Below are 230622 nucleotides of genomic sequence, written 5' to 3' on the forward strand. Positions count from 1 at the left end.
GGGCCCCATGGTTCTTGGTCAGGGGTGGGGAACTTTTTTTCTATCACAGGCCATTGACCCACAGAAAAAATCAATTGTGAGCCACACACAGCCCTGCGGCGGGGGGGGAGGGGACCAAGGTGCTCGGGACTTGCCGCGGGCCAGATGAAATTAAGCAAAGGTCTGGATCCAGCCTGCGGGCTGTAGGTTGCCCACCCCTGTTCTAGGTGCTGACTAGACACAGAAATAGGAGGCATAGTCCTTACTCCAGAGAGTTTACAATCTAGCTGTTGAAGTATGTCACTGAATAATCTGTTTTAGTGTTCTTCTTAACTCAGACCTATGTAATTCTCTTCCCTGTGCTTCTGGGAGAAGCCATGTCCCATAAGAATTCGTTGCAGGGCACTAAATTTTCAAAAATGACTAATAATTTTGAGTGTCCAACTTGTGATGCCTTAAAGAGGGCTAATTTTCAGAAAGTGCTGAACATCGCCTCTCTGAAAAGTCAGGCCCCTTAAGATGCCTTGAAATGGGCACTCCAAAACTGAGACAGCCAAAATCACTATTTACTTTTGAAAATGTAGGCGATGGTCTTCATATCAGCATTAGTTCAGCTACAGCTCATTAACTATATTTCTGCTTGCAGCTGGCACTTTGGCTTTCAGAACTTGTAAACTCACTCTGCTCTGTCAGGCTATATCATTGTCCCCCCCCCCACTGCTTTCCCCTCTTTTTCCTCTTGAAGTAGTAATATCTGGCTGTCTTTGGGAGACAATTGACTCTCTGCATCCCCCTATCTCAGTGGTTCCCAAACTTGTTCCATCACTTGTGCAGGGAAAGCCCCTGGTGGGCCGGGCTGGTTTGTTTACCTTCCGTGTCCGCAGGTTCAGCTGATCGCAGCTCCCACTGGCCACAGTTTGCTGCTCCAGGCCAATGGGAGCTGCTGGAAGCGGCGCGGGCTGAGGGACATACTGGCCGCTGCTTCCAGCAGCTCGAAATTGGCCTGGAGCAGCGAACCATGGCCACTAGGACCGCAATCAGCCGAACCTGTGGAAGCGGCAGGTAAACAAACCGGCCCAGCCCACTAGGGGCTTTCCCTGCACAAGCGGCGGAACAAGTTTGGGAACCACTGCAGCCTATCTACTTCATTTGCTAGTTTTATGCAACTGTATTTGTTCTGATTGAAGCTGCACTCACCATATTCCCTACATCAACATACAGTTAATTATATATTAGTATAATTTACACTATATGATGTGATCATTTCAGATTTCATAAAACCAATATTTTATAGTCAATACATTTCTGCGCAGTTTGGGAACTTTTGTTCTTAGAAGAGGAGTTAATCACAGCATATTATAAAGGGGATGGGAAATATGTAAAAAAACAGCTAGCTAATATGGGCCAGGCATATGTATTCTGATTAAAACAAGAGCACATATTAAGGGAGAGGCTACTCTCATTATTCACTTCCATCATATATGCATAAAATATATATTTTTTAAACTAACATGACACATGCTATATCAGCTCAGCAAACCTATTCAATGTATTCCTTCCTCCCTCTATGCCCCTTGCTTTCTATTTCCTTCCTGCCCCCACTTCCTTGTCTGCTGATGGTTTATTTAGGCCAGTGGTTCTCAACCAGGGGTATGTGTACCCTAGGGGTACACAGAGGTCTTCCAGGGGGTTCATCAAGTTATTTGTCTAGTTTTACAACAGACTGCATAAAAAACAATAGCAGAGTCAGTACAAACTAAAATTTCATACAGAAAATGACTTGTTTATATTGCTCTGTATATGATACACTCAAATGTAAGTAGGATATTTATATTCCAATTGAATTATTTTATAATTATATGGTTAAAAATGAGAAAGTAAGCAATTTGTCAGTACTAGTGTGCTGTGACACTTTTGTATTTTTATGTCTGATTTTGTAAGCAAGTAGTTTTTAAGTGAGGTGAAACTTGGGGGTACGCAAGACGAATCAGACTCCTGAAAGGGGTACAGTAGTCTGGAAAGGTTGAGAGCCACTGAGTTAGACCATAATGCGTTCAGGGCAGGGAACTCTCTCATTATGTCTGTAAAGGCCGTTTGGGTGACTAAATAGTACATTCATAGTCCCAGGTTCAAAACATGTAAAGACTGATGAGCCTAGTAACTACTAGAGAAGGCAAGAGCATTTTAATAGGAAATTGGATCCTGTTGTGTCAAGAAGGGAGTATCTCAGGCCCAAGAACAAAAATGTTAACAAAACCCGTGTTCACTATTACAATATTAATCTTCAATATTAAACGATATAATATTAAGTATGGTTCAGGGTTTCATATCAAGTTTTTGCTGGCTTACACCCATTGTAATAACTCCCATTAAAAATATTTTTAACCTTTTATTAAAGACACACAAGAAAAGAAGAAAAAAACAGTTAAAGCATTTGGAACGTAAAGTATACATTAGGACTTTCATCTTAACAATATCCCTTATTTTCTCTCTTTGGTTGCATAGAGTGTTACATAGGGAACCCACTATTTGACAACCTTTTAGATCACATTAAAGATGGTATTAACAGTCCTTTTGGGGGGGAGGGAGAGGAAAAGTTAGTTTATATATTGTCTTGAACTATTGCAGCCTGATCCTGCTTCCTTTCAGACAAAACAAATAAAATTCAAACAAAACAGGAGATAAAAAAATAGCAAAGAGAAACTCAATTTTCTGTCTCTGCTGCTGACTTTCACTTGCCACCTCACTGCAGGAGAAACGCAGGCCCAGCACACAGTCTGCTAATCCACTGGCAAGCTTTTACCAGTAGTGGGCTGTTTTTAAGGTGTTGCTTATAGCTGGCCTTTGTGGTCACACACTCTCAGCAGTGTGTGACCGCAAGTCAGATGCTTGTTAGACAGAAGACAAAAAGAGAAATAAGATGCGGAAGAAAAACAACAACTATTAAAACAAGACCCTCTACTGTACACACTTCTTTCCCTGGGGACAGCATGAAAGAACAAACAGATGATGACTCAAAGCACTACTGGAAGGTTCTCAGATACCTGTATATTCTAGTACAGCAAGAACCCACAGTTCACATTCCAAGAGTTGTTCAGAAATTTATTCAAAAGCCAGTGGAGATGTGTTGTGATTTGTTTCCTTTCTCTGGCCTGGTCCAGATGCCTTTCAGGATCATGAAAATGATGAAGGCCCAGTGGTGTCATAGGGATACCCAGGGACCAAGAGAAGGAAGAGATGGAAGCCATGATGGTAGACCTTTCTCCGTCCAGTCCACACATCCCACTGCTTCCATTTAGTGAATATCAGATATACAATGTCCAAGAAGGCATGGCAATCTCATCCCATTAAAGTTAACCAAGCTATAAATATTTCCTCACAGATCTAGTCTTTCAGCTCATTGTTATGCCTGTCTGTGACTTTATCAAGAGCCTGGATAATCCTTTTTAAACAATCCATTTTTTACCAGTCTATTTATCTCCAACTTCTACTTGCTTTTACAAACAATTTTATGTAACAAGCTAAGTTGGACAGCTAAGAGTACAGGCCTCTGCACAATAATCCCTTTTTTTAGTACCTGTCACTATTTAAAGACAATCAATAAATGCATACAAAGTAAAGGTGTTTGTCATCTAATGGTATTTGATATCTTATGTCTGATGTGTTTCCAGGAACTGAGATCCTGTCCGGCTTTAACACAGTTATGTTATTATAAGACAGAATTCAAGAAGGATTGGATTTTGGAATGGAGAATGAGACCATTCAGAGTTACAATAGTCATGTTTTAATAGAAAACCATGTAAGGGGTATGAACTTTCCTGCTTCAGGGTATAAGCTCTAACTGAGGAAAAGTTTTGGAAGAAACTTTCCCAGTGAGTCGTTTATACCATAAATCTCCACTTCAGGGTTTCTTGTGCCTTCTTCTGAATCATCTGGTACTGGCCACTGTAGAGAAAGGATATTGGATTAGATGGACCCCTGGTCAGATACAGTATGGCAATCTTTCTGTTCAGTTGGAGTAGTGTTTGGGATTTAGATATCTAGCTATTTACTTCAATTACACCCCATACAGTATATTTTTAAAAGAAATGTATCACAAAGTATACCTTATCCAGGTTTCTGACAAAGTAGATTGATTTTAATCACCAAGCAGGAAACCTTGATTTAAATATTTTATTTTAACCTCATTTGCATTTGTACTTTTTAGTTATTTTCCTTAAGAAAGATTAATTCTCATTTGCTGGTATAACCAATAAAACATGTTGTTTTGCAACTAAATATAGCCTTTACACTAAATTAGATACTTCTTTTTGCAAATGAGGAGGATACACTATATCTATACACATTTAATTAAGTAATTTTGTAGCTTACCATACATGTATTCAGATTCTTAATGTTTACATTTTCTTCATTATGTTAGAAAATGGTTAATGATACATTTCTTATAGATAATATCTTTTGATTCAGGATTCATGTCAAGCTACATTTGGATGGAACCTGGAATTCAGTTGAAATGTACAAAACCAGCATTTTAAAATTGCTTTTTATTAGTTAAATAAAACTACCTTAAATGTGCTGGATATGTAAGAAAAAAGTAAGTTTATCAAAATATATTTTGTATTTAAAACTAACTGATCTATTAAAGAAAGGAAGTATTAACTGTAGTGAATTGATTAATTGTTTCTTGTCACCCCGGGCCAGATTTAAGGGTATTTAGGCACCTAAAGATGCAAATCAGTGCCTGGTGAGGCGCTTTTGAATGTCCAACTAGGCACCTATTTGCATCTGTATGTGCCTAAATACCTTTGAAAATCTAGCTCTGTGTTCAAGTTTTTAGAACTAGTAGATCTCGTCCTCTCCCATGGTTTTTATTCAAAGATTGGAAGAGGAAAACAAGCTTTCCTGCTTTCTCAGCTCCCAATCTGTTTCTCAGCTTTGAACGAACTACTCTAAATTAAGAAAATATTTTCTCTGCCTCTGGTAGCTAAAATCAAATTCTACCTTCATTACTTTTGGTTTTTCTTCACATTAGAAACTGAAAGTAGTTAAATTTGGAAAAATATAAATCCCAGCATTTGCTCCACTGTAAAGACTGAAAATAATATACTTATTGAGTGCAATACATAACACTGTGATGTTTATAGAACTCGAGTTGACCTCAAAAGTTGAAGATGTTTTCGTTATGATTCTGTATGTGATTTAAAAAGCAGCACCCTTTCTCTCATTAATATTTGAGGAGAACTCGTTGATGCAGTATTTTTTTTTCATTTGTTTAAAATGATTTTAATAGATTCTATTAAAGGTAGTGCTTAATATAGGATGTTTTAAGGTCAAATTTAATTTTAAACAGGTTTACTTTTAAAAAGAAATGTATTTAATTTAATCAAAAGAATCTGATTTAAATAAAAACAATTGCATGTTTTTAAATAAAAAACATTTTTATCCATTCTGGTTTCAGATAAAGCAACAGGTTTATATTTCTATATCAACTTGTAAAAATGCTATCATACAAATATATAGGATAGTGTCACCACCTAGTGGCTTTTGGGTTAATCTTTCTCTAATCTGTCTAATGGATAACCCCTGGTTTCAGAGTAGCAGCGGTGTTAGTCTGCATTGGCAAAAAGAAAAGGAGTACTAGTGGCACCTTAGAGACTAACCAATTTATTTGAGCATAAGCTTTCCTGAGCTAAAGCATATGCTCAAATAAATTGGTTAGTCTCTAAGGTGCCACTAGTACTCCTTTTTATGGATAACCCCTGGAACTGATCACACACCTCGTATATATTTTCAGATAATTTCTGTTTATTGTGACACCTTGCATAATCAAATACAATGCATACGCCAATGTTATAGGAAACAAAACAGTTGAATTTCATTGTTACCTGTACTAATTGAGAATCCACAGACCACACGGAAGTTAGTTGCTGTTCCCACCTCCCCAGTCCCCTTTACTCAGACTTTCTGTATTTGGGCTTTTATGGTAACGATAATTGTAGATTTGTCTCCTGTAGATATATGCCACTTAATTTTAGCAGTGGTTTTCCACACTATCCTAGTACTAGATGACAAAAGATTATTCTATGTGCTCCATGAAAAGCATTTTAAGAGTTAACACTGTAGCTCTCATCACACTGAAGGCAGCATTAACTTTGTCTCACTTCTGGGTCATTACAAATACAGCACATATGAGTTCCTCCGCTGTAACCACACATGCATGTCTATGTTGCTGTTCCACAAAATGTTGTGAGAACAGGCTGGATTTCACCATCAGAGAGAAGAGAAAATTAGGGGAAAGAAAGCATGAGTAATTGAAACTCTTTTCTGGAGAGAGGAGGGTTTGTTGTTCTGTCTCCAGTGCTTAATCTGTGCCAGGGCTTGCCAGGGCTGAGCCGTGGCACCTCTGGGTTTGGCAGTTCATAGGCCTAGCACCTCTGGGCTTGCCGCGTCAGTTATGAAAGTAAAAAAAAAAAAAATTGCGAGAACTCCGGCACTTCTTTCATTACAAATTAAACACTGCCTGCCCCCAAGCACTGCAGTGGTTCCCAAAACAAGGTATGGTGCCAGGGCTGAACTGAGAGCAGCTATGTGCTCTGAGAAGGGCTGCTAGGGCAGGAAAAGCTGCAGCCCAAAAAGGCACACAGAAAAGCAGGCAGAGTAGTGAAAACCAAACTCCTTTAAGAGGGTTCTCTGCAGAGAAATAGCCTGTAAGTCAAAAACAGCTGAAGTAAGGAGGCTCAGCTCGTATAGAAACTGACAGAGAGGGACAAATGCCAGTTTCAGCACTAAAAAAATCAGACCCTTCAGAGTGGGCCTTGGAAAATCAGTATGCCAAATGATAGCCTATGGGGATACTACAAGTAGATTTATGCACCCTGCTGAAGAACAGATAATTCAAACACTACTTGTCAAGGAGGAAGTTCCCAGAATGATGGGACTAGATGTACTGTCCTACAAATGGCTCAGAACATTTCTATGTGCTGTTCCTGTACCACTCACAGGTTACATGATACAAAAGGCTAAGAGAACAAGTAGAAGTAATAATGGTCATTCTAAGGTGTCCCAGAAGACCACAATACTCAGACCTGATCAAGTCTGCAGTTAAACTACCACTATACTTACCTCCCAGACAGGATCCTCTCAGCTAGGAACCTATTCTGCATCCCTTATCTGAGTCACACAATCATTAGCCTAAAAACCAAAAAAGAAATAATGAAAGGATTCTCAGAGAGTCATCAAAACCCTACTGGAATCAAAACAACCTTCCACTCAACCTCTGAAACAAACCCTCTTACTATTGTACAGACAAGCCCCTCAATCCCAGGAATCTCAGTAATTCTGAAATATCTACAAGACAGAATTGATCTTGACCTCAAACAAGCCATCATAAACACACCTACCTTAGTGGCGAGGAAGAACCAGTATGCAGGATGCACATCAGGCTTAACTGACCAGCCTCAGATGTCCAGATTTCTGAAAACACCCAAGCTAACTCAACTTATTGTTAGATCGTTGTTCCTAAAATGGGGCCTCGTGATTTCAAAGGCCCTTACATAGGATGCATTCAAAGCCTACACAGCTGTCGTCCACTCCTGCTTATCAATGGTAGATTCTTGGTGGCTATCACCTCAGTGGGATGTACATCAGTTGCTCATGTTATCGAGTCTGGAACCATAGGGCATTGTACAAGAATACTGTAACCAACCATGCTATGGGGTGTTGCTGTCCAAGCTGTGCTACACCAGTCAATGTGGGATAGCATGCTCTGTGTGCTGTGAGCTCAGAGGCCGGTTCTGTCCACACTCCAAGCTCTGGACTCTTCAAGTTTCAGCCCTTAGTCTCCATAAACATACACATATTTCCAGGAAGCAGAGAATTCCGTTACTAGGACTGCCAAAAAATAAAAGGGGCAAACCCTCAAGGCACACAGTTGCTTTAACAGTTACAACAAAAGAGCAAAACTGCAATTCATAACCCATCCCCCCGGGAAGTTCACTAGAGAAGTGTAAGAGTCCAGTTGGGTCCCACAACACCATTCTCCTGGCTGCAGGCTACTGCTGCCCCCTTCCGAGCAACAGGTGTCTCTCTTGTTCTCTGGCTGCCTGGCCTTTCCTCCACAGCAGTCCCCAGGCTGCTGCCTGCAGCCTTTTGCTCCTGCACACTACAGCCTCTGGCTCTCATGAGCCTGATCCCTTCTGACCTCAAGTTGTATTTCTGTTTCCTATACACTGGGGATTATAGAGCCCTCTTCTGGTTGGATGTTGAGCTGGGGTGGGAGAGGCGGAGTGGGAGAGGAATGGGGGTGGAGTGGGGTGGGGCCATGGGCAGGGCCACAAGCCGAAGGGGTGGAATGGGGGAGAGGTTCTGGGCTTGGAGCTCCAGCCAGGGCTGAGAGCTCTGCAGCAGTCCCAGCTGAGGCTGAGAGATCAACCCCAGCCAGGGCCCAGCTCTCACCTCCCCCCCAGGGCCCCGACTGAGCTCTCATCCCCCACCTCCCCTGTCCCGGGCCATAGGGGGGACGGGCTGAGAGCCATGAGTGGGGGTGTGGCCTTGGCTGGAAGAGACAGGACCTCAGCTGGAAGAGGTGGGGCAGGCGGCTAGCCTCCCCAAGGGGAAGCTTCATCCACTGCCCATGGCTGGAGGGCTAAACTACCCTACTTAATAGAGAAGAAGCTGAGGCACAGCAAGAGAGAAAATGAAAGCAATGGCTATACCTGACACTAGATCAGGTAAGCCACTACTAAATGGCAATTCCCTTCCAAAGTCTTATGTACCGCACTTTCAACATCACCACTAGCAAAGGTGGCTGAAGTGCGTTATAAAAGAAGCTTGCAATTACCTCAAAATAGCAAAGGCCTAAAAGGATTGCAGCTCATTCAATATCAGCATCCTGCTCAGAGCATTCCCACAGCCACCACAAGAGATGTTTAGAGTTATTGCTATTGTTTATTTGTGGTAGCACATACAAGCCCCAGTCATAGATTAATGTCCCATTGTGCTAGGCCAGTGATTCTCAAACTTTTTTTTTCGCGGACCACTTGAAAATTCCTGCAGGTCTTGGCGAACCACTTCATGATATTTCCAAATGTTGTTTGTACCATTAGCCAATTATTGTAAAGTGCATTGGATAAAAGCGCTATATAAAAAAACTATTTAATAATAATTAAGGTTTTTTTGTTCTACAAATAAAAGCACACAACTCATATTTTAATATCAGTAGTCTTACCTTTCTAATGCAATGGATGTGCCCTCTCTCCCCCGCCAAGGCAGCCCCCGAGCTGGGGCTCGGAAGCAGGGGGTCTCTCCCTCTGTCCCACACCACAGCAGCCCCTGAGCTGGGGCTGGGAAGGAGGGCCCGTTCCTCCCAGGCAGCCACAGCCCTGGAGCTGGGGAAAGTCACCTCTTCCTCTGGCCGCCACAGCCCTGCACATCCCAAATTCCCCCCACCCCCTCTTCTCACCACACTGCTCCTGCCCCCTATTCCCCCAAGGCCATCTCCTCACCTTACACATACATCTGCTCCAGGGTCCAGGCACCTAATTAGTGGAGCCACGCCTGCGCACCTCTGTGCTAGGCACTATGCAAACAGAATAAAGCAGTGGTCCTCAAACTGTGGGGCATGCCCTCTTAAAGGGGTGGCCAGGAATGTTCAGGGGAGTGAAGCAGGGACAGCCTCCATGGGGGGTGGGGAGGGAGTGCTACCCAGCCCTGCTTTTCCTCCAACTTTGCTCTGGCCCCACCCCCAGCTGCAGCAGTGGCTCAGGGCCAAGGCTCTCCTCCCAGCCCTGCCCCCAGCTGCGGCCCCAGCCCCACCTCCAGCCTTGGCCCCTGACCATGGCCTGGCTGTGGCTCCAGTCCTGAACCCGCTCCCAGCCCCAGACCCACCCCCAGCTGTGGCCCCATCTTCGGCCCCTGGCTCCCAGCCCAGCCCCCTTACCCCAGTTCGCTCCCCACAAGGGAGGCACAGCCCTGCTCCCGGCCCCGGCTCCCAACCGCAGCTTCAGAGTGTGGAGAGTGTGGACAGGGATGTGGGGGGCACAACGTGAAAAGTTTGGGGGCCACTGAAATAAAGGATGGTCCCTGCACCAAAGAGTTCACAATCTAAGTAAAGTGGCTGTCTGGTCACCCTTGTCTGCATTCATCAAATGCTACAAAGGAGACATACAATCCTCTATCCTCTACAGAAGTCTCCTTTAGAAGGGTCTCCAAGCAATGATTATAGATAGCTTTTAAAAAATATTTAATGTTCAGGGTTTAGCATACACAGTAACCAATTAGATCTGAGTTGTCATAGCCCTCCCTCTTCTTTCTATTCTGCGGAAAAGGACCTAGGGGTGACAGTGGACGAGAAGCTGGATATGAGTCAGCAGTGTGCCCTTGTTGCCAAGAAGGCCAATGGCATTTTGGAATGTATAAGTAGGGGCATAGCGAGCAGATCGAGGGATGTGATCATTCCCCTCTATTCGACATTGGTGAGGCCTCATCTGGAGTACTGTGTCCAGTTTTGGGCCCCACACTACAAGAAGGATGTGGATAAATTGGAAAGAGTCCAGCGAAGGGCAACAAAAATGATTAGGGGTCTAGAACACATGACTTATGAGGAGAGGCTGAGGGAGCTGGGATTGTTTAGCCTGCAGAAGAGAAGAATGAGGGGGGATTTGATAGCTGCTTTCAACTACCTGAAAGGGGGTTCCAAAGAGGATGGCTCTAGACTGTTCTCAATGGTAGCAGATGACAGAACGAGGAGTAATGGTCTCAAGTTGCAGTGGGGGAGGTTTAGATTGGATATTAGGAAAAACTTTTTCACTAAGAGGGTGGTGAAACACTGGAATGCGTTACCTAGGGAGGTGGTAGAATCTCCTTCCTTAGAGGTTTTTAAGGTCAGGCTTGACAAAGCCCTGGCTGGGATGATTTAACTGGGAATTGGTCCTGCTTCGAGCAGGGGGTTGGACTAGATGACCTTCTGGGGTCCCTTCCAACCCTGATATTCTATGATTCTATTTTTCAATACTCCTCAGTAGATGGGATTAATGAAGTTGCTATAAAGTACAGTGGAAAGTTTCTCAGCTGATGATTTACTTTCTAGGAAATAATGACAGGTTTCAGAGTAGCAGCCGTGTTAGTATGTATTCACAAAAAGAAAAGGAGTACTTGTGGCACCTTAGAGACTAACAAATTTATTTGAGCATAAGCTTTCGTGAGCTATAGGTCACTTGCCACAAGTACTCCTTTTCTTTCTAGGAAATAGCATCTGTGTTCACCCATCCCACCCATTTAGGGAAGAGCTGAACGCTAAAGTATAACTTATAATTGACATTGGGGGTGGAAGAGAAACAATCTGATATAGAGTTATGCATTTCTTTTAATGCTCCATATGGAGTTCATCAAGTTAAAGTTCATTTCAAAATTAGCATGTCATGAATTCAAAATGCAATATGAATCAGCAATTAAGTTCTGTTATCAGTATAGCTTTGGCAGCCCTCATCTGCATAGTCACACAGATGTGGTGGCTAAGTAACAAGCTTAAATTGCTTCCAGTTGCTGCAGAGGAGATACACCCAACGATCAGACAGTGGAGATGAAAATAATCAGGGAAAAAAATTTCCATTCCAGGTTTCTAAATGGGTTTTTTCTCTTCAAAAGCTTGCTAGCAGCAGCATATTCTGCAGTTACATGATAGATATGATCAAAAACAGTATTCTCCCTCTATTGGGAAATGGACGCCAGTTTTTAATTTGTATCCAAGTTTAGTTAAGGAGATACCAACTGCAAAAATGGGCATAGAATGAAAATAAGGCCTGGCACTCTAAGTGTTAGAAACTGAGCAGGGAAAACTTCTTGTGTGCTTGGGCTTGGTTTGTGAAAATAATACAAATGAGTTCACTGTCTTATTTCAAGAACACAGGCAGCTTTTGCTTTTTTAATTCCTGTGGTTTTGAACATTTCCCCCCAAATAGTGTTCCTAGTTGGTAGCAGAAATCACTGTTTCTGGTGCAAAGTAGCCACTTCAATATATATAGCATTATACACAAAATAAGTCTCAGCACATGCCTGCGAAGTATGCAAGAGCTATACAAGGATCACTTCACCCCCAAAATACAGCCATCTCTGGTCATGAAGGAGGTATGTGGCCAGCACCTCTCTAACTACTATTGCTCCCTATTTTCCCCCAGGTTCCCCAGGGTTCACAACTTAAAATAATGCAGATTTAGCACTGTATGTACGTGGGAGATTCCTCATGGGATTAACATGTCGGTGGTGGTGATTATGCTAGAGATAATATCTTACCTGTGGGTACCACGCTTGCACCCCCATCACCACCACCAACAGAGCCTGATCCCAGTAGTGTACCTGGCTTCTATGGAGTAAGTGGATGATGCCACAGGCCTGGCATTAACCGCTCCTCTGTGTTCTCCCAGCTAAATCCACCTGATGTCTCACCCCCCGCCCCCAATACACTTGCAGAAGCAGAGGGAAAAATTGTTGGCCTATATTGGAAACATTTTGATAACACACCTTTCTCACCATATAAGAGGTGTAGGGTATTATTATCTAGACATATATTTTTTGCTCATCAGTGTGATACAGAACATGAGATCATAGAAGGCATTGGTTCTTTCTCCTGACCCAGAATGGATAGTTTTTGTTTTAATCTATTGCTGAGTCAGAAGGATGAGGTGAAGAGTGAGTCTTGCATTGTAATCCGGAGGCAATGGGCTTCTTGTGCATACCAAACTCTTCTGTGAGTAGGTTCCATAGGTGTAGGCCAGCTGCTGAGAAAGTTTGGTCTCCGGCACATGGGTTTCACTCTTGGGACCAGATGCTCAGCTGGTGTAAATGAATGTAGTATCTCTATTAACTAAAACTGCACCTATTTACACAAGTGCAGATCTGACCTTTGAGATTTCAGAAGAATGAGATCACATCCTTCTCTCAACTGCACCAGATAGTATCTTCAGCCCTCCCATACCTTTGAAGAAATGACCAATAACTTAAATGTGATCATATCAATATGCCCCAGCCAGTGCTGAACCAAGCCCATAGAATGTATAAATAAATAAGATGTGTGTTGGAGGTGCGAGGAAAACAAGGGCACAATGCAATAAGAAGGATGAAAACCTCCAAAGAGCTTACCTGCAGACCTTCAGGCAGTGAGGGCTTTATCTCGCACACATTTCTACTTTAGGGTCTAATCCTGCTTGCACTGAGGTTGATTGATAGCTTCCAGTAATAGATTTCCTAGTCCATTGTAAAACTTCTGTTTACTTCCATTGGCCCTTTGCTGTCCCTGGTCCCACAGCTCCTCTCAGATATTTAGGAGGGAGTGAGTACAACTCCCAAAGAGTCAGTGGGAAAGGAAGGTTGCCTCATTTAGACTTTGCTGTTCAGGATGTTAGTGTAACACACAATCATGATTTGATGAGTACCAATCCCGATACTACTATGGACTGATAGTGTCCTACAAGCCCTCCTTGCAGTACATAGCACAACCTGTTCAGAAATGGGCCTGTCCTACCAAAAAAAAGAATAAGTAGCAACATAACAAGCTTTCTTTAACCAAAGAGCACAATGAAATGCTGACACCCTGCCTGGATTTAGACTGTGTTCCCATTTGGGGCCAACATGAGCTGTCTTAAAATTTAGAAGCAATTCCCTACATTGAGCCCTGTTTGTATTCTGACCTGAATATGCCAATATTAAACGTGCCAATTTTGCTTTCGATAAATAAAGTGTTGTTGTAACTGTATTGATCTCAGGATATCAGAGAGACAAGGTGGGTGAGATAATACCTTTTATTGGACCAGCTTCTACTGGTGAGCGTTGCTCCAATAGAAAATATTACCTCATCCACCTTGTCTCTCAAACAAAGTTCTTGGCATTTACAATAGTATCTACAATTCCTTACACTAACTTTAGAGAACACCTGGAACACTGCAAATACTGAGGCAGAACACTAGTACTGGAGTGTGATGGCCAAACTGGAAAAGGACATTTCTAAAGAAAGACACTATATATATTCTGGCTTTGATTAAGGCTTTCCAGACAAGTAAATGTTACTGTTGCTATTACATGTTACATAAGACTACTTAACAGCCTCCTCTTTTGTTGTGATGAATACATTGCTTCTGAAGATGAGGCACAAAAGTATTATCCAAAGTCATTGAGCCAACTATAAACTTCTTAACTTAAAATCCCTGGGGCCAACAAGATTGCCCCATGGGTTAACAAGGATGGAATTTGGCTCCTTTGCTCTATTTTGGGCTCGTACCAAAAAAAAAAACCAAAAAAACCCCACATCTTTTTATTTTTACTAAGCCACTATAAAATTAGAATAGCAAACAATTATTTTATCACACAGAGTTAGGGAAATAGCCATTGGTCACAACATATTACATACAATGCAGATCACTTTACCATTCTCTGGGAAGATCATTTACTTTTCTAACAGGTGTGGTTTTTTAAACCCATCTGTACATATGACATTCCGGGGTACAATCCAGACCAGTGAGGGGCTGTGTCCCCCCTGCTCTGAAGCCTGGGGTGCCTCACAATTCCTTGCTGCTGTAGCTCCCACCTGGACTGCTCACAAATAGCCTGCCAGCATGCAGATCACACCCTCAGTGTCTGTGTATGAGCGCAGCTCTGATCCCAGTAGTCTGTTGGCAAACACCAGCCACACTCAGCGCCCACCAGCCTTGGTTATTACTTGCAGGGTGACTCCAATTCGCTGCCAGTCCTGAAATTCCTCCCTCCCCCGCCCAAATGTATGTTCTGTACTGTCCAGCCCCCTCCTCAATATTTAATTCAGGTAGGGCCTTGTTGTTTGGTTGTTAATAATAGGTGGCTTAATCTCATAAAACAATGACATTTTTCCCTCCTTCTTGTGCATATACTAAAAAGAGAGAGAGAGAGATGGAACTCATCCATTGCTGTAGGCAACAGCTTCTCATCTAAAGTATGAAATAGGCCACATTACATATAATCACAGTATGGACTTTGCCACATCTTGTGGCCAAAAAATATGCATACACTGCTTCTGAGCAATTTTAAAATGGGAATTGGGAAGCCCAGCTATTTTTAAAAAATGAATCATTAATGTTAAACCCTCTAGACTCGGGGGGGGGGGGGTTCCCCCACACTAATTGCTGCGCTGTGCCCCTTTAATTATTCCTCTTCAGGACCCAAAGAGCAGCTGACTGTAAGAGATGGTAATGCATATCCCTCCCCACCCATATATACTTGGTGGGAAGGCATTAGCCCTTTAATGCTAGTGACAAATGCGGAATATGGTGGCTCTTAGGTTTCAAGTATATTATGAAAAAAAGCAGCCTACGCTTTTAAAATATTGGAGATTTGGGAATGTGAATGATGGGGCTTGGAAATTGTGACGGGGGGGGGGGCGGAGTTAAAGCAGTGACACTGGAGAGAGGCACAGCAAAGCCAGTGAGAGACAACTTATGCCTCTATAGCATTAATAACATTTTACGTACCACTCATCTCTGCGCAATTGCTAAAGTAGTGCCTTATGGCAGGAAGGCATCCCAGTTATGCATGAGAAGCAGTTATTGTTTGCTCACACAATACGTTAAAAGAGTCTATATTCACTACGTCACACACTCTGTATTTAAAAAGCCACATCTTGTAGCCTCCAGAAGGCCTCAGAAGGAATGGCTCTGTTCTTCAACACACATGGTATCGTGGGCTGCTTCTTCTGTGTGGGTCTCTCCTCCAAACTACAAAGGGATTTGGGGGCAAGAGTTTAGCCAATAGATTTGTAGCTCTGTCTCTCAACTGTCCATCCTTGGCATTTGAAGAGGAAGGAGTACATGTGCTGTGGTCACTACTGAATAGCAGCCACAAAGCAGCTCCATAGCCTTGTGGCAGAGAATTTCAAGCCCCCCGAATCACCACTTGGACTTAACAGGGTTTGGCTCAAATAAAAGTGGTCAAACATCTTCAAATGTCCCTAGCCAATGCAAACTGCCATGTAGTAGGGATCATAGTCTGTTCAGAAAACTGGGTTGGATAATAGGGTATTAGGTGCAGTGTTGTCATTCATTCTGAAATGCACAGTGCAAATGTTCATACGTATATCCAGTGACTCAACAGTCCCACTTCATTTGTGACAATACGAAGTGAGAGCTGGGCTTAAGTATGCCCTATCATGAAGATCTAGTTTTCCTTTTACCTAGCCTCCTCATTTCTTCATATGCCTGACTGTTGCCACAGTTGTCCACAGGCAAAAGCCTGATCTGTATTCCCTTGGGAATTGTATTAATGCTACTGTTTAATAGCTGGAAGTCCTCAGAGTAATGTTATGTTAACCCTATGCCCAGAATCTGAGTGCTCTGCACTGCCTCCTGCAGCTCTGCCAAAGCTTGGTGTCTCAAAACATGAGAGAGAGATACTGGGGCTTTGATGGATGCTTCGACCACTAAAGTGTAGAAACATGAACTTTGTACTATGCAAAAGGAGGGATTGACAGCAGAGGGACACACAACACTTGCTTCTTACCTTGTAAGGGCATAAGACATCAGACCTTAGCCTTTCAACAATTTTACATCGGGGGAGAAGTACTTTGGGGTGTTCAGGGAAGGGTTTTTTATAGTTCTTTCAGAGGCCTTTATAGTTGGATTCACATAGGCACCTGGCCTTACAGGCAGAGAGAGATGAAAATAAAATCAGTACCTTAAAAAAGAAAAAGAAAAAGAAAAAAAAAAAGCTAAGAACACTTAAAATTTAGTTTTTTATGTAGCATATACATTGTGTGGCATAAAAGTTGTTAGCATTTGTTTGAGCTGGGCTTCATAATGCATGGATTTGCCTCTCATAATTAACATGGCCATTCCAAACTCATGCTAATAAAACCTTTATGCCACAGCACACAGTTAGTATATCCGTGGGTAAGAGAATTCTAGTCTAATAGAATCTGTGGGTAATTGTCTGCCACCCTTTCTAATCTAGGTCATACCTTACTCAGCAAGTAGTCTCACTGAAACGTACAGGAATATTCATGTGTAAGATCCTAGTCAACCTCAGGGTGGCAAAATCTGGCCTTAAATGAATCTGAGAGAGGAAAGATTAGTTACTAGTTTGTTTTTTTAAATTAACAGCGCTGTGAAGATGCACACAGAACAAAACAGAGAATCCATGTGTTCTTACTACTGTAATGTTTCCCCTTTCTCAGCCCATCCTCATTCATTGCATTACATCTGAAGTGAGACTAATCTTTTCAGGGCAGGACCATGTCTGTTCATGCATCAATCATCATCTTATCTGAGCACTCTGAAGCGTGCAGGGTACCTACAAAAATTATAATCATATATATATAATTTTACACTTTGTTCAACAGCCGGTGTGTAATATGATAGAAAAAAGAATTATTATTTGAGGAAAAAAATTACTATTTAGCTTTCCAACATTAAATTAAACTAATGTACACCTCCACCATCCCAATACACCATTTCTTATAACTATGGATTGATACTGCCATTAACCAAATACAACACTCATAAGTGATTGGTTGAAAGTTTGAGTCAGTTTCATTTCAAATTGAGATAAAATGCCCAGTGCCTACATATCTTTAATAGACTTGGATTAAAATGTTGCAGGACAGCTAAGTGTTGAGGTTGAAATGGCACAGCCAATGGGGTTAAACTGAAGAGAAGCAAAAAAGAAATAGCATTACCCTAAAAATCTTTGTAGAATTTGTACTTCATTGCAATCACACTTTTGATTTGGGAGTGTATTTTTTTAATCCTGTCTAATTTGTTTCTTTTACTGATCTCAGTAGTTCCATAGAGCAAGCACAGGATGGATAAATATCAATGATTAAAAAAACACCACCACAAAACTCAAAGTTTTAACATTTAAAATAAATACATTTATTTTTAAAAATAAAACTAAATTTGAAATTATGGCAATGTATGTTAAGGCTTAAATTAATAATTTATTAATATTTTAAAATAAATTAAAAATATTCAATAGTACATGTTTGCTGCTAAAGTTTTAAAGAGAGTCAAAACCACCAAACTGGTGGAGGTCACCAGCTAAGCACCTGGAACCAGAGTTTGCTGAAGTACAGCCTTTTGTAGATGCTGAGAGAATATTTTCTTCAAGTTAGTTTGTTCACCTAGTTCAGCTCATTGATTAGTTCATTCAAAGTTTAGAAACCAACTGGATGCTGAAAAAAATCAGAAAAGTTTGTTTTCCTCTTCCAATCTACGAATAAAAACTAGGAGCAAAAGGATATCTACTAGTTCTAAAATCTCGAAGGACACGGTGACAAGAAGCAATCAATTCTCATTTCAATTCCCTAATTACACATAATATTTCCTTTGTTTAAAAAGTCAGTTAGTTTTAAATCCAAAACATGTTGCGTTAAACTTACTTTTCCCACCCCTGTGTATCCAGGTCATTTAAGGTAGTTTTATTTATAGAGCCCTGCGCGTATACAAAATGTAGATCCATTGATATAAATCGATATCTGCAGGGCTCTATCAGGAGCTGCCTGGCAAAAGCAGCAGCCTGTCGGGCCACTGCTTCCAGGAGCCAGTACCCGAGGCCGGCAGCTCCTCTGGCATGGCTGTACCACCCCCAGCCCCTCCCTCTGCACTAGCGCAAGCAGGGACAGCTGCCCGTGAGGCGGGTGCCCCACCCCGCTTAGCTTTATACATTTTAGTAGTCCCACTGAACTCAATGTGATTATAATGCTTTGAAGAGGGGACTTATTTATTTTGTATTTGTTGAGTGCCTAGCACAATGGAGATTGCTCTGATCTGGTTGAAGCCTCTAGGCACTACTGCAATATAAATATTAAAAAATAATTAATGCATTTACTGGAGAGGGGCTTACATCTCTGCACAGTCTTATGAAGTCACAAGTGATCAGTAAACAAAGGTTCCAGAGCTCCCTGATTGGGATGTAGTAGTTTGATAAATGCAATTGACCTTCTTGTCTGCGTCCTTGTGATGGGATGGTCACCCCACATCAGCTCTGAAGGGGTTGAGGTGGCTCAGAGGGAGCCAATTAACCTTATAGGCTACACATGGGAGAGAGTATGACTTGACTGAAAAATGCCTAATGGCTGATAAAGTCCAGCTGGGGGAGAAGCTGGCTAAAGTATAACAACTCCAAGAAGCCTTCAGCAGAAAAGGGCTGCAGTGTGGAGAGTGGCAGTTACGCTCTGGGCGGGGGGAAAGAGAAGCGGGAGGAGGAAACCTAGTGGGAGAGAGAAGCCCTAGGATCCTGTCCCTGAGGGGGAAGGGTTTAGCCAGAAAGGTGGAGAAGAAAGCCTGAGGGAGACAGAACCGAGGGAAAAAGCAGTGAGGGTAGAGATTGCTGCTGATTACATGGTCCCTGTGCTGGAATTCAGAGTGGTAGGTGGGCTCGGGTTCCCCTACCAATCACTGGGGAATTGTTACAGACTGGTGAAGGTGGCATCCATATGTAAGCAGTGTCAGGATGAGCTCCACCCTGACATCTGGTGGTGAGGTGTGGCAAGTTGTGGAAAAGAACTTCAGGGGCTGATCTCATTTGCATAGGCACACCCACCATGCCTAGAATGAGACCATAGCTGCCCAAATGGTCACTTTGGCTGCTGTGGGATCCCCAGTGTCTCTGTTATTGGGGCAGGAAGAATAAATTGTTATTACCCTGATTATGGGAACTGTGCTTGGAACTGTATGTGGCCTTTTGTTATGATGGAGGGATTCACCATCATCTAAGTAGCACTCGCTAGGCAAGGGTCATGGGTTCCAAAACTGTGTGAATGGAGAGAGGCTGGGGACAAGTATTAATACTTGGTGGCATGGGCCCCTTGGTGAGGGCCTTACATGCTGATTGCACTTCCTCCTCTCTCCACTGTGGAATATCAGAGCTAATTTTGATTTCATCAGAAGTCTAGTTATAGGCTGCTGAGCTCACTTTGGGCTGACAGTGCACCAGCACTGGGGCTCCCCTACTATAAGCTGAATTCACCTAAGAGCTGAAATCACTGAGTGTTGTGTTAAGTAGTGGGGGAGCCTGAAGATATATTGTGGAGCAGTTTGCGGGACGGCTGGTGAAGCAGTTCGACGCGGAGCAGTGTGTGGATGGCAGGAGCTGCTTGTGGGCCGTGGAGCTGAGTGAAGGAGTTCGTGGGGCGGCGAGCGGAGCGGAGCGCAGCTGAGCGAAGGAGTTCGTGGGGCGGCTGGTGGAGTGGAGTGCAGCTGCGCGAAGGAGTTTTATGGGGCGGCTGGCGGAGCGGAGCGCCGCTATGGGGCGGTCAGCTTCAGATCACGTAAGGTGCCTCTTACCCCCGTCCCATTTCCACCCAGGTTGGGAGGTAAAGCTCCGCCGATAAACTTTCGAACTCTGGGGCTGCCCTGACCAGGGACAGAGACTTTTGGGGCATTGGACTTTTGGGACTTTGGGTGATTTGGGGTTGCTGGACTCAAGAACCAAAGGGAAAAGGGCATGCCCCAATTTGCCTGGGGTGGGGTTGTTTTTGCTCATGGGTTGTGTTATGAATCCTGTTGGTGGCGTTTCCCCAACATAATGCCACATTGTTTCTCTCTGTTATTAAAAGACTTTTGCTACGCTCAGACTATGTGCTTGCGAGAGGGGAAGTATTGCCTCTTGGAGGCACCCAGCGGGGGTGGTATATATTTGTCCCAGGTCACTGGGTGGGGGCTCGAGCCGGTTTGCATTGTGTTATTGGAATGGAACCCCTAGATATTGAACCCGGCCCTTGTTGCTGCCAACTCTGACGGGCAGAAGGGTTACACATACAGTTGGTGTGCTGAGACATCAATATACCAGAAAGGGGGCTGAATCATGAACTGAGAAAGTCCACAGGATCAGCGAATGATGGAGGGGGTGCCAGACCAGATGAGAGCGGTTTCCCTAGACAGTCATAAGGAGGCACCCCAGCGGTGATCGAACCTGGCCATGACAGTCCACATCAGAGTACATTGTCCTGGGATCAAAATAATCCTTTAACCGTGTTACATCACCACTGTAGGTTTCAGAGTAGCAGCCGTGTTAGTCTGTATTCGCAAAAAGAAAAGGAGTACTTGGGGCACCTTAGAGACTAACCAATTTATTTGAGCATAAGCTTTCATGAGCTACAGCTCACTTCATAGGACACACAGTCAGAGGTGTCTATCACCACTGTAGGAGCCAACATAATAAAAAGCAGCATTTCCAGCACATTAAGATAGTTCCATATAATTTGTTTTTGAAGGGGAGAATTGGTGAATGGGTTTAGGTGTCACATTTTTAAGTGAAGGTAGAGCTTGTGCAAGATGCCAGCTAGACACCTCTGACGGTGTGTCTGGTTCTAGGATCCTACATAAAGTTGCAGGGCTATTCTCCTGCCTCACGCTGGCAGGCAGACTGGATGGGTCCCCTTAGTTCCAACTCAGGAGTATAAAAGGTTTAGTCTTTCCAAGCCAAGAGGTTTCTAGGGGCAGAGACAGAGAAACACATGGAGAAACCCTAAAAACAGCTAAGTTCAGATAGAGATTCATGTTTGTTCTTATTTAACAATGAAGGAAAAACCTCAGGAAGGAGGAAGCTTGGATGACATTCAGCATATGTGTACTTTGCTGGGATCAGTAGCACGCACACACACTCTCCCTGGCCCACCAGTATAAACAGCCATACTCTGCAGGAAGCACTTCAAGTGGCTAGACAAATACTTGACACAGCTGCTGATGGCAATATTCCCCACCACCAACAGGCAGACACTTGTCCAGTAGGAACTAGACCAAGACCACCAACTAATTTCACCAGCCGTCAGATGGGAATGACTGTTGGTCTCTACTGATTTGCACTGGACGTGGCAATGAAAAGAAAAGTGATTGGCTACATTTGATAAATAAAAGTAAATAGAATATACTCTGCCACAACATGATCTGAGTGAAAATGTGTATCAGATAGTTAAAGTGTGTGTGTGTGTGTGTATAAATATACATGTATATAATTGAGCTAGATCTTCAGATGGCATAAATTGAAATAGCTCTATAGTCAATGGAGACACACCAGTTTACAGCAGCTGAAGATCTGGACTACTGAATTTAAGTTTAAAATTAAAAATGTAACGTTAAGGTAGCAGAATGATTTGGTAAGGAACTTATTTTTGGTATTGTGCAGCCTTGAATATAATGTTGCTGAAAGGATTTAAATAACAAAACAAAAAGCAAGAATAGTTGCGGAACTAACGTGGCATTTGCTGCTATCACATTGTTTACTCTGCTTGTACATTATATCCCTTTCCCCTGAACTTTGTCTGTTGTTATCTAGACTGTAACTTCTCCAGGGCAGAGGCTGTCTCTTATTCTGTGTTTGTACCGTGACTAGCACAATGGGTCCCTGGTCTCGGTTAGCCTTTAGTATGGGTGGGGCAAAAGTTTGAAATAAAGCATCACTAGTGATTGTCGACATTTTAATTGCATTAATAACAGCCAGCTCAGAAAGTACAGTTTGTGTAATTTCATAAAAAGCTCAGGATTAATTTTTTCTTCACAACGAGAACAAGCATTTACATTTAATTGTACCTTTTTTCTTAAAATCCATATTCTTCCTTTCTTTCTTGGACTGGATTTCCAAGAGGGTTTTCCTTTCCAGATACTGTTAATCCAGAGCATGTGAAGTACAGAGCACAGTTTTAGATAGTTAGCAAGTTGTAAGGCTGTAAGTGGATTTGCAGGGTTTGTTGCCAGTGTTCCAATTCTGTCCATCACAATCATTTTATTTAACATTGTGGTAGAGTCGAAGAGCTAGGCTCCATTGTTCTGCTTTTACAGTAGATTGCTCTCTGTAATTGGTTGCCACACTGTTATTTTAATCATTATAGTCCATTGACTGTAATGACATACACACACACACTGTACAAGCAAATACTTAAACATGTAGGACCTGATTTTCAGAAGGCCTGAATGCTCATAACTGTAACTGAAGTCAGATACTCCACATCTCTAAAAACCAGACCCATATAATCAAGGTTTCCAAGTAGACAAAATAAAACTTTGGACTCAGTTTATCTCCCCAAAAGGAAATAACCCACTCCTGTACTTGACATGAAGGAGACAGGATCTCAGTTAAGTTTATTTACAGTAGATACTGATATTTTATAAAATAAATATATCAGATTAGGCACAGCACAGTTTGCAAGATGCCAGACAAAAACTCTGTCCTAATTTCCATCCAGACTATTAGACTGTTTGTTTGCTGTGCACCCCGCTCATACTAATTAAATACTTATGACCAGGTGTTTGAGCTGCTGGTCAAAACCACATGAAGTCCCCAGTCACTTGCTTTAATCACTCAAAGCTACCTCTGGGTGGCTTTATATTAGTATTCACTATAACAAAGTACTTTCTGCTTCTCAGGGTGTGCTGTGTTACAGTGTGTGGAGCTGAAAATGATTTATGTTTATATACTGCTGGCCTGAGATTCCATGCCAGTAACAAAACAAACAAACAAACAAAAATAGCTCAGAAGACAATGTTCATGACTTTTCCAGGAGACTTTGCCATGTACAACTACAGAATAGAATTTAAAATCACTTGGAGCTAAATCAAGCAGCAAGGAGGCTAGCACAATGGGGTCCTGGTCCAGGACTAGGGCTCCTTGGTGCTATAGTAACACAAAATAAAATTAATAATAAATAAAATAAATAGTAAAAAGGCCTGATGTAAATAAAACTAGCCTGTGTAGCTCCACATCACCAGTATCCAGCTGCACCAAAACCATGAGTGGCAGAAGCTACAAGCACTTCATACCACACCTGCTATACATAATAAAGTAATATGACTAATCATCTGGTCTGCAAAGACGTGTATGTTGCAGGTGTTTCAAGTGAAATTGTCAGGTTTAGTCTGATTGCCCCTGCAATAATTGCTGAGCATTGGGCTGAGAGTTAAGACCCCCAACGCACTAACCTTGCACCTGACACAAATCCCATTCCCTCCAATTTACAGCTTTGGGAAAGTCCCCTAGTCTCAAGGCTTCTGCTTCCCCATCTGTAAATAAGGCTCTGATTACCAACCTCACAGCACTGTGAGGATTAATTTGTTAGCATCAGTAAATCTCTTTACAGCTCTTAAACACTTAGCCCTGGTCTACACTAGGACTTTAGGTCGAATTTAGCAGCGTTAAATCGATGTAAACCTGCACCAGTCCACACGATGAAGCCCTTTATTCCGACTTAAAGGGCTCTTAACATCGATTTCCTTACTCCACCCCTGACAAGTGGATTAGCGCTTAAATCGGCCTTGCCGGGTCGAATTTGGGGTACTGTGGACACAATTCGATGGTATTGGCCTCCGGGAGCTATCATAGAATCATAGAATCTCAGGGTTGGAAGGGACCCCTGAAGGTCATCTAGTCCAACCCCCTGCTCGAAGCAGGACCAATTCCCAGTTAAATCATCCCAGCCAGGGCTTTGTCAAGCCTGACCTTAAAAACCTCTAAGGAAGGAGATTCTACCACCTCCCTAGGGGTGTCTTTACATCAAGGAGTATTTCAGGCAGGACTTCACGGAGGGTTCCAATAAGAAATGGTGCACCTAAGTTATTGTTCTTATTGGAACAAGGAGGTTAGTCTGGCCTCTGATTGATACATGGCTAGATTTACCTCGCTGCACCTTCCCTGTGAGTGACTGCAGTGTGACCTAGAGGAATGAGTCCCCTAGACGGGGGAGGGAGGGAAGCAAATGAGTACAAAACAAATCTGATCTATTTCTTGTTTTGATACACTCCATCTATCTTTTACATCTTTGGCTGGCAGCAGACGGTGCAGAAGGACTGCATGCCATCCACATCTCATGGCTGCCCGGCAGAAGATGATGCAATAGGACTGCTAGCAATCCGTATCACCTGCCTGCTCACCATAAGATGGTTCAATAGGACTGACTGCAGAACTAAAGAGAATGACCTGGTCAAGTCACTCCAAATTTAGTCCCTTCGCCCATGTCTGCCCAGGCGCTCCCGGCCGACGTGGCCAGGAGCACCTCGGACATGATGATGATGGCTACCAGTCGTATTGTACCATCTGCTGCCACAAGGCAAGGGGTTGCTGCTACTGTGTAGCAATGCAGTACCGCGTCTGCCAGCACCCAGGAGACATACAGTGACGGTTACCTGAGCGGGCTCCATGCTTGCTGTGGTATGGCGTCTGCACAGGTAACTCATGAAAAAAGGCGTGAAATGATTGTCTGTCCTTGCTTTCACGGAGGGAGGGAAGGAACAGGGGCCTGATGATATGTACCCAGAACCACCCGCGACAATATTTTAGCCCCATCAGGCATTGGGATCTCAACCCAGAACTCCACTGGGCAGTGGAGACTGCGGGAACTGTGGGATAGCTACCCACAGTGCAACACTCCGGAAGTCGACTCTAGCCTCGGTACTGTGGAAGCTCTCCGCTGAGTTAATGCACTTAGAGCATTTCTGTGGGGACACACACACTCGAATATATAAAACTGATTTCTAAAAAAACGACTTCTATAAATTCGACCTCATTTCGTAGTGTAGACATACCCTTAGTATAATACCTGAAAAACAGAAGCGAAATAACATGCAATTATCTTTGCACATGAACTACTAGTCATAGTGTCTTAACCTTTATTTTCTGAAGCATTATCATGAGCAGAGAGAGAGAGAGAGAGAGAGAGAAAGAGGGTGCATGTGCAAGTGACTTACATTCATTGCTTCACTCATAGATTAAGGCTGGAGGGGGTCTCCTGGACCATCTTTTCTGTATTAAGATAGACACCAGACCCCTATAGTGCAGTTTTCATCAGTGCTCTGTATTGAAAGGAATTTCCTGTGAATGTTCACAGGAGAGAGAATAGAGCAAGTATGCATTCCACATACTGGCTTAGGGTGGGTAGGAGAAGATGCTAAAAGCCTTGTCTACACTACACAGTTTTATCAACAGAAGTTAGGTTTCATGGACAAAACCGTGGAGGGGTACACCCAACAATGTTCCTCCCGCCGATTTAACTCTCCTGCTATACCAACATAATAAAACCACTTCGGGGGGACTGGAGGCAGAGGCCAGTGGAGTCAACCCTGAAGATGAAGTGGTGGACGAGGAGGTTGAGTTGGAGGAGGATGTGGGATAGGTGACAGTCTGGTGGTATGGTGAGCCAGGACCTCTTTTTGACTCTGGAGGGGTCTAGCCAGTCCCAGCAGTCTGGCGCTGGCGTGCCTGAAGCAGGAGAGGAGAGCTCTGGTAAGTTCTCATTTTTCATAGTGCACGGTTACATGTGGTAAAGGTGTCCTTTATTTTGTTACCATGTGCACATGAGAGAAGGGACTGAAATTAACAACACTAGGTATTGTTTGCATCTGCTTCTGATTCCCCCATTCAGCTACTCAGTGGGGAAAGGTTTTTCAATGCACACTGAGATCTCCTAGGAATCCTCCCTAGAGATCTCTAGGAAACTTTCCTACAGATACTGTGCAATTCTCTGCCGAAGGTTCCTTGGCCAAGCTGCACTTTTTCATCCCCCATTGTAGGAAGCTTTGCTGCACTAATCAGCAATTACTTCTGCAGGAACCAGAGCAGCACACAGGTGAGCAGCAGATGGACCCAGTCTGAAGCCAACATGCATGCAGGAGATGCATCCTTGCCTCTTTGGTTACCCTTAGTCATGTGAATTCAGTTTCAGTGCCCCGTCCCGCCTGTGGAAAACAGTGCCAGTATTCAGAATCATGTCCCCAGGCACTTGTACTGATCCCCTTCTGAAACCACCCAGACCTTTTGTTCCATCTTGCCCCCATGCCCTTGCCCCCTCTTCCTCAGGCCAAACTCACCATGTTTAGTGCTCTGGCTGTGCTGTGTGCTTGCCAAGAGAAAGTAAGAAGGAGGTGTATGTAACTTTTGTGACTCAAGACTGTGAGTGCACTCACAATAATACTGACTCTGTGTATTGTTTCTTTGCTTCTGCAGAGAAGGGCCAGCTCCTACACACTGGTGCAGCAACTTCATCAGATAAGGCGATGAACGAGGAGGCGTAAGGCGGACATGTTTTGCGAATTGCTGCAATCGTCAGATCAGGTTGATAGCGAGCACAGAGTGTGAAGAAAGACAATAAATGGGAAACCAGAAATGGATAGCCAGGAGAGATGGGCTCAGAAGCAGATGATAAGGCTCATGGAGGATGAAACGGAGATGCTGAGGTCCCTGATTGTGCTGCAGGCGGAACACCTGCATGCTCGACTCCCCCTGAAGCCCATACAGAACTGAATTCCTTGCCCTTCCCAAACTCCCCCCACACACTCCTCTCATGTTCCCCTTGCACTCCAGCACAGGGACATTTTCAATAACAGCTGGACTTACACACAGCTGTGAGATCCTCACTTCAGAGGGTGCTGCTCACTGTCATGGTCTTGTATGAAATGTTAATCTGTCTATTGCTGTTTAATAAAAATGTAGTCTTACAAAGACAGTGATTCTTATTTGTGACCAACACAAGGTGGTTGCAACAAAAATTCGTACACAGTGGTAACTGCCACATTTGCAGGGTTCAAAAAGAGAACTAGATAAATTCATGGAGGATAGGTCCACCAATGGCTATTAGCTGGGATGGGCAGGGATGGTGTCCCTAGCTTCTGTTTGCCAGAAGCTGGGAATGGGAGGCAGGGGATGGATCACTGGATGATTACCTGTTCTCTTCATTCCCTCTGGGGCACCCACCTGGCATTGGCCACTGTCGGAAGACAGGATACTGGGCGAAATGGACCTTTGGTCTGACCTAGTATGGCCATTTTTATGTTCATATATTCTTAATTACTGCTCAGGCAGGAATAGGGTGACCAGACAGCAAATGTGAAAAATCGGGATGGGGGTCAAGGATAATAGGAGCCTATATAAGAAAAAGACCCAAAAATCGGGACTGTCCCTATAAATTCAGGACATCCGGTCACCCTAGGCAGGAATCATTGCAGGGGTCATTCAAAGTAGCAAGTAAACAATGCTTGGCTCAATTCATTACAGAAAGAACCTTACTGGGGCCCATTGTCAAAATGCTGCTTCAAAGCCTCCCTGATTCAACTAACCCCCTGTTGAGCCCTTCTAATAGCTTTGGTGTCTAGCTGCTCAAAATAAGCCACCAGGCAATCTGCCTCAATGCTCCATCCCTGGGGAAACTTTTCCCCCTTGGCTTCACAAATGTTATGCAGAGCACAGCAGGCTGCTACGACCATGGGAATATTTTCCTCATTGAGGTCTAACCTGCCAAAAAGGCAGAGCCAGCAAGCCTTTAATCTGCCAAATGCACATTCAACGGTCATTCTGCACCTGCTGAGCCTGTTGCTGAAGCTCTCCTTGCTGCCGTCAAGGTTTCTGGTGTATGGCTTCATGAGCCATGGGAGTAAGGGGTAGGTGAGGTCTCCAAGGATCACAATGGGCATTTCACATCCCCTACTGGAATCTTCTGGTCTGGAAAGAAAGTCCCTGAAGGCAGCTTTCTATACGGGCCAGTGTTCTTGAAGATGAGTGCATCATGCACCTTCCCTGACCACCCCATGGTGATGTCAGTGAAATGACCTGTTGATCCACCAGCACTTTCAAGACCATGGAGAAGTAGTCATTTCTGTTGATATACTCTGTGGCAAGATGTTCTTGGGCCAAAATTGGGATATGTGTGCAATCTATTGTCCTGCTGTGGTTAGGGAATCCTATTGCCACAAAGCCACCCACTATTTCTCACACATTGTCCAGAGTCACAGTCCTTCGTTGCAGGAGGTGATTAATAGCCCTGCAGGCTTGCATCACCACAACCCTCACAGCGGACTTCCCAACTCCAAACTGATTCACAACTGACCGGTAGCAATTTAATTACAGCGGTTTATGAACATCGACATAACTTAAGTCGACTTACAACACTATGTAGTGTAGACATGGCCTTAATAATGAAAGTTCAGTATCTTGGTCAAAAGAGCATCATGGGCAGTCTTTGAGCAGAGTGAGACATTTGTTTTTACACATGTCCTGGTGCCAGATGATTTTAGAAGCGCATTGCAGCAGCTTGTTTGCCCTCCTGGTCAACGTGTGTGAAGTTTATGGAGTGGGTGTAGGAGAAGCAGGGTGACACGGGAAATAAATTGTAACCTCAGATAAGACTTGTTAACCCCCCTAAAACTGTTCTTAGACCAGTGCAAATTCCTTGACTTAGCTATGGGTTTATTTGGAGCCTTCTTTCTATACTACCTGGTGAGGATTATGCGGAACATGGAGAATAGACTATGCTCAGATTTGAGGAGGAAGAGGAAGAGGAGGAGGAGGAGTTGGAGGGATTATATGGGAACAATAATGCTTATCCACCTTTGTAAAGTGCTCTGAGCTCTGTGGCTGAAAAGTGCTATACAAATGCTCTGCATTCTAGGTTTATATTCCCAGTTGTCAAGTACAAAGCCTATAAAATCCCGCTATAGTATTAATCCTTTCACCTGGGCCATCTGCTTAAACAGGGCATGAGAAAAAAATAGAGCAGATCAGAGCTCAAATCTAGTGTAAACATTTATGAAATTAGGAGCCAAAGTGTTGCTGACACTCAACTCTGATTAGTTTGTTGAACGTACTCTGTACGTTCATGAGCAGTGCATCCGTGAAAGCTCCAGCACAACTGGCACTGCTGTAACATCATGTGTGAGTACCTTCAAACACACTAAGTATTTTGGGAATGACATTAAGTGAAGTACAGTAAAATCATGGGATCAGACCATTCCATATTTCAACAATGAAAATAATCGGAAACAAGAAGTGCTCCAGAATATCCCATACCTCAGTGGTTAGGGCACTCTCCTGCCACGTGGGAGAGCTGAGTGCAAATCCTTTCTCCACATGAGGGGTGGGAATTAACCCAGGTCTCCCACATCCCAAGTGAATGCCCTGACTACTGGGCTATAAAGAAGACGCTGCCTGTGGCCCTACCCACAGGCCCATCTGAGATTGAACAAAACTTTTTTTTGATCCAAAGTTTTGTGGTTTTTTTTAAACACAATTTTTGGATTTGGTTCCACCCAAACAGTTTTTTAAATTTAAACTGCCAGGGAACTGAAAAAATCAGTTATTCGCCAAGTCTAATTATGAGCTTTTGTGCTCAAAACAAGATGGAAAATACTATTTATGGAAGCAAACAAGTGTGCTGTCACTTTAAATGTGAGGTGGGACTCACATTATTTCATTCACGTCATGTGACCAAGTCCCAAACACATTCCATGGGGACAACATTCCTGGAAGGGATCATTATGGCTCTTTATAAAGCTTTATTTTGTTTTGAAAAGGATTTGGGTGGTTTGGGGGGATTTTTTTTTATTTTGGAAAAAACACATGGTAGTTTGGCAATATAGAAGGCACCCATCAAGGCTAGGACGAGGCCAAGAAACTAATTTTCACCTTTTCCAAGGCTCCTGAAGAGAGGAGCCTTTGAATTTTTCAAAGAGATTTGACTTAGCTGTAGGGAGAGGATTTGAGAAGCTGTCTGCTGAAGATGATCATTTTTTTTAAATAAAACACCATATTTTAATAAACTTTCAACTAGAACTTTTGGTTGTTGGTTGCCAACAAAAATATATTTTTGAAGAAAATTAAATTAATTTTAATGGAAAAATTTGACAAAAATGAAAAATTTTCCATAGGAAAAATATTTTCCCAACCAGCTCTCTACATTTTGCATTTTCCAGGGCTTCTTGTTACATGCAGCTTTGATACCAGATAGAGAGACAGGGCTGGATTTTCAAAAGTAACTAATGAGTCTGGGTGGCCAACTTGAGACACTTTGAAAGTGCCTGGTTTTCAGAATGTGCTGAGCATCCACCTTCTTGAAGGTGTCTCACATTGGACATCCAAAATCACTAGTCACTTTTGAAAGTCTTAGCCATAGTTATTAGTGTGGGGAACTCAAGGTAAACTTCTGGTTGAACATAGAAGGATCCATCTCACTTTCACAAGTGCAATACACACAATATTACTCAATAAGGCAGGAACAGCTTTTGAGATTTTTTATTTCCATTCTCACAGCAGCTGCAAAATAGACAGAAGCCGCCAGGCAAAATGCCTTTGGAATCCTTTTCTCTCCAGTGCTCCAGCTTGCACTAACCTTCTTCTGCTCCCTCCCTAACCCCAAGTGTGCTTTGACTCTGCTACTATTTTACTGTGTGTCTCAAAGAAAGTCCTTTGTTTCTACACAGGAATAAAAAAGATGTTACCAAATGACAGAACATCAGAAACAACATGCTTAGAAAAAGACACCTCTCATCCCCCGTTAATGGATATTTTACTACAACCAAGGTTTGAGGAAATACAGAGCAATGTGTTCCATCACCTGGCCTGTGTCACATTCTTTGAGAGACACCAGACACTGGAATACCCTAACGGGTCTCATGTGACTTGTAGAGAAGATGGCTGCCTGACTCTATGTCTCCACAACCCCCAGGAACTAATCCACATCAGTTAAAGGCTCCCCAGTATCTGAAACATAATTTTGCCAGAAATTTACTAGCTGGGTGACGGGGATCCTTTTTTGTTGTATTATTATGGATGCTGCTGAGAAAAACAGAACTGCCAAATGACCAAAGCCTGAGTCTCCAAAGAAAGGCCAGGGCGAGGAAACCGAGCAGTCTCTCACACAGGACTTTGCCGCTATGAAGGACTTTCTAACTACCAAATTTGATCTTTTATCTCAAGATATACAGGAGCTCTCTAAAGCTGTGGGGAAAGTCAAAGCTTGTTTGACCTACTTAGAGAACGAACTATGAAAAGCTGCCACAGAACTGACGGAGGTTAAAAGGGAGAATGTTTCCTAAAGGCAAAGACTAACTCGTCTTGAGGAGAAACAAGAAGAGCTTGAAAATAGATCAAGCAGGAATAATTTGCGGTTACTGGGGGTCCCTGAAGGGCTTGAAGGAAAAATATGATCAGTTTTCTCCAGAACACACTCTCTGAGAGGCACTGGGATTGGATCCCAGTTTGCCTCTCGTAGCAGAGGCAATGTATGTGTGAGGGTGGGCCACGTGGGGTCACCAGCCCCCCTAGATTTCTGTGCATGCCGAGCTGCCCTTCCAGGGCTTGCTCTGCTCAGCCTGCCAGGGAAGGGGGGCTCTGTCTTCCCCTGCTGCGCTCCCCCTGGCATGTTTCTGGCTCACTCGGCCACAGTCCCTGTCAGATGGGCCTGGTGAGGAGTGAAAGGGGCAGGCCGCTGCCACCTCCCCAGCTGGGCTCTCTCACAGGCCGCTGCCGTGCTGCACAGAGGCCGCAACCTGGAGCAGCCACCCTCACCCGGCATGAGAAATGGCTCTGACCTACCCCCTCCGTTCCCTCCCAGGCCCGGCTGCCAGGTACAGGGGCCGAGTGAGCTGGAAATGTGCTGGGAGGGTGGGGAGAGAAGGCACAGGAGAAGGCACAGCAGGAGAAGGACAGAGCCCCCCATTCCCCCCCTCACCCGAAACTCTGGCAGTGAGAATGGAGCGGCCCAGAGCACAATGCAGGGCAGGGGTGTTACTGAGGAAGGTGCCGGGATGAAGTTCCTTCTGCTCAGCCCAAGTGAGGGGCATTGCCTGCACCACTCCCCTGCTGAGGTGTCCATGAGGGCCTGGGAGCTCCAGAGTCCAGAGAGAAAGTGTAGTTGTGAGCCCCTTCTCCCCCGCCCACACTGCACTCGGGTGGCAGGATTGGCTGCCCTGGCCCAGGGAGGTGGGGCTGGAAAATTCATCCCAGAGGCGACATGTTGGAGTGGTCACATGTCCCCCCCCTTTACTTTGTGCCCCCCCAGTATCAGCAAGTACAAGTCATCTCTGTCCCCTGGAGATTGAAAGGACTCATCAAGTGGCAAAGATCAGAAGGAAAGAGAGAACAATAATAACCCTACACCCATCATCTGTAAATTGCTAACATTTAATGACAAAGTTAAGCTGTTGTCTGCTGCTAGGTAAACAGGCAGTCTTAAGTACAAGGGTTTTAAATTTTCTTTATCTCCAGACTTCTATGTAAATTTAAGCAAGAAGAGAGCAGCATTTAATGACATCAAATGAGCTTTCAGGGGGATCAAATATTAAATACAGCCTCAAATATCCTGCAATCTTCATAATGAAGTTGACAGACTGAGAAATACTACAGTATCCATTGGATGCGTGGCAAGCACTTTACAGGAATTGATCTCACACAGGATAACAGCATGATCCTCTAATAAAGGAAAAGACAACGTAGAGTATATGCCCTGAAGAAAAGGAACTGTGACTGGAAACACCAGGCCACTCAGGTACAGATATTTGACATTTTATATGTTTAATAGTATTATAGGGTACAATTAGTATGGAGACAAGCTATTTAGTATAGCCTAATAATCAATACTTTCAGTATATTTATAAGCCAACATAAGTATATTTATATGTTCATAAATATATTACTCATCTCCTTATTTCTACTTATATTTATAATCTATATTTGTCTGTTTATTTTAATATATACATGATGCTAATATATTCATAACTATTTATTTGCATGTTATTTGTGACTACCCATATCACTAGATATAGGCACTTGTATATTTTTACATTTCTACCCATGTTTAAAGTTTATATACTTATAATATGTATATGGTTAATATATTTATGTTTATTTGCATACATTGTCATTTGTCACTTCATGTTTACCTTTTTTCATTAGTCTATTGGTATAAATATTTATACACCATGTACATATTAGCATTCATACTATAAGCTATTACTTGTGTGTTCCTTTCTATGAAGCAATAGGTTTCATTCATTTATATGCCTTGGCACATGTAGGCATTTTGGTAAATATAGGTATAGTTCTGTCAGATTCCTAATTAATTTATATTGGGGTGGGGGGAGAAAGGGTGGGTGCAGGCATACACCATCTGTGATCTGATTTTGCCCGTATTAGAAGTCTGGGATGTTAAGGGTAAGATGGATTGTGTATGTTTGTTTGTTTTTTAATGGAGAGGCACTCGGAGGCTGTCAATCTATTGGGGGTCAATTAGTAGCTGAACAATCACTATTAATTTTTGTTCCTGGAATGTATGGGGTCTTAACTCTCCAAAAGAATCACAACTTTGAGGTACTTAAAATCAGATACATGTCATATAGCTTTCCTTCAGGAGACCCATTTAAGGAATGAAGATGCAGACAGAATTAAAAAAAACTATAGGTGGGACATGAATATCACTCCACTTTCAATTCCAGAAGCAGGGGGAGTAGCGATACTAATCCACAAGAGCCTTAACTTTTCGATTTATTCAGTCATAGTCAGATCCATAGGGCAAATACATAATAATTGAAGGCATTTTCAATACTAAGATTAATTTTGGGGAGTGCATATAATCCTAGTGGTGGGAACGCACACTTTATCACTGAAATAACTGACATTACTTCTGTAGCAGGGTGCTGGTGCAAAAGCACCTAATTAGCCCCTGCCCTGTCAGCTACAATCAAGGGAAGCAGATTGGAGCTGATGGAAAAGGCCTGATGCCGGCTTGAGGATTGGCAACACCTGCTGGCCTGACAAAGCCATGAGTTATAAAGGCTGGGAGGGAGCCAGAAGGCTGGGGGCAGCAAGGGAGAAGTCAGTCAGTCAGTCAGGGAGCTGGAGGCCTCCTAGCTGAAGGCTGACTCTGCCTGTAAAGCTTGTATATAGATGGACACGAGGGGTGGGACAACCTTAAATAAATAAAGACATGGGTGCTGCACAACCCTGAAGCCTCTTTGAACCTTCTTGAGGAGAACAAGCGGGCTCCAGCAAGAGGGGTGGGTCATAAACTCTGTACAACTTCCAACAGAGCTGATGGGCCAATGGTACAAGGAGGAGATTGGAACGTGACAAATCTCCGTGTTCTAGGTGAAAATCTCAGGTCTTTGCAAACCAGCCATTATCTCCACTGAAGGCTACTGAACAAGTGGATATGTGGAGATGGAAGCATACCACAGAACATGACTACACGTTTCTCCACAGTTCATGCCTCCTAGTCCAGATTAGATTTTTTTTTAATATCTAAGGTGCCAGCTCCTGCATGTCTGAAGGTGAAAGTCAATAATAATATTACAGCACACAAGCATAGCAATAATTACCTTAATTCTAAAAAAATGGCAAGGACAGTCTTCGTTGTGACAATTACCACCCCAATCTGTCGAACACAAATTATAAAAATCTGACATAGATTCTTGCTTCACACTTAAACAACCGTACTCCATCGAACATTCATGTGAAGCAGGTGGACTTTATTCATGGCAGATTAGCGGCAGACAATGCTCGAAAGATTAAACCACTAAAACCGCCAGGCACAAACAACGGACACTCCAGCTGCTATCCTGTTGTTAGGGCTGAAAAGTCCTTTGATCAAGTGGAATTGCCAGACCTACAAGCAATCCTGAGAAAATTAGGATTTGGCCCTACATTTTTGACCCAGATTGTATTATTTATAAATCACCACTTGCTTCTGTTCTGACAAATGGTGTTATTTCCTCCACTTCTTACTTAAATAGAGGAACAGATCAGGAATGCTCGCTATCACGTCTATGTTTTGATATAAACAGGGAACCGCTAGCAGCATGTCAGAAAAACACCTTCCATTTGAAGGAATTACCATCCAGAATAAAGAGTAGAGAATTAGTATTCTGCTCACTCTCAAAATCCAGACATTTCGATTCTTGCTGCTACCATCTGCAGTAAACTATTTCAATGAGTTATCAGGAATTTGGATAAACTGGAACAAATCTCAAGGGATGGATATTTCTCGTAGACCAAATCCATCTCAAATACAATCAATCATTCTCCTTTCATTCATGCAAAGAGAGAACCTATTTAGGCATCAGGATATGTTTTAATTTATCAAAGATAGTATCTGCAAATGTGGATGTCATACTCAAAAAAGTGATAGAAGACAGGAAAAAATGGTGTTTACTACCACTGTCTATTGGGAAGGATAAAAGCTCTTAAAATGAATATAGGACCAAGATTAATGTATATGTTGAGCTTAATTCGACTTGAATTTTCTGCTTCAACTTTCATACAAATAAACAGAGGTGTACAAAAATTTTTATGGAATACAAAGACACCAAGGATATCCCACAAGATACTTAAGAAATCATGGCCAAATAAGGGTTGGGGTAAGATTACCTGATTTGTATTTCTATCATCTTTCTTTTCATTTAAGACATTTAATAAGATGGCTCTATCCCACCAACTCTTCCCAAGGCCCAGTGAGCCTTGAGATTGAAGGCAAATTAGTTAACGCCTTTGGCTCTCTCTCTCTGCACTTCCATTTTGAAGATGGTTACCTACACATGTAAGGAAAAACACTATTTACCATTACCATTTCTAATCGCAACAACTCTCCTTCCATGCCAATCTGGAATAATCCACCATTTAAATTTGCTACAAGCTGGAAATTCATATCCATGTGGCTAACAAAGGGCATGTTAACCATAAAAGATATTATTGGACAACTTTAGCTTCCTTCACATATCTTCGTGATAAATACCAGTTACCAACAGAGCAAGGTCCAATAAGCTGCCACTCAAATTTATGAAAGAGCTGGAGAATTGTTGGCAGGCCCCACTTGAAAAGGTATGCTAGCCAAAAACATTTTGTGGATAACACACATGAATGGCTGAACTCCTTGATTTCTCCTACTGATTATACCACAAAAGAAAAATGAGAAGAGCTAAACGTCTCCATTTTCCTCTGACTGCTGGGTTAATATCTAGCACAATATATGCAGAAAAGCCAGTTATCTGTTTTCACATTTCTTTCAGAACAAAATTCTAAATAGATATTATTGGACTCCTGAGTGACTGCATGAAGCTGGACTTGCACGCATAATAAACATTAGAGATGTGACAGCTCCAATACAAACCTGTCTCATAATAGTCTTTGTATATCAAAGCATATCCACATTTTGGAAGGAAACATGTGGCACTCTCTCTTAGGTGACCGGGGTAAGAGGTTTTCCCTATGTCAAGCCTCTCTGTTTTCGGTATTCTAGAGGATCATCCCTGTTCAAGCAATGCCAGGAAATGGATTGCCAATAGTCATTTGACAGCCCTGGAAATCTGCTGTTCCCTCCACATTCTTTGATTTGGCTAACTGAGTTAACCAACACCCCCTCATGGAAAAGCTGACAATCTATAGAGGCACAGGATCCAGCTAAGACACTTGGTCTTTCCCGAGAGCGTTACTGACTAACTCCAGATAGATTGGGCTTTTCATGCTTCTCTTTTTTGGCACAGGGAGCAGAGGGTTGGTTAGGGAATAATTTCTTAATGTTCAGGAGTATTTATCCATGAATATTTCATACTTGTTATGGTTAAATCCATGCTCCTGCTGTATTTTTTTTTGTCACTGTATTTAAAATACGTCTGTATGGGTACGTTAACTTCTGAAAAATAAAATTTAAAAAATCCTTTTTATTTTTGCTTAGCTCGTTGTGGTACTTCATTGAGGTACAAGTATGTGAAGCAAGCCTGCAGTGATCAGCACTATGTGATTTGGAAATATTCCTCAACATGCCTGAATCAGGCAGAGATCTGATCTCAATTTACAGACAGAAAACTGACTCATCTCTGGAGATAAGGCCATGAGAGAATCAGACACAATGGATGGTGACTAAAAGTAATACATTGCTGGGTTCCCATACCCAGTATAAAATAGCTAATGGGCTAAACATTTACATATTTATACACACTCTTCCCGCCACCCATGTGTGGGGCTGATATCCATGTGCTAAATGGCATTTATTTATTTCAACTCGAGCTATCAGGACATTTTTTGATTAAAATCTTTTGGGGGGGGGGCGGGGAAGGGTTCAGACAATGCCAATGCATCAAAACTGCTCACAAGAAAGGGTTGGTTTCGACCAATTTCTCATTTACAAATATTTTTAACAGACGTTTCCAAATTCTGAAAATGAAAAATTCCAGTTTTGATTTGAAATGTTATATTTAGAAATATAAGCTAATAATAGTCAAGCCCAAAATAGAAAACATTCAAGACTGACTTTTTATCCTAATTAAGCACAGGAAACATACTGTAAATTTCATTTTTTTCCCTCCTCGATGAGAAAACTGTTTCCTGCCCGGCTCTACTTTTGACCCTCTCACCCGCTCTCTGCTCAGTGATCCATCTGCATGGGGACTTACCCTACATTCTACATTTCTTCAGTACTTTGATACACTGTACATTAAAACAAAAACACAATCTACCAGAGAAATGGTCCCTATGTCCCTAATCTTCCCAAATTAGTTTGAGGTGTTATACAGGAATATTCAGTTCTGGACCAGTGGCAGGTTTAAGTGCAGTGTTTGTGAACCATATGGCTTGAAACAGGGGCCTTTTTAGCTTCTGAAAGTAGAGAATCCTGGCTTTCAAATCGATACAGCACTTGATTTTTCTAATCCCTAGAAGGTCCCAACATGCTGGAATTTAATAGTCACATTATTATTATTTATGGAAAAAGCTATTTTGGGTATTTTTAGAAGTTTCTAATCTATTGTTCCCCCCTCCTCCCCCAAGCCTTGTACAGCAGGACTCAAACGAATTAAGGCCTCAATTCAGAAAAGTATCCCCATTCGGGACAGCACTTAAGCATGTATTTACGCATGACTTCAACTAGACTTAAACATGTGATTATTTTTAAGCATGCATCAATGCTTTACCAAATTGAAGCCTAAGGCATATGGACTCCACAAGCAGAAGATATTAAAAATACTACCTCTCAAAAACAAATTCTTCAACCAGTACCAAAACAATTTTTGTAACTCCTGCGGCATATAGAGAATACATAGTGTTGTGGTGGGGTCAGGAAGGTTTTGCTTTGCTTGTCCTCAAGATGAGCTGCAAAGCTTGCACACTGCTTCATCACTCATGGGTAAAGCAGCCATCCCAAATTAACACCAAGAAACAAAATTAACCATTAATATGTTTTTTTCTGAGTTGTTCATTAACTTCAGTTGCACCTCTTCCCCCATGCTTGTTTGAAATATAAAGAATGAATTGCCACTGGGTTTGTTGCTGGTGGAAACGTCAACTCTTCATGTCCTTTTCCGAGTAGAACATTTCAGAATTATTCATATATGTAAAGTATAAGTCTCCATGCTGCTCTGAAGTTACTGGGTTAATTTAGTGTAGCTTCTAACTGAAGTCCTTTGTAAAACAGTGTAGTGCCTAGGTCTTATCTGTGACAAGTAAGTATTATGGAGTCGCCGGGTAATGACTTCACAGTCATAGAGTTTAAGGCCATAAGGGACCTCCAAATCATTTGTGTCTGATCTGCATGTCACAAGCCACCAACACCCACAGAGTAAACCCAACAACCAATTGTTGCATTCTAAGAAGGGGCATGAACTCCTGCGATTTCTCTAAAAATAGGTGGCCAAGTTATCTAAAATTTCAGTTAGTTTTTATGTTCTTTGAATTTTGTATGTAGTTTTTGTTTTTCTCTTCAGAAGTTTTTAGTAAGAAGTCTTTGAATTTGGGCTTTAACTGAAACATACCCTTGGAAGTCCTAAATTTCATTGATAGCTCTTAAAAAAAAATAGTTTCTACACAAAACTTGGCAGAAGGGTGAACCTGAGTTACCTGGTGCACCACAGAGATTTTTAAAAAACTGGATATAGGATTACTTTCAGCTGTTATTTACATTATACTTTTATGTCATGTACCAAAACTTCATTGGATGGGGCCTCATTGGATAGGGGCCAGGAGCACATAAGATCTTTTGATGAAGCTTCTCTATCAGGAACTGCATTCTTCTGATGGATTTTATCTTACAATGGAGAAGATACTTAAGGGCTCATGCACTGCTGATAGCACATAACAGCATTATCGTCTGTCAGTAGTTGCACATCTACCTCCAATGCCCAGAGAAATCCACTCTCCTCCCAACTTCCCATCCCCACATAATTCAAAAATAAATCTAGGAAATTACTGCACAAAAAATGTAGTGTTTTTGGAGACAACATTCCTGACACAAATCCACAAGAACCAAGAAATGCAAAGTTAAGCCATCTACCTATACAAGTCTTCTACTCGTACCCTGCTGGAACACACCTTACCATCACCACAACTACTGTACAGCACACACCATGCACTGCAACTTTAACTCTGTCCCCTCAACCCACCCTTCTGCATACACCCTTTCACCAGATTGCTCCCCCCACCGCCACTTGTAGGTGTGGCTGTTTGGTACAATAGCTGGTTGTGTTGGGAGAGGGTAATCTGGCAAAGGGATTTTTGCAGAAGGGCAGTTAAAGGGGATGAGGCATCCCTAGAAAGGGCAGAATTAAAGGTGTGGTGCACAATCTGTGTGCACATGGTGCATGGTAGCTATGGGAATAGCAAGATGTATGCTTGCAGGTGGCAGAGTAGAGGATGTTTACCGTTGGATGGCCTAACTTTTTCATTTCCTGACTGTTGTGCATTTGTGTCAGGTATGCTGTGTGAGTAGCAACACTATTTATGTCACAACTTTTTTAATATTAATATTTTATTGTGATGGACTGCTGAAAACAACCACTTTTTTCATCTTAAGGATAAAAAAAATTCTCTTCTGAGATAAAACATTTTATTCTAAGTGTCAGATCAAAATCAGCCTTTAAAGCTGAATTGTGAAACAGAGGGGTTTTAATGGAAATGTTAAGATAAGAAAAGTTATAGCAATGCAACCTACAAGGAACAAACAAGCAGGTTTTGCTGGTATGCTAACAGTAGAATCCATCTTTTCTGCGTAAAAGCATTGCCTGGACAATCAAAAACAATTTTACTTTTGCATTATTTTAAGATTTCAGTGAAAAATGGAAATCTGAAAGATGTCAGATTTTAAAAATTGATTTAATCTAAAATGTCTATCCATACAGTCAGTTCATAAGCTTCCATCTCCAGAATCACAGTCTTCTACATCTATAGCTCTGCATTTACTTTTGAAGATTCTTAATGAAATGTTTTTCTCAGATGTTTTTGTTCATAGAATATCAGGGTTGGAAGGGACCTCAGGAGGTCAGCTAGTCCAACCCCTTGCTCAAAGCAGGACCAATCCCCAACTAAATCATCCCAGCCAGGCCTTTGTCAAGCCTGACCTTAAAAACCTCAAAGGAAAGAGATTCCACCACCTCCCTAGGTAACCCATTCCAGTGCTTCACCACCCTCCTGGTGAAAAAGTTTTTTCCTAATATCCAACCTAACCCCCCCCCCACTGCAACTTGAGACCATTGCTCCTCGTTCTGTCATCTGCTACCACTAAGAACAGTCTAGATCCATCCTCTTTGGAACCCCCTTTCAGGTAGTTGAAAGCAGCTATCAAATCCCCCCTCATTCTTCTCTTCTGCAGACTAGAATCATAGAAGAATCATAGAAGGTTAGGGTTGGAAGGGACCTCAGGAGGTCATCTAGTCCAACCCCCTGCTTGATGCAGGACCATTTTTGCTCCAGATCCCTAAATGGCCCCCTCAAGGATTGAACTCACAACCCTGGGTTTAGCAGGCCAATGCTCAAACCACTGAGCTATCCCTTCCCCCAAACAATCCCAGTTCCCTCAGCCTCTCCTCATAAGTCATGTGTTCTAATCCCCTAATAATTTTTGTTGCCCTCCGCTGGACGCTTTCAAATTTTTCCACATCTTTCTTGTAGTGTGGGACACAAAACTGGACACAGTACTCCAGATGAGGCCTCACCAATGTCGTATAGAGGGGAACGATCACATCCCTCGATCTGCTGGCAATGCCCCTACTTATACAGCCCAAAATGCCGTTACCCTTCTTGGCAACAAGGACACACTGTTGACTCATATCCAGCTTCTCATCCACTACAACCCCTACGACCTTTTCTGCAGGACTGCTGCCTAGCCATTCGGTCCCTAGTCTGTAGCAGTGCATGGGATTATTCCGTCCTAAGTGCAGGACTCTGCACTTGTCCTTGTTGAACCTCATCAGATTTCTTTTGGCCCAATCCAGTCTTGGTCCCTCTGTATCCTATCCCTACCCTCCAGCATATCTACCACTCCTCCCAGTTTAGTGTCATCTGCAAACTTGCTGAGGGTGCAATCCACACCATCCTCCAGATCATTAATGAAGTTATCAAACAAAATCGGCCCCAGGACTGACCCTTGGGGCACTCCGCTTGATACCGGCTGCCAACTAGACATGGAGCCATTAATCACTACCCGTTGAACCCAACGATCTAGCCAGCTTTCTATCTACCTTGTAGTCCATTCATCCAGCCCATACTTCTTTAACTTGCTGTTTGCTTGTTTGTTTGCCTGTTTGTTTCTTATTTTTGAGGGAATGGGGAAGGATAATAAATATTATACACTATGTTCCTATAAATGCTACAATATATGCAATCCCCTCAGTTCTTAGTCACACTCTTAATATAGTGAATGGAAATGGATTTAGGTTTATTGATTACACCTAAAGTCCCAATCCTGCACAGTGATCTGCAGGTGGGTGAATCCCCACTGCAGACAATGGGGCTCTGCAAAAGAGCAAGAGTCCATCTGCATGGATCAATTTGCAGGACGAGTCTAAGAGTGTAAACAGAAAACTGACATACAAAGAATAAAAACTAACAGCCCTTTGTGGATGCTTAGTTGGGCAAATCAGAATGGCAAATATGAAAACAATGTAGGTCTTTCATTTACATATTGACTACCTAGGCAGTAACATAGCTGAAAATAAATGTTAGGTAGCTGTCCCTTTTCAATAAGTGCAATTCAAAAAATTCTATTCAAACTAATGTTATACACACACATTCACTTACAACAATCAAAGTAAGTGACTACAAGTATAAATGAGATTGTAATACTGTATATACTAATACTTACACAGAGCCAAAGCTATTTTATTTTAAAACAAGATGTTTCTTTTGCATTAATCATTTTTTGAAAGCTCAGTAAAAACAGCCATCAACTATTTATGCAAATGTAAGAGAAAACGGACAAGTAATATTTGCATAGCACTGTACATCTGTGTACTAATTTGGGACACAGTTTTTCAGAAACTACGATAGGTGAGATTATTTTGCTACTTGCTTTTTACAGATCTTTTCTGAACTGCATATAATTTTGTGTAGGAAATAACTGTAGAAATGTACAAAAATATATATACACATGCACAGTAAATTTGTACCCTGTATACAGTTTTATTATTTGGTTGATTTGGCTAATAATATCTGGTAGTTAACAAAAACAACAAAATCACAAGTTTGCAACAATCATTTAGGTTAATGATGTTTAGTTTTCTCAAAGAGAAAATTATTCATTAAAGCTACCATACTTGCTGGTGATCTTTATGGTTCAGTAACATGCCAGTTTATGGTAGCTTCCTGGCTTTCAGGCAAGTAGCATTTGATTGTCACAACTCACAGTTTTGAGACAGCAGAAGCAATGAATGTATTGGGTACATTTTGCCTGTGTAATAAATGATAGCTCTGTAACACAATCTAGTGGTTTTAAAAACATTTCATTCACAATAAATATTAGACACCCAAATTAACCATTAGTTTCAAAAGAAAGTTGAAAGTTAAAAATACCCTTCCTTAACAAAAGTATTATGCCTTGAAAAAAAACAATAGATGAAACAAGAGTTTTATAAGATTCAAAAGTACGTAGAGACCTCCTCCGAAAGGGACACTGTTAACCTGGATTTTCTGAAATTATTTTTTTAAAATTCCAGTTTCTGACAGAGCCCCCTTTAAATGGTATGTCCTGATTTTTTAAAATATTTCCTTTAAAAATGTTAAAAAGCTTTTTCCACTACCTTACTGATGTTTATTAAAGATCTCTTCAAGCAAGAGGAAACTGACTATATACAAGGTGCTCTCCAACAGTTCGTGTACACAAACTAAACATTTTTTTTTCTCCACCGTCTTTCAGATTGTTCATAAAACTGAAGTGTTACTTGTAACTATTGTAGGTACAAAATTTTCAAATATGTGTAATTTTTAAGTTGTGTTCCTTAAATTTGAAAGCACAGAGGTTAATGAGAAGAGAATTGTGAAATATTTAGTTTATGGATGCTAATCCAGTATCTTGCCAGAGTTCTTTAAAATAGAGAATATTTTCATTACATCTTTCGAGCAGCTGGCAAAAATTTCACATGATCTATCACATTCAGACATTCTGAAAATGTTCCCAAAATATGGTAGCAATCCTGTGAAGATACTGGTGCAAAAGATTGTTGAGGAACTCAGGTAGATACTGTCCTGCCACTTCTTCCCTCTCCAGGTGGAACCTAGTCTTACGGGGAAGCTCCTGACTACCCTAGGAGGGTAGATTTTTCTCTGGGACAAATGCCAATCCCAGTCCTAGTGTATCCAGAGTAATTCCACTGATTGCAAGAATTATTTCACTTTTGTACTGGCATAATGGTTGCCCTTTGTGTGCATGCTTAACTGTGTGGTTTCCAAACTTTCTGGCAATTATTTAGTTTCCCAGATCAAGATGTCAGCTGTACCAGCCAGTGCCCTTCATCCTTTCAGCTATGTTTACTCTAACCTGCAATGTGGTCTTTATCAGCTTCAGAACCCAGTATTATACAAGCTTTATATAATATTTGGGTTTGGAGCAGCCCAAGCGCCATCATGGGTTAGAGAACACACAGATGAATTAGAAGTGAGCAATTGTAGCACTCTGTGCTTGAGTACAGATTCAGCAATAAAGATCAAGAGGATGAGCCTATATTAATAGCCACAAATCAGAACAGGTAAACATAACAGCTGTTTTGGGACCAGTGGCTTAACTCTTAGCAGCACTAGTGCGTGCACATCTCGGGGAGTCCATATCCCCTAAATGATAAGCACTGTTTTCAAGGAAAGTCCATGAACATACTTCCATATTCAAGTTGACCTACTACATATGAATGATACTTAGCTGGGCTATACCTGTTCATTTTGGCTGTGGAGATGTTTGATGAATGCCTCTGGCTAATTGGCACCAAAGGACGTGGAAATTTTATTATGCCTTTTGCAACACTCTGAAGCATTCTGCCTAGTTTGAGCTAGGTATGAAAATCAACATTCCCTTAATCAAAGGTGCATACAGCCAGGACAGACGTCTTTTTTGAGTATTCCCAGGCAGAAAGTGCACCTCCATCAACTAAAAACATAATCACATTAACCAACTATTGGTTAACTACACATACACCCAATGTTAATGATGTCATTGTACTAACTCCCTCATGTTGGTCTGGTCCATTTCAGAGGGCTCAGGTCCCAGGTAATGATGTACTTATGCCAACAGTATGAGACATGCCTTCTGTAGAAAGTCTCTACTTTGTACCAGTGAAGGCATGTTATCAACAGACTTAGACTTGATAATATGCCAGTTCATACTTATTGAACATACCAAAACAATACTGACTGACAGGAAGACAAAATCCATGGACACTTGTAGTAACTTCTATTAGAAGATATGCTGTATTGGAAAAGATGTTTTAGAAAGCCCCTGAGCTCCACCTGCGGCGTCAGAAGAGAACAGTCTGCAGACGCTACATTGCAAGTAGACGGTGGTAAATGAAGTCAAGATGAATACCACAGAGGTGAATATAACAAAGCTCCAGAGAAAAGATGTGCGCTTTTTCCATGAATGCTAGGCAACCAGGACAAGGGACATAATCCTCAGTATTGGTCAGCAATTAAGTGTACAGAGCCCTTCAAAGTAGTTTAAAGCAGAACAAAGGACATTGCCTATGTTCTTTGTGCCCGAGAGAAACACATCACCCGGTGGGACACAAAGTCAATAGCAAAAACACATTCTGACAGTCAGCTCATGGTTGGCAAGAGACCTATATGAGCCAAAGCCTGTAAATGCTAATTAGTATACCACAGGAAGTCCTTCTTCAGCAACAAATGTTTATGTTTTTATGACTGATGGGATGCAATGGTGCCAGCAACCGGCAAGAGCTCTCCCACCATATTCTTCACAAGGCTCCTGAATTGGGTCGCACGATGCTATTATGGTATTGCACATGGGAATTTGACGGGGTATGACTTCTTCCTCCATGCCAGTGCTAGGGAGCTGCTAAGGTCCAGAATCTAAACTGGGTGCATATTCAGTCTGGGAAGCCATTTGTCTCCTGAATCAGGGTTGAGCTCCCCAGCAGTTGGCCTGTGAAAGATCCACTGAGACCTCAGGTCCACAACTGGAGAACTTGAATTTTAATCCAAAAGATCAAACAATTAAAGCCTTGAAAGATGGGTGGAGTGAAAGGGGAAATGCTTCCAGATTCTTAAAAGACTTACTGAAATTGTGGAGATCATGGGTGAAAATCAAAGACCAAAAAAAATTGATATATTTTTGTTTATTATTGCTCTCAGAGGGCTTGGTAGTCAATTATACAAGCTATTTTCTATTAAACCAGAAGAAAATAGTGTAAAATATAAAATCTATGCTCACTGTTCCAATCCAAGCCACTTGCTCATCTTCATTAGAGACATTTACTGCAGCTATTTCCAATCATGTTAATTTATACATACTCTGTGTATGTATATATATATATATATATATATATATATATATATATATATATATATATATATATATATATATATATTTAAAAAAAACCTATCTGAAGAGACAAAAGTTCCAAATGAAAATATTCTTGCACTATTTGTGCAGTGTACTGTGCACTGTTGTACAATTCAGTTTTCCAAATTGTTACCAATATGTCTGCTTAGAATAGTAAAAATTAAGCAAATGATAATATATTTACTACACTTTCAAAACAGAGCACGACCAATATGTTATGATAAGAAAAGAAAATACATTGAACATGTGCTTATTCTCCCCTTGATGTACATGCACTAATCCCATTAACTCTAATTAGGAGTTGCATGCACTAAGAGGAGACAAGACCTCTATAAAAAGAAGGGATTTTTAATCTTTTCCTCTGCCTAGTGCCCAACCCCTCCCTCCCACCACTAAGAAAAGGGAAATATTTGTTAAAATCTGGCAGTGTCTACCAGTACCAAGGCCCCTGCTCACAGGTAACTGTAAAGTATAACCAGTGGTCTTCCTGCTTTGCTCTTGTTACCAAAGCAAGTGCAATTTAAATATGTTGAACATCATCTTCAGAAAGCAAGTATACAGCATCTGTTAAGTCTTCCTAACAAGCAAGAGTTATAGCCATTACCCAAATAAAAATAAAAAAATAGCAAGCCCACCTGTTTTGCTCCTCTGGTTAGAAAACATCAAAGAAAACCAGGGATTTTGCTTTATCAGCATTCAGAATTCTAACTGTTTAAAAAGAGTGCAAAAAATGTCTGGTAAGAAAACATACAATCATGGCCGTATTCTGCCCCTCCGAAGCCAGTGTTCAACTTTCACTGAAGTTAAGAATTGTGCACCCTTTTTTCCCTTAGGAAGCATGCCATACTAACACAGGGGCTGAGAGCGCAATGCTTAACTGGGGATGGATCTAACAAAAGACATGGATGCCGTGAGACAATCTGAAAATTCTCTCATTAAAAAATACCCCAAATGAACAGTCAGGTACATGAGAAAGTAATGATGAACAACCCAAAATGCAGCATTTCAGTAAGCTATTAAACGATTCTAAAACTTGAAGTTAAAAAGAAAATCCTTATGGGCAAATATCTGTGGGGGAAGAGGTTAGCGGGAGTATGAAAAGAAGGTAAAATATTACACTTTTACCTTTGGCTACCACAGCAAAGAAAAAATAAATCAGTGTTTTAACGAGATCCGGCCTTCACAGAACTGAAATAAATATTCAAACAGAGTTTGGGTTAAGATGAGAGGATGACCGTTAACACAACATCATTTTAACCTTTAGGGTCAAATTCTGCCCTCAGTTATACTTGGGCAACACATTCCACTGCCTACTCTGGAGTGTAGCCGAGTGCAGAATTTGGCCTTTAAACTTGAAGATATAAGTAGTTTCCGCATATTTATGAATACCCATCTACACACACATACAAGAGCACTCTGCACAGCCTTACAATGTGCATTTGGAAAGAGACTGGCACAGCCAAGGTTCCGATGTCCAGTTTTCAACAATAAGCCCAAAGGCTAAGTGATCAGCATTGTAGATATTAAAACCCCCTGAAGATACCTCAACACCCATCTAGTGTTTCCACCTCTAACAACATGGCTCATCTAGCGATATATCTCATATCAGTGTCCTAACATAGCCAGCTAAGAAAAGCAGCACAGACCACTGTACAGCCGGAACATGCAGGGTGGAATCCTGGCTCCACTGAAGTCAATGGGAAAACTTCTATTGACTTCAGTGAGGCCAGGATTTGACCCCTAAACATTAGAGCAGTGATATCAGGCGGTCTCCTGCGGCTCTTTGCAGCACATGATATTAAAACACTGTGTGATTTAGTTAGTAACCAATCAGGATGCTTTTACTATGCCATTAACCAACTGTAGTTGATAAAATAATACTTGGTCAATCATTTTGCTGTGAGAATAATACATACACATACAAACACACACACTAAATATTTCGCCTGTCATATTGTTTCAATATGAATATATAGTACTATAGTAAATGAAACCATGAATTCGCACTACTGTGACTCTTTTGGGTAATGTTGATTGCTAATCTGACTCCTGAACCACCGAGTATCACTGCACTAGAGACACTAATTGCACCCTTTCTTTTTAGTGTTGCTGCAGATAAAGAAAAATCCTTTCCAGGACTGCTGTGCTGGTTTATGCTGATTTTCTCAGTAGACTGCTGCAGGGGACAACCAGTGGAGTGGGACTTCAGTGATGAGAAACATTAACAGATATAAGGAAGAAACGTCAGTACAACTGAGTAAATAGCCTTCTTTACATTGGACCAAATCTCAGGGCTTACTATTCACTTAAAAAAAGCAAAGCAAAACGGATCCAAGGCATGTTAAGTACAAAACAGGGCAATCAGTGCTCAAACCACCAAAGTGGTGTGTTGAGCTTTAACTGAGCATTGACCAACAGGTAGGGGTGGAAGCCTTTAAACTGTGAATCTGATGTACAGTATGTGCTTATCAATAAGGTACCACTTCCATCAAAATTCCATTATCCATTTTCTTGTGGTACAGAAATTCTACGATGTTGCCTGAAAATAAAAAGTGCCTGCAATAAAATGTACACAAATGGGATTTTGTCTGTAGTCATGATAAAATGGCCTTTCCAAATGGCTTTCACCCAAGGAACTACTGTCAGTGAATTTAAAATGGGTTGTGTTTCCTGGAGCACACTCAGCACGGATGCTGGGAAAAACCAATATTAAATTGACTTTAGCAAGAGGAAACATTCAATGGCTCCTGTTGCAAAGTGAGTTTCAGATTCTTGAAGGATAAACCAGTGTGACTGGTCATCTGCAGAAACAGCTCACTGTGTCCAATATTTCTCGGCCCCTCCACAAACAAAGCAAAAAGTTACCATTTTTTAGCCCAGATTTTCACCCCAAGTTTGAATACCATGGTCCTTAAACAGACAGAAAGCTGATGTTTTCTCTCCTCTTGATTCGTCCAATTTCTTCATTCTTGGCTCAAGTATTATTCATTAATATTAGTCATCAGTTAATAAGAAAAAGATAGTTTCTAAGTGTTTTTTAATGAAGTTAATTTGATACCATAGTCTGGTTATATGTGCTCTGCTTGCAGCTGTGAGTTATTCCTTTTTCTTGAATTCTTGGTTGCCATAGCTGGAGCCTTTTTCTATTTCGGTTACTCCTATCAGTCTACGAACTCCAAAGGAAGCTTTAAAATAGAATACAGAAATTGGAGGTGCATTACAACTGATATAATGATAAAATCCTGTCTCTGTCTCTCTCTCTCTCTCTCTCAGACAGACACTCTTTGATGCTAGATGGGCCATGGGGATTGGATACAGAGGTCACAGACTGAGCAATCAGTAGTGACTCCGGGCCAGACACTGCCTCCAATCTGTGTATGCAGCTTCCATTGACTGACACTTTGGATCCAGTACATGTGCTAAATCATTAAACCATAGGGCAGTCCAGATTTTAAGAATCAATAAAAGTGTAACTAGTGCACATTTTTTAAAAGAAACTGTACTGATAGCTCTGGAAGCTGAAGTCTTCAGTTAACCACAGAACATACTCAGTCAGTATGGGGAACATCACTGCAAACTTCTTCACATTACCCAGCGAATATGCTTCACCCCTCATGATGGGGCTACTGTGTGAATATTAATTAGCACATTAAGTATAACTTAAGAAATAAGAGACTAACCTGTTTGAAATTAAGGCTTTTGAAATAATTGTTTTTCTATGCAAAAATGGAAACCTACGTAACTTGTCCTGAATTTTCATCCAAAATAACAACTTTCTGGAAGTATCATTAATAGTAATCATACGCAGAATTTATAACAGGTAATGGCCACTATTGTATCATATTGTGCTTTGGCATCATCTCCCTCTTCTCAATAATTTTCATTACCTGCTCCAACAAACCCCAGGAATGCAAGGATAAGAAGGGGTGATCCACTTGCAAAAATTCCAAAACCAAATGTGAAGAGAGGAGAGAGCAGGACAGTAGCCCAGAAGAGGAAGTTTAGCAGAGTCCATGGTCTTCTAGGAGGTTTAAACTGTTGGCCGGGAAATATGCCTTCCTGATTATACATCTCTTGTAAAGCATCCTGGGAGAGAGAGCGGTAGGGGGAAAAAAAGAATGTTCCTAATTCAGGAATGTTAGTTTTTGCATGAATAGTTCCCAGACTGTAGAATTCCATGATGCCATAAAGGCCCACATCTGTGGCAAGCATTATTAGAGTCTGTGAGAGGAATTTGTATTTTCTGTGGTCTGTCTGGCATTCTGTTATGCTGCAATAACCATCAGTTAATACTATAAACACACATTTTGAACATTATTTAAAAATAAACAAATGTAAACAAACAGAAATCAAATACTGTCAGTCTCTTTCCACCTCCCTACACGCCACCCCCAGCTGTCACTGTGTTCAGACTTCAGAGAAGCTTTAGCCCTGAGAACTACTCAGACACTTTCCAGTCCTGTGCTGGTTGCTTCTCTATTGCTCCTTCTTCCTGTTTTTATTACCAGAGAATCAGGAACCATCTATAGGAGGTGCAGCAGAAAAGTACTCCTTCTGGAGCTAACAGAGTGAGGCAAAGCACAAGCTGACCAGCAGGGTCCTTGCAACCTGAAGATACTGGGGCTTGATTCTTCACAGGAAGGCTCAATCCTGTAGCCAGAACCATAGAACTTCAGAAAGCAATACACCCTGAACTAAGGCTTTAGAAAAGTGTGGTACTGAGAAAAATCAGACAAATGATTACTGTGTCCACATTATTTTTCTCAGTTTAAGACAATGATTTATAAGCTGCATATAGAATGAAAAGTCATTTATTTAACCTATCGCTATTTTAGCCTCCATTGACTTTACCAAAAAACGATGAGCTCAAGACATTCCCTCTTAATAATAAATCCTTTAGTACAAAGACAGCACTTTAGGAATTCCACAGTTACAGTGGCTTTTCTAAACCCACTGAGATCAATTTATGAAAAAAAAAACCCTCTAATAAAATTTGACTCCAGTGTTGAATGGCGGTACAGCCAACATCAGATCCTCGACTGGGGCAGCATTCTGTCCAAGTGAAGTGAAATGGTGTGCTATCTGCTTTCCCCGCTTAACTCTATACTTACTCGACAGCAAAGAGGGTGACACAAATGGAAAAGCAAAAACTAAAAATGTGCATCAACGCTCAGCTACCAAAGTGGGAAATTTCATGGGGTATTTTCATAATTTTCAAATGACTCTTAAGTCTGTTTGACACATCGACATCCAGGATACAAGAGGGGCGGACAACAACTAATATTCTTTGTGAACAATTCTCAGTCCCCTTGCCCCAACTGTTTTGAGTATTTTTAGGATCTACAATAAATACGGTTATAATGAACAAAAGTGAAACTTGGGAGAAGAACGCCAAGAACCTTATGAACAATTTGTTGCCTGCCTACAGGTTAAGTGAAGGTTTGGAAATATTGCAGTACAGGTCACCAAGGCAGAAAAAAATCTCAGAAGTGTCAGGGTTTCTGTGCTCTTCTACCTTCTGTGCCAGAAACAGCACACACAAAAAATAAAAATCAAGATATGCATTTCAAAACAGATGTACTGATGTACACAAGTCCAATCTATACAAGCACATGGCAAACTTTATGTACAGTTCTCTCCCCATCCCTGCAGCTCTATTAAATCTGTGGTCAAGAAATTTACCATCTAGGAAAAAGAGTTGAAAGAAAACTTTTGAGCACCCGGAGAATGCACTACCTATGTGCTCTGACAGCAAACTAATGGACCTGCCTGCATCACGTCAGAAATTGCAGCAGAGATCCGGCAGGCAAGTGGACAGAGACAGAGGAATAGGCAGAAGAGAACAAAGACTAGCTCTGCAAAAGTTGCAATCTAGAGCCTCACTCTGCTAAATGTGTCCAAAATGAATCACCACCTCTGGTTTAGAATTATCATGCATCTATAGCTCCTAGAAACGTCCATAGGTGGAACAAAAACATTTAAAAATATATGAAAAATACCCCAAACCCGAAGGACATAGCAAAAGAGACCAGGTTACGTATGGTTTCCCCCAAGGGTAGCTGCGTGTGTGTGTGGGCGGGGAGAGGGTGTCTTCTATGTCTGTGCAGTATCCCACAACGTTTCCCTTCAAACCACAGCCACCATTCTGTGGTCAAGGAGGAATGGATGAGGCTCCCTTCAAAGCCTGCCAACACTGCTCCTTAAATGAATCTAAGGAATAGCTGCCAAGTTACAAATCGTGCTCCCATTTCCTCTCTCCCTCCACGAGTTGAGTGTGCATTGCTCAGCTCTTGACATGCTGCTCCTTAGAACGTTACTTTATGGCAGATCTGAAAGAGAAAAAAGTCATTTACCTTCTCCTGGTACAGTTTATGAAGCCAGTTTGCAGCTTCCTTTTCATCTACAGGGATATCTTCAAGAGGAAATCTCCTGGTTTATTAAAGAGATTTAAAAAAAAAAAAAAAGAGTCTTAAAAGAAAATCCAGATATTTATTTTACTTTAGATCTTTTCAAATGAAGAGCTGCAATTCAATATATAGCAAAAACTGTCAGAAGTTTTGGAATGACCAAAGTCATGAAGTGCAAATAAGAATCAGACAGCTTTTAATAGAAACCACACTTCCAGTTCCCACTTAGAAATTTGCATTCATGAAACAGCAGAATACACAGCTGTTTGCTACCAATTTCTGTCTCCCTCAGAAAGACACATATTTTCTAGTCAAGTATTACTGCAGCTGCAATGGCGTTATCAATGGTTGAATTCAAGTAAGATCTAGTTCACATTTTGACGACTAGAGCTGGTCAACAAACTGGAAAATTATTCACAAACATTTTCATAGTGAAAAAAATAATCTTTTTTTACTTGAAAAATCAAAATTTGGAAAATTGTGACCAGCTCTATTGAAACCATCTTCTCTTCATATCCCACTTCTAGTGACAATCTACTCATTTCCCTGCTATTCTACTGTCCTCTCAATCAATCACTCTGCCCTTCCAGCAATCAGTCTCCAGCTTTCAAATTACTTCCCACTGCAGAGCCAGCCTTCTTGCTTTGCAATGTATAGAGACTCTTTGCAAGGTTCAATTTGCAAAGTCGAAACCTGCAAGGTTCACTCATCCCTAGTTATGTAGCATCTTTTGGAGGGATGATAATAATCCGATTCTGTGATCCTCTGGGCAAACAGAAAAGACACTGGTGGGGGAAAAAAAAAGATCAGTGAGATGGCCAATGACCAGGTCAGCAGTTCAAACACGTAGTACAATAATCTGTAAAATACACAAGCGGGGAAAAAAAAAAGCATTTCCCAGTGCTCTGAAAGACACGTTCAACACATTCTAGACCGTTAAATCACTAACACAATATTTAGTTTTGATAATAGCTTTATAAAGAAGGATTGCACCATTAATAAAAAGCATCATTTGCTGAAAGCTCTCTTCCAAAGTCATCACTGCACTGAAATCGCCACTAGAGGGTACTCACAGCAAGACCATTTTGATGATTTAGGAGGATTATTTCAATTCTCTGGAGTCCATTATGAATGAAGACCAGCAAAGTGTGCAAACAGGCTTGGCCACTCCTCTCTGTGCAGAGGACGGCGTACACCTTATGCTCAAAACCTGAGCTCACATGGCTTCCTTTCTTTGACCTAAGCCAAGTCTGCAGACTCATTAAGGGTGCCACATGTGTTCAGTTTGCAGTAAAAGGACAGAAACATACAGCCTGTGACAGGGAAATGTATGCTAGCTACATCCTACCAGTGAGCTCACCATAATGTCTGGAAAAATTAGATTCAGTTTTGTACCTGCTCATTGCAGCATTGTAGGAAGTTCCCATCAACAGAAAAATTGTATTTCCAGTTGGGATTAACCTCCCATGCCCACAAGCAACTTTAAACAAGGCAGGTTCTAGCACAGTCAAGTGTCTTGAGAAGGCACATTCACCCCACAAATAAATATATATGTCTAAAATCAGAGCAGACTGAACAATTCAGAAGTTAGGTTAGTAACTGGGCACAATTAGTCAGGAAAGCTCACCTAGCACTAATACCCCAGACTCTTCTGTAAGGTTGACTGACAGCCACTGGTTTTCATCTTTCCTTTAGCACCACCAAGCCACACCAACTCACATCTCATTTAGCAAAGCAGAAGGTATTAAGTGGATGAAGCCATTGTTTCAGTGCACAAATATCCAGATATTTGCTTGTGCATACTTACTCATATCTACTTTGCCATGCTTTGGGCACTTACAATTGTCTAGGGAAATCATACTCAGCACATGTGCAGTGCACTGTTACTTGGTTTGTAACTTGTTTCTCCACTTAGCAAAGCACACGCTCCTCATTGGGAATATGTATGTGGCAAGCGTGAAGAATTAAAGTGAAAACAGTTTGAGTTATCCAACTGAAAAAGATTTCTGAAAAATTTCCTGAAGGCATTTCTGAATGCATGCCTTTCCCTTCTCCATCCCTGGATAATTCCCAAAATGGTCAAATGGAATTGTTCCAGGTTTCCAGTCCCTCTCCACTCTGGGCTCTCAGCAAGCATGGGGAATGTCAGCTGAGAGAGTAATTTTCGGGGAAGTTACGTAAGCACCTGAGAACAGGATTGGAATGGAAGTTCCTCCCCAACTACAGCTAGTGTTTCACCTTCTTCTAGGCTGGCAGCTCTTGCTCTACATTTTGCTAAATTGTTGGTGCTACCTCTCAATGCTGAAGGTCTAGGTGAGACTCCCCAGAAGTTCTCCTCAATAGGATTCAATACAACACACAACCCCTTGTATCAAAAAGAAGAATAAACTTGGTCAGTAGCTTGGCAACACACTCCACGGCAGTGCCCAACAACCCGGGGAGAAAAAGAAATACCTCTGGTTATTCAACAGCAATCTCTCTATCAGAGTAAGGTAGCGTCTCACAAAGCGTAGGGAACACAAGGATAAGAGGTGGGGAAGGGAGTGGACAGACCTCTCAGTTGTTGTTCAGAGTCTTAACTTTGAGTTTTTTAAAGAAAAGGAATAAAAGGAATTGTGTCAGTTGCGAAGAAAACCTTCAAAGCTGAAGGTAACAGACACAGAGACACCTGTCAAGTTAGCAGAGGGCCTGAAACAACAGCCCTTAAGGCTGACTGTCAGCCCTGAGGACTGACTGTCTTCATTTATTTCAATCAGTGTTAACTCAGATGCTAATGATGACAATTAACAATGTTGATATTTAAAATATTTGCAGTGTTATTGTAGCCATTGGTCCCAGGATATGAGAAAGACAAGGTGGGTGAGGTAATATACTGGACCAACTTCTGTTGTTGGACGGGACAAGCTTTTGAGCATCACAGAGCTCTTCTTTGGGTCTGGAGAAAGAAACTAGAGAGTCTAAGCTAAATACAAGGAGGGACAGATTGTTAAGTGTTAAGGGTTCACACATCTTGTAGGAGACTACTTAAAATGAAGTGGGCAATCAATAAGTCTGCAATCATAGGACAATGGAGGATTAGTAGGCAGTAGGATGTGTTACAAATTGTTGTAATGGGCCACAAAACAACGAGCATGTCTGTTGCATCCATGGATTTTAGTGTCTATTAGAGTAACGAATTTAAGTTCCCAGGCTCATCCTTTGAAGGTGATGTGCAGATTTCCTTTGAGGATGAGGACTGAGAGGTCTGATATGTCCAAAAGGCGTGATCCTTTTGTGCAAAGTGTTTGCCCACAGGCGATAGGGTGTTTTTGTCTTACCATTTTTTGGTGTGAATTCATTCAGGATTAATATTGTGAATTCAGTACTAATCAAAGTCACATAAGAAAAGAGAGGAATGATCATACTATGCAGATCTACACAATCCATTATGAGAGACTGTTCGTTTTGGGCAGGACTTTAACACCACATGGCAGGGAGGGCATGATTAGTTTCATTTTCCTGATTCTGGAGGGCGCAGGTGAATGCCAGATTATAGGAGTAGTCATGCCCACTCTTGAAATTTCGACCTAGTCTCCTTCTGGCCTGACAGGTGACGGCTGTGACATGGGCTCTTTTAAGTGAGGCTAGTTTGAATGACAGGGAAATGGGAAGATCCTCAGGGCATGCAAAGGAACATCCTCAAGGGATGCAGTGATGAATGACATTTTCCTACCAGTTTTGGGGACACAGTATCCAAACACAAACCTTGTACGTCTCACTTCCATCATTATATGCTCACCTTACACACATATCTGCTTCGTATTTCTTTCCATAAAGGATTCCTAACAAAGATGGGTTCTTGTTTCCTCTGAAGTTTAGTGTTACATCGTACACTGCTGAAACTGTCGAAAGAAAGAAAATATAGCTGTTAACCTCAGCATCCAAAGCATCGAGGTTGCTGCTGTTCAAGCTTTAAACAGAAACAAACCCTGATGCAAACACTGCTTTAATAATACCAGTTGGCAAAACATTTCAAAACCCATAGGTTTTATTTACCCAGATGGCCTCCTTAACAATCTAAGCTATGGCAGAGTATATGCATACACCTCACAGGAGTGGAGTGAGAGCTGAATAATTATGCAATGTTTGTATATTGCCACTTTAAAGATGGAAAGTATTAATTTTTGCAAATTAAACTAGAAAAAATTAATACATTTTAAAGATTGTTTAGAAAATGGAGTCTAGTGCTTCAGCTTAATCTTGATGTCATCCAAGAGCCATACTGACTCTGTATTATCACCTACTCACCGAATGCAATGAATATACTGAACTATGATACATAATAACACACATTACTAGTAAGGTTTAGAACAAACAGCTCACCCATACCTGTTCCCCTGAGACACTGGACAGCAGTGGTGAAACCTTTGGTTCTGGGCAACAGATGATATTTCAATTTAGGCAACCCTTTGGATTCAGCCACCTCCATGCTGATACGATGCTTGGTTTCTGTAAAACGAGTTCCTTCACAATACAGGAGAAACTAGCATACAAAACAAGAGGAAAAACAAGGGTTTTTCTTAACAAGAAATTACTGTGTAGTGCAGATTTGGAGCTCTTACAGGATGGACAGACACACACAATTTCCTCCTTTGTTCTATAGTTATCACACATCAGAGCCATCCTACAACTTTTCAGTGGCATAACTGAATATAACAGATCATATTATTTGAGAATTACAACCAGCAGTTTGCTGTACAGTATCTGCTTTGAGAACACAGCTAATTAGAGCCTGGTCTCAAAGAATGTGGAACACACATGCAAATATTCAGAGACGCATTTAAATTTAAAGCATCTTTTTGGATATCAGTTTATTTTCTAATCAAGCAAATAGGTTATATATACACACACACACGTTCTCTCTCCCCCCCTGCTCCCCTGGCTTAATTCCAGCTGAAATATTTCTTCCTTTAAAAGTCACAGGAACACTCAAAAATGCATGAACATGACTTCAGCTTCAAGTTCCAGCTCAGCTACAAGAAACAAGCAATTTCCAATACTAAATAAGGAAATTCTCTTTTCTACCACAAAGATGTAGATCATAGAATGGTAGGACTGGAAGGGACTTTGAGAAGTCATCTAGTCCAGTCCCAAACACTCATGGCAGGACTAAGTACAATCTAGACCAGTGGTTCTCAAACTTTTGCACTGGTGACCCCTTCCACATACCAAGCTTCTGAGTGTAACCCCCCTTATAAATTAAAATCACCTTTTTATATATTTAACACCATTATAAATGCTGGCGGCAAAACGGGGTTTGGGTTGGAGACTGACAGCTCACGACACCCATGTAATAAACTCGCAACCCCCCGAGGGGTCCCGACGCCCAGTTTGAGAACCTCTGATCTAGACCATCCCTGACAGGTGTTTGTCTAATCTGCTCTTAAAAATCTCCATCGATGGATATTCCACAACCTCCCCAAGCAACTTATTCCAGTGCCTAACCTGACAGTTAGGAAGTTTTCCCTAATGTCCAACCTAAACTGCCCCTGCTGCAATTTAAGCCCATTGCTTCTTGTCATATCCTCACAGGTTAAGGAGAACAATTTTTCACCCTCCTCCTTGTAACAACCTTTCATATGTCCCTTCTCAGTCTTCTCTTCTCCAGAATAAACAAACCCAATTTTTTGCAATCTTGCCTCATAGGTCATGTTTTCTAGACATTTAATTTTTTTTGTTGCTCTTCTCTGGACTTTCTCAAATTTGTCCACATCTTTCCTGAAATGTGGTGCCCAGAACTGGACACAATGCTCCAGTTGAGGCCTAATCAGCGCAGAGTAGAGTGGAAGAATTACTTCTTGTGTCTTGCTTATAACACTTCTGCTACTACATCACAGAATGATGTTTGCTTTCTTTCTTTCTTTTTTTTTTTTTGCAACAGTGTTACACTGTTGACTCATATTTAGCTTGTGGTCCACTATGACCCCTAGATCCCATACTCCTTCCTAGGCAGTCATTTCCCATTTTGTATGTATGAAACTGATTGTTCCTTCCTAAGTGGAGTACTTTGTATTTGTCCTTATTGAATTTTATCCTATTTACTTCAGACCATTTCTCTAATTTGTCCAGATCATTTTGAATTTTAAACATATCCTCCAAAGCACTTGCAACCCCTCTCAGCTTGGTATTGTCCGCAAACTTCATAAGTGTACTCTCTATGCCATTATCTAAATCATTGATGAAGATATTGAACCGAGCCAGAACCAATCCCTGCGGGACCCCACTTGATATGCCTCTCCAGCTTGACTGTGAGCCACTGCTAACTATTCTCTAGGAATGGTTTTTCAAATATTTATGCACCCATCTTATAATAGCTCCACCTAGGTTGTATTTCCCTCATTTGTTTATGAGAAGGTCATGCGAGATTGTAGCCAAAGCCTTACTAAAGTCAAGATATACCACATCTACTGCTTCCCCCACTTTCCACAAGGCTTGTTAACCTGTCAAAGAAAGCTATTAGGTTGGTTTGACATAATTTGTTCTTGACATATCCATCCTGACAGTTACTTATCACCTTATCATCTTCTAGGTGTTTGCAAATTGATTGCTTACTTATTTGCTCCATTATCTGTCCGGGAACTGAAGTTAAACTGACTGGTCTGTAATCCGCGTTGACCTTATTCCCCTTTTTATAGACTGGCACTATATTTGCCCTTTTCCAGTCCTCTGGAATCTCTCCCATCTTCCATGGCTTCCAAAGACAATTGCTAATGGCTCGGATATCTCCTCAGTCAGCTCCTTGAGTATTCTAGTATGCATTTCATCAGCCCCTGGTGACTTGAAGGCATAAAACTCGTCTAACTAATTTTTAACTTTTTCTTTCCCTATTTCAGCCTCTAATCCTACCTCATTTTCACTGGCATTCACTATGTTAGACGTCCAACCGCTTCTAACTTTTTTTGGTGAAAATTGAAACAAAAAAGTCATTTAGCACTTCTGCCATTTCCACATTTTCTGTTATTATTCCGCCCCCCCCCCCCATTGAGTAACGGATGTACCCTGCCCTTGGTCTTCCAATGTATTTGTAGAATGTTTCCTTTGTGTCTCTAGCTAGTTTAATCTCGTTTTGTGCCTTGGCCTTTCTAATTTTGTCCCTACATGTTTGTGTCATTGGTCTATATTCATCCTTTGTAATTTGACCTAGTTTCCACTTTTTTGAGTTTCAGATCATTGAAGACCTCCTGGTTAAGCCAGAGTGGGAGAGCCAGTGGCAGGTGCACTTGTGTAGAGAAGAGCAGATTTTGATACAGGTAATGTAAAAGTAAAGCTTTGAAAGTACTGATACCAAATTTAAGGTCATATGGGTCTAGAAAGTTAATACTACTACTGACTACAGTTGAAAGAGCATTACAGGAAAAAAATCCTGAAAAGTCAGAGCATGCAAGGGGCTGGTACGCAAGTGAGAAAAGCTATTCAAAGACATACGTGCCCATTTGAAAGCAAATATATTATCTGGAAGTATCTAAGTATTTTCATTTGGGCGGGGGAGGAGAGGGGTGTGGAGGGATACTGGATGGACTCACCCTTACATCACCTGTTTGACCCCACTCTGGGCACCTATTGACAAAGGCTGAAACCCTCCACTACACGACTTAAAAAAAGCACAATACAGAGAAGACAGATCTGATTCTCCCAGGCTGCCACCCCACATCTTCCCCTCTTGGAAATGAAGCCAGGAGCAAAACTAATAGGAATAGACAACACTAGGTACCTATTCTGGGTGCCACAGGGGTGAACTCTGGATTCTTGGCCATTCTGAGTGGCTGGAACCTATTTCCCCACTTCTCTTGGCCTCATTTCAGCTGCGTGGCACTGCTGCATTCCTAACTTCTGTGTACACAAATCTCTGCATCATATAAAAGCCAAAAAGGGGACGTTGATTCTACATATAACAGCAGTAAATTATGTTTGGTTGCTGTAGTTCACCATGTGCTTGAAAAGTAAGTCCTGCTAAAAATGTGGAAACCAAGATAGTCTCTCAATTTTGCTATAGTCACTGTACATCTGTTATGTAACAGTGCTGTTGTGTCTCTATCTTTCTCTTTAGTATATATACATATTTCATACAAAAAAAGCTGTGTTACATAAATGTTAAAGTTGCAAAGTCAAGTACTCCAAAGTTAGGAAATGCCATAATGAATATTATTAATGCAACATTAATTTAACACCATCGTGGTTATGCATTATGAAAGTCTTTGTCAAACATCATGTGGGATATCTGTGGCAGTGCCAGGAATAGAAGAACCCAGCTGTCTTGGGTTTCAGTCCAGCACCTTAAACATAATAACTTCTCTTCTCGCAACTCTCTGCCTCCTTCACTGTCCATCCTGTGCACTGAATGAGGCAGAAGTACTGTAGAACAAATACTATGTGATTTTGTAATTAAAGACTATCATAATGCAAACACACAAGGAGACCCAGTGAAGATTGCACAGACAACCTTAATTCTGGCATTTCCTAACTTTTGAGTGCTTGACTGTGCAACCTAAAAGTTATTTTAATGTAATTTTTATATATAATTTCCTATGTTTTTTTAAAAGAAACTGAACGCCCTCAGAAATTCCATCACTTGGAATCATACTGACCCTCTGAACCATCAGCATGGTTAAACCTGGACCTTTAGCTGGGCAGCACAGACATCTATCACTTGAGCTAAAAGAATAAGTGGTAGCAGTAGGAGGCTATCTATCCTCTATGTGGGCCAGCCATTAGAAGGCGACATGAGACATACTTTGCCTGTGGCTTACTCAGTTATTTATAGACAGTGGAGAAATGTTGGGAAACAAGGATGCTGGTTTCCATTTCTGGCTGAGGGGAGGGGGACAGCAATTCTGATTTCTATTTCTTGCTCTGGAGGGAGTGTGGTCGAGTGGTTACAGAGAGCATAGCCAAGCACATAGATCTGGCACATTCATTCTGAATGACAGAGTGGCTAAAAAGATGAGATGTGCCATATTAGAAACCTAATATCAATTCCAAAGTCTGCCAGAAGTGACTTTGTGCAACTTCTCAGCAGTTGCTTTTATTTGTGAAGTTTCTCAATGATATTTGCCTCCCTCTTAAAGGGGATGAGGCCTTGCTTAATCATAAGGGCTCTGAAAGGCACATAATCAACACTGGTTAGTAGAAGAGCTGAGACTAGAGCTCTATTTCCTCATAGCTCCCAAACAAGAGCACCTTTTCCAAAGCCAAGGGGAGAGGTGTAGCTGCTATTGCTGTACCCCTGGTCTGCAGCTCTGGCCCTCTGTCTGCCATTTAGGAGACTTAGTAGAGGTGGAAGTATGCTCTTTGAAGATGGAATGTTCAAAGACTGTACTAGCAAGCCTCTAGCAGGCTTTACTGAGCATGTACAAATGTTGATTTTAAGAGGGTTGATAATAACTCTATCAAATCTGGGTGGATTTCATGGGGAATATATCACACATCTCATGGACCCTAAGACTATCTCCCTTTCAGATTTCAAGTTACTGCTGCAAAATGGAGGCTCTAGAGCTCTTGAAAGAGGAAGTTTTATTTAATTTTGCTATTTTGTTAACAATGGCAAAAACTACCTCTGTTTCACTAGCCTCATTCACAGAAGCAACACCCATTTTCATTAAAACATTCCAAAAATATTCAGTCTGAGGCAGAGACCAAGCATAGCCCAGATGGCTAAAGCATAGGAAATTGACAACAGGGGCTTATAATGCAAACTGTGAAGCCATCTTAACTGTAGACATCACTATTAGCTCCACCTATAAAAAATAATCTTCAGTAACAAGTATGCTGGAGCTGGAGAGAATGCTGTTGTCCTGAACAACTTTTCCCTTCTCAGAAAATCTTTTCTGTTCAGCACTGTTTGTGAACTTTATCTGATCACACAGCCACTGGATTGCTAGTTTAATCACTCTGTAAAACATTTTGGAATATACTGGGTATGAGAGGTGCTATGTGGAGCCAAAATCTTTTCAGCACCTCTTATAGTGGTGCCTGGTACTATTGGAGTTAAGCTTTCGGCCCACAAAGGTATTTACAATACGGACCTTTTAGCGTTGCATTTGGAGACTGAAATGCATTGCACAGGTTCTCAAGCCTGATGGAACTTATCTTAAATAGGTTTCAGAGTAGCAGCTGTGTTAGTATCCGCAAAAAGATCTGTATCCGCAAAAAGAAAAGGAGTACTTGTGGCACCTTAGAGACTAACAAATTTATTTGAGCATAAGCATTCGTGAGCTACAGCTCACTTCGTCGGATGCATTCCACTGAATGCATCCGACGAAGTGAGCTGTAGCTCACGAATGCTTATGCTCAAATAAATTTATTAGTCTCTAAGGTGCCATAAGTACTCTTTTTCTTTTTAAATAGACTCAAATCAAGTTAAATTCTTGGTGGTGAGGAGTCATGGATACATTAGCTCAAAAATGTGAAACCATGAAAGTATCTTTCAGAATATTAAATTTTTTTTTTGGTTTAATTATGATGTTGTATTATTGTAATATACCCCACAAAACTGAGCTTAATTAACTGATGGATGCATATATAAAGGAGATGTGGACTTCAAAGGCAATTGGAGACATCTGTATATTCTTGACAGGTTTCAGAGTAGCAGCCGTGTTCGTCTGTATTCGCAAAAAGAATACTCTCACAAATCTTGGGAGACAGACCAGTCCTTGCCTACAGACAGCCCCGCAACCTGAAGCAAATACTCACCAACAACCACATACCACACAACAGAACCACTAACCCAGGAACTTATCCTTGCAACAAAGCCCGTTGCCAACTGTGCCCACATATCTATTCAGGGGACACCATCACAGGGCCTAATAACATCAGCCACACTATCAGAGGCTCGTTCACCTGCACATCCACCAATGTGATATATGCCATCATGTGCCAGCAATGCCCCTCTGCCATGTACATTGGTCAAACTGGACAGTCTCTACGTAAAAGAATAAATGGACACAAATCAGATGTCAAGAATTATAACATTCATAAACCAGTCGGAGAACACTTCAATCTCTCTGGTCACGCGATCACAGACATGAAGGTCGCTATCTTAAAACAAAAAAACTTCAAATCCAGACTCCAGCGAGAAACTGCTGAATTGGAATTCATTTGCAAATTGGATACTATTAATTTAGGCTTAAATAGAGACTTGGAGTGGCTAAGTCATTATGCAAGGTAGCCTGTTTCCTCTTGTTTTTTCCTACCCCCCCCCCCCCAGATGTTCTGGTTTAACTTGGATTTTAACTTGAAGAGTGGTCAGTTTGGATGAGCTATTACCAGCAGGAGAGTGAGTTTGTGTGTGTATGGGGGTGGGGGGGATGTGAGAACCTGGATTTATGCAGGAAATAGCCCAGCTTGATTGTCATGCACATTGTGTAAAGAGTTGTCACTTTGGATGGGCTATCACCAGCAGGAGAGTGAATTTGTGTGGGGGGGTGGAGGGTGAGAAAACCTGGATTTGTGCTGGAAATCACTTTAGATAAGCTATTACCAGCAGGACAGTGGGGTGGGAATAGGTATTGTTTCATATTCTCTGTGTATATATAAAGCCTGCTGCAGTTTCCACGATATGCATCTGAGGAAGTGAGCTGTAGCTCACGAAAGCTTATGCTCTAATAAATTGGTTAGTCTCTAAGGTGCCACAAGTCCTCCTTTTCTTTTTGTATATTCTTGCAGGTTTCTCAAACACCTGTACAATTTCACAGAGCAAAGAGAATGCACTGATGCAAAAACTTTCCATTGTAATCTGCAACCTTTGTAAATCTCTCCTCCCACTGCCCCCCTGCAGATTATGGCAGGAAAAAAACATCCTATTTTTTAAAATAATATGTTTAGTTTAGCCTGGACAATTTAGCCTAGATTCACAAGTTCAGTAGTAAAACTTGAGTAACGTATTTTTTTGGGTAAAAAGAGTTATGGAAAGTCCCTTTATCCTTTTAGCAGGGGGAAAAAAGTTGTAAGTTTTGAGACGTGTAAGTTTAGGTTTCTACTGCTAAATACTTTGAGAAATACTTATGCATGTTTACCAACAATTTTCAAAATGGCATGCCTAGCCAATAACAGATCAGAAGCCTGGCTAGTGTGCAATGAAGTCACTTGCAACAAGGCATATAGCTATACGCTTCACATGTAAATCACAGGAAGAAGGCGGCACTCTTAAGTATGAAGCTGACACACCACACAAATATAGTCTTCATAATTGCACTCTAAGCAGAGGAGACACTATATATAAAGGATCAGACACTTACCCACATATATTCAGGATAATCAGACAAACATTTTAATCCCTTAATAACTGTATCTCTGTCTTCTTCCCATTTCCTTTTGCAGAAAACGATCTCAAGGAAGTACCACGTCCAACCAATCAAGGGCACATACAACAGTTCTCTCTTAGCAAGAACTTTGGAACTCTGGAAGAAATGCCACCCAATGACATTTGATTATTTATATATGTCAGATCTAAGCAAAAGCACTAAGGCTGGGATTTTCAAAAGTGCTCAGCACTGGCCTAGCTCAGACCACACTGAAGTCAATGGGAGTTCTTTTGAAAATCCCACCACAAATGAAAAAACAAACCCAGGAGTTTAAAATTAAATCAAGAGTAAGGAAAAGTTAACAGAATCACTCACGCCCAACACTCCGAAGCGTTCAGTCATGGTCCAACCACACAAGAAGTCAATTTCAAAGTTGTGATTCAAGATGATGATCACATGTTCTTTTCCAAATTTATCCACTGTGGCCTGGTCTGAGAATAAAGTGCACTCTGTGCCCGACCACCATTCCAGCAACATTACTAACTCTGAATAATATTGGGGGGAGGGGGGGGAAAAAAGACACAGGTTAGGTGTAATGCTTAACCATAACACGTTTAATATCCTCTCTCCGTCCCAATCCCATTCCAAACTTTTCTAGACCACAATGTTTATCACCTTTTTAATCCATCCTGCTGAGGTTGCTGGTTTATATTATATTATAGATTAAATGAGTTATCAGACTGACATACACCAGATAACCTGCATTCATATTTATGCTACCACCCTGAAATGGGATTTAGGCCGCGGGATAAATACCTGATTGTTATTGTTGCTCAACGTAAATTCAAGATGTCACAAACACCAACCTCCCCACTCCACCACCCTGGAACCTGAAAGCAGGGCCTTTCAGCAGTAGACCTTTCTACTAAAAGTGGATACATCTCCTCCCAGGTGGAACACAAATTATGCATAGACTCAACCTAATGTTTCCACTGAGTTCATATGAAATATGCTTGATTGAGGTAAACAAACCAATATCATGGGCTTTTAATGGATCAATGCCACAAGAATTTCTGCAGTATATTTTAATATTAAACACATGACTGTAATAATTCTCTATTGGGTTACCAACACAAAGCCAGAGACACATGGGGAAGAACGGGGAGAGTTCAGAGAAATTACTGGGTAAGAACAGAAGGAGAAATTGCTTCTCCTTTATTTAGTCTACAAAAGAAGGAAAGAGAAAGATCCTTTTCCTTCTCCCTTCTCTAACTCTTCTTCTACATTTGTGTTTCCTCTATCCTTCCCTCCATTTCATCTTTCTCTCTGATGTCACATTCATTACCCACCCCTTTTCAGCTTTCCTTCTCTTCTCCTGCATATTTAGAATTCCCACCATCAATAGAACATTCACTAATGTAGCTTTGCACTTCAGCTTTGTTTCATAAGGCACTGGCTGGATGAGTTGGGGCAGTGTCTCTCTATGTGAGGGCTTCTCCACGTGGTGGTAGCAAGGTCTCCAGCCTGCCCTTGCCATATAGCTAAATGGGCTGGGGTCCAATTTTGATCCAGACTAGACATGAGGCAGACTCAGAGGGGTCTGAGTATGGAAAAAAATTGAGAACCACTGCTCTACGTTAATCAAAGAGGGGTTAGCTTCTCCAGGACTGATTATCTAAATTGCTTTTCTTGTCATATCCACAAGCCTATTCACTTAGATCTCATTTATTCAGGGCCCCTTTATGGGTATGAAGAGACTAATGTAACTTGTACATCAAGTCTGACTCTTTCCCACTGTGATTTAAAGAAGGGAGGAAATGAGAATATCAACAGGGATGCATAATTTACAACTACAGGTTTCTCTCAAACCTGGCCAGCCCTATTTCCTAAGTGATGAAATGCATCAATTAAGTGCATGTTTGGTGGTTTCAGTGAGAGGTTTGTGAATAAACCTCTGGTATACTTTAAACTATTCCCATACTAACTTCAAAAGAAAAGGAGTACTTGTGGCACCTTAGAGACTAACAAATTTATTTGAGCATAAGCTTTTGTGAGCTACAGCATCCGATGAAGTGAGCTGTAGCTCACAAAAGCTTATGTTCAAATAAATTTGTTAGTCTCTAAGGTGCCACAAGTACTCCTTTTCTTTTTGTGAATACAAACTAACACGGCTGCTACTCTGAAACCTGTCATACAAACTTAGTGCTTCAACATATATTAATGCACAAATATGTAAACCTTAAATAGAATTATCTTGCTATCCTGTGGAAGAAATCTTAGCCACTGTTGAGATCAGTAAAACTCTTATTACATCATCTATATAAAGAATTAAACAGTCAAATATATATAAGAGATGGAGTAAAACCCTGTTGTGTTGTTATAAAATGTCTGAAGCAACTGTACAGGGGACTCAATATAAATTAACAACTAGACTACATTTCATCATAGCTGTCGTCCTCCTCAACCCCTTTTTAAAAAAAATCGTATCCACCCATTTAGGTCTTGTCCTATTCCACATTGCAAACATTTTGGGACACAGACTGTCTTTCCCGCATGTCTGCACAGCATGTAGCCTTGATCCTCATTTTGTGTCCTTAGGCACGATACAAATACCACCACCACCCTCACTGTAGCAGGTTTGCAGCCGGATCTAGTCCAGTATGTTTAAAATGCAAGAAGTGGGGGATGTCACTAAGTGGGCCCACCATTGATGGAGCTGTCCTTGGATTTAAGATATTTGGGGCTCAGGTTACTGGAGGATTATTCAATGACTTCAGTGTGTTATTCCACAGCACCTACTCTTAATCCTGTTGACTAGTCAATAACTTGCTCCTTTATGCAGCCAGAAATGAACCTTATTATGCTAGACACAGGACAAATTGCCTCTCTCTTTCTGGAGATTAATGTTATTACATCTCTTGTATCAAACTCTACTCTCTGCTCTTAAAAAATCTTCCTTAAAAAAAGGATGGAAGCTGTACCTGAGCTCTCCTCTCCAAAGAGAACAAAAATTCAACAGAGCCAGACATGGATCCACTGGTATGAGAACATTCCCACCAATTACTCTGAAATATTCTTGTGAGATTTTTCCTGGCGCTCATACTGAGATATGACGGTAGGGGAACAGGGGAGTTACTACGAGGAAGCACTGATATATGATGCATATACATCAAGGAGTGGGGCTTTTATTTCTTTTGGTGATTTTTTTAAAAAAAGGATTGGGCTCCAGATATTTAGTCTCAAACTGATCCTGTCAATGCTATGGCCTATTCTCTTAAATCTTGTTTTTTTGTTTACAGGATGGTTTGGACACTCGCTCTAACTGCCTGCGAGCCAACAAGATTTAACTTTAACAAAAAAAAAATGCTTATAATTTAGCCCAACCCCTCTCGGATTCTAGAGCTTCAGCTTGCCAGAAGAGGGGCTCCTGTTGCCTCCCGAGAGGAAAACCATCCAGAAACAAAGTAAGCCAAAGAGTGGCAGGATACATCTGTCTACTGCTCTAGAGTGAAGAGGACAGTAGTTTCAAGATACCAAGATTTTAAGATATTATTTTTACAACTGGACTAAACTAAGCATACTGCCCTATTAATAAGCATGAGTCATTTGAAGAGAACTAACACTGAAATACAGATTCTCTTCATAAATTAAATATGTTCTGAAGTGTTTTCTATTTCTAGGGAGCCTGAGAGATACTCCAGCACTGGTTTACCACAGGAAGGTGGTATTCACCAAAGCACCATACTGACGATTTTAGTTGAGATGTGTTAGAGCAAGAGATTCAAGCTTCATGAAATTGAGTACATGTGTGAATGACCTTCCACTCCAAATAATCTTCCTGATAATGTATATCACAGCTACCACAGCTAGCAAGTTCTTGTCAAAAAGTGATAACTAATGTTACACTGATGGCAAAAAACCAACCAACCAACCAACCAACCAAATAACCCACAAACAACAAACCAAACAAAAAAATAAAAATTTAGACTGACACTCTTCTAAATTCACTGCATGGGGCAACAAACAAAGAGCTCAACACCTTGAGTTGAGGATGCAGTAGTCTTCGTTCTAAAGCACGGCTGTACTTTGAAAAGTGATTCTGTAAACATGGCATTGCGGTGTTACATTTACTGTCACTCAATAACTCCACATCAAAGGTAAAAAAAAAAACGTTTCCCACCTAAATGGTGACTGTCACAGTTTCAGGGGACCTACATCTGTATCCTCCCACCACAGTCTACTTCAGAGTGCCCACTCAGGTTTCAGAACGCCTGCCATGACCTGTCTCTGGGTAGGGACCCCTGTCCCACTCCTTTCTGATCAGCAGTTTTAAGGCTGCACAGACCCCTGCCTTACACTGTATTATCCCCAGGATGCCAGTCTGCTAACAGCCTGTGGCTGGGCTCTGCTTTCACTCCGAGGGCTATGACAGGTGTGGTTTACCAGTAAACCATGTTTTTTCTAAGCACGGACATTTATTCTTACTGAAAAAGTTTTACAGAGAAAAATGTATAAAAAATAAACAGATTTAAACCCACACTAAACATATCAAGAAAAACACATCAGTCTTATGGGGCCAAAGTACTTCCAATCCTTCAGCAGGATCGGGCCCCTTGGACAAAAGTTAACATTGGTTTGCTGGTTCAGAAAGACGGCACTGTGTCACTTCAAACTCAGCCTTTGTATAGCAAGAGCTCTTTCTTTGAGTCTCTGGAAAACCCACTTTGAACCAGTGTATGCAAAATAGTCCTGGGGTGGTACCTCCCTAGAGTTGTTCAGTCTCAGTGACTCGCTTTGATCACTCCCCAACTGTTTTTAGTTCCTGGTGGAGCTGTGGTAACCCTCCTCCATGGAGAAGAACACATTCATACATAAACCGTTCATAAATTTAATACACAGGTACTGCACTGGGTTGCAATATCTGTCACAGTGACTCTGCAAATGCCAAGATCACAGTTTAAGCCCAGCTTGGGTCTTCTTGTTCTATCACCACCGCCAGTTATCCTGAATCACCTGAAGTGTATTATATCTGGGATACCATTGGTTCTACAATGACCCAGGTCAGCCACATAAAATAACAGTTGCCATGGATAAGTATTACTATACTAAGCACACCTCATAAAACCAAGAAAAAAGTTACAGCGCACAAAGCTGGACTGAGTGGCTTTTATTGAACTTGCTTTTTTAAAAAGTTATCTTTGAGCTGAGAACTGGCACCAGCTTAAAAGAAATATTTATAAATAAGTGACCAAAACCAACCATGTAGAATGGAATGCAAACTATAGCTCCACTCCCGAAATATGTTAGTCAGTATTCCTTATTCATGTTATAAATGGCAACACTTGCCCTGCTAGGTTTATAAGGCTGTATCACTTTCTTCATTATAAACCACAATTAAAGTTCTGTCAGCTTTTCCATTACAGGCCATTTGCACTGTTAAGGCTGAGATTGTGTTTACATTATAAACCTTGACTTTCATAGTTTAATTTCTCACAGATTTTAAATGTATAGTAGGCTACAAACTAACACATAAAATGCTATAATTGGATTGCACCTAGGATCTTGCTCAACTGCTATGTTCCTTTTGGAGCATAAGTATATGGTATTTTCAATATAGGCAATAGATTGATATAGGCATTTTAAAAACTAATCTGTTTTTAGCTGGTATACAGTGGATAACTCTCCATGCTTAATATTCACTTCTTGTATAAATTAAAAACCTACATTTGCAAACCAAGCCTTGATGACACAGGAAGGCCATTCTCCCAGTGAAGTCAATATGATTACTCGAGTGAGTAAATGTTTGCAGGGCTGTGCTTTGATATATTAAAGGGACACAGTGAAATATAAAAAAATAAGTATTTTTTGAAATATCCTCCTATAAACTTGAAAACAACATTTTTCTCTGGCAGTTTTCTTCCCGCCCCCTACCATTTGATCTATATTTTAGATACTACAGCATGGATTATGAAACACGGGAGCCAGGGGGCCATGACCCCACCAATTTTTACCGTAAAGGCAAGTGATGGGGGAGGGGGTGGAGAGGCATGTGTGGAAGGCAGAGCCTGGGGGGCAGGGGGAAGAGGCGGTGTAGAGGCAGGGCCTCAGGGGAAGAGGCTGTGCGGGGGGGGGCGCACCAGTGGCCCCCCTACTTTTAGGAAGCTTCCATCGCTCTTGCTACAGAGTACATCTGTTTATAACGTTTTGAGCCCATGATTTTTTAAACGTTAACATCTAACATTAGAAGCCTAAATCCCTGTTGAGGCACCTACCTTAGTGATCTGATTTTCAAGAGTGCTGAGCACCCAGTAGCTCCCACTAAAGTAAACAGCCCTTTTTGAAAATCAGGCCACTGAGGTAGGTGCCTAAATACAGATTTAGGAGTCTAATGTTAGACACCCATACTGGAAATTGTGCCCCATATTAAATAGTGAGCAAAGTCCCGGAAGAGAGCAGGAGTGCTGGAGTGAAGCCCAATGAAGTACAGGAGTTTTGGGGAAGGTTGTGAAGAAGGAGAGCAACCAGGGCCATCCTTAGGCATATGCAGCATACATGGTTGTGTACGGCACCCAAAAATTTGGGGAACCATTCCCCACGCTGGCGGAGGCTGGAATCCTCTCTTCTCCGGCCCCTCCCGCACGCTGGGCCGGCAGGCTTCTCCCCACCCCCAACCCTGCCCCCTCCCTCACTTGCTCCTCAGCTGGCTGGCCGAGGGCTCCAGCCCCCGGCTCTGCCGCCCCAGCCCTGGGGAACCCAGGGCAGCATGGCCGGTCACTGACGGTGCGGCCCACCGCTGCCCGGAGCAGAGTCCCTCCCTGGACCCTGCTTGCGCCACTCGGTCTGGGGCCGGGACAGGAGGAGTGAAACTTCCACGTGAGTCAGCGGGGGAAAGGGGGAAAGCCAAGCTGAGGAGGGAGGGAGGGGGAGACTTAAAGTGACAGTACACTCACTGTCTCTCACACTTCCCTAACACACCCACACACACACACACACACACAGAGTCTCTTTCACACACAGACTCTCACACCCACATACACTCTGTCTCTCACGAGTCACAGTCCCCCAGTACAGATTGTCACATACACACACAGTCTCAAACACACAGACACACAGTTACACACACACACTGGCTCTGTCTCTGTCTCTCTCACACACACACACGTATTATTGTTGTTATTACTGTCAGAATGCTCGTGGGGAGCCAGGAGTGGCTAGGGGCTGCAGGTGGCCCGTGGGCTCTGGCAAGATGCAGCCCCCATGTGACAGCATGAAGCCTGCCTTGAGCTGCTGCCACAGCGTCTGCTGCGTACGAAGCTTGGTGTGTGTCAGCAATGGGGGGGATTCTGGGAGTCGACGGGCAGGGGTAGTGGCTATGCCCCCTTGACACACTGGGGTCAGTGGCACCGGCTGGGGACCGCCTACAATGGAGCATAGGGGCACCAGTTTAATAATACTATGTAGGGCCCCATAAATCCTAAGGATGGCCCTGAGAGCAACGTAGTACCATTCACAGGGCCAAGCACAAGGGGCAGTGGAAGAAAAGGCAAAGAGTTGCTTGTGATAGGAGACAAGGCAGACAAAACATAGGGCACAAGAAGAGGAAGACTATGTCCTTTTAAAGTTGCATTAACAGAGATTTCTGCGTGGAATCTAGAAGATATTTAGAAGAGAAAGTGTACTCATTTCCCATCAGACAGGGCAGCAGGGGATCATTGACGGGCTTGACCTGCCAGTCCTTTAGGAGTGTCAATGAAGTTACACGTAGGTGTGGTGGTCATCTAACTTGATGCTCTTTTCCAATATGTTTCAGGATTTACTAGGGCTCTCAAGCCATTAAAAAAATTAATTGTGATTAATCGCACTGTTAAACAATAATAGAATACCAATTATCTACATAGTGTTGGATGTTTTCTACATTTTTAAATATATTGATTTTAATTACAACACAGAATACAAAACGTACAGTGCTCACTTTATATTTATTTTGATTACAAATATTTGCACTGTAAAAAACAAAAGAAATAGTATTTTTCAATTCCCCCATTACAAGTACTGTAGTGCAATCTCTTTATCGTGAAAGTTGAACTTACAAATGTAGCATTATGTACCAAAAAACCTGCATTCAAAAATAGAAAATGTGATAAACTTTAGAGCCTACAACTCCCCTCAGTCCTACTTCTTGTGCAGCCAACCGCTAAGACAAACAAGTTTGTTTACATTTGTAGGAGATAATGCTGCCCATTTCTTATTTACAATGTCACCTGAAAGTGAGAACAGGCATTCGCATGGCACTGTCATAGCCAGCGTCACATGATATTTACGTGCCAGATGCGCTAAAGATTCATATGTCCCTTCATGCTTCAACCACCATTCCAGAGGACGTGTCTATGTTGATGACAGGTTCTGCTAGATAATGATTCGAAACAGTGCGGGCCAATGAATGTTCATTTTCATCATCTGAGTCAGATGCCACCAGCAGAAGGTTGATTTTCTTTTTTGGTGATTTGGGTTCTGTAGTTTCCGCATCGCAGTGCTGCTCTTTAAAGAAATCTGAAAGCATGCTCCACGCCTCGTCCTTCTCAGATTTTGGAAGGCACTTCAGATTCTTAAACCTTGGGTTGAGTGCTGTATTTATCCTTAGAAATCTCATATTGGTACCTTCCTTGCATTTTATCAGATCTGCAGTGAAAGTGTTCTTAAAATGAACAACATGTGCTGGGTCATCATCCAAGACTGCTATAACAAGAAATATATGGCAGAATGCGGATAAAACAGCAGGAGGCATACAACTCTCCCCAAGGAGTTCAGTAACAAATTTAATTAACACATTTTTTTTTAATGAACGTCATCAGCATGGAAGCACGTCCTCTGGAATGGTGGCCGAAGCATGAAGAGGCATGCGAATGTTTAGCACATCTGGCACGTAAATACCTTGCAATGCCAGCTGCAAAAGTGCCATGCAAACGCCTGTTCTCACTTTCAGGTGACATTGTAAATAACAAGCAGGCAGCATTATCTCCAATGTAAATGTAAACAAACTTGTTTGTCTGAACAAGAAGTAGGACTGAGTGGACTTACAGGCTATAAAGTTTTACATTGTTCGGTTTTTGAGTGCAGTTATGTAATAAACAAAAAAAACCTACATTTGTAAATTAAACTTTCATGACAAAGAGATTGCACTACAGTACTTGTATGAGGTGAATTGAAAAATACAATTTCTTTTGTCATTTTTACAGTGCAAATATTTGTAATAAAAATAACAGAAAACGAGCACTGTACATTTTGTATTCTGTGTTGTAACTGAAGCCAATATATTTGAAAATGTAGAAAAACATCAAAAACATTTAATAAATTTCAATTGGGATTCTATTGTTTAACAGTGTGATTAATCATGATTAATTTTTTGAGTTAATGGAGTGAGTTAGCTGCGATTAATCAACAGCCTCAGGATTTACCAAAACTCTACTCAATAATTTTTTACGACCTCATCCCCATCATAGTATACTCACGGCTCCAGAGCGAATAGGCAAGGCGACAGTTTATTCGGCGATAAAACTGCTTGTTTATAGGCCAGAGGATTAGTGTGCATAGTTGGACGAAGTTAATGATCAACCCACTCACAACGAAGACAAACCCAATGAGGAGATGAACTATAAACTGGGTCTTCAAAAATGCAATTAAGCCCATGATAACCACTTAGTAGGCTTTGCAGGGTCCTTCACTCAGAATAACTGTCCTGAAAGAGAGAGAAAAGAAAATCTCATTGAGACTAAAGTTACCAACCTCTGGAAAAGAAATCTCGGAGAGTGTTATTTCTCTGTCTGACAGCAGGAAGAGGAAAACCACCAGCCTCTTTTATTCAGGTATTTTTGGCAGCGGGGCAATCGTTATTTAGCCAATGATGCAAACCACTTTAAGTAAGAATCTAGTTAACTAGAACTTTTAACCATCTGAGAAAAATTATTCTGGCTGCTGCTGCCGAATTTCACCTTTCTTCACACAAACTCCAAGTAACAAGGCTTTGTGATGGGACCAAAAAATAAAATAAAAAAATAAAAAATTCCCAATCTGAGGGCAGGCTGCACCGCAGCACCTCCACAGCTGCTTGTTCCTGACTGTGAACTGGAATAGTGGCTGTTGCCCCTCTGGGCCAAATGAGTGGAGTGCCTAACACCTGTGTAAGTGTGGATCCATTGATCCCTTCATGGCCTGTCCCCAAAGCTTCTTCTCCGCATTGACCTATTCAGAACAAGCACAAAAGGCCATCACTGCAGAAGCACAGAGAGGATGGCAGCCGTGCTATGCATCTGCTTTGTTTAGAGAGTAGCGCAGTGGCCCACTCACTGAGTGGGACCTTCCCGCTATGACAAATTTCACTTTAGAAAAAACAGTGTTGCACGAAGAAAGGCCGTATGGTCTAGCGGACTAAGAATGGACATGGCAATCAAGTATAGCAGAACCTCAGAGTTACGAACACCTCAGGAAAGGAGGTTGTTCGTAACTCTGAAATGTTCATAACTCTGAACAAAATGTTATTGTGGTTCTTTCAAAAGTTTACAACTGAACATTGACTTAATACAGCTTTGAAACTTTACTATGCAGAAGAAAAATGCTGCTTTCCCTTTATTTTTTAGTAGTTTACGTTTAACACTGTATTGTACTGTATTTCCTTTTTTTTTTTTTTTTTTGGTCTTTGCTGCTGCCTGGTTGCATACTTCCAGTTCCAAATGAGGTGTGTGGTTGTCTGGTCAGTTTGTAACTCTGGTGTTCATAATTCTGAGGTTCTACTGTATTCCCAAATTCTAATTCCAGCTCTTAGGCAAGTCAGTTATCTTCTCCGTTTCACAGCTTTGTGACCCAAGAAGCCCTTAATGCCAACTAGCAAGGGGTTACAGGAACTGGTACAGTATGTACATTTTGGTTCACCAAAAAACATTATGTGAAGTCTAAAAGGAAAGCCGGTGTCACCCTGGTCCTTAATATTGTTGTGAGCTGGACATATAGATACTATGTAAGGAGTTATGTATGTGTACTGAAAATATGTTTTAAAGTGTGTATTAAGGTATTAATCACCTGCAAATGTGAAAAACAAGTTTTCCTCCAGACAGGAGGTAAGAAATAGGTATTTCTCTGTCAGGATATTAATTAAGCTCTGTAACCTAACAAAACAGATGCACACTTACATACAACGTGACCAGGAAAGGAGCACACAGGAAAAAGAAGCCACGGGGGCTACCCTGGTTGTGTGCAAAGAAAATGAACATGGGAGTTATTCCTAGAAGGCAAAGATGACACCCCAGTCTTTGCCTGATTCTGCCAACATTTACGTATAGGAATAATTTTACATCCCATTGAATTCAATGGGTAAAGTCACATGAGTATGAATGTTTGGCTGATTTGGACCTATGTCAGTGCCTGGAAATGGGGGGCAGACAGATCGGAGGGGGACTAAGGGGAGGTACAGAAACTTGGTGAGGGGCAGGCAGCTGGCTCCAGTTGGGAAGTTGGGTCCCAGGGGTTCCTACCTGATCCTGGGAGCATTTCAGCCCAATCCTGGGCCCTGCAGCAGCCACTCCAGCCCCTCCGGGTCCTGTTCCCTGCTCCCTAGCCCTTGCGGTGGCTTGCTCCAGCCTCTCTGGGTCCTACTTGTCTCCTGCTTCCCCCCCAGGCATATGCAAGTTTATGCAGGGGCAGAGCCCCCACAATATTTCCATTGTGAGGGCGCTAGCTCCCCTGACCTAAGTGGTTAATGGTGATGAAATGATTTGAAGATACAAAGTGCTAAGCATATATATATTTTAAAATTGTAGTTCCCTATGATTAAAAAAAATAAAGTACACGCCAACAGCCAAGAACTGATGAAACACTTCCATTTTTCACTCATTTAATTCATGCTGCTATTTATAACTCCCCAGCATTTGTACTAAAGATGCTGGTTTCTTGACTAACACAAACTATTGCAACTCCTACTTGTCAGGTGCTTCCTTCAGATCCCTAGAATATGTCTCATTGCCTTCTGTACTATAAATGACTTGAGGGGGTTTTAATTTTCCAGACATAAGTACATTTGGAAACGTAACAGAGGAAAGGGAGAAACATGTCAAACTGATCAATGCTATCTATCTTAGATTTTTACATATAAATCAAAGTAAGTTGAATAAAGATTGTTTTAGGAAGACCCACTCTACTTGCCCCTCAATTTTTCCTATAAGAAAAAAGGTGAATTCTAAAACAAAATGTATTTGTAAAGGTTTCCATTTCTGGCAGGCATACAGTTCTGTTTCTTAGCAATAATTCTAACAATCTGATGAAGGGACAACATAATTATAAAAACAAACAAACCCTGTTTCCAGGATACAATTGTCTGACAGCCTGAGTGCTACAATATACTTCACGTCTACAGTATCATCACCTTATTTCCTGAGTTGTGACACTGAGCAGCTGATTCCCTACACAGCAATGGATTCAGGTCTTTTCATTAGAACATTCTTCAAGTTAGTATACAAATTACTGTCAATGATAAGCAAGCCCTTTCCCACTTCCAAGATTAAAGATAAAATCATTCCTTTATCTGTTGTCTTTCCAAGTGCAGTACAGACAGAACAACAACAACAACAAAAAAATCTGTTTTTTTCCCTCCACATAATCACTCATAGAATTTCAATTTGCATTTCATATAAGCATATCAGAGTTAGCTGATGATCATGTACGTCATCACAGTTATTAGTATGGTAATTATTACCTTGCACTATGCAACACGGCTCCCTCCCTTTGGGTGCGCCGTTTAAGATCAGAAACAAACCACTACTAGAAAATGGAAATGCCAAGTAATAACCCTGAAGGTTTTCAACTGATAAAATGGCTGAGTCATGTTTTTACGCTTCCTCTGCTTTGCACCAAATCTAGGATGTTCTAGCATTTGTCAATCAGATCAGTACATTGCAATACTATAGACACAAAAAGGCAAATCTTGCTCCATCAGGGGCGGCTGCTGGAAGCCCTCCCTCAGGGGGAATTTGTGTGCTTCCTCTATATGTGGAAAGCCTGATTTAGGGAGTCTGTACTACGGGCATGCACAGAGCCCAGCTCTGCTGGGGTTCACTGTGCCCCAGTGCACTTCAGGACTGCAAATACAGTGAATGCTATTGCAGCCCTGAGAACAGAGAGAGGTTACTCACCCTGTGCAGTAACTGTAGTTCTTCGAGATTTGTCCCCCTATGGATGCTCCCCTTCAGGTGCATGTGTGCTCCACGTACCTTCTATTGGAGAATTTCATTAGCAGTATCCGTTTGGCCCATGCATGTGCTGTTGATATGCTCGTGCCCTGCACCAAGGCTATATCAGGCTGTGCAAGCGAACTGCCCTCAGTACCTTGTCCACCACTGAGTCTCAGAAGGAAACTCCAAAGCAGAGGGAAGGAGGGCAGGTAATGAATCACCCATAGGGACACACATCTGAAAGAACTACAGTTACTGCACAGGGGGAGTAACCTCTCGTTCTTCTTTGGGTAGTGTCCCTATGGGCGTTCCACTTCCGGTGACTCCCAAACAGTATCCCCATAAGCAGGGTGGGGAGCTTTGGAGTAGAGGTCATTACAAAGGAAAGAGCTGCACTGCCAACTGCTGTATCACATCTGGAGGCATTCACTAAGGCATAGTGTCGGGAGAAGGGATGTACAGAAGACCATGTAGCAGTTCTGCAGAACTCAGAAATTGGGTCTTTTTAAGTAGAGCCACAGACGTAGATTGTGACCTCATTGAATGAGCTGACACGGCAGCTGGGGGAAGGGTGTGGGGGGTTGTTGGCAGCACTGTAACAAAGTATAATACACCCAGAAATCTATTCTGAGACCCATTGGCTAGGAATGGCAGAACCTTTGATCTGTCTGCAAACGAAACCAACAGTCTAGGGGATTTATGAAATAGTTTAGTTATATCTAGAATGCCCTCCTGACATCTGGAGTATTGAGAACAGTCTCCCTGTTGGAATTGTGCAGTTTCAGAAAGAAAATTGGTAGGTAAATGACCCGATTTAGATAAAACTCAGAAGACACTTTAGGAAGAAACCTGCGATTCTAGGGAAACCTTAATCCTGGTAAAATATTGTGAAAGTAGAGCCTGCCGTTAATGCCCCAATCTCTCCAACTCTGGAGGTAATAGCCACTTGGAAGGCTGTTTTCATAGACAAATTCAATAAGGAGGAGGTCTCCATTGGTTCAAAAGGAGACTTCATATGACTTTTAAGAACCACATTCACAGACGGCTGGGGAGGGACTTTCATTTGTGGGAAGAAATTCTCAGACCTTTCAAGAATCTTGTGGTTGCAAGGTGAGCAGACAGGGAGAGCCCCTCAATAATGGTATGAAAAGCTGTTAGGACAGCTAGATGAACCTTCAGGGAATTCAGTGACAATCCTGGTTTTTTTTAGTTGCAACAGGTATTCCAGAATGAGCAGAAGCGAGGCAGATTCAGGGACAGCATTCTGGAATTCACCCCAGTGATTAAATCTTCTCCACTTTTGAAAGTAAGTATTTCTGGTAGAATCTTTCCTACTATTTAAACAACAAGGAGTCCGGTATATAAGATATATAAAGCTTATACAGGGTAAACTCATAAATTGTTCGCCCTCTATAACACTGATAGAGAGATATGCACAGCTGTTTGGCCCCCCTCCCCCCAAGTATTAATAATTACTCTGGGTTAATTAATAAGTAAAAAGTGATTTTATTAAATCCAAAAAGTAGGATTTAAGTGGTTCCAAGTAATAACAGACAGAACAAAGTAAATTACCAAACAAAATAAAATAAAACACGCATGTCTAAGCCTAATACAGTAGGAAACTAAATGCAGGTAAATCGCACCCTCAGAGATGTTCCAGTAAGCTTCTTTGACAGACTGGCCTCCTTCTAGTTTGGGTCTAGCAATCACTTACACCCCTGTACTTACTGGCCTTTGTTCCAGTTTCTTTCAGGCATCCTTTGGGGTGGAGAGGCTATCTCTTGAGCCAGCTGAAGACAAAATGGAGGGATTTCCAGGGGCTTATATAGTTTCTCTCTTGTGGGTGGAAACCCCTCTCACCCCTTGTGTAGAATCACAGCTACAAGCTGAAGTCACATGGGCAAGTCAGTCCTCTACAGTCTGATGGCTCCTACTATTTAGCAATATGTGTTGTACCTTTGCAGAAGAGGATGACTGTAGCCCAGCCAGAGGTGAAAGTAAGCCGGTGCGCCGTACTGGGCCGGATTGGCTTCCCCAGGTGCAATTTAAAGGGCCTGCGGCTCCCAGCAGCAGCTGGAGCCCCCGGTCCTTTAAATTGCTGCCAGAGCCCTGCCGCTGGAGCACTGGGGAAGCGGCGGTGGGGCTGGGACGGCGATTTAAAGGGCCTGGGGTGGTAGCAGCGGCCAAGCTCTGGACCCTTTAAATCATCCCCGGAGACCTGCCGCCGCTTCCCCAGGGCTCCGACAGGCTCCAGGGACGATTTAAAGGGCCCAGAGCTCCAGCCGCCGCTACCACCCAGGGCTCTTTAAACCGCTGCCAGAGCCCCCAGCTGCTGCTGTTACCCTGGCAGGGGGGAAGGGAGGGGAAGGAGGCACTTGCCAGTACAGGTTGGGCCAGGGCTGGCTCTGACCCCCAGCTCTGCCCCTTCCGCTCAAGGCCCCGCCCCTTCCGGGGGCCAGAGCCAGAGCCAGCCCCAGCCCAGCCCTGTACCGGTAAGTCCCTAGACTTACTTTCACTCCTGAGCCCAGCAAACCATTGAGGAGCCACGCCTTGAGGCAGCAAATGCTCAGATTGGGAAGCAGCCTTCCACTGGCGGCCTGGGAGAGAAGTTGGGGAATGACTGGAAGATTTGCCAGTGGATAAAGAGCTGGGTGGAGCAGGTAAGGAAACCATGCATGTCTTTACCACGTTGAGGCAATTAGAATGACTGATCTTGACCTATCTGATTTTGTTCACCACTGAGAATCAGAGATGTTGGGTGAAAAAGCATAAAACAGCTTCCCCATCCAGGGAAGAAGGAAGACGTCCTCCAAGGAATTGCAATCTAAACCCACCCTTGAACAAAATAGATGACTTTTTTTTTTTCACCGCAGTGGCAAAGAAGTCCACATTTGGAAACCTCCAAATCTGAAAAATGCCGACCAGGACCTGGGGATCCAACTCCCATTCATAGTCTTGGGAAAAACACCTTTTGAGAATGTTGGCTGTGACATTTTGTCTGCCCGGAAGATACATTGCTGAAATTCCAATGTGATATTTTATGCACCAGTTCCATAACCATAACGCTTTGGTGCAGTGGGAAAGGGATCTCACTCCTCTCTGCCAGTTGATATAGAACACGCAGGCCATGTTGTATATCATGACCTTGATATACCTGTGCCTGATAAGAGGCAAAAAATTACAGCATGCATTTCTGACGGTGCTGGGCTCCAACAGGTTGGTGTGAAGGGTGGTTTCCTGGGGTGACAATCTGTCCTGCACCGTTAAGTGTCAAGGTGCACCCCTCATCCTAACAGAGATGTGTCTGCGGTCACGGTTACCGTTGGCGTCAGTTGGAGGAAGGGAACCCTCACCCCCTACATTGTGATAGACCTTCCACCAGTGTAGGGAATGCTTCACCAGCTGGGGAATTGACACTTGCTTGTCTAGACTATATCTGTTTGGCAAGTAAACTGATCTGAGCCACCCTGGAAGCAGCAAAGGCATAACCTTGCATGCTCTGTCATGGAGGTGCAAGCCGCCACGTGACCGAGAAGTTGAGTACAGTTTCTCACTGAAGTCTGGGGGCTCCCTTGACTGGTTCTGCTAAGGTTTGGTAATATCATAGAATATCAGGGTTGGAAGGGACCTCGGGAGATCATCTAGTCCAACCCCCTGCTCAAAGCAGGACCGATTCCCAATTAAATCATCCCAGCCAGGGCTTTGTCAAGCTACTGTGCTCTCTGAAGGCAGGTTTAACTCAAAGTGCTCTACATCTGCAAGTGTAGACATGCTCATCATGAGTCTGTCCATGGAAAGGAAGGCCCTGGATGCTAAGGAATACAGGGATTCCCCTGTAAATCACAAGTTCTGAACAGGAGTCAGTGTGGATTTTTCCACATTCAACTGAAGACCAAAGTCCAAGAACAGAGAAAGTGCTGTCCTTGTGGCAGAAAATACCTCTTGGTATGACCAACCCTTGAGTAGCAATTGGCAAGGCGGATGAGAAGGAACTGAGGGCAGTTTGCTCGTGCAGCCTGATATAGCCTTGGTGCAGGCAGGAGGATATCAATGGCACATGCGCGGGCCAAACGGGCACTGCTAAGGAAAATCTCTGATCAAAGCAGAGTGGGGCACAGGCATACCTTAAGTGGAGCACCCATAGGGGCACTACTTGAATAAGAACAGTAGCTAAAAAGTGGCTTTGCTTCCACCCTGCACCTTTTGGGGATAGAGAAGATTCAGGGATAGGGTTATAGGGTTACAATGTTTTGTAAAGTATAATTATTTTACTTTTATTTAATCTTAAAAAGAAGGGAATCCAAAAGAATCCAATTTTCTCTCCCACCTGATTAATACTGATTTCAATACTGGGCTCAGAATCTTCCATAGTATCTCTACTTTATTTGGCTTTAAAGTCATACAATATTTTTCCCAGTTACACAGAGTTTACTTTTCTGCATTCCTGTCTCTGTAGGCCAGCCAGATAAGACAGTGAAAGACTAATTGAGAAATGTTACTTTGTCAGCCAGGGGTGCTTTGTGAATTCCCTACCGATCAATTTACATTGGGAAGTGAACAGGGATTACTATTTACCATAATTAGGAACAGTGTATTAATAGTCATTGAGTACAGTAGACACTGAGAAAACAGTTTCCTTAGAGCAATTTGCAGCAATTCTCAACAGTCTCCACCTTATAATATGAATAAAAGAAAATACATACAGCAGCCCACTAACAACAATCTCTTCTTTCCCTTTATCTCCAACCATATCTGCAATCCCACAACACAGACCCACCATGAATATCCCATTTCCCCCCAGGCTGCAGGACTGAGAACAGCTCCAGTAGCTATGACATTTGTCCTCTCCCCACTCCCATGACCTTGCAAACTGCCTACCTTTTACAGAGATACTGCAGTAGAGCACTAATGCACAGGGCACCTAAAGGGTAACGTAGAACAAACAGCTTCCCTCCAACACCAAGTTGCAAGCGTAATTCAAATACACAAATAACTTATGGGGCGTATGCGGCCAATTATCTCCCAAAGTCAGATATCACGTCTCTGATCCCCTCCCATTAAAGAGAGATGCTGACTTTTGGTACTATCTGAGCTTTTAAACTCAGAAGGCAGATTCAGCAGGATGCTGGACACCTTTGTGTCTACTGCTGTTACCTATAATTTTAATACAGCATCCATCTAGGACAACTGGATGGGTCAAAATGTGTAAACTACACCTGTAATTTCTAAATCTGAATGAAGTGCGGTTTCATTTAAACACCATTTCCTGTGGAGATAGAATATATATATATATATATATATATATATATGTATTACCATAAAAACAATTGGAGATTTGTTTAATAAGAAAGATGCAAGACAGGCAAGGTACATTACAGTGCTCTCTGTAAAAATACAAGTGAACTATGGAAAAAGGAGGAAAGGAGTACACACTGCCCAACTGATCTGGTGCAGAGAGGGGTTGGGTTTTTTTTGCTTTCCTTCGGGAAAAGATTTGAGTATTGACCACTTGGCATGGTTACAGGGAGAGCTAAGGCCTTTGATCCCTTTCCATTACCTCACAAGTGCACCCTCAGGTGACAGGCTTTGCTTTCTTCATCTCTTACAAGGTGGAACCCAGCAGTTCAACCACTTGAGAACTGGGTCTCTGTGTTACAGCCTCCATTTCCCAATGCACTAACATGACAGACCCAACTGCATTTAGCCCATGCAAGAAACTTTCTTCCAGGAGCTTGTGACCAACAGATGATTAATGCGACTTAAAACAGCTTTGCCAAAACAAACGTATCCACCCAACAGTACACAGCAATGAGAGAAAAGGGTTAAAAACAACAAAAAGCCTGGCTCTTACCTAAAGCTTTTCATTCTTCTCAAAGCTTGGGCAAGCCTACCTGCCCCAGACCCATCCCGCAGGGACTGTGGGTCAGTCTGTTGCCTCTCCATGAACAGACTGAGGTCTGAGCCTCCCTCCCTTGCTAGAGGACAAGTTTTTAATTGTTTAGTGTTCTCTTGATCTTAGACCCTCAGCCGTGGCAAACCAGCTATGTAACTTTGCCTGGCGCCTGAAAATAGCATCTTCCCATTTAATAATCCAGCCACTATTTTCTTACTCCCCTCAAGTTTATCCGAAAAGCATCTTACCTCTGACCATTGTTTTGTCACCTGCTTGTTCTTCCTAACAGCACCTTTTGATTCAACTCCATGTAGCCATAAAATCATGCAGGTAAACTGAAGTACCCATAATAGTCATAAAAGATATAGATATTTCCTTCATCCTATGCTGCAGTGCAATTGGCAGGATAAGAATATATGAACAGTCATATTAGCTCAAACCAATGGTCCATCTAGCCTAGTATCCTGTTTCTTACAGTGGGCAGTGCCAGATGCTTCAGAAGGAATGAACAGATCAGGGCAATTTTGAGTGATCCATCCCTTGTTGTCCAGTCCCAGATTCTGGAATTAGTTTTAGGGGCATTCAGAGCATGGGATTGTGTCCCTGACCATCTTGGCTAATAGTCATTGATGGACCTATTCTCCATGAACTTATCTAATTATTTTTTTAATCCAGTTACACTTTTGGTCTTCACAATATCCCATGACAATGAGTTCTGAGGATTGACTGCTTGGATCAGTGGTCCAATACAGTGAGGCAAATCTTAAACTCACAATCCACAATGTTGCAATTTCCCCACTCTTCCTACCATGCATACAATTTAACGAAGCAGTGACATCACTAGCTGTGGCTATCTTGACAGGAATACTTTTGCAACACACAATTATTATTCAAGAGTAGTGATTATTTTCAATTGTATTCTATTTTTTTTCTTTAAGATCACATTTACATTATTGGACCTGGCAGCCACTCAGAACAAGAATGCTGAGACTAGTCTAACAGTTCATACTCCTAACTTGCCAGTGGCAGTAGAGAATCCCATTGGGAGTGATCCTGCAGTAAAATGTCAGTATTAAACAAGGAGGCGCACACACCATTTTGCAGCATAACTGTAAAGCCACTTCCCCAGGGCTTTTCTGCACGAACAAAGAGCTTCAGAGGCCTGAGCGCATCTGCCCAGCTCTTCTAGTTCCACTTGGTATCAACCGCTTCTTTTGTTTTTGCTCATGAGTTCTCTTGGATCCCATTTAGAGTGACTATATGAGAAACAGGTTTTTCAAATAACTGAGTTTCTTCCAGTTTACACAGAAACCAATCCCTAAGTTGAGGGCAGGTACAGATTCATCATTAGTGCATAAAGAAATAAGTCTCTTCACGTACAGTATTACTAAGTCAAATCATTTCTTGGTTGAGTGAAACAGACAGGGTAAATCCTTAAAACTATGTACTAGCAGTATTAAGCTGCTAGAACCAGGTATTGTTCTTTCCATTATCCTGTCCATTATTCGCAGTAACTCCTTCTGTAACAGTTGTACATGCAAGTATAACCAGAGAATATACCTTATCTTTCAATTGTCTGCTTCAGAAGTCCTACAACTGTTGCCTTTAGAAAGGCTCCAATTAGACAAGTTAGGCTGAATCCAGTGTATTCAGTGAGGGATTTTGTGTGTGTGAAGGATTTTGAGTGTAATTATTTAATTTTTATTTCCAGTATTCCAATTTTTAAAAGGTGCCTTTCACACAGTAAAACAAAAACTTGCAGGTAACCCCAAAATGTCCAACAAAATGGCACTCTCAACAACCCTCCCTTTAAATTCCCCATCCAAACACAGACATCAACCACCACCAAACACCTCCTGTAGTTTGGATTCCTTGGCTGAGCTATGAGGTGTTTGCAGAAGTTGAGTTCATTTTGTAATTAATATTTATATTTAAAGACCTCTTCCATTGGTTCTTACGTTATCTCAATAACAAGTGAATATATCCACTACCAGACTTTATTTCAAGAGGTTCAAAAAAAAAAAATCACAATATATAGCCCAGGTGAGGACTGTTTAGAGCAGTGTTTTTCAAAGTTCGGGTCACCTTGCTCAGCACCCAGGGACCCTAGCGGCTCTAGTCAGCACCGCCAACCAGGACATTAAAAGGCCCGTCGGCGGTGCTGCCTAGCTAAGGTAGGCCAGCGCCTACCTGCTTCAACACCGTGCTGCGTCCTGGAAGCAGCCAGCTTCTAGGCAAGGGGGCCACGGGGCTTCACACACTGCCCCTGTCCTGAGCACCGGGTCCGCACCCCCATTGGCTAGTTCCTGGCCAATGGGACCTGGGGGGGGGGAGGGGCGGTGCCTGCAGGCCAGAGCTGCGCAGAGCTGCTTGTGTACCTCTGCCTAGGAGCTGGACCTGCTGCTGGCCGCTTCAGGCGCAGCGCAGCCCACGGTGCCAGGACATGTGGAAAGCCTACCTTTGCACCCTGGCTGTACCACTGACCGGGAGCTTCCGGAGGTAAGTCCTCACCGCGATCCTGTGCCCCAGCCCTGAGCCGTCCCCAAACCCGGAACCCCTTCCTGCACCCCAAACCCCTCAGCCTGGCCCCATCCCAGAGCCTTCACCCCCACCCCAGAGCCTGACCCCCGCCTGCACCCCAACCCTCTGCCCCAGCCCTGAGCCCCCTCCCACACCCCAAACCCCTCATCCCCAGCTCCACTGGGTCGTGGGCATCAACAATTTTCTTCAACTAGGTCCCCAGAAAAAACGTTTGAAAACCACTGGTTTAGAGAATGGTGATGGCTGAGAAGATAGTAAGTGCAAATACAATAACATATGGTGTTTGAAAATATTGCCATGGAAGATGTTCAAGTATATTGAGTCTTTCTTGAACTTATGTACACAACAAAATGGAAACAGAATACAAAGACTTCAAGTCTCCTTTACACAGTATGACTGCTTTCTGCCATAATCCAGAGAGTTTTGTGTTTAATAATGTATATAATTCATGTATAGAGTTAAAGAAAGTTGAAGACCAAGTCTAACTCCCTCGGAAATCCCTAATTATTAATAATAGGCTGCACTTCTAGAATTTCTACTATCTAAGATATAGAGATCTACATACATTAATGAATTTTTCTTTACTTTAGTACTTCACATGGTTGGATATTATCATCTGCTCAATGAGGAAACTCAGACATAGAGAGGTTAAGTGTCTTGGACAGGTGTTCTGTTACAGCGCTGGGAATTGGACACAAACCTCTTTACTTGCAGCTTTGTACCTTAATCATAAGATCATCCTTCTCCCAGAATTTCCATAGTTCCTTACAAATGATGACAGGTCTCAGACAGCATTTTTAGTCCCTGAACTGTTGAAATTCAGATGATACAAACTGCTTCCAAATCCCATTTTCATCAACCCCCTAGACAAGTTTCACTTGCACTGTAAGAAATGCAATCTGTTGTGCATTGAAGAACTTCTGGGATTCGATGCAACTGAGGAGAATTCTGTAGGGCATCAATTAATATTTAAATGGAATCATAGGGTTGCTATATGTACTTGTTTATCATAAACAGTTTCATGTGCAGATAGCTAATACTTAAGGCCGTCTGTGAGCCCTCTGCAGGTCTTTTCATGTTCTTGTTCAGATCAGAGGATAAAATCATATTTATCTTGATCCAGCACAAAAGGATGGGATTCTATTAAAGCAAAATTGTTCCCTTATTCCCTCCCCTCCACTAATTTGATGATCTCCATTGTCAACAGTATTCTTTCCACTTATGGGATCCTTTACCACTCTGTTCATACTGTCATTCCTCAACCCCAATTCATCCCAACTTACTCAACTATCTTTGCTCCTGATTCCATGCTGGTGATAGTCTCTGGGGGAAGACCTGGGACTACATAGACTGCCATCGATGCAGGTTGGATAAAAAGTGATAATTTTTAAAAAATATTATTTTTAAATTTAAATTAAATACAAGTTTATTTTTAAACCTACTTAAAATTAAATTTTAAAATGACAACTTGTGTTAAGGTCTAAACTTATTATGATCTATTTAAATAACAAATTAAATACAAATATATCAAGTAGTACATATTTGCTGTCAAGTTTGAAAGAAAGTCAAACCATTGAATTGGTGGAAGTCACAGGCTAAGCATCTAGAACCTGAGGTTGTTGACAAGCTAAACCAGCTTTGACAGCAGCACACTCTTCTGCAGTTGCAGAGAGAATATTTTCTTCATTTCAGTTTAACACCTAGCAATTCAACAACTAGTTCATTCAAAGTTAAGAAACCATTTGTGAGTTGAAACAACAGGAAAGCTTGTTTTCCTCTTCCAGCTGTGAGAGGATGAGATCTACTAGTTCTAAAATCTTGAAGGACATAGTGACCAAAAATAATCAGTTCAATTCACTAACTCCAGATAATACTTCCTTTATTTAATTAATCAGTTTTAAATGCAGAACATGTTTTAATAAACTTTGATAAACTTTTCTTATGTTTCCAGAATATTTAAGATTAACTTTTTTTTATTAAATAAGACTAAGAGCTGTTTTTGTGCATTTTTAACTTAATTTGAATTTCCATCCAGGTAGAGCTTGACATAAATCACAAATCAAAAAAATTAAACATCATAAAATAAGTAAGAAGTGCATCATGCACAAATTTGTAAAATAAAAATGTAAAAATTAAGAATCTAAAGTGTGATTAAGCTGCTTTCATAAATGTGTATGAATACACTGTATCTTTCAGGTTAGCAAAAAATAGTTCCAAATTGTGTAAAGACTATATTTAATAGCAAATAAATATGTTTTAATGATTACTAGTTGATGAGAATCAACCTTTCTTTAAGAAAATAACTAAAAAGTACAAATGCAAAACATGATTACAATTGATTATTTAAATCAAGGTTTCCTGCTTGCTGATTTAAATCATGATTAAACTTAGTGATTTAAATTGCTTTGATTTAAATCAATCCACCCTACTCAGATGCAGTTTGCTTTCTATTCAGTAATACTGTCTTTGTTTCTATCTAACCAGTTCTACTTCACCTACCTCACTGAATGCTGGGCCTAAAACTCCAGTGCCTCCTCCCTACCTTTGACTCCTTCCTGAAACCCTCCCCATCTCGTTTCTCTTCCCAAAATCATCCCAATTTCTTCAAAGAAAAAATTCAGTGATAGTCTGCTCAGCCCGCCTCTCTTCCCCTTTCCATCAGTACTTAACTATACTCTAGTATATACTCTGACTATAACTTTTTTAAAAAGTACCTTTGACCTCTTACTATTAAATGCATTTCTAGGATATCCATAATGGTGGTATCTGGATACACTTTACACTCATCCTGTCAGGGACGAGGAACAATACCAGGGAACTAAGATGACCAAACCCACAGAAGTAACAATTAACAGAACATACTTAGAGTATATACAGTAAGCATGTGAAATCCATCTGTATGAAATATTCATTAAGCTTTAAATAATTAATCAGCAAAAATTTCATCGTTTGTTGATGAAGAGAAAAAAGGGCAAAATTGATCAGTTATTCAATGTGAATGGATTTTCCCAGCTCTAATTCTTGTAGCTGATTTATCCACTGTTCTCTTTTTTACATATAACCCTCTGAAATTAAATGGGGCAAACACATAGATTCATAGATATTAAGGTCAGAAGGGACCATTATGATCATCTAGTCTAACCTCCTGCACAATGGAGGCCACCAAATCTCACCCACCCACTCCTGCAATAAACCTCTCACCTATGTCTGAGTTACTGAAGTCCTCAAATCATGGTTTAAAGACGTCAAGGTGCAGAGAATCCTCCAGCAAATGACCCGTGCCCCATGCTACAGAGGAAGGCAAAAAACCCCCAGGGCCTCTTCCAATCTGCCCTGGAGGAAAATTCCTTCCCGACCCCAAATATGGCGATCACCTGAACCCTGAGCATGTGGGCAAGATTCACCAGCCAGATACCCAGGAAAGAATTCTCTGTAGTAACTCACAATGAGTCTTTAAACAGGGCTCCATGCATATAAAACTGAAAACAGAATCTGGCCAACTGATTCTAATCGATTAGTTGGAAACAGCATGTTTAACAAAAAAATATGCTGTAGACATTACTTGCACCTTCAGCCCAACTGTCTTCACAAAGTCTGTTTATTGATGTGCCTTTTCTTTCTGCAACTAATTCTGTTCTACTTCATTACATTTATCTTCATTTATTAAATTGAATTTCCAACATTTCTTGCTCTTCCAGTGTTCCCTGTCACCAAATCAGGTATTTGTGAATTCTACTTCCATTTTGCTAGCTTGATAAGAATTACCATTCGGTTATTCAGGGACCAAAAGATGAAGCTGACACAATATCAAAGTTGCAAACAACCATTTAGCCTGAATTTTTTTTTTTGGTAATGTCTTTTTCAGATGATTGAGCTTTGAAAACCTCATTCAACCCTGTAAGCTCTGACAATCCAGTTTACAAAAGGGGATATTTAAAATGTAGAAAGACTAAAATAATGCAAGAATATGTGCAGTTGGCGTATGCATGATAAAGGGTTTCTAATTCATCTCACCATGTACATTCACATCTTTTCAAATTCAAAACCCTCTGTGTGTGTCTTGAAAATACATAAGACTAATTAAAAAGAGTTGATTTTGGTTCCAAATGAAAACTATTTGTCTGTTAAATGAGTGATAGGGTATTATATGAAATAGCCTAGAATTACCTTCCAACTAGGCATCAGGTGAATTTGCTATCACTATTTTATATACTCTCAAAAGTTTATCTGCAAAAACAAAGACGACTTATTTTAGCCAAAAATTGTTTTCTGTGGCTCTCTCCTTCAAGTATCTAGGCAACATTGGCATACACAGAAGCCGGCAAAAGCTGAAGAGAACATTTGGACTTTCCATTCACACACACGCACACACTCACACAAATGCATGTGTGTGAACAAGACAGTCTCGCCTCTTCCTAGCAGATCAGAGGGGCCAACAATTGAATGGATGCAGACACTAAACTATGCTCACACCCTTAGGGAGGATTGCTCCGGAACAGAACTGAGGCACAATGGTGAGGGAAGCTTTCTCTGCTGCTGCTGCCTCGGCTGTACTTGTTCTGTGGGTAAATGAAAGCCACCGACTCCAGTCATAGAATCAAAGAATATCAGGGTTGGAAGGGACCTCAGGAGGTCATCTAGTCCAACCCCCTGCTCAAAGCAGGACCAATCCCCAATTAAATCATCCCAGCCAGGGCTTTGTCAAGCCTGACCTTAAAAACTTCTAAGGAAGGAGATTCCACCACCTCCCTAGGTAACGCATTCCAGTGTTTCACCACCCTCTTAGTGAAAAAGGTTTTCCTAATATCCAACTTAAACCTCCCCCACTGCAACTTGAGACCATTACTCCTTGTTCTGTCATCTGCTACCACTGAGAACAGTCTAGAGCCATCCTCTTTGGAACCCCCTTTCAGGTAGTTGAAAGCAGCTATCAAATCCCCCCTCATTCTTCTCTTCTGAAGACTAAACATCCCCAGTTCCCTCAGCCTCTCCTCATAAGTCATGTGTTCCAGTCCCCTAATCATTTTTGTTGCCCTCCGCTGGACTCTTTCCAATTTTTCCACATCCTTCTTGTAGTGTGGGACACAAAACTGGACACAGTACTCCAGATGAGGCCTCACCAATGTCGAATAGAGGGGAACGATCACGTCCCTCGATCTGCTGGCAATGCCCCTACTTATACAGCCCAAAATGCCATTGGCCTTCTTGGCAACAAGGGCACACTGTTGACTCATATCCAGCTTCTCGTCCACTGTAACCCCTACGACCTTTTCTGCAGGACTGCTGCCTAGCCATTCGGTCCCTAGTCTGTAGCAGTGCATGGGATTCTTCCGTCCTAAGTGCAGGACTCCGCACTTGTCCTTGTTGAACCTCATCAGATTTCTTTTGGCCCAATCCTCTAATTCGTCTAGGTCCCTCTGTATCCTATCCCTACCCGCCAGCATATTTACCTCTCCTCCCAGTTTAGTGTCATCTGCAAACTTGCTGAGAGTGCAATCCACACCAATATCCAGATCATTAATGAAGATATTGAACAAAACAGGCCAGAGGACCGACCCTTGGGCACTCCACTTGATATCGGCTGCCAACTAGACATGGAGCCATTGATCACTACCCGTTGAGCCCAACAATCTAGCCAGCTTTCTATCCACCTTATAGTCCATTCATCCAGCCCATACTTCTTTAACTTACTGGCAAGAATACTGTGGGAGATTGCGTCAAAAGCTTTGCTAAAGTCAAGGAACAACACGTCCACTGCTTTCCCCTCATCCACAGAGCCAGTTATCTCATCATTGAAGGCAATTAGATTAGTCAGGCATGACTTGCCCTTGGTGAATCCATGCTGACTGTTCCTGATCACTTTCCTCTCCTCTAAGTGCTTCAGAATTGATTCCTTGAGGACCTGCTCCATGATTTTTCCAGGGACTGAGGTGAGGCTGACTGGCCTGTAGTTTCCAGGATCCTCCTTCTTCCCTTTTTTAAAGATGGGTACCACATTAGCCTTTTTCCAGTTGTCTGGGACCTCCCCCGATAGCCGTGAGTTTTCAAAGATAATGGCCAATGGCTCTGCAATCACATTCGCCAACTCCTTTACCATTCTCGAATGCAGAGCATCTGGCCCCATGGACATGTGCTCATCCAGCTTTTCTAAATGGTCCCGAACCACTTCTTTCGTCACAGAGGGCTGGTCACCTCCTCCCCATGCTGTGCTGCCCAGTGTAGTAGTCTGGGAGCTGATCTTGCTCGTGAAGACAGAGGCAAAAAAAGCACTGAGTACATTAGCTTTTTCCACATCCTCTGTCACTAGGTTGCCTCCCTCATTCAGTAAGGGGCCCACACTTTCCTTGACTCTCTTCTTGTTGCTAACATACTTGAAGAAACCCTTCTTGTTACTCTTAACATCTCTTGGTAGCTGCAACTCCAGGTGTGATTTGGCCTTCCTGATTTCACTCCTGCATGCCCGAGCAATATTTTTATACTCTTCCCTGGTCATTTGTCCAATCTTCCACTTCTTGTAAGCTTCTTTTTTGTGTTTAAGATCAGCAAGGATTTCACTGTTGAGCCAAGCTGGTCGCCTGCCATATTTACTGTTCTTTTCTACACATCGGGATGGTTTGTCCCTGTAACCTCAATAAGGATTCTTTAAAATACAGCCAGCTCTCCTGGACTCCTTTCCCCCTCATGTTATTCTCCCAGGGGATCCTGCCCATCAGTTCCCTGAGGTTGTCAAAGTCTGCTTTTCTGAAGTCCAGGGTCCATATTCTGCTGCTCTCCTTTCTTCCCTGTGCCAGGATCCTGAACTCGACCATCTCATGGTCACTGCCTCCCAGGTTCCCATCCACTTTTGCTTCCGCTACTAATTCTTCCCGGTTTGTGAACAGCAGGTCAAGAAGAGCTCTGCCCCTAGTTGGTTCCTCCAGCACTTGCACCAGGAAGTTGTCCCCTACACTTTCCAAAAACTTCCTGGATTGTCTGTGCACCGCTGTATTGCTCTCCCAGCAGATATCAGGGTGATTGAAGTCTCCCATGAGAACCAGGGCCTGCGATCTAGTAACTGCCGTTAGTTGCCAGAAGAGAGCCTCGTCCACCTCATCCCCCCTGGTCTGGTGGTCTATAGCAGACTCCCACCACGACATCACCCTTGTTGCTCACGCTCCTAAACTTAATCCAGAGACACTCAGGTTTTTCTGCAGTCCTGTCAATGTAATGCTCATGAAAGTTACTGCAAATCATACAGAAAAAATCTTCCTGTACAGGTATCTGTCACTTTCTCATGAATTGTATTAGCTGCTTGTAAGATGCTATCTCATCTGATTTGCAGGATCAGTACCACCTTTCCATCTACATGAAACCAGGCTCTTAAAACACGGGAGGATAATAAACAGCCACCTTTTAAAAGTGTTAGTGATATCTGCTGACACTGAATACTCGCAATCAAATATTTGTGAAAAAGGAGGGAACGGATAATCGCCTTTTTTTTCTCTACTAAGCATTTCATCCCAAATTTCAAAATCATGGGGGCATCACCAAATGATGACTAAGGGCTGACTAGCACAATTAAGCAAAGTGCATACTACTGTGAATAATCCCATTGGCTTTGCCCAATAGGAAAAACTTGAAGGATTGTGCCTTAAGGTAATAAGGTTCCCACCCAATCTGCTACAACTCCAATAAGAGTAGTCACCATTCAGGTCTAGTCTGCATTAGAAAAAGTTTGCTGGTAATAGATACTGGCAAACGCTCCCAGTGCAGACACAGCTAATTCTGGGGAAACGTGCCAGCACAGTGTATACTGGTTCCCTGAATGAAATAAACAATACCAGGAACTTTTTATCAGTATGATTGCATATACACTAGGACTTTTGCTGATGAAGAAATGTCTTTAAAAAACAAAAGCAAACAAACAAACAAACAAACCCCACATACTACAACCTTAAACAACATTCCTATATCAGCAAAAAGCTTCTAGCCTTACTCCAGATTTAAACTTGTTGGAAAGATCCAGTAAGTTTCCTGCACAATAAACTGAATAGTTTTAGGTCTTGCATCCCAATATGTCCTTCTGTGCTATCTAAGACTCTGCTCCAGTGTTTATTTATATTACTTATCACAGTTTTCTGAAAACAAAATATCTTGGAAGAGAAGCTCAATTCAAATTTACAATAAGGATTTCTACCTTGACAGGAATGATTAATGAAATGAACTCCTAACCCAAACCTAAAGACTTTGAAGCAGCATCAGCAGTAGCAACTCCTCCTTACGCAAAATAAAAATGTTACCACCAAGTGGTCTAGCTAAATTAGAATATGTTAAGCATTTTGGGGTCTGATCCAAAGCTCACTGAAGGCGATGGAAAACTTTATTGGAAAACAAGTTTTCCATTGACTTCAGTGGGTTTTGAATTCTGGTCTTTATTGGATATATGGTAGGATACTAGTATGACTTTCTCATTAGATATGAGGTCTCTTGCTTAAAGCCTTAGACCAATATCCTAATGGAATTTTAGGGAAACAAAAATCAGCTCTATAAATTCCCTTTGCATCAATTCTTATATATTCTATTATAATTTAATGGACATGCAGAATGAGAGGAGAAACAATCTAGAAGAGGAAAATTCTTGGTGTTGCTAACAGTTGCCATTACACAGATGTTGCCTATCTACATAGAATGGTGACAACTGAGTCATAGCAAAAAGGATTTTTAAACAACATCTGCAACTACTAGAAGAGTGAAAAATAAATAATTTGAACAGGAATGTAAATGCACATATAATCTATAACAGCACTAATTCTTATCGAATGGTTTCTGTACTCTTCAGTGGTCTTGACTGTAGTAGTATTACAAGACAATCAGGTGACCCTTTAACAAAATAAGTTATAAAGTAACTTTGGATCTGAATAGTTTAAAACTGAGCAACAGTGAGCAGCAGCAGAGACTAACTTGTATATAATGATGGAAAATCATCCTTTCATTTTACAAACCAAAACCTACAGATCACCAAGATTCTGTCCAGCCTTGACTTGGTATTATATACATTTACCACCTAATTTTCAGAGCTCCTGAACAACCCATAACTCACTGACACAAGAAGAACTCCCACAGTCGTCCCTCCTGAATGTTCCAATCATGGTCAGAACCCAGATTTTCAAAATTTAGGATGACTTCAATCCAAAGATATAAATATTCAGAACCTCAGAAAATCAAGTAAATAGTTTGTGTAAACTTTACATATATAGACAGAGTTTCACAGGATACAGAAAAAACAGACAGGAGGACTTTGAAACAATTTAACAGTCTACTTTATGAGGGAAATAAACCAGCACTTCATACTTTAAATCACTGCAACTGAAGGCCAGCTTCCCCCTTTTCCCATCCCTAACCAAAGTGGTACAGACATGATTAAACCTCATTTCTGGCAGCAAAGCGAATGCAGTATTTATAGCCCTGAACAAGTACAAAGCTATTAATGAAAACTTTATTTTCCTAACCTTTGCCCCAGTGTTACAGATAAAAACATGTGAGTGGCAATATGGTGATGGTTGTTAAACATGTTATTAACTATTTCCTTTCTAAAAAGCTCAGCAAAAAAGAAATGCAAATGGAAAATGTGAACAATTTCCATGTCACCAAAAATGCACACTCAGTGACCCCAATCTCTATTTAACCACCTATACCATGTAACAGAAATGAAACCTGGCTCATTTAAAAGTGTGCCAAGTGTAAGAGGCCCAACACTAGAAGATTGCAGTGCCTTTTAAAATCTTTCATTTCAACAATTTCAGGTACCTCTTTATCCAATATAAACCAATCATATTTTCATAATAGTTTTCTATTCACAGTGTGAAAACTTCAGCAATATTGTTTTTAAATTGGCTGGGAAAAATCGGTGCTGTAACTGTACACATCTAGGCTGAGTAGCACAGTGCACAACAGTGATGTCTTTTTCCCCCTGTAGAACAGCATCATGGTAACTACCATTCCAATGCAGGGAAACAATTTGGCACTCTTAATTTTTCTTCCCTATAGCTAAAATATAGTTTGCATGGATATGTGTGCCATATGTACTACAAGTGGAGAGCAATGCTACAGCGGCAGTTTAGCAAAGTGTTTCTACTGCCACAGTATGTGTTTTCAATTGCTTAATTATTTCAGCTTTCTACCATTCTGTTTGAAATCCGGCAGCATTGTTCCAGGCTGAGTGCCTTTTATTAAAAGTTTGAGCCAAAACAATTCACCATTTGTAGAGTCATAGAGTCACAGCATTTAAGGCCAGAAGGAACCACCAGATCATCTAGTCTGACCTCCCGTATATCACAGCCACCAATTCCACAAGAGACTAGACTATGATGTGTCATAGGCAGAGAATAGGAGGGACTGAAGAGTTAAAAAATCCACCCTAATTGCAAGCAGCCATGCTCAGTTTTAGATGGCTAATTTGCAAAATTGGTGAGATTGCCTCACTTCACAAGGTTAAATATGCATGGACCCTCCAAAATCATACCTACATGCATTGTAGAAATTTCTAGAACAGGAGTTTCCAGGCTTTTTCTTTCTGAGCCCCCCTTCACATGCTATAAAAACTCCAGGGCCAAACAGGGATGGGGGCTAGAGGCTCGTGGGGAGGGGAGGGGAAGGGAACCCTTGGGCATAGGCAGTTTGACTTCTTTTGGGGGGGAGGAAGGGGGCTGGCAGGGCTCAGGCCAGCTCCACACAGTGGGGTGCAGGGAGAGAGTGTCACCTCCACAGGTCACCCAGTCTGTTGGGGGGGGGGACCAAAAATTGTAACTCAAAAGGGGAGCACCTCAGCTCAAAAAGTTTGAAAACTACTCAGGGTGCAGGCAGGGGGTAGCTAGGGGCTGTGCACAGGCAGGGGGTAGCTCAGGGTGTAGGGAAGAGGTACCTAGGGGCTCTGTTCAGTGAGGGGGTAGCTCATGGTGCAGGGAGAGGGTATCTAGGAGCTGTGCATGGGCAGTGGGTAGCTCAGGGAGGGGGTATCTAAGAGCTGTGTGTGGGCAAGGGGGTAGTTCAGGGTGCAAGGAGGGGGCATCTAAGGGCTGTGTGTGGCAAGGGGGTAGCTCAGGGTGTAGGGAGAGCGGTAGCTAGGGGCTATGTGCCAGGAGGGCCTCTCGCCCCTCCCCCTGATCACTGCTCCCAGAGGGCTCTACCAGCCCCAGAGCTGGGTCCTCCTGCCCTTGTAGCTCCTACCAGCTGTGTGAGCAGTCAAAGGGAGCTGGGAGCTGAGCAGCAGCTGCAAGCCCAGGCACCAGTAGTAGCAGGAAGAGACAGGGTGGGAGATGCCATGGCTGCCCATTCCATGGCAGCAACCAGAGCAGCAGTCCCCCTGAACTGCCCAGCTCCAGCTTCCAGCCTCCATCCTGGCCCCGGGGTTGGGCCTCTGGGAGAACTGTGGAAGAAAAGGAGATGGGGGGAATTGCCATGCTCTGGGTAAAGCACTGCAGTTGGGGGTGGGGGCAACCCCCCCCGGGTGTCCTCCCAACTCCACCCAGGGGCTCCAGGCTTCAGCCCTGAAGCTCCGGCTTTAGCCCCACGGTGGCACCGGGCCTTGAGGCTCTGGAATTCAGCCCAGCGCTCTGGGCTTTAGCCCCATGGGGGTGCTAGGACTCGGGGCTCCAGGCTTCAGCCACTGGGCCCCTCGGCCCCCTGAAACAACTCTTGGGCCTCTGGCAACCCATGGTTGAGAACCACTGCTCTAGAATGTAAAGCCTAACAACCCTGACTTAGACTATTAAGTCTTTGCAATTAATTACAAGAAACAGAGAACAGCAGTAAGTATCTTCAACCTAAGTCTCTCTTTGATGTGTTTATCATGAAGAAAAAATATTATGTACTTAATTTTTTTATTATGCTAGAAATACATCAGGTATAATTAGCCTAACAGGTGTTCTGTTTTGTTTAAAAACAAACAAAGAAACAAACTACCTACGAATTTTATATTTGTGTACTGATCGCTAACTCAGGATGATCCTCTGTGAAAACAGAAACATCCTGGATAATACACTGGCTCCCCCCCAGGAAAACTGGTTTGTCAGGGGAGAGGTAAAGGGAAAGAAGCCATCCTAAGGCATCAAAGCACCCAGATTCCAAGGTCAAAGATACTGATGTATCAGAATAGATGCACTAAGATATTGTCAGGTTTCAGAGTAGCAGCCGTGTTAGTCTGTATTCGCAAAAAGAAAAGGAGTACTTGTGGCACTTTAGAGACTAACAAATTTACTTGAGCATAAGCTTTCGTGAGCTACAGTTTACTTCATTGGATGCATTTGTGGCACCAAAGGCAAGAACAAAAAAACTGCAAGGCACCAAAAGGAAGATGTTCTGAACTACCGTGAGGAAACACAGCCTCAGTGCCATGCCTTGATACCTCAAGTCCAAAGAAGTGAAACAAGATGCTAAAGTACAGAGCCCAAATAAGGTACTGAGGCCTAAGCAACAATGGGGAAAAAAAATAAGACTAACCAGACAGAAAAATGTACAAGCCACCTGAGCACACAAGGCCATTGGGAAAGTATTGCCAAGGCCAGAGAGGCATGGGTGCAGCAGGGCCCTGAGGCTCACAAGGTGGTGACACATAGAAGTATCTAGGCAAAATCTCTGAGGCCCTTTATGAAAGGTGCTCAGGTCCTAAAGACACTGATGGTACGGGGTACAGAGACTCTGAAGTTGTGCACCAAAGTGCCAAAGGCTCTGCCCTAAGGTGCTGAATGACAGAAACCATGTTCCAAGGGTGCTCACTTTGGCAGCAGTGGGATCCTGCCCTCAGCTTGCTATCCGTCCCAAGGTCTACAGCAGCACACAATTCTATGTGCAATGATGTGCACACAGCTGGATTCTGTGACACAGGGTCTTCCTTAGCACTCTGTCAAGGGCATCCCACAAAGCTCCACTCCTCAAGCTAAGTGCTACTGGGAGACCCTGCACTTCTTCAGGGTGCTGAAGCTGCATCCATAAAGAAGGAGCCTGCAATGCCATGCACCGATCTGTACATGGAGGCTGTGCACCATAAGAATGTAAGGCTAAGGCTGGATTGCACCATACCAGGTTTCTCTTCAGGACTGAGAATCTTGCAGGATGATTGTGACATTCTGCTCATGACACAGATAGCTGTAAGCCACTGTCACACCTCTGCCTCAGCAAGAATGAGCTTTGCTGGAAATTAGACTCTGTTAGCCCCCTGCCACCCCAGTTTTCCTGCTTCCCCAACAAACTCCTTGAGAATCTGCCAGTCTTCACCTTGCCTTGCAGGTAACCATCATAGAATCATAGACTTTAAGGTCAGAGAACTCCAGTTCCTGAGTTCCCCAAAGACATCTTCTGGCAGCGTCCTGTCCCTCTAACTGGATATTGATAAAAAGAAAAGGAGTACTTGTGGCATCTTAGAGACTAACAAATTTATTAGAGCATAAGCTTTCGTGGGCTGCAGCCCACTTCATCGGATGCATAGAATGGAACATATAGTAATATATATATCTATATGTATACACATACAGATAAGTTGGAAGTTACCATACAAACTGTGAGAGGCTAATTAGTTAAGATGAGCTATTATCAGCAGGAGAAAAAAAAAAACTTTTGTAGTGATAATCAAGATGGCCCATTTAGACAGTTGACAAGAAGGTGTGAGGATAATTAATTTAAGGAAATAGACTCAATATGTGTATTGACCCAGCCACTCCCAGTCCCTGTTTAAACCCAAGGTAATGCTATCTGGTTTGCATATTAATTCAAGCCCAGCAGTTTCTTGTTGGAGTCTGGTTTTGAAGCTTTTCTGTTGCAAAATTGCCACCCTTAAATCTTTTACTGAGTGGCCAGAGAGGTTGAAGTGTTCTCCTACCGGTTTTTGAATGTTATGATTCCTGATGTCAGATTTGTGTCCATTTATTCTTTTGCGTAGAGACTGTCCGGTTTGGCCAATGTACATGGCAGAGGGGCACTGCTGGCTCATCTTAACTAATTAGCCTCTCACAGTTTGTATGGTAACTTCCAACTTATCTATCTATCTATCTATCCATCCCTATCTTACTATATGTTCCATTCTATGCATCCGATGAAGTGGGCTGCAGCCCATAAAAGCCTGTGCTCTAATAAATTTGTTAGTCTCTAAGGTGCCACAAGTACTCCTGTTCTTTTTGTGGATACAGACTTACACAGCTGCTACTCTGAAACCTGGACATTGACAGAAATTATTAAGTTGGCTGCCTCCAAAGACACAATGTACAGCCCAGTCTGTTAGTGTGGCTGAAGACTCACACTTTACTTCATTATAACAGCACTGAGATGGTTTTAGTACAACTAAAGAATAAATATATTAACAAAGAACAGAGATTTAAGTGATACTAAGCAAGAGAAAAGAGACAGGTATGGTTACAGACAAAACACGCTTTTTAGTGACTAAAACTTAATTTTAGCAAGTTACAATCTTTGCCTACACAGTTTTCTCGTACCAAGTTACCAGCATCTCCAGGTCTCCAGTCCAGGGGATCCAACTTTCACAGAATCAGAGTGTGCTGTTCCCTTTGTTCCCTAAGTGATGGATAACTAGGAAGTCTTTTTGCATCCCTTATACTTCCTCAAAGTCTACTGTCTCTGCTTCAAGACACATTCCTTTGTCCAGAGCAGGTGGGTTTTATACACTGCATCCCAAACGCATTTTAAGAACATATTTCCAGCACACATATACAACTCTGTATATACAACCTCTACATAAATCGTGCAATATTTTCAGGACTAGCATTTCAGCAGTTTACATCTTATACTTTACATGACACCTTTTAGATACACATTATGACAACAGTGTATTGTGGGTAATGGGTGTGTCAGGCCTGATATAAGTTACAGCATGGTGGGCCCTCTTGCCAGTTGGCATTGTGGGGCTCTTCGAGTCACAATAATATCTGTAGAGAAGCAGAATTCCATGTAGTTTTCCCTTTTAAACTCTCTAAAATATTCTCAAATAGTTTTGCTACAAAATATATGGCATACGCAGAATACATGATAGTATCCCCTTTGCCACTCAAGAGTATGTAGCCATCCCAAAATCATGAAATTAACAGTTGCATACCAAACCAGCCTATCATTTACTCAATTTCATAGACACATATAGATTGCATACACACATGCTGTATATAAGAGAGCAGTCGTAATGCCACAGTTAAAGTTGCAGTAGAATTTTCCTTTTTGATAGGAAAGCTCATCCTTTATTTTTCAGAAATGTTGTAAAAGTAACTAAAAACCTAAACAAGTTAAAGTTGACCCAGGGTTTCCGTTTTTCACGTTGGTCTGATGCAGATCAGGTTCATACATACAGAATAATAAGAGGTCAAAAAAGGCCATCTTTTAAAAATTTTGAGGTGGTATCACCTTTTCTTTTATCCTTTTTGCAAAACTATATAACCTGAAATCTGATTTTTGCCTCACACTTTACATCTGCTGAGGGGCAATATCAGTTACAAGTAGGCACATATTGTATATTTTGTTCCTCCTGCAATTTTAAGAGTTACTGTTTTTAAGTACTCTAGCATACTAAATACTGAGATGACTCTATTCACACTGAATGGCAGTTCTGCTGTCACAAGATTTCCAGCTGCTACAACACAGAAGGCACTATGGGTATGGTCTACACTGCAATAAAACACCTGCAGCTGGCCCAGTTTAGCTGACTTGGGCTCGTGGGGGTCAGGCTGTGGAGCTATAGTATAGATGTTTGGGCTTGCCCGAGCCCTGGGACCCTGCAACAGGGGAGGGCTCCAGGACTCAGGCTGGGGCCCAAGCCTAAATGTCTACACTGAAATTTTATAGCTCCTCAACCTGAGCCCAAGTCAGTTGACCTGGGCCAGCCACAGGTGTTTTATTGCAGTGTAAACATACCCTCAGAGACAGAATCATCAGTAGCTTAGGTTACACCTCCCTGTGCTTTATATCATGAGTTCCAACCTCGCCTCTACTGACTGCTGTTTATGGTTGTATCAGGGTGGATAAAAATTGATTTAAATCAAATATATTTTTCTTTTTAAAAGTAAACCTGTTGAAAATTACATTTGAAATTATAGGAGTACTTGTGGCACCTTAGAGACTAACCAATTTATTAGAGCATAAGCTTTTGTGAGCTACAGCTCACTTCAGTGAGCTATAGCTCACGAAAGCTTATGCTCTAATAAATTGGTTAGTCTCTAAGGTGCCACAAGTACTCCTTTTCTTTTTGCGAATACAGACTAACACGGCTGTTACTCTGAAATTTGAAATTATGACAACCCATGTTAAGGTTGAAACTTACTATAATCTATTAAAATCATTGAAATAAACATATACTGCATCAATGAGCCCTAAAATTCTCAAATTTTAATCATATACAGAATCAGGGGGAAACATCTTTAACTTCTGAGGTAAGCTCAAGCATTATAAATGCCACAATGTCATGTACTGCATGAAATAAGTATCTGTTATTTTCAGCCTTTACAATGGAGTGAATGCTGATATTTACATTTTCCCAGTTTCTGTTGTGCAGAAAAGCTTTCGCCTCAATTTCTTTTTAATTTCACTTCAGCTAGCAGGTGCAGAGAGATTGTTCTCTTTATTTGGACTAGTTCATTCAAAGTTGAGAATCTGATTGGGAGTTGAGAAAGCAAGAGGTGCTTGTTTTCCTCTTCCAATCGATGAGTAAACGCTAGGTGGATGAAATCTACTATTCTTAAAAACTTGACGGACATGGGGCCAAATTTTCAAAGGCACTTAGGCACCTAAAAATGCAGATAGGTACCTAATGGTATTTGCAAAAGCACCTACCTAATACAGGGAAAGCACCTGACTCTAATGGGAACTCTGCTCACATCCAGTTTTTAGAACAAACAATATTGTTTGCGATCGACCTGGGCAGAAGCCTGGCATGGGACTGTGATGCTCCCTGGCGGTACCCAGGGTGGTGAGGCACCTCATTACCACCTGCCCTTAGCATGAGGAAGCCTTTTCTGTGCCTACCAGGGGTCAGCTCCCTGACTCCATCAGCCACAGGCAGCACAAGCCCTCCCCTCTAGGCCTCACAGGCCCCGCTGTCCCTCTGTGGGTAAGCAATAGGCACAGTCCAAGCCCTGAGTTCTCAGAGCATCCCCCTGGAGTGCCCTGCCCCTATGCCACTGGACAGTCACAGTATTTACAGAAACACTATTCCCAAAGGAACAGTACACCTCAGCTTACAGTCATACATTAGGATCACTGCTTAACTCACCGCACTTAGATTTATGCAGTGTTGTTGTAGCTGTGTTGGTCCCAGGATATCAGAGACACAAGGCGGTGAGATAATATCTTTTACTGAACCAACTTCTGTTGTGAGAGACACAAGCTTTCAAGCTTAAACAGAGCTCTTCTTCAGGTCCTTGCAAACTTGCTCCCCTCACCCACCTAAGGTAGTCCAATAAAATATATTACCTCACCCATCTTGTCTCTCTGAGCACTTATACTTGTTTTCACTATAAGCAAATCTAAGTTTATTTAACAAAAACAGAGATTCAAATATAGTAATTTCTGCTCAAAAGCAACCTCTGGTTCCCAGCAAAAAGTTACTATTATAAAGAAGTTGCCAATAAGTGGAAGGCACTGTTTTCAGGAGGATACATAGAAAATCATAAAAAGAAAAGGAGTACTTGTGGCACCTTAGAGACTAACAAATTTATTTGAGCATGCTCAAGGGGTCACATAACTAGGAAATCTCACACGGCCCGGACACGGAAAGGATTGACAGGTTGATAGCTCTTTCTCAATTCTGTGGGCGGTGGTGCATGGCCGTTCTTAGTTGGTGGAGCGGTTTGTCTGGTTAATTCTGATAATGAACGAGACTCTGGCATGCTAACTAGTTATGCTCAAATAAATTTGTTAGTCTCTCAGATGCCACAAGTACTCCTTTTCTTTTGGCAGATACAGACTAACATGGCTGCTACTCTGAAACCTATAAAAAACCATGCACAGAATGATACATTTGTACAGAACAGAAACTGTGAAACTGTTTATTAACTGTTCACTGATTGTCAGTACTGAAGAAGAAAACCAAACATAATACACAGTGATAGATACACTGTATAGTGTACCACTGGCCAACTTAGGAAACTTAGGAAATCTCAGCTTGCTATGAGTCACAAGGACTACAGTAGCACACAATTCTATAAAGGAAAAGCATTTTAAAAACACCAAGGAAAACATATAAAACACTTACAATATAATGTCTCTGTCTGCTAAACAGCTCTGTAGTTAAAGTCAGTGCTCCTTACATGTCACATCAATTAAAGCAGCACAAGATTTTACCAATAAATAATGTTTTTGAGAGAAAAATATGTATCCAATGTGGTCTGCTTTCTACAGTTGGCCATCTCCACCTGTAAATCCTTTTCAATTTTGTGTATAGGCTTGGCAACTGTTCTCGAAGCCATGACTCTGGCATATCCTGTGAAAAACATCCACCACCCGTAGCTAAGTGAGGGAAAGCTTTCAAGTTTGTCACCCAACACACTATCCTCTTGCACCTCATCAGCCTGTTGGTACAGGCAATAAACACCCAACATACAACCAACACAACTTTACTTAAAAAGTACTCTAGCAAAATACAAAGGAAAATGCAACAGATTAATATAAGTTAAGTTACATAAGAACAGCCATAGTACGTCAGACCAATGGTTCATCTAGCTCAGTATCCTGTCTTCCAATAGTGGCTAGTGCCAGATGCTTCAGAGGGCATGAACTGAACAGGTCAATTTCAAGTGATCCATCCTGTCATCCAGCCCCAGGTTCTGGCAGTTGGAGGTCCAGGGACACTTGGAGCATGGGGTTGCGTCCCTGACCATCTTGGCTAATAGCCACTGATGGAGCTACCCTCCATGAACTTACCTAATTCTTTTTTGAACCTCGTAAACAGTTTTTATAACTGTCCCAGGTCCGTAGATGGCACTGCAATAGTTCAGCTAATGGCTACAAATTTCAACAGCAACATAAACCTAACCAACCCTCTTAGCATAATACACAGATTCCTCCCCCTCCCCGAGTGCACACTCTCCGTTAATTTTATAGTCCTGGGTCCTCTCTTGCATTGGTGTACTGGATGAGCAGGCTTTGTATTATGACCCACTTAGATTGCACAGTACTAGCTGGTAATAAGAGTTATTCCATCAAAGCGCAATAGACCCTGATTCTGACCATACAATGAATCTCTTCCGCTCTCCGGTTTTCTTCTTAGACTTAATGTAGCCACAACAAGTCTCAGCACTATCTTCAACCCAGAGGGGATACCCCCAGGGGTAACTCCCTCTTTCCTCAAATCGACTGAGCCAAATTGTAATCTGCTGCACAACCAACAGTCTCCGGCTTTTGTTCTCAATGCCTAGCTGTGGGGAAAGAATCAGTGAGCTAGGGCTCAGCACTAACAAGGATTCAACTGAAGTGTAGTCTTAAACCTGGTTACACATCTTCAGCCCCAGCAACTCAACAACTGGGATCTGTCACAGCTTTTCCTTGGCCCAGACTCCAAAGGGAGTAGCAGCTCTCAGTTCTAGGTTACAGACCAAACTGGAACCCACCAGCACGCATCTGCAGCCTCTGTCCTGGTCCAGAGGGCTCCCACCACTGCATCCTGGGATTTGTAATCTGTCATAGCTGTAAAACAGTACCCAGAGGTCGGTCTAAACAGAGTATCCCTGATAGGGTTCAGAGGCTCCTCAAATGGGGGCCTATACACTGAAAGAAGAATTATTCCACTGGACATCTTTAGTCAGACTACTTTTTCAGTGGGAAAAATTAGCACCCACGATAGATTTTTCAGAATGATCAAGTGATTTTCTAATTCCTTTAATTCTTTTTTCCAGTTATTAGGTCAAGTGGCTTCTATAAACCAGCATTTGGCCAGATTTATCATTATTGTTTAACAAGTCCTCCAACCCGCATCAGATCGGACTTGCTAAGCATCCATATAACCAACATCAAACGGGAAGCAATGGGGAAAGCTGTAACTTAAACATTTAAAGACCAGCTTTTATAAAAACTTTATCTTTACATTAACACTTATAATGCTTTCTAACTTGAGATGGTTTTTCATTTTGTTTCCCCAAATAAAGCTGCCAAGCGTTCCATTGGGTGCCCTATTCAAAATACCGAGGGCCAAATCCAAGGCCGCCTTCTAAACATGAAAGATTCTACCCAGGCAATGATTGTGCATGTTTAGGTTGCTTACAACTTTGCACGTGCACTCTGACAGCTTTCAAGTGCCGAACGTAATCTCTCGCTAGGCTAATTTGCCATTATCGTGAGCTCACTTTTGGCCATGTTGAGTTTGTAAGCTTTCCTCCTCAACTCGCTCCATTCCCACCAATGCTGTTGATAACACTACCAGCCTCCCTATCACCCAGCGCTATAACCTGGGGCTTGTCCTCAACTCCTCCATCAGCTACTCTGCCAACATCCAAACCATGGTCAAATCCAGTCATTTCCCTCCCTGCAACACTGACACTTCCTCTCTGTCCCAATAGCCATATTGCTCACCCTTGCCTTCATCATCTCTTGGCTTGACTACTGCCATCTCCTCCTCTTTGGTCTTTTCATGCTAACTTCGCCTCACTCCAGTCTGCCCACAATGCTACCACTAAAATCATCTCTCTCACCCAGTGCTTTTACTGTGAACCCTCAAGCACACATCTCTGAACTGGTCTTTCTTCACATTCCCCCATACCTCTCTCTGCTCAGACTATGATGCCCGTCTCAATAACCCCATTGTGTCCTCCTCTCAAGTATTTCTGTGCCTTCGTCCATACTACCTCCTAATACTTGGAACGCCTCCCCACGCACATCTGACAAACTCTCTCCTTCAAATCCTTCCCAAAAAAATCCCAAGATCAGAAGCAAGGGGGAGAAAAATTTAAACAAGCACCAAAACCAACCAAACAAAAAAAATCTAACGAGGTTTGCATGGCTTGCTGCTTAAAAGTGTGATTTTACTGTCACTTTTGTCTTTCCTCTCATCTTCCCACCTTTCTTTGGTTTATGATCCCTACCTGCAGCACCCTGTCCAATTTAGTCTCTTCCTGGTACCTGTTTTTTACAAGATGCCCAGCATATCTGAGGCCTCCAAAGAGTTATAATAATTCATGAATAGTAAAATCCAAAGCTTGCTCTTGTAACACAGCACTAAGTACTGTTTATGGGAAGACTTTTTAAATAAAAAAAATTGTGCCCCCATCAAAATAGTTAGTATGTTCTCTACTTACCTCCTCCCACTGTAGCCAGTTATAGGGGTTATTCATCTGTCAGAAGAAAGTTCTGATAACTTTCAGTTTTCCTCCTACTTGTTGAATTCACAGAGTGAAATCACAAGCTTATTTTTGACATCTGTTTGATGGCTATTACTGCGCCATGGTAATATACTTAATATAATCAATATGGGGCTTTGATTTAGTCAGGCAGGAGAAGATCGCTTACTGTCAGAAAAAGTCTGAATTCAGCTATTCATTTCATAAATCTTTTGGCACCAGAATGAGGCTTTAGTACTACGATACACAAATATATTTCACATTCTTCCAACCTTCTTCACCCCGTCCCACACCTGCTTCCTTAAAAAAAGATTTACTCCGAGTAAACCAGTCACTAGCCAATTCAATAACCTCTCAGAGACAGGAGTAGGATATTAAGCCTAATAACCCTGACCTGTCTGTTCTCTCCTCATACAGTATTTACACACTTTCATTTTCTGCAATGAAGTTTCCATTACCAACCTCTTGAGAATGGCCAGCTATTTTTTTTTTAATTGGGAATTCCCCCCTCTAAAACAATATATGAGCTACAGGAGTCTATGGCTATATTTAATGATATTAATAAAATAAATAATAATAATACAGCATATACTATTAAGAAACAAAAGTGTTCCCAGCATTCAAGATTTATTGATGTACTTTTGGGATCACTTTATTTTCTGATACACCAAATTCTCATTAATCCTCCAGTACTACAAGTCTCTTCCTCAAACCATTCTCCTTTGCTGGTGGGACTAGCCAATATTCAAACAATTTATACAGTATTTTAAAACATTTTTCCTAGTATCATATCTAAGTTCTCCCTTTACACCATTTCATACTATTGCTTCTAGTTAACCATCTCTGCAAAGCTTCTTCCTCTCCTTGATGTTAATGCCATTTTAATATCTACAATCTGATGACACTTCTGCCTCCTTTCCTGTTCCCAAACCTACATATAATTAATCTCCTCAATCTCCTCTCACATGACAATTCCTCTAAGGACTTTATGATCCTGATTGCATTTCTCAGAATTCTGCTTTCAGCTTGCAATTTATTAATAAATCTTTTTAATAGTGGGGAACCCACAAGTGAATAAAAGAGTGCATACATAGAAATGCCCAGAACTATTTATTTACACCAGGAATGGGTCCATTCCCATTTTAAAACAATGGTAGTATGGTAAGAAGTATGGTAAGAGGCAGATACCAGACACATTTTTCAGATAATTGGAGAAATAGGAGAAGATAAGAGACCAGAGCTGTAGGCAGACAAGCCACATGAGAAAGATGCTAATGTAGGGCAGTGCTTCCCAAACTAAGAGCCATGGCTACCCAAAGGGCTCATGGGGGAGCCACTAGTATTTGGGGGGAAGTTTAATCAATTTGCCTGTTTTTGTTTTTTCCTAATTAAGATAATACTAAACTAGGCTTACCAATAACCATATTTTCTAATTATAGTTTTAAAAATCCGGATTAGATCAGTTTGTATAATTAAACAAACTGTATGTAGTTGAATAAGGTCACAAAAACATCCGAACTTTAGTGTACCTCTTGAATCTAGTATCCTGAACTCTTGCATCTAGTGTCCTGAGTTGGTTAAAACCAACCAACCAACCAACCCTGATACTTGCTGTAGGGAGCCACCAAGTTCTAAAACATCTGTAAGGGAGCTGCAGTACTAAAAAGTTTGGGAACTACAGAGATATAGTCTCTGTGATCAAGGAGCGGTGAATTTTCTTAGTGCAGACAAGACCAAAAGCATGGATGCTCACATATTAATTGAATCCTTCTTGGTTTTCTGAAGGAATGAATTGTCAGCAAAAGACAATACAAGAGCTGCTTCTGGACTTACAGCAGAGTTTGTTGATATAGTCTAGGTCTAGGAAGCTTCCCCAAGTCAAACTTTGGAAGTTCATTCTGCATCTTTAAATTAGTCATTCTTGGAAAGCAACTTCCACTAAACCTTTCAGCACTATCTAAAAAGCTGTAGGCATATTAGTTCTTGAAATTTTTTGACATATTCATTGGGACAGGTACCAAATGCATCTTAGGAGCCTCAAACTATGAAGAACAGCACTTGACGCTGCCTCTCTCCCGCATCCACACTTCATTTTGCTGCATCATCTGAACATGCCTGACTCAAAGTGATGCACTAATTCAGTACTCTATAACTAACTTTATCAGAGGAACATGGAAAGGCCAGAACAGACTTGCTAATTTGCTAGGATTTTAAAATCCTACTATTACATGTTTGTTCAGTAAAATTTCCAAAAATACAGACTTTAGGGATCTCCCTACTGAATATTACATAAGCCCTTAATGTTCCCAACACTTCTTCCTATAGAATCAGCAATACTGTCTATTTCCTGCCAAGGCCCCCTTTTTGCTTTCTTTTTTAAAATAAAATAAAAGATAAAACATTGATCTGTGGCCACTACTTACCCTACTGGCAGCATAGGCAGAAAAGACAGTTTTCCAAACAATTCCAGAAGTATAAACCTGAAGTAATACCTTTGTAAGTGAAAATACACTGGGACCTCTTATTTGATTGGAAGAGCAAAGAAATCATTTCAAGACCTACTCCCTTCCAGAAAGGACATCAAGTGTGGTGTAGAAAAGGGTAAGTAATGCATTTTGAGGTCACAATGTGGTAATAAGTAACTCAGCATCATGACCTCATTTCTTCAGCTGTCATCTCTGAAAACCTAACCTCTGATTTAGAGCAAAGTTACACATTTTACTTGTAAAGACAGATGCAAAGTAAGGCCTTATCTACACAGTGTCGCAGTCCAGACACCAGGGCCATGATCTGTAAAGCCCTCTGAAGTGTTGGGCTCTAACTGCCCTGTGTAGCTCCTGCTGGCATGAACTAAAAGGTACATACTTCGTGCTAACTGAGTCCTGTTTCAAACAGGACTACATCAACATGAACTAGGTATCTTTTAGTTCACAGCAGAATAGTCTACCACAACACTTCAGAGCATTCCACCAAACAGACCCCCTAGGCCAGATTATTTTGCAGTGTAGATAATCCCCAAGTGTTAGTTTGGAGTATTTGTTTCCTTCTAAACCCTACACTACCATTAAAGAGACAAGTCTCGTTCACTATTTATTATGCTTTTCCTTGGTTAACCTTGACAAAGCTAAAATGCACTGTGCAACTTTCCTTTAGTTATACTGAGCTTTTGGTAAAGTATTGCATAAAGTACATGTTCAGCAACTAGGATTTCCAGTGATCCAGGCTGATCCCTTCGCTTTACACAGAAGGATTACATTTTCAGCAGGGAATTATAGTTCAACAGTGGTGTATTTTTTTCCACAGATGTAGAATTTGTTCACTGCTTTTTAGATGGAAATCTCAGCAATTATATGATACCATCTACAAGAAGACATTATTAAAAGCTCATGGTCTAAAAATTATTGCAGAGAAAATGAAGACCACTTAAAGTAATTTCCAACAAGCATAAGGTACAGGAAGTCAGACCTGTCAGATAAACGGTGCACTCAAGAGGAACTAAAAGGAGTCTACGGTCGAGTGCACCCCTTATGTGATAGGTCGGCTTCCTGCACCTCATGTTGGGTTGGAACCATGTGGTCCAACCACTCAAACCGGATCTCTGGGCTGCAGTCCCCTAATTCTCAACCGTGTTAGTGTCACAAGCCCAACTCCTTGTGAGTTTCCCTTCAGAAGGCTGTGAAAGCACGCATAGGCAGTGACGTGGAAACAGCAGCTTCAAAACAAAGCATAATTTATTCACTCTTCAAAGGTATGAGCAGGTAGAGCAAAGGGTAAAAACAATAAAGGCCTACATGCATGTGTATGACTTACACCTTGGTAAGTTCCCCTCAGCCAAGCTAACTCCCTCTGCAATATTTTGTGGGGGTTTTTTAGGCCCCAGTTCCTGGAGTCAGGTGAATACATAAGAATCTCCACATTCACATTTTTTTTAAAAAGTTTCTAGCCCTTACACAGTTGCAGAGAAAAAGCCTCAAAATATGACCCCTAAATACTCAAACATCAGAAGGCAAATAGAAGGAACCTACAATTTAAGAATCTCATGATTTTTTAAACCCAGCTCATTATTTTGGGGAGGCCCAATTCATGACTTTTGAGCATATGGATTGACAAGAATGGATTTAGCCCAGTTCATGCAAAAACCATACAGCTATGCTCGTACCTTGTTTACGTAACAAGGGGGAGGTCAGAAAACTGTGCAGGGGAAATTTTTACATAGAGCACTGTTTTCTAATGTAGGCAACTCCTTAAAAGTTGTCCAAGGAAAGGAAACTATACATGGCAATACAAACTGAGAAAGTTGTTGAGAGACTCAGCTTTCTTGTAGATTCCACATTTATTTCCACTGTGATGCGAAAACCTATGATGCAGAACCAACTCTAGACTCTTAAAAATAAATATAATCTTATGCCTTGGTGAGAATAGTGACCTAGCAGAAATCTGGAAGCCATGATTCCTGGGTTCTGATGCCAGTGTTACCACCAACTCAATGTATGATCTTGAGTAAGACACTTATCCTTGCTGAGCCTCAGTTTACCCTACCTGACTAAGGTCTATAGGAATATTTGTCTCTCAGGGGGTTTACGAGGTTTAATTAGAGTTTGTATAGCACAAAGGTCTTCAGATAACAGGCATTTTACAAGCGTAAAAGTATTATTAACATAGTTTGTGTCAGTCAGAGTTTGTCCTGATGCAGATGCAGACATGGACTTCTCCATTACCACTCCTCAAATCCTTGACTCTTCCTCCTATACCTCACCCTTAATACTCATATTTAGATTACTACAGTGTATAGGGCATTAGGAAGGATTAGTTTTGACATACAATTTGCAATCTTTATTAAAGAAGAATTCCTGTCTCTCCATGGATTATTTTTAAAGATACATTGTTAAATAGTTAAGCCCAGAAATAGGATCAGCTTTATCATCATGGTAATTTGGAGGCAGTAAGTCTTGATTCTTAGGGCCAAATTCTCCTCTCTGCCCCCATGAGCAGAAGAAAGCCAACAGCAGCAGATATACATAGCTATGAGGGTCACAGAGGAAGAGTTTTTGTTCCTTTGTCTTTTCCTTCCTCCAAAACCCACCTAGGTCCTCTGCGGATACTACACAGGATTATGCTTCAAAGGTAGGACAGCTTCTCTCTGTGGCATCAGCCTTCCTCAGAATTGTGGGGAATCCTCATGTAAGTAAATGAAGAACAAAATCAGCATTGAACTTGCCTGGGCTCCCTCATCACGGTGGGAAAACCATACCAACATAAACAGCAAAAGCAGGCTTGAGTACCAGTGGGGACACCATGGGAGCAGTGCTTCTCCATTAGCCAGGCTGCTCCCAAAGGGACTTAGGAAAGAGTTCAGAAGCAGTAACAAATTGTCTGGCTATTAATTTTTGCTTATTTGTTTTTATTTAACTGAGAATCTCTGTTTCCTGGGGAAAAGTTTGTTATTAAAAAAAAAAATGTAATAGGCAACCAATATAAAATCTCCTTGTGTGCTATTTATTGTATTAATAAAAGCACAAGTCAAAAGTTAACTTGACAGGAGCAGGTCTAGATAAACTGACCAAAGATGAGCTCTTCTTTATCATTTACATTGCTGCAGTGCCTAGAGGTCCCAGACAGGCTGGGGCCCCGCTATACTAGGCTCTGTACAAACAAAATGACAGCCCCCTCCCCCTAAAACATTACAATCTAAAAGAGCACTTACAGTCTGAAATAAAACTAGTTTATAATCCAGTGCAAGCCTTCCATTTAAACTGATGGCAAATATAAAAATAAAAATCCAAGGACAACTTGCCAAATGGCTGCTTCAGACACTTAGGGCAGCCACAAAGCCTGCTAGTAGGCACAAGCCCCATGAAAACACAGAACCCGACTCATGATAAATGCCAAAAAGCAAACACAAGGGATGGCCAATGAGACTGTACAGCTCCTTAAAACTCTGCAAACACATGCATGTACGGCACAGAAACACACCGCAATAATCAAGACTATGATAGGAGACAAAACTTTATCCTATGAATTACCAAGGTCTTACCACAGAAGGAACCCATTAAGAAACAAGCCTCCAGCAGCTTCATTCATGACCCATGCAAAATTCAGATAGATACGTAAACGGCTTGAGTTCACAAAACTGGACTCGAAATCTAGTGAAAAGGATTAATATTTTCAAATACTTCAGGTCCTGACCAGAAATACCTTAAAGTAGCTTGTCTGATTATATTTTGGTGTTTCGGTTTCTTCTGGGGCCACAAACTGAATGGTGGGAGGGCGAGGTGCAGGGGGGCATTTATTTTAACATTTCAGAGCCTCACAATGGCTCAAATTTAAAAAAAAAATTGGGCAAGAGTTTTGGGCTCGAGTGTCTTATGTAGCCTAAATCTGTTTGCCCATACATACTATGAAGTCACTATAACAAATATAGAATGATAAAAATATCTTTTATATATAGCTAAATAAGTAATTCACTAATCAGGGGGAAGTGTCTTAGAGCCCTGATTCAGTCAGGTGCTGTGCTCAATTCCCAATAAGGAAATTCCCTTTGTTATCTGAGCAGGGTACTCCACCTTTATGCTTGTTGTCTGGATCCCACAAGTTGTCTCTGTGGATGGGTGTACTCTTGAATTACACCATCTACTAGGCAGCAGTTCAGCTCCAGTCCTGAAAGGGGCTGAGTGCCTTCCCAACTGGGGCGGAGCTAGGGTGACCAGACAGCAAGTGCAAAAAATCAGGACCAGGGGTGAGGGGTTATAGGAGCCTATGTAAGAAAAAGATCCAAAAATCAGGACTGTCCCTATAAAATCGGGACATCTGGTCACCCTAGGCGGAGCACCCTTGATTCTTAGCATAATAAGGTCCTTACAGAGTGTATCTACATTTGCTCAAAAAGCGACTGATTACCTGCCTATTCAGCTCAGCTGGCTAATAGGGTTTTTCCAATCCAAAGAAAGCAAAAGATCATTGATGGAATTAGGCAAAAACCAGGTTAATCTCTCAAGATGTAAAATTGACTCCTCGCAGTCTCTGCGCGATCTGCAGTCTCACCCATTTGTCCTTGTGTGAGTGGGGCATTCTATGGGAGATGTAGCATCCAGATAAGGAAAATAAGATGAAAAGGTTTCAGAAACTACATCCTGGATACCAAATATATGAGGAAAAAGAAGTAATTAGTTGACCTACTTTACCACTGGCAGTACTAGTCTATAGAACTGCTCTCTTAAAGAGCCAATACATTAAAAAAAAACTTCAAGTACCAATAATCAGGCCTCATCTATATCTAATCAGAAAAGTTTAAACAAACTTGCTTGAACAAACAGCTGCGCAACATCTCTGATTTTCTACCTCAATAATCTCAAGGTTCAAGCAAGGGTTAGGCCTGTTATTTGCTAGATAACTTCTGCTGCACACAGAGTTGTAATCTGTCCTGCAGCCCAGATCTGACCGGGCTATAAATCAAGAATTTTAAACCGCGAGTGAACTAGACTGCTCCTACAGCAAGACTTGCTAAAAACATTTTTAAAATATATAATATTTGTACATTCTCCTCCCACAATATAGCATATATATCTCTTGCAATACAAAGACATACATTGACATAAGCTTAAGACTACATTTTGATATTCTAATGTTGGGAAATGAAAAAGTTAGAGATTCCATAATAACCTTAATTTATTCGCACTGCACAGGTTTTTTGTATTAAAATATAATTAGTGGCATAACTAGTAATCCAAAACTTTAAATGTTGCATTTCCTGTCTTTTGAATGTTTAAAACTGTAACTTTAATACTATAGTCACATAAATGTTTGTGTTCTATTTCCCTGGATATTTTTAAGACACAGCAGCAGCTTTGACACTAATATTTCCACAGATTTCACTGTGGACCTTCCACACCGTGTTGCATAGTTGAAAGTATACGTAACTGTAGAAATTCATGGTGAAATGTCAACAAATACTTAATATTGATGAGTGTATTGACATTAAATTGTAGCCCTGTAAATAACAGAACTGACTAGTGGAAACATTTAATTTAAAGCACTCCACAGATTTTGGTTTACTTCTATCTCCATGACTTCAAAAAATGCACATTATTCTGGAGACTTATCCTCAGTGAAAACCCTAAACCTGGGAAGTTTCAGTTTGTGAAGTGGAGCCATTTAAGTTGCAATACAGAGAAGTCAGTCTTTTTACAGCTAAACACCTATATAATTTTTCCGGTAAAACTGATTAATGAATTTTACTCAAGTTCTTTAAAAAGTCACCTTTTGGCCCACCCCAACCCTTTGAAAGTTCTGAACACCTGAAAGAAGAAGGTTAGAATGGAAGTCTAATGCTTTGTTGCATGTATGGCTCCATTGCTAGCAGCCTCCACACTCATCTGCCCCAAACCCCAGGAACATATTTGCTGAGTGTGCCTCCTTCACTGTGGAAGAGATACATACCTCCTTCCTCCTCTTCCCACTGTCTTACCCTGCCACCTCTGCAGGCTCCAACTCTATTCTCTCCCCACAATCACATACCCTGCTACCACCACTATTCATATACGTAAGGGGAAGATTAGGGAACAATGCCATAGGCGCAGGGGAGAAAACATAAGGGTCCTTAAATTTGTGTCTGAAGCTTTCCACATTGCAGTGCAGATGCTACAATTTCATATACGCATATGTTGCATAGACACACACACCCCCATTTGTGAGGAAGCCAGTCACAGCCTAAGCTTATGAGGAAAGATGACAGCTGTATGGGTGATAAACAGGGGTGCGGAAAACGGTAATGAATAAAGGGGTTACAAAAAGGCACCCCCAATGAAGAAGAAATTCAGCCCTCTTACCCCATGATTTCCAATACCAACCATGGCATCCTTTCATCATCTATCTTTCTTCCAAGTGGTAAAGAGTAAATAGAGACTTGCGACAGAACTAATAAGGAAAAAAGTAGAGCCATATAGAGAGAGTCACACACTAGTCAACACATCCAGTATAGGAAGCAGCCTGTGAAGGTATGTAACAATACCAAAACACCTTATGAGCAAAAAAGTAAACAGGTGGTACTAAATCCCACTTACCAGTATAAGTAATAGGCTAAAGCCAGCACAACCAGTGTAGCACAAATTCCAGATAGCAGACATACTCCCGATTGGTTTGCCAACATATTCCTTATTTATTTGTTTCTATTTATTTTAAAAAAAGAGAAAGGAGGAGGAAAACCGTACTGGAAAAACAAGATGACGCGAGTCTTTGCTAGAACAACAGATCAGTCCTGACAAGGAGGAGGGATTATGATGACAAAAGCAAATCGAGGTAAATCTGGAAGCATTGCAGTTGCTAAAAACTGCCTCCTCAGCAACAGCAAAAGAAGAAGTCAGACATTGTTTCCAGGAGGCAAATAGTGGCGTTCAGTAACCTATCTGAACTTAAAACAAAACCAAAAACCTCTTATCTTAAGAAATAAAGACGTGATTTGGGTATAAGTGGACTAATAATAAAAGAGGAAATACCTTTCAATAAAAATTACTGTCAGGTGCTGTTGCTGACATACCAAGCCTTTGCTCTAATCCAGTAATCGTCTTATGGCAAATTACCATGCTGCAATCAGCCAGCTTCATTTGCACTGTATGGCATGCATGTTCTACCCTGCTCTTTGGCACATTGTTTCAAACTGATGAAGGACAATTCTAGAATTTAATAAAAATACTTCCTGCCCACCTACCAAAGCTTGTACCTTTTATATCCATGAACACTGAATACAAGTTTGAGAGGGCAAAACAACAGAAAAAGGGGAGAAGAGCTTTGATTTGTCAGTCAGCAGAAAAAGTGCCCAAGGGCCATGAAGGCTACAGCAACTGTGATGAGGGTAACACAAGGAAGAGTGCACGGCAGCTAGGCAAACTCTAGCTGTTCCGTTGATTAACAGAGGATTCATTTAGTGTCTAGAGATAAGAGAAAAGAAACCTAAGATCATTAAAGTAACAAGGGAAACCATGGCAAAGGAGTAGTTAAGGCTCAAAGGCCTGTGTAGCTGTTTTACATTATAATCTTGGTAGTTTAGGTATTAAGGCCTAGTCTATGCAGCTTTTAGTATCAGTATAACTATGTCAGTTAGGGGTCTGATTTTTTTACCCATGTAATTATACCAGTACAACCTTTGATATGAATACAGTTATGCCAGTTTAAATGTGCTTATATTGGTACAGCTTCTTCCCATATGGGAACAGTTAGTGGTAAAACTCGTGTGTGTAGACAAGGCCTTAATGGTTTAAGTGTAATCTGAAGTATTAGGAAGAAACAGTGTTTAAACTAGGAGTACTTTCAATAGCAATGAATTAGTAAATACAGTAGACATAGACCCAAAACTACATTCTCAGATCAAAGTGTAGCAGTACTAAAGGCAGTTACTGGGATCCTGGTTGAGGCTTCGTAGGGCACTCGTTACACTATAATTGGAGTCTAGCATTTCTTAGAAGAGGTAGTTAAATTGGAAAGATACAGGGTGAAGCAAGTAAGACTATAAATAGAATGGAGAGATTTACATACAAGGAAATTGACAAAAACTGGGATTATTCCAGACTCTGATCAAAAGGAAAACTGACGTTTAAAACTTGTTAAAGATTTAATTGTATATTAACTTGATCCAATAGAGCTAGCTGGAATAACCAGGAATTGGGAACACAGGTTTCAATTAAGAAGGAATGTGGGCAAGAAGAATTTAAGGAGGTATTATTTTAGAAAGACAGTAGTGACTAGGTGAAATGGACTTCCAGCTGAGGTTGAAATTTCAAGCAGCACTCCTGTATTTCAGGAAAAAGCAAGGGCTTGATTTTCAAATACTCAAGTAGGTACACATTTAGCATTGACTCAGAATGTGCACCTCCTTTGCTCACAATTGGATACACACCAAATTCTGATTTGTGCACTGTCCTTGCCTATATTAATACCTATCTAACCCCATAGGCACAGATCTGTGTGATCACTTCAGTTACTTGATTAGCGGATTATATGGTAATAAGTTAAAGGGCACAGTGTTCGTGAATTTCATACTTGGGAATAGCCAACCACCCTTTTTGTGGGTCACAAAGGAATTTTTATCTATCATATTCTCCAACTTCACTCTGAGACTGGCTAAATGATGTTTGCCTGCCATTAGCATAAAGTTAATTTAAAAAAAACGAGGCATTTAGAAGTACATAATTTGGTGATGATAGAAGAGTCTGGTTGTTCCAGACACAGAGGGTGTCTGGCCTGCTGCTCACACTACAATGCTTCAGTAAGCAACTAAGGGCATGGCTACACTTGCAGTTGTAGAGCGCTGCGAGTTAAACCAGCCTTCGGAGATCGCAGCAGGGAAAACACTGCCGAGTGTTTACGCTCTCAGCTGGAAGTGCACTGGCGTGGCCACATTAGCAGGTCTCACAATGCCACAAAGAGCAGTGCATTGTGGTAGCTATCCCAGCATGCAAGTGGCTGCAACTTGCTTTTCAAATGCAGGGGGTGGGGTGGAATGTGACAGGGAGTGTGTTGTGTGTATGTGGGGAGAGAGAGCGTGTCAGCATGCTGTCTTGTAAGTTCAGACAGCAGCAGACTCCGCTCCCCCTCGCCTCTCTCTCTCTCACTCAAAGCAAGCAGCATTCCTCAGTAATGGTTCCTTTGTCCTGGAGCAGATAAGCAGCCAGCTGTCAGAAACCGAGCTTTGAAAGGGGATATCAGCATTCCTATAGCGAGTTCAAAACAATGACAAGAGTGACCACTTGACTTAAGAGGATTATGGGACGTTTCTGGAGGTCAATCACAGCACAGTAATGCAACACCTCATCCACACTGACACCGCGGCGCTCCAGCGGGGGCACAGCAAACGTTGTTCTACTCACCGAGGTGGAGTACCAGCAGCCCTGCAGCCGCGGAGTCAGAGCACTCTATGTGCCTTGCCAGTGTGGACGGGTAGTGAGCTAGTGTGCCCGGGGCTCCTTTATTGCGCTGTAACTCGCAAGTGTGGCCAAGGCCTAAGGAATTTTACTCTCCAAGGCCGTCAAGCAACACCTTTCATGAGCACAAGATATTCATTTAAGAAAATACACACTACTAAAACATGACAAGTTTCCAGACAGTCTCGGGATGCTGTAAACTAAAGCAAAAACAAAAGACAGGCAGCAGTTTTAAAGAAGCCTCATTAGAAGAATTTTCAAATTAGAAATTTGCAGTAATTGCCTACATTTGAAACAGGCTTATTTGGCGTTACTATAATAAAAGCAAATCTAAAATTATAGTTCTGGTATTCAAATAGTGATTCTATAATACCAGTCCTTACATAACAGAAGCAGTAAAGAGTTAGGTAACAGAACATCTATTAGTGCAGAATGCTTTCCTTAGAAGTAAGTACTCAATAGGCCTTCTTGTATTGTATAAATTAATCAATGTTATGTAATGTATAGAGTTGCCAATTTTAGTCTCTGGCAATAAAAATACATTCAGTAGTGTCTGTCCAGCTCCAAGGCTTTGCTGAACTCTCCTCCCTGCCCAAAGCTCACTGATGGTTGACTTCTTTAGAGGTAGGAAATATACACCTTTGTACTCAATGAAAATAAACACACAAGGAACCTTGGAAGGTATAGGTTTCAGAGTAACAGCCGTGTTAGTCTGTATTCGCAAAAAGAAAAGGAGGACTTGTGGCACCTTAGAGACTAACCAATTTATTTGAGCATGAGCTTTCGTGAGCTACAGCCCACTTCATCGGATGCATACTGTGGAAAATACAGAAGATGTTTGTTTTTATACACACAAATCATGAAAAAATGGGTGTTTGTCACTGCGGGAGGTTTTCTCTCCCCCTGCCCCACTCTCCTGCTAGTAATACCTTATGTAAAGTGATGGAGAGTGATCACTTTACATAAGCTATTACCAGCAGAAGAGTGGGGTGGGGAGAGAGAAAACCTTTTGTAGTGGTAAACACCCATTTTTTCATGATTTGTGTGTATAAAAACAAACATCTTCTACACTTTCCACAGTATGCATCCGATGAAGTGGGCTGTAGCTCACGAAAGCTCATGCTCAAATAAATTGGTTAGTCTCTAAGGTGCCACAAGTCCTCCTTTTCTTTTTGGAAGGGATAGGTACATGTCTAACAGATATAAATATATTTGTAACAGCCAGGGAATGGTGGGAAGAGGGATCAGTAAATCTGAGTTCTCCTCCCAATTTTTCCCTGGACATGCTGAGTGAACTTGGGAAAGCCACTGTGTCTCAGTTACCCTGTATGTAAATTAGGGATGCAAAAATCTAAGCCGTGATGTCTGAAATCAATTGGCAATATTATAGAAGGATGGTAAAGTTCACTTTGTGGATGGAGGAAATATGCAAACCCAACCATTCAACCTGAGAAAACAAAAAAAGCAGCCAGAGATGAGAGCTATCAGCATGCAAATATGCTGTAGTTGAACAAGGACAGATTCTGACTGGCGTTAAATGAAGTTTCAGGGAATAAGGTTGTGTGTATCTACAAACACCTACCTAGGTTCAAAGGATTCCTTTGAAGTACTGCATGCTAATTGGAAGGAAACTGAAAGGCTGTCTATCAAGAAATACTGAGCTTCATTACATTTTAGGTACAATGGCATCTTGTGCAAAAAAGGACTAATAAGTTTATTCCATGTCTACAATAATATTTTTCTTTAAAATTTCCCCCTGTTGTACGGTGACTGGTGCTGCTCCGCTGGCACCAACAATGGGGAGAATGCGCTTAGAGATTAGCAGCTGGCACTTTACGCACCTGTCCTCTTACCCCACTGTTCAGAGTAGATCTAAACAACGTGGCGGTTGAAAATTCCAGCACCTGTCTAAATCTGTGTTCCTACTGCTCCTACCCCTATTTGAACTGCCTGGTTGGGGAGTTTGAAGAAAAATGCTAGTGATGACAAAGCCTTAGGTGCTGTAATGAAGCAATATATCATTATCCATGCACAGATACCAATCATGAACTTATGTCTAAAATGGCAACGTGCACTTCTGACACCTTACATGCTACCCAGAAAAACAAACAGGCAAAAGGAGGAGGGACAATGGAAAAGGCTTTCCCTGGCAGCTTGTGGTCACATTAAAACCAGAGATGCTATGAAAATGAAGAAGGTGTACACCTTACTTAACTCATAGGACTTAAAGATTTTACCTTATTTAGCAACACTGCTACTCAGACCTTACAAAGTTTAATGTATAACCAGCATACTTTCGTTTTATTTAAAAATAGAAATGAATATTTCTAACAACAACAAAGTTGAGTAGGGACAGAAGAACCCATTTGTGACAGTGACTGCAGTCATTGGGGGGACAGATGGAAAGTTTAAAGACCAAGTGGAGAGAGGCACAAGCGATCAAAGGTTATGGGGGAGAGCAATACTTATGTCGCAGTGGAATATCGCAAGGGTAAACTCATAAAGCATTTTGAGATGGAAGTGCAAAGTATTATAGCAATGGCCCTTGTTTAGCAACTTCTTCAATATTGACAATCAGATTGTATCAATAAGGGTCCATTTGCCATATTTATTTTAGAACTCTGACCTCAGTAATTCATCATTCAAGTGCTGAGATACCACAGTGACTGGTATGGTTTAAAGTGTGCATGAGAGAGACAAGGATTCCTCTGTCACACACACTGGTGTAAGTCAGGAAGTCAGTGGAATTATACCAGTGGCAGGGAGGGGAAGGAAGGAAGAGAGGAGGAGAGAAATATTTTATAAGTCACAGACAAAAGTACATATTTTTTAATTCACTGTGGAACTCATTTCCTCTGCCACCCCTTTCTCTTTTCAAAGCTGTGCTCAATAAAGTTTCTGCTACCATGAAGGTTGTACCCCAGTGCAGCAAATACTATCCTTTTATCCAGTTCACAAGTGTTTCCTTCAAAAATTATCAGTATGTCTAGAAATGAGTTCAGTAGGCTTCCTTTCAAACCCAGACAACCAGCAAGGAGTCATTATTTCAGCTTAGAAGTCAAACTGTTTCAAAACCTCACTGTCCCATTCTTTTACTTCCTTTTTAACTCATGACACATACCCCCCTTTTTTTTCTTCTTCTTCTTTTTTTTTTTTTTTGCTTCCCTGGAGTAGTGAAAAGGTTCCAAAGCATCTCTTTTACAGTAACTATGAACCGTTTCCAATTCACTATTGGCTCACTAATAAGATGATCTTTTAGAGTAGAGTGCCTTCACTTCTACATAAGTTTAATAGAACTGAAACACAAAAGAGAAATCCCTATTGAAAAATCACAAAAACCTTGTTTCTACAGTATCTTTCTATAAAAGTTGCATGTGGTGAAGATGCTCTATGCTGACAGGAGAACGCTCTCCCATCAGCATAAAAAAACCCACCCCCACAAGCGGCAGAAGCTATGTCGACATGAGAAGCTCTCCCGCCGACATACATGTGCACACGAGTGCTTATGTCGGTGTAACTTATGTCACTCAGGGGGGTGATTTATTCACCCCCCTGAGTGACATAAATTATGCCAGCATGAGCTGTAGCGTAGACATAGCCCCAGTCTGAATCAGTATATGCAATTCCCTCCCTCCCCCCACCGCAGTCCCCATCAGGGGTTGTACTTCTCCAGCACTGTTTACCTGGCCTAGGATTTGCGGTAATTACCCCCCTTCCCCACTGATTTTAGTTCCTGAAGAAAGTTTTCTAACCCTCCTCCATGGAGCCAGAGTACTATCCCTAGCTCATCAAGATATATATAACATTTATAGATACCAAAGTTTATGCATATTCCCTTTACCCATAGTGTCTGGTGTATCTTTTGATGTTTTCATGCGACCAAGGTCTCACATCTGTCACAGTTGCAACTAAACATAGAAATATTAAACATCTGTTTTCTGTGAACTGATTTCCATTCCACTCATACAAATCTTAAGGAACTGGGGTGCCAGCTAATAGATTTTAGTTAGCTGTCTTGTGCATCACCTCCCCATCCCATTTGTTATTAAATAACATCCCTGTGGCAACTACAGTAATTGCTTACATGGAAAAGCAATACCAAAGAAGGATTTAATATAGTTCTACCTGTCTTTAATTCAATGAAGAGCCTGGACCACCAAAAAGAAACTGCAATCAAGGAGGAATCAGTACCATACAACCTGCCAGTTCTCCACAGAACCACCAGCAAGTGCCCTACAGACCAGTTTGAGAAAGGCTGCTCTAAGGGATACATTAGGGACAGGACACACTAACCAGCTTTCAGCTTGGGAACCTCAGCTGGGGAGGCATGAGGAGGAAGAAAAAAAAATGGAGGAGGGGGAGGGGAGAAATTCTGTTGGGAAACTGACTACCACTTGGCCAACTGAAGACAAACCCCCATGATCTGTACCAACAACAACCTAATTGTCAAATAAGAGAAAAAGACAGAAGAGAACAATGGTCCAAAATCAGCCTGGATTCAGTGGGTGCAAAACCCAGAGAAGCCTCTGGATCAATTTAGTGGAGACAAAATTGGCAATAAAAGATACGCATCGGGAGCCTGATCTCAAGAGGAGGTGCTGACAGTGACACCTCCCTTTGGAGCTGAGGATGCTCAGTGGCACTCAGGATAAAGAGTGCCTTCATCCCTAGAAGTCAGGTGGCCAGAAAACTGTTCTAAAGGACAAAGTAGCATAAGTTAAACCAGTTTGCCAATCACTCCATGTGAAAAGTGAGCGTAACTTACATAGGGCACAAAAGGAGGTGTAGGATAAAGAAGCCCAAATAAGCATTCTGACTATTATTATATACTATACCAGCTCCAACATTACCAGCAACATGCTCAGTCCTGAAAGGAGCAGGCACCCTTCATTTGGATTTGTGCCTCTTACACCAGTGGCTCAACTGGTCCCCTACAGAGTATCAGTTTGGTATAAGTTACACTCATTTTCCAGCTTCACTGAACGTCATGTTACTGCAAGTTATACCACTTGGCCACTTCTGCCTGGTTTCTGACCCATCTATACGTGATACATGGCACAGAAAACTACTGAATTTGGTCAAATGCATCTTGTTGATGCTGAACTATTTGGAAATGTAACTGAAATGCTGCTTGTTAAGTGTTATATGGACATGCTCTCTTCAGTTCATTAAAAAGAGAAGGAGTACTTGTGGCACCTTAGAGACTAACAAATTTATTTGAGCATAAGCTTTCGTGAGCTACAGCTCACTTCATCGGATGCATGCAGTGGAAAATACAGTGGGGAGATTTATATACACAGAGAACATGAAACAATGGGTGTTACCATACACACTGTAACAAGAGTGATCAGGTAAGGTGAGCTATTACCAGCAGCAGAGCGGGGTGCGGGGGGGGGCGGGGTGAGAAAAAACCTTTTGTAGTGATAATCAAGGTGGGCCATTTCAAGCAGTTGACAAGAACCGCTCTCCTGCTGGTAACAGCTCACCTTACCTGATCACTCTTGTTACAGTGTGCATGGTAACACCCATTGTTTCATGTTCTCTGTGTATATAAATCTCCCCACTGTATTTTCCACTGCACGCATCCGATGAAGTGAGCTGTAGCTCATGAAAGCTTATGCTCAAATAAATTTGTTAGTCTCTAAGGTGCCACAAGTACCCCTTTTCTTTTTGCGGATACAGACTAACACGGCTGCTACTCTGAAACCTGTCAGTTCATTAAGGCTCTTCATACAGTACTTTAGTATATGACCAGATGCAGCATGATTTCATTAACAAACATTTGGGCAAAGTCCATTATTCTGGCATGGACTGATTCTCATGTTTCTGTCAGGGTGGGTGGGTAGGTGTGTGTGTGTGTGTGTGTCTGTCTACACGCACACGCCAAATCCTTCTAAGCACAGCAGTCTCAGACCCCGGGTCAACTGACTTGGGCTTGCGAGGTTCAGGCTACAGGCTAAAAATACCAGAGTAGATGTTTAGGCTCAGGCTGGAGTCTGGGCTCTGAGAACTGGCAAGAAGGGAAGTCTCGGAGCCAGGGCTGCTCCCCGAGCCCAAACATCTACACTGCTATTTTTAGCCCCACACTGCGAGACTGAGTCAGTTGACTACTCAGGCTCTGAGACTTGCTGCCACTGGGGTTTTTTGCAAACATACCCTAAAAGACATACTATAACTCAAACAGAAGTTATGGGCTGGAGATAAAAATTCTGAGGCGAATTTTTTGGCCCTGGTTATCTAGGAGGTCACAGTGGTCCCTTCTGGTCTGAAAAAAACAAACTACAAATTTATGCTTGATTGCGTCACTACAATTAGTGACCCTACAGCATTTCCATTGTAAATCCCCTTTTTTCAGTTTAAAATTTGAAAACAAAACACTTTTTCCCTGTGATATTTGGCATTCCCGGTTCTATTTCAAGGGCAAATTACAGGTGTATGTGGAGTGAAATATATTTTATAAATACAACTAGGAAGCACACTAGTAATTCAGGAACCGCAGCTACATATATCCTTTCCCCTTTTTATAGTTACTGTAAAGCTCAGCTTAGTTTCTGAAATTCAACTGGAGAGCTGAACAGAAGTTCCTCTACAAAAGGTTACATGAAAGGAAAAACACAACTAAAGCAATTAGAGATCTCGCCAATTCTTTGATACTTCACTGGCTGCCAGTTAGATAATCTATTGATAAAAAGCTTCTTGTAATAAATAGTTAACTGAAACCATTACAAATTATTTAGGGCAGGCTGCCCATCTATGGTTACACAGGCCCTTTGAAAGTCATTTCCAGCAGAGATCAGAAATGCAGTATCAGTGAGTACTTTCAGGATTCGGCTTCCACTGGTTTTTTTTCTCCTGAACAGTAGCCCTTTTATGAAATGGTTGAGAGGGAAATGCCCTAGAATGTCTTCACACTGAAAGGCTGGGCAGGCTTACACTTACGCTTTGTCTACACTGGCAAGTGAAAGACAAAACTTTTGTTGTTCAGAGGTGTTAAAAAAACACAAGCCACACCCCCGAAAGTTTTGCCAACGACAAGCACCAGTGTGAACAGCGCTTTGTCCGCAGGAGCACTCTCCTGCCGACAACGCTAACACCGCTTGTTGGGGGTGGAAGTTTCTTGTCGGCAGGAGAGCTCTCTCCTGCTGACAAACAGTGGCTACACTGCGTGCCTTTTCGTGGCACGACTGTAGTGGCACAGCCCTGTCGCTAAAAGCTGCGTAGTGTAGACGTAGCCTTAGGAACACTTGAACCAACCCACCCCCATGGGAACTAAGGCCTCATCTACACTAACAAAATTCAGACTCACCATTCTGCACCAGTGCAGCTTCCTCAGCGGTAGCAAGGGTGAAAATGATGCATGGGCAGGGCTCTGGCGTTTTCACTACTATCTCCTCAAAACTTGCTCAGAGTCGGTTTAGATGACAGGATGATAAAAAGTCCAGTGCCCTGTCAGTATCCACACTACCGCAGGTGGAGCTGCACCACTAGGAATGCAATGGTGGGAGATTTCTCAGAGGAATCTAATGTGAATATGGCCAGTAAATGTCTCTGTGAACTTGTTTGTATCATAATGGCTTAGATGGTACCATTTCTACTTATACCTTGAATAGGCAGGGATTAGATTTTGTGGCATACTGCACAGTTATAAAGTACCGTACTATGCGCTCTGAAAAATTTGACGGCTTTATAAAATGATTATTATAAAGACAGCTATTTCTCCTTGGAGCCATGGCAATTTCAAAACAGTGATGCAGAGTTAAAAATTGCTCAAAAGCATTTGAAACTTTTGAAACTGAAATTAGTAAATGATGTTTTCTGTTGTACCAACCAATCCCTTTACAATTCAGACATTTCTCTGCCCACCCCCAATTTCTGAATTTATCAATGCTAGCTCAGCACTGTTCCTAATGAACTTCACAATAAGTGAATGGCTAGAAGCAGCATGATGAAAAATTAGTACATACTGAACTTTTCTACTTCATTTTCATCTATCTGCCAAAAATAGTCTCTAGTTTATCAGCAATTAAATGCCAAAAAACTGGAAGTTCTCAGGAAAATATATTGACAACATCTTGATTTCAAAGTGAAATTCTAACATGAAATACATTTTTAAACTGCATTAATTCTAACAAGCAGGATAACTTCATTCAAAATTTGAGAGACAAAGTGGGTGAGGTAATATCTTTTATTAGACCAACTTCTGTTGATGAGAGAGACAAGCTTTCAAGTCACACATAGCTCGTCAGATCTGGGAAAGGTATTCTGAGCATTACAGCTAAATGCCAGTTGGAACAGATTGTTTAACATAAGTAGTTTTGTTAGCACATATTCTAAGGACCATTCAAGGTAGAGTGGCCTGTTAACGCCCTGCAGTGATAGGATACAAAAACGGGGTTAGTGAGTTTCAGATGGTTGTAATAAACCATAAATCTGCTGTCTGTTCAGTCCATGATTTTTAGTGTCTAGCAGAGTTATGAGTTTAAGTTCCCAGGCTCATCTTTTGAAAGTGCTGTGCAGGTTTCCTTTAAGGATGAGGACTGATAGGTCAGATATAGTGATCGCTTTGTGAAAAGTGTTCTTCCACAGGTTACAAGGTGTTTTTGTCTTTTCTTCATTTTCCTGTGAAAATTCATTCAAGAGCTGGAGACTGTCTGGTTTCATCCACATAGTTGCTACTGGGGCATTTACTGCACTGGATGATTTACACCACATGCTGTGACAGTCATGGATCTTGAAAGGTGTGTTGTGAGGGGTGTTGATAATTGTAGCAATGGAGATATGTCTGCAGGTTTTGCATCTGTTGTTCAGGCAGGATCTGGTGCATCTCTGAGTTAGTGTGTCCTGGTCTGTGAGGAGCTTGCTTCTGATGATGAGCTTGGAGAAGTTAGGGGGTTGTTTGAAGGCAAGAAGAGGGGGTTCAGGAAAGGATTTCTTTCCAGACGGGGTCCCCATCGAGTATGGTTTGTAGTTGTTTGATGATACCCTTTATGGGTTCCAGTGTGGGGTGTTAGGCGACAACTAGGGGTCTGTGGTTGGAGGGGGTTTTAATTCTGTATTGAAGCAGGTTCTCTCTCACAGAGTATCTGGATGGCCCATTTAATGAGCATTCTACTTCTCTGGTGGAATGTCCTTGTTTGGTCAAGGCAGTTTGAGTGTGTTAAGGTGTATATATCCCAGACTGTCTCCTTGGAGCAGATTCTGGAAGTACAAATAAGGAGTGTGGAAGTACAAATAAGGAAAGAGGAGTTGACACTCCTGCATATGCATAAGCACAGTGGGCATGAAAAACTCAGCATAAAAAGGTGGTGCCTAGTAGATAGGTAAGGAGGCACATCAGGAAACACCCAACAGGATGGCCATCTGATAATCATCCTACTCATCTCAAGGTTTCCCAAGGGGATGAGACTATGAAACCACTGCTACTGGACATCAGACGGTTTGTTTCTGTCTCTGTGTATGTTTCAATAGTTGTGGCATTGTTCAACAGCTTAATGAAATGGTTACTAAAAGGGATGTTTGATCAGGTGTGAGTGTATTACTTTTGGTCGCTCGTGTGCTCCTAGAGTCTCCAAACCTAATGATATTTCTAATGGAGGTTCTCACCCTGCTAATTCTGATAATGTAGTCATTACAGAGCTCAAACCTTCGACACAGGTCACTGTGGTTTGAGACAGCAGTTCTCAACCAGGGATCCAGTGCACCCTGGAGGGCCTCAAGCAGGTTTCAGGGGGTCCGCCAAGCAGGGCCAATGTTACACTCACTGGGGCCCCGGGGCAGAAAGCTGAAGCCCCACTGTGCAGGGTTGAAGCCAGGGGCCTTGAGCCCTGCCACCTGGGGCTGAAGCCAGAGAAACTTAGCTTTGCTAGGCCCCCTGTGGCGTGGGGCCCCAGGCAACTGCCCTGCTTATTACCCCCTAACGCCAGCCCTGGCTTTTATATGCAGAAAAATAGTTATTGGGGCACTAGTGGGACATGGAGTTTTTACAGAATGTGCGGGGGGAAAGGGGGACTCAGAAAGAAAAATGTTGAGAATCCCTGGTTTAAGATACCATTGGTACTACCAACTCATCACTATTATAAAGGCCACAGTAGGTATGGGTGTGTGATGGGGGGATCCCTCTGCCGGACCCCTATACGTGTGACCAAAGGGAAGAGATACATGTATATTTTTAGAGCTCCAATATGCTTGATTTCAGCACAGAGGTCTTCTTACCATGGGGATTGTCAGCAGTGAGACGGGAGATGAGAGCGGTCTGCGAGTTTAATGACAGGTAAGTGAAAGTAGAGTGTTAGATGACATCATGCTTATAATGTTGGCATATGTTGTGTTCTTTCTGTGCCCGAGGCTAAGGGTATATCTAAACTAGAAATATTATAACAGCATAGCTATGCCGGCATAGCCCACAGTGTACTCAAAGACTACACCATCAGAGGGAAAACCCTATTCCACTGATAAACCCCCAGTGAAGACACAGAAGTATATCAGCATAGCTACATTGCTGAGGGGTGTGGTTTTTTCACATCCCTGAGCAATGAATCTATGCTGATATAAAACTTTTCACTGTAGACCAGGCCTAAGTGTTTGAGTATAGGGCAGATGTAGATAGAACCATAGAATATCAGGGTTGGAAGGGACCTCAGGAGGTCATCTAGTCCAACCCCCTGCTCAAAGCAGGACCAATCCCCAATTAAATCATCCCAGCCAGGGCTTTGTCAAGCCTGACCTTAAAAACTTCTAAGGAAGGAGATTCCACCACCTCCCTAGGTAACACATTCCAGTGTTTCACCAAACTCCTAGTGAAAAAGTTTTTCCTAATATCCAACCTAAATCTCCCCCACTGCAACTTGAGACCATTACTCCTTGTTCTGTCATCTGCTACCACTGAGAACAGTCTAGAGCCATCCTCTTTGGATCCACCTTTCAGGTAGTTGAAAGCAGCTATCAAATCCCCCCTCATTCTTCTCTTCCGTAGACTAAACATCCCCAGTTCCCTCAGCCTCTCCTCATAACTCATGTGTTCCAGTCCCCTAATCATTTTTGTTGCCCTCCGCTGGACTCTTTCCAATTTTTCCACATTCTTCTTCTAGTGTGGGGCCCAAAACTGGACACAGTACTCCAGATGAGGCCTCACCAATGTCGAATAGAGGGGAACGATCACGTCCCTCAATCTGCTGGCAATGCCCCTACTTATACAGCCCAAAATGCCATTGGCCTTCTTGGCAACAAGGGCACACTGTTGACTCATATCCAACTTCTCGTCCACTTTAACCCCTACGACCTTTTCTGCAGGACTGCTGCCTAGCCATTCGGTCCCTAGTCTGTAGCAGTGCATGGGATTCTTCCATCCTAAGTGCAGGACTCTGCACTTGTCCTTGTTGAACCTCATCAGATTTCTTTTGGCCCAATCCTCTAATTTGTCTAGGTCCCTCTTTATCCTATCCCTACCCTCCAGCGTATCTACCTCTCCTCCCAGTTTAGTGTCATCTGCAAACTTGCTGAGAGTGTAATCCACACCATCCTTCAGATCATTTATGAAGATATTGAACAAAACTGGCCCCAGGACCAACCCTTGGGGCACTCCACTTGGTACCGGCTGCCAACTAGACATGGAGCCATTGATCGTTGAGCCCGACAATCTAGCCAGCTTTCTATCCACCTTATAGTCCATTCATCCAGCCCATACTTCTTTAACTTGCTGGCAAGAATACTGTGGGAGACAGTGTCAAAAGCTTTGCTAAAGTCAAGGAACAACACGTCCACTGCTTTCCGCTCATCCACAGAACCAGTTATCTCGTCATAGAAGGCAATTAGATTAGTCAGGCATGACTTGCCCTTGGTGAATCCATGCTGACTGTTCCTGATCACTTTCCTCTTCTCTAAGTGCTTCAGAATTGATTCCTTGAGGACCTGCTCCATGATTTTTCCAGGGACTGAGGTGAAGCTGACTGACCTGTAGTTCCCAGGATCCTCCTTCTTCCCCTTTTTAAAGATGGGCACTACATTAGCCTTTTTCCAGTCATCCGGGACTTCTCCTGATCGCCATGAGTTTTCAAAGATAATGGCCAATGGCTCTGCAATCACAGCCGCCAACTCCTTTAGCACTCTCGGATGCAACGCATCCGGCCCCATGGACTTGTGTACGTCCAGCTTTTCTAAATAGTCCCGAACCACTTCTTTCTACACAGAGGGCTGGTCACCTCCTCCCCATGCTGTGCTGCCCAGTGCAGTAGTCTGGGAGCTGACCTTGTTTGTGAAGACAGAGGCAAAAAAAGCATTGAGTACGTTAGCTTTTTCCACATCCTCTGTCACTAGGTTGCCTCCCTCATTCAGTAAGGGGCCTAGCTCTGGTTCAGTACATTACAAAGGCAGAGTGTATGTTTTACGGGAGTATTGGGGCATCACTCAAAGATGGGAGAGTTAACATTGTATGGACATGTACCGTAACTCTGTATTTCCTGGTTTTCACGTGTTTGAGATTTGCTGAACTTGACGTTCTCAAAGGCCATGAGATAGGCATCAGGCAGCCTTACCTCTGTGTTAAAGTTTTTTGCCATTTAGTTTCCTAGTTTGTTTTGTTTGTTTATTTTTTGTTTTTAAACAGAAATGTTGTAAGAGTTGATGGTCATAGGCCGTTATAATTATCATGTAGGTACGTAGTACAGATACTACTGTGGCCAGATAATGATAATAATATCTAGCTCTTATAATACACTCTCTTGGGTGCTCTTATATGAAGTGAACTCAAACTAGGCCTTTCCTAGTTTTTAAACAATGTACTGAAATGGGATAATTTCTGTTTAGAGATTCAGTACCACACACTGAAAAAAAAATGAATTCGGCATCTCTTTAGAATAGGTTCTTAGCTGAAAGCCAGGCAGGCAGCATCAGATTAATGGCAGATGTTGACTTAGATTGTGTGCCTCCTTTGGCAACACTTTAGAAAGCTGTAAGAGAAAATATTCTGAAGAGCCCATTATCACAGTATGCAAGTTCTGCAAAGCTAAGATAAATATGTAAATAGATACTTATGTTGGTCTTCCAGAGGTACGTTGGGTTTCTCCCTTCCAGGGTTCTAAGAAGCTCATGTTCCTCGCCCATCCTTCCCAGTTACAATGGAAAAGACTAATAAAAAAAGGTGAGTTTTGCAGTGAGCCTTAGAAATGCTCAGAATCTGATTTAGTCTAATTCCTCTGGTAGCTCTTCCTGCTGCAAAAGCTCCTTCATCTGAGAAAGCTTAATCTCCAGCCCTTAGGTATTTCATTCTGGATGTTGATACCTGTATTGTCTCAGAGGAACACAGCTGTCTTGGTGGGTGATAGGCAGAGATGCAGTTGCTAACATAGTTGGCTCCTGACCTACTCATGGCTTTGAAGATCATGGCCAGGGTTTGACTTGGCAGTGGCAGCTAGGAAGGACCCAGTGGGGAATTCAGAGCTCAGGGATGATGTGTTCATGGCAGCCTGGACCGCTGAGGTGGTGGACTGTTGCATTCTGCATAAACTGGAGCCTTTGCATGTCTTTCATCTGCCGTAAAACTAATTACAATTATGCAGTCTGGAGGTGACACACATGTGGATCAATCTGGCCAGTTCCTCATCAAGAAGGGAGTGGTGAAGCTTCCTAGGAAGATGAAGATGGAAGAAAGCACTTTTGCCATGAATGGTACCCGATCTTAGGCTTAGTGATAGGGTTAAGCAGAACCTGAAGGCTTTACACCGCTTTGAAAAACTGGAGTTTACAGGGGATAGAACAGGAGGTCAGTGGGCAGCTAGCTCTTCAAAGCATTTCCCTCTTCCAACCAAAATCATCTTATTCTTGCCCAAGATCAGTCTGAGCCAGGTACTGGTCATCCAGGTGCTGATCTCTAATATCTCAGGTATCATTTTAGTGAGGATGTTCAATGCATCTATGAAGAATAAAATACACAGCTGAATTTCAGCTGCGTAGAGTTGGAAGCAGAGTCTGCAGCATATCCCTCTCTCCCCAAGTGGTCTCACATAGATTTTCCAGTGTGATGAAGGTTTGTCAACAGCATCCTGTAATCAACGATGTATGTTGAAAGTAGCAGAAAAGAGAAATAGCTTTGAGAGCTTTGGCTGTTGGATGTTCCCACATAATAATTCTGGAGCTTTATTTTGGTAAGAATTTAGTGATCCTGAAAGGTGCTCAGCTGACATCCCTAGAGTCTCTCCATGAAAAGTACAGCCTGGGCAGCAGCAGTACACGCTTCCCCAAAGTTCTCCACCAACATACCTCAGCTGTGACACAGGGAGACTTACCTCTAGAAGTGTAAGAATCATTCAGTCTCCATGCTCATTCAGTCCTTGGCTCATCTTCTGAAAGTGCTAATTAGTGCTGGTGGCTCTTGAAGTGGACATTTTCTCAGTAATGTAAGCCCAATTCCCAATGGACATTTCATATACAAACCACAGAACAGCCAGACAATAACAGCCCTCAGTGACTACTGACTTATGTAGGATTCAAACAACCTAGTGGTGAAACACTATCATCTCCTTCATCAATAATTCCCTAACCCATTCTGCTCCCAACCCACCCTCACCACCTCGTCTGTAATAGCTTATTTTAATAGCACACTTCCCCATAGGACCCAGCAGCCAGGAATGAAAAGGAGGCGATGCTCACTATGCCAGGAGAATCTGTACCAGGCTCAGCATCAGCTAGGGTAGGAAAGGATCATTTCTTCTCTTCCCTTCAAAATAGAAACAAAGCTAGAAGTCTAAATCGCCTGATATTTCATAAAATCCATTCTCCAACAGCCATCATTTTCTCAATATCATTAAGATCAGTAGCGTTTCCCCCAGCTTTAAAAAGGAAGCAGGGTACAAAGAGAAGAAGCCTTTTTTAAGGTGGGAAATAAGCTTCCATACTACAGGTTGAACCTCTCTAGTCCGGCACTCTCTGGTCCGGCAACATCTGTGGTCCAGCATGATTTTATTTTATGTTTTTTATGCTTTATCTACTTATTTCCTTGTGTCAATACAGTAAAACGATGTAACACCACTAACACTTTGGTTTGAAGAGAGATGGTAAGCCTTGGCTAGGCAGCGTTGCAAGCATTGTTCTGTCCCTCGGCGAAAGAAAAATAAAGAGAGACCCGCTCACTACAATATTGACCTCTCGTGGTTAGGCAAATTCTCTGGTTCGGCACTGGTCAAGTTCTGAGGGTGCCAGACTAGAGAGGTTCAACCTGTAATAAAGCCACAGTGAAGCTAGCAGGTAAAAGCTGAAGAGAACATATGCCTTTTTGTTGCACTGTTTTTACATTAATGGGAATAAACACAAGCAAATCCACTCTGCAAAAACAGTTCTGAATGTATCTAATTACTAAAATTTTTTTAGCAGTTTTCTTTTTCACTAATCAACCTACTAGTCCAGAGCCCAAAGTTTTGGATGATCTTAGTGACCAAAATTAATTTAAGTGTAATTACTAATTATTATTTAGGGTACAATTGACAAGCCAGAAAGTATTTTGGATTTGCAGACAATCAGTCTACTAGCCCAATGTAGGTTGGGTCCAGTGCTTTAATTTTCATTATAGTCAAAAAACTTACTCCTTCAAAAAGGGCACAATTTTATCCTCAAAATACATAATCTGAACCCATTTAGATTGTGGCTGCTATACTACAACTATGAAACAAGAGTTTTACTAATTGTCTTACAGAAGATAAGGTTTCTTGGATGCCTATTTTCACTATAATAGGCCCCGAGTGGCTATGAAGTACCATAGCACTGCAACCTCTGCTACTGGCTAAATGTAAAACCATCACCAGTCTAACACCAGAAATGTTACATGATTTTATTTTATTTTTTGCAAAAGTACTCCTTAGAGTCCAAGGAAAGGGCAGGGACACACAGAGTTCACAGTTAAGACATCAACATGTGGCAACAGCTGCCATAAGCTTTACATCTCCTCCTGAACTTTAAATCTCCTGAAAAGCCTTATGCTGCTACTGTGCCACTGAGGTTTCACCAGTTTTCCCTTTCCACAAGCCACCATTTTGGGGAGAAGAGTGGGGGAGGGGGGAAAGGGATAAGAGAGACGAAAGAGAGATGCTATAATTGATCAATGTGTCTATCAAGTTTCTGGACAGAATTAAAAATATACTTGGATTAAATGAGGCCATATCTATAATAGAGACATAAAATAAACTACTTGTCAAGCTCCTGAAGATACTAAAAACATTAATGACAGGTTTCAGAGTAGCCGCCGTGTTAGTCTGTATTCACAAAAAGAAAAGGAGGACTTGTGGCACCTTAGAGACTAACCAATTTATTTGAGCATAAGCTTTCGTGAGTTACAGCGAAGAAGTGAGCCATAGCTCACAAAAGCTCATGCTCAAATAAATTGGTTAGTCTCTAAGGTGCCACAAGTCCTCCTTTTCTTTTTGTAAAAACATTAAAGGTCCCAACATACCTTTTAAAACTAGACTATTTGTTTGCTTTTTATATAGTCCCCTGGAGATCTATTTGTAATTGGGCTTTGTTGTCTTTATTACCAAAGATACAGTATTCATTAGGGGGGAAAGAGAGATGACAGAGCTGAGCCACAGAGCAGTTCTGCCCTTAAAAGAACCTATGGAGATAGAAGTCAAAATTCTCCCAATCTCCCAGTCATTTACATAGGATCACAAATTGTGAACTGCACAAAATTGCAGACCAAGCACTTGCAAAGAAGTCTTCTTTTTGACAACATAATGCAAAAGAAGGGGGGGATGGAGGGAGGAGGTTGCTTTGTTATCACCATCACTGTGGAACATTGCTCACACATAGCAACAATAGGAGTAACAGGAGAATTCCATTCTCCTCCCTGCGGGAGGTGCCACAGATTATGTTTCAACTGATTGGTTTTCTCCCTTTCCCACAGGGCCGGTGCAAGGATATTTTGTGCCCTAGGTGAAACTTCCACCTTGCACCTCCCCCTTCTCCTCCCCTCCCCCCAGAGCATCGTTTATTATAAACTTTCAAAAATGAATACTGCATAATGTGGTATTGTTCATTAGAATTAATACACGTTCGGCTTGAAAATTTATTAATTTCATTATTTAGTCTACATATTTAATGAAAATAAATGGCCTTGGGTCTTCTGCACGTGGCTAGAGCCCCCCCCCCCCCCCCCGGATCTGGAAAGGGCTGTTTTGGGGATCAGAGCACAGAGCTGGAAGTTGGGATCTGGCTTCTATTCTCCACCCTGGCACCAACTCACTGGATGACTTCAGTTAAGTTACTTCCCCTTTCTGGGCTTCAGCTCCCCCCTGCGCTAAGGTGTGAAATGATTTCTTGCTCCTGGGCTGGAAAGTGCAATGCAGGCGGGAGGGGGTGTCTGAAGGCCTGTCTTCCTCACAGGTGTGAGGTGAGGACAGAGTTCCAGCCTCCGTCATGACCATCCTGGTTGCTTTACTCTGCCCCACGCCAATCGCTTTTTGGCACCCCCAAATCTTGGTGCCCTAGGCAGCCGCCTAGTTCGCCTAGTGGTTACACTGGCCCTGCCCACAAGGAAAAAAGTGTTCTCTTATGAATTACAATCATTTTTTTTAAATAAAAGGATACTACAACCTTACAGAACCATGTATAAAATTGTAACCTCGTCAGAAAATCTCTTTAAATCAAACTACAATGATTAAAAAAAAATCACCTATTTTGAAAAGTTAAGCCAAATGTAATTTTTTTTAATCCCCCTCATAGTCTCGCAAGAGTTTTCTTTGTAATTCAGCCATTAAGGGTGTGTCTACACAGCAGGTCTCAGAGCCCAGGTCAACTGACCTGGGCTCGCAGGGCACAGGCTATGGGGTTAAAAATTGCAACGTAGCTCAGCCTCTGAAACCCAGTGACGGGAAAGTGTCTTAGAGCCCATGTTCTAGCCCAAGTAGAAATGTCTACATTGCTATTTTTAGCTCAGAAGTGAGATCCCATGTCAGTTGACCCAGATCCTGAGACTTGCTGTCACAGGATTTATTTATTTAATTATTTTGCAGTGTAGATCTACCCAAAGTTATTTATTTATTTTTTTGGTTAGTGAATTCAAGAATTACTATATATAAAACTTTGCATTCCATGTCAATCAGTCTCAATCATACTGCATACTACAGACCTACTTCCATTGGAGGTGGCTTGTTTAAAGTATATTGCCTATTTCAAGTTTCCCTTGCCTACGTTATGATATTCTAATATAAGGTGTTAGCAGAAATCTTACACTTCTAGAGAAAGCGTCTACATTTTGGAATTTATATACCTTTGGAAAGTGGTATTACCAAGTACGAGTCAAACTGGGACCAAATATATTAAGAAAAAAGTTAGGTCAAGTATGGAAAAAGAGACAGTCAGCAATCCTGGTGCACTGGAAACCGAAAAATCCTGTTTTATGTAGGATGAAAAATAAAACTTAAATGGTCTGCCCATTAACTCCGATGTGTCACAAGTATTTATACACAATGATTATTTAATTTACCATTGCCTCCAGCAAAGCTGAAAAGCCAGTTTGACGTTTTATTTTAACAAAAACAGACACTATTACAGATGCTGCACTCAAACAAGTCACCAAATTTTCAACTCACTGCAAACAGGGCATACCACTCTAGAGGAAATGTTTCAGAGATAATTCCATGTACAGTTGCCACAACCCTGAAAGAGCTTCTTAAAGTCACCAGTATTCTATGAGTTAGATATTTTTAACTTACCAATTATTTCAATAATGTATCAGTGGAACAGAAACAGAAGAGGCCTAGTAGGGGTTATCTAGTCCTTCCCCAACCAGTGTCGGATTGTTCCCTACACTGGCCCCAGTTCAGCAAAACACTCAAAATATGTGCTTAATTCCCACATAGTAAGGTGTGCACTGTAATAGGTCAGCATGCCATATAAAGAAAATAACCTCTGTCCCAAATATCCCAAACTAAAGAAAACTGTGAGAATTGCAGATCAAATCAGATTACAATAATTGTAACTGGAATGCTTCCTGGAATAGGTGTGTTTTCAGACTTGACAATTACTTTTGAACTCTGCCTTCCTGACATTTCAAAAGGAACTTTGACTTTCCATTGTGTATGTATGTATAGTTTTTCATTTACAGACACTTAAATAAGACTAATAATGCCAAAGTTGAAGTCCCTAAAATGTAACACGGGTGCCCATCAGGGCAGCATATCTACTCTCTGGGGCAATAATATAGCTGTGCACTGGCATGCAATACATCAGAATTTGAAAGCAAATGGTTTTCCATTTCAAATAAGTTTTCAATGAAACATAAATGCATGTGCATTAAAAAGCTTATGTGGTTTCTTTCTGGCATAAAACCTTACATTGTACTCAATATTGCAACCTAAACTATGCTATTATTGGCTATTTTGATACCACAACTTTGAGTGTGTTCTCTGCACTCCTAGTTTTAGGGTGTAGAGTATTCAGAGTTGCATTCATCTGCTTTTGGTCTTATATATCATACATCTTGGAGGATATTGTGGCCTTCCTTTTTTAAGTTCATGAATCAGTTTGCCAGCCTTCTCCCTTAGACAGGAAACAAATCATCTCTGCTTCTTCTATTACTTCCTAGTCTACAGTTCAGACCCCAAGGCAGAAATGTTTCATCTGAAACCTTTGCAGAAGTATCCCACAGACATAAAAGTCTCTGAAGGTGCTTCTTCCAAATGGTTATCTCCCAGTTTCAAGAGGTGAGGGGAAGAAAGGAGTAAGGTGAACAAAAAAGCATCTGGAAACTTATCTTGCCATTATTATAACAATGTAGATGAGAAGCCAGGCTCTGCCACTAGCCTGCTGAGTGAAACTGGGCAAGTCATGTCACCTCCTTTTGTCTTAGTTTCCCCATCTGTAAAATGGGAATAATGACACTGTCTTCCTTGATAAAGTACTTTGAGATCTATGGATGCAAGAGCTAAGCCTTAATTATTATTATAGAAGCAAACACTGTCATGACAAAAAGTGCTGTCTTCACTGCCATGATTTCTTTATTTTTATATACAGCCCCTAAGTTGTATGGTGATGGATATACTATAAAATGTAGAGGAAATACACAGGTTTCTTGTTACACTGTTGGCCACAGGCTTGTTTGCCTCCCTTCAATCCCTTCTCCAATTCCCCTGAATCAATTTTTTAAACATATTTTACTCCAGATGTCCTGATAAGTTTTATTTGTTTGATCTTTAAGATGGTAATTTCTTCTATTACCTGAAAATTTTTCTTTATTTTTTGCACAGTCCCAAGCATGCTACCTGAGGGACCCTTTAAAAATACTGATTATATTCAGGGCTGAAATCTATCCCATGTTAGTTGAGACTATATAAAAATTCCTCCCGTTATCCCTAGGTTTTCAGTATGCATTATGAAATGAAGCCACTGAAAAGGAAACTTCTGTAGATTTATTGATGGCTTTCAGAGTTGTAGGTCTTTAAATGGCCTTCAGTCAGCAAAAAAAGACTCCCAAAATACAGTTCTTCATAATTACTTATTAATGAGAAGCAACTAATCATTAAGCTTCATGCACCGATCATCCATAAGTAGACTTTACAGGTGCTATGTATTAATCATTTTCCTGTGAATTCATCAGGCCACTAGTACTTTCATATTAACTCTCTCATAGGATTTTAAAATTCCAATATGTTTTGAAAACATTCTTTTTATAAATGCCTCATATTTTAATCCTTTTAAAAAGAAATTGTATTTATTAAAAAGTACAGTACCCAGAAGGATTAGGCTATTCCCGCACTATGTGCGAACATTGCTTCGGGACAGCCAGTCATTCTGGGAACTCCAGACTCAGTTATCGTGAGGTCTCTGTAGAGAAGCAGCTGAGCAGAAGTAGCCTCATCACTTACAGCACTAAGTGGAGTCTCTGGCTCCATGTGCCTTTGACTCCAGAGCAGGTGAGGGCTGCCTCGAGGACTCATACTAAGGTAGTGGTTTCACTGGAGCAATATGAAGGGGAGAAGGCTTTTGTTACCACCCAAGGAGAAGACTCTGGTGGGATGGTGGCAGCAGGGGCTCTCTCCAGACCCCTCTCTTACCTGAAGAGAAGCAGCAGCCAGCACCACTTGTCCTGCCTAAACAGCAGCAGCAATGTCTCTTATCCCAGGGATTGCCTGAACATCTGGCAAGGAAAACTAGGGTATTTCTGCACAGCAACCAACCACCCACGGCTGGCCCAGGTCAGCTGACTTGGGCTCGTGGGGCTGTAAAATTATCGTGTAGACATTTGGGCTCAGGTTGGAATCCAGGCTCCAGGACCCTCTCCTCCTCCCTGAGCCTGAAAACCTACACAGTAATTTTTAGTCCCATAGCCTGAGCCCCACAAGTAGGGGTAGGTCCCAAAGGTAGCTGACCCAGGCCAGCAGCAGCCATGCCGTGGGGTGACAAAAATCAGTCTTAGGAAGGGAAAAATCTGCCTTTACAATTAAGGTTGAAGCTAACGTCTTTCAAGTGACTAATATAGGAGTATATGGTAGCCCTTGAACAAATAGGTTAACAAACCACACCCTCTAAACCAAGCAAGAGTTTTGCATAGATAAATTCTTGAGGATTGGGCCCACTGAAATGGACATCTGTTCTACATCCTGCCCTCCCAGCGACAGGTGACTAATACTGAATTTGGATAACCTACTCTCAGTGACCTACAGAACAATACTGGACAATACAAAGGAGCACTATGGCTCATATTCTCCAGTGCAATCCATTTGCATCTCTGTACAGACAGTCATTTTTAAAATATATAAACAGAGAAAACCTTGCTGTGGTTTATTCACTGATTACTTCAAGCATCTGCTTTACAGTATGCTTTTTAAATTATCCAGAAACATACATGATACAGTGATTTTCCAGAACTTTGTGACCTAATAAAAGCATTTAAAAAAAGATTAAACAGTATTATAAAGCTCTGATCTATTGTTAAGCATCCCCAAGAACAACACATTTTATAAGGAAAACTGTTTCTAAGGAAGATTTTAACTGTACAGGCATCCTACAACATTATGACAATAGTGTATAAACAGCAATTTTCATCTTCAAAATGCTGTGCAACTGTTAAGACCATGTGAGGCACAAAGACATTCTTCCCATTTTACAAAGGGGGAAATTAAGGACGAGAGGTTAAAGGATTTGCCAAAAGTCACAACTGGAGGTTTAAGAGAGAAGACGCTTTGGGGGCTGAAAACAAGCAAGAGAGACTTCAGCCCTAATGAAAGTATGGAACTTGCAAGACAGAACAGAGATTAGAATTCAGGGCTTCCTGGCTACCAAGACCTCTTCTTCCTATAAACACAGTGTTATGACAAATCACCCCACTACTTTTTTTTTAAGGTAAACTTTGTGAGCGGGGAGAGAGGGGGAGTGGTGTGAAATGCTTCAAGAAATTAGACTAGATACCCGGCATTGCGCAGTTACAAAGCTCTGAAGAAAGCCCTGTCAAGAGAGGCTTCTGGATCCCATTGCCACATTAGAGTACAAACTATGCTCTGGGGGTGGAGGGAAGAATAGTTACTCACCTTGTACAATAATAATGGTTCTTCAAGATGTGTCCTCCTATGGGTGCTCCACTGCAGGTGAGTCTGAGTCCCTGTGCTGCCGATCAAAGAAATTTAGCAGCAGTGTGTGTTCGGCCCGCACATGGTCTGCCAAGAGGCTAGTCAGCGTTGCGCGGGCAAACCCTCCTCGGTTCTTTCTCTACCGCAGAGTGTAGGATGAGAACTCCAAAGTATAGGGGAGGAGGGTGGAGCACCCAGAGGGACACACATCTCGATGAACCATCATTACTGCTCAAGGTGAGTAACAACTTCTTCGAGAAGTGTCCCTATGGGTGCTCCACTGTAGGTGACGACCGGGTGCTCCACTGTAGGTGACGACCGAGCAGTATCCCCCACCGGAGGCTGAGGCTTTGGAGTCAAGTCTGTGATGGAGGATAGTACTGTGGTGCCGAATTTGGCGTCTGCAGCAGAGTCCCTCAGGATGGCAGAGTGTGTTCTGCAAATTACTCCTAGGGAAATTCTACACAACTGTGGCACAGCACAAAAATGCCCCCCTCCCCCCGCAGATTTTCTTTGCTTCCTTGAAGAAAATGGTTTCTGTGGGGAAGCAAAGAGAAGCTGCACCAGTACTCACTCATCCCTCCCCAGCTGTTCAGATGTGTCTGTTCAGGCAGCCAGGGGAGATATAAATCACTGGTGGGAGGGGGGTCTGGGGATGCCCTGGCCACCCAGGGACATTAGTCCCAGCTTGGCGGGGGGAGGGAGGGCAGTGAGGAGGACAGAGATGGAGTTCCCCCTCCCTGCACAGAGCAGCTGGGAGTGGGTCAGATGATCAAGCCCGGAAACTTCCCCTGGCTGCAGGAAGCTCTGCACCATGGGGCGGGTGGGGAGGGGGGATGGTCCAGGTGTGGGGTGGGGGGGAGAGGCTCAGCATTGGGGGTTAGGTGCGGGGGGGTCTGGATGCATGGGGGTTGGGCGGACAGGGGGAGCAGCTCCCTTACAGTGACCCCCCCTCCTCATACCCATGCACCAGGAACCACCCCCCCCAAGCTCCCTCCATAACTGGAGCCCCCCGCGCCCAGAACCCCCCCCACCAAACCCCCTAAACACCCACCCAGCCAAGTCTCACCTCCTACATCAGGAGCCCCCCATACCCAGACTCCCACCCCACTGAGCCCCAACCTACTGCACCCTGCCCCCCACCCCACCAAGCCCCCTTGCCCCCCCTTACCACTGAGCCTTAACCACTTTCACCTGGGATGTTAGATGAGGTGGGATCTGAGTTACTACAGAGAATTCTTTCCTCGGTGACTGGCTAGTGAGTCTTGCCCACATGCTCAGGGTTTAGCTGATCGGGAAGGAATTTTCCTCCAGGGCAGACTGGCAGAGGCATTGGGAGTTTTTTGCCTTCCTCTGCAGCGTGGGGCATGGGTCTCTTGCTGGAGAATTCTCTGCACCTTGAAGACTTTAAACCACGATTTGAGGACTTCAATAGCTCAGACATAGGTCAGGGGTTTGTTACAGGAGTGAGTGGGTGGGTGAGATTCTGTGGCTTGCGTTGTGCAGGAGGTCAGACTAGACGATCATCATGGTCCCTTCTGACCTTAAAGTCTATGATTCTATGACTCCCCTGTAGAGTCCCATTCCCCCTGCACTCAGAAACCCGCACGAAGCCCCTGTGCATCCAGGTTCCCCCCTGGACCCAGACCCCCCACCAAGCTGCCCACACCCAGACTGCACCACACAGAACCCTGCTACTCTTGAGGGAATTCTGCACCAAAAAATTAAAATTCTGCAAAGTTCTGAATATTTTAAATATCAAAATAACAGAAACAACAATATAATCGCACCGTTTTCAATTATTTTGGTAATTTATTTCAAAATACTTGTCAGCAAATAATTGAAAATGGTGCGATTATATTGTGTTATTTTGACAAATAAAATATGCAGAATTTTGCAGAATTTTAAAATATTGTGTGCAGAATATTAATTTTTTTGGTGCAGAATATTTAAATTTTTGGCACAGAATTCCCTCAGGAGTAGCAAATGTATATGCCAGGGGTTGGCAACCTGCGGCAAGCATGCCAAAGGCAGCACGCGAGCCCATTTTTAGTCTCGGCCGCCGGCCCCACTCAACGTGCTGCTGGCCTGAGTGAATGGAACCCCTGGCCGGCAGCAGGCTGAGCAGGGCCGGTGGCCGGGACCCTGGCTGGCAGGAGCCAGTGGACAGAACCTCAGACCGGTGGCGGGCTGAGCTGCTCAGCCCACCGCCAGTCTAGGGTTCTGTCCGCTGGCCCCACTCAGCCCGCTGACTGTCTGGAGTTCCAGCCGCCAGCCCCTTGCCAGCCAGGGTCTCGGCCGCCGGCCCCGCTCAACCCGCTGCTGGCCTGAGTGAACAGAACCCCTGGCCGGCAGCAGGCTGAGCGGAGCCAGCGGCCAGGAACCGGTGGAACCCCAGACCAGCAGCGGGTGAGCCACTACAAGTCTGGGGTTCTGTCTGCCACCCAGCTCAGCCCGCTGACAATCTGGGGTTCCGGCTGCCAGCCCCTTGCCAGCCAGGATCCCAGCCATCTTCCCTGCTCAGCCTGCTACCAGCCTGGGATACCAGCCGCCGGCCCCGCTCACCTTGCTGCTGGTCTAGGGTTCCAGCCGCCTGGCCCCCTGCCAGCCGGGGTTTGAGCCTCTGGCCCTGCTCAGCCCTCCTGCTGGCTTGGGGTACCAAGAGCCAGCCCAGGGCTCTGCTCCTGGCCTGGGCCCAGCGCTCTGCAGCCCTTATAAAAATTACACTACAATTAGCTTAAAAACTTGAAAACTTAAAAACTTTGTATATTACAGTAATCATTTTAAAATGCATAATGTTAATAAATACATGGGTTTGATGAAGCAAAGTAGTTGTACTTATGTGCCTGTGCTTAATTTGTGTTTTTGATGATTTACCTTCTAAAAAAATCTCGCATGTCTCGCACCCCCAGAAAGGGCATCTCGCGCGTGCACCCCAGGTTAAGAACCACTGCACTGAACTGATAAGATCTGCATTTTAATTTAATTTTAAATGAAGCTTCTTAAACATTTTAAAAACCTGTGTTTACTTTACATACAACAATAGTTTAGTTATATAATATAGACTTGTAGAGAGAGACCTTCTAAAAATGTTAAAATGTATTCCCGGCACATGAAACCTTAAATTAGAGTGAATAAATTAAGACTTGGCAGACCACTTCTGAAAGGCTGCCGACCCCTGGTATATGCAGATGCCCATGTAGCTGCTCTGCAGATTTCTGATCTAGGGATAAGAAGGCGACAGACGAGGGAACCGATCATGCGTGTGGACTGTAGATGGGAGTGCTAAACTGTGAATTTGCTAACAGAGTTGGATACAGTTCGAGACCCATTTAGAGAGTCTTTGAGCTGAAATCGTTGTACCTTTTGATCTATCTGCAATGGAGAGGAAGAGTGCCAAAGATTTTCTGGAAGCTCTTGTCCTGTCCAAATAAAAGGCCAAGCATTGAGTGTATGGAGATGGCTTCCCTATTACCCTGGTGAGGCTTGGGATAAAAGATTGGAAGGTGAATGAGCTGGTTCATGGGAACTTCAGCTGTGGCTAAGTGTGTCTTTGTCAGGGAAGAACATGGTGATGGGGGGATCCACCATCAGGGCTGCTATCTCCCCTCTCCTTCTTGCTGAGGTAATGGTGATCAGGAATGCCGTCTTCATGGAGAGGTGAGTTAAAGAACAAGTGGCCATGGGTTCAAAGGGTGGGCTAGTCAGTCCTTTTAACACTAGACTGAGAATCTCGTTGTGGGGTAGAAAGCTTAGGTTTGGGAAAAGAGCTATGCTCTTAAGAAACCCCCCCCAACCCTGCTCTCCTGCTGGTAATAGCTCATCTTAAGTGATCACTCTCCTTACAGTGTGTATGATAACACCCATTGTTTCATGTTCTGTGTGTATATAAATCTCCTCACTGTATTTTTCACTGAATGCATCCGATGAAGTGAGCTGTAGCTCACGAAAGCTTATGCTCAAATAAATTGGTTAGTCTCTAAGGTGCCACAAGTCCTCCTGTTCTCTTTGCAAATACAGACTAACACGGCTGCTCCTCTGAAACCTGTTTCATGTAAACAACTGGTTTGGGAGGTGCCCTTCTCTGACTGCTCATCATCCTGCTATGAGATAGAGCTGATGGTACACCACAGATTAGGAGCACAGTTTTCTAAATACACAAACACATAAATTCATAAGTATAGCTGGCATATATATCTCATAGTGATTACTTAGTTTAGAACATTACAAGCTTTCACAGGAGACCTTATTCAATATACATTTAGAGCAAACTAGCACAGTATGCAATCAATTGGTCTAACTGTTTATTTTGGGCATTTAACTATTCTGTTCTCTCCTTGGGGTGTCTGGACACCAAACAACTCTCTCCTCCCTTCTTCTCTGCAACAATCTCTACTCTACAAATATACACAGCACTTTCCACTCCATAGTTCAAGCATTTTCCTGTCCCTTTTATCCTTACATAGGATACCACAGGGTTAGGGAAAAACAGTTGACTTGACCAACGCAAGCAGGAATCTTGAAGTCAATAGAGCTTAAGCATTTAGCTGATCCTAAATTGCCAGGAGCACAGAACCAGAGGTATTTTTCACCAGGGAATGAGATAGCAAACTTAGTCCTTAGCTATGTAGGTATGTTATTGAGTAATATTTTCAAAGATTGGAACCCCTTATTTATAGTTTGAGATTTTTATCTATCTAGTCATATAACATTGATTATGAAATTATTGCATAGCATGCCACCTCCTTCCAGAGAATGCTTTTTAAAAAGTTACTAGGAAATGGTGAGCAGCAAAAACAAAACAAAAAACCCCACCACATATAGCCATTCATCAATTCCTTCCTCCTTACCAGCATCCTGGATGTATGCTTTTTGTGGCTGCAGAATCATACTAGAACATAAGAATGGCCGTACTGGGTCAAACCAAAGGTCCATCTAGCCCAGTAGCCTGTCTTCTGACAGCGGCCAATGCCAGGTGCCCCAGAGGGAATGAACAGAACAGGTAATCATCCAGTGATCCACCCCCTGTCGCCCATTCCCAGCTTCTGGTAAATAGAGGCTAGGGACACCCTCCCTGCTTATTCTAATGCAACACTTAGCCCTTTCTTTCCCCATCTTTCAATAAATGCACACACGATTACATGAGGGTGGTCACCCTGCACTACAACACTCATTTTAAGAGTTGTGTTGAAAATGCACACTTCATAAAATCTGCTTTGGGAACTATAGTTATTGTACATTAAGGGCCCAATGTTGTAAACACTTACGCATATGCTTAAGCACAGGCAGTCCCACTGACTTCAACAAGCATACATTTATTGTCACACTGACAACTGACCTATCAATTTAAGTATGATCTTAAAAAAATGATAGCATATTTTTGTGGGATCCAAGTCATTTAAAACACAGTTCATACATCATGCTATTAATGGGCATTGGTTTGGAGAAAGTTTTTGTAAAGCACTTTTCAATGATATATAATCATATAAATACATGGACTTTCAGGAGACAATTGAAGTTTTGGAAGTTTCTGCTCAATCCTGAGAAGTTCTAAGACAAAACATAGTTTTTTAAAAGTTGTACCTTAGAGCCTTACACATTTGAACCAATACTTAATCTCTACATCCTTAATTACAAAACAAACAAACATCACACTACTGACCTTAAAATGCACATTTACACTGCAATAAAAGACCAACGGTCTGACCACAGCTATTCTGGGTCACCTGACTTGGGCTCCCAGGGATCTGGCTGCGGGGCTAAAAATTGCAGTTTAGTCATTCGGGCTCAAGCTGGAGCCCGGACTTTGAAACCCTGTGAGGGGGGTGGGTTTCAGAGCTCAGGCTCCAGCCCAAATGCCTCCATGGCCATTTTTAGCCCCACAGACTGAGCCCCGCAAACAGAGCCCATGTCAATGGACTCGGGAGACTCACTGCTGCAGAATTTTATTGCAATGTAGACATACTCTTGGTATGATGAAGGCTAGACTTGCTGCACTCCCAACATTTTCAGAATGGGTAGGGAAGGAGGCTGTTTGCCCATTCATAAAGAATACATTTGTGACTTTTGAGATATTTTGCATGTAAGCCAGTGAATCAAACTGACAAACAAGTTGAGTGGGAGAGTTAAACCTCACAGAAGGCTAACAGAACTCAGCAACAGGAAAGACTAGACTAGGAGGGGTGGAGGGGAAGGTTGTGTCTGCCTATGACTTTTACTCTTTTCTCTAAGGCCACCAAGTCTTTTCCCAAAAGCTACGTCCATAGCTCAATCATGATAATTTTATGCACTCTTACTAGGTAGCACTTACTTTTGATAATATAGGACTTGATAAAGCGCTCTATTTTAGATCTCAAAAGGAGAGTAATCTAAGGACCTGTTTCAATCAAAGTATGAAGTCTCCTTTAAATTACTGTTTTCACAGACTGTGTGGCTGTCTTTTACATTAGCTTTTTATTAAATTTATCTGTAGATGTGCTGGTATGGATTGATGAGAACTTCTCTATCAATCAAATGGATCAAACAACTGCATTCCAGCTAATCTACAGAAAACAAAACTTCACTCAAAAAGAAGTACTACCGTTTCAGTTTCCTTATTTTCACAAAAGCTATTTCATTAAGATGGTGGCACAATTCATTCTGTAACCAATATTTCATTAAATAAGTATAGCCACCTTTTTTAAGAACAAAAACTAGTGTTCACTGACTCCAAATTGATTCAGGGCAGGGAAGCTTTCGAAATACCAGCTGGGAGGACTAGTTAGTACCAACCTACATTACACTGAACATTTAAAGTGGAGGCAAGCTGGGAGAGCCATCACAGACTACATCCAGGAATCAGAAACTTAATTACAGAACGCTGGGATACATCCAAAAATAACCCATCTCAGCAGAAATCAGGCTTGATCAGACCATGAATCATTCAGGGTGATCCATTCAGTGACATATCATCAGGCCACCACTGTTCTGAAAATGTGCTCCCAGTGATCCCCAGTGCTGGTTCTATCAGGCATACATGCCTGGGACCCACTGTACTCCTGCTGCTACCAACCTATTTTAATCTGGGTGTTCTCCGTCTTACAAAAAAGTTTTCAATTACTCCAAATATCCCGAATTCTACTGGGGGTCAAAGCTCACCTAACTAAATGGCATGAAGGCAGCCATTGGCCTGTATAATCAAAGTCTTACTCAGGTAAACTGCTAGAGCTGCCTAAACATTTGGGAACCACTACTTACCACTTAACATTACGTTGTGCAGTGCCAACATCTGAACAAGATGATTCTCAATCCTGTGCCTCTACATATGTCACACACATAATTTAAAACGTAGCTTACGATTTCTTGGAAAACCAACATGTCCTCATTACAATAAAGGGAAAGCTACAATATTCCAGTTCCTTGGGAACTTCAGCCAACAGCTTTCCTTCAGGGAACCCCTTATAAGGATTTCAACAGTTTCAGCAGGGGGGCAGAATTACAATTATGAAAGGACCTGCTGGACAAAGTACAGAAGGAGAACAGTGGTTTGGCAGAAAGCTAAATCTCCTATTCTAAACCAGCAGCAAGGGCTGGATAGCAATAAGTGAAAGGATTGGCGATTCCTTGGAAGGGACATGAGAAGGGGAAGAGGGAAAGCAGGAGAAAAGACAGACAACAAGGTCCAAGCTAGGAGAGGTCAGGTGCAAGAACTCAAACTAACGCCTTGTCCACAGTATAAATGCTTGCTGGTATGGCTATACCAGCAGAGTCCCCTGGTATAGGTGCAATTTATGCCAACGGGAGGAGTTTTTCTGTTGGCACAGTAACACGAGCTCCCTGAACAACATTTGCTATGCTGACATAAGCACTCTTCTGCCAGCACAGCTGTGTCTATAGTGGGGGTTTTACCAACATAACTATGTCACGAGGGAGAGTGGGTTTTTTCACACCCCTGACCAGTAACAGCTATGCCAACAAACCTTGTAGTGTACACCTGGCCTGAGGCAGGTAACAAATAATCCCTGAATGAGAGGGGTCACACAGAGCAACTCAACAGGAAAAAAATTGCTCTTCACTAGAATCTAGAAGAGCCCCTTCAGAAGGGACAACTTCCAAGGAACATTGGATAACTTAATAGGGTCATAGATTCCCAGGCCAGAAGAGACCATTGTGATCATCTAGTCAGACCACCTAAACAACAGAAGCCACAGAACCTCCCCAGAATCATTCCTAGGCAGCACAGTTTTAGAAAAACATCCAATCTTGATTTAAAAATGGCCAGTGATGGAGAATTCACCACAAATCTTTGTAAGTTGTTCCAATGGTTAAATTATCTTCGCATTCAAAAACGTATACCTTATTTCCAGTTTGAATTTGTCAAGCTTCAACTTCCAGCCACTGGATCATATTATACCTTTCTCTGCTAGATTGAGGAGCCCATTATTAAATATTAGTTCTCCATTTAGGCACTTACAGACTGTAATCAAGTCATCCCTTAATTTTCTCTTTGTTCAGCTAAATAGATTGAGCTCCTTGAACCTCCTGCTATAAGACATGTTTCATTGATTCTCATGGCTCTTCTCTGAACTCTCTCCAATTTATCACCATCCTTCTTGAATTGTGGGCACTAGAACTGGACACAGTATTCCAGCAGTGGTTGTACCAGTGTCAATTATAGAGGTAAAATAACCTCTCTACTCCTACTCGAGATTCCCCTGTAGATGCATCCTAGGATTGTATTAGCTCTTTTGGCCACAGTGTTACACTGGGAGAATAATCATGTTCAGCTGATTATACTCCATGGCCCCCGATATTTTTCAGAGTCACTGCTTCCCAGGATAGTCTCACTGATCCTGAAAGTATGGCCTATACTCCTTGTTCCTAGATGTATACATTTTGCGATATTAAAATGCACAGTGTTTGCTTGCACCTAGTTTACTAAAAGTGGCAAAGAGTCCTGTGGAACCTTATAGACTAACAGATATACTGGAGCATAAGCTGTCATGCATCTGACGAAGTGAGTAATCACCCACGAAAGCTTATGCTCCAATACGTCTGTTAGTCTATAAGGTGCCACAGGACTCTTTACCGCTTTTACAGATCCAGACTAACACGGCCACCTCTCTGATACTAGTTTACTAAGTGATCCAAATCACTCTGAATCAGTGACTTGTCCTCTTCATTATTTACCACACTCCCAATTTGTGTCATCTGCAAACTTTATCAGTGATAAGTTTATGTTTTCTTCCAGGTCATTGATAAAAATTTTAAATTGTGCAGGGCCAAGAACTGATCCCTGCAGAACCCTACTGGAAATACGCCTGCTCAATAACTATTCCCTATTTATTATTATATTTTCAGACCTATCATTCAGCCAGCGTTTAATCCATTTAATGTGTCATGTTAATATTATATTGTACTTGTTTTTTTAATCAAAATGCCATGTGGTAACAAGTCAAACGCCTTACAGAAGTCTGTGTGTATATTACATCAACCTTATTGTCTTTATCAACCAAATTTGTAATTGCATCAAAAACATAAATGAAGTTAGTTTGACAGGATCTATTTTCCATAAACCCATCTTGATTTTCATTAATTACATTACCCCTCCTTTAATTCTTCATTAATAGCTGATACAGAGTTACCAATCTGAGAAAAGGCGAAGGTAATTTTGTTTAATTATATGAAATTCTCTTCCCACTCTCAAACCCTCCCTGCTTTTAATCCCCATCAAAACATTTCTGGAAGAGAAAAATGGTTACATAAGTGCAATAACAAAAGTCAGCTGCAAACAAAGAAAAAAATGTTCTTAAAACTATGAAGAATGTATGTATACAGACAAAACCTGTCATTAGTATGATCATTGTGTCTATTATATACCACATTATTAAGCCTATGTGCTCGTTACTGTGATTTGGCAATTTATTTAAATCCATACTTGAAGCTGAAGTAAATCTGTAGCTAGACAAGAAGGAGAATAAAAAAAGATATATTTCCATCTTGTGTTGATCTAACAGATAAGCAGAAGTATGGTTGTCTGAGGAGACCATCCCTTGGTAGGTGAGATTTATGGACTAAAATACCTTATAGAAACTCTCAGTAGAAACCCCATGAAGGGTTAGAACTTGTAGCTACACAGCTGCAGAGGGAAAGATACAATTTGGTAACAGGTGAGGCAACATCACACTGAATATTTGATTAGTGTGGCAACATAATTATGCTAAAGTTTAAATGTGCAACAGTTGCTACTACCTTGTGGATTTGTAGGGTCCCCCTATACTATGGAACATAAGAATTGTCATTTGGATCAGACCCAACATCCATCTAATCTAGAAACCTGTTTCTGGCAGTGGCCAGCATCATATGTCTCAATGCAAAAATCCAACAGTACGCAGGTATGATATAATCTGCCCCCATGAAAGTCTCATCCTAATCCTTGTTAGAGATTTGTTTAAGGTTTTTATCCCTTCCAAAATTCTTTGTTTGTATTAACTGTTATAATTCTAGATATTCTTGTTAACCATACCAATACAAGAATATGCCATATTGTGGGATCCAGTCGTTATGTGATAGTGTTCAAAGCGGTTTTGTCTTGCCAATCTATGTTTTAACTATGTTCTGGAATCAAAACAAAACCCCGTAAAAGTGGGTCCCATAGCATGCCAGAATTTTAGAGTACATAAGGCTTTAGTATACATTTCTCTACTGACTTAAGAATTTACAGTTCATTAAGTAAAAATGCTACACTAAGAATAGTCCTAATTACACTTAGGCTTTTTCTACACAGTGCATTATTTTGCATCAGTGGGGTGTTAAATTCTAGTGTGTTGCACACTAAGTGGCCTGTGTGAACACTGCTAGTGTACACTAAAAGTTCCATAGTGTGCGCTAATGTAGTCACCTTTCACACTTTTAGCGCTCACCAGGAGGGTCTACCCAGGCCAGTTAGTGTGCAACACACTAAAATTTACAACCCCTAGTGTGAACTAATGCACCATGTAGATAAGCACAAAGTCACATTGTCAAGGTTCCTCCCCCACTCTGAACTCTAGGGTACAGATGTGGGGACCTGCATGAAAAACCTCCTAAGCTTATCTTTACCAGCTTAGGTCAAAACTTCCCCAAGGTACAAAATATTCCACCCGTCGTCCTTGGATTGGCCGCTACCACCACCAAACTAATACTGGTTACTGGGGAAGAGCTGTTTGGATGCGTCTTTCCCCCCAAAATACTTCCCAAAACCTTGCACCCCACTTCCTGGACAAGGTTTGGTAAAAAGCCTCACCAATTTGCCTAGGTGACTACAGACCCAGACCCTTGGATCTTAAGAACAATGAACAATCCTCCCAACACTTGCACCCCACCCTTTCCTGGGAAATGTTGGATAAAAAGCCTCACCAATTTGCATGGTGACCACAGACCCAAACCCTTGGATCTGAGAACAATGAAAAAGCATTCAGTTTTCTTACAAGAAGACTTTTAATAAAAATAGAAGTAAATAGAAATAAAGAAATCCCCCCTGTAAAATCAGGATGGTAGATATCTTACAGGGTAATTAGATTCAAAAACATAGAGAACCCCTCTAGGCAAAACCTTAAGTTACAAAACACAGACAGAAATAGTTGTTCTATTCAGTACAATTCTTTTCTCAGCCATTTAAAGAAATCATAATCTAACACATACCTAGCTAGATTACTTACTAAAAGTTCTAAGACTCCATTCCTGGTCTATCCCCGACAAAGACAGACTATAGACAGACACACAGACCCTTTGTTTCTCTCCCTCCTCCCAGCTTTTGAAAGTATCTTGTCTCCTCATTGGTCATTTTGGTCAGGTGCCAGCGAGGTTACCTTTAGCTTCTTAACCCTTTACAGGTGAGAGGAGCTTTCCCCTGGCCAGGAGGGATTTCAAAGGGGTTTACCCTTCCCTTTATATTTATGACACACATAATGCAATAATAGAAGCTCTCTGGCAGGAACACGAGTAGGTCAAAGATATGGAAGGATCTTGGAGTGCGGAGAAGAACTGAAAGGTATGGTCTTAAGGTGCCAGTTTGTAAGGGCTCAAATCACACCTCCTTTACTTTATTTTGGTGAACACTTATACGAGTAGTCCCACTGAATTCTGTGAAACAACTTGAAATAAGGGTAGTACAATCTAACACTAAATATTTTGAGGTAAACAAGTATATCACAATCACAAGTGAACAACAAGCAAAAACAAATGGGGTGGAGATGAGCTAAGGTGTATATTCTCCTTATTGAATCTGGATGTTTTAATATGCCCTGAGTGAAACTGAAAATGGTTTAGAAACATTCAGATTTTCCCAGTTTGCCAAGGATTTCCAGTGGACCAAGTTGTACACTTTAGTACCAAAGCAAGGAGCCTGCTAACCTATTAAAAGGGAAGAACATCTGAGCTATTAGGCCTAAATTATGCCTACTATGACGATGTGATTCATGCGTGTGTACATGAACACCATGCCGTCACTCTAAACTTTGAAGCAGGCACAAATAGAAAGACTCAAAAATCTTGCATGTGCGTGCTTAAGAAAGCAAGATCCCAGGTGTCTTGTTCCGCTTTAAACCTGGCTTATTCACAAAAATAGAACAGGTACATAATGTGCATACTTGCAAAGAAATGTAGAGCCATGGACTAGTCATTGTAGGTTGCCCAATAAAAAGAAAGCACATATTCATAATACTGTAGCACTCAATTCTTCAGGGTCAGACGAAAGCTTACAAAAATATATGTAATATTCTTAAGCCCCTTCGTTTTCAGTTTAAACTGATTTTTACCTGAAAAATTCCCAGGTTTTATAAAAAGTATTACTCACTTTTTTCCAGTTTTCACCCTACTTTTGTATCATCAATAATGATAAAACAGATCAGGATCAATAAATAAAAAATAACTTATTTTATTAGGAAGATACAATACACTGCATGAGATAGATGTATTACGATAATACATTCATCTGTGTGTATATGCAAAACTGCCTGTTGAAGTAAGGCTATGTATTAGTCTATAAGATATAACACAATAAACAAACAGGCACACACACAAGCTGTGAAGTGCGTACAGATCTGAACGTACCGATGAATCTCACGCCCACCACATACACATTTCGAGCTGTTAGCAGACAATGGTTAAGGCTACAATTTAGTCATAGGTATTTTTAGGAAAAGTCATGGATGGGTCAGGGGCAACAAACAAAAATTCGCAGCCCCGTGACCTGTTCATGACTTGTACTATATACCCCTAACTAAATCTTCAGGTGCATACTGCTGGGGAGGGCATCTGTTGGGGCCACTGCTGCTGGGGGCCACTCAGGGAAGCAGCTACTCTGTCTGCCCGGGGACTAGTGCCAGAGCCTGCTGGCAGCGACTACACTGCCCGCCCAGGGACTGCTGCTCAGGCGATCCCAGAGGCCAGCCACACGCTGCTGCTTGGGCAGTCCCTGGTGACCCCAGCCCCCACAAAGTTCATTGAGGTTGTGGAAAGTCACAGAATCTGTGATTTCCGTAACCTCTGTGACAAACACGGAGCCCTAATAATGGTTTATAAATTTAACACACTAAAATGGGAAGAAAACAAAAATCTATATCAGAATACATTTCAGAACACAAGGAAGTGTTCGAAAGTTTTAAAAATACAAAAACAAGATAAAAGCATGAAGTTGAGTGTATGTGCTGCAAATGGTGTGGCCCAAGTATTAAAAATAAATATTTATAGTCTAATAGTTCTAAGTCTATAACAGTGAACTGTTTATTCAAATGAAAAGATTTATTTGGGAATTAGAGATATATTGTTGTCTTAAACTCAGAGGTAACGTTGGGTTTTGAGTTCTGTTTTAGTTCCACAGTGTGACAGGGTCAGGCCAGATGGCTACAGGAGAGTAATAGAAGGCAGATATATTAGCCCCAGGCTAAGTAGGTCCCTTTTCCCTGGGTAAGGTAACAGGGAAGGTTCCAGAACAATCAGGAACCTTCTGGAGACAATTAAGACAGACAGACTGATTAGAACACCTGCAGCCAATCAAGAAGCTGCTAGAATCAATTAAGGCAGGCTAATCATGGCACCTGGGGTTAAAAAGGAGCTCACTTCAGTTTGTGGTATGTGTGTAAGAAGCTGGGAGCAAGCAGCGCTAGGAGCTGAGAGTGAGAACGTGGACTGTTGGAGGACTGAGGAGTACAAGCATTATCAGACACCAGGGGAGGAAGGTTCTATGGCGAGGATAAAGAAGATGTTGGGAGGAGGCCATGGGGAAGTAGCCCAGGGAGTTGTAGTTGTTGCACAGCTGTTCCAGGGGGCACTCTAAACAGCTGCATTCCACAGGGCCCTGGGCTGGAACCCGGAGTAGAGGGCGGGCCAGGGTTCCCCCCAAACCTTCTAACTCCTGGTCAGACACAGGAGGAGTTGACCTGGACTTGGGTTCACAAAAACAGCCAAACTGAGGGCTGCCGTGAAGCTCCAAGGCGAGCAAATCCACCAATAAGCACAAGACCCACAAAGGTAGACGAGGAACTTTGTCACAACTGGTGTCAGCAGTGGGATCTGGTGTGCACAGTGCGGCGGAAAACAGAGGATGTTGCGGGGGGGGGGGGAGGGAGAGGTTTGTTGTTTTTTTTCTCACCACAATGGAGGACGTAGTGCGGGCCCTGATACAAGCCACGGCTGCCCAGCAGGAGGCTATCCGTGTCCAGGCAGCCGCCCAACAGGAGGGAGTGTGGCTGCAGCAAGAGACTAATCGCCTGCTGATGGACCATGCTGCTCAAGACCGGGCTATGTTGCGGGAACTGGTAAACCAGGCCCTTAGAGAGCTGAACTGCGGCCATGATGGGACGCAGATCATGCGTGCCAGCAATTGGCTGCAGAAAATGACGCAGGAGGATGATGTAGAGGCATACCTCCTGGTGTTTGAGAGGACAGCCCTGCCAGGAGGCTTGGCTCAGAGAACAGTGGTCTGGCATCCTCGCTCCATTCCTGTGTGGGGAGGCCCAAAAGACCTACTTTGATTTGCCTGAAGAGGCTGCGGCAGACTACCCCCAGCTGAACACAGAGATCCTGGCAAGATCTGGGGTAATGACCGCAGTGCGGGGCCAGCAATATCATGAGTGGAGGTACCAGGAAAACAAAACCCCACGGTCCAAATTATATGACCTCATCCATCTCGCACAAAAGTGGTTACAAACTGAGTCCCGGAGTCTGGAGGAGATACTAGAGGTTCTTGTCATCGACCGGTACATGAGAGAACTACCGCCAGACCTTCACACCTGGGTAAGCCAGAATGAACCCTCCACCTACGACGAGGTTGTCGTGCTGGTAGAAAGGCGAAGGACGGCGAGGGAGCTGACCCGACCAGTTAAGGAAGAAGCACCCCGGGTTAAACTAGCACCATCAAGCCCTAGAGCTCGGGTGACTGGGCCACCAGGAGAGCCCAGGTGGAAAAAGAGAGGGGCTGAAGGCCCACCAGAAGCCACCAAGAGTCGGAGCACTGAGGGGGAAGAGGATCATGATGTTAGAATGCCCAAACCAAGAGATCGGGGAATGCCTAGGGCTCCATACAGATGTTACGCCTGTCGGGCGTTGGGACACATAGCTGCACAGTGCCCAATGCCGAGGAGCCTATGCAGTGTAACCTGGGGAACTCGGCAGACCCATGCTCCCTAATCCACCTTGTGGGGTCTCACTAACTCCATATATGTACACCAGACCAGAGAAGCTAAATGGGGTAGAGATCACAGCACTGGTTGATTCGTGGAGTGCTATCACGCTTGTCTCGGGGAAGCTCGTGAAGCGTAGTCAGCTGCTGTGGGCTAAGCAGACAGGGATAACATGCGTCCATGGGACAGTTGGTTATTACCCCACCATCCCTGTAAAAATCGAGATTCAGGGGAACACTACTGAGGTAGCAGCAGGTGTAGTCTCTAAACTCCCATACCCGGTGCTCAGAGGGAGGGACTTCCCAGAGTTTGAAGACTTACTCCCGGTAGGGGAATTGGGGAAAGGGGGAAGCCCTGAAAGTAGTGAGGCATCCACAATAGACTGTCAACCCCCAACCTCCTCTGAAATATCCCCAGATTTATTCTCCACTCCCAGACAGCGTAGAAAGACGAAAAGGGAAAGAAGGGCAGCTAAGGCCTTGGGAACCTGAATACTGGCCCAAAGCCAGAGGGTCGCTCTCATAGGTAGGCGGACCTGTTGAAAAGGAGGCCACCCAGGAGGCAGAAGCACCCGAGTCTGACCCACACCCTAACGCCTCTGAACGAGGAGAGGCAACAGAGACTGGCCCCCTAGATCTTGGGCAGATTAGCCCCGGGAGAGGAAATTTTGGATGGGACCAGGCTGAAGACCCAAGGTACGACAACATTAGGAAGGAGGTGACCAAAATAGATGGGGACCCCATGGAAGGCAAAACCCAGGGACCAGGACTCTACTTCATAATGAAGAAGAATCTCTTATACTGGGTTGCACCAGTATAGGGGCAGAAGGTACAGCAGATCCTAGTACCTCAAAAACACCAGAATGCTGTATTAAGTCTGGCCCAGTCATCTTTTTGTGGGGGCATCTGGGGGTAGAGAAGACCCCGGCATGGGTCCTGCGACAATTCTTCTGGCCAGGAGTACACGAATAAGCGCGGAGGTACTGTGCGTCCTGCCCGGAGTGTCAGTTGCACAGTCCGCGTCCCCACTTGAGGGCACCTTTAGTACCCCTTCCGATCATAGAGGTCCCCTTCGAGCGAATAGCCATGGACCAAGTGGGACCCCTGGAGAAAAGACAGTCCAGGGCCACCAATATATACTTGTCATTCTGGATTATGCTACTCACTACCCAGAAACCGTCCCCCTGTGGAACACGGCAACTAAAACGATAGCTAGAGAGTTGGTGGGGATCTTTGCCTGAGTGGGGCTACCAAAGGAGATATTAACAGACCAAGGTACCCCATTTTGTCAAAGCTAATGAGGGACCTCTGTACGCTGCTCCATATACATACCCTGAGAACTTCAGTCTATCATCCACAGACCGATGGGCTGGTAGAAAGGTTTAACCGAACCCTCAAGGCAATGATAAGGAAAGTGGTAAGTCGGGACGGGAAGGATTGGGACACCCTACTACCCTACCTTATGTTTGCAAACCGGGAGGTACCTCAGGTCTCAACTGGGTTTTCCCCCTTTGAATTATTATACAAACGCCATCCCCGTGGCATACTATATAGCACAAAAGAAATCTGGGAAGAGGAACCCAATGAGGGGAGAAATATAATTGACCATGTGTTGCAGATGCGAGAACAGATAGCCTGGGTCACCCCTCTTGTACAGCAACGTTTGGAAAAGGCGCAGAAGGCCCAGCGAACCCATTACAAGTGCCAGGCAAATGTCCGACAGTTCCAACCAGGTTATCGGGGGATGGTGTTGCTACCCATGGCAGAAAGCAAGCTTTTGGCCCAATGGCAGGGGCCCTATGAGGTGGTTGAACCTGTGGGGGAAGTAACCTACAAGGTGCGGCAGCCAGGACGTTGGAAACAAGAACAAATTTATCACATTAACCTCTTAAAGCCTTGGTACCAACGAGAGGCGTGTGTAGTGGCCCAAGAGACCCCGAGCCAGGGAAATAACATGCAGGAGCAGATCAGGATATCCACTGATCTGACACCAAACCAGAAGAAGGAGGTAACTGAGATGATCAACCGATACCAGGACGTGTTTTCAACCAAACCAGGTCGGACCACCAAAGCATATCACCACATTATCACAGACCCTGGGGCAAAGGTAACTTTAAGGCCCTTTCAGGTCCCAGCGGCAAAAATGGAGCAGATCAAGGCAGAGGTAAAAAGGATGTTGGAGCTGGGAGTCATTGAAGAGTCCCATAGTCAGTGGTCAAGCCTGATTGTGTTGGTGCCCAAACCTGATGGCACCACTAGGTTTTGTAATGACTTTCGCCGGCTGAATGAGATATCCAAATTCAATGCATACCCCATACCCCGTATCGATGAGTTAGTTGACCACCTGGGCAATGCCCGATTTTTGACCACCCTTGATTTAACAAAGGGATACTGGCAGATTCCCCTTGCCAAAGATACGAAAGAAAAGACGGCATTCTCTACCAGAGAGGGTCTGTTTCAATATTCTGTTCTTCCTTTTGGACTGCATGGGGCACCTGCCACCTTCCAGCGTCTCATGGACAAGCTCCTACGGCCCCCTACCAGTTATGCAGCGGCATACCTGGATGATGTGATTATTCACACCCCCGGCTGGGAAACCCACTTAGAAAAGGTGGAAGCGGTTCTGGACACGCTAAAAAAGGCTGGCCTCACAGCCAACCCAGCCAAGTGTGCTATAGGGCTAGCTGAGGCTAAATACCTTGGCTACATTGTAGAAAGGGGCATGGTCAAGCCCCAACTAAACAAACTAGAGGGTATCCAAAGTTGGCCCTGGCCGAATCAGAAAAAGCAAGTCCGGGCATTCCTGGGTGTGGTGGGGTACTACCGACGATTTATTCCCCATTTTTGCTACCAGAGCGAGTCCCCTGACAGACCTGATAAAAGCCCAGGGTCCAGACACGTTGAAGTGGACAGATGCCGCAGAGAAAACAAACATTCATGGATCTACGGAGAGCCCTGTGCAGTAACCCTGTGCCTATAGCCCCAGACTTCAACAAAGAATTCATTTTACAAACAGATGTATCTGAAGTAGGATTGGGAGCTGTCCTATCACAGCTGGTCGGAGATGAAGAACACCCAGTCCTCTACCTCAGCAGGAAACTCCTCCCGAGAGAACAGAAGTATGCCATGGTTGAAAGAGAGTGCCTAGCTGTGAAATGGGCCGTGGAAACACTACGTTATTACCTTCTGGGACGACGGTTTACCCTTGTGACCAACCATGCACCCCTCCAGTGGATGCAGCGAAATAAAGAGAACAACACAAGGGTGACCAGATGGTTCCTGTCCCTACAACCTTTCCAATTCATCATACAAAACCGGGCTGGAAACCACCATGGCAATGCAGATGGCTTGTCACGAGTACACTGCCTGACGTCCCAAGTTGCCCAACCCCATAGTGTTGAGCAGAGGAGGGGGAATATGTGACAGGGTCAGGCCAGATGGCTACAGGAGAGTAATAGAAGGCAGATATATTAGCCCCAGGCTAAGTAGGTCCCTTTTCCCTGGGTAAGGTAACAGGGAAGGTTCCAGAACAATCAGGAACCTTCTGGAGACAATTAAGACAGACAGACTGATTAGAACACCTGCAGCCAATCAAGAAGCTGCTAGAATCAATTAAGGCAGGCTAATCATGGCACCTGGGGTTAAAAAGGAGCTCACTTCAGTTTGTGGTATGTGTGTAAGAAGCTGGGAGCAAGCAGCGCTAGGAGCTGAGAGTGAGAACGTGGACTGTTTGAGGACTGAGGAGAACAAGCATTATCAGACACCAAGAGGAAGGTCCTATGGTGAGGATAAAGAAGGTGTTGGGAGGAGGCCATGGGGAAGTAGCCCAGGGAGTTGTAGTTGTCGCACAGCTGTTCCAGGAGGTACTCTAGACAGCTGCATTCCACAGGGTCCTGGGCTGGAACCCGGAGTAGAGGGTGGGCCAGGGTTCCCCCCAAACTTCCCAACTCCTGGTCAGACACAGGAGGAGTTGACCTGGACTGTGGGTTCATGAAAACGGCCAAACTGAGGGCTGTTGTGAAGCTCCAAGGCGAGCAAATCCACCAATAAGCGCAAGACCCACCAAGGTAGAGGAGGAACTTTGTCACAGCAGCAAAAGACATTGATGAAAGGAATTCAAAGCATTAATCTAGGAATACTTTTTCCTTGTCTTTCTGGCCACCAAAATAAACCCCGATATTTATCCAGAAAAATTATTAATAGTTTTTTGCACTGATTTTCACCTAGTTTTTTTTATTTTTGTTGTAGTAATAAACACTGATAAATTCCAGTGGGGGGAAATAAATAAAATAAAAACTGAAAACGAAGAGTCCTCAATATTCTTAAGACAACTTTTTAAGGACTTTCAGCTTGACCCTGCCATTTTGAAAGCCAGCAGCACCACCTCTGTCCCACACCGCCAATTTCATACAGTAGAAATTCTCTCTAAACAAATTAAGCTGCATTTGAGATAAATGACATACACTTCAAGGCAGCCACATTTTAAAGAGGGCCTTCATATTTACACTAAATGAAATGTTAGCCAGAATTCCAGACAGTAATCACCTGCTTGCATCTTGCTTAAAGGTCAGTTTAATGTTAAAACATCATTTAGCTATTTAGGCAAAACTGTATCAGACTGAAAGATATTTTAAATAATTTAGTTTTCTGCTTTTTAAACCAACTGTAAAGCCGTATGAAAAAACTCACCTCACTCTGTCATTAGGCTCCCAAACTAACGGTATGGCAAAGGGACGTTCCTCAATTCACAGATATGGCTGTGGTTGTGATGAGCAGGAGGATATGAAATACCAGTTTTAATCAAAATTTAGTTTCAAAGGCAGTGCTAACTGCAGTAAACTGGGGAAACTTTTGACAACCACCTTCCTCTCCCCATGTTTTTTCTTCCCTTCCTCCTCCAAGCTAGTGACATATTTCAAAGACTAACCTTCCAAGTGGTTTGTGGTTCCCTTTGAAACCCATCAAGGCTGCTTCTAAATTGGTGTCAGAATGATTACTACAGTCTATTACAAAGTATTCCTTTCCATCCAACCATTGCAAAAGGTTAAGCACACTGCCTTGACTGGGAACAAAGGCTTCAAGCACTAATCCACCATATGTTGCACACCAAACAAAGGAAAGAGTGAAAACAATTGACATCATTATGCCCTTGAACAACATCTGAGATTGGCATTTGTGTGTGTGTGTGTGTGTGTATATATATATTTATTTGGGATGGGGGCGGGAGGAATTGGAAGAGCACTTTCATCATCACTTTCAACAACTGAGTAAACAACAGGATGGGCTGCATACAGCAGCTACTGTATCTCACTGATGAATGCTTGCTGTCTGTCAGACTTTCTCTGTGAAATACTTGCAGTAAGAAAGACACTATCATGGATGCCAGATAACCGTGACAATTGTATCCCTGGCAACAAACAAGTAAACTCAATTTTCCCAGTAAGACTGAAGATTCCTTTACATCCCACAAAGCCATGGAAGTTACTTTCCAATGTACTGTGCAGATTTACTTTATAAAAAGTTACATTCAGTTAGGATCCACATTTTCTGTAATAAGGACCTTTCTTCTTCTTCTTATGTGGCATTTCCATTACTGGGGATGGGGAGCATTTTGCAACCATGGTAGCTCATTCTGTACAATCTTCTGCTAATCTCTTTGTGGATGAATAATAATCCTTTTGATCCACCTAGGATACTGCACTGTCCATCCAAAATCTTCTTTTTCTGCCTTAGGTCTTCTGCCATTAAATTTCCCTTTTAGTGCCCATAAGCATGCATTGCCTGCAGAACCTCTTAATATTTCTTTTCATAAGATCTCTGACTAGTGTTTGCTGAGTTCCAATAATCTCCAATAGTTTTTCAGTAGTTACTTGTTCTATCCATGATATTTTCAGAATTATTCTACAATACCATGATTTAAACGATTGTCAGGACTTTTAGAAAACCTAGTCTGAATACAGTTTTTTCATGGGTTTTTTGTTTGTTTGTTTTATACATTTGATGGACAGCTCAGGAGGAGAGAATGAAAAGATTAAAACGTTCTTTGGGAGCAGTGGAAGGCGAACCATTTTAGCAGTGTGCTGTTAATCAGAGAATGAAACAGGCCAGTCTAGTTTTCACTGTTAAAACTGAGTGAAGTTGCAATAAAATAAAATTAAAAAGCATAAATGGTTTAAAAATAAATTTCAGTTTTACTAATCTAAGCTTTTAAACAGGCGTAAGGTCAACATTGGTTGTAATGCTAGTTATCACAGACATGTATATATTTCTAAGTGAACTATTTCGCTCATCCCAGGTACATTTTTCATGCTATAAGAATGATTATAGATACACAATTCTAGCACAAATACAGATGCAGACCTCAGAAAATGAATTACAAATAAATATTACTAAAAACAAGGCAAGCCATGCAAGTAGCTTCTGTTTAGGAAAGTGTGGTCTGAACTATTCTAGCCAAAATGGCTAGCAAGGACAACATCATGTTCCATTTCCTTTGCCTGCCTCTGAAATCAGATTTAAACTGTTATGCTTGACTAATCAGCTAAAACATTTCTGTGAAAATTTAGTGTTCAGGAAAGTGAGAGATTAGGTTTGACTGAAGCCATCACATAGTGTGCAGGTGCTCTGCAAATACACTACTGAGATGTCACACCCTGTACTACAACTGTGCTTGGCCACAAACTGAGGCCGCCAATAATGTTGAATTGTGATGATTTTGCATTGTGAGCAAAGTGAGAGTTAGAAGGAGACCAAACTCAGAAGTTTCCTGAGGTGAAAAAGTCGGTACATCACCCAACAGCATACCATCAACCTCTAGCCTTAGGGTGCCTAGGTGACTTAGAAGCACAAGTCCCACTGTTAGTCAATAGAATTTATCCTCTAAAGTCATTCGACCCTCATATCAGTTGTATTGCTATAACTCTACTGGTATAGTTAAAGTGGTACAACACCAACCCCTCCTTTGAGTGCAGATGCAGTAACATTGGTATAAGGGGGCTTATATCAGTATAGCTTATTCTTGTATGGCATGGGGAATGAGCTATACTGGTATAAATGCCTCCATACTAGGGCTTTTACCAATATAACTATTTTGATAAAAATCCCCACCCCCTAAACAACATAATTATATTGGTGAAAGTTTTAAGTGTAGACCAGGCTTCAGGCGCTTTTGAAAATCCCACTCTAACAGCATAGACCATAACAATGTCAATAACTGTTTCTTCATCCATAAAAACGAAGACAATATTTACTACACAGAGTTGTCATAAGCATTATTTAACATTTGGGAAGTGTTTTGAAGAAAAAGAAGAAATGTAAGGTATTTCCATATTCCTGGTTTATGTGCCATAAAATTTGGAGAGAATTTCACATGAATTATGTACAACATGTAACATGTGCAATATGGACTGTTTCCTGCTTGATATTCAAAACCAAACAACAGCTTACGTATACTGCACAACATTTATTTTATGCAGTGTTGTTGTAGACATGTTGATTCCAGGATATTAGAGAGCTCTGTGTAAGCTTGAAAGTTTGTTTCTCTCACCAACTGAAGTTGGTCCAATAAAACATATTACCTCATCCATCTTGTCTCTCTAACGATTATTTCAGTCAAAAATGAGAGAGAAAATAAAATTGATGTATTCCTTAAATGTGTGGCAATTTTGATTAAGTAACTAATGGGTGCAGGTGCTGATTCTATTCTTTCTTTCTTAAGGGAAACATTCACTTGCATTATTTCTAGACAAACAAAGAACGCAGTTTAAGATGTCAAGGATCCTGATGAACAACACACCACAATTACCAAAAAATATTTCTAGTGCACAAGAGTCATAAAACTTGTATCAAAGTACACTTGCCTTCACTGTAGCAGATAAAATTTGTCATTGTAGAGGAAAAACGCTAGGCATATGATAAAGAAGCCAATACTGAACTGATTTAGGCTAACTGTAAAGTGGCACCTTTTGCAAAACTGTTCAAAAGAGTTTAAGAGCTCTTCATGATGTAGAAATCTTGGGCTTTAAATATTTGTATAAAATAGTCCCGCTCAGTGTTCACCTGCTGTCAGGGAACTCTAGAATTCAACTCTTTCCATGAATTACTTAACACACTCTCCAGCCCACCTCTTCAACTCATAAAATTCTTATGAGTAGAAGGTAATTCTTGCTCCTTTAGCCCCTCTAGAAAGTATGGGCTGTTGTTCCTCAGGACCAGTTTCAAATATGGGCAGGTATTTTGTTGAGGAGTCTCATGAAACCACAGTGACAATGAAATGTAGGCATTTAGTCTGTACCCGGGTTGGAAACTGGAGAAGGTATCGGAGCTAACATCTCTATTGTAGTGAAAGAATCATAGGGACTTTAGGCTCCTTTGAGCAGAGACCATGTCTTCTTATGTTTGGAAAGCATCTAACATTGTGGATGTACTGCAATACAAATATATGCAATAACTGCCACAAGTGGCGAGAACACCGGTTTTCAGTCCCATCCAAGAGACAGCATGAAGACCCTTTTAGCACCAGGCCAAGGCATTAATAAGTATGGACTCTGAGGAGGAAGTATGCTGTTCCAGCAACTCAATCATCATCTCCACTTCCTGCAACACCTGGATTTTCCCTACCGGTCTCCCTGCAAGAACTAACCAGGCACAAATTTGGATCAATCATCCTTATGAGATCAGACAAGATCACAGAAACAGGTGGTAAGGCTGCAGGCAAAAATATACACTTCTCCAATAACAACAATGGAGTAGTCAGACTCAGAGGGTTTGTCTCCACTTACTGGGGGATCGATGCGTGGTGATCGATCCACCAGGGGTCGATTCAGCAGGCCTAAATCGACTGCCGATCGCTCTTCCGTTGACTCCGATACTCCACCCGAACGAGAAGCAGAAGGTAAGTTGATGGGAGAGTTTCTCTCGTTGACCCAGCGTGGTGTGGACACCGCAATAGGTCGCCCTAAGGTACGTCGACTCCAGCTACATTATTCACATAGCTGGAGTTGCGTAACTTAGGTCAACTTAGTCCCGTAGTGTAGACCTGCCCAGAAAAATGTATATTTTACCTACAGTCTTACCATCTTGATCTGTGATCTTGTTAGATGACCAATTGATCCAAAATTGGGCCTGGTTAGCAGGGATGGCATGTATTTTAACTTTGTATTTCCTGGTTTTCAGAGAGGTTAAATCATATTACCTTCAGGGCCCACCCAAGATCCCAGCTCAGAAGGGCAGGGAAAGTGGCCTAGACGCCCCGCAGAGGGGCAAGACCCCCCACCAGATGTCAGCACACAAATGGGAGGGTAGAATGTGCGACTGATGGGGTCCCCCACTCCACCTGCTATCCATCCCCATGTCCCCCACAGTGTCCCACATGCTTCTCCCACTCCCCCATTCCCATCCCCTCCCCTGACCTGAGGGCACCCCCACTCCTAACACCCATCCCCATAATCCCCCCCATTCCTCACCACAGCCCCAATCCCCTCTCCCCTCTCCCCCCCCACCCCTCCCAGCAAGCATTCACATCTGTAATTTTTTATTTTGGAAAACAGTTTGAGCACCTTCTGAATTATCTGCCATACTCAAACTACACAAGCACAGAATAACCCCCCACCCCCACCCCGACAGAGGCAGATATTAGCAAAATCTGCATCTTTCATGTTCAGAATTCTGCTAAGGGTAGGTTTCAAACTTACAATGCCTGGGAGTAGGTCAGGTTTGCTGCCCAAAGAATATCCCCACGAGCCACTAAGCTCACATGGAAGCTGGCTGGCTGAAAACTCATCTTGGCTAGTGTCTGGTCTACATCCCAGCTTGTAACCAGTCCCTTGGGAATGACTCCTTTAGCATGCCAGACCTCAAGGATCCACACGGTTCCCCAGACGCAGGCCTGTGGCCTTCATGACTTGCAAACTGGGTCTTTGGGCACCAGCAATCCTTCTCTATGGCTTCCTGAAGCGAGTCCAGCCAAGCCAGATGGCGAGGGAAGGCTTAGCTTTTACTCATTCAGGACACAATGCTCTCAGTAGGTATTTGCACTGACACCAGGCAACCTTTTCAAAAGAAGGTAACAATTTATTAGTCACCTGATATAGAGAATCTGAAAATCCTTCAGTTAGCATAGAGAAGCCAAGGATAAGATGGAGTTCAGACTGGCAAAGATCATGGCTCCCTTCAGCCATGATGCTGTAGCTATCATCTTTCCTTCCTCTCCCTGTTTCTTTGTGCCAATCCCAGGTCAGAGCCCTGTGTCTCTCAGGGTATATCTACACTGCCATTAAACACTCGCTGGCCCATGTCAGCTGACTCTGGATCACAGGGTTCGGGCTGTGGGGCTGTAAAACTGCAATATAGACATTCAAGCCTGGGCTCTAGGGGTATGTCTACACAGCAACTAGACAAGCGCGGTTGGCCATGCCAGACTTGGGCTTGCGTGGCTCGGGCTGCAGGGATGTTTCATTGCTGTGTAGACTTCCAAACTCTGGCTGGAGCCTGGGCTCTAGGACCCTACCTGCTGCACCAATGCAGCGTTTTAAGTGTAGATTTGCCCTGAAGCATGCATAAGGACGGAGGAGGGGGTGCAGGGACACATGAGGATGGGGGGCTGGTTGAGTCGGAGTGGAAGGGTGGCTGAATGGGGATGCAGGGACACATGGGGACAGGGACAGATGTGCATGACTGAATGAGAGAAGCTAGAGGTCAGCCATGGTCTGCAGGGGGGAAGCTCCCTAACAATCCCTCCCCTTCCAAAAAAAAACCTCCTGTTCCATACTTCTCCTACCCACACCCAACAACCCTCCAGGTTTGCTCCCAGACTCCTTCCCAGCAATTACTTCCCTCTCCCTCAGCTCCTCTGTTACCCCTGACTTCCCCAAGCCTTTGCACTGCTTCTGAGGGGTGCAGGAAATACATGTCTGTAATTTAAATGAATTATTACTCAAAGTTCTGAACTAATATGCCTAGTAAGGAATCCATTTGTCAAAAAACATTTCCTGAATAATTTTTGTCGTCTGTGTTGTTACAGACATGCTGACTGGTATTTTGAAATAAATTACCAAAATAATTGAAACTGGCATGATTACATTGTGTTATTTTGGCAAATAAAATATGCAGAATTTTGCAGAATTTTAAAATATTGTGCACAGATTGTTTAATGTTTTGGCACAGAATTCCCCCAGGAGTAACTGTAGCAATAACAAGAGGAAATCTCCTAATACATCAAAACACAAAAAAGATATTTCATCCATTAGTCTTTGATGATACAATTATTTCTTATATTGAAATAATGTACACTCCATGTGCCTATACATGAGTTTATTGTACACATTTTACATCAATACTACAATATTCAGTGCTGACAAAGATTTCTTGTTTTCTTGTCTAGTTTTACACACAGAAAAGATATACAATGGGACCTGTACTCAGCATATGGCAACATACGAGTGCTATGTTCACTTTAACTTTTGCCCTGCTCAGAAAAGTTATTGGCAACTTGCTTTCATATAGTTTTTCTCCCATCCCTTCTCACTGTCACAGGATACTTACCTAGCATTACTGCTTATCTGTAATCCTACTCCAAAAATTAAACAAAAACAAAAAAAACAAACATGACCCACAACAAATAAGAGCTTTACAATTTTACATGTTTTCAATAAAATTTTAGAGTATTTCCTATACTTATTCTCCAGATCAGGAAATGTGCTTACATTTGGTGAATGAATGAGTCTTCAGCTGCATTGAAATAAAACTGAATAGGGCAATCACAGACACAGAAGAAATTGTAATTTTGGCCTCTTGAAGCAACTGCATTTATAAAATTGAGTTTTCCTTTAAAATGCCACGTGAATTCTTGCTTCCAATAACAAATAAAAGATTCTACCTCCCACCCACCCTAACCTCCTTAGTTTTTCTACAAGATCTGTGTACCCTGTTCTGTGGAGATAAGACAAGAAGAACTAGTTCTCTCCATACTCGTCCTTTAGGTACTCAAACATTTAAGTACTTTTTTTGTTTTTAATACACACACACAAATGCAGTGCAGAGTCTTAACATTACATTTCTTGAGGGGTGAGAGTAGGCAGGAACAATTACTATTGGAAGCATGTCACTACAGATTGTGGGGAAAAAAATCTTAGATATGCTGAAATTGAAGGTTCCTCTGCTTCTAGTGATTTTTGGGGGTCTGCACCAAGCTGTTTAAAGCAGGAAGAATAGCCACAGGCCCACCCCTTCTCACCAATGAACCAATGGCTTCAAGTGTTAACAGTCAGCAAGTCTTTAAAGAAAAAACCCTCTACATTCAATATATGCAGGAAAGTAAGACTGGCAACATAGATACTTTTAAAACATGAAAAGAAATATCTAGTGCTCATGTTCGACAGTGTTTGACTGAAATAACTAAGATGATGAGAAATAAGCAATGAGAAGCACCACTGTGTTGATGTTTTAATAAGCAAGGGGAGAAGGGAAAGATACAACTTTTTAAGAAAAACTGTAGCAGGATGCTTTCACCAATATTAGTAATTCAGTGATAAATACACTGTGGTTAACAGGAATACCTTATTTATACTTTTCCCCTGAAGAGTAAAGTTCCTAATCCAACAACTCAGTAATAGTTACATAAATAAGCAAAACATCAATTAGGACTTCAAAACAAAGAGTCTTTCTGCAGATGGAAACCAAAAGAAATAATAAAACTAATAGTGGAATGTGCAGCAAACGGTTTCATTTTGTAAAACAACTATGACAGAGGGCAATAGCTTTATCATTCTATGATTGGAAAAAGAGAACATAAGCACTTTTAACTGGAAAGGGTTCTATATAGATAGAATTTTGTTTTGTTTGCTGAAACATCTGTTTGAGAAGATTAAAAATTAGGCTCTATGGAAACTAAAATTTCTTATATTTCAGTTCAAGATAATAACTTCAGTGACCACAACCAGGGAAACTCAATTGATAAAACCAACTCTAATCTCAAATTTGGCCAGAAAGCAACTCACCGCTCTAGGTGCAATGCTAACTCAACTTACTCCCTGGAAAGGCTCATGAGCAAGCTATCTGCAGTGCACTGCCAAACCACACAAAGTTACTATAAATGGTGCTGTAAGACTGAGTGTGTTCAGATAAGACAATCCAACTGGTTTCCCTCTGCTATACATGTTAGATTCAAGCTACAGTTAGAGGCCAGTAGTTTGTATCTCTCCAGCATGCCAAGGCCATTTATATGGGAGAGAAGAACTAAGATGAGAAATTAGTAACATAGAAAGCATAACATGAGATGGTGCCATTTTAGACCACGTGGATGAAGTCTTTTAATTCAATTTTATTAGTCAGCTTTTTAATTTTTTTAATGCAAGTAATGTTTATCGTAAAAGTTTGGTGACACCAAATATATAGGGTAGGGAGGCAGATATGGGTCTAAAAATCAAGGAGCCAAGAAACATGATGCTTTGATTGTTTTCCTGTAACTAAAAGATAAACTTATCACTGTTTTCCAAAGCCAGAACAGTTAAGTTGGACAACTTTTGAATGCAAGACTGTCTATACTACAGAAAGTGCAGTGACTCACATCTGCAGTTAGAAGCACTTGTCCAACTAGTGTGGATTCTGCTGAGTTCAACAGGTGCAGCAAAGCATGCCAGACACCTGACAGATTGAGAAGGGGCAACTGCATTTAACACCCAGTGTCAATCAGCAGTTTTTGTAGTGTAGACACTGCCCAAGAATCTAAATGAACGTTTTATCTGTTCCACTGTAAGTGAAATCAATGCTTACAAACCTACCCGTAAGTTTAATCAGTTAGTCACATCAGAATCTAGCAAAAAAAAAAAAAAATTGTTATAATACAGACAAAAATAAAACTAAAATTCCAAATGTAACACTTCACACCAAAATAAATGCTGTCAAGACGGGCCAGATGTTCACCACTTTACTACTAAGAACTCAGATTCAGAACAGCAATTCACCTGTTGTCAAACATTTGTGATTCTGGACCCTGAACTGTTAGCTCTAGAGTGGAAGAAAGGGTGAAAGATTAGTTAAGTTTACATTGGACTTGAAAAAAAATAGAACAGTTTGCTGAAATCATGAGCAGTTTATTAGCAGTCGGAAGGGAAACCAATTATCAACAGTATTGTAACACTTCCTCACCTTCCCCTACTACTACACCCCTTCCCCTGAAAAGAGAGAGGAAACATAAAGATCCAAGGAGAGATGGTGGCCTCAAGAACAAAAGTAGTGCTCAAGGAAAATGAGGTGCCAACTGGCCAGTTTGCTAAGGGCTTGTCTTCACATACAGTGCTACAGCAGCGCAGCTGTACATTGTGCACAGCACAGTGGTGCAGTTGCTATATGAAGATGTTATTACGCCGACGGGAGCTTCTCCCGTTGGCATATTTAATCCCACCTCCCCGAGAGGCGATAGGTATGTTAGCAGATCTCCTGTCGACATAGCGCTGCCTGCACAGGGGTTAGGTCGGTATAACTATATTATTCAGGGGTGTAGACTTTTCATACCCCTGAGCAATGTAGATATATTGATATAGGTCTGTAGTATAGACCTGGCCTAACACATGCACTACTAACAAAAGTTTCAACATAAACAGAGTTCCAAGAAAAAGTTACACTGAAAGTTATGAAAGAATCATTACTATTGATCTGGGTGCCTATACATTAGATTAACATTTTATTAAACCCATCACCATCCTCCTAAGAGAATCCATGGCACAGCAATATTATATCTGGTTGAGGCTGTTAAATCCTCAGGGTTTTCTCTTCTCCATTTTGTAGTTACATGCTATCTGCTCATGTACAGATGAGCCATTCAGAAGTAGGCTTCTTATTTATTTTTAAACCATTCTTTCATCGTTTTCTGCACATGCTTCTTCTTCATCTTAACAGAGGCAGGGCAGATTTCAGCGAGAAAAGGACAAGTGACATATTTTCTGCTTTTCAATAAATATTAAGAAACAAAAAATCCGTATCCAATTCATTGAACTAGTGACCGGGGGGGGGGGGTGTCTTAATGTTTTTGTGCACAATATTTACTGCCAAGGGCTAATGAGGGCAGCTTAAGCAAAGCACTCTGAAATTCTTTGATGTAAGATGCTATTAATGTTGCATTTTGTATTTCTATATTTTCTTCTCTATAGCATCTTCCAAATGTCCACCTACAGTTCGACCAGCTGAGACAGCTGGACTCTTCAGATATACTTCGCTTGGCTACACTTGCGAGCTAGAGCACATTAAAGGAGCCCCGGGCGCACTAGCTCACACTACCCGTCCACACTGGGTAAGGCACGTAGAGAGCTCTGACTCCGTGGCTAGAGCACTCCTGGTTCTCCACCTCGGCAAGTGGAATAAGGTTTGGTGCACCCCCACTGGAGCGCCGTGGGGCCAGTGCGGACACCCTGGTCTTACAGTGCGCTCTGATCGGCCTCCAGAAGTGTCCCACAATGCCTGTTCTAGCCACTCTGGTCATCACTTTGAACTCTACTGCCTTGCCCTCAGGTGACCAACCATCAGACCCGCCCTTTAAATTCTCTGTTTGCTCAGCCAGGCGTGGAGTGCTCTCAGCGAATCTTTCCAGGTGACCATGCCTCCATGCACCAGGAGATCCCCAGTATGGAGCAATGGCGAGGTGCTGGACCTCATCAGTGTTTGTGGGGGAGGAAGCTGTCCAGACCCAGCTGCGCTCCAGCTGTAGGAATTACAATACCTTAGGGCAGATATCAAGGGACATGATGGAAAGGGGCCATGACCAGGATGCACTGCAGTGCAGGGTTAAAGCGAAGGAGCTGCAGAATGCCTACCGCAAAGCCCGCGAGGCAAACAGCCGCTCCTGTGCTGCCCCTGCGACCTGCCATTTCTACAAAGAGCTGGACGTGATACTTGGGGATGACCCCACCTCCATTCTGAGGACCACCTTGGACACTTCAGAGCCCAGTGCAACAAGGCAGGAGGAGGAGGAGCAAAGCAGGAGTGAGGGTGCTGAGGAGGAAGACACCCTAGCATCCCTAGATGCATGCAGCCAGGAGCTGTTCTCAAGCCAGGAGGAAGGTAGCCAGACACGGCGGCCGAGGCTTGGGGAAGGACAAACACCAGAGGAGGCTCCCAGTAAGCGGCTTTTATTTTAGGAAGGAAGTTAGTTGGTGCGGGCTCTCGGGGCGAGGAGGGTTAGGGCAGCATGCATGCCTAGATGCGGAATAGGGCGTTGAGGTGCTCTCTCACATCGTGGTAATCGGCCTCAGTGATCTCTTCAAAGGTCTCATCCAGAACTTGAGCAATGTGCTTGTGCAGGTTTCTCAGGAGAGCCACTGTGGCCTTGTCCCAGTCAGGCTAACTTGTCCGCGCCACTGTGCCGTGAGGGGTGGGAGGACCATTGCTGCACACAGGCAAGCTGCATATGGGCCAGGGTGGAAGCCGCATTGCAGTAGAAGACCCTCCCTTGCTTCCCAGGTCACTCTCAGCAGCGAGATATCTTCCAGGACGAACTCCTGTGGAAAATGTGGGGACAATGTTCAGTATAGGGGCCCCCTGCTACTGTTGGCTCTCCCCAAGGCACAGAAACCCATAGGACAGTACAGCCGTGGAACAATCACGCTTGACAATGTGCTTACTCACGATTTTGGGGCTCCCATGGGTTATGTGCGCTCACTTTGGGACGGGCAAATTATGCTATTGTGTAGACTGTGCTTGCCCTTAAGTATGGGAAAATCATTGCTCTGCCTAGTGTGAACAATGCTGCCTCTGTTAAGTGCTGCATTTTGCCTTTACAGATGCAACCTTGAGATCTCAGCCATCCGTGTTATCACCGGCCGAAAGATTCCAAAGAATCAGAAAGAGGCCACGTAGAAGCAAGGAAGACATGTTGCATGAAGTAAGGCAGCATTCAAGTAATGAAAATCAAAAAGTGCAGGAGTGGTGGGACAGTGAAAGGAGGATCCACCAGCAGAATGAGGAGTGCTGGCACAAAAGCGCGGTGCTCTGGCAGCAAAGCACGGATTGGCTGTTAAGCATAATGGAGCGCCAAGTGGACTCAATCCAGGCGCTCATAGCCATGCAGGCGGAGCACTACCATGCCCCCCTGCCCCCTGCAGCCCTTGTCCCAAAACTTTCCCTTGTGCCCCCATGTCACCTCCAACCCACTTTCCCCAACATCCAGGTTCTTACCACCACCACCTGCCTCCAACACCTGTAGCTTCACCACCCAGCCCTGAAAACTACGACCCTCACCCACTGCACTCAACCCCCATCACCATGCAGTATAGCCAGCCTGAAGTGCAGCACTCACTGCACAGCACTCCAGACAGGAAGGCTGAGTATGATAACAGGACATACGCAAATCTGTGATTGTACTGTTCCCCACCCCACCCCCTTTCTCTTTCTGTTTCCCAAGTAGTTGTGTTTCTTTTCAATAAATGGATTTTTTGGCTTTGAAAATATTCTTTATTATTGCATAAAGTAAAAGATAACCAGGAAAGAAACAGGTACTGCAAGTCAGCATAGCAAACACAGATTCCTACTAACATTGGAACCACTGCACTTCACTCCCGTGCAGGGCACCAGACACTACTGGTGGCTTTCAGCCTCAAATTGCTCCCTCAAGGCATCCCTAATCCTTGCAGCCCCACACTGGGCCCCTTTAATAGCCCTGCTCTCTGGCTGTTCAAATTCAGCTTCCAGGTGTTGAACTTCTGAGTTCCATGCCTGAGTGATTAGTCCACCCTTCCCTTTACAAATGTCATGGAGGGTACAGCACATAGATATAACCACGGGGATGCTGTCATCAGCCAGGTCCAGCTTCCCATACAGAGAGTGCCAGCAGCCCTTTAAACAGCCAAAAGCACACTCCACAGTCATTATGCACCGACTCAGCCTGTTGTTGAACCGCTCCTTGCTGCTGTCAAGGCTCCCTGTGTAGGGTTTCATGAGCCACAGCATTAAAGGGTAGGTGGGGTCTCCAAGGATCACAATGGACATTTCGACTTCCTCTGCGGTGATCTTCTGGTCCGGGAAAAAAGTCCCAGCTTGCCGCTTCCTGAACAGGCCAGCGTTCCGAAGATGCGTGCATTATGCACCTTTCCGGGCCAGCCTGCGTTAATGTCAATGAAACGTCCACAGTGATCCACAAGTACCAGGAGAACCATAGAGAAATACCCCTTCCAATTAATGTACTCGGAGACTAGGTGGGCTGGTCCCAGAATGGAATATGCATGCCATCTATTGCCCCTCCGCAGTAGGGAAACCCATTTGTGCAAAGCCATCCACAGTGTCATGCACGTTACCCCGAGTCACAGTTCTTCTGAGCAGGATGCGATTAGTGGCCCTACAAACTTGCATCAACACGATTCCAATGGTCAACTTTCCCACTCCAAACTGGTTAGCAACTGATCGGTAGCTGTCTGGAGTTGCCAGCTTCCAGACTGCAATAGTCACCCGCTTCTCCACCGTCAGGGAGGCTCTCAATCTCATGTCCTTGCGTCACAGGGTGGGGGTGAGCTCATCACACAGTCCCATGAAAGTGGCTTTTCTCATCCAAAAGTTCTGCAGCCAATGCGCATCATCCCAGATTTACATGACGATGTGATCCCACCACTTGGTGCTTGTTTCCTGAGCCCAGAAGCGGCATTCCATGGTAGTGAGCATGTCCGTGAATGCCACAAGCAAACTCGTGTCATATGCGTTACTCAAGTCGATATCATCAGAGCCCTCACGGTCACTTTGGATCATAAGGAATAACTCGACTGCCAAATGTGACGTGCTGGCGAGACTCGTCAGCGTACTACTCAGCAGTGCGGGCTCCATTCCCGCAGACCAAAAGGGAAGACAGAGCGCGCAGTACAAAAACGTTGAAAGATGGTGCCAAATGTGGACAGAAGCAAAGGGATTGCTGGGATACGAACCGATGCATGACGGGGCATTGGGATAGGACCCAGAATGCCCCACACCCCCTGTCCCCTTCCCACAAACCACAGTGCCAGAATAGGAAGAGGTGCTCTGTGGGATAGCTGCCCATAATGCATTGCTCCCAATGCCACTGCAAGTGCTGCAAATGTGGCCACGCCAGTGCGCTTGCAGCTGTCAGTGTGGACAGACTGCAGCCCTTTCATAGAATCATAGAATATCAGGGTTGGAAGGGATCTCAGGCAGTCATCTAGTCCAACCCCCTGCTCAAAGCAGGACCAATCCCCAGTTAAATCATCCCAGCCAGGGCTTTGTCAAGCTACTGCGCTCTCTGAAGGCAGGTTTAACTCAAAGTGCTCTACATCTGCAAGTGTAGACATGCCCTTAGTATAGCTTGACATACTCAGTGAGTATATCCCCTCCCTGCTTCTCCTCTCCTATTTGCTTCCATGGGTCAGACATACAGGGCTTTTCAGACCTTTATAAAAACACAAACAAAAGCAACATCCCAGAGCACAGCCCTTCTAATGCAGCAATTCTGCCTGTGCCCGCACACACACCCCTTAGCCAAACCCCAATGGAAATCAAGGGGCCAAGCCTGAGGGTGACCAGATGTCCCGATTCTATAGGGACAGTCCTGACATTCGGGGCTTTGTCTTATATAGGCCTGCATTACCCCTCCCCCATCCTGATTTCTCACACTTGCTATCTGGTCACCCTGGGCCTTCCCCAGCCCCAGGGACAAGGAGCAGAAAACGGAAGAGCTGAACGGAGATGAGGCTGTGGCGGCTGCTTGTGGTCCCCGCTCTCCTGCTACAGCGCCGGCCTTGCGCACGCGCATCACAGCCCCCGGCTGCGGGGCAGGGGCTGAGCCTCAACCCACCGCCAGCGAGGTCCGTGGGGAGAGAGCGGCCACCGGGGGTCCAGGGCTGGGCGGAGCCGCCCGCCCCGTGGCAGCTCCTCCTCTCCCTGCAGCGCCGGGAAGGGGGGGGGGCGCAAGGGGGCAGTGCCCGGCAGCGGCGGAGGGGTGGGCGGAGAAAGGAGAGCGGCTGCTCTGGGAGAGCGGCTGGAGACAGGAGCTGCCGCCGCCGCCGCCGCTTAGCGCCAGCCCCGCGCCATGTGCATCCCGGGCGCACACGCCGGGAAGACTGGCAAGATGTCACCTTCCAGGGGGAAGTGAACGCCCCCCCCCGGGGGGGGTGTGAAAATTCCCACCCATCCCCAGCAGCAATGGGGGCGGCACCGGAGCCCAGCGGGGCTGGGAGGGGAGCTGGGGCCCGGGAGCAGCGGTCTCAGTGCGGTGTGCTGGGGAGAGCGAGAGGAGCTCGGACGCTGGGCGCCCACCGAGCGGGGCCGCAGGGCTGGGGCAGGGGGAGCGAAGGGCGCGCCAAGGAGAGGGCGGCTCGGGGAAGGGGTGGCTGGCAAGAGGGCGCTAGGGCAGGGCTGCAGCGAGGAGCTGGGGAAGGGAGAGGGGCTGAAGGAGGAGCTCCCCGGGGAAGGGCTGCGCTCGGCAGAGGCGCACACGACGCCGGCCAACAAGGGGCAGCCCCAGCCAAGGCCAGAGCCGTGCACGGCACAGGCAGCAGCGATGCCCCGACCCCCCTCCCTCCTTCCCCTGCACCGACCCCCTTCAGCCAGAGCAGCACCAACCTGCCGCCGCCTCCTCCGGATTAGCTGGAGCGGCTCCTGCCCGGCTCGGCTCTGGCCGCCGCCGCCTCCAGCAGCAGCAGCGACTGCCCTGCTCAGAGCCTGCCCTGGGTGCTGGCACCGCCGCTGCTCCCCGGGAGGCGGAGCGGGGGTAGGATCGTGGCGGCGGGCTGGGTCCCTGCGAGTCTCTTTCATTGAGTGCGGCAGATGCTGCCGTCTCCGCTGCTCCTCTCCCAGCAGCCGCTACTTCCTGTGCAGCGATGGTTCAGTTCCTCCCGGGCCGCTGGGGGCAGGAGAGCTGGGCTCTGGGGGGGGGGCTCGGCCAGGCGGTCGGGGCCGGTGGGGGGGTTCCAGCTCTCGCCCCCCGCCCTAGCCCAGCGCGGCTGGGCTCTGTCTCCGGGCCCAAAGCAACCCTGCTGCGGCTACCGCCCAGCCCCGGCCTCCCGCTCCCACCTGGGGCAGGGTGAACCCGCCGCTCCCCCACCCCAGTCCCGCGCGCCCTCCTGCAGCCTGCCTGCCCGCCCCGCCTTCAGCCTCACGCGTCTGTCCTGGAGCGGGAGGGCTGCGGCTGCCCGGCGGCTTCACCCCGGCGTCACCCGTCCCTCCCCCGGGAGGGTGACGGGGACACGGTCGCAGACCTGCTGGCTGGGAAATTCGCCGCGGGATGGGTTTGCAGCAGTAGGCATTAAAGTCCCTGCCTCGGGGGCTGAATGAGCAGGATTTATTTACCCTCTTAATTTTTCGATGTCTCGTTCATTCATCTCCCTCGCAGCGTGTGCCAGCCCCAGGCATGGGCCCAGGAGTAGCTGCACCTCTCTGCAGTGCTTAATTTGTAAAGAAAGAAGTGCTGGGGCTCAAGGGATTGTTTTACTTTCATAACTGACAGGGAGAACCCAGAGGTGCTGGGAGTCAAGGACTATAAACTGCTGAGCCTAGAGGTGCCAGGGCTCAGCCCTGGCAAGCCCTGACACAAATTAAGCATGGGCTCTCCGCTATTCCTCATTAAGAAAGAAATTGGTTTAGACTTACCTCAGTCACCCACACAAATCTGGTGTCCACTCATATTTTATTGTGAGGTGGGGGGATTTTTTTTTACCTCTCTAATAACCAAGTTGAAAATAAAATGATGTATTTAATATATATCTATAGCCCACATCATTCAAAGTGATCAGCTGTTTTCCTTTGATTGTGTCCCACTGTTTGCGGTGTTGTTCTAAGCCTGTTGGCTCCAAGGTATTAAAGGGACAAGGGGTTTGAAGTAATATCTTTTATTGGACCAACTTAGTGACAGAGAGACACTTTCCTGCTTACACAGCATTCTTCAGATCTGGGACCCACTCACCCAGACCTGAAGAAGAGCTCTGGGCACAGCTTGTCTCTTCCACCAACAGAAATTGGTCCAACAAAAGATATTACCTCACCCACCTTGTCTCCCCTGCATTCTGGGTATTGTCTCCTTGTAATGACCAACATTTGAACTCTGGCATGTTGCATTTAGGACCTGACCCAAAACCCATTAAGTCAAGGGCTCTCTCTACACTGTCTTCAATGGCCTTTGGATGAAGACCTTAAAAAGCACAGGTTTCAGAGTAGCAGCGATATTAGTCTGTATTCGCAAAAAGAAAAGGAGTACTTAGTCTCTAAGGTGCCACAAGTACTCCTTTTCTTTTTAAAAAGCACAAACACACAGGTCTGTTTGAAACCCAGGATTATAAACAAAGGGGGGGCGGGGAACATTTATGGAAATATGGAGACGACATCATGAGGACTCCTTAACATATGCTTAATAACACAGAAAACTATAGGTGCCACTGAAATAAAAATAGTAATAATAAAGGTACAATTCTGTATCTAATTTAAGTCCACAAAAACAAAGCCATTCAAGTGTAGAATTGAAGATCCATGTACATTACACCTTCCTGTGATCCATGCACCACTAAATTCCATGGCAGTTCTGCATCTGGTGAGCAGGATCAAGCCTGTGGTATTTTTAAACAAATGTATGCCTTGGATTGACAACATTTGTATTACTATTTTATATTTAAAAGTGTATTATATTTTAAATGATAAGATCACACAGGCCAGATATATATTGTAAATCTTATATTTATATTGGCTCTAAACTACTTAAGATGTTTTTAAAAAAGAAAGGACAACATTTTTAAACACTGGTACCTAAAGTTAGTTTATATTTAGGCACCAAATAAATGTTGATTTTCAAAGATGCTAAGAACTTGCAGCTCCCATAGACTTCATTGGGAATTGCTTGCGCTCTGTACATCTGAATATCAGGCCACTTACTTAGGGCCCTAAATACAGATTTAGGAAGCTAATATTAGGAACTAACATTCACAACATTTTAACGTAAAAAAATTAAAATTGAAAAATGTTAGTCATGGTGCATGCTGGAGCATCACAACAGAAGAGAAGCCAACCAGAATGGCTTTGGGAGATCTGAAATGAAAAATAAATATGGATCATATTCTGAATTCTCCCCTGCTAGCTTAGCTACTTGTGGCATTCAGAACACAAAAATAGATTTGTCTCGCTTAAAAAAAGATTTGCAAGACACCTCTAAATATTTGTGTTCTTGGGTTGTTTGACATGCCATTTAGATTACCTCATTCCTGTGCTGTACCACTGCTGGCCTCACAAGCAATTTCCTATTTTACATTTATTCCAGCAGGCACAGAGTCTGACCATAAGAAGCATAGGTATATTTCATATTTTTAAAAATAACTTTTAGGATGCCTCTGGACACTTTTCCCCTTTCTTGTGTCTCACTAATTAGTCTTTTGATCAGACTAATCTGATGGGCTACTCTGTCTGCCCATCCTGGTATATCACAAAATCCTTGAGTGAGATTGTCCATGCTGCCATGGACCTGTAAAGGGCTGCTGTAACACAGAGCAGCCGCCACAGTTCCCTAGGCCTAGATCACATCAAGAGCCATTTCAGGCCCCAAATGCTCAGAACTGGAATGAGGCAAATGTGGTTTAAAGCTGCCTTACCTCCTTCTAATCCCCAAAGGCACAGCACATCAACTCAGCCTTTTCCCCTATTTCCATACCAGCTTCTGCATATGCCTGAGTAGTGTTAAGAAAAGTAGTTTCTTTACACATGCATCAACTTCCATTTGTTTCTTTATTGTATATGATGGTTTACAAGGCTGTGTCCAAAATAAAAACTATATTCATTCAAACAAGTGATATAACTAAATTTATTCCAGAGTTTAATTGCAAAAATAGAAAAAGACATTGTTTCCTCAATTAGAAGAGTTCATTCAGACTGGATCATTAAAAAGAAGATCTGAAGGCTGCCTGGCCCGGTTCTGGTCTGAAACAACTATCTTGTAATTATGAAAAAGCGCAAATTTCTATTCTTTTTAAATACAATCAGTACTACTTTGCAGTGCTTATGTGGTCATCACGTCTATTAAAGTCAATGGAATTTTGCATGTGTAACAACTGGAGGATCAGACTTAAAATCTGAACGGACACTATATTCATGCAAAAAGAACAGGAGTACTTGTGGCACCTTAGAGTCTCTAAGGTGACACAAGTACTCCTGTTCTTTTTGCGAATACAGACTAACACGGCTGCTACTCTGAAACCTGTATTCATAGAGTATCGTATGGTTAGACAGACATAGAAAAGACAGACATAGAAAAGAAAAGAAGATTGGGTTGCAGGGAAAAGAAAAGATGGCAATTATATAAATGACACGAAAAAAAAAGATGAAGGATGCATTTGTGTGGTTTGACATAAGAGCCTCTCTGTCTTCCCATTCTACCTACACTCTGACATCTTAGTGACACTTAACATCTTGTTTCCTCTCACAGGAGACAGTTCTATCAAGTGCTGACCGTTACCTCTAAAGGGAAATTAGGAGCAAATATCCTGGTATTCATTCATTTTATCCTCATACTTGTAAATGAGCCTTTCAAGGGAAAAGATCTCAACCATATATATGTATATATAAAGCAATCTTTCAAAGAAGACACTTCTGGGCCTTTCCACTGTCTGAGCAAAAGACATTTGACATACATCAAAGTTGCTGAAATCCATTTATCAGCCATCTAAGGAAGTCCAGACAGGCATTTGGAGGCATGCTGGAGAGAAAATGTCTTGCATTGATCCTAGTATTTGTTGTTAGTCTGACTGAATACAAGAATATTCTTAGGAAATGTGAACTAACTCTAGTGAGGACCCAGCTCACTTTGTTTAATTAAACTTGAGTCCAACATAACTTATAAACTGAAATTATCTCAGTCTGGCTTCTCACGTAGTTAGTTAAAAAGTCTCAGGGGGACAATTTTCTGTTATTTCTCCAAGACACGGAGCCCGGTCTGAGTCATGTTTGACTCATAAGCCCCCCTCAGTTGCAGTTGAGCATAGTTAGGCCTCTGTATTGAATGGGGCCAAGTGGGGGTGACAGAACTTGGATCGCAGGGGGAATTAGTGCCACAATATTTCCATTGTGGGGACTCCACCTCTGCATAAACTCACACACGCCTGACTACCAGGGGAACGGGGGGTGAGGCGCAGATGTGAGAGCAGGAACCAGATGAGCTGGAGCAGGCACCACGGGGCCTGGTGTCAGGCCAGGGAGCAGGGAACTGGACCTGGATGGGTGGAAACAGGCTTGAGACAGGTAGAAATCCCCAGGACACCTGCTTCCCAGCCTGAAGCCAGCTACCCACCACCCTGAGTCTCATTACTTTCCCTCACTGCTCCTCTGCTGTCCCATTCACAAGGAGCTTCCACCCCCTGGGGCTAAGCCAACCATGGTTAGAACAAGGGGGTTTATGCTTTCTGAATCAGGTATTGAACACAGTGTGACCCTCTCCACAACAGCCATGTTATATCAGTTGAGGGACAGTCAGAGGAACTGTATTTGATATTGAAGGCCTGACTGTGGTCTCATTAACATATGTAAATCTGGGGTAACTCCATTGAAGTTAATGTTGTTACACTGGTATAAAACTGATTATTGAAATGAGTGGATAATCTGGCAACAAGTATGAGACACAGTAAATTTTTGAGTGCTGAAACAAACATTAGGTTGTTAAACTCAACCTCCTACTTATTTTGAAGCCTTTCCAAAACAGTTTACGGGCACATTGTATTAATCTGAAAATGATCCAAGAAAGATACTGAAAATGGCAAATCATTTACATAAAGTGTCAATCCCTTAAATCCAAATCTACTTGAAACTACTCTTAATGTGCTGAATAGTTTATCTATATCATATAATAAAATAATAATAATTGTATTTATAATAATTTATGCTAGTTTTATTTACTGTGATAGTGCTATGCTGATGACCCCGCAGTAGCAGATGAGTAGGGGCCTTTGCTATAAAAACACATTTTCAGACATTTATACCTGCCTGGAAAATAAGTACCCTTGGAATTGAAGTTTCTCAATCTATCTCTCAGGTAAAAAATGGTTGTTTCGTTTCCCTCTCCCCACACCCCTCCACTTTTGAGGCATGAAAGTATAAAAAATTGGTTTTTTCCACTAACAATTTTTCCAATGGTTTTTTGACTTTGTTTATAAAACTTCAAGCTTGCCATGGATACAGTTCTCAATAAAGCCAAGTGCCTTTAATGTGGTAGAAGAAATTTGGCTAGAAGTCATGAAGTTACAATCTAACATCATGAGAGAAGATTTTCAGAAATGACTAGTGATTTTGGATGCTGATCTAAAAGTCAGGTGCCTTCAAGGTGTCCCAAGTTGAGCACACAGAACCACACTGGAATATGATTTTCCCTTTTTTTAAAAAAAAAAATGAACTTAAGTGTAGAATTCCAGATATACAAACATTTAGCATTTTGTACATTGAAATGCTACGTGAACAAGTTAAGAATTTTGTCTGACTAGTTCACCTTAACCATGATCATTCTGGACCTTCTCTGCACCTTGGCCAGATGTCTCCTCCCCTGAAACCATCTACCCACCACTAAGTTTATTTGAATGTGCAACGTTTTCCCTGTGCAAGAAGTGTAGAATCAGGTTCTTTGATATACTTAATAAAATAGATTTGGGGAAATATTGAATAAATGCTTTTGTGGGTTCATAAGGGAAGGTAGGCAGCAGCAAGGAGACTTCCCTGCCTTTGCCTCCCTGAAGCAAGGGCCAGCCACGACTGTTTTACCAGTGCACTCCAAGCATAGGGATTCCTCCTTCCCAGCGCTCCCTGGCAGCCTCATGTACATTGCTCTATTTTCCCTGCACTAGCATACTTGCACCCAACTCAGAATAAATACTGCCTTAGACCTTACTCCTCTTCCAGCAGCACGGGAACAGCACATTTATAGCCTCAGGACCCCAATGATGTCAGGAGTTCCAGATCCTGTGAGCTCTTTTGTGGAGATCAGAGATTAACTGTTGGGTGGGGGAGATGTGGGAAATGGCAGCAGCTGAGTAGGGACTTAGATAATGGGTAGACCCCCTGTGGCATCTTCACAGCATCAAGCTATAGCGACAGCACCATGTTAGGGCTGGTCTACACTAAAAAGTTAGGTCAACCCAGCTACACTGCTCAGGAGTGTGACAAATCCACACTCCTGGGCAATGTAGTTATGTCAGCCTAACTCCTGGTATACATAGTACTCTACTGTCTATCGGGGAGGTAGATTACCTACGCTGACAGTAGAACCCTTCGCATCATAGGTAGTGTAGACACTGAAATGCTACAGCACTTGCATCCACATTATATTAGTCTATGCATCCACATTATAATATTGCTGTTACTCTTGTCTTCTCTCCACATTTCCCTCCTGTTGTTTGGTACGTTCATTTATTGTATATTGTCTTTAATCAGACTGTAAACTTTGGGATCAGGGACCATCCACCTGTGTATTTGTTCAGCACCTACCACAAGGGGACTCCAATCTTAATTATACTTCTGTAATATAACTTCCCCCTAACCATATTATTATGCATTTTTTGTATTCCTTCAGTGACTTTTAATAATGCCCTGCCAGTATTCATTTTTAAGTAATCAGAACTTCCACTCTTGGGTTGTATTTAGACTGCACTTTTTTATGTAATCTTGGATGCACATATGTAGCATTTTGGTATTATTGTGTGCAGTGTCTTGTGTAGTCATGTAATAGAAGAACCTACTTTAATGCACAGGACCAAAAGTTACCAAGGGTTTTTGGGAAATTTTAACCTTGCATTTCCTGATTATTATTTTTTTTGATAGACACCTTGAGCCTGATTCCCATTTACACTAAGACTCCTTTTCACCACTTTGGGCAGTGTAAAGGGGTCTTAAAGTACATTGTTAGAATGGTGGAAAGAAGTGAATAGTATGAACGAGAATAAGGGCGCTCAGATTTAATGCTGCATTAATATAGATTTTTTAAAAAAACATACAATTGACATACATTCTTCCTTTTTAACATTGCGAATAGACTAGTGTACAGTTTTGTTATGGACACTAAAGAGCATATTGTCAGCAGGTGGTCCCCACTCAAAATATGCACACACATACTTAATATTTGCATGTGCACTGAGTGCGGGCACACTAAGACACACATTCTTTGTTCACCATCTTCATCCTCCACATGATGAACATTTGGCCCTGTTGAATAGCTGTAAATGCTAAACTGTTTCTGCTTTTATTGGCCAGAGTTCTGGGCAAGCTGCCTTTTCATATGTAAATACATAAAACGTGAATAGAGGAACTAATGTTGTATGCCAAGTTGCCTGCATAGGCCAACACCCTGGCCTGAAGCTTGTGTGGCGGAATTAATTCTTCAGTCCCCTTGCGACTACATATTTGTAGTCTAGTAAACTGCTATTATATGGAAGGGAATATGCATTTCTGCTAGGGTTTCACTGTACTTTAATTTTTTTTCTTTAATAGTCTGTGGCTTTGCCATTTTGAAAATTGAAAAATGAAAATATATCATTTATAATATGCAAAAGATGCTAAAGATTACTTCATATCTTAAGTGGTAACACAGAATGTTTTACGTCTAAAATTAAAGATGAACTAAATCACAGCTTCTTGGAAAACGCAGCCACATCATGCCTCCCCAAAATCCTGGCGATAGTGATCAGCCTTGCAGCAGGCCCTGAAATTGGCAGACTATAAGGGGAAATTAAGTCTAAACTTGAGAGCCTCTTGTATAAAATGCCCTGCTGCCATTAGCCTCCTCTTTTTGAACCTAAGGGGCTGATAGCGCCTCTACTGATCACAGCTGAACAAGAGCAGTTGTATCTCAGTTAAGCAGGTTCTAGTCAAGCCTTGCTGGATACATCAAAACCAACAGCTTCAGCTTCACCTGGAAACTGACAGGCAGCCAGTGCAGATTTTTGAACATTGGTTTGTGTGCTCTCACAAAAGATACCGTTTAACAAACTGGCAACTGCATTCTGCACTAGGCTGTTTCCAAATTATCATAAGTCATAGTCTTACCCAGAGCATAATCCAGTAACTGTACCTCAAAGTGACAAAAGCATGAGTAACAGTAGCAAGGTCTATGTTGGAAAAAAAAAAAAAAAAGGTTGCAACTTCCTGGCCAAGAAAGATGGAGAGAAGGTAGCCTTGCCTTGTCTAAAATCAGCTGAGTATCTAACAAGTTTCCCAGATTGCAAACACAGGTAACAAGCAGCAGGAATATCCCCACATAGTCCAGGGGACTAAAGTAAACTCCAGCATGTTATTGCAAACAACTAACATCATTTCAGTCTTATTTGGATGCTGCATCTCTTAGTTAGGTCTAATTCATGCCTCAATCTAAGACAGACACTGGATAAAGTATGCAGCGACTGCACCATCTCATTCAGACAAGGTGCAGACACAGGACTAACTAGGCTGCATAAAATGAAGCATTCTGAATGCACCGTAACCTGAGTCTCCTTTCTCACAGCAGGTTTACTACACATTAACTTGAGTTTGCGTGCATTGAAATGGCCTTTATATCCATGATGCAGATGTCACCTTCTCCATTTAAAAGCTGGCGTGGGGCCAGGATCGGTCAATTTGCTTCTATATTTGAATATATCAGTGTTCCAATGGAATGATTAGAGTGGCATTACACCGTGCCTCATGCAGCTGCTTGGAGTCATACAGGGATCCTTGGTACCCTTGCCACCTGGGGAGAAGTGACAATGCAGCAAACTCTCGTCAGCAACCACTGCACCAAAGATGCGTTCATGGATATTGCTCAGCAGATGGCCATAAAGGGTCAGAGCTGGGATACGGTGCTGCACCAAGAACTAAGAGCTCACTAACCCTTATACAAAGACCAGGGACACAAACTGAACCTCCAACAGTGCCCCAGTGACCTGTCCATTTTATGAGGAGCTGGACAGGATTTTTTCCAGGCATAGAATCATAGAATATCAGGGTTGGAAGGGACCTCAGGAGGTCATCTAGTCCAACCCCCTGCTCAAAGCAGGACCAATCCCCAATTAAATCATCCCAGCCAGGGCTTTGTCAAGCCTGACCTTAAAAACTTCTAAGGAAGGAGATTCTACCACCTCCCTAGGTAACGCATTCCAGTGCCACTGCCGCACCGCACACATGTGTAGACAATGTTGACACTGTAGCCGCAACCACTGAACAGACTGTGGACCCTTAGAATACCTGCGCTCTGAGGAGGAGATCACCACAAACAGCCAGGATGTCTTCTCCACACAAGACCCTGAGGGCACCCACTTACAAACCCAGTTGAATTCCCAACCCAAAGCCAAGCCTGGGACATAGGCTGATGATCCTTTCCAGGGGTCCTCAATATGTAAGTATCTTAATTTGTAATTGATTATTAATTATTATCATCATCATGCTTTACAGCTACAGTTACTGTTGTTCCCAGTGCCTGCCATTTTTGGTGTATGTGAAGTAGAAGCCTTTCTAAGCTTCTAGCTGCTGCCTCTCTGCCTTACCCAGTGCTGTCCCCTTCCCTTCCTCCCTCCCTGCCCACATTTTCGAAATAGTGACTAGGCCAAGTGTTCAGCTTCTAACTCACCCATTCTGATGCCCCAAATGTTTGATTGTTTACAAGCCCATGCCGTGGAGGGCACACACGCACCCCAAACCCGCCTGGTTCTTCCCTTTTCTGGGCCTGCATCTCTCCTAGCTGACCACTGTTGCTCCTCCTTTCCACTCCCCTGCCCCTGATGGCATGCTCAAGATGGCATCCCCATGCCACAGTCACAACCTCCCCCCGCCCTCACTTCACACAGCAGATTCAAGTTATCAAACCATGGAGAAGTGCAAAGTTTAAAAGTTTCACTAGAGAAAACAAGGTTAAGTTAGTTTTGCACAGTTTACATGATATACACGTAGCGATAGGGATTGCATGGCCGTAAAGCTTTTAAGGCACCCAGCTGAGGTATATCAAGTACCCTTTTCATTATTGCAATCAAATAGGCAAATGTTGCGTAACAACACTTCATAGGTATAGATACTGCACAGAAAAAGACTGGGAGCCGTTCAGGTTTCAACAATCAATGCAAAACTGGATCCATTTTCTCTGTACTTTCTGTGTGTCAGCAGAGGAGATCATTTAAGATAAACAAAGTGTTCAATTTTCCATAGTAAGGCAGCCTGATCACTGGTGCTGAGATAGCTCGAGATCTCTTTCCATTCCTGCCATGCTTCTAGGGGAACCATCTTGGTGAATAACATCACAGCGTATGTTGCTGGTCTGCCCTTTGCCTCTTTGAATAAACCCGTTCTCTGCCATCTAGTAACTGGCATCAGTGTACATCACTGAGAAATAAGACTGCCTAAAGAGGTGCAGAAGGAATTACTACCCAGCTCCTCTGCAACACCCCCTAGGACATTCCCACTCCAGAGCAGTAAGAACAGCAGTGCATGGGATCCAAGCTCATTCGAGCCCTCTAATGCAGGAGAGGCCTTTCTCCCATGGCACTCCACCACACATGCCTGTGACCAGAAGTGAGAGTGTGCTGCCCCCTCCCCATTGCACTGTTTGTAAATATTCCACAGTTGAACATCATCACTTTTAAGTTGTATTTTATGTTGTATCTGTTAAGTTGTTTGCTGTACAAACCGTGCTAGTAAAATGCATGCAGAAAATATGATTGTGAGAACCTTTCAGATTTACCACAGAAAACATTAAACAAGTACAGTACCTAAAGCATCTCCAGTGCATGAAAAAGACCCCCACATTTCACACAACAGCACTGGATTAAGTTTTAAAAAATTCATACAAGCATCTCCAATACGTATAGTTCAACAAATTAAATAAAACCCCCAGAATTACAACTGACAGCCAGAAAAACATTTTCAGGCCCTTCCCCCAAAGTAAGGACAAAAGGCCTCCCTAATATTTTGGGTCCTAGCGGTTGGCACTTTGCAACGAGCACCATGGTGGCTGCTGCTCATACTGCCCAGCAAGCCTCTGCACCTCAGCTTCCCACCCAGCATGAAGGCTCTCTCCCTTGCTCTCACAGATACTGTGCAAAATACACCATGCCGTTATCTGAGGCAAGTCGTGCTCTGCAACCTATAGCCTTGTTTTGGGACTGCGCCATCTACCTTTCAACGGCCAAACATATGCTCCACTGTCCTTCTGCAGCCACTCAGGCAATAGTTAAACGGTTCCTTTTTTCTATCCAGCTGCCCTATAAATGGCTTTATCAGAGATGGAAGCAGAGGATAAACTGGATCTCCCAGAATGACAGGAGTCATCACAACACCATTAATCTCCATAGTGTTCCTGGGGACAAATCTTTCAATATTCATTAAGGCAAAGAGACGTGAGTTCCAAAAGATCCTAGTACCATGGACCTTTCCAGGCCATCCTACCCTAATGTTTGTGAAGCTGCCATGGTGATCAACCAGGCTTGGGAGCACTGTGGAGAAACACGCCTTTCTGTTTATAAACTCTGAGGCCTGGTGTGGAGGGCAAATAAAGAGCACATGGGTCCCACCAATTGCTCCAATACAGTTTGGGAACTCCACGCATGCAAAGCCACCAGTAACCTCCTGAGCACTGCCAAGCTTTATGACCTGCTGCATCAGCACCTTTTGCACAGTAGCACACACCTGCATCACAACAGGCCCAACAATCGACCTGCCCAAATTGGCTAGCCACAGACCAGTAGCAGCCAGGGTGGCCAGCTACCAGATGGCCATGATGACCCATTTCTGACTGGTGGTGGGAGCTTACATGTTGTGTGCTGCTGCTGCAGCTCCGGGGTGAGCTCAGCACAGATCTCTGGGGAAATGGCCTTTGTCATCCTAACATTTTGGTACCAATTATCCCAGGCCTGCAGAAGAATCCTTCCTCCTCCCCCCCCCCCCCCAGTCACTGCTTGTTTTCTGAGTCCAGAAATCATGCTTCACTGTAGGAAGCTGTTCCAAGAAAAGTTTGTGCAGGAGCGGAGCAGTTGTTCAATATCTTCCTCCTCCTCTCGCTGCTGCTGGCGCAGCGGCTGCTGCAGCATCAGAAACTGCTTGGCAGTGGGACAACTAAAATCCAAATCCAAAGCCAGCCGGCGCTGAGATCTCAAACCCCCAAGAGCCTCTGAATATTTGCCATTGTCAGCATCACGATACAGAGCATTGTTTTGTCCATGCTGGCTGATGGAAGTCTGAAAACAGCACTTCCTCTCAAAATGGTGCTGACTTGCTCAGAAAGAGAGGAACTATGGAACGACACATACAGAATCGTGGGAGTTTTGGAGTTTGTCCTCAAGTCCCAGAAGTCTACTGGCTTTTACCAGGCTACCACTATGGATCCCATAACGTACCATGAGAAAAATCCTAGAATGCACAAAGCCCAGCAGCGAAGCAAAGGACCAGGGGATTCCCACCCAGAATGCTGCGACCATCCTTTGTTCAAAGTCCCTGTCATGTGTACTGAATGATGTGGATTGAAAAAGGAAACAGGAGTCCGTGTGTATGCTTTCTTTGTGGCTTATGTACTGAGCACCAGCTAATGCACTACAACTACGTGAGCAGTAAACTCCCTGTGTAGACAAGGGGTTTGTCGATGTAAGCAGTGTCAGGATGAGCTCCACCCTGACATCTGGTGGTGAGGTGTGGCAAGTTGTGGAAAAGAACTTCAGGGGCCGATCTCATTTGCATAGGCACACCCACCACGCCTAGAATGAGACCATAGCTGCCCAAATGGTCACTTTGGCTGCTGTGGGATCCCCAGTGTCTCTGTTATTGGGGCAGGAAGAATAAATTGCTATTACCCTGATTATGGGAACTGTGCTTGGAACTGTACGTGGCCTTTTGTTATGATGGAGGGATTCACCATCAACTAAGTAGCACTCGCTAGGCAAGGGTCATGGGTTCCAAAACTGTGTGAATGGAGAGAGGCTGGGGACAAGTATTAATACTTGGTGGCATGGGCCCCTTGGTGAGGGCCTTACATGCTGATTGCACTTCCTCCTCTCTCCACTGTGGAATATCAGAGCTAATTTTGATTTCATTAGAAGTCTAGTTATAGGCTGCTGAGCTCACTTTGGGCTGACAGTGCACCAGCACTGGGGCTCCCCTACTATAAGCTGAATTCACCTAAGAGCTGAAATCACTGAGTGTTGTGTTAAGTAGTGGGGGAGCCTGAAGATATATTGTGGAGCAATTTGCGGGACGGCTGGTGAAGCAGTTCGACGCGGAGCAGTGTGTGGATGGCAGGAGCTGCTTGTGGGCCGTGGAGCTGAGTGAAGGAGTTCGTGGGGCGGCTGGCGGAGCGGAGCGCAGCTGAGTGAAGGAGTTCGTGGGGCGGCTGGCGGAGCGGAGCGCAGCTGAGCGAAGGAGTTCGTGGGGCGGCTGGCGGAGCGGAGCGCCGCTATGGAGCTATGGGGCGGTCAGCTTCAGATCACGTAAGGTGCCTCTTACCCCTGTCACATTTCCACCCAGATTGGGAGGTAAAGCTCCGCCGATAAACTTTCGAACTCTGGGGCTGCCCTGACCAGGGACAGAGACTTTTGGGGCATTGGACTTTTGGGACTTTGGGTGATTTGGGGTTGCTGGACTCAAGAACCAAAGGGAAAAGGGCATGCCCCAATTTGCCTGGGGTGGGGTTGTTTTTGCTCATGGGTTGTGTTATGAATCCTGTTGGTGGTGTTTCCCCAACATAATGCCACATTGTTTCTCTCTGTTATTAAAAGACTTTTGCTACACTCAGACTATGTGCTTGCGAGAGGGGAAGTATTGCCTCTTGGAGGCGCCCAGCGGGGGTGGTATATATTGGTCCCAGGTCACTGGGTGGGGGCTCGAGCCGGTTTGCATTGTGTTATTGGAATGGAACCCCTAGATATTGAACCCGGCCCTTGTTGCTGCCAACTCTGACGGGCAGAAGGGTTACATCTACATGTTCCTATATGCTTGTGATGTTTTTTTATATTCATCCTTCATAATTTGGCCTAGTTTCCACTTTTTGTATGACTCTTTTCTGAGTTTCAGGTCATGGAAGATGTCCTCATTAAGCCTGAGTGGTCTTTTACCATACTTCCTACATTTCCTACACAGTGGGATAGTTTGCTCTTGTGTATTTAACCTGTCTCTTTTAAAAACTGCCAACTCTCCTGAATTCATTTTTCCCTTAGACTTGCTTCCCTTTGGGAGCTTACCTACTAATTCTGTGAGTTTGCTAAAGTCTGCCTTTTTATTCTGCTCTTTTCCATTGGACCATTCCTTAGAATCATAAACTTTATTATTTCATGATCACTTTCACCCACCTTCAAATTCTCAACCAGTTCCTCCTTTATTTTTCAGAATCAAATCTAAAACAGCCTCTTCCCTAGTCACTTTCTTCACCTTCTGTAATAAAAAGTTGTCTCCGGTGCATTCCAAGAACATGTTGGATAATCTGTGCCCTGTCATGCTATTTTCTCAACAGATGTCTGGCTAGTCAGGGCCGGCCCAAAACATTTTGGCACCTGAGGCAGGGAGCTCAAATGACACCCCCACTTTGGTCCCCTCGCTTGGGCCAAAACTTTGAAAGGTCTCAATTCCTGCCTTCTTCCTCTTCTACTCCTCTCATGGTACTGCTCTGCTACCTACCCCAATAAAGGAGAACTTAAAACGCCTTGTTCAAAATTTTAAGTAACACTTAACTTTCAAATGCCTGAACAGCAAATGTAACTTTTCTTCTCTGCATAGTAAACACTGACATTTTTATCTGTTTGAATAATCAAAGTGGTGCTTTCCGTGCCTTCTTGGTTGCAAAGATTTGAACTGCTTCCTGAAGGTCCACAGTTTGGGCCAGCTCATGCTCTACTGAGATGGTTGCAAGGCCAACCAGCCTCTCCTGTGTCATTGTGGAGCGTAGACATGTTTTTATTAACTGCAGCTTGGAGAAGCTGCGTTCTCCACTGGCAACTGTTACAGGAAGTGTTAGAAATATGTGCAGAGCAACAAAAGCATTTGGAAAGAGGGTGGTCATCTTATTTGTGCACATATATTCCAGAGCAGCCTTTGGAATTGATCCTGCTGAAATGTATCTTGAAAGGGCTTTCAGTTCATCACCTAAATCACTCGCATCAATATCACGCATGTCATCATTTGTCAACACTGTCTCTAGCGCCCTGCATTGCTGGTGTATGCCTTCTTCAGGTATAGTGAGGAGTTTTGGAATATCATACAACATCCCAAATATACTGCTGTGTTCCTTGAGCTGCATGAAACGTTCTTCAACTGACTATATTGCACAATCTAGCATCTGGTTAAAGAATTCAACTGTGAATTGTTGTTTGGGGTCTCTTATGGGATTATCCCGTGCCTCGTAATCAAAATGTCTTTTCTTCGGTGACTCTTGAATTCTTGAATGGGTGGGAAAATAGCTTCAGTGTGAAGTTCCTCTGCCAACTTCTGTGCACTCTTCAGAACATTTTGAAATCCCCCATCTGACCGGTAAGACTGTAGGTATGACTTTGCTTTGGCCAGTTGTTCCATTGCTCCAGATATATCAAGGTCAAATCTTGGAGTCTCTTGCTTACAACATTTATTTCAAACAGTATGTCATGTCACAACACTAAGCCACACAGAAATTTGAAGCTTTGTATGATTCTGGTGATTCCATTTCCCTCTGCCACTGTTCTCCCATGAACAGTTCCTGTCAAAGCATTATCCTCCATAATGGCAACTATGGCATCATCTATCTTCCCAATTTGGTGTTTGATAGGCTTTATTGCCTCCACTCGACTTTCCCATCGTGTGGCACTCAGTGGTTTCAGTGTCAGAGAGGATGTTCCCAGATGTTGCTTCAAAATTTGTCATCGATGAGTTGATGCAGAGAAAAATACATAGATGCTTTGAATTACATTTAAAAATTCAGCAGCCTCACTAGAAGCTGATGCTGCATCACTGACCACCAAGTTCAATGAATGAGAACTGCATGGGACAAAAAAAGCTCAAGGGTTTAACTCTTGGATCCGTGTCTGCACTCCTCTGTTCTTTCCTCTCATGTTGGCACCATCATCGTAACCCTGACCTCTCATGTCAGCTATCGCAATTCCCATATCTTCTAGTTTTTTAAGAAGCACATTTGCCATACCAGCTCCTGTAGTATCAATGTCAATAAATTCTAGAAAATGCTCTCTGACAGTTACCATTGTAGGGACATTTTCACTGGGTTCTGTTGTTACAAAATGCACCATTAAAGTCATTTGTTCCGTATGGTTGTCATCAGGTGTGCAGTTCAGAATAACAGAGTAATATCTTGCTGACTTCAGATCTGCCACAATCTTCTGTTTGACTTTTGTTGTCAGTAACTGTATGATCTCATTTCGAATTGTTTTTCCAAGGTAGTGATGTGTGTACATTTCTTGGGTGGTGACTCTTCTTAGATGCTCCTGGAGTACAGCATCAAACTCAGCCATCAGCTTCACAATTTTAAGGACGTTTCCATTGTTTGGCACATACAGCTGATCTGAAGTGCCACGCAGTGCTAGGTTTTGGGTAGCAAGCATTCTCACAATGGCAACGAGTCTTTTCAGAACATTTTGCCAGTAAAGAGACTCTGATGCAATCTTCTCTTGATGCTGATCATCTATGGTGGCCTTTAACCTTAGTCTCATCTCAAGCTCTTTCCACCTATGGAATACTCTCTGGTGATTTGCTGCCTTCTCATGGCCTGCCAGATTTCTAGCCAGATTTTTCCAGTCCTTTGTTCCTGTAGAACCCAATGTGGCAGGAACATTAGACTGGAAGAGTTTGCAACAAAAACAGTATCCAGCATTCCGGGTTTTTGAGTACATAAGCCATGGCCTCTCCACTTTATCACCATTGGGGATGTCACACCAGTAATGTGTTGGATGGAAACTTCTATTTTCATTGTCTTTGGGGAACATGAAGTTTTTCACTTACTGTGGCCCATGCAGTACAAGGAAGTCCCTCAGGCTACTGCTCAAGTGGGTCCACAGTCCTGGATCATCTAGACTTAAGGAACTAAACTCAGCAGCAGCTGTTTCTTGCACCTCCACCGCATTCCTCTCTTATCTACACTTTTCTTCAGGAATGTGCATGGTTACATCCATTTAAGATGCAGATATGGATGCTGCAGTAGCTGCCAGGTCACCTGCACTCTGACTAACGGGAAGATCAGGCATCTTCTCACTACTCACATCCTCACTGGGGCCGGAAGGCTCACTGTGAACATTTGTGTCTTTGTATCTCAGAAGAGCTCCTTCCTGCTTAGATAGAAAAGCTTTCTTTGCTTTCTCTTTTTTTTTTTTTCTTTTTTCTGAATGCTGCCCTAGAGGGGCGTTTTCTTCTTTTACTCGTGACTGCTGTTCTGTGCCAGCTACAGTGGCTCTCAACACTCAATTGAAGGGGAGAAATAAGCAGGCTGGTAGCAGGGCCTGAGTGAGGGAAGATATCAGTGTCTTTAGGGCCTAACTGGCTCCTACTACTACGTCAGTTGACTGCTTGTTCTCCTCAAGTGGGTTCAGGGAAGCAGCAGGAAACAGGAAGCTCCCTGAGAAGCTGGTGTTAATCAGTCCAGGCTCCTGGGGGTGCTAGAGAGGTACATAAGAGGCTTCTCCTCCTCTCTCTCCCTGTAGCTCCTGCTGCTTTCTGTTGTTCCCTCTCACCTTTTCTCCTGCCTGCCTATGTCATGTCTCTTGTGCCCTCCTTTCTCCAGCACAGCACTCCACCATCTCTGTGCATCTAGAGCAGAGAGAATACATATGCCCCAGCAGCAGACACAATTTTCTACACTCTGGGTCCTAGTGGCATTCCATTCCCCCACCACAGTCTGGCACCTGAGGTGGCCGCCTCAGTTCGCCTCATGGTAAGGCCAGACCTGTGGGTAGTTGAAGTCCCCCATCACCACCAAGTCCTGTGCTTTGGTTGATTTTGTTAGCAGTTTAAAAAAAGCCTCATTCACCTCTTTTTCCTGGTTAGGTGGTCTGTAGTAGACCCCTACCATGACATCACCCTTGTTTTTTACCCCTTTTATCCATACCCAGAGATTTTCAACAGGTCTGCCTCCCACTTCTATCTCAACCTCAGTACAAGTGCATACAGGTTTGATATATAAGGCAACACCTCCTCCCTTTTTTCCCTGCCTGTCGTTCCTGAACAAGCAGTACCCTTCTATACCAATATTCTAGTCATGTGAATTACCCCACCAAGTCTCTGTGATGCCAATTCTGTCATAATTGTGATTATTCATTAGTATTTCTAGTTCTTCCTGTTTATTTCCCATACTTTTTGCACTAGTATACAGACATCTAAGGTATTCATTACATTTCCTCCTCATGTTCCCTCTTGCCTCTTCTTTGTCCCTGCTATAAATGCCCATGTTCCCCCCAAAGTCTGACCCTTCACCCTGATTTCCATGTACTGGACTTACCTGTGGGCTTTTATCTACTACCCATGCTGAACCTAGTTTAAAGCCTGCTTCACTAGGTTAGCTAGTCTGTATATGAAGATACTCTTCCTCTTTCTTGATAGATGGGCCCTGTCTCTGCTCAGCAGTCCTTCTTCCCAGAATAGCATCCCAAAGTTGAAGAAGCTGAAGCCCTCCTGGCAACACCATCCACACAGCCAGGCATTCACCTCCAGGATGTGTCTCTCTCTTCCTGACGCCTACCTTTGACTGGAAAGATCGATGAAAACATCACCTGTGCCCCAATCTGCTCAGGGTCATACCTTGCAGAATCATTAGTGCTCATAGGGAAGAGCAGCATTGGCTGTTAGTCAGAGGGCTGGGTAATTCTTGAGAATCCTTCCATAATGTCTTGGATATAGGCCTCTGGCGGGCAGCACATCTTCCAGGATGCAATGTCAGGCTGGCAAATGGATGCCTACATTCCCCTTAGAAGGGAGTCATCACCATCCACCACCCTTATTTTCCTCTTGGGAGTGATGGTCTCCCCAGCCTGGCTTTCTATGATGCGGATATGCAGGCCACATTTTCTGAAAATCTACACAGGGCCTGGGTAGAGGCATCCATTGTTAGGACGCAGGCACAGGTGGAAGAGCCAGGAACAGTATGCGGCCTTTCCGAACCATGATGATTTTATTCTCTCTCCCTCCTACAAAATCCCTCTCAAACTTCCCTGTTTTCTGCCTCTTCCTCGCTTAGCATCTAGCTTTTAGGCCCCTCTATCTTAGGTCAGTTCCCCCCCCCCCCCCGCCCAAAATCACTAACACACAGGTGGATGGAATAATTCTTCTGTTGACCCAACTACATTGTACAGGGTATGAAATTTTTCAAAGCCCTGAGCAAAGCAGCTAGGTCATACTAAGTTTTAGGCGTAGATCAGGTGTACAACACTAGTCAAACGTCCTGAGAAGCAGTGTGACAAAATGAGAGAGAAATCGGTCAGATCTAACTGTCCATCTGTATCTCTTGCTTCTTCCACCGAGTTGAGCAATGTTTCCTTGAAGTACTGGCTAAAACTGAAAATGTACAATTGCCACTGTCACAAAAAAGTTGTGAATAAAATCAATTGCTGTGATGCTGTCAACTTCTATTGTAGTAGCTTACTTAAATTACAATAAAACACAAAGGGAGAAATCCTTTGATTTGGGGTCCTGCAACGGAAAATACTGCCTGATGTCATACATCACTCCTCATTTCAGATTTATTCATAGTCTTCCATGCCCACCCTCAACCCATGTAGGTGGAGAGGATCTTTGCAGGCTCTACATTTTTAAATGAACTTCCTCTCTAGGGGCCTGATTCAATGCCTATTGGAACAACTGGACCGTTTCCATTGATTTCAATGGGAGCTGGATCAGGCCTTAGGTATTTTTAATTTTACTTTTCACAGGCTCTCACAGCTCCACTAACAGTGATTCAATGTCCAGCACTGTACCTAGGAGCTTCAGTATAGGATGTTACATAATACAGAAGACCTGGTTAAGTTGTGTTTTGAAATTTCAAAAAGGTAGAGAGTTAGTTTGTCTGTAGTCTTGAACTAAACATTATCTAAGCCACACTGGCTGAAGAGCAGATATATTAATGGTTGTGATTCATGGATATTAATCACAGTTCTCTCAGTGAAATTTTAAAAGGTTCCAGATAGTTATTTTATAATGTGCTACCTGGCATATGGAGCCATATCAAGTTACTAACTTAGGAGTTTAAGGGCAGTCAATAATGCTTGCCGTTCTAAGAAAAATCATGCATGTAGGATGATTAAGACAGGTCTTAAGAATGGATTTAATGCCACATAGTTAATGTATTGTCTTGCCAGAAAAGGGGAAAGAGAACTTTATGTTTATAACACCTTGTTTTCTCCTACTGTTACGTTAAAGTAGTTAGGTGGTGGTGTAACTGTGGCTTCCATTTAGCAATGAGCAGATAGATTGCCCCAAGATAGTGACATGAAACAATCTTTTTTTTCCCCTCTGAGATCATATACCTGGTGTTTTCACTTAGAAACACAGCATACATGGTGATGCGCTGCAGGGGGCTCCTGGAGCCTTTTGTGAAAATTCTACCACCATATTGTAAGAAGGGTTAGTATATTTCTTTGCCTGTGATGAAACCACAGCTTCTCTGGATATTGATAAATCATCCCTCGCCGAGATGAGTTATTTCTGGGGCTCTTAAAATATTTCAAAAAAGCAATTGTTTAGTCTTTGGAATGTACCAGATTTCACCAAATAATAGCCATTTTCAAAAACATTTCCCCAGTGCCTCATCTCCCCTAAAAAGTCTTTGGTCTCCCTCAACTTAAATACATTAACATTGTTCTGTACTATCAATATAGCCAGTAATGTTACAGGAACAAGGTAGAAACATTTCCAGCAAATACACTTAGCATAAAGCAAGATTGTTTGCCATGTTCATGGCTTCCTGCCTTAGTTATAATTAAGAGAAAGTGTTTTTTAAATGGAGGAAAATAAATGAAGTCCCTCACCCCTCTTTTTGTGCAAACACATCCATTCATAGTACTTAGCAGAGTCTGTCACAGTCTAAAGGGGACAACTTCTGTAGGAGCTGCTTGTCAAAATATTGGCAGCACATCACCAAGTTTGCATCATTAAAAAATAGCTTCTGCTTGAAATCGCAGATGAATGTGTAAAGAAAGAGATATGGAGATCTTGTTTAGATCTCAACTTTGAGAACTGTGCCTCTATCTGGAGAGAATTTAGTCAATATAGAAATGGAGAGCAGAAGAAAAAAACAAACAAAACAAAGTAGCTGGTATAAATTGCCATAGTGCCATTAACTTCATGGATAGAGCTATGATAGTTGACACCACCTGAGGATCTGCCCCCAAATTCCCCATTACTAGAAACCAATTATTAGAGAGTTCCAAAAACTATGTAGTCCTGTACCGTCATGTGTATGTGGACCACTAGTTAGTTTTACAAAAAAAAAAAAGTGATAAAAGTTTCATTATTTTAAATGAATTGTAGAGAAAGAAGGTTTTTTTCAGATGTATATGATCAAGATGGACTGAGTAGAACAAAATGTGAATATTAAGGGGACTAATGAAACTAGGCCAGGGTGAAAGGGAAATGATGTGTTGAGAACTGATGCTTTGGAATAAAGAGAAAGGATACACTGAAAATTGAGGAGGGGCTAAATTCAGTCCTGGCATAAGGAGTAGAACTCCCATTGACTTGGATCAATGGACAGTGGATGATGCAGCTGCATAATGTGAACAGATGACAAGTATTCAACCCTGTAATGTGCTGAGAACTCTTGGGAGATGTGTATGACTTTAATTTGTATTGAAGTCAGGAGCAGAGAGTGAGCATGAGGGGGAAGTTTTCTGTCCCAATTCTGGCTCCCCAGCCAAAACCCACAGATGAGGCTCTTCTGCAAGCCCAAGGTGCCAGGAGCCAAAGAATGGTATATTTCACCAAAATCCAAAAACCAGAGGATGTGGACCCATGTGTATATCATCCGTGTGTAAATCATCAGACCCTGCACTAGCAAACATGCATTCCTACATGCATCTTAAAAAGAAAAGGAGTACTAGTGGCACCTTAGAGACTAACCACTAGTACTCCTTTTCTTTTTGCGAATACAGACTAACACGGCTGCTACTCTGAAACCTGTCTACATGCATCTTAGTTATCCTAGTGGGAGTATTCTGTGCAAGAGAAGGCTCTACGTGAGGCTGCTGCCAGCCATAATATGGGTGCACAGTATTGCTGCCTGTAAGTAACCTCTGTACCTGTTTTCATAGCTATGCAGTGCAGTAGCAGAATCTGTCCCACTAAATTCACGACATCTTACCACTTGCAAATACAAGTACAACCGGTTACTTATTCATAATTGAATCAAGACAACACCTTTTTTAAACAGATCTAGAATCTGATTTTGAAAGTTACCTCGGGTAGGCTTCCTCGATGATGGACACCATTGATGCTACTTGCACAGGCAGTATTAGGTAGTCAGACATGAAAGTCACATCAAATCAGCCCGTGGTGATTTGGGCCAGCAACACTGTAAAGGTGCAAAATGGGAGACTGTTTCTAAAAAACAGCCCCAGAAAATTAAAACCAAAAACTCCCATTGTCTGTCTGACTGGCTAAGTCTTTGTGTCTTTACAGAGAACTATTTTTAGATTTGATGGTGGAAGAACACCAGGAGAACAGCACTCTTGTGAGTCACAATAGATAAGCAGTAATGCTAAGAGTATAACTGCCATTCAGTGATGTTGCGGAGGCAAATAACAAAGCAGAAGCTGAATCACCCAGAATGATACAATAATATGCACAACATATATCTGGTTTAAACAAACATATAAGCAGTAACTACCCCATTTCAAAGAGAATCCTCTCCACCCACTGAATATAAATAATGTTAGACTTGTACTGTGTTGCAGTGTTACATTTATTTAGTGATTTTTTTTAAATTGATTTTTCCTGCGCTATGAGGAATATGACAAAAAAGACAAGTTACAGAATTATATTTTAACATACCAGGACAGAACAGGGAATAAAGTACATTGTACCAGTTCCATACACAGAACTCATATTCATCAAAATCAAACATAGCGGTACATTTAACAGCAAACAGCAAACCTTATCATTTGACTTGTCATTTAAAAAATTGGGTTATTGCCTGGCTTAAACCAATAATGTCTGTGCTCTCCACAATTTGGGAAGGTAAGAACCAGAAGTGAAATTCTCTTTTCTTATTCTGCCCATATTGGAAAGGCTGTGATTCCCAGTGTGGAATGCTGCTGAGCCAAACTGTTACAGTATTTGCTTTTCACTCAGCTTAATTAATAGATGATATTCCAGAAGGGGCAGCAACACAAAGGAGAGAGGGAGCTGGGCTGAACTCCCATCCATTCTCTGACTTGAAACCTGGTCCCAGCATATCAACCCTGCCTCTGGGAGCAGACACAAAGGCAGAAACTACTATCACCATCTGGAATTGGGGCCAGAATCTTCCAGACAGCAGTCCCCATTGGCTGCTGCTTGACAGACCTGGGAGCCTCCCTCTGTGATGTCACAATAGCCATGCTCGTTTCTGCTGGCAGAATGGAATGAGTGCTGATGGAATACCCCAACCGCTCTTTGGACCTTCCCATCTCCATGGACAATAGGTGAGGTTTGGTTCAGAGGAAGCTTTGGCATAGGAGGGAAAATTTGTGTTTTTAACTTATTTTATAAAGAACTAAATGTTAATCAATTGGCATATTATGTGGTGGTTGCAGAAGGTTGAAAGAAAGAAAATACAAAAATAACTTAATATGGTAAAAGAAAGAATATTCTAACAATAGTTTGAAGGAAGGGCAGTGTGAAGGTTTCATTCCTTCCCCATCACACTTCATCTGGGCCATATTCTCAGCCAGTGTAATTAAGTATAGATAGATTGAAGTCAGCTAAACCTCACAATTTATACCACCTGAGGATCAATTCTGTCTTCTTAGATTGCAAGTTCTTCAGGGCACAGCCTTTATATACAATTGTGCAGCGTCCAGCACTGTGGGGTGCTGATCCTGATAGGAGAGTTTGGGCACCACTACTATAATAATTTCATACAAAATGGCATTAAAAGAATGTTATGAAAGATGCAAAGTCAAGCACTGAACAGTTAAGAAATGCTGGAATCAAAGTTGTCCATGCAAAGTCGTAAGCAACTGAAAACAGGTGTTTAATGGGAACAGTTCAGCAACCTTAAATGGGTTGCTGTGAGCTCCTCCTATAATAATAACAACACTAGCCACACTCTCTGCAGCTCAGTATCCTGTTGGGTTCTTCCTCAACACTGGCAGAGATCTAAAACAGCATGATCTGAGATTTTTGCGAAGCATGGAGCTAGGAGAGAGGGAAAATTAAGTCTGGAAATCCCCTTTTCAACAGCATTTGTGGGAGTGTACATTTTTCCATTCTGTTATAGCTGTGTGCATAGAGATCAATGGATAAAAAGTTCTATTTAAGAGCTAGATTTAATTATTATCATTACTTATTATTTAAGAGAAGGCCCATGATTTGGATAAAACACTGTGGGTGAAATCCTAGCCTGACTGAAGTCAATGGCAAAACTCTCAATGACTTCAGTGGGCTCAAATTTCACACTCAGTGTGTTGGCAATGGTGCTTCCATGGCAACTTCCACTTGTGCTATAGAATGGAACTCTGTTGCAGGATCATACCTTTTGTTATACTGTTTCAGTGAAGTTTGGGATTGAGGGTTTTCCTCCATAGCTCCCAGACGTGCACAGTGGCAATTTTCTCCCCTTTCCTTCACAACTTTATTTTATAATTAATAAAATACACCCATCACTGCAAATCTCCTTGAAAAGAAAACAAAGCGAGGGCATAATATTTTCAATGTGAACTCTTCTGTCATTATCTAAAAATACAACCCGACCCAGGCTAAAGCCAAACAGAAGAGCCTTACATTGTGCCCTTAAGGTTAACAGATGCAGGATTGTTGAACCCACATGTGGAGCTAGTTCCAAAGACACTGCAAGCACCCTGCCTCTGGTCCCACATACATCTAGGGATTGTTAGCAGAAGTGGCCCCTCCGCTGTTATACTGGTTGTCTGTAAGACACCAGAATCCAAAAGGCTTTAGAGCTCAAAAGCAAGATCTTGAATTGCACCTATAAGAAAACTGAAAGCTAGTGTAGACCATACCAAGCCAAAAAACTTATATAAGGGTCAGGGAAGTCAAAGGACTCCAGATGGCATCAAAACCATTGCAATAAGAAACGGACTGCTTTCTGGGTCATGGACATAGTGTAATATACAAACCCAAAAGTCAAAAGCTAACTTCCATGTCATACTCCTTACAAACCATCGGCATGCAATATTGTATTTATCTCCAAACCTAAGTAAACAAAAAACAAACCAGAATATACTGTGCGCTAGGAGGACTGTGATGATGATTAATAAGATTCCACTTCCATCCTTTGGTTGTTTTCATTAAAGTCGTGGGATGTTTTTCATGGCTGTAGGTTAATTGACTTTTTTCCTTCTCATGAGCTAGTCCAACTACACTTGGAAAATCGTGTGTGTGTGTGTGTGTGTTCAGAGGTTGCTATATTTACAGCACTGAATGCAAAAGTCTATAAGTGCTTTGGTTTAATTTTACAGTGAATTGCAGATGGCTGAGGACATTCTCAGTGTGAACTCTGTTAGCCTTGCCTCAGTGCTGGGGCACTGACTTCATAAGGCTACTCTTTTATGGGGATCTGGTAAAAATAAAAATCTCTGTGAAACACGAGTACTGAGTATATGTAGGGATTTGAGTGTCCAAATACTTTGCATATACATATAGAATCATAGATCTGTAGGACTGGAAGGGACATTGAGAGGTCATCTAGTCCAGTTCCCTGCACTCATGGCAGGACTAAGTATTATCTAGACCAGGGGTTATCAAACTGGGGGTTGGGACCCCTCAGGGAGTCATGAAGTCATTACATGGGGGGTCGCGAGCTGTCAACCTCCACCCCAGACCCCGCTTACGTCCAGCATTTATAATGGTGTTAAATATATTTAAAAGTGTGTTTAATTTATTGGGGGGGGGGTTGCACTCAGAGGCTTTTGATGTGAAAGGAGTGGGCAGTAAATAAGTTTGAGACCCACGGATCTAGACCATCCCTGACAGGTGTTTGTCTAACACTGCTCTTAAAAATCTCCAATGATGGAGATTCCACAACCTCCCTAGGCAATTTATTCCAGTGCTTAACCACCCTGACAGTTAGCAAGTTTTTCCTAATGTCCATCCTAAACTGCCCTTGCTGCAATTTAAGCCCATTGCTTCTCGTCCTATCCTCAGATGTTAAGGAGAACAATTTTTCTCCCTCCTCCTTGTAACAACCTTTTATGTACTCGAAAACTGTTATCCTCTCCCCCCTCAGTCTTCTCTTCGCCAGACTAAACAAACCTAATTCCACCAGTTATGCACCCACCTTATAGTAACTCCATCTAGGTTGTATTTCCTAAGTTTATTTATGAAAAGATCATGTGAGACATCAAAAGACTTACTAAAGTCAAGATATACCATATCTACTGCTTCCCCCTTTTCACAAGGCGTCTTACATAGTCAAAGAAAGATATTAGGTTGGTTTGACATGATTTGTTCTTGACAAATCCACACTGTTACTTACCTTGTTATCTTCTAGGTGTCTGTAAATTGATTGCTTAATTATTTGCTCCATTATCTTTCTGGGTACTGAAGTGAAGATGACTGCTCTGTAATCCAGGTTTGCTTTATTTCCCTTTTTATAGATTAGCACTATATTTGCCCTTTTCCAGTCCTCTGGAATCTCACCCCTCTTCCATGACTTTTCGAAGATAATCGCTAATCGCTCAGATATTTCCTCAGTCAGCTCCTTGAATATTCTAGGATGTAGTTCATCAGGCCCCGGTGACTTGAAGAAATCTAACTTGTCTAAGTAATTTTTAACTTGTTCTTTCCTTATTTTAGCTTCTGATCCTACCTCATTTTCACTGGCATTCACTGTTAGAAGTCCAATCGCTACTAACCTTTTTGGTGAAAACTGAAACAAAAACGTCATTTAGCACTTCTGCCATTTCCACATTTTCTGTTATAGGTTTTCCTCCCTCATTGAGTAACAGACCTACCCTGTCGTTGGTCTTCCTCTTACTTCTAATCTATTTGCAGAATGTTTTCTTGTTACCCTTTATGTCTCTAGCTAGTTTACTCTCGTTTTGTGCCTTGGACTGTCTAATTTTGTCCCTACATACTTGTGTTATTTGTTTATATTCATCCTTTGTAATTTGACCTAGTTTCCACTTTTTGTAGGACTCTTTTTTGAGTTTCAGATAATTGAAGATCTCCTGGTTAAGCCAGGGTGGTCTCTTGCCATAATTCCTTTCTTTCCTATGCACTGGGATAGTTTGCTCTTGTGCCCCTAATAATGTCTCTTTGAAAAACTGCCAACTGTCTTCAATAATTTTTCCCCTTAGACTTGCTTTGCATGGGATCTTACCTACCAACTCCTTGAGTTTTCTAAAGTCTGCCTTCTTGAAATCCATTGTCTTTATTGTGCTTTTTTCCTTCCTACCATTCCTTAGAATCATGATCTCTACCGTTTCATGATCACATTCACCTAAGCTGCCTTCCACTTTCAAATTCTCAACCAGTTCCTTCCTATTTGTCAAAATCAAATCTAGAACAGCCTCCCCCCAGTAGCTTTCTCCACCTTCTGAAATAAAAAATTGTCTCCAATCCATTTCAAGAACTTAGATAATCTGTGCCCTGCTGTGTTATTTTCCCAACAGATGTCTGGGTAGTTGAATATATATAATATATTGGCTTCAGCTGGGTTACGTCCCAGCAGAGAATTTGGCTCTCTAGCACTCAAGTTTCTCTCTCCTAAAAATTGCAGCAGTAATTTATTTTATTATCAGAAAACAAAGAACTTGGGGGAGAAAAAGCATGAAGATTGAAAGTATGTTTCAGTGGAGTCCAGATAACAACAGAAAACCGTATTGAGCTTTCTTTACAAAAATTCTGTTTAACACACTATACAAATGTTAGAATGCCTGGAAGTGAACAGTGAAGGGATTCAGCCTGTTCCTCTCTGCCTCGTAGTCCTTCATCACTCACTATCATCCCATCCCTCCACCCTTAACATTGCCCTGACATTTTCAAAAATATATGCAAAAGCGAAAATAAAAAGTTACTAAGACATCAGTGCAGGCTACCTACTTGAGTAAGTACCCAGGGTCCTGGGCAGGCTTGTAGCGTCTGTACTGAAGACCATACCACTGCAGCTTCACTGCTGTAAGTGCTTGCACTACCTAGATTAAAGGTAGCTTCAGTAAACTTACATGCACTGCAATCACACACTCCATTTGCAGTGTAGATATATTCTAAATGAGACAAGCAATACAGCACAGAAATACACCTTATGACTGCTTAAGCATGGACACAGCCCCCAGTGAGGACAATGGCTCAGTACCTCTATCTTGCTGGGCTGATTTCAAGTAACAGTTCTCTGTCAGGCTGCTGGATGAGGAGCTGCAGCAAGGAAAAGAGACATTATTTCTAGTGTAAGAACCAGGGGTTGATCAAATATGAGGTGAACATAACAGTTACACTGAGTAAAGCAGTCTGCTGATTTTGTCTCTTTTTTGTTGAATGATGTAGCCTGAGGGAATGTAACAAGAAAACTATAACGGGTTAAAGGATAGAATGGCAGATCACATGTTTCTATCGTTAGAGAAATGAAAATTCAGCATGTTAGCTGCCCTAATGTGAATCCCTCCCCATGCTGTAGGGAAGGAGAGAACGCAGCTGCACTCCTGCCTGGCTTTGAACATGGGATTTTGTACACATTGAGCAAATGTGATAAACTCTTAGGGTTGTGACAATTTTCCCCAACCAGGAAAACCTAGCAGCTTTCATTTTCTGAAAATCCCCATTGAGAGTGTAGGGTTGCTGGCCTGTTTCCTCAGCCCAAGAAGGATTAAACACCACACCTGACCTCTTCAGGCCCTTTCCTCAGGGCAGTTTAGTTATTTGTGCAAAAAAAAAAACCTTACAAAGTAACATAGCAAAGCTACTCCCCTGATCTCCATACGCTTTTAACTCTGCATCTCTCTCTATGCTTCAGAGCCAGTCACAGAAGCCAACCTCCTTCCTGCGGCTCCCCTTTAACTAGGTGCTCTTAGCCCCTTATGGGCATCACCTGACACCTCCCCAGCTGGCTCTGATAATAAAACAGAGATGGCTGGGCCCAGGCTCTTAAGGAGGGCTGTTACGGGGTGGTGGAGGGGAACTGAATACACCGACCAGGATTTTATGAAATAAACACACATAGTATGTCATTCACTTCACACGCTTATTTACTCCTCAAACACATTGTCCAAAATGAAAGCTTGCAATTCTATAAGTGAAACACAATAATTGAATCCCCAATTTACTAGCCAATTGGGCCTCCCACTCTTCTTGATCTGCCCTTCAATAACTATACATTTTTACCAATCAATTTGGTTTTTTAGCACCTACCCTATTTTCAGCCAAACCATTGTGCCAAAACCCACGCTGGATTGATACTGAGTTAGTTGGGCAGGAGTGCAGACCTTTTAAAATCTGACAAAATTCTGAAATTTCCCTGTCCTGTCTTTCATGATTTTACTGCCACACCGCTCCACCAATGACATGCAATAACTTGTGATACTGCCACCTTCATAAACACAGAATTGGGACAGAAATCTGAATCTTCAGTTTTTAAATGCTAACAGAGCAGGAAGGAATTCAGGACTACATTCCATCTGATATGTTTCTGCCTCTCCTCCCTGTTCTGTGCTCAGCTTATGACCATTGTATCTGGAAACAGTCACATCAGCTAAGTAATAGAAAGATTCCATTGCTTCCCTGAATCATTTTTTGTTGTTGTCTTCATGTGGTTCCAGTTCTTTGTTGTTGATTAGATGAAGCCAGATTTCCACTGAGATGATTGTGGTATCATCAGACTCTAACCTGACAAGTCCTTCCAAAACCTCCTTTAATTGCTTTTTAAATTGAGTACCTCCTGCAGAGATCCTCATTGTGTCCAATACATCACGCCCTTTTGGGGGCCTCATAAAGAGACATCAGCAGAAAAGAGCTGACAACTGCAACCATGATGCTGGCTGACTGAAAGCCAAGAGAAGGTACGGAGCAAGCTTCACCATCATGGCGCCACCCCTACTGTCTCCTGGGACCCTGTACCTTCCTCATCCTAATCCTAAGAGACATCCTGACCAGACCAAGCCAGAGAAAAGAACAAGATGATCCACACCACCTCCAGCAGCTCTGGCCAAAACCTGACCACCACCTTGGATATGAGATTTTGTCTCCTCTACCCTAACTCCAATGTGTCCTTTTCCTTCCCCACCTTATTTCTTCTTTCCTATCCCTCTTCTTTTGCCTTCTGTCTAATAAAAATCTGGCTTAGCTGGCCCAGACTCTACATTTTGCAACACTGCTGTAAGCCTATGACCAAAAAGGCAGAGTCTTCCCCAGGAATTGAAATTTGAGGGGATGTTAAAATTTAAGGGCGGGGAGGGGTTCAAAAACTACATTGGCAACACTGCGATGTAACTAGTTGACCATGGGATGGGATGAGGGGGATATAGGACAATCTTGATGCTATACATTTGCCAGGTTTTGGAGTGGCTGATAAGACTGCTTGTGTTCTCCAGCAGTGAGGTTGCAAGTGAGAGTCAGCACCAGAGATAGAAGCTGCCTTTTCTCTCTGTTCTTTTCTCTCCCCTTTTGTGTGTGTTTGTCTTGTTTTGCCTTCTAGGAAATGGGATCGGACAGCAATAATGACAGTGCAGCCCATCTAACTTCTTTTTCCCCACAAAAGGACAGGTATTACCTTCTCTAATACCTTCTACAAAAACTACCAAATAAAGGGGTGGAGATTCCTTTAAAGACTCTCTACAGCTAAAGGGAAAGGGAACAAGGAACGTTGTTGAAATAGAAGCCTTATTTAATACTTTACATTTCAAACGCTTTAATCCTTTTTCTGTATCTTTAATAAAAGTCTAAAAGAATTTTTAATGATGTATAAGCAAGGCTCAGGTCTCTGTGTACCAAACCCAAACCTTCTTTAACACTGTTTAATATTGGACAGTTTCAGGGTCACGTTAACAACTTTGACTCTTGGGGCCTTTTATTGTATCTCAATTAATACAATAGGCCCCAAACTTCGGTTACAAGCATTTTGTTCCATTCTAGCAGCACAAACATATGTCCAGTGGATCTAACTCCTGGATTTTCCCTCCATAATGGGACGCTTGGAGGTTCTATCTGCGGTACTTATGGGGCCCCTATTCCCTTAGGGTATGTCTACACTGCAATTAAACACCTGTGTCTGGCCCACGTCAGCTGACTCAGGCTTGCAAGGCTGTAAAATTGTGGTGTTGACATTCAGACTGGAGATCAGGCTCTGAGACCCTCCCCCTGACAGGGTTCCAGAGTTTGGGCTCCAGCTCAAGCCACAAAGTCTGCATTGCAAATTTATAGCCCCACAAACCCAAGTCAGCAGTGGGTATTTAATTGCAGCATAGATGTACCCATAGCATCTAGGCACCTCAACATCTGCAATGTATTAGCCTCCCAATCTACCCTGTGACGTAGAGCAGTGCTAGGACCTCCTTTTCACAGATGGGGAACTGGGGCCCAGAGAGACAAAGTTACTTGCCTAAGGTGATGCAGGAAGTCTATGGTGGAGCAGGGAAGTGAACTCAGCTCTCCCAAGTCCCAGGCTTGTGACTTGACCATCCTTCCTCTCCCATGGTACTCTTCCCTCCTACCTACTAGTACAGGTGATGTGGCTAGGACTCCCTTGCATCATAGCACTTCCAGCTGCCATACAACTCCTTGGGACCTCCAAACTTCAGAGACCAGTACAGCCTTCAGGAACCAGTGCAGAGCAGTTCAGAGTTGTGGGAAGTTAAGGGACAACTTTGAATCTTTGAACTCAAATGTGCCAATTTGGAAATGTAACTAAACCGAACTGAAGAAAGTCACTCAGTAACCAGGGCCCAGAGCTGCTACTCCCCGTAATCTGTGTGCACTCTGAAACCCTAGCAGGGCAGAGTTCCTAATGGCTTTCTGAACTGGGCAACACATGTCCTCATCTGGCAAGAGTCTCTATTTACCTCTGAGATTTATAGTTTACATTTTCAGGAGGCTTTAAGCCTAAGTCTAGACAGAGAATTAGTTTGCACTTTGTAAATTCTTATTTGTACTCCTATTGAAGGATTTTAACCTTATATTTGGGTTAGCATTTGTAAATAGAGTAGTTGAAGCAGGGGACTGGGAGTCAAAACTCCTGAATTCTATTCCAATCCTGCCACTACTTGCTGTGTGACTTTGGGCAAGTCACGTAACCTGTCTGTGATGATGATACATACCTATCATACAAGGATGTTATGAGGTTTGTAAAGTATTTTGAGATCTTTTAGATAAGAGAGGCTATGTGTGTGCAAACGCTTATGTCATAATAATCAGAGAGTAGAGTAATTTTATGGTACAATTTGTTTAAATCTCCTGAAGTGATGTGCTCTTTGGATGACTATCTCAGCACACCTGAGAGTCTGAAAATGGCTTTCTCCCCTGAGGAAAGTACTTGTGAATATAGTCTGTCCAGCAAGGTTTGGCTGGGCAGTAGTTGTGAGTGTGCACTTTTGATGGAAGATGAAGGTTGTTTGTGACAGTAACTTTAAATGTGTTTCTGTGTTGTTCCTCTGGTAAACAGAGTTTAGGTATTTTCATCCAGAATGTTGCAGGTCATTAGTCCACCTTGGGCATTTTCAAAAGAAACCAATTATAAACAGATTTCAGAGTAGCAGCCATGTTAGTCTGTATTCGCAAAAAGAAAAGGAGTACTTGTGGCACCTTAGAGACTAACCAATTTATTTGAGCATAAGCTTTCGTGAGCTACAGCTCACTTCATCAGATGCACTGGTGCTGTGCTCCACCAAGTGTGCTGTGAGGACTTCTGAGGGACATATCACATGGTTTTTTGTGCTGCATTCAACTGAGTTGCTCTGGGATTCTTTCCCAATGAACTGTAGAAGCATGTGTTTGTTCTGCTGTGCACAGGGGGAGGGAGAAATTGTGGGGCACTGGAGGACTTTCAGCACTCAAGTGGGTTAGCCTGCACCCTCAATGCAAAGTGCGCAGGTTACCAGCCTGACTGAAAGTAGAATTTGGGCTCTAGCATATACCCCCAGCCAGGCCAGCTAGCCTGGCTTGAAAGCACCACTGAAGTCAGGTGAAAAGGTTGTGTGGGTGTGAACAAGAGGGCAGTTAGGGGCAACACCTGAGTAAGAGCCAAAGCTAACTCTACCCTGAAGACACCCTTCAAGTTCCTGGGACCTGAGCCTGGTAGTGTGCACTGCCCTATGTCTGCGTTCCCAGTTTAAGGCATTTATCCTCTGAACTGCGTTAAGTTCTCAGGAGTTCCTTGGGGGCTGAGGGAAGCTGCCTCCTCTGCTCCCCACTACATGCTGCTTGATACTCTATCCCTGCCATGCCTTCCCTCATGTCCCCTGGTATACTCCCTTCCTACTGGCTTACAGAAGTCAATTCCTGTGCACTTTCTGAGGTATGCAGGAATGGTGCCCTACATTTTCAGACCTTGGGTTGGGGAAGAAGGCACCCCAAAACCCTACTCCTGCAAATTTGCAGAAGTTCCCAGAATGGAGCCCCATTCCTGCATGCCCCCGATGTCCCTGAGAACAGGAAATCAATCCTTCATGCCTCCAAAAGTGTTCAAGTATAGATCTCAGCACCTCAGGTAACGGGAGGGGTAGTGGGTGACTGTAGCAGAGGAAATGCCACAGCTGTTTGTCCCCACTGTCATTGCATGGTGCATAGTGACTGGATGTAGGGTGTAACTGTGGAGAGTTTTGCAAGTGCAATTGTAACAACAACAGCAGCTCTTGGACATTGTTGTGAGCACTTCTGCACTCGGGGACACAGGCTGAATTACAAGCATGACAGGTGTTTGCAGCACCAAAATCCTCCCCTGTAGTCACAGCTGTGAATGAGCGCTTTACATCTCATCTTAAAGCTATAGCCGTCTTCTTCTATTTCTCTTACAAATGCCTTTCTCTGAGAAGCACCCTGTGTTGCTGTGTAATAAAAACCCTATGCACCTACACCCTCGCTTAGGTTTACTCAGTTTTCATTACACTGAAACTTTGCTTGCCTCTTATTTTTAGTTCCATTCCAGCATTTCCTTAATCACAGTTAAAAATCAAAAGGGACTCAGATGGGGCTTGCCTAGATGGAAATCTCCTTTTCAGTCTCATGTTTACTTCCTGGCATCCCACAGATTTCCCCCTAGATGTGTCCTGACCTGCATAGCTCTCTTGGAAAAAGTAGCACTGCAATTTCAAAATTAGAAGCAACCTTATGTTTATTAAAGAATAACCTGCTGAGCATCTCGGGAGCATATCTGCTCCCAACTGCTCTTTATTTCTCTCACCATGCTGTGTGTATTGAGTGCCTAGGATGAGCTCTATTAAAGGGCCTATGATGCAGCTAAGTCTGAAGATTCATGTTCAGACCCAAAGACAGGCCAGCAGTGACTCCTAATTTTTTTTTAAATAGGATTTGCTACTGTAGGCCTCAAATTTTGCCTTTCCTCACGTTCAGTAGTGCCTTACTCCACTAGTAGTCCCACTGAAATCAACAGGAGAAAATGGGGAGTAAGGCGCTACTTAGAGAGAATGGGAGTGTGGGGAAGAGGCGAAGGAGTCAGGCATTAGTCCAAGTTGATTTGTTTAAATCAATCTCCTCCGTGCAGAGTGACCTCCTTTGTTCTGACTGCAACCAAAGGTATGTCTACACTAAACACATTCTGAATAATTGTGCCCATGGGTGACAGGTGAAGCTTCCCCCTGGGGGAGGCTAGCCCCCTGCCCATCTCTTCTGGCAAAGTCCCCTCCCCCGAGCTCGACCAGGGTTGGGGGGGCGGAGGCCGAGAGCTAGGCTGGGACTGCAGCGGAGCTCCCTGCCCTGGCTGGAGCACTGAGCCCAGAGCCCCTCTGCTTTTCTGCCCCTTCTGTCACGGCTCTGTCCCCATTCCGCCTGCACTCCACCTCTTCCCCGCCGTGGCCTGGCCAGGATGTGGTGAAAGGGTGCGGGTTTGAGAGCTCGGTAGGGGCCACGGCGGGGGGGGGGGGCGCAGAGAGAACAGGATGTTGATATAAAATTACAGGCAGCCCCTTCTGACCTATGGGAAGCCTGTGAATAGCTGGCACTTAGACCGCCACCAAAGTTTTAGCCACTTCCCTAGAAATCGTTTACTGAAGTGCTGCATCTAGTAGAAAGGAGCCGCCCTGATGCTGGGAATTACTAGCGGATACTTTTAAAGAAACCCCAATTTCTAATTCCACATTTTGAACTCTAGGTAATCTGATCCATGGCTTTACCCAGTATGTTATCCTCCTTCCCCAGGAGGTTATGAAGTTCTCCCGCTAAACCATTTATAAACTAGTTTTTCACAGAGGATTCTCCCACGCCTTGCCATTGGGCATATGCCCTCTCTGCATTGCCAGTTCCAAATTCTGCTTCACTCAAGCCATCTTCCGGATAGGGCGGCACAGGGAAAGCCCCATCAAACAGTCTCCTTAATGAACAAAAATAACTATCCAGAGATTTCCATTCCTGCCTCCTCCTGGCTTGCCATTTCTTCTGGTATTTCAAGAGGGCTAATCCCCCCTCATAGCTGTCATATAAGTGTTTGCATAACTGTCTATAAAGACCCAAAACCTGCACTGGGAAGTAATGCTTTGGCATCACCATCCAAGCACACTGCTAGGTACTGGGCTGCTGTCTCATCAGTCCATTCATTCATAGAGAGCAACAGCCACTAGTTGTAGTATTGCACTTTTAGGATCACAAAGGTTTATCTGTACACTGCAATTACCAGCTCCAGAACACACCGGCAAGACTGAACTCCCCAGGTCAGATCCACAACTTAACACTAAGATAAGGATATAACACCATCTACTGGTGGAGGGGCTGTCTACAGTGAACATTACATGGATTTAAAATTTTTCTCCACTGATTTCCTGTCTATAAAAATTAGCACTTTGGTGCAGTGACAGATTACAGACTATAAGGCTCAAGGGGTTATCCCCCAGTGTATTGTTGGTACTACAGGGCCGTGACTGCCTCACTTTCAAGGGGACTGTTTGTAACAGAGTGCTCTAAACTTGTTTGGTCCCTGTGTGAAGGGAATGGGGTTTCCCTAGCTACCAAGAAAGTGAACCTTCTTCCCACAAACTCTCTTGATCTGACTACTGCTATTAGGCCTCATGCTCCCCTTCACTAGGAGATACAGGGGGGAGCAAAATGGATTATAAAAGCTGCTCCTACTTTCCATGGTTTGGGGGCAACTCCACCGTTAGCCTCCCTGCCCCCATGTCCAGAAATACAAAGGCCTCACCATTCCAGCTCTGTGGCTTTTGAGGGAATGAGCTGTGGCAAAGACAGAGGGCATCCACACATTGGGGTGGTCTCCCAGCTAACTGGCATTTGCAAATGGAAACCAACTCTGTAGTTATTGCTGGCATCAGGGAGTAAAGAGGAACACACAGACCCGCCGCAGGGATCTGCAGATTTGTCCTTCCTTTCCCCTGGCATCCCCTATGTAAGCCCTTCACACTTACACCTAGGCCATACCCTTAGCCCCTTCCATTGTTACCACCAGATCCTTTCCTTCTTTGAGAGCAGAAACAGGCAGAAACTCAATGGGTTGGATTCTGCTCTCAGTTTACACTAGTGTCAATCCAGAGTAACTCCAAAGTTGCACCACTTTTATACCAGTGTGACGGACAGCAGCAACTGGCCCAGTAAGTTTCAACTTGTGGAGTTTTCTACTGGATTTTGAACCCCCTGAAGGTTTCTCCCCAGCAGGGAAAGTAGAGTTGCCAGAGTTCCTTAATGCTAGGTCCCTGCAGACACTGGCATTTCTCCGAGTTCACTGTTGACCTTCAAAAGGGTTCTCGTACGCCCTCATGAACTAGCTTCTTCAAACAACATACAATACACAATCCTTACTTAGCATTCCACAGAGACAACAGTATCAATGTATATTTTATACATGCCGTCCTGCACAAATTTAATCTGGTACGGTATGGGACAGTTTTCAATTAATTAAAATGGCTCCTTGAAAAAGAGACATCTGAATACAAGGTATTGTACATTATTTAAAATTGTTACAGTTTAGAAATGAATGCTACTTTAAACATCTAACAAAAGAAAGTGTTTAAAATAAATGTTGTGTAGATTTCTGAGTTTCTTAGATGCCTACTGAAGTTAAACCCCCGAAGTCTCACCTCTAAGAGCCAGACTGCAGTATCTGAATTTTCACCTGTTTGTTTCTGCCAGATTTTAAAAGTATTGCCGTCTGTAGAGACAGGCCTTAGATGCAGAGTGTGGTACTGAATCCAGATCCTAAATTTCAGAGGGAAATTCAGATCCAGAATTTTGGTTCAACCCATGACAGAATTGCAGAGTTCAGATCTAGATCCAAAGTTGAGTGTTCAGATCCAGATTCTGGCTCGGGCCCAGACACAAGGCTTGATTATCTTGTCAGTTGTATTCATGCAACTCCGATTCACTTCAAATCCCTTCCCCAACCATACACACACACACACAATATGGACTTGTTCTTTCCACTTATATAGTTCTAGTCATTCAAAGACCTCAAAATGCAGGACACAGGAGATCAAGTATCAATATGCCCATTTTACAGATGGGGAAAACAGAGAGAAAGATTAAGTGACTTGCCCAAGATCACACAGTGAGTCAGTGGCAGAAATAGAATCCCCATCAACTGACCTTCAGACCTGTATCCTGTCCATTGGCCTATGCTGCTTCCCTTTCACTGAGCAAAGCTACATACATTCCAAAATACTGAACGAACACAAGTGCTTCAGCAACATTTTATCTTGATGGGGTAAGCAATGAAAGGCTTCTTATATTGAATCAGCATATCGGATAGCATTTCAGAACTGCTAATGTCTTCAGACACTATACTTTGCACACAATTTCAGATTAATTCTTGCATAATGAGGGACACAGCTGACCCTGTCTTAAACCATCAGCTGAGCCCTTAATGGAAGCAATCAAAACAATCTTATCCTTATGGCACAATATCAGGAGAAAGTTCACATGGAAATACCTTTGGCAATTATACTGTTAACTGTAAAATATAGTTTCCCTTGCTTCAGAAATGGTGCTGAAAATAAATGTGTAATGCAGCAGTATTCAGCCGCAGAGTCACTGAACATAGTAACCATGACTCCCAGAACACTTGCAGTGTGACAGCCTGACATTGCATTTTGACATGTGCACCTTTGCATCACAATAGATTATGATGACTGTAGGAGTGCGTGGCCATCCCTCCCCATCAAGCTCAGCAGGAGGCCATGCCCCCTTGCTCTCAGGTCCCTCTCTAGGCAAAGATTGTTGGGGGATTAGTAGTTTCTAAGACCCTAACCCTCTAAGCAGGGCCAAGTGGCAGGTAGTCCAGGGCCCTAACTACAGGCAGGCCAGAGCAACAGTCTAGGGGCTCAGGCCCTCAGGCAGGGCAGAGCACCTAACAGTCTCTCCTAGCTTTGGCAGATGGAAGACAAACTCAGGCCTCCTGGCCTAAGGTGGGGAGGCTGCCACCCCAGGGATAAGGTTTGCAGCAGCGGGTAGGGAACCCAGGCCTATCTTACTCCACCAGGTCCCAGCCCAAGGCCCTAACAGTGGTGGAGGTCTCTGCCACTGGGTCAGCGGGGATCCCACCACAAGACGCTGACCAGGGTTCAGACACCAACACAACACAACCTGGGCTACTTCCTATACTCCCCTCACAGTGTACCTGTAGCTCGGGGCCGTCCTCCATTTCCCTGGGGTACACTGCTAATTGCAGTCCTAGAAGCTCCTTGGCGTCCCTGAGGGCAAGCAGCTCAGGCAAGTCCTCAGCACTGCAGGGATCCTCTCTGGGCTCCAGCCCCAGCAGTGGGTGGGAGGGGTCTGTCTCCTCCGGCGGCTCCAGCCCAACAAAGCTGCAGTGCCCACCTTTTATACTTCCTGTCCCACCCTCTGCTTCTGGCGGGGAGGGCCTGGGTGTCCTGGCTCCATCCAGCAGGGGGTGGGTGGGGGTTCTTCACCATCAGTCTCAGAAGGAGGCCACGGTCCTTACTACAATGACATTTTATTCCATGTTAATGGAACATCGTGACACCTCTCCCACCTGACACCTGAAAGGGAGGAAGTCAGTCTAATTAAGCAATCAATTTGCGCAAACCTAGAAGATAAGGTGATACATGACAATCAGTATGGATTTATTGAGAACAAATCACGTCAAACCAACCTAATAGCGTTCTTTGACAGGGTAGCAAGCCTTATGGATAGGGGGAAAGCGGTAGACATGGTATATCTTTACTTTAGTATGGCTTTTCACCTGCACATCCACCAATGTGATATATGCCATCATGTGCCAGCAATGCCCCTCTGCCATGTACATTGGTCAAACTGGACAGTCTCTACATAAAAGAATAAATGGACACAAATCAGATGTCAAGAATTACAACATTCATAAACTAGTCGGAGAACACTTCAATCTCTCTGGTCACACGATTACAGACATGAAAGTTGCGATATTACAACAAAAAAACTTCAAATCCAGACTCCAGCGAGAGACTGCTGAATTGGAATTCATTTGCAACTTGGATACAATTAACTTAGGCTTGAATAGAGACTGGGAGTAGCTAAGTCATTATGCAAGGTAACGTATTTCCCCTTGTTTTTCCCTTCCCCCGCCCCTTCCTCAGACGCTCTTGTTAAACCCTGGATTTGTGCTGGAAATGGCCCACCTTGATTATCATACACATTGTAAGGAGAGTGATCACTTTAGATAAGCTATTACCAGCAGGAGAGTGGGGTGGGGGGAGGTATTTTTTCATGCTTTGTGTGTATAAAAAGATCTTCTACACTTTCCACAGTATGCATCCGATGAAGTGAGCTGTAGCTCACGAAAGTTTATGCTCAAATAAATTGGTTAGTCTCTAAGGTGCCACAAGTACTCCTTTTCTTTTTGCAAATACAGACTAACACGGCTGTTACTCTGAAACCTGCTTTTGATATTGTCTCACATGACCTTCTCAAACAAACTAGGGAAATGCAACCTAGATGGAGTTACTATAAGGGGGTGCATAACTGGTTGGAAAACCATTCCCAAAGAGTAGTTATCAGTGGTTCACAGTCAAGCTGGAAGAGCATATTGAATGGGGTCCCGCAGGGATCAGTTCTCAGTCTGGTTCAGTTCAATGTCTTCATCAATTATTTAGATAATGGCATTGAAAGTACACTTATAAAGTTTGTGGATGAGATCAAGCTGGGAGAGGTTGCGAGTGTTTTAGAGGATAGGATTAAAATTCAAAATGATTGTGAGAAATTGGAAAAATGGTCTGAAAGAAATAGGATGAAATTCAATAAGGACAAATGCAAAGTACTCCATTTAGGAAGGAACAGTCAGTTTCATATATACAAAATGGGAAATGACTTCCTAGGAAGGAGTACTGCAGAAAGGGATCTGGGGGTCAGAGTGGACCACAAGCTAAATATGAGTCAACAGTGTAACACAGTTGCAAAAAAGCAAACATTGTTCTGGGATGTAGCAGGAGTGTTGTAAGCAAGACACTACAAGTAATTCTTCTGCTGTACTCCGCACTGTTGGTCCTCACCTGGAGTATTGAGTCCAATTCTGGGTGCCACATTTCAAGAAAGATGTGGACAAATTGGAGAAAGTCCAGAGAAGAGCAACAAAAATGATTAAAGGTTTAGAAAACACGACCTTTGAGGGCACATTGAAAAAAAATGGGTTTGTTTAGTCTGGGGAAAAGAAGACAGAGGGGAATCATAACCTTTTATGTACTTGAAAACTGTTATTACAAGGAGGAGGGAGAAAAAAAATCTCTTAACCTCTGAGGATAGGACAAGAAGCAATGGGCTTAAACTGCAGCAAGGGAGGTTTAGGTTGGACATTAGGAAAAAATTCCTAACTGTCAGGGTGGTTAAGCTCTGGAATAAATTGTCTAGGGAGGTTGTGGAATCTCCATCATTGGAGATTTAAGAGCAGGTTGGACAAACACCTGTCAGGGATGGTCTAGATCAGTGGTTCTCAAAGCTGGTCCGCCACTTGTTCAGGGAAAGCCCCTGGCGGGCCGGACCGGTTTGTTTACCTGCCACATCCACAGGTTCAGCCAATCGTGGCTCCCACTGGCCGTAGTTTGCCGCTGCAGGCCAATGGGGGCTGCAGGAAGCAGCGTGGGCCAAGGGACATGCTGGCCGCCCTTCCCGCAGCCCCCATTGGCCTGCAGCGGCAAGCCGCAGCCAGTGGGAGCCACGATCAGCCGAACCTGTGGACGCGGCAGGTAAACAAACCAGTCCGGCCTGCCAGGGGCTTTCCCTGAAAAAGCGGTGGACTGGCTTTGAGAACCACTGGTCTAGATAATACTTAGTCCTGCCATGAGTGCAGGGGAATGGATTAGATGTCCTCTCAAGGTCCCTTCCAGTCATATGATTCTATGATTCCTCCTGCCTGTTGGAGGCTCCTTTACTCTTTTGCAGTGGCTCTGCCATGGGCTTGTTCATCGTGTCACAGTTTCAGGGTAACTGCACCTATATTCCTGTTCTGTGGTCTCTCAAAGACACTCTAAGGTTTCAAAGAGTCCATGGCACCTTATAGACTAACAGACGTATTGGAGCATAAGCTTTCGTGGGTGAATACCCACTTCATCAGATGCATATCGTGGAAATTTCCAGAGGCAGTTATAAATATGCAAGCAAGAATCAGGCTAGGGATAACGAGGTTAGTTCAATCAGGGAGGATGAGGCCCTCTTCTAGCAGTTGAGGGGTGAACACAAAGGGACGAGAAACTGCTTTTGTAGTTGGCCAGCCATTCACAGTCGTTGTTTAATCCTGAGCTGATGGTGTCAAATTTGCAAATGAACTGAAGCTCAGCAGTTTCTCTTTGAAGTCTGGTCCTGAAGTTTTTTTGCTGCAGGATGGCTACCTTTAAATCTGCTATTGTGTGTCCAGCGAGATTGAAGTGTTCTCCTACAGGTGTTTGTATATTGCCATTCCTAATATCTGATTTGTATCCATTTATCCTTTTACGTAGGGACTGTCCAGTTTGGCCGACGTACATAGCAGAGGGGCATTGCTGGCACATGATGGCATATATTACATTGGTGGACGTGCAGGTGAATGAACCGGTGATGGTGTGGCTGATCTGGTTAGCTCCTGTGATGGTGTCGCTGGTGTAGATATGAGGGCAGAGTTGGCATTGACATTTGTTGCATGGATTGGTTCCAGAACTAGAGTTACTATGGTGCGGTGTGTCGTTGCTGGTGAGAATATGCTTCAGGTTGGCGGGTTGTTTGTGGGCGAGGACTGGCCTGCCTCCCAAGGCCTGTGAAAGTGAGGGATCATTGTCAAGGATGGGTTGTAGATCATTGATGATGCGTTGGAAAGGTTTTAGAGGAGGACTGTACGTAAATGGCCAGGGGAGTTCTGTTGGTTTCTTTCTTGGCCTTGTCTCACAGCAGGCGGCTTCTGGGTACACATCTGATTCTGTTGATCTGTTTCCTTATTTCCTCATGCAGGTATCGTAGTTTTGAGAATAACTGGTGAAGATCTTTTAGGTGTTGGTCTCTGTCTGAGAGCTTGGAGCAAATGCGGTTGTACCTCAGCACTTGGCTGTAGACAATGGATTATGTGGTGTGTCTGGGATGGAAGCTGGAGGCATGAAAGTAGGCATAGTGATTGGTGGGTTTTCGGTATAGGATGGTACACCAGAAGTACTAAGAGAAGTTATTTTTATTCAGACTGATTAAAACACTCAAGTTTTGGTTTTTGCTAACACTTGGGAGAAAAGCTCAGTGAAGATTTCATCTCTCTCTCATCAAGAAACAGGTAGAAGAGGATATAGTACATATCTGAGTCCTCCAAGATGATCAGCAGCAAAAAGAAGGGAAGACAAGATGTGACAATACTGATATTTTCTAATGTAAAACAAAAAGCATAGACAGAAAATCCTCCAAACCCCAAAACTTTTAGCTTTCTTCATGAATCATACAGAGTAAAAAGAGTACAAATACAGTGCTGTATATTTAACTCTGCAGGCTACCTAGCAGATCTTTCACATAGCTAGAGGGACCAATAAAGGCCAGAACCTGCTCTCACTGAAGCCAATGGTACAAATTCCATAAACTTCACTGGGAACAGAATCAGATCTTAAATAGAAACAAGTACATTGTTGCCAACTCTCATTATTTTATGCAAGTCTTGTGATATTTGGCCTTTTCCTTAAAGCACAGCTCCTGGTATCATGTGATTACATGAGAAACTCAGCTTTCATTTTTTAAAATAGTAAGTTTTCTAGCTCTGTGGCAAGTGACCCCCCTTTAAAGGCAGAAAAAACCCCTCAACACCTCAATGTATTATTTTTAAAAAATCTCATGATTTTTAAACCAAACTCATGATTTTTGGGGCCTGACTCATGACTGTTGATACTACAAATGCCTACAAGGTAAAGCAGCAGCTTTGCATGGTAAAAGTGATTCATGTTCAAGATCAGCACAAAGGTTTACTGTTCCATGAGTGCTCCCTAGAGTTCAGTGGAATACATCAGCCTCTTGCTGCACAGAGGAGTTCCTTTCAATGCCTTCTCCAAACACAACATAGGGGAAGGCCATTAGTTCCCAGTTATGTTTATTCACTGAAATAGGCTCTGTGCAGAACATGATCAAAGCAAGAGACAGGAGGACATCCCCTCTGAGACAACTGAATCATGCCTCATTCGTATTAAAAAGGGAGACCACCTTCTGAGAGAAAAATCTAGGTACTGAATTATTGCCAGCAAAGTCAGAATGAGTGACGAGACAGAGAGCGACTTTTAAAGTGAGGAACAGTAGGAAAAAATGCTGCAATTATTGAACTGGAAAAAAAATCATTTTTTTTTCACCCAGGCCAATTAATATCCTGTGCAGCTGGAGTAGCACGAAGAAATAGTCCAATTTCCCTTCCACTTCCAGCTTTGGTCGGCTATTTATAGAATCTCTGTTTTCAAGAGCACACCAATTACATCCATTCTGCTAGGTTTCAGAGTAACAGCCGTGTTAGTCTGTATTCGCAAAAAGAAAAGGAGTACTTGTGGCACCTTAGAGACTAACCAATTTATTAGAGCATAAGCTTTCGTGAGCTACAGCTCACTTCCTCAGATGCATATCGTGGAAACTGCAGCAGGCTATATATATACACAGAGAATATGAAACAATACCTACTCCCACCCCACTGTCCTGCTGGTAATAGCTTATCTAAAGTGATCATCAGGTGGGCCATTTCCAGCACAAATCCAGGTTTTCTCACCCTCCACCCCCCCACACAAATTCACTCTCCTGCTGGTGATAGCCCATCCAAAGTGACAACTCTTTACACAATGTGCATGACAATCAAGTTGGGCTATTTCCTGCACAAATCCAGGTTTTCTCACATCCCCCCCCACCCCCATACACACACAAACTCACTCTCCTGCTGGTAATAGCTCATCCAAACTGACCACTCTCCAAGTTTAAATCCAAGTTAAACCAGAACATCGGGGGGGGGGGGTAGGAAAAAACAAGAGGAAACAGGCTACCTTGCATAATGACTTAGCCACTCCCAGTCTCTATTTAAGCCTAAATTAATAGTATCCAATTTGCAAATGAATTCCAATTCAGCAGTTTCTCGCTGGAGTCTGGATTTGAAGTTTTTTTGTTTTAAGATAGCGACCTTCATGTCTGTGATTGCGTGACCAGAGAGATTGAAGTGTTCTCCGACTGGTTTATGAATGTTATAATTCTTGACATCTGATTTGTGTCCATTTATTCTTTTACGTAGAGACTGTCCAGTTTGACCAATGTACATGGCAGAGGGGCATTGCTGGCACATGATGGCATATATCACATTGGTGGATGTGCAGGTGAACGAGCCTCTGATAGTGTGGCTGATGTTATTAGGCCCTGTGATGGTGTCCCCTGAATAGATATGTGGGCACAATTGGCAACGGGCTTTGTTGCAAGGATAAGTTCCTGGGTTAGTGGTTCTGTTGTGTGGTATGTGGTTGTTGGTGAGTATTTGCTTCAGGTTGCGGGGCTGTCTGTAGGCAAGGACTGGCCTGTCTCCCAAGATTTGTGAGAGTGTTGGGTCATCCTTCAGGATAGGTTGTAGATCCTTAATAATGCGTTGGAGGGGTTTTAGTTGGGGGCTGAAGGTGACAGCTAGTGGCGTTCTGTTATTTTCTTTGTTAGGCCTGTCCTGTAGTAGGTGACTTCTGGGAACTCTTCTGGCTCTATCAATCTGTTTCTTCACTTCTGCAGGTGGGTATTGTAGTTGTAAGAAAGCTTGACAGAGATCTTGTAGGTGTTTGTCTCTGTCTGAGGGGTTGGAGCAAATGCGGTTGTATCGCAGAGCTTGGCTGTAGACGATGGATCGTGTGGTGTGGTCAGGGTGAAAGCTGGAGGCATGCAGGTAGGAATAGCGGTCAGTAGGTTTCCGGTATAGGGTGGTGTTTATGTGACCATTGTTTATTAGCACTGTAGTGTCCAGGAAGTGGATCTCTTGTGTGGACTGGACCAGGCTGAGGTTGGTGGTGGGATGGAAATTGTTGAAATCATGGTGGAATTCCTCAAGGGCTTCTTTTCCATGGGTCCAGATGATGAAGATGTCATCAATATAGCGCAAGTAGAGTAGGGGCTTTAGGGGACGAGAGCTGAGGAAGCGTTGTTCTAAATCAGCCATAAAAATGTTGGCATACTGTGGGGCCATGCGGGTACCCATAGCAGTGCCGCTGATCTGAAGGTATACATTGTCCCCAAATGTGAAGTAGTTATGGGTAAGGACAAAGTCACAAAGTTCAGCTACCAGGTTAGCCGTGACAGTATCGGGGATAGTGTTCTTGACAGCTTGTAGTCCATCTTTGTGTGGAATGTTGCTGTTTCCTCTTGTTTTTTCCTACCCCCCCCCCCAGATGTTCTGGTTTAACTTGGATTTAAACTTGAAGAGTGGTCAGTTTGGATGAGCTATTACCAGCAGGAGAGTGAGTTTGTGTGTGTATGGGGGTGGGGGGGATGTGAGAAAACCTGGATTTGTGCAGAAAATAGCCCAACTTGATTGTCATGCACATTGTGTAAAGAGTTGTCACTTTGGATGGGCTATTACCAGCAGGAGAGTGAATTTGTGTGGGGGGGTGGAGGGTGAGAAAACCTGGATTTGTGCTGGAAATGGCCCACCTGATGATCACTTTAGATAAGCTATTACCAGCAGGACAGTGGGGTGGGAGTAGGTATTGTTTCATATTCTCTGTGTATATATAAAGCCTGCTGCAGTTTCCACGATATGCATCTGAGGAAGTGAGCTGTAGCTCACGAAAGCTTATGCTCTAATAAATTGGTTAGTCTCTAAGGTGCCACAAGTACTCCTTATCCATTCTGCTGTGGCCTTTACATTTCAGAGCTCTGATGTAGGTGATTAGCCAAAATGGTGGTATAAAGAAGTTTGTATCTTTTTGTTTGACTCAGACTTACTAATAGAATAGCAGAGGTTAAAAGTGATGGGCCTATTTAAGTCAATACTTCTCCAGAATTAGACAGAAGCGACTATGCCTGATCCAAAGCCCAGTGAAAGCAGCGAGAGTCCTACCATCAGACCCTTTATGAATAGCCCTAGTTGTGCCATGCTAGCAAATCTCACTGCTCCTAGCTGCAGAACATTGCCTATGCACAGGGAACTAACTCTGACATCATCAGTGCTGCTGCCAGCAGGGCAGGGCACCCCCACCCTCCAGGCTCTTAGTCTCACTTCCTGGACACCAGCACACCTGTCCCAAATTAGTAGCCCTTCCTGTTAGATCAGTTGAGAGGCATGTCTCCCAAACACTGTAGTCATGCTGGATGTTGAAGCACCTGCTGGGACTCTGAGCACTCAAAAGGTGCTTGGAAACAGTTCTTTTAAATAAACAACCTTTTTTTAAAAAAAAGACTGATGTGAGTTTGGGGGTGCCAACCCCTCCAACAAGACCTTTGCGGTTTTTCTCTAACCCTCCCCAAAGCATTACTGAAAAGGCTCTGTGAAGAAAGCTGAAAACAAAGAGTTTATTTATTAAATGAATTGTCGCACACACACACTATGCAATTAACTCTGTAAGCACGTTTCTCCTTCAGACACAAAAAGGTACATATGCAATATGCGCAAATAAAGGTTTCCTTGAGGACTTTTAACTTGTGTTTTTCCTGACTTTTGCATGCTTAAGACTGTAACCATAACAATACAGAAGGTAAGAAGTTGACTGCAGGACTGTTTGATTTTTTTTTTAAACAGCAGAGACAATCCAGTAGTCATTTTTGTTAATTTTCACAGGGCCGGGACCCCTGCAGAGCTGACAAACTCCAGCAAGAGGTCCATGCAAGATTAAAAACTGCAGGTGGCTGAAAGCACTCTATTCTCCACATTCTGCTGTGTGAAAGACACAGTGTAAAAATATTCTGTCATTGAAAATAGCTAATTGTACTCTCTCTCTCTCTGTGTGTATGTCAAGAAAAACACAACCCTCCCGTCTCCAGCCTCCCTTCCCAACTATTAAAGCCTTTAAAAGAGTGACATTCATCCTCTGCTGCTGCTTGGGTTTGCCTTCCTTTTAAAGAAGATGTGTTTGGTAAACCCCACCTCTGGATATTATAACTTAAGATCATTCCCAAATCCACACTTAGCAGTATAATGAGCAGCGTAAAGATAACCGTGTTGTATGTAGAATGCTGTCATAAATATAAAGAGAAGGGTAAACACCTTTAAAATCCCTCCTGGCCAGAGGAAAAACCCTTTCACCTGTAAAGGTTGAAGAAGCTAGGATAACCTCGCTGGCACCTGACCAAAATGACCAATGAGGAGATAAGATACTTTCAAAAGCTGGGGGGAGGGAGAAACAAAGCCTCTTTCTGTCTGTGTGATGCTTTTGCTAGGGACAGAACAGGAATGGAGTCTTAGAACTTAGTAAGTAATCTAGCTAGATATGCATTAGATTCTGATTTCTTTAAATGGCTGAGAAAATAAGCTGTGCTGAATGGAATGTAGGTTCCTGTTTTTGTGTCTTTTTGTAACTTAAGGTTTTGCCTAGAGGGATTCTCTATGTTTTGAATCTAATGACCCTGTAAGGTATTTACCATCCTGATTTTACAGAGGTGATTCTTTTACTTTTTCTTCAATCAAAATTCTTCTTTTAAGAATCTAATAGCTTTTTCATTGTTCTTAAGATCCAAGGGTTTGGGTCTGTGTTCATCTATGCAAATTGGTGAGGATTTTTATCAAGCCTTCCCCAGGAAAGGGGGTGTAGAGCTTGGGAGGATTTTCGGGGGGAAGACGTTTCCAAGTGGGCTCTTTCCCAGTAATATACCAGTTAGACGTTTGGTGGTGGCAGCGATAAAGTCCAAGGGCAAAAGGTAAAATAGTTTGTACCTTGGGGGAAGTTTTAACCTAAGCTGGTTAAAGTAAGCTTAGGAGGTTTTCATGCAGGTCCCCACATCTGTACCCTAGAGTTCAGAGTGGGGAAGGAACCTTGACAAATGCGTTCTCCACTGGATGCTGGTCTGACATCTGGCATCCAACCCTATTAACATTCAGCCCTTTTCTGCCACAACAGGCTTTGAAAATAGTCTGCTTCTTCCAGGAATTAATTATTGATTTAATATAGCTTTGAATGTTCAGCCCATTCAGCATTTTGCATGCTATTTACTTTGAAATTATATTGTTCTGCAGCTGGCAGATTAAGGAGGATTGTATAGTCAAATAGTTTTGGATATTATGCCAAATTATTCTTGCTCTCTTTCTCTCTTCCCCCTCCCCCCCATGTCCTTTCTGGATTGAAATTTGCTAGGAATGCACAGGCTGGGAGGATTTTTAATTTCACAATATATTGGAAAAATAAAAATGTCTTGGTATAAAAAACGAGTATATTACATCTCAGCGTCACATGAAACAATACCTTTTATCATGCAACTTTTCATGCCAACCTCTGTGCATGGAGTGCCCACCACCATCCTGGTTCACCAAACTATCACCCCACTACATTCAAGTCCTTCCTAAAGACTCACTCCTTCTGCATGGTCATGCAGAGCAAGCCAAAAATAAATCAAAACTTCACAGTATTTCCTCTTCTAGGTTTTTCCAGTATGCTTTGTCTTCTCTCTGACTTCTACATCCCTCTATGCTTGGCATGTGTGCTTAACTCTGATGGAATGGATTGCACCTTAAAGTTAAGCACGTCTGGAAGGGTTTTCAGCGTGAGGGCCTTAGACTGTAAGGTTTTTGAGTTACGCACTGTCTTAATTTGTGTCTTGTATGGAGTACTGAACATAGTATAATTTAAGAAATGTCAGTAAGTTGGGAATACAGCAGCACGGCTCTCATCATGCTGAAAGGAACAAAGGGTTTAAAGGCAAGTTTTGAGTTAAAACCTTTTGACATGATTAGGCCTGATCCTCTGCTGGTGTCAATCAGCATAGCTCTATAGAAGTCAATGGAATTACCCAGATTTACACCTGCTGAGGAATTGGCCCTGTGTTGTTGTGATGGGTTGGACCCCCCCGTCTGAGAGGCCACCTGATGTGCTGGATTTCCACTGCACCCACCGGTCCTACCAGCCTGGGTTTCCCCTGCACTGGGTTGCTGTGCCAGGCCCTCAAGCCCCTTTCCACTATACACACAGGCAAGACCACACCTAGCTGCAGACACAGACTGAAACCAGCTCAGTGTAGGAGGATTCAGCTAGGGGAATGGCCAGCACTCTGGTGCGCACACCATCTGGAGGGTAAACCCCCAAATAATATGGTCTTGCAATGTATAGAAAGATCTGCATTACACAAGCTCAAGAAAAAAAAAATCACTCTCTCCCTCAATGTGGCGAGAGAGATGCACAGCTTCTTTCCCCTCCTCCCCGATATGAATTGCACAATCTGGCTTATTTTATAAAAGAAATAAGTTTATTAACTACAAAAAGTAAATTAAGTGATTATAAGGGATAGTAAACAGAACAAAGCAGATTACTGAGCAAATTAAACAAAACACATAAACTAAGCTTAATACACTAAAGAAACAAGTTACAAAATGTAATTTCTCACCCTAAAAGTTGTTTTAGGCAAGTTGCAGAGTTTCTGTAGCTTAGAGTTCCAGTTATTTCCCTTTACAGACTAGACTCCTCTGTCTTAGTCGGGACTCAGCCCTTGCCTTTCCCTCAGCTCAGTTTTTCTTCCAAAACCTACATTTTATGTCAAACTTCAATACAGACAAAAATAATTTAAAATTGAACCAAACAAAAACACTTTGAACTTCCCAATTTAAAAAATTAAGAATGGCAAAATTTCAATAGTTTGACAGCCCTGAAGACCGATGTTCTGATTATCCTCAAAACTGAGGCACATGGGCATTTTCCTGCCATGTAACTCAGTCTAGAGGTGGAGAGCCCCATTCTCAGATCAATGGTAGTTCAGTATAAAGCCTCCTCACACTTCTTTGCTGGCTACCTCTGTAGAAAGACTGAAGCTAATTATGCAGTTTCTGTACTCCTGTGCTCCTCATGGGAGCCTGAGTCCCATCAATAGCCAGAGGAAGATTAAGATCTCCTGGGGCCCTGGACTGGAGCAAGTTGGGGGTCCCTAGTGCCAGAACAGTGGCCCCACCCCAATCCTTCCATATGCAGCCCTGCCCCATTCTGCCCTGCCCCCATGGCTCTGTCCCCCCACTCACTCCTTCCCATCCTCCTCCCTGTAGCCCTGAGCCCACAGAAGCTCTGTGCCTCTGCCAAGGCCCATGGGCCCCATTGGGGAGCGAGAGCTCCTCCTGCTCAAGGCCACGGCAGGGGGAGATTTTTCCAGGGGTCCCAAATTGGCCGGGACCCGTGTGGTAACCCACCACTGTCAATAGCACCACCAGTTAGGAAACGGGGGGTGGGGGGTAGTAGAGTTTTCCCACAATGCAACACATTCATAGGGCTAGAGTGTCAACATGGGGGGGTAGGGGGAGGAGCTCTAGGCACTCTGGGATAGGATTACTTTGACTCAGACCTGTGCATTGCAGTGTGGATGCCCGAGCCTAGGTTTGAGCACAGGTCAGGAAATCCTTAACCTAGGGTTAAAATGCAGTGTAGATACTGAAGGCCAGGGTTCCCACAGGTCTGCTGACTCAAGTCCCACTAAAACTTACACTGCTGTGTAGACATAACCTACATGGCTTGGGAGGGTTCACTCTTTAGTAAGAGTAGCTACAGGAGGCCCAAACCAGAGAACAGACATTTTGATGACATACATGCATGCAGCAGTGACACTTCTTCAAATAAAGTGACATACATTGCAATCTCTCATTTGAGAAAATTTGATGGTATGGGA

General features: G+C 42.9%; 1 protein-coding gene across 2 annotated transcripts; it reads right to left on the minus strand.

Moving 5' to 3' along the window:
* Positions 1–46550: 46550 nt before the first annotated feature.
* On the minus strand, positions 46551–179533 carry AGPAT3 (1-acylglycerol-3-phosphate O-acyltransferase 3). 2 transcript variants are annotated; one of them, XM_084611966.1, is made up of 9 exons: positions 179515–179533; positions 74702–74928; positions 65568–65737; positions 65187–65348; positions 57283–57436; positions 56693–56795; positions 52861–52936; positions 50395–50593; positions 46551–49692 (listed from the first exon to the last, which is right to left on the minus strand). In XM_084611966.1, the coding sequence occupies exons 2-9, from the start codon at positions 74877–74879 to the stop codon at positions 49604–49606; spliced, it is 1131 nt and encodes a 376-aa protein (XP_084468092.1). In that variant the 5' UTR covers positions 74880–74928; positions 179515–179533; the 3' UTR covers positions 46551–49603. The 2 variants fall into 2 exon arrangements, with proteins under 2 accessions (XP_084468092.1, XP_084468091.1); XM_084611965.1 differs by lacking the exon at positions 179515–179533 and adding an exon at positions 178789–179270.
* Positions 179534–230622: the final 51089 nt, after the last annotated feature.

This window comes from Lepidochelys olivacea (genome assembly GCF_965140295.1).
Source record: "Lepidochelys olivacea isolate rLepOli2 genome assembly, chromosome: 1".
Classification (NCBI taxonomy): domain Eukaryota; kingdom Metazoa; phylum Chordata; order Testudines; family Cheloniidae; genus Lepidochelys; species Lepidochelys olivacea.

Coding starts and splice junctions, on each gene's coding strand:
- AGPAT3 (XM_084611966.1), bottom strand. CDS start 74,879: ATGGGCTTAATTGCATTTTTGAAGACCCAGTTTATAGTTCATCTCCTC. Junction 65,738..74,701: donor TGCCTATTCGCTCTGGAGCC/GTGAGTATACTA, acceptor AATATTATTCAG/AGTTAGTAATGTTGCTGGAA. Junction 57,437..65,186: donor ATTATCCTGAATATATGTGG/GTAAGTGTCTGA, acceptor TTTGTATGCTAG/TTTCTCCTGTATTGTGAAGG.